The sequence below is a fragment of the Ammospiza caudacuta genome, chromosome 5 (genome assembly GCF_027887145.1).
Source record: "Ammospiza caudacuta isolate bAmmCau1 chromosome 5, bAmmCau1.pri, whole genome shotgun sequence".
In the NCBI taxonomy this organism is placed as follows: Eukaryota; Metazoa; Chordata; class Aves; order Passeriformes; family Passerellidae; genus Ammospiza; species Ammospiza caudacuta.
Genome location: NC_080597.1, coordinates 4,269,299 through 4,521,050, shown reverse-complemented (window position 1 = coordinate 4,521,050; position 251,752 = coordinate 4,269,299). Strand labels below are relative to the sequence as shown.

At 41.7% G+C, this 251,752-nt stretch overlaps 2 protein-coding genes across 7 annotated transcripts; one reads left to right on the top strand and one right to left on the bottom strand.

Moving 5' to 3' along the window:
* The first annotated feature begins 69,052 nt into the window (after positions 1–69,052).
* On the top strand, positions 69,053–231,875 carry CALD1 (caldesmon 1). 6 transcript variants are annotated; one of them, XM_058804706.1, is made up of 17 exons: positions 69,077–69,197; positions 103,474–103,558; positions 132,755–132,845; positions 152,925–153,036; positions 205,745–205,891; positions 206,866–207,727; positions 208,351–208,425; positions 212,883–213,019; positions 214,710–214,959; positions 217,147–217,287; positions 223,473–223,516; positions 223,607–223,685; positions 225,003–225,131; positions 226,097–226,192; positions 228,631–228,711; positions 228,935–228,968; positions 230,203–231,875. In XM_058804706.1, the coding sequence occupies exons 4-17, from the start codon at positions 152,966–152,968 to the stop codon at positions 230,223–230,225; spliced, it is 2,169 nt and encodes a 722-aa protein (XP_058660689.1). In that variant the 5' UTR covers positions 69,077–69,197; positions 103,474–103,558; positions 132,755–132,845; positions 152,925–152,965; the 3' UTR covers positions 230,226–231,875. The 6 variants fall into 6 exon arrangements, with proteins under 6 accessions (XP_058660690.1, XP_058660689.1, XP_058660694.1 ...); XM_058804711.1 differs by having other exon boundaries at positions 69,080–69,197; positions 230,206–231,875; XM_058804707.1 differs by lacking the exon at positions 103,474–103,558 and having other exon boundaries at positions 69,053–69,197.
* A 691-nt stretch (positions 231,876–232,566) lies between these two features.
* On the bottom strand, positions 232,567–240,616 carry LOC131557452 (aldo-keto reductase family 1 member B7-like). The gene is made up of 10 exons (XM_058804675.1): positions 240,397–240,616; positions 239,595–239,762; positions 238,359–238,475; positions 237,657–237,734; positions 237,083–237,205; positions 235,662–235,768; positions 235,342–235,423; positions 234,281–234,364; positions 233,383–233,465; positions 232,567–233,067 (listed from the first exon to the last, which is right to left on the bottom strand). Exons 1-10 carry the CDS (start codon positions 240,463–240,465, stop codon positions 233,025–233,027), a joined length of 954 nt encoding a protein of 317 aa, XP_058660658.1. The 5' UTR covers positions 240,466–240,616; the 3' UTR covers positions 232,567–233,024.
* Positions 240,617–251,752: the final 11,136 nt, after the last annotated feature.

Below are 251,752 nucleotides of genomic sequence, written 5' to 3'. Positions count from 1 at the left end.
TTGTGTTTACATGTAAAGAAGTTGGAGGGAATACATACCCCTTCAAAACTATGGGGGCATTTCCTTAGGAACAAGGAACTTTACTTCCAGAACAGTGTATCTAAACAAATTCTTACTGATTCCCATGCTTGCATTTCCTTTTAGTAAGAAGCATCACTTTTGGTGGTGTGTTTAAAGCTGTGGCTTCTGGAGACAAAGCCAACCAATTCAAAATTGTTCTGGTATTTTATGGTGCATTTCCCTCCCTTTCCCACAGTCACCTTTTGTACTTTGCTTTAGTAACACCTCACATGGTTCCAGAGCCATCTCCACTGTTTCTTGTGTTGGGAGAACACCATCTGAAGACCAGCTTGGTTTCAGTCTGCCATACTTTTGTGCCAAGGACTTTGCTATGAGCCTGTTCTGCACAGCCTGAGGAGAGACTGACTCTACCTAGCCACATTTTCAAAATTACAACTTTGCTTTTCTTCTTTTACTTCCTTTTTTTTTTTTTTTTTTAGTTTTAATTTGTGGGGAGTGCTCATTCTCAAAGTTCATGATAAATGACACTTGCATTACCTGTCTTTGCATCTCCTCAGCTTTGAATTCCCATGGGCAGGAGAGGAGGTTGACATGACAACCCTGCTGCTCAAGGAAGCTCAGAGCTGAGGTGGGAACTGACTGATGATTCAAATAGATGGTGCAGAAGGGTTTGGGATCTCTTTGACAGCTGTGCTGAGCAGGTGTTGCTGCCTCTTCCTTGTGTTGGGTGTTCAGAGGCTCTGGGTGTGGGTGCTATGAGAGGGAAGTGCAGTTTAGCACAGTTTAGGATGGCTGTGCCATGGCACTCCTCTCACTGCCTCATCCCTTGTCACCCAGCAGCTATTCCAGCCTTGGGGCTGTTCCAGCAGAGTTTGGCAGCCAGGTTGTGTCCCCAAACAGCAGAGAAAAAGGCAGGAAGGGAGGAGGCTCCCTGTCCTTGCTGTTCCCATTCTGCTGGCAGAGCAGGGGAGGGCAGCAGACACCAGGCTAAGGCTGTGCTGAGCTGTGCTGTCCCTCCCAGGGCAATGAAGTGGCCTGGATGTCCTCTAGTTCCTTATTTAACTTCTCTGCCCTTCCCCTTCTGATACCTTTGAACTCAAATTCCACAGGAGCTTGGATTTAGGTCCTTTTTCCTCCTTTCTGCTGGCTCTTCTGCAAGGAGAGACATTGACCCACAGCTCAGTTGGAGGTGACAATGTGGATGGTCCTTGTGGCTGCCTTCCAACTCAGATTATTCTGTGCTTGTTGCTGTGGTGTTGCAGTTACTCCTGTCAGGCTTCAGAAAGCAGTTGTGGCTCTAATGGGACCCCAGCACTACAAATGTTGTGTCTGCAAGCATTATTGCCTTATTAACAGGGCCTTCTTCCTCAGGTCTGTCCCAGCACCCCCTCTGCACAGCACCTGAGTATTTCCTCGCCTTTGGTCTGGTTCTTGCATGAAATTTGGGAAAAGGCATTCTCTCTCCCAGGAAAGCAGTGTGAATCCAGAGGCAGCAGATGCTGTCAGTTTGGGCTGCTGCTGGCCTCAGAGGAGCCAGGCACGACTTTGCTGCCATTTTCCAGCTTGGCCATGTCTGCCCATGAGGAGCAAATGACACAACTGAATATGCTCTTTAGTGGAAGGAGTGCTCTGTTTATTGCAGTAAAACTAATTTATTTCTCCTTGTTCCTGGTGATAACTTAGCAGAAGAGCTGGAAAGTGGGAATGTGCATGTGCTATTAATCCCTTGACCTACACTGGGGATGTCTTGCTGCTAATTAACTCCCCAGTGCATCCTGCTTTCCTGACAGGCACTTGCCTGGCTCTCAGTAACTACTGTGATTAAACCCGAGCTAGACTCTAAGTAATCTGTGGTTCCTCAGCTCTTCCTGACCTGCAGGTTGTTTTTTTCCAGAATCTCTATGGAAGGCAGTGATAGTGGCTGTGCTAGGGGTGAGAAAGCGGGCACAAAGATCCCTGAGCATCCCTGAAGGAAAAGCAACTGCAGAAATTGCAGCTGCAGATGGGCTTGTAGGGAAGCAAGTGGACAACAGGTGGAGCAAGTGCATTGTGGTGAAGGATGCACGGGCAAAGGGGTGGGTTTTACACTCCTGTGTGCACCTGGGGACAGAGAGGTGTCATCGGCCTCTCCTGAGAGGCAGCACATGTTATCTCACAGCCAGAAATGCCCTGTGGTGGGACAAGTGGTGTGAGGGCGAGTTGGTTCTGCTGGGGAATAAATTGCAGTCATCATGTGGGATTGCTTGTGCAGATTAATGCTACTTTAGTGTAACATCAGCAGCTTCACCAGAGCACTCAGTGCTGCGTGAAAAAAGGTGCTCAGCAATGAGCAAATGCCAAATCAAAAAGAACATGAATTGGAAGCTGCCTTGGATTTCAGGGATCTGAGTTCAGATACTCTTGTACTACATTTTCCAAGGCCTCTTTTATTCTTCTCTCTCCCTGTCAGAATTTGTGGAAATTGAGAAGCATTTTGCATGCATGCTGTCAAATTGAGCTTTGAGAAGAACAGCTCAGACCCCCCTTACACCTTGCCATATCTTGAAATATGTAGACTGATGTGAGTTATCCAAGTAGAGTGAGCCTGTAGGTGTAGTTGATAGAAAAAAGACTCCTGCAAAGTAAATTCTCATTCTTGTTCTGCAGCCTCCCCAAATACATGAGTGTGAAAAGTGCTCGTTACTGATACAAAACTTATGAGCTTTGTGTTTGCACTTGGTGTATATTTCAACCCACATCTCTAAAGGAATTTTCTGAGTAACAAACACATTTCAGTTTCATGGGATGGTGTGGGAATAGATATGTAATTTTTGTTGGACGACAGCAAAACAGAATAAACTTTCCCAGACCTCATTTTCTCAGGTGAAAGCTTCAGGAGGCCCTACAGATATGAAAAGTACTTTGTTTCAATACTGGAAATCTTATATTCTGTGCTTTCCCTTCTGTGTGGTTGGCTTGAATGTTTTCCAGGGCCAGAATTACCTCCTTTTAACTAGCACTAGTACTTTGTATCCTATTGTCCTCTAGTTCCTTATTTAACTTCTCTGCCCTTCCCTTCTGATACCTTAGAACTCAATTTCCACAGGAGCTTGGATTTTGGTCCTTTTCTCTTAGCTTGGAAAGCATGAGTCAGATTTGGTCAGAATCCACCAGGAATACTGACATCTTTGTTCAGAACAATGAAAATAAAAAAAAAGAACACTGGGAAGTGCCAAATAGGAATTTTCTTTTCCATAGAAAGCTGCTGTCTGCACAATGAGGAAACAAATTCCAGTTGGCTGAAAACTCACATGGTCCTTCATGTTTGTTTGGGGGCAAGAGTTATCACTTGGCTCTGGGTGATGCTTTTTGGCTACTGTATTTCTGACATTTTGTGTTTTTTCCTGTTCCCTGATGTGACCCTGCCCTGAACTTCTCCATCCAGCCACAAAGCACCTCCAGGTGCTCCCACACACCTCCTTCCATGACACCTTCCTCCTTGGGGTGTCCTGCCAGCTTCAGGCTGCTTATCTGAGGTGCTGAGGTGGGGGGAGACAGGGTCAAGTGTGGAAAAGGCTTGAGAGGGAGATACATGTGAAAAAGCCTGAGAGCTGCTGTGCTGAGGTATGGGTTTCCAGCTGGATCGCATTTTGTATTTTACAGTGCTGTCTGCATTCCAACGATGCACGGGGGAAAATGAGGATTTTTATATTTGAGCTGGAAAAAGCCACCCACGTGAGAGAAGCACTGAGTGACCTGTTTTCCTCTGAGCAGTTTTTATCTGCTTGTTCTGTTCTGTGTTCCTGCAGTGGAGCTCTCCCCCACCATGATGCCCAGGGGCTCTTGCAGTGTGTCTCTGTGGTGCTGCATGACAAATGGCTTTGTGCTGCTGTGGCTGGCCAAGGAGCAGTGTGTGCCTCCACCACTGCTGCTGAGATCTGTGGTTGTTCATCACCTCATGGATCAGGTCTTTTGTTAATGATACCCCTCCAAAAAAGCATCATACTCAACAGGCACTGCTTGATGTTAATTCCTTCAGTGTCCAAGGGTGGCGTGCCAGGAATGAAGAAGGATTGTTTGGGTTAATGAATGGAAAAATCAATTACAGAAATATTAGGGGTGCTGTATTAGATATGCCTGTGCTCCCCAAAGGATCATCTAAAGGCTGTCAAAATACTGGGCAATCTATTTCCCAGTTTTATGTAGCTTTGACTTGGTTTTCATGGAGATGAGAAAAAAGGCTCCACAAACCCTGGTTATTTGCTCTCAGTTCAGAAGGTGCTTAATAGGTTGCCTCCCATGTCCCTGTTTTTGAGTGTTAATGCACAATAATTTCCACTGAGCTCAGCATTTCTGTAAAAGCAGGTCACTGGAAGAGCTGTCTCAGCTGGATGCAGAGTGTGAATGTGTGATGGTGTCCAGCTCTGACACAGCCCAGGGAAAGGAGAAGGAGCCTTTGGTGTGCAGGAGCAGCTGCTGGACAAGTGCTCAGCCCTCCTGTGCTCAACGTGTCCACTGCTGACCACAGAACTCCTGACTGGAAACACAAAACTGAATTCAGCTCTTTACACTCTACTTTTGTACTATTGTCTTCCAGGAAATACCTTGTATCTCCACCTATTCATATTTTGCCTTATTTTATGTGGAAAATGGTGTTGGTTGTGCAGCTTGCCCCTGCCCCTGATATATTTTGAAGCCCCCTCCATTCCTGCATGTGTCCATTACAAGTTGCTCCTAATTATCCTCATTAACCCCTGACTTTGAATGAAGCAGCTCCCAAGCATAAATCATAGAATCCCAGAATGGTTTGCCTTGGAAGTTTAGGGAAAACAAAGCCTGAAGCTGCTCTCTTTCAGCTTGCAGCCATTCCCCCTTGTCCTGTCACTACCTGCCCTTGGAGTCCCTCTCCATTTTTCTTTTGGGCTCCCATCAGATATTGCCAAGCTGAATCTGTGAAAAGCTGTATGTTGTGTTCACCTGGATTCTTATAACCTGGGACCCTGATCCTTGTGTTCCTTGCAGTAAATTGTGGAGGTCCAGCTCTGCAGAGGGAGAGGGGCAGACTCCCCACCAGCTCTTTTCCCCCTGGATGCAGAAATAAAGAGCAGCCTTTGAAATGCAACCTTTGTATCTTGTCAGAGAATTTCTTGCAAGATTCCTGAGAGGGCCCTTAACGACAGCAGCCTCCATGGACAGACAGGAAGAGGGCTAGACATTGCAAAGCATGAATAATCCTGAGTTCTAGCCTGCTCATCAACCTAATGGAGCTCTGAGTAATAAAATGAGGTTTCTGGGAAAGCTTGAGATTTCTACCTGACCTTCTATTTAAAACAGCTTTGTGCATTTTATCTCTGCAATGTGCTTAAAAGTTCATTTGTTTTTAAAATGGAGTTTCCCTGCCTCTTCAGTCATGCTACAAGAACTGTAATAAGCATTTATTCTGTAAAAATTGTAGAGAGGCTAGAGCTCAAGAGTCTTCAGTGGCAATTCACATTGCTTTGGTAGAACCATGCCATGGGTGTCTCTGCAAGAGTTCATTCATGCAAGTAAATCAATGTCCAAAAACAGCCTGGCAACTTCCAGCTCTGCAAAAGGCATGAAGATTGTTCTTGTAATGTTGTTGCACATGGCCAGGAAGTTTTCCAAGTTCAATTTAAACATCCATGATGCCAAGTTGGAAGTGGAGGAAGAGTTCCTGCCTGTTTTGATGAAGCACTTCAAGGCCTGTCCCTGCTAACAGTGTTTTAACACTGATGGGACAGGCTTTAGCTCACCTCCTTGGACATGGCTGCAGCACAAATATCCCCACTTGAGCAAGGCTCCCCCTTGGCTCCTTCCATTGATAAGAAGGACTAGCAGTCCTTTTTAGGGTGTGAATCACCAGACCTATTTTAGACATTTCATTTAGGTGAGATTTATAGTGGCCTCCCTCTATTTTCTTCTCTCCAGTGACTCAGGGTGCTCCAGTGTGACCAGATCTGATTTAGGATGTGTTTTACAGAAGCCTCTATCTGCACAGAGGCACCACCAGGCCTGATCAAATTGGTTTCTGAGCTGCAGAGTTGATTTTGGTAGGTGATACACATAGCATGCAAACAAACCCATGGATTTATACATTTATACCCTTTGAAATAATTTGTCCCAAAGCTGGATTTTGTTGTCCATAAAGATGACCCAGCAAACCTGGTGTTGTGTATGATTTTAGCTTATTTTCCACCCCATTTAGGACCATGGCTTTCCAGCATGCCCTGCAGTGTCCTGTGCTGCCCAAAACCACCCTGAGAGGATGTCTGCAGGCTGATGCCTTTGCTCCTCAGCTGCAGCACAGGCAAATCCAATGCCCAAAGCCATCCTGGGGATGTGACCCTGCTCCTGGTTCTGTGATTGCACAAGCCAGGAGGATTTCATCAGGCCCAGGAGAGGAACACATCCACGTCTTTTCTTAGAAAGCCAAATGCTTCACAGAACTTTGCTTTTCATTTTCTCCAGGCTCCAGCAGGTCCTGCTGGGGAGACGGGTCAAGGTGGAGGAGGGAGCTCTTTTCTCTCATTATTGGAGTGTTAAATGTTTTGCAGAATTCTGGTGTTGAAAGCTGCAATCTGAACAGTTGAGAAAAAGTTCAGACCTGCATACTTAGCTCCCAGAAAATGCCCACATGAATTTCTCTGATTGAAGTGGAGCAACCACAAGGGAAATTCTCAGGACAGAGAATTTCAAATTCTGAATAGAAATGTAACAGGAAATTAAAGTAAAAAAGAAAGACCTATGACCAATATCCATAAAGAACCATTTGACCAGTGTCTGGATTTCAACTTTGTAACCAATCTAGGCAAACCACCAAGAAATATGCATTTGTTATGCTTTCCCAGTTATGTTTCTCCAGCTTAAACCACTTGAAGTAAATAAAACAGCCTCAGGAAATTGGTGTATTACAGTTCTCATTGATGCAATTGCAACTGTAAAACACATTTTACAGTATTAATGTCAGCATCCAGTCATTACTTTGCAGCCAGTTTAACTTCCAAGGCAAACCATTCTGTGATACTATGGTTTATGCTTGGGAGCTGCTTTGCTCAAAATCAGAGGTTAATTAATTAGGATAATTAGGAGCAACTTGTAATAGACACATGCAGGAATGGAGGGGGCTTCAAAATATATCAGGGGCAGGGGCAAACTGCACAACCAACAACCCCATTTTCCACATAAAACAGGCAAAATATGAGTAGGTGGAGATAAAAGGTATTTCCTGAAAAAGCATACATATGATAATGAATATAGGTACCTCTTCCCCATGCAGGAGCATAAAGGCAGCACAAAGTTTGACAGTGAGAACCCAAGCAAATCTGAGTCAGAGACCTCAGCCTGAGTGTGTGCACAGATATTTATTGGGATAAAAGAGATAATGCAGCAGTTTGAGGTGTGCAAGCTGCCCTCTGCTGCAGAAATCCTCCTGTGTGACCTGGGAGTCTCCCATCTAATCCTGCAGCAAGGTGTGCCTATCTCTAGATAATAGAATGCAGAAACAATCATGTGCTGCTATTGTGAAGAGCTGGTTATGGTTTTGTTTTCCTCCTTAGAGTATTTCAGAAGACAAAAGTGGTTTTTTGTTCTTTTTCTTTATTTTCCTCACAGATTAAAAAAAATGAAATGAGAAACCACAACTTTGGGGTATAAATATTTTGTTTATAAACTGGAAATTATTTTGGGAAGGGTTTTTATTTTTTTTTTCCAGAATTCTTTTAAAATAGAAAATCATCTAAGAAAACAGGAAAAAACTCAGTTTTTTTGTCCAACAGGAAAACATTTAGTGAGGACACAAAGATGGAGGGGGAAAAAAAGCCATTGTCATCTGCTACAAAAATACTTGGCATTTTAAGAACATTTTTATGCCTTTGTTTGCATCTTGCTCTGCCTCTTGTTCATTGTAATTTCATGCAATATTATTTACCCAGGCATTTTGTGAAATACGTCACGCTCTGAAAGGAAGGTGGCAGAAAGGACAGCTCCTGTCCCAAGACAGCATTCCTGGGGGAAAATCACTGCGCTGCAGCTCTCTGGAAGGCAGAGAAATATGTCACAGAGGAATTTCATCCCACCAGGAATGTTTGCTGTGAGTTGTCTTTTCCTCAGAAGTACAGCACATACGTCATCTCGCCAAATGATTGTTCTCACATCAATAATTAAATTAATGTAATAATTCCCGTGTTGGGAAACTGCAAATCTCTGTGTAAAACTGCAGTTCTCCAAAGGCTGAAAGTTCAGGGTGGGGCTGGGTTATGGGGTGGATTAAGCTGGGGAGAAAGGGGATTTTTTATCCTCATGTTGCACCAAAAAACTTGTTTTAATCCTCAGTTATCAAACACTGGGGAGAAATGATCCTTGTTGTAGGATTTGTTGCTAACATGAGACAGTTTCTGTAGGACTTTGTAACTTTCTGTGCCTGTGTGTTGGATTTCCTTTGTCCTGTCATTTCCTCTGGTGGCAACAGGGTTGATAATTAAGGTTGCCAAACATTAAAAATAAATCCTTAGGCTTGTGTACATCCTATATTGTTTTGTTAATAATTTTGTTGAACTTCAGCCCTGGAGAATGGTGGTGTTATTGTCCACACCAGAAGCGTTTCTCAGAATACAATACCAAATGCCAGGTCACAAAGGGCTTGCTGAATCTCCAGTTAGGAAATAATCAGGTTTTCCACTGTAAGGTCTCAGGAAGGAGGAGGAGAGGATGCAGTTTGCCTCAGAAGTGCAGGGGCTGGCAGGGAGCTGGGGTTAAACTCTGACACTTTGCCACAGATTTAAGGATATGGGAAAACAGGAATGACTCTCAGTGTGGATTGAACTGGAGCTGCCAGACAACCTGCAGAAAATATCACTCCATCCATCAGTACAACCAGCAGCTCCCACCCCAAGAGACCCTGCAGCTCTCCAGGTATTTCTGAAATGGTGGAAATCCATACTAAACCCTCTGTGCTGGTAATACCCAGGAGGAGTTTCTCCAGGGACTGAAAATGGCATTTATTTCAGCAAGGGAGAACCAACAGTGGCTACAAGACTCAAATCAGCTTCCTGCCATGGGTTTGCAGTAGCTGAGGTGTCCCTGCACTGTTGCATTTGTGGGGTGCCCTGCGGCAGGAAGGATGATGGATCTGACTCCATGTTCTCAGAAAGGCTAATTTATTATTTTATGATCTATATTATATTAAAGAATGCTATACTAAACTGTACTAAAGAATACAGAAAGGATACTTACAGAAAGGTGAAAAGATAATAATGAAAACTTGTAACTTTTTCCAGAGTCCTGAACACAGCTTGGCCCCAGTTGGCCATTGAGTCAAAACAACTCACTCCAGAATCCAATGGAACAATCACCTGTTGGCCAGCAATGTCCAACCATATTCCAAATGAGCAAAACACAGAAGAAGCAAATCAGATAATTATTGTTTTCATTTTTCTCTGAGGCTTCTCAGCTTCCCAGGAGAAAAATCCTGGGCAAAGGCATTTTTCCAGAAAATGTGAATGCCACACCTGCACCACTGGTAACTCAAACCTGCCCATGGGGGCTGAGCTGGACAAGAGACACCAAAAATTCCTCCAGAAACAAAGGCAGCCTGAGCATGGTTTGTGTAGGTCTGTCAGCCGCAGCATTGCTGAGGCTGGGAACCAGGGTGGCAAGAACCCTTCTCTGTTCGAAGACATTTACCATATCAAGGAATTCCCCCTGATTTTTGAATATTGCTCAAATCAGAGTAAATCCCTGTGATGTTTGAGCATTCCTCAGCCACTGAAGCAGAGCACTGACCTTGCTGGAATAAAAGGCAGGAGCTCTGTGGTTCTCCAAGGCCTCTAAATGAAATTGGGCTGTCCCAGTTCTGAAAGTCCCATTACAGAACTTTGGCACACCTTCTACTATCTAGATGCTCTTGCTCCATCTAGTGAGGAAATTTATTGCTCATCCTTAGTGTTGGCTGTGGAGGAGGCCTAGGGAAAAATAACATAATTTATGCATCTGACCTATGCAAAGATGGGAATTACCCAGGAAGATTCTGGTTTTGATTTTGTTAGAAGAGTGAGAATGACAATGATTTTAGCTTACAGCGGCTCATTGACATATCTATTACATTATTAAAAAAAAAGGCTTGAGGGGTTTTTTTTAATGAACTTTCCCACGAAAATCTATTTATGTTTGTGTTCAGTGGGTGGATTTGCTTGTTATGTGAATTGAATGGAGGGGGGTAGGGCAAAGAGATAAAATGAAAAAAGTTGGTTTAAGGGGTTTAACTGTATCTGTTACACCCCATCTTTACTGTTCCTGTTCAGCAGCCGAAACACATTCCTCTTTCATAAAAGAAGGAGCACAAGGGCACCAGCTCACAGATTTTTGGTGCAATAAAGCTGTTTCTGAAGCCTGTGTGAGGGGTGTGTTCTGCTGGGCACTAAAGAGCAGGGACAAGGTGAGGGGCACAGAGATGCTCTCTGATGCCTGCCAAACTCTTTGTGAGCTCAGAGGGGTCAGGATTTGCCCATTCCTTCTTCTACCCTGCCTTGCCAGACACATTTCATGTCCTATTCCCCCTTTCATTTGCCCTTTCTCTTCCCAAAAGACATTTGTTCAAACCATGAGTGGAAAGCAGAAAGAACAGGTTAAAAAAGCAGACAAATAAATGGCATTTCTTGCTAGGACTTGCATTTTTGGGTACACAGTAAGTGCCATTTTCTTTGGGTAGGAATTTCCTAATTTTATTTGAAAACTCCTGTTATTACTTCTGAGTTTGTTTACGCTCATGCAATAGATGCCATATATATATTGTGTGTGTATATATATATATATATATATATATATGATGTATATGTATATATATATACACCATATATACCATACATACACCATATATAAAATATAGACACCATATATTAAAAAGTATGTACATATTGTGCAAACACAAGCTGAAGACACAGGGCTGCCATGTCAGAAGGGATTTTTGGCTTTTTAAGTGAAAACAGTTTTTTAGTTTAAAAAAAAAAAGATTTAATAAAGAATGTTCCCTTCCTCCACCAAAAAAAAAAAAAAAACAACCAAAAAAACCCAACAAAAAAACCACCCCAAAAACCCAACCAAAAAACCCCCACCAAACAAAAAAATCAACAAAACCAAACATTAAAAGATATTATCTTCAGAGATAAGATGTTATCTACAGGGTGCCTGATGCACTGGTTCCCTCCGTGCAGTGCTCTGCTGTTAGATGTCCCTGGTATAATTCTTTTTGCATGGTCCCATTTTCATGTTTTCTGGCTGTCATCTTCAGTGCTATCATCAAAAATTCACATCTGACCCAATGAGCAGAATAACGTTTGCAGGTAAAGTTACAACAAAAATCAAAAACTGGCCTAGGGGAAGTCAGAATCTGCTTTCCTGAGCTAAGGAACTCATGCAGAAAGGCAGAGGGAAAGGATGCAGCAGAAGAAAAGTTCTGTATTAATTAGAAATTGTAGAAATCTGACAAACCAGTATTGTTTTTCCTCTAGGGCTATGCTAAATGCATTCCAATGGCAAAAGAGAGCATAAAACAAAGTGAGTGACTGCTGATTTTTTGACACCATGGAAGAGGAATGGATGCACTTTGGTGAACAAACAGCAAAGAGAAGATTTGAAGCCAAAATCTCTGACCTTGGAGTCCTCTGATCAAGTTCAGGAGTTGGTGGGTGCCTTATGGACGATCTGTGCTGGTCCCAACCACTGCTGCTCCTGGTTGGCTCCTGAAATGTTGCCATGGGGTTTAGACAAAGGTAAATTCACTCTATTAGGGAAATGGGACAACAGGACTGAGAACTGCTTTTTAAAGCCCAAAAACTGCCCTGGAAGTTTTGTATTTATTGAATCAGTTTGCCTAACAGATAACCAGGCATTTCCTGCCATGAACACAAGGAAAGGCTTTCAGCTGTGCCTGGGAAAATGGGGCTGAATTAAAGGAGCTCAAGTGGTTCCTTGACAGAAGGAGGGAGGAAGATGGATGACAGGGAAAGGACAGTGAATTTATGGAGAAGAAAGCAAGATGTTACAGTGGGGTGGCAGCTACTGAGCAGACTTTGAGGTGTCTAATGTGTGTAATTTATCAAAGGCAAAAGAGACCGCAGAGCTTTTAAAAACATGTCACAGTTTCCTAAGTACAAATGAAGCAGCCCTCTGATGAGTTTTTCGGATCTCTGGTCCTTTGGAAGTGTCATGTTGGAGGACATTCGTTTCCCTAGAGCTGGCTTGTGTGTGCTGCCATGGGGGAACGGGAACAGGGACAGGGACAAGGGCTCCTCTGGTGACAAAACTCCTGAGGGCAGCTTTTCATGGAGTTCCATCTTTAATCTCTTGTGAGATACCCAGGTTCTTAGCTATAAAAAGCTCTTGATCCACATTGTCTGGGGGATCACTGCCATGGAGTGTGCCAACACTTGGGTTTCCTCTGGGACACTCCCAGCAGGGCTGGGGAAAGGAAATTTCAGGGAAAGGAAATTTCAAGGAAAGGAAATTTCAAGAAAATTTCAAGGAAAGGAAATTTCAAGGAAAGGAAATTTCAAGGAAAGGAAAGAAAAGTAAAGGAACTTTCAAGGAAGTTTCAAGGAAATTTCAAGGGAAGGAAATTTCAAGGAAAGGAAATTTCAAGGAAAGGAAAGAAAAGTAAAGGAACTTTCAAGGAAGTTTCAAGGAAATTTCAAGGGAAGGAAATTTCAAGGGAAGGAAATTTCAAGGGAAGGAAATTTCAAGGAAAGGAAATTTCAAGGAAAGGAAAGGAAATTTCAAGGAAAGGAAAGGAAAGGAAATTTCAAGGAAAGGAAAGGAAATTTCAAGGAAATTTTAAGGAAAGGAAATTTCAAGGAAAGGAAATTTCAAGGAAATTTCAAGGAAAGGAAATTTCAAGGAAAGGAAATTTCAAGGAAAGGAAAGGAAAGGAAAGGAAAGGAAAGGAAAGGAAAGGAAAGGAAAGGAAAGGAAAGGAAAGGAAATTTCAAGGAAAGGAAAGGAAAGGAAAGGAAATTTCAAGGAAAGGAAATTTCAAGGAAAGGAAAGGAAAGGAAATTTCAAGGAAAGGAAAGGAAAGGAAATTTCAAGGAAAGGAAAGGAAATTTCAAGGAAAGGAAAGGAAATTTCAAGGAAAGGAAAGGAAATTTCAAGGAAAGGAAAGGAAAGGAAATTTCAAGGAAAGGAAATTTCAAGGAAAGGAAATTTCAAGGAAAGGAAATTTCAAGGAAAGGAAAGGAAATTTCAAGGAAAGGAAAGGAAATTTCAAGGAAAGGAAAGGAAAGGAAAGGAAAGGAAAGGAAAGGAAAGGAAAGGAAAGGAAAGGAAAGGAAAGGAAAGGAAAGGAAAGGAAAGGAAAGGAAAGGAAAGGAAAGGAAAGGAAAGGAAAGGAAAGGAAGAAGGAAAGGGAGAAGGAAAAGGAAAAAAGAAAAGCTGTGCTGCTTTCTCTGAAAGGAAAGGAAAAGGCTGGTCTTTTCCCAAGGTTTTCCACCCCACCTCACAATTCCTGCAGGATGTGGGAAGCTCCCAGGTGGGATTTGCCCTTTTCAGGAACTTTTTCCCAAGGTTGATGTGCTGGAATCACAGCCCAGATTGCCCAGAACCAATTGATTGTTGGCAGAATCCAGTTTAGTTCAGACTGTGCTTTAAAGAAAAAAAGCCAACCCAAACCCCCAGGTAATTTGGTTTTCTTTCTTAGCACCCTTGACATCTATTCTAGAAAAAGAAAATAGAAACTAAATATGTGTAAAAAGCCATTTCCACCAAAGTTCAAAGGCAAATTATGGAGTTCAATACACTCTGTAGTTGAAAGGCCAAAAATTGCATTAAATTAAGATGGTGTATTTTATGTAGGGTGTGAGTTGGCACTAGAGATCATCTCCTTGCACCCTTTGCTTGTGGGCCCAGCCTGAGCACCAGGTCCAGTCTCAGCCTGATCCATTCAGGTCTTCATCTCTGCCTCAAGTCCCAGCTGGGGCTTGGCTTTTCAGCTTCAGAACACACAAGGGATGGGCTGATGTCTCTGCACTGTCCTAAACTTGGTTATGCATTTTTATTCAAATGTTCCTCTTTCAAAGAGTGAGCAGTGCAATTCCACACAGTGTCTTCGGATGCACTACAGAAGTGCAAATGGTATTGGCAGCCCACTGCTGTTATTTTTGCAGTTTATTTTAATTAGTAATCAAATATAATTTTTCAACTCTGTGTTTTTTATTCCATGTCTTTAATGTCTTCCAGATCCACTCCAGGTTCACTAGACTGGGTGGTAACAAAGTTTTAATTTTGATCCAGAGGAAGCTGCCATGCCCATTTTGAGCATTCACTATTTGCTTACTTTTGCTCTTTTATTTTTAGCTGTATTTTGTACTGCCTTTCTTTCTCTCTCTGTATTTAAAAATAATTTTAGACTTTTCATTATTATGTGGCATCGATTCTTGGCACTGAGGTTAAAGCCTGGAACTGAGCAAACCATGAAATTACTGCCTCAGCACAACCACTTGAAAGTGTCTGTCATGTACTTGGCGCTGTGTTTGTCAAAGCTCTGCTCACCCTTTGTGTAGCATCCTACAAAACGTATTCCTCATCCTACAAAATGTATTCCTCATCCTACAAAATGTATTCCTCATCCTACAAAACGTATTCCTCATCCTACAAAATGTATTCCTCATCCTACAAAACGTATTCCTCATCCTACACAACGTATTCCTCATCCTACAAAACGTATTCCTCATCCTACAAATGTATTCCTCATCCTACAAAACGTATTCCTCATCCTACAAAATGTATTCCTCAGCCCGGGAAGAGGGAGGAAAAGAGAGGGTTGAGAACACCAGTCACTCATCATTTACCGGCTCCAGGATTTGCCTGCTGAGCCCTGACATGAAAAGTGTTCAAAACTTTTCCTTAAAAGTGAAATACTGCAAGCAAAACCCTCTTCCTTTTTGTATGTTCTGCCCCAGCAAGAAATTTGCTTTACCAGGAGGAAATGCAGCAGTAATGGCTGCTGATGCTTTGTTCAGTTTGCTGATGCTTTGTTTCCCTCAGAAATGCGCAGGATGGACAAAGTTGTGGGCTGGTGACTGATGTTCCATGCATGGAAACATCATGACTTTGTAATCCCATTCTCTGCATCTTTTTGAGAAGCTGGAAAAAGGGAGAGAAAGTCCCTTTGTAGAAGGAAGAGAGGTTCTTCAGTTTCCAGGTTACACTCTGTGCTTCAGGAGAACAACAAAGCTGCGATATTCCTGCTTGGCATAGGTGTTACAGGGAAACAGAGGCTTGGAAAAGCCTCTTAAACATCAAATCCAACAGTAAATCCAGCACTGCCAAGCCCACCACTAAACCACATCCACACACCCACGAAATCCCTCCAGGGATGGGGCTTGGATGAGCACTTCCCTGCTCAGGCTGTTCCAGAGCTTGCCAAGCCTTTCAGTGGGGGAATTTCCCCCAAAATGCCACAAGCACAAGCAGAGGTGTCTCAGCACAGCATTTTTGCCATTTCCACTTCCATTTTTCCATTTCTTCACAGCACTGGCAGTGCCTGTGGAGCAGCCAAGGGGCTCTGGGTGTCAGGATGGAAAACCCAAGGGGTAACACCACGGGCTGAGGCAACAAGGACCATTTCTAACCCTGAAAATCTCCATCAGTGTCATGGGACTGTGGCTTCATCCCTCCCCTGGCAGCAGGGTGGTGTCCCTAGTGAAGAACTTTGTTTTCTTGTCACTATCACATTTTCTGAAAAATGCTCTTTGCCCAGGATTTCTTCTCCTGGAAAGCTGAGAAGCCTCAGAGAAAAATGAAAACAATAATTATCTTATTTGTTTCTCCTGTGTTTTGCTGCTTTGCAATGTGGTTTGGACATTGTTTACCCACAGGTGATTGTTTCATTGGTTAATGTGAATTGTTTTAACTTAATGACCAATCATGGTCAGGCTGTGTCAGACTCTGGAGGGAGTAATGAGTTTTAATTATCATTCTTTGTAGCCTTCTGGCTGTATCCTTTCTCTATTCTTTAGTATAGCATAATATAATATAATATAATAATATAATATAATATAATATAATATAATATAATATAATATAATAATAAATTAGCCTTCTAAGAACATGGAGTCAGATTCAATCATCTTTCCCCTCGTTGGGGTTGCCTGCAAATTCAAGTTTTTGCCCAGCAGACCCAGCCCCTCCTCTGGAAGTGCTCCTGGCCAGGAGCAGAGCCAGGATGGGGAGAAGCCAGGCTGGCACAGCAGGCAGCTGGCAGCAAGGAGGCCTCATGTTCACAGAGAATTGCATTTTTCTTGATGTTAAATTAATATACAATGGGGTGTTATGGATGTTCCTTCTACATCTCGGCCACAGTCAGTTGTTCATGCCAAGTATAATAAAAATGTTTTCTAATCTTGATGGAGTTCTCCCTGACATCTTATGTTTCACTGTCTTCACTGTCTTCCAGCACTTCTCTTTCTATCAAGATTCTTGTGTGTCTTGGCTTTCATAATCTCTATTCCTTTTTAAGGCTTTCTTTAGCTGGTTGCAAAGTGCAGGTTGACTTTTTGTTTTTCCTTTGTTAACATGTTTGTTTGTTTACAGAGGAACAGTGAGGGAGCGCTTGGGGAGGATCTCTGCTTCTTCCTTTTGGTTTAATTTTCTGTCCATTGTTTTGTATCACCTCCTCCTTTCCGTGCTGTGGAAACCTGTCAGGATCTCTGGATTGATGACAGCACTGCCTGACTCGTGCCAGGTTCCCCTGTCCTGTGTCCTTTCCCTCTGATTCTTTGCAAAACAGAATAACTTCAGCCTTGCAGGTTGTTGGATGTGCAAGGTCCTAAAAAGCAGCAGGTGAATCCATGCAAAATAGAGATTTTTCCCTAAAATCCAAGCCACAACTGGGTAGATGCTTCTGCCAAAAGCACCAAAGCAGAAAAGCCAGAGAATTATAAAGGGGACAGCTGTAAAATGTGGGTTCTCCACATCTTTGTGGAGAGTGATGAGAAGGGGAAGTTTGAAAAAATGTTGTGATTAAAAATAGCTTATAAAAATTCCTTGTCCTGTTATAGACCCAAATTGGTCCAAATCCTTGTCTTTTCTTACTATTTTCTTCTCTAGTGCACAAGCTGAGGGAGATTTCAAATAGCTCAAATACTTCCAAAAGATTGGAAAACCTGGAAACATTTTTCCTGTACATTTTATGTGAAAACTTTCTGGTGTTTTTTCCTTTTCACTGCTGCTGACTGGAAAAGCTTTACCCTGGAATAATGACCTGTGCCCTGCCTTGTGCAAGCTCCTGAGTCACTTCTGAGCCCATATATAGGGATCATTCCCTTTCCTCTGGACAGGAGGCAGTCCCACTCTGCACAGGGGAAGTGAAGAGGCATTTCTGCTCTGGAGTGGCAGTGGAAAGTCTGAGCAATGTGATTACCTCAGCCATCATTTACAGGAGCACCCAGGGCTCCCTCTCAGCAAACAAATGTGTTTAATGGCCAGGGATGTTCAGAATGTCTGTGCAACAGGTGGGCTGGAGGACAAGCCTCCTCTTCCCCTGAGAAGTTGATTTAAAGTGGCAATAAGCAGATTGGGAGGCAAAAGGAAGATCAAAGGATGCTAAATACTGCAGCTGTTTTCTGAGGTATTTTGCTCAAAATATCTGATATAATATCTGATATCTGATCCTCTGCTTGGTGGAGCTGATGGCCACATAAAATGCTGCTCCATGGGTCACTGGGGCCAGGATGCTGGAGGTAACTTTGGGATTAGTCTTTCTTGCTAACCATCTGTCTGTCATCACCAATAACCCTCCCAATCCTTCACCATCCAGGCTCTTGCTTGATCTCCGAGCAAAACGGATTGTTTGAAATGGTGAAGTCATTCATCAGCCGTTCCTAAAGCCAGATTTGGGGGAGAAGAAAGAAAGGAAAGAAGAAAGGAAAGGAAAGAAGAAAGGAAATTTCAAGGAAAGGAAAGGAAATTTCAAGGAAAGGAAATATCAAGAAAATATCAAGGAAAGGAAAGGAAATTTCAAGGAAAGGAAAGGAAATTTCAAGGAAAGGAAAGGAAAGGAAAGGAAAGGAAAGGAAAGGAAATTTCAAGGAAAGGAAAGGAAATTTCAAGGAAAGGAAATTTCAAGGAAATTTCAAGGATATTTCAAGGAAATTTCAAGGAAATTTCAAGGAAATTTCAAGGAAAGGAAATTTCAAGGAAAGGAAATTTCAAGGAAAGGAAATTTCAAGGAAAGGAAATTTCAAGGAAAGGAAAGGAAAGGAAAGGAAAGGAAAGGAAAGGAAAGGAAAGGAAAGGAAAGGTTAGGTTTAATGGTTTTCTTTGTAAGAAAGAGGCTGCTGAGACAGCAGGGGCTGCCTGAGAGTGTCCAGAGCCAGGCAACACTGCTTTAGTGTGTGTCTGAATATAGAAATGGGCTCTGGCACGAGCAGAGAACAAGGAAGGAGCATATCTAAAGCTGGTTCACCTCAGCCTCTGCCTGTTTCTTTAGACAATTGTTCTTTCCTCTCAGACCAGGAGCATTGCTCACTCCTTCCCTGTCCAGCTGTGATTCTTGTCCTTATCAGTGGGAAAACACTTGTCCCCTGCCCAGCAAACACTGCTGTGGCAAAACATCTTCAGGGCAGAGAGGGACAGCTTTAATGCCTGCTTCATGTGAAGGTTTTTTATGAGCAGTGCTTCCCCTTTGGACAAGAGGATGGCATTTTTGGCTGCAATCCAGAAGCACTCAAATACCCAAAGGCGACACAAGCTCACTGTCAATAGGAGCATCACACAAGTCTGAGTGAGGAGGGGACAAGAAAGGAGATTGGGAGGTGGGGATTTGTGCCATTCACATTCCCTCTCTCAGGGTTTTTTCCTAGAGAACCAAAAGAGAAGAAAGAGAGAACAATTCTTATCCCTACTTGCTGCTCCTGTTGTTTTTGCACATGTAGAAAGTGTTAAGAAGATTGTTCACCTGAAGTGATTTGTCAAGTGATTTAGATCCTGCTAAAGATTGCTTCGTTTCCTTTGCCAGTCACTGTGTCCTGGCTGTCTAGGGACAGCCACAAGTTTTCTTTAGTATTATTATCAGTATTCATATCAAATTTAGTATAGTATAGTATAGTATATAACTTTTTAATATAATATAGTATAATAAAGCTCTTGTTCAGCATTCTGAATCAATAGAGTCAGATACCCTGCATCAGGGGCACCCTGTTTTTTAGGGTTTGTGGGGTGAGAGGCTGTAAGCAGTGAAATGAGGACAAGACATTTAGAAGCAGCAAACAATTCTGGTTTGGTTTCTGTTGTCTGTTTTGGTCAGGAGCAGAGTTGTGTGTTTGGAAGATAAAGCAAGCCCTGAGGAGAGGGAGCTGATCCAGCTCCATGGGTGGTGTCAGCCCTTCCCTGGCTGCAGAGCAGGGCCAGCCCTGTACAATGGGGAGCATTTCTGTGCGTGTGTTTGGGCTGTAAACCTTGCCATGTGCTCTGCCCCAAGGGATGAATGCTGGCTGCCCTGCAATGATCAGCTCCCAGAGCAGAAAGGCAGCTACCAGTGAGCCCCTGTGTGAAATGCACTCCAGCAGGGTGAGTGGGCTCAGCTCCTTGCTGTAAATGATGAAGCTGATGGAGGGGAACATTTGGGCTCTTCAGATGCAGCTCATGAGTTTGCCAGCCCTGGTGGAATGCATCCCTGGATAATTGTTTTGTTTATTTTTTTGTTTATGTGTTTGGTTTTTAGCTTCAGCTGGCAGGGTGGTAACTGGCTACTTCAACAGGGGTACACACAGCCTGGATTTCTCCCAGTTTCTTTTGGATAGTTGTATGAAACTGCACTTTAAAAATACCTACTGCTCTGCACTGCTCTGTGGCAGCAACCTCTGCTATTCCAGGCTTTGCAGTGTGTGTGCTGTAGCCACGTTTAACTAATAACTTAATTTAAAAGCTGATGAGCAATTTATTTCACCCTCTGTAGCCAGGAAATAATGATGATCAGCAGTTTTATTGAAAGGATGGCTTGGACTCTGACTCCTTTTGCTGCAGGTTGTAGGCTTGCCAGCCCAGTTACTTTCTGCAAAAAACAGCTGATTGTTTTTCTTGGCAGTTCAGTGGCCCAGTCAGCTCTGGACATCTGGCTGATGCATGATTCCAGATCAATTGGTGCACCTGTAATAGCTCAGCTTTGAAAAGTGGCTGCTGCACACTCATGGAGGTGTCAGGGTGGGTGTTTTGGCTTGCTGTGTGTGAGCAGGCTGGTCCTGCCTGCTGGTATCTGACCAGGCCTGAGCTGGGTGAGTGCTGTGTGGCAAAACTGCTCAGGATTCCAGCTGATGGAGCCGCAATCCCAAATATTCCATCAGGACAGGCTCAATCAGGAATACACAGACACTTCTGCTGTTGCCGTTCAGCTCTTTTTTTGTGGGCAGGTGAAAAGTGATCCAGAGCTTGCTAATCCATGAGCACTGAGTGAAAATTTCCTTAATTAGAATGTCAGATGTGTTTCCTAATGAGGTCTTGCAAAATGAACACTCATTTTGCATGTAAGTGACACAGCCAAGAGATATGAATCTTTTAATGCCTGTACAGCTCAAGCTCAAAAGCAAATCCCAGTCCCCAGAATGAGATGTGCTGCCATCTCAAAGCTGTGACTTCACATTTCCATCCATTGTGTTGAAAACCTGTTGCGCTGTGGGACAAAAAACACTGCTCAGAAGGAAGAACAATGCTTGAACAAAGACTTTTTTCCCCTGCTGTCCTTAGGACACATTTAAGAGCTCCAGCTGAGCAGAGAGCAGTAACTGGTGTTATTGTGGTGTTCTGTCTCTGAAATGCCTGATAGCCCTGGCACTCTCATTTGAGATTGTGTCACTGGGGAGAAGCTGACATGCAAGTAATTTTTCTTAAATGCTGCTAGGACTTATACCTGTCCCTTCTCTTCAGCATGATCACTTATTATTTCTTCATTAGCCAGTTCTTATAATTATTGTGGAACCAAATTCCTTAGCCTATATAGTTTGACTATACCAGTGTGGTCCAACAAATACAGGTCTCTCATATGGTGCATTTTAAAAGCAAATGCATTTATATTTACACAAAGCATTTGTACTAGGTAAGAAAACAAGAAAACAGTGAGAGAAACCAGTGGACTTTATAGGCAGTGGAGGAGGAGTGCTTGGAGCTGGCATTAGGTGAAGAGTGAATGGCTGCTGGTCCCTTGGGAGTGTGTAAGGCTGAAATTATTAAACAAGATTGCAAATCAGTCAATCTCCATTTGTGTGGAGGTCTGGGATGAAACTGCAGGTGAGTCCAGGTGAGTCTCACCACCTGCTCCTTCTCCATGGGGTGGCTGCAGGGCTCAAAATTGTGGGTTTCACCTCCCCCTCTCTCATAAAGGCTCATCCTTTGTTTCTCCCTGCATCCATTAGCCAAAAAGACACTATCTCAAGTGAAAACACATTCCATTATTGTAGCTCTGCTCCTTGGAATGTTATGACACATCCCCCAAATATCAGCTTTGTTAACTGTCAACAAATTAGTGTCCTCTCACTCCCAGCATGTGCTCTCATGGGTCCTCTTGGCTCCTGCCCTCACAGAGAGCAGGACCAAGGCTGCAGTCCAGGGAACACTCCCTCTCCTGACCTTCTGTCCCAAAATTCTCCTTCTTGCCAGCTGAACAGTGGGACAGCATCCCATCAGCTAGGGAAGCTTCCTCTCCCTCTCCAGCATCAGGAGAAAATGGCTGGCACTCGATTTATTCACTGCTGCCAGCAGAACTGGAGGCAAAAGCTGTTGGGCCCAGTCCTGAACCAGCTTGGTGTCACAGACAGATTTTATGGAAAATCTTTTCTTTAGGATTTTTCCTCCTGAGAAGCTGGGAGGCCTCAGGAACAAAATGCAAACATTGATTATCTGCTGCTGTGGAATGCAACAGGTGCATCTGGGATTGGTCTCATGTGCTTGTTTCTAATTAATGGCCAATCACAGTCAGCTGGCTCGGACAGAGGGTCTGGGCCACAAACCTTTGTTGTCATTCTTGCCTAGTCTATTCTTAGCCAGCCTTCTGATGAAATCCTTTCTTCTCTTCTTTTAGTATAGTTTTAATGTAATATATATAATAAAATAATAAATCAAGCCTTCTGAAACATGGAGTCAGATCCTCATCTCTTCCCTCAACCCGAGACCCCTGTGAACAGTCACGAGTTTTCTACACCAACCTTGGTGAGTTTTCTGCACCATCCTACTGAGTTATGGCTGGACAAAGGGCTGAGCCTGTTTTGCCCCAGCAGATGAGCCACAGGACCCCCTTTCCCCCTTTCAAGTGGCCCACAGGCTCCCCTTGGAATCCTGGTGCTGAGCTGGGAAAGGGCTGAGGGTGGCTCTGCTCCCTGCACTGCCAGAGCTGGGGCTGATCTCAGGCTTTAAATCCCTATCAGGGATCCCAGGATGTGGCTCTGGCAATTATAAACCAGGCACTTCAAATCACATGGTTAGAATTTAGGTAAACACTCAGGGAGAAACCAAGGCACGTCCCCCAGATGCAGTGTCAGAGACACCATTTAAGGGAAATGAGAGGGAAAACAGCTTTGCTCCAGCCCAAGGCTTGTCCCAAAGGTGTCCCAGCCCGCAGCTCCAGGCACTGGCAGCAGCAAGCTCAGCCTTGCAGCCAATGCTTCACTCCATTCTGCCTGCAAAATTAAGGCGCAGCTTCACTGCTGCCCCAGGGCGTGCCAGGCAGCTGAAGGAACTCCTGTGTAGGCCCGAGGTCAAGAAATTAACTGAATTCATGTTAATAAATTAACTAAATTAATATATTTAGGTCAATAAATTAACTAAATTAACATATTAACTGTGCAATGGATCTGTACTTTCTGCTTGCTCCTGAAGATGGTGAGCAGACTTAAAAAAAAAAACCAAAAAACCCCCAAAAAAACAAACAAAAAAACCCCCAAAACAAACAACCCCCCCAAAACAAAAACAAAACCAAAAAAACCCAACCAAAAAACCCCAACCAAAAACCAAGCAACAACAACAAAAAAAACAAAACAAAACACCAAAACCCAAAAAAGCTCCAAAAACCAAAGTGCAACAAACAAAAAACCAAACGACCAAAAAACTCCTCCCGTAAAAAAAAAAAAATTGAAAACCCCTCTGAATTTTCTTGCTTAGAGATCTGAATTTCAGAAGCAGATGTACCATATCTGAATTTCTAGGGGACCTCCAAGCATTCAGACTGACCATAACAGTTCAGCAGAGCAAATGAAGGGGAATTGGGCATGCTTGTTAGTCAGCTCTGCTTTTTCACCCTCACTCTGATTGTCCATCCTGCCTTTTCTCCTCTTTTGAAACACACAAGGTAAATTTAGGGTGAATTAAGGCATGGAGGAAATGTTTTTGGGTTGTGTTTATTTTTTTATTTTATTTTAATTTTATTAATTTTAATGCCAGTCTTGCTTTTAAAGTATAGAAAATGCTGCACGCTCTCCTGTGAAGCCAGTTTACACTAAAGTCAAAGCCTTGCAAATATTCAATTAGGAGAGCAGTCAAGTATGTGGGATTAAGTTGTTTATATGGATGTTTGCAGAAGCAGAGTGTGAGTTCACAGGCAGGCATGGGAGCTTTGCTTTCCCAGCTGATCCATAAAAAGGGTCAAACAGAATGTTCTGATAAATGTAGCACAATTACAGAAAAAGCCAGCTAGCCCCAACCCAGTCCTGACTGGAGCTCCCAGCACCAATTCCCAGTTGTTTATCAAAGTTAAGCTGGAGGCTGATGAGTTTGCAGGATGTGCAATTTAAAAACAATCTCAGAGCCTTCCCTGGGCAGCACTGCACATCTCCACACTGCCATGTGCAGTTGGGAGCTAAGAGCAGATTCTGCTTTCAGTAAACAAAGAGCTCCCACTGATCACCCAGAAGCAGCTCTGGTGTGAGCAGCAGTGGAAGAGGCCCCATGGAATGAGGTCTGAAGGTCCAGGGTAGCATCATTCCCTGGAATTTTCTGCATTTCCTCCTCTTTGTTTCTGCTTCTGGCACCAAATTCCTGAGAGAAGCTGGAGAAGAGTTCTGGCGTTCAAACCCATGGCTAAAATGTGGAGGTGAAAAAAATACTTATTATGAGGCATTCAGAACAAAAAAAAAGGCTAAAATGTGGAATATAGAGGAGAAAATTAACTCCTCTTATGAGGAGAAGCAAATGCTTTCTCAGCTCCAGACAGAATTTTGGTGAGGACTGTTGGAATGTACAGTGGGAGAAAAAACTGGGCAAAAGAGTAAAAGGTGAAAAGAAGAGAATTTAATGCAATTATATTTCCAAAATTTAATTTGGGAGTGGTAAAATTTTGGCAATAAATTTCTCCAGTCTCTCAGGAAAGAGAGAGGAAGCAAGGACTGCAGTGCTCTGGAAGTGCTTGGTGCCTGCTTCCCTCATCTGCTTTCTGTGCTGGTCAGGACAGGGACACAAGAAGCCATCAGCAAACAGGAATTTACCCAACCCCAGTGGGCCAGAAGCAGGAGTGGCTGAATTATCACTGATTTTTTTCCCCTCTGATTAACTAGCATAAATTCAAGAAATCCCTTACACCCTTGTATTTTTTTAGGGTAGTTTCTTTATACAGGTTATGCTGTTGAGAGTGTGCAACTGCTGTCTTTTGGGATGAAAGTTGCTGTGTCAGTGCAATTTGTTGCTTTTTTCCTTGAATTTAAGCACTGATATCTGTGCTGGAATTATTAATAGACTGAATTGTCCAAACAGGGATTCTTCACCCCTCCTGCTGCAGAATACAGGCTGTGCTCCTGTTGCTACAGCATATACTGCTAAGTTACAGCTAGTACAGTCTGTTTTTCACTAAGTGCATCAGTGAACAGTTTAAACAAAGTTTAAAAAAGAAAAAAAAAAGTACTGGCAACAAAGAGATGACTTATCATTTGCAACTTTAAAAAGGAGCCTGCAGCTATAAGAATCTGGAAATAATATAAACTTAACCCACAGGACTGTTGCATTGGTTTTAGAAGAGCTTACTTTAAAGCTGGTATGTGGGCTCACTAAGAGACTGAGTGGTTGGCAAGGATGCTAGCAATTTATGGAATGTGTCTTTGGAAAGGATTAAAGCAGAAAACATGTTGCTTCTTACCAGCTCTGGGCTGGGAATATAGCTCTGGGGGGCGAGTGCTGCATTTTAAGCATCCAGTATGTAAGGCTTTTAGAGAATAAACTTTTTTTTCTTTCCTTGCCCTGCTGCTTGGGATCAAATTGAGTCCAGACAGGATAGACTAAAAATCATTCCCATCTGAGGTCCAGGGAAAGGTCAGGAGCTGCAGCAGAGCTGGCAGGGCTGGAGCAGATCCCAGCTTGCGTAAGGGCTGCTTGTGAGCTGCCCAAGATCACAGTCAGCATTTTAGCCCAGTGTTCCAAGCCTCACAGAGTTCTGCCTGCTCATTTTGACCCTCTAAGCTGCTTTTTGTACCCAAGTAAAAGCACAATTAAAACTGAAGCCTGAGAGCCCAGTCAAAATGCAAAATCTCTATGGCTTGGTTGGGAATCTTTCATTTTCTACTTTTATTTTCCCTGTTATGACTCTTTCTCTGCCTTAAATACTCATGGTCCAGCCTCTTCTTCCTGTGGCACTCCCTGTCCCAGGCTGTGCTGGAAAAGCCAGTGAGGAATGTCTCTGAGTAGCACCACTTCCCTCTGACAGAGATTCCCTGTTCCTGATGAACCCACTCCACATTTTCCCTGTTTGTGGGTGGGTGTGGTGCTGCATCTGCAAAAAACTGAGAGAGGACTTGCTGCCAAACCCAGCTTTGTGCCCAGCGGGGAGGAGAAGAGAAGATGGTGCTGTTCTTAGCTCTGACATCTATCAGAAAGGGCAAAGATCTCTTCTAAACAATCTGTCTGTCCAGCTGCTGCCTCTGGCTATGCAGTGGCCAGGGTTATTGGGCATCTCAGAGTCCAAAATGTTTGCAAGGTTACAGCCACTCCCACAAGGTGAGGAAATAGGACACAGAGGCCTAAAAGGTGTTGGAGATAACTTCCAAGGGGGTACAATGTCTCTTTTGCTGGAAGCATATCTGCAGGGACAGCCCTGGTGTGGTGGAGTTTGAGGGAAGAGATGAGAATCTTGACTCCATGGTTCAGAAGGCTGATTTATTATTTTATGATATATATTATATTAAAAAAATGATATATTAAACTATACTAAAGAAAAGAGAAAGGAGACATCAGAAGGCCAGCAAAGAAAGGAATGGAATGATAATAAAATCTTGTGACTGCTCAGAGTCCTGACACAGCTGGACCTGTGATTAATTAATCATTAATTAAAAACAACCACGTGAGACCAATCAAAGATGCACCTGTTGCATTCCACAGCAGCAGATAATTATTTTTTACATTTCGTTTCTGAGGCTTCTCAGCTTCTCAGGAGAAAAATCCCAGCGAAGGGATTATTCATAAAATGTGTCTGTGACAGCCGTGGTTGATGGGGCAGTGCAGGGTGATGCCAGGCTGTGTGCCATCTGTGTTACCTGCTACTTGTCAACACCCTGGGGGTGAAACCATGGGTGAGTCTGACCCTCGGGTGCAGAGCTGGGGGCTCTGGATGTGCAAGATCACACCAGTGGGTCACAGTCATTTTGGAGAGCTCCCACTACTGTGGGGATTTCTTAACAGGATCCTTCCCCTCAGAGGTTTTGTGGTTTTCTTTCTCTCCAACCATTCATGAGATCCAGAATCCAGTCCTGTACCACGAGGATGTGAGACAGGATGGGCTCACTTTAGGAGTGATCGATGCCTCTAGAATTTGCACCAAATGGCTGGAATGTCTTTGTAGTCTCACTTTGAAATCTTTGATGTCTTACTGGATGTGACAGGGTTTGTGTATGACTCAATTTTATCTGTTTAGTAAGCAGTCTGACATGCTTTATTTGACAATGAGCATGTACATCAGTGCCATAAAAGCATGATATCACATACTTATTGTGAGGGTCTCAGAACAAAAAACATGGTTAAAACTGGGAGGTGAACACCTCTTTCTTCTTCAAAGTGAAAATCCTAAAATTCTCCTTTTGGGAATAAGTGAATTTCCTTCCAAATGAATTGCATTCTATTGAATGCTCACCTTTTTTCCCCCCATATTGCTTTTGCTGATTAAGTGCCAGAAAAGGTAACCCCAGCTGTTCATTGTTAGGGTCCTAATTGGCTCTGATGGCCCTGATCAGCTTCACCTGAGTCCTACCTGCACTCCCCTGGGCACAGGAGCCCTATTTAAGCTCAGCCCCAGTAAGGGACTGTTGGTTGCCAGCCTTGCACTTGGATTTTCCTCCTGAGCTGCTGTTGGCTGTGTGGTTTTGGTGGCTGTTTCCTGCATGGGGTTCTCCAGGATGCGTTGTACATTTCCAGCTCTCCGATTCTGCTGCTCTTGAGAGGATTCCTGAATGGATTCTGAGCTTGCTGTGCCTGGAGCTGTTGATGGGCCCTGGGCAGCATCCCCAGAGCTGCCTGATCTGTGTCCTGCCTCCACTGCTTTGTCTTCAGCATTTGGGAAATTCTGTGCTCAACTGCTTCACAAAGGTAAGAGGAAACTGAATAGATTGGAATTAACCTGGTGATGATAGAATTTGCAAAGCCTGGTTGTGTTTTTATGACCTTCCTCTATAATTCAATGATTATGATGTTTTGAAGCTATTTTCCATTTCCTTCTCCCCCACAGAATATCTGCACCCTTGCCTTTGTGTGTCCCTCAGTTACTGGCCTGAGTGAAAGGCAAAGTCTGGTTTGTGTGCTCTCACCTACCTGAAAAAGGTCAAGCAGCACCAGATAACTTATGCTGCAATATTTCTCTTGGGATGGGTGCAGGTAACTTGCAGAAATCGTCATAAGTGCAGTTGTAAAGGTGTTAGGACAAAACAAGGAAAGTTTGGGATGAAGTTCTTTTGAGGTTTGCACCTGAAGGGCCTTAGGAGCTCAGTGAGATGAGTAGCTGCAATCTCATTTTGTGGCCCTGGGCAGACCCTTTGGAGAAGGGTAATTCAGGAAGGCTGAGCTGGCTCATGTGGAGTTCTGGGTTCAAGGACCAAGCTGCTCCTCCACTTTTTCTTCTTCTGTGGCTTCAGTGCTCTTATGACCCCTGGTAAACTTTCTGGAAGAGAACCTGAAGCCAATTAAGAGGGTCATTTTTGTGGCATTGGGTAAATGGGAGATGGAATTTCTCCCCATTTACGTAAACAGAGGTCTGGCAGCAGCTGGAGCCCACTGCTGGAAAATCAAGGGGGAGAAGTCTGAAATGGGTTTCAGAAGAAACAGATTTGTTTAAAATGAGGGCTTACAGATCTGTGTGCCTAGATAAGAAACCTGTGCCTTCACATATTCTGTTCTGGCCCTTAGTTGTGAGGTAGGACTTCAGGCATCTGACCCTGTGGGTAATTTTCAAAGCTGTGTAAAGACATTTAGTATGTAATGCCCCGATACTCTGCCTCCTATTCCTGCACAACTAATAATGTGACCTTTGATTGATTGGATGCCATCATTGCCTCAGGAAGGGGATTCTTATGTTGCCTTTTGTGTTATGATGTAACCACAGGCCTTCTGGTTTATTTTGGCAATGGTTTGGACTTAAAGAAAGCCTGGTTAATTTGAAATTAAAACAATTGGGTCCTTTATCCTATTTATAATTGGTTTTGCAGTAGTTGCTTGCTTATAAAGGTGATTTCATGTCCATTGGGGGTGGTTCGTAACTGCATGGGTTGACATGATTGAATTTGATCATTGATGGATTTCTGGGTTCCAAATCCAGATCTGTGCTCAATTCTGTTGTCCAGACTGAGATATAGAAAGGTGTAACAGTGGGTTTATTCAATATTGACAGCACTGAACATTCCACTATCATGAGTCAGACTCCTCCCAAATTCTGTGCTTGGTTTAAGTTAATGAGACTTAGAAAAATATTGAGTTATCCATTTTTCCCCTCTGCAATAGTATGACCATAATTTCCAATGAAACCTGTAATTCTCCCATGAGCTTTTGTCTCCAGGTGCTCTAAAATATTGCCAATTATTGAAAAACTTGAAGTAAAATGTTATTAGTCCTTATGTTTTTAAGCTAGAACAATGGACCTGTTAAAATATTTATAGTTAATGTTAGGGCAGCCTGTGGGAATTGGGTTTGAGAGTTTGATTCAGACTTTATTTCATACATTTATTTATGCTCTTACTAAGTAAGCAGTGATTGCTGCAGAGCTGGGAGGTGGGTTGGGTCTGATACCTCTGCATTTTATTGGCTGAACTGTGAGCTGTGGCTGTGGACAGCAAAGAATATTTTCATTTTTTGTTTAGCATAGTGTACATCTGATGGTCTGCTAAATGTTTCTCAGTGTTTATGCCATGGTACTCTGCCCTCTTGCTGCCCCTGTCCTGAAAGCATTACCAGCTCCCCATTTTTAGTGCTGAGATGCTGATTTCATTTAAAGAGAAAACTTAGAAGCCTCAGTGACCAGGATGCTTGCCCAGATCAGGCAGTAAGGTGATTTTTATTTTAATGGCAGTGCAAATTGTGGGACTCCTGAGTTGCAAGGTTCCTTTACACGGGGAACAATTTTCCCACCGTGCTGAAATACCACAGAAATTGGTGGAGGCTTCCCTCAGCTGTTTGTGTTCTTAGAGGATGACTTTTCTCTAAGCACACACGGGATTCACTCAAGAATTAGCAAAAATTATTCAGGAACTAACCAGATGATAGGTAATTCTACCTGAAGCAACAGTAACTTCTGTGAAACCATCTTAAGAAAAGTGTTCCTGTTTCTCCTTCTCTGCAGCAGAATGTATCCTCACAGGAATAGGACGCTGCTGTTTTCAGTTTATCAACAGTGTGTGCTCAGATGCTGGTATCTTTTTTACATGTGAGTTTTATTTCAGAGGACTTTGCTAATTCTTCATTCTCTTTCTTTTCAAACCAGACAAACCCATGTAATCAATCTCAGATTCAGTGTTGTGCTTACCTGCTGCCGCCCAAACCCATAGACTCTGTTTGCCCTCGAGCTTTTTTGTCTTTTGGCAGCTGCTCTCATTCCAATTACAAAATATCCTCGGAAACTCAATACCTCATTTTTCTATTATTTAAATCATGGCTCACATTGTAGCTCCGTGAATTCAATTAAAGCATTTCCTTACACACGTGGTGTCCATGTGGATAGGAAATAAGAACTTTTAATCCTTTTAATCTCACAACTGGGCCATGTGTAATAGTTACAGCACAAGAGATCATTCCTCCTTATTGCATCCTTCAGGTGAGATGAATGTTCCTGTTGCCTGGAGGAAGACATAATCTGCATGAGCTGGCTTTAAACCCTTAGGTAGCAGAGGGAATAACCTGTTTTAAATGGTCACGTTGTAAGAGGTGACCCAGATCTTTGTGGGATATTGGTGGGGTGGGCCAGGACCTGCAGATCTGGGGGCTCCCAGTGGAGTTTTGGGTATTGCTGCCTCAGCCCTGGGGCTCCCACCAGAGTTATTGGGTGGTGAGCAGAAAGTCTCACTTCTCATCACAGTGAAGGCTTGCAGATCTGAGTGTTAATTTTGTGGGAGTTTGTCTTCAGAAGACCCAAAGCTGGCTTGTAAGCTTTCTTTTTGAAGAAGTTACTATTTTTGCTAAATTCTATTTCTGATGCACTGAGGAGAATGCTCACCTGATATTAATTCCTCTCCTTCTCCACCAAACTGCAAGCCTGTTAGTTAAATTTGATTAAACTTCCAACCTTTGGCCAGCTTCAGTATCCCTTTTATTTTTTTTTTAAAAAGTCACAATTCCAAGAGAAAAGCAGCATTTGTGTAAGACAAATGCAGGCAACATATGCAGCATGGGCCTGATACGAATTTGGTTTGTCCCAGCAGCTGTATGGTCACCTGTGGTTCCCCCACTGGAATCTGTGCCTTGGCTGCTTGGTGGCCCTTGTCAGGAGATGAAAGTGTTTGTTCAAGGGCAAGGGAAGTGAATTTGCAAGGAGTGAAAAAGCTGTCAATATTTTGTGTGCTGGGAAGTGAAGCTGAAGGATGTGAGCTATAACCCATAAATAGTGGCTTTTCCTTTTGTGATGATTTTGTTTCCGCTGGAGTGGGAGAATTGTCATTATAGACCAAGCCAGTGGTCTGTTAACATCTCTGAATGGGCAGCATCAGAAGCATCCAGGGGAAATTGTAGCTGGCAGCTGTTGAAAAACTCCTTTGGACCAAGAAGCTGCTGCAAACCCATCTTCCCTTCCCATCCTTGGGCACCACTTTCTTTGTTGCTGCTTCCTTCAGGAATAGCAGGCTCTGCTGTCAGGGCTGTGTGAGCACTGAAATTGATATTGTGACTACACAGTGGAGTCTCTTTGCTCTCTTGTCAAGCCTGGGGTCATTAAGTCTTTTTCCTTTGCTCACCATTCCATGTGTTTTCCTAGAAAAATTACCAAGTGAATGCAAACCCAGCTACTGCCTATTTGAGATAACACAAGTAAACGCATGCAACAAATTATTTGGTAGTTGTATTGGTATACAGACAAGTCTTGTAAGGGCAGGAAACTTGAAAATTGTGAAATATGAAATTTCACCAATTTCCAAACCATGTACTTGACTGGCTTTTGACGCATTTGCAAAGAGGTTTTCTCAATCCCTATCTGAATGTCAGTGATTCTATTTCACCATGGTCATGTTGCTAGATGGGGTTGACCTAACAATTTAGCATTCTAGTGAGATGATTAATTCCAAATGTAACCAACTGCTTGTGTTAAAAACCCCTTTAATTTACCAGGCTCTTCCCTTGGCCATAGCTCCAAATGTGGATGGACACTGCTTGCCTCTCCTGCTTTAAAAACAGGCAGCTGGTTTGCACAACTTGGGGAACAGTTCAGCAGCTTCTTTTTGGGCAGGTGTTGCTAAATGAGGGAAAATATTTTCTTATTCCAAGTTCTCATAAATTGTGGCAATTCTGATATGATGCTGGTCACACTCTTGGGTGCAGAGTAGTTAGAGGCATATTCAGGATACAAATTGTGTCAAGTATGTTCTTAAACAAGGGAAGCGCTGTGCAGTAAATAAGGTTATAACACCCTCAAGGCAGGGTAGTCTGACTCCCTGGTACCATCTGCACTTGACAGCTTCTGATAACACTGAGTTAAACCACTGCTGTGGCTGCACAAACCAAGGAAAAGTAGTTTTTAATGATAAGCTAATTATGTACACAACTACAGGACCTCTGAACCTTGGAAATGAGTCAATTATAACATTCTTCTTTGCTGAAATAGCCTAGCAAGGAAGATAATTTAAGCTAAATGTAATCCATGGTTAGCTTATAGCTGATTGCTTGTTTTCCCAAAGCATCAATTTTTGTAGCTCTTCCTTCCAGAATGATCTGAAAACATGTCTCAATATAGCAACTGTGTTTTCAGCTACCAAGGTGCTGTCATCTCTGAATGAACTCTGCTGCCAGTGTGACTTTGCCATGTTTTAATTTCTCCTTTGCCTTTCCATGATATCAGTGGGAACAAATGTGTTACCACCTGCATTGGGCACAAACAGATTCTGCTTGCATCTGGCAAGAATTTGGGGGACATCTGCTTGGAAGAGCTTGTTCTGCTTTAATAGCAATAAGCTTCCAAAAGAGGGGCTTCCTGAACCCTTTGGATGTGAAAAACCATCACAAATGAGTGATTTTCAGTCAGCCTGCCTTTCTTTGGAGGAGATCCTAAGCAATGGGAGGCTGTGCAGTGAGCTCTGTTTATAACTCGGCAGGCACAGCTGGCACCAGCGGCTTTGGCCACTTTCATTGTGTTTGCAGAGCAGTTACTAAGATCCTCTGTTGTGGAAGGGCAAAAGAAGCTGTGCAATCTCCTCCCAGGCTCCTGAATTCCAGCAGCTGAATGCTGAGAGGATGTTTTGCCCGTCTCTGAGTTTGGGATAAGCACAGGGCAGGGTTTAGCGTTTCTCTGCTGACTGTGCTGCTGGTGGATCAGCAGGATTGATTAATCACCTGGGTTTTAGTCTGTAGACGAATGAGCTCTGCCACCTCCCTGCTGAGGGGCAAGGCTGTTTCTCAGCTTGCTGCAGCCCTTGTGGCATGTTGCACCTGCAGAGCAATTAGCTGTGCTGTTAATTGCTGCTGGGGATTAACAGGGGGCACCAGGCTCCTGTTGTGTCCCCTGCCAGTGCTGCTTGGGCTCTCATGGACCACCTGCCTTGGGGGAAACTGTGTGAAAAATGTCACTCCTGCTCAGCTGGCTCGTTGCAGGGAAAGCAGGTCCTAGGGAGAGTTTCCTTCCATTCCCCTTTCATGGAAGGAACAGCTTGGGATGCCTTCTTGGTTCTCAAGGAGTGCATGGCAACCAGCCAGAGGAAAACCCAAATCCTTTAAGTTGCTTGTTGGTATATGGAAGGCCAAAATTGGCTTTTTTTTCCCCCTTTGTCTGTTCAGGGCTCGTAAGCTCCATAATTGCCCTTTTCAGTCTCATAGGTGTATGGCAAGAGAGGCTGAAGTTTGCCTGAGAATTAATTTTAATTTTTTAAATGTCTCACAAGTGGGAACACATGTTCTGTGCACTTTGAGATTCTCAGTGACAAGGAAGGTTAGGAAAGATGCATGAATGAAACTTCTATGTAAATACGAATCACAGAGGGAGACCATGTATGGTTTACATCAGTGTTTTAAAATCAGTCCAGTCTCTCATATTTCTGATTTTAGTCAGAATGAAAGGTTTTTTTAAAACTCCAATTAAATCACTCAGTAGAGGGATGACCTCATGCTACTTTTACCATGTCTAAATACCCAGACTGAGGCATGACACAATAGACACAACCAAAAAAAGAAAAAGAATATGGTAATAACTTCTGCCCACCATTTTTCTGTGGTTTTGCCACAGTTAGATGCTTGTAATTTTGTTAGGGAATTGGAAATCAGAAAACTGTTCACAGTAGTCCAGAAGAGAATGTGGGCATGTGAATTAGCATTGGCAAATGTTTTGTTGAGGTTAAGGGCAAGTATCGGAGTTATCTCCTTTGATTTGATGGAGCCTTGCATGGGCTTTGGGCACGTGCAAGCTGGCACACAAGGTGAGGAGCCACAGAAATGGAGACCCTTTGGCAAGGATGGGATTAGTCTTGGGGAGATCCTCTGGAGGCTTTTGTGGTCACAGCCCAGTTGCTGCGACAGTCTGAAATCCTTGCAGTGTTGTAGAGCAGTACTGCCCCTAAATCAAGCAAGGGGGCAATTCCTCCATGTGAAAACTTGTTTCCTTTTTTTGGTCACCCCTTTCAAGCTGTTTGCTCTTGACATGGAGGGGTCCTCAGGTTCTGATTTGATGAGTACTTGAGTCTTTTAAATGGCAATTCTTTTCATCAGTGACTTTAACTGTACAAATAAGCTGCTTTACTGAGCTTAGGCACCAAACATCTAATTTGGAATACAAATGATGCTTTTGTTTGTTTGTTTTGTGGATCTGCAGCAATAAATATTTTGCAGCACATCTTTATTAAAACTATCTTGTCTTATAATCCCATGTTTCTTTCCTCCCTGTGTCCTTGATTGGTTCCAGCAGGTAGTTTGGGCATTGCCCATAGTTTTCTGTTTTGGAAATCAGCCTATTTGTGATGCGCTACCTTTTTGTAGGCATGAGATTTAATTTTTTTTAAGTTCTATATCCATTGCATTTGAATAACAATTCCTGCTGTTCCAGATCATTTGTTCCCAGCTTTGTAATGACACGCTTTTATGAAGAGTTATTCAAACTTGAAGAAAAACAGTACATACAGTAATCAAAGTCTGGACTGATCCCCATATTCTGGATTTTAGCATAATTATGAACAATTTAATCTGATTTTGATATTCATTTTGGGTATCATTCTAGTTTGGGAACTATATTCAAGTTGCTATAAAGAAATGGCTTATTTTGGAGAGCAGAGCTCTACTGAGATTTCTAGTCTCAAGTTCTTTGCCACTCATAGAGTCCAAGTGAGTTTATTGGAGACAATGCTCACAGTTATTTAGTGTTGATTTCCATGAACTTATTCAGAGCTGTGGCTGCGTGAGGCATGGCTTTGGTGCATGGACTGCTCAGTGAGTGCCTGGATGGTTGCACTCAGTTCTGGTTGATGGTTTGGTGAGCAAGTGGAGAGCAGAGATGGGTGATGTTCCACAGGGTTCAGGATTTATAACTAAAACGGGCCTGCAACAAAGCTGGAGAGGGAATTTTACCAGGCCATGTGGTGCTAGGACAAGGGGGAATGGGTTTAAACTGAAAGAGGGAAGGTTTAGAGTGGATATCAAGAAGAAATTCCTCAGTTGAGATGTGGAAATGCATCGCCCAGAGCAGCTGTAGGTGTCCCATCTCTGGAAGTGCTCAAGGCCAGGATGGATGGGGCATGGAGCAGCCTGCTCTGGTGGAAGGTGTCCCTGCCCATGGCAGAGGGATGGAATGAATGGTTTAGATTGAAAAGAACCTTAAAAATCCTATCTATGGTTCTGTGTATATGGGTATTTTTTGTTAGCATTGCCTGGTAACTCTGAGCATTGTAAATCTGTTAAGACATTAAGGTTGCTGATCCTGTGGAATTTGCTTGAAGTTCTGTGCCTGCTGTATCCTTAGGAGACCAAACAGAGTTGGAGGCATCTGGTACTTGAGATAGTATGAACCAAATGCTTCCCCCTTATGCTGAAACTGCTGCGTTGCACAAGCTGCCAGGTCCCAGAGGGAGAATTTGGTCTGTGCTTTGTGTGTGCTGAGCCACAGTAACTGGGCAAACTGGGGAGCCCCAATTCTGCTGGATATCACCCCGGTCTCTTTAGGGGCGTTATACAATATCCTGAGTTCAAAGGGACCCAACTGGTCCTGTACAGGACAACCCCAAGGATGTCACCATCACATTTCACCCCAAAAAATCATTTCACATTTTTGGAAGGGATTTTTGTCTTTAAAAACTGATGATTTCTGAATACTTGCCATTAGAATGAGAGTTTTTTTTAAGCTTTCAAGGAGAAGATATTAGATGTATTACTAACCAAGCATCCCTACCTTGGGTGGCAAGTAAAACTGGCTCAGCTGGCCCAAGCTGAATGAAAGATGGAATAATACTTGCAAACGTTTCCTGAAATCAGTTTGGAAAGTGGTGTTTTGAGGTGTGGACCCCAAGTTCAGTACTCAGATTCAGATCTCACAGGTGCACTAAACTTTTTCTAAGTTAGTGGAAGCTGTATTTGTTTTGTTGGCTCCTTCCCAGAGTGAGTAGATTACTGGGGATGTACATGATACCCCTGAAGGTCTAGATTTGCATAAAATGGTCCTATAGGTCTTATGCAACCCATTCTGGATTTCAATTACCTTAAAGCTATTAAATAATTATGGTTTTTTTTTGTGTACTCATAATAATAATTATGTTTTTTGGCACCTCAGAAGTGAATGTGATTTATTTGTGGACAGAAGAAAGCATGAAATATCAGAATAGCAGAAGCCTGGCTTTTTCAGTAGTGAGAAGTGGCAAGAAATAAGCATGGCCACTTTCTCATTAATGCAATTACCATAGCCCATCAAACATGTGCTGATAAATTTGAGAGGCTTGTACCCTTCATTAGGCACATATGTTCATTAGTTTAGCCATCATGAAATAATGAGGGGAGTGTCCAGCTTGGGGAAAAATTCAGAGGAGAGGAGCTCAGATTATACAGAGCTATGATGATAAATGTCTCCTGTGGCACAATTTTAACTCTTACCATCTGCTATTCCCTGTTGCCATAGCAACTTAAAATAAATATTAAAAATAGTCTGAAACCAGGAAAAGCACAGCAGGGAATGTCTGTCCTGAAAGAAAACAAACAAACCCTAAATGTTACCAGGAAATAGCAGGGAAAAGACTGATGGGAACTGAAGGAGGTTTAGCTGGGAGAATTTTCAATATGCAGGGATGGGTGAGAGAAGGATCCCAAACCAGTGTTTATGAGCAGCTGTATCTGGGCTACCAAAGCTCCCTCAGATGCTCAGTGCTGGACTTTCCATCTGTTTTCAGCTTTGAGCTTGAGGAGTTTTTTTAATTTTACTTTAACTGTTAGAAGATTTGTGTATGTATGCATAAATATGATTTTACATTTTTGAGAGGTTTGATTTTTTAATTTAATTTTTTCAAATATTTAAAAATTTTTTAGGCTTTTTTAAAATTTTAATTTTCTTTTTTTGGTAGCTGAGCTAGAGGGCCATGAGGAGCTGTTCTGGTGCAGCCTTTGTAAGCTGTGAGCACTACACTGGTGTTGATCAAATGATGCCATTCAAATATTATTAGAACTGAGTGTTTAGGCCAAAGGCAAGGCTTAAAAGGAGAGCTTCACTTTGATGCCAGGCCAGCACAGGAGCTGTTTCCAGAGGTTTCTTTCTGGAAAATACAAGAGGAGGAAAAGCTGAGCTGGGAAAGAAAGGCTGAGAGAGTGCAGTTAGTGTCAGGGCCATGAAGAGTTGTTTAAATGAGTGCAAGTGTTGTGAAATAACAGCAGTTCAAGAACTGAGGAACTGTACTCTTTTTGGGAGGAGTAAATCATTTGGGGATGCCCTATCTAAAGGAATCCTTGGTTGAGAGATGCTTTGCATGGGAAGAGCAGCCCTGCCTGGGGAATTGCTGACTGCTCTGGGTGGGTCCTTCAGTTTAATTATAATGAGGATTTGTTTAGCTGCCTTGGTGAGTGCTCCTGTGTGTTTTTTAGCATTCTCTTTCATTGGCTTGGCAGTCACTTCAGGAGTGATTTATGATAAGAGAGGAGAAAACAAACTGAGATTTGATGTTAGGCAGTAGCCTGACAGGGAGCTCGGAAGGAATCGGTGCTGCAGAACATCTGTGCAGTGCTGTGAGCAGTGTGTGCACTCCAGGCACAGCATCTCATCTGAGCTCACAAACCAGGACAGACTGGGTATACAAAACAGGCTGGACATGCAGGTTGGATATAGAGAACAGCCTGGGCATGTGCAAATTAAGGGTCTGTGCATGGGACCTGAGGAACACAAATCAGAAATTTTCCTTGCTCCTGACTGACAGCTTTTCATCTGTAGCCCTGTGGTTTGCTCTGTGTCAATAACAAATGCAAATTCTAAAAGACAGCCAAATGTAGAGGCTTTGATTTGCAGGGAGCCTCTGACCCACCAGAACTGTAACTTGAAGTGATAAAAGTGACTTGAGCTCCAGTTACAGCCACTGTATGCCTGGCTTTTCCTAGAAATGCCTTTTCCTGCCCTCTTGCGCTCCCTGCCACCTCAGAACCCTCGGTGTAATCTGAGAGTTCTCTATATTTGGCCAGAGCAGCAGATGAGGGCTGCCCTTGGCCTGCTCTGTGTCTGGGAGCTGTGGACACTTGCATGGCACAGCACCAGGATGCTCAGCCTCTGTGCACTGAGCCAGGGGCCCTGGGAGCTGTGCTCAAAACAGCTGCTGGAGGGATTCATAACCCTGATGCACCTCCAAAGCCTTGGGTTCACCCCCAAACTGTAAGGTTTTCTGTGAGCTGTTTAGGTGGCCTGGAAAGGCCCAGGGATGGCCTTGAAGAGCCGACGCTTCAAAGGACGAGGAGAGACTTCTGATCTTGTCTCGGTCTGGGTGTTTATTAATTGTTTATCTAAAAGATTTTCTTTCAGCCCGACAGAGGTCTGCACAGCAAGTCAGCCATGGGCACACTCCCGAAGCCCCCGGGTGGTCACTTATCTTTATACCCTAAGTTACGTGTACAATATTTACCATTTCTCCCCAATACCTTCTACCCTTATTAACCGGTGCACTTCTAGTAATGACCAATCCCAAAGTGCCACCACCACCACAGAAGATGGAGGCCAAGAAGAAGAAGAAGAACAGGACACGCCCCAATTCCTCCATCTTACTTCTTTAGACCCCCCTGTACCAAAATCCTAAACCCTGTGTTTTACACTTTAACTAACTTATCCCTTCACCATACACCCAGTGAATTCCTCCCAGTCCTCATACAGGTCTCGTCTCCTGTGTAGGATCAAAATCCTGCCACCAGACACTTCTGGCAACATTCCAGGATTCCCGAGCCCCCCAAGGGTGTTCTCGGCCTCTCTGCACCTCCATCCTGAGGTGCTGAGATCCCACACCAAACAACTTAGGGTCGGTCCAAGGTTTCTCACAAGGATTCATATTCCTCCTGATGAGTTAATAATGCCAGAAATGAGGCATCTCCTGTGGGGATATGATCTGGTAAAATCCTTCCTGGCCTTGCTGTGATTTGGGAGAGACCTGGAGCAGTTTGCTCTCACTGACACAGCTTTTCCCAGGCTTAGTCCTAGTCTGAGCTGAGGTATGCAGAGTTCCAGAAGGTTTTCTGAGACCTGTTTTAAGTGGTGATAAGGGAGCCAATACTGTTAGGCTATGGCATAAGATAGTGTCAGTCTTTGTTGGCACTCCTCTTTGTCCATGGTGGACTCTCCTGCCCATGACAAACTGAAAATTCCCCAAGTCCCATCTGAATCTCCTTCAGCTGATCCAATAGTTAATCTAAAGCTCCACTCGCTTCATCTGTGTTTCAAGCATTAATTCTGCAAAAGGTTTTCTGTGGAGCAAAAATCCTGTGCAATCTTCTGAACTTTACTCTTAATTTTTTTCTTGTACTGCATTCCTGCATGCTTATTTTTGTGGGGAATCCATGCTCATGCTGAAGTGCTTTCTGGCATGCTGCAGGAAGGGAAAGGGTTTCCCAAGAATTCTGGGAACAATCCAATGACTTGGAAGTCCTGCTGGAAGCACTGCTTGGAAGATGCAAAGAAAATAATGAAACTTTCCTGCATTTTCTGCTCAAAATAGGCTATTATTTAATAGCATATCTAGTTAGATATGGCAGAGGGGGTTGTGTGTGTTTTACTTAACACAGACCTTGTGCTTGGCGGTCTCTTCTCACTACTGAAGATGAAATATTTCCTGCTTTGGGGAATTTACAGCCTGGATGGACACTCCAGGAAGACTGAAAATCCAACAGCAGCTCAAGATGGAGAAGTTCATTTTAGGAAGTTTATCTCTATTTCATGATGGTGATGACATAATTTTTACTTGGAGGAGTAGGATTTATGCTGATGGACTTTAAGCTTTTATGCCAATCTCCTTATGTATTGCATTAGACAGTCCCTGTTGCAAAGGTTTGAAATCTCAGCTAGATTAAGATATCTGATCTCTGCTTCCCAAAAATTTCACTGTGCTGTCAAGTGAAAGCAGAAAGCTGATGGAAGACATGAAGTGTGCAGAAGGCCTGCCATATTTCACTGGGATTTACTCTGACATCTGTGTGCAGCTCGTTGATTTTTTTCCTCTGACCCGAGGAGCGGTGTGAGTTCAGCACTGTGCATTCTTTAATGCATCCAGAGAATTCAAATTACTGTTTTATGGGCCAAGTGATAGCCATGCAATTAGGATTTCCCTCTGCTTTGCAATGGTGGCAAACACGTAGCATGAAACCAGCTTATTACAGCTGTGGGAGCAGAGCTAAGGTTGAACTTCCCTGTTTACAGTTTTGCTGTAGAATTTCACATTTTAAGGAAAATTTCCAGATGTTTACATATAGCTGCTAACTGAAGTTATACCTTGCCTTCAATCAGAACTGAATGCTTAGATGGCCCAGAAGTTCCCTAAATCCCTATTTGCACAGAAACCTTTCTCCATTTAGCTCTGAATTGGGCTGTCCCATTAATGAAAAGACTTTCCTGTGTCCTCTTGTATCCCCCTCTTTTACAGCATAAATTATGTATGTTTCCAAGCAAACCTGAGCCTTGTTTTCCATGAGCTGGAATTTAGTTTGGACCCAGTTAAAACCTCTATGCTGCTTTGCAGTTATAAGGGGTGTGTGGGTTTGTATTTATTAGAGAAACTTGTTCAAAGTTTAGGGCTGGTGGTTTTTTTTTTGGTTGAATGCTATTTTGCAATTATTAGCCATGTTATTCTGTTTTCTGACCTGGAGATGTATCATCAAATTGTAAATAACTTTCAAGTTGCAAAAGGCATTTCCTTCCTTATTCCATCCCCTTAGCTTTCTTTTTTGTGCAGGCAGCAAGAGTTTCCATGCTCACTGTTCAAGATCCCATGGATCTGGAGAACTCATGGTGACCATCATTCTGTTCTGTTGAGTACTTTAAAAGCTGTAATGAGACTGTGTGGTGAAGTTAATAGAGCCTCCTGGTTATTCTCACAGTGCTTGTAAAAAATTACTTGGTGTCATGACTTCATATCCAGATGACTGTATAAAATTAGGAATACTCCTAATGCTTGTTCCCTGAGATTATATATATATAATTTTAATTTATTGGTGCCATGAAAATGCAATCATTTTATCAGGGAGATAACTTGGAGCTTTCCAAATGCTGATGGATAGCAAGCCAAATCTTTTCAGTGCTCAATAATAAAGTTCAAGGCATAACACATTGGACACATGGGAAAGTTCCCTTGTGCAGATGATTGATCTGCCAACCTTTCATTCTGCTTGCATTGTGTTTGTACTTTGAGATACAGGTTTTTCAGATTTTTTTCTTATTTATACTACTTAGAAACCAAATGTTTTAACCATTAGGTTGAATGAAAATTAAGTTTTGGGTTGTCCCTTGTGGGAAGAGTGTGTAGGGATTTGTAGAGTAAATGACTGTGCTCAGAAAATGTCATCCACCCAGCTTGTTACCTTGTGGTCTGTAATAATTAGATTTGTGTATAGGTAGCTTTGCTGTGGCATTGTATTTTTTATTAATCAAGTGAGAGGTGGAAATAAAATGCTAGCATGGTTTTCGTCAAGAATGGTCTTTATTCTTACAGGTATTAATTGTTTTCAGAACTTCATGCCATTATACAGTTTTGTTAGACCATTTCAGGTAACCTGTTATGGCTAAAAAAATTATGGGCAAGGTATTCACATTAATTTTGATGTATTGAAGTGTGCACCCATAAAAACTGGTCCCTTCCTTGTTTATAATCTTGCCTGCAAGGCCTCTCTAGCTCTTCCTTTGCCATAAGCCTTCATCCTTTCATTTTTTTTTCCCCCTGAGAAACTAAAATGGAAAAAACTGCATTGAGTGTTAATTCTGTGGTGAAATGACCATGCTGCAAAAATCAACCTTTGCCTGCAGCTGCCTTTAATAGTCCCACACTGAGGATAACAGGCTGTCCTTACAGAACAGCAGTCACTGGGATATTCTTGTGTGCCAGCAGGGAGAGAGATGGTTCTGGTACCTGATGTCCAGGAGGTTTGGATGTAACCCTTCAGATTTTCTGGAGTCTGGCAATGATTTGTTGGGTAATGCTGGAAAAAACATTTTTTCTTTTGCTATGGCACCTATGAACTCCTGTGACAAATGGGAGAACTGATTCTTTCAAATGCTGGGGCACTGCTGGTGAGGCGTGTAGCACAAAAAACAGGTACCAGGTGTGTCTTCTTAGAATGCTAAATGCAGAGCTTTGTGGAAATGTTAAATGTCTGGGGTTGAGCAGTTTGGGTGATAAGTTCCAGAAAATGCAGGTGTTTTAACAAACAGAATACTAGACCTGGTATTCTCTGATTTCAAAGTCTACTTGTGGAATCAAAACAAGTATAATACACAAAATTATTGCATGTTGTTCTGAGATTAGCTCAGCTGATTAGAGCATGGTGATAATAATGAGTTCCAAGGTCAAGCATTTGATCCCCCATGGGCCATTCACTTGAGAGCTGAATTTGATAATCCTTGTGGGTGCCTTCCAGCCTGGAATCCTCTGTAATTCCTCATTAGCCAAAGCACAGGGAACACATGCATGATATGAGGTCATCAGCAAGTGTAATACATGTTTTAAATAATATCATAAGAGGCTACTGAAGCCGATGGGAGTTTTTTGCAAATCTGGTGTTCTTCCCAGGGTGGCTCTTTGGCCCTGTGGCATTATTGGAGGTCTCAGTAAATCAGTATGGGAACAACAGCTCATCCCTCCCAAAGCAGAGACACCAGTCACTGACAATTCTGACTTGGTTTTGCTGTGAACATCAGGAACTGGTGGGGTTTTTGGATGGGAATTCCTTGCCTTAAGGATGTTTTTTACCTCTTGGTGTCTCTCCATGGCTGGGTTGCCATAATGGCCCAAAGGAAACTGGTACAGGGTTGGCAGAGCCTGCATGAGCTCTTTCAGAGGAGGTGGTGCATGCTCTGGCCATAATAGCAACTGTGAGTTACTCGGCACCCTGACTACCTAGAGAAGCCAGGATGTTTGTTTGTTTTTTTTCCCCCCTGAAATGAATATCTTTGCAGCACACAGGGTAGTCTTAGCACTTCTACAATATATTAATTGTCATAGGAATAAGCCTTAAAGAACTAACCCTACATTTTTGGATGTTAGCCCCATGTGATCGTGTAACTGAGGCCAAGTAGTTTTGTAAAAGGTCATAAGAAGGATCCTCTAAAACCTAGTAGTCACATTTCACTATAGTCTTTGGTTGATGTTAATGATGCCAAAGAATTACTGAAGAAAAATAAATGCTTGGGGAAAAAATCCTTAAGGCAAAGAGTACAAATGGCACCTACAAATGTCTGATATTTCTTTATCTGAAAATCTAGACTATGTACTCAATCAAATGTTCTCTTCTAGAGATGCAAAACAATGTAACTCCTGGCCCATCTGCCTAAAATACAGGGTTGAGAGCTGTTTTGCAAGGCCCATGTTTCTGCTAATTGTTAATTTGGCAAGCTGGAGATGATGATCAGCAGCATGAGAAATGACAAGGGTCATCTTGGCCCACACAACTGCCTGGACTCAAGAATTCTGCAAGTTCTCTGAAGCAGCTCCCTCAAAACACCTCCCTCTCTTAATTTGTATTTAATTCAACCCCCAAAGGTATGTGAGAGCTGCAGAGCATTTTACTGCTGATATGATGTGCCTGTCAGTTGTGTTCTGTGCCAAATCAAGCAGCAATACTTCTGTATGGGATATCTGTAATTAAATATGGAGCCCAAGCCTAATGTCTGACCTTGGGGAATTTAATTCAGTTGATTGTGGTGTTGGTGGGAAAATGAATTCCATAATTGAGGCTGAGATCTGATGTCCCCCATGGTATTTGAGTATTCAAATACAGAGTTTTGGGAGAAGTCCATTTCTAATATTCACGCTAATTTATCATTTTAACTGACATATTTGGATTCCAGAACAATTGTAGGTTAAACAAAAGGAAAACAGGATATTAAAGGATCTGATGGGTCCCATCCAAGTTTTGTGTGTGTCTCTCTCTACTGGCTTTAATGGAATGTGGCCCACTCTGTAGAAATACTTCTTGAATTCCTTTCACTGGAAACACTGATAAAAATTAATATGGCCCTAAAGTGAAACAGACCTGGGAAACAAAATAAAACTCAGCTGTTGGAATTGTCCAAACCAGAGGAAGTGCAGAAGTGAAAAAAATACCATGAGAATGCAAGAGAACTTATTCTTTCACTTTTAATATTTAAAGTATGAATAACAGAGATAAGATAACGGTGGTCTATCTGCTAATTAGAATAGCGCTGCAGATATAGTGAAAATGGTAATTTTAAGTGTTCAGAGCCTTGCTGGAATTGAGACTGGGTATTTGAAAGACATGATTTTTAGGATGGTGCTGGAATGACAGATATCTTATTGATATAACAGCCTTAACAAAAAATGTACAAATTTAAATAGGAAGCAGTTTTTTGAAATATCAACACACCCACCTGTCATCGGGAAGAAAGGGTTCCTTAGTGAGTGGCATTTTCCTTTAATTTATATGGAATTGTTTCCACTGTGCATGTAGTGTGATGTGACTATTTTTGTAGTGATGGTTTTGGCTTTGCAGTGTCATGCAAATGGAAATTGTCAGGATATAGAAACTGCAAGTCATATCAAATAGAATAATGAAAAATACTTTGTCTTTTTTCTATGCATTAACTGCAATTAATCAGATGATGCAGGATACCTTAATGGTTGGGTTTTTTTGCTTTTTGCCTTTTTTTTTTTTTTTTGAGTTGAAGTTATTCTATGTAGAGTGCCATTGTGGGAAGTCCCACTTTTCAAGCTGAGAGTAGTTTTACTGTGACTTAAACGGTGCCAGTCAATTTATCTTTAAATGCAGTGGGCTTTAATCCTGCAGGAAGGCATTGCTTTGCGTGAGAGGACATGAAAATTCAGTTTCTCTGTGGGGAAAAAAACGTACTAGTAGGCTGTGATAGTATTGAAATAAGTATTGGAACAATACAGTTGTCTATTGGGGGAGCAAAACAGCTTCTAGAAACATCCTTATCAGAATGCAATAAGGGGCATGTACAGATTTTTATATATGTATTTTTTGTGATGGGTTGTTTCAAGTTAATTGTTTGCGGGTTGGTTGGGTTTTTTTTTTTAACTTGAATTTTGGCCTCTAGTTTTCAATTCTGAGCAAAGTGTGTTTGCTCAGAATTCTCCTAAGTTTCAAAGCCCAGAGCTCTGCCCAGGTGTATTGGAATTATTGACCAATAAAGTGATGGAAGCTCTTTGTGATTGATGAGCACCCAGACCTCACAGCCCGTGGTGCCGCTGGAATTGTGCTCCAAATAGTGTCTGGACAAACGCCAAAAATCCTGAGGGTTGAAGTCAAGGAAAATCCCTCTAACCCTGCAGACAACTTGCAGGGGTAAATGCAGAGTGAGATCTGCTTGAGATCACTCATTGCAGCGCAGCCTGGCTAGGAGAGCAGCATGTGATCCGCACTGTAAATACCCCAGAAAAATGGATTTGCTGAGTTTATTTATAGGCGCTCCTGTGGTGCTCACCACTGCAATATCATTTAATTACTCTTAGGGTGTTCATGCCTTTAATGGAAAAGGAGAAATGTTTTTTCTCTTCAGAGTCTTGCAAGTGAGGACTCATCAGTGAACTTAATCTTAAGCCTAAATTGTTAATGTAATGAAAATAATGGGGTTTTCTTCTGAAGAATGTTACTGCTTTGCAGCAGTTTTAGGCAGGTTTCTTAGCAGAAAAGAAGTAATGAATGTACTCTTCATGTTTCCTTAAATGCATTGTGTAGTATGTGGGAAATTAAGTTTAAAAAATTCTATGATGCATTGTTGTTCTGACTTGCAGCAGTGTTTATCTAGAAATTTGCTTTTTCTGGTAAAGGGCATGTGCCACAGGGAGTATAGCTGCTTGGAAAATATCAATCCCTCCTTCTGTCTCAATCCCCCAAATTCTGATGACAGTGAAAAGAATTTCACTCTTAACAAGAAAATCCTATTGGAAGTTTAATTTGGGGGAAATGAAAGAAACTTAACCATAATTTTTAAAGTGAAATAAAAACATTGTGTGGAGTGAAGCCCTCAAAATTTGGCCATTGCTTTCTGCAGTCCCTCAGAACCCCAGGGTATTATTCAGATTTGTTTTTATGAGTTGGGCTACCTTGAACAACATCAGGAGAAGCCAGAATCATCTGAAAGACTAGGTCTCAAAAAAGTGATGTTTAGAGGCATTGGTCCTAGAAATCTTGCTTGAGAGGCTGTGTCCTAGCACTTCTGAAGTTAAGGACTATTTTTAGATGAAACAAAAAGTCCATTTTATTTTTGAGATAGGTTTGGTGCAAAAATTTAGCAGTTCTCAAAGGAAGATATTTTATGGGGAGGAAAAATGTCTGGCAAAATAAATGCAGTTTATATCAATTTTTTGTACTGGATTTTTTTTTTAAACCTAAAAAATATTAAGCAGCTTGAAGTCTTAATCCTACTTCTGCTGCTGATGTGAATCCTTAAAATCAATTTATTTCCTCTGATTTTTGAATACTAATATGAAGCCACTGACTGGAGCAAAAAGTGCTAAAGAGATTTAACTTTGATGGACCTTTGCACACCTGAAACACAGTAAATAAGTTTTAATATTGTCTCTGCTATTATTTTGGCCAAAATTCTCTCTGCAATATGATCCAAAAATGAGAACAGAAAGATAATTTAGGAAAAAATGCTGTAACTGTCAAGCCTTTAATCCACATTATTAGCACACCATGTGTGGTTTCCCTGAAAACCAAAAGCAAGCTGAAAGTTTTGACTCTCATAACTCATATGCACAATAAGTTTGTCTTCTGGTGTATGTTTTGTAAGATTTTTGCCAGTCCTGAAAATGTTGAAACTTGCGAAGGAGCCTGAGGCTAGAAAAAGTGTTTTCTAAATAAGAACAAATGGAAATGCAGAGGAAGAGAAGCAACCTGACCCTGGAGAGCTTTCTGGTAATGCAGAAAGTCTGAGGAGGAAGGGGTGGATTCCTCTTCAAAGCTGTGGTTGTTGGAAATGAACTATTCAAAGTGAAATAAGAGCAAAAAGAACAGGAGAACTGATGTGAGGGAAGGAATTTTTTTTGGTCAATGTTTGGAGGGACAAGAACTTGTGCTGGTCCTGCAGAGCCTGTTGTGAAGATAATTTCTGTGATAAAGGAGGTGAAAAAGTTGCAAGGATAGGTGGTTCTCCAAGAGCAAGGGATGGGAGGTCCTCATCAGTGTAATGTGCACACTACTGGCTCACACCAGGAACAAATGTTATTTATCACTGTTGAAAATTCTGTTTTAAAGCTGGCTGACTAAATGACAGCAGCTGTCACTTATCCTGGGCTTTGGGGTTTTGATGTATTGAAATACAAGATGGGGATCACAGATGTAGTGGAAGATTATCTTCCCTTCCACATGTTGCCTGTCCTGATATGAGGGAGAAATCACTTTTAAAGGCAACAGGCAAAACTCCTTTTAAAGACAACACCTTTCTGTCCAAAAGGCGTGAGGAATTTTTTTAGGAGTTGGTTTAGCTATAGAGAAAAAAATGGCTCATTGATAAAATAAGCCAAATCTTATGTTAGCAGTGTTGCAAGCACTGAAGATGAGTATGTTAGAATTACAAAGCTCTCTGTAAAAATCATAATATTGGTTGTAAAGCTCAGATTTCAGAGCCAGATGTCCCTGGAGTTCAGTCATTCCAGTTGGGTGGGTGACTCCAAATCTTGAGTCTGATGAACTCAAGGGACTTGAACTTCAGTGGAGCACAAATTCCTTATTGCTTAAATTGAGAAACTTTCTTGGCAACATGAGAATGGCTTCATTTCTACTCTGGAGGATCCTCTACACACAGAAAAACCTGCTGCCTGACCCTGTTCTCTCTGTATGGAAACAGCAGAGCAGGAGTGTGTTTGTTCATGGCTGCAATGATGGGCCCTCATTACAGCAGATTTCCTTATTTGCTGACCTGTGAGATGATGCCACAGCTCTCAGGTCTTCAGAAACCCATCAGAAGCTCCCTCTCTGAAGCTGCAGGGGTGTGAGACACCACAGAGCCTGGAAGCACCCCTGGCCAGCAGGTGCTGCTCTGGTTTCCAATGCAGAACACAATGTGGTGATGGGGCACAGACCAAATCAGACCTGCTGATGTAGGAGAACATCTGTGGGTTGAGTTTCAACACTGAGCTTATAGCAATTTTATCTGGAATACTGGTGGAATGACTTGAAGAAAGAATATAACTCAGTGAATAAAGTTCTCTATCTAGCTAAAAACTGCTCCTGTGTTTTCCTCCTCCCTGCGCTTGTTGGACCCCATTGTTTGGTGCTGTCTTGCTGAACAATTCCTTTCTTTTGCTCTGAGTTGCATCTATTTCATTAGTGACTGAGCCAATTCTTCTGTTTCTGTCAAAAACCTTTCCCTACAGTGAGAGCTTATATATAATACAAGATATGTTTAGATTTGTTTGTGTACTTCCAGTTCTCCATTGCAAAAATTCCATCAATTCAGGAATTGTGTTCGGATCTGAGCAGCTGGTTTTGTTCCTTGTCACCCCAAAAACCCTTTATGTACCTTACACTTCCATGACAGTGATTATTTCCTTTTGGGTTATTTTCAGAGGCCTCAAACAAGAAAAATCAACTGTACTGCAGACATGTGCCTAGCAGGAGTTTTACTGAGACCACCAGCTCATTTCACAGAGGTCATCAAATGGTTTTCCAAGCATGTGCTGGCTTGGACTGGTTTTGAACCATTGACTGAGAGTGGAAATATTTCATATTCCTTGCTAATCTCCTGAGCCTGCTGGCCTCCCACCCCTGTGGCCATTATTTTTAAGGAGAATCAATTAAGTGCAGAAATTCAGTTTTGTGTTCTTTCACTTAGGTCTCCAGCATTCTGTGCTATGTCAGGGAACTTTTATGAAGTCTGGGGGGAAAAAAAAGTAAAATCAGGAGATTGCAAAGGAGTGAAGCTTGCTTTTCTTTCTAAATGGTAACAAAAATATATTTAACTATCAAAAGATGTCAACTTTGCATGCTAACCACAAATTTCTCAGCACAGTTTGAATCCTGGTGCTCCTCTTTGGATGAGCTGGGTTACTTGATTTCAAGGAGTTTTATGATTGTTTTTTTGTTCTTTGCAGAGACAAGCAAATCTGATAAATAATGTGTACGCTTATATCTTGAGTCTCCCTCAATGCTTTTTCTGCATTTTCTTCCCCACCAAAAATTGTGAAACTGGCATTTCCAGTCACCACAGTATTTCAAGGAGCTACATCCTTGAATAGGAAAGTAGAGGAGGAGCTGCAAAAGTGTGCAGAGCAAAATTATGGGAACTTGACATACTGTCTGGAAAGCTGTGGGTTTCCTTTTTACTCATGTGCCTCTAAGTGGATTTGCTTTGTTGCAATGCCAATAAATAATTTAAGCCATTTATTTGACAGCTTGTGATCCTGTCCATTAGGCTAGTGTGTTTTTGCTATGGGGGTAGAAATTTCCTTGTTTGTTTTTCTTTTCTGCTGGTTCTGTCATGGATAGCATGGGTAGGTCTGTAGCTCTTTTAAAGTCTTAATTGCATGGGTTTCTCTTGCTTTATCAATGCTATTGTAACCTCTGCTGAGCAGAGCACTGATAAATATCTGTTCCCATCTGTAGAAAAAGAGATGAATGAGTTCATTGTTGTGCTGCACAAGTCAGGAAAGTGAGAGCTTCTTTCCAGCTCAGGAGTCATCTTTAAGCTCTTTCAGGATCTGAAGATCTTTAACTGCAAAATGGGTGTGGGATCTTGGCTTTCTAGAAAGTTTAGGAAACCTTTCCAGAGAGAGGTTAGGAAGTTCTTTTTAGGAATGCTTGCTCTGGGAATTCCTCATTTTTAAAAAGATATTTTTTTAAATTGTTATTACTAGATATTGACCTTCCCACATTTGTGTGTTTGGCTGTATTTTTCACGTTTTTCCCCACGTGGTAACTTCTCTGGGATCAGGTTTTAATAGCATCGTCCCTGGTGTCTAATTTTTTTTGGTAGTTCTGTTTGATGGCAGTTCAAAACCAATATTTCCCTGCCCTCATCCTTCTTCAGCAGTGGCTGGTGGCTCTACCCGTTTCTAAACATAGCATGAAAACCTAATCAAGGCTTGTGGTGAGCTAATTAAAGGCAGTGTGGCAGAAAGTGCTAAAGACATGCCAGTCCTAAGGGAGGAAAGATCTCAGTACTTACAGAGCTCCTTGCTGCTCCTTTTTGCCTGATAACTCTTAAAGACTGCAGTCAGGGAATTGTTTGAATTCTGAAGATTTGCTTTAGAGCCTGACATCTCAATGAGCTTTGTGTAGGTGACAGGTTCTGCTGCTTCATAGAACTCTTCTGAAGCCCAAAGGCTCAGCTATGTCCCAAAATAACCAATTTGCTGCCAGTTCAACTCTTCTCCTCGTTCAGAAACTCTGAAGGGCCATTTCTCTGCTATCCTGATGTAAAAGCTGTTTGGTGATTGTTGCTGTCTTAGAGAATCTTGCTTTGTCTGTTTTACCTTCCAGATGAGATCCAAATGTGTTTTTCCTTCCAGTAAACTCCTGTTGGGAGTATTTTGTTGAAGTGTTGTTTTAGTTCTGTTCTTTGACTTTCAGCTGAGCAGGAGAGTAGCAAAAGTGTGATCAGATCTGCCTTGGTGAATTCAGTGTGTTGCTGTGCACTTGGGTTTGAAGGGAGAGATATGAACACTGTTGTGGTCCCACAAAGTTTGTTCCCAAGCTCACTGAAGATAAAGATTCTGGATTTTTAGTCAGCATCTGCCAATGAGAAAAAACCCTAAGATCTTTTTTCTCCTGTAAGAGCAAGACCTTTTTTGTAAAGATTATATTTCTAAGTTTTTTCCTGATTTTTGTGGCTAAATGCACTAAGATACCCTGAAGGTGGATATATCAGTATATCCAGTCTTTACTTGGCAACATGCAACTAAAAGAATAAATGATAGGAAGGAAAGATTGTACATCTATATACAGCAAGTTTGTCTCTCATTTCCATGGAAAAATCCTCCTTTGTGCAGTTTCAGGTTTTTCTCAGATGCAGAGTAAGACCAAATCCCTTCCAGCTATCTCTGCTGCAAGTAGACAGTGGGAAAAGCTCCAGCTAGCCCCAAGAAAGCATTTTGTAGCTGTGTCAGTTGTCAGCAGCTTCCTTTCCTCTGACACTACCCCCTCACTCCTGAAAAACCCTTTCCTGGGTGAGTGGCAGTGCCTGCTCTCAAAGCAAATCCAAATCTCCTCAGAAGCCCTGGAGGGGAGATGATCCTGCCCTGATGGATCATTTGCTGGGACAAGTGGAAGGGGTTCCTCTGGAGTCACTGTGGCTTTGCTGATTTACATGCAAATCATTTGGTGACACATTTTTATAGACTATTTCCATGTTGTCTGGAAATGAGGAGGATTAATGTGTCTCATACTTGCTGACCTGACCTCTTGTGTCCCAGTTAAGTTCATCTTCTCCCTGCAAAACTAACTTATCATAAGAATTTCTCTCCCTTTTCTGAGTTTAAATGATCATTTACAGTAAGGCCCCTACCTTTCTGCTAGTCCAAACAAATATTTTACCCTTTGTATTTTCCTTCCAGAAGCTGCTGATTTGTGTTCTTACCCTGTTGCCTCTTCCTCTCTTGTTTTATGCTTGCTCAGTCCCACTTTGCATCACTATCATGGAACACTGGAAGTTGTGCCTGTTCTCAAAGTAATCACTGCTGTCCCCTTTTGTGGCATCTTCCAGAATACTGTAACAAAAAGTGAAAATCTGTCAGCTGATGTTCCACCTCCCTCAGTAGCCTGGGGTCCATTGCTTGCTCTAATATTCTTCTTGCTGAACTTTTGGAGCCCAAATAAATACCTGGATTGTCTTTGCTGCTCCAGCATTCCTCTGCAGAGAGAGCTATCACAAAGTAGGATTAATAATCAACAGGAGATGTCTATCTTAAACTAAAATCTAGGCCTAAAATCTTGGGAGAGAGGTGGGGCAAATGACATCTCTGGGATTTCACAGGGCAGGAAATTCTGGTGTCAGCTGTTGCCATAAGTAGTGAGTGGGAGGCCATAGTGTGGATGAGGGTTCACAGATAATTTCAGTCACTTTTCCAGCATTGAGGCACTTGGGAGAGGTGCTTTCCTTGAATATGAGAGGTTTGTACTGCAATTGCCCATAATAAATATAAAAAAGCAGGGAGGAATCACTGATGGTGTATTCTGGAGTTGCAAGTGCTGAGCTCTTGGGTCTCTTTGCTCCCTGACATGGAGGCACTGCTGGCCACAGGGTGTTGCTGGGTTTGGGCAGTGTGAATAACAGTGGGAAATTAGGAACAAAGAGCATTTGAACTTCTGATCAGCAGTTCAGCTATGCACCAAAATGTAAACATTTGGCAAAACTGTCTGTTTTGGATTTCAAAAGAGGAGTTAAAAGTTTCTGGAAGCTTAAGGGCTTTGATGTTCTCCAGTTCTTTCACAATGAATTCCTTCTAAATGAATCTGTGAGGAATGGATTCTCTTGTCTAAGAATTCATGAAATGTCTTGGAATTTTCACTTTTTTCTTTCTATCATTGTTGGTATATTCCAGAAACAGGCAGTAAAGCACCTATACATTTTACCACCAATCTGCAGATATCACAGAATCAGACAAAAGCTCAGGGGGCTGCAGCCTGAGTTTTGAGTGCAGGCAAGCTGGGTGACAGAGGTGGAAAAGACTAAGCATTTCTTGAAATTTGCAGCCCAACTAAGATGTGTCTTCCTTTGGCAGAAACTTTGGATCCTCTTGTGCCTAAAGATCCTCTGCTGCAGACTTTACCTGTTCCAGTGCTTTTAATCACTACTTGTAATAATTAGATAATAAGTTTGAATCACTACTAAATAACTAACTTACAAAAAAAGGTGCTCAGCCTACCTCTGTAGTTTGGAAATGATGCTGGTTCTATGTGCAGGGATTGTATGAGGGTCAGGATTTCCATGGAGAGGGGCCACAAAGGAATGAGTGTTTTGCCCAGACTAATAGATATCCCCTTCCTTTTCTCTTGAAAATGTCAGAGGTCATTTAAACCTCACAAGAACCCCAAATCAGCAAGAACCTTTCTGTTTGGTGAGAGCTGTGGTTTGGGATCAAAATGGGCTTTTAACATTTTGACTGGTGCTGAAGTCTATGAGGAATCTGCCCAGAGTAAAGGAGATGTGGAACAGGATATCCACAAATAAGTCCAGATGTTAAAAATGCTGGGGTTTTTTTCCCTAATAGGCATGGGGCATAATTTTGCTGTAGATTTAGTTTTATAGGCAGGGGAAATGGAGAATAAAAGTACAGAGCTGCTCTTGTACAGGTGCTTATGTCCAAAAAATCACCTCCTCTAATTTAGATAGCTCCTTTGCTTGGGCAGTGAGTATTTGTGAGCACAACACCCAATATTTAGTCAGTATCAACTCATCAGCTCAGCACCAGCGTCCTCTGACTGCAGGCCTGGCTCTCTCTGCAGGCCTGGCTGCAGAAGCAGATGCCAGAAAATCAGTTTAGCATGTCAGCCCAGCCCAGAGCTGCAGGCCTGGGGAGGAGGGATGAATGGAGGCACAGTTCTGGTGCAGACCACATGGGCTGGAGGCTGCCCTCTGATTTACACACGTGCTGGGCTGGGGGCAGGGCACAGGTGGATGTGGAGGCAGAAAAAGGCACGTTTGTGTTTGTCTTTTTATTAACAAACAACCTCTGCAGCCAGATCTGTCCCGGTCTGGCACATGCTTTGTGTCCATCCAGTAGCTAACTTCATACCTGAGGCTAGGTTACAGAATCTGGTGTTAGTTCAGAGTGACTTTGTACTGCTGCCAAACAAGGAACAGGCTCATTGCTTCTCCTTCCAATCAAAAATACATTGTAAAAAGCAGCAGAACACAGAATTAGGCTTGCATGGTTTAAACATTAGACAGCAGAACCAAAGGGAAAGGTTTCTGTGTCTGCATCAGCCCCAAGCCAGGCTATTCCTACTGCTGTTTTTCCAGCTAGACATGCAGCTTGTGTGAGCAGTGCTTGCTCCTGATGAGAGCAGTGACATTTTTGTGGTGTGGGAGGCAAGTGGAGCTTCTAAATGGGCTGGTGTGAAAAATGCCAACTGTGCTGCAAACCTCCTCTGTGCATCTGGGCTCATTTTCAGCCTGAACTGACCTTAAACCTTTTCTCAGGATGGGGGGTGTCCTAGGATGGTGTTTATATGGCTGGGCACAGAGGCCGTGGCCTGGCTTCCTCAGGTGGATAATTGTGATATCTGCTAATTGGGCCCAAAGGATGTGTGCAGGTGTGCTGCAAGATACAGAAACATTTTCCCCTTCCCCCCTTTTTTTTCTGTTTAAACAGATATAATTTGGAGATATTGAAACACACTAAGTATTTTATGTGTGCTGCATCTTCCTCCCACCACTACACCTGTGTTATAGCAGAGCTGAGCCTGGGAAAAAGGTTGAATCTATCAAAACCAGGCTGTTGGGAGAGTTAAAAATGCACTGATCTGCTTGGTCACCCAAGAAAGATCAAAACTGCACTTCAAGGCTTTTACTGAACTGAGTTGTTCTCACATGTGTTAACACCGCTTGTGACACTGACAGTTCTGGAGTATTTCATGTTTTTATCAGTAGTAGCCAGCCTTGCCCGTGAGCGGTTTAACGTGCTTCTGAGACATGTGGGCTGTAAATTAGTTTAAGAAGCTTGAGGCACAGATTGTTGATATCTCTCCCTCCCCAGCCACTGTAAATGCTTGTGGAAAAATGCTTGTGGAAGTGTGCAATGTATGGATTTGCAGCTGGAGCAGTTGTGAAGTCTGGGAAAGAAAAGCAGGAGCACAAGCCTCTGTTTGGCAAACACAGCCAAAGGTTCCACTCCACTGTTATTTGCACATCTAATTCCAGGTTCAGGCTCAATGGGTTTGACAAACTCATAGTTTAAGATTCCTGATTAATGGCCGAAGAAATAAAGCTTGTGATTTTTTTTCTGCATTCTGTTCCATATTGCCTAATTTTCATTTGGAGCAGTATTTTCCTCTTGGGAGGGCAGGGAAGTCCCTGTTGAAGTGATGGCTGCTGAAGTTTGAGTGGCTGCTCATGGGTATAGAGTTGGATTCAGCAGAACTCCGGTGTGAGGAGTGTAAATCCCTTCAGGAAGCCAGCAGGCAGTGTTGGGTTGATGCAGAGGATGTCTTTCTATCAAATCTGAACTTCTGTGCTCTAAAGGCCTGCAAGTTCTCTGTGAAACAGCTATAAGATAATTTTTCCTGTGGTCCAACATTTTACTTTTAATTTCTGTAAACACCCAGAAAAAAACCCCAACCCTTAACAGCCCCCCCCAGACTGTCATCAGGTAACATGGCACAAATGCAGGGCATGGAAACTTCTAGTCAAACACTTAACACTGAGCAGAGTTATAGGCTACTGCAAAGGGGGTGTCCTGTAATGGAAAATGTGATGCAAGATGAGCTGGAGGAGAAGCTGCCACTGGTATGAGAGGCTGCAGAGCATGGGTGGCTGGTTTTCCTTCTGCCTCTCCACCGAAGCTGTATAAGCAGCATCTGCCACCAAGGTTGTTTTTGCATTACATTTCGAACTTGAAGTAGAATTTACGAGCTAGTTTATGATTGTATTAGAACTTTTTTTAAATTACAAATATACATGCTTTCAAGGAGGATCTTTCAAATTTAATGCTGGGGGAATTATTCATACTCAGGTTCTGAATAAGAATATATATTTTTTTTCTCTGAACCAGTATGTAAAATATCAGCTGCTTTTCCTCCCTCTCTCCCCTCTCCACCCCAGAAGATGACATAATTTCTCTTCAAAATGCCACAGTGGCCATTTTTCCAGCCCAGCTCCTTCTGGGAATTTTTTAGTCCTAGTTCGAAGACTCATAAAGGTTCCATTACTCTTCTAATTAGAAAATAAAGAAGGCTCATTATTTTGTGAGGGGCAAAGGACTTAAAGCTTTAAAGCAATTATTTCCATGGTGAAATCCTACCCATAATTGGGAAATCAAGATGGAAGCCAAAGAGATTAAGATCCCAACAACTCATTTGACATGAGAAGGAAGGGGACAAAGCCCCCAAGATTTGATTGTCCCTTTTGTAGTAATCCTTCTTGCCAGAATGTAAAAAACCTCCTAAGCATCTGTCAGAGTTAGGTTAGCAAGAGTGACTGAAAGAATTGAGACACACACAAAGGGTTACAACAGCAAGTTAGAAAATGATTTGTAGAAACTGGATGTGCAAAATCCCCTGTGCCTACAAACTGGGGAGGAGAGGAGTAAGAAAACAAAGAAAATTATGACCCAATTTTGCCAAAATATTCACACTTTGGGGAGGTGAGGAGTACAGATCTTGCTCAATATCCAAGGTTTCCCAGCTGATTTCTACCACTGCTCTAGGTAAGGCTGGCTGTCTCTTGCTGCAGCTGAGCCCATTGAGTTACTTGTGCAGATTTACAGTGACCCTTCCTTATTTGAAAGGCACAGGAGAAGGTAGGAAGGGGTACCAAATCTGCAGGATGTCTCCAAGCCTAGCTGTCAGCTTGTTTCTTGATTTTCTTTTATTTTGGTACAACTCCTAGGTAAAAAATGGACCAACTTAAAATTAGGATAATAAACTGGTATATCACTGACAATCTGTTTCAAGAAGTCTTCCCAGTTTCCTACCAAAGAAATATGAATTTGGGGGTGAAAATGTTCTGAAAATACTCAGAAGAGGGAATGTGTCTTAGAACAACAGGGAGAGCTCACTTCCTCAGAGTTTTAAAATCCTTCATCACTCACTACTGTCCCACTTGATTCATGCTGCCTGAGGTGGGCCAGCCACACTTGAGCACTACAATAGCCAAATACATAATAAAACACTAAAAAAGCCATAAAAGTTTTACACAGAGGATGTGACCAGCATAAACAGCTCACAACATGTGTCTAATGCACAGAATAGGTGTCTGTGGAGCAAGAAAACAGACATTGTTTAAAAAAGAAACTTTGTGTTACACTAGACAGCTTAAATTCATAACAGCTCTGACCCTGGTGCCTCCCTCTGCTCACGTGCTGGGATCCAGCAGAACTAAACAATTTTGCACCAAAATCTTGGAGTGTTTCCATTTTGGCAAGAAGTGCTGTTTGGGGCAGACAGGCCGTGTTGCTAAGGTACAGGGATGTGGAGAGACTGATCCAAGTCTTTGCTTCCTTCCTTCAGGTCCCAGTTTTCCTTCCCAGATTTCTCCTGAATAATCAGGGCAGGGGCTGGAGTAAACTTCAGGTCAGGGTCAGTGGTTTAGTTCTGCTGTAGAGTAGAGGGAACCCAACAGTATTAAATGGAAATAAAAATGCAGGCTTCAATGAATGAAGTGATAATTCATCTGAGAATTGCCCTTTTGTGCTCATTCCCACTGAAAATTTATTTTACAATCATGCCTTCACCCCTTCCTTTCAACACCTCTTGTTGAAGATGCACTTGCTGTTTGTGTGTCTGGCCAGCACAAAAGCCTTTATAGGGGAATGTCCCCCACTCTGTGTTATCTCTTTATTCATGTGTGCTATGGGATCTGCTGTTGCTCTCCAGGAAATATTCCCTGGCTGGGCTTGGTTTTTGAGCAAGTTGGCTTTGGTGAGGTGAGCAGTCCTGAGCCTGTGCCTCTTTGTTTAAAGCAGACAGTGGGAAAATTGTATTGAAAAGAAATGTTATCTCTAAAACCAGAATATGTGCAAAGTGAACCTTTACCTAACCAACAGAAATATTGCTTGTGGTGACAACTCCTGAGGAGTTTGCACAAAGCCAAAGTCCTGCCACAGACTTAATTCTAAATCCCCACTTTTCCCCTTAATCTCAGTGCTCTGTTGAACACTGTCCTTGTGTTTGCTGGAAGAGACACAGATGTTAATTCAGGTTTGAGAGCTCAGAGCACAGATTGCAGTGCTTGACACCTCATTGAGACTGCAGTGATGTGAGCCACAGGGCTTTCTGTGTGTCTGTGCTGACAGTGCTGTGCACAGAATATCCTCAGAATATCCCCAGCCTGCTCTGCAGGGCTCTCTGTGGAAAAGGAGATGCGGGGGCTGAGCACTGATGACAGCAGGAATCAAGTACTGGGTATTTTTCTACACTTTATAAAGTAAAGCTTGGCTATAAAAAAAGGAAGGGTTTGGAAATTGCCTGGCTTGACTGATTTATTCTTGTAGTGTGTGAGGCCTTAAGGCTGTGGCTGTAAACACTGTTTTGTATCCATCAGAGATGCTGCCACCACCACCCCATATACCTAATTAGCTCTCAGTAATGGACCTACAGCCTTACACATCCAGCTGCCACCTTGAGCTTCACTGACCTTTAAGCTACTCATTTCTGGGTGATGTTCAGATTACCTGGGTCATGTGCAGCCTTTCAGCAAATTTCAGGGGTTCAGAAATTTGAACTCCAGTTCCTTTTGGGGGAGCTATGGCTCTGATGTGGAGTTTCTCCCCTTTATGTACAGACTCATCTCTCTCTTTGTGCTATTTCCAGATCTCTACTCTTGTTCTCTGGACTGCTGCTTTGTCCTGTTGGTGAAAGCAACAAACATGGGTATTTTAAAGGCGCTTTCAAACCTCCTGTACACTGCATGGGCACAGCCGGTGATGGATGCACAACTACAGAAAAAGGAAAATCCTGCTCTCAAAGCCTGGGCTCATTTTCCTCCTGCCACTGAGCAGGTTCCTCCAGGGAGTGCATCCACCTCCTTTCTCTTCTCTCTTTATCCTGGTTTCTGCTAAAGGATTCTCTTTTGACAGAAACTTCAACATACCGGGATAGTAAAACAAGGGATACAGAAAAAAATTTAAGATGGCTTGATGACTGAACTATTTAATTCTTGGAGTAGTGGAGCAAACTATTTACTTCTTGTGTTTGTGCACTCCTTCAGCTGATATTTATATCTCAGAGAAATACAGGCAGTGTCTGGAGAGAGATCTTGTAAGGCTGGGTTTGTTTGGGGCTGGGTTTTGAGAATTTCCACAAAATTAACATAAGTCTGCTTACAGGAAATGGAAAGAAAGCATGAATTTTGGTATAGGAATTAAAACATACCTGACCTTTTCAACATGGAAATGCTTCTGTGTGAGTCAAGGCCTCTCTGATGGCATTGCCTTGCAGCTGAGGGAAGCACAACCATCTGGGCTGTTTTGTTTTGTTTGTCTCTCATGTGATACTTTCTGAAAGCTGCCAAATCCTCCCAAATCTTGGGTGGCCTGGGCCTGAAACAATGAGTGGTCCAATTTCCCATACTTTTGCAGTATGTAACCACCAATATATTTTTATTCCTGATTAAATTTGGACAGGGTTTATAGAAAATACCCTTCCCCTTGGAGACAATGAATCAAAATGCCTTTTACTAATCCCTTTGAGCATATGAAGTTCATAAGACAGAACTTGTACTGCAGTAATTTCCTAATCAATCACAACTAATCTGGAATATGGAAAAGCAATAGGCAAGTTGGTCACTGTGTCAAAAAGCTTAAGCTAAATATTTTTCGGGATATTTCTCTGCGCTTCTTCACACAGCCTTAACGGCTGCCAAGAAATCATAATAGAAAACAATGAATGAATAATATAATTTCAGGAGCTGAAATTAGCTCTGTTGGAGTCCTTATTCATAGATTTGCTGAATATCACTGGACTTTATTTCAGAAGAATTATATTTTTTTGTTGCCTTTTTTTGTTGAAATGTTATTGGAGGGGTTCTGAGAGCAGTTGTCGCACATTATCGGAGCATTCATTTCTATTTCTGGGAATACTTTATTACAAAGTATTTATTATAAAAATTTATTATAAAGTTCAGTGGAGAATTAGAAAGGATGTCATTTGACATTATGAAGAGGAGCTATACATCAAACTTAACTGGAGTTTTTTTTCCTTTTAATTAAATAACAAACTCGAGGACATCTTGGAAACGTTGGAATCCCCCGCGAGGCATTTGGGACTCTGACCACCCCAGTGAAGGGCTTGAATGGAGCTTTGCCTGTTCATAGCATTGTGCAAACTCTATTTAGTGCTCAGTGTGCCTCTGGCACAGGTGGGGATGGAGCTGTGGGAGGGAAAGGGGAACTTCCCTTGCATTTCCCAACAGCTCCAGGAGGATGCTGGGGGCTGGTGGGATTCCTCTGCTGAGCACTGAGGAGTAATCCCTGCTCATGTGGGCTGGGGGGAACCAGCAAATCCCCTCTCTGTGGTTTTATGAGCTCCTGACATGCACTGGGGGCGGGATGACCATGGTTTGAAACACGGAGCTGTGCATTGCAGCTGCCCCACCGCCTGCTCCTGCAGCTCAGTGGTGTTATGGTGTGGCTCAGGGGCTGTCAGAAATGGGGCTGGTGTCTCCCTGAAGGATGGGGAATTTATCCATGATCCAATCAGGAGTGGGAAGTGTTGCCAGGAGGGCCAGACAGGGAATTCAGCTGTTTCTGTGATGTTTAGCTTGCATGCATCTGTGTATGAAAACTCAGTGATTTTGAGTGAGCATTCAATTGTATTTAACTGCTCAGATGCCAAATTCAGTGACCTGAGTGGCATTTTTTAAAAATCAAATATGGAATAGTTAATACTTGTTTTGAACACTGAAAGTTGGCAACTAAACCCCAGGGAGCTGGGGGTGCTCAGCCTGGAGAAAAGGAGACTCAGGGGTGACCTTATCACTCTCTGCAGCTCCTGAAAGGTGCCTGTGCTCAGGTGGGGCTGGGCTCTTTCTCCAGGAACTGACAGAACCAGAGCACACAGCCTCAAGCTGCACCAAGGGAAATATAGGTTAGATATTAGGAAAATATTTTTTACAGAGAGGGGTGATCAAGTTCTGGAGTGTTCTGCCTGCCTAGTCCCCATCCCTGGGTGTGTTTAACAAAGCCTGGGTGTGGCTCTGGGTGCCAGGGGTTTAGTTTGAGGTTTTAGGGCTGGGTTGGACTCAATGATCTTTGAGGTTTCTTCCAATCTAGGAAAAAAAAATGGCAGGAGTGTGTTTCTGAACCCATTATCAATTTAAATCCTCTTTAAAAGCTAAGGGCACTTCTTAGAAAGCCTATCAAATATTCCTTTTTTTTTTTTCTTCTTTATGTTTTGTCATAGTGTGCTAAATTTTAGAAAAAGTCAAATTTGTGATATTTCTTCTAATGAATCCAAACAATGGCTGTTAGCTAGGAATTCAACACAGATCCTGACACTCAGAAGCAGCTGTGACTCAAGGGATGTGCATGTTTACCCTGATGGTTATAATATATGTGGTAGATGCTGGCAAGGACAATCCCTCCCCTTTACCCAAAAGCATTTAGCAGTGGTGAAAAGACTTTTGTCAAGGCAGGCATAATTCTTTCCATATTTGTGCTTTAAAAAAAAAAGTCCACTGATTGTTTTTTTTTTTTTTTTATTTATGAATGTTGTCTCTGTGGCTGAAAATAATGAAGATGTTAACCATGAGCCAATGGTGACTGGTTTATATCATCAGTATCTAAACTTGCAGCCCTGGGGATTGCTCCTGATGACTTGTGAGGCTGAGAGCTGGAAGTGAGAGGAGTGTGGTAGTGGGGCTGTCTTAGTAAAGGGTAGCATAGGATAATCTAGAGTTTCATGGAAGAATTTATTTTCTTTATAGGAAAATGTAATGAATCCTCAACCAAATGCTCTTAAAGATGTCTTTTCTATGTTTCATGGGGAAAAGATGGCTGCTTTTTTTAAGCTTTGTATCCTGAGACCGTTATCAAGCCAGCTCTGAGGTCTATTTTGTGAGGGACACTCTGAACATGTGTAACAGACATACCCACGTTCATTTCTTGTGGTAACTCATGAATCAGGAGCACAAAGCCCATGAACACCCATAGAAAACTGTGAGCTGCTGGCATTGCTGGTTCCCTCTGATGCTGCTAAAGCGGGTAAGCAGTGATTCCTTACAGACATTATTTGAGCTATCTGGAAGCACTTGTATCCCATTTACCAATTTACCAATGCAAAGATTCAGGAGCCTTTCCTGATGATAAATGGCTTCTCTGAGGAAGTGGCACCTGAGGAGATCCATATCTTACAAAAGAACAACTCCAGACAGCCAGTTGAGAGTTGAGTATTGCCTTTCCCTTCCTCTAGAAACATAATTGGAGCAAGGTCATTAAAATAAAGCATGAGCTTGCTGTAAAGTGGTGACTGTATTCACACTGCTCCCCTTAGGCAGTGGTGAAGTGTGGACAGTAATAAATTCACTGTTTCAAGCAAATACTGGCAGAATCAGGTATTCCTGCCAGCAGCTACCTCTGCTTCATTTTTATTGAATAAATTCAGTTGCTTGAAGTGCCTTTCTCTCTCCATGGCTTGCCACCCTCAGCGATGCACTGAGAAGCAGCTGCAAGTGCTGAATTCTCTTACAGCAGGTATAGGAGACCTAAATGAAGATCGCAAGTGCTGTTTGCAAACATGGGACTTAAATGGGCTTTACCCATGCAGGCTGTGCTTTTCATTGGAGTCCAAGTCAATGACCCTGCCCCAACCTCTGCTCCCTGCCTGAGCCAAGCTGCTGAGCTGAATGGTTCATTAGCATCAGAGCACAAAGGGGGCTGGTTCTCACATTGCTGTGACAATGGGAGATGTCAGAGAATATTGATTTGATTAGGCTGATACTTGGTGTAGCCTGCTCCAAGGGAGGGGAGAATCAAGGCCAAGGAATATGCCTCACCCTGTACCAGCAGCTGTGTAATTTGTAAGCTGGTTGCAAAAGCAGATGATGGCACCATCTTTTCTGCCTGGAAAACAATACTGGAATTAAAGCCAAATTTACAAGGAGGAGTGTGTACTGTGCAATTGTTTGGGGCAAAGACACTGATTTGTCTCAAAATAAGGCACATAGAGACAATGTGTAAAGTGTTGAGCACTGCTGCTTGCACTCTAATTTTTCGTGACTGGCAGTGGAAAATGGAGGTGTTTGGAAAATTATACACATCTGCTGTTTATACTCTGTGTGAGAAGTGGGCATGTTCTTTAAAAAAGTGATTCCTGAGAGCAGAGTGCCCTTAGCCTGTGTTCACCTGCAGAAAAAGTGAGCAAAATCCCCACTTTCGGAAGCAATGCAGAAGAGCTTTTTTTGGTTTATTTTTACTTTTCTGCAAGTGAGTGAAGGTGCTGTGAAGTCTCTGTTCTTTGGGGGGCACTGTGTACTAATAGCTAGGCTTAGTTTTGTAGTGGAAAAGTGCAGGTATTCTGTTTTCTTTGGAATATGGGCCATTATGTTGTTTGCTTTGCTTTTAGTGAGGTAAAGTCACTGTGACCATGATTAATTCTTTCTTGTTGTGGGCAAAATATATTTTTCCAGTAGGATTTTTTTTAATGTCTTTTTAGTTTTGATCTTTTTTAGTGTATAAATGTGCTTTGCATGTATTTATTTGTCTTAACTCAGAAATAAAATACTTCACTTGTAACATCTGTGCATTACTGGATATATACAGATACACCACACCAAAATGAATGGCAAAGAGGTGTAATTATATGCCAAACTTTTAATTACTTTAATCCAAGGTGAGCAAGTGTTGCTCATGGAAACACTTGACTAAATCCTACTCTAGGGTGCTTAGTCTATTCCCTGTAGCCAGGGGGCTTTTCCTTCCCAATACCTTTAGGAAAGCTGAAAACTGGTACCATCTGTTCCTTGCTTGATTTTCATGACCTGCTTTTTGATTCCTGAACCTTCAACAGCATCCAATATTCACTGATTGCTTTTCTTAGCACTGTGAAGAATTGTGTTGCTTCTCAGGTAGAAGCAGAGCACAGACCTTGCCATTCATGGGGGGGGTTTGGGGCACTTGGAGTGAGAGGCTTTGTGCCCTGGGTATGTGCTAAAAATCCATGATGGGAATAGCTCCTTGCAGGGCTCTGGCTCTTGCACTGGATATGAATGAGTCCTAGGCAGATTGAGGCTGGAATTTGGGTTAGGAAGTGCCCCCTTCTCAGTCCTTAGATTCTAGTCCTGTGTCTAAGCAGCATTAGGGGTTATTTCCCCCCCTTTTTTTTTTTTTTATTTCCCCCCCTTTTTTTTTATTTCCCCCCTTTTTTTTTTATTTCCCCCCCTTTTTTTTTTATTTCCCCCCCTTTTTTTTTTATTTCCCCCCCTTTTTTTTTTATTTCCCCCCCCTTTTTTTTTTTATTTCCCCCCCCCTTTTGCTGACTGACACTGCACTGCACACAGCTCTGTGTTTAAAGAGATGCTCAAATTTCCCTGCTCTCTTTTGTGGTAGTTTTTACACCCTCCTTGAGCATGCTGGTGGCTTTGAAGTCCTATGGGTTGTGCTGTTTCAGGCCAAAAGATATTGCCTGAAGCAGCATGTGTAAAACTTTCCTAAAAAGTTACCTCTTGCCTGTCTAACACAGAAGCAGCTTGTCTGTGCCCAGGAGGTAATTTTGGGGATGATCAAACCTGCTCGTGGTGTGTGGACTTCTCCCTGAGCAGCAATCCCAGCCAGAGCTGCCAGCTGGGTGGCTTGCTCACAAATCTCAGCTCCCTCACCTTCGTGTCAGAGGGGCCCAGCTGTGAGCTCCAGCACCTGGGAGATGTGTGAGATGAGCTGTGGAAATGGCACAGCCATGGCATCATTGAGAAACGTCTGCTGGGGTGGGGGAAACCCACCCTGGGCTCTCTTGGTGCTGTCAGGAGGTTTGGGAAAATGTGCAGAGCCAAAGCATGCTCAGTGAGCTGGCCTGGAGGGAGAGAGGAGCTGTGAGCACAGCTGGGGTGCTCAGCACATCTCCTGCCTGCTGCTCCTCAAAGGAGGGAAAAGCCAAGTGTGAGCTGGTGAACGTCTCCTGGAGTGCTCCTGCTGCTGAATTTGCTCTGGGTGTGCTCCTCACCCAACCCAGTTCCTGAGCTGATTGTGTCCCCTGGGGCCAAGGGAGGTTTAGCCATCCATCCATCCATCCATCCATCCATGCATCCATCCATCCATCCCAGGTACCACCTACCCTGGTATAGGCATCAAGGCCTCCTGCAAGGCCTGGTTAGCCTGGACATCTTGTGTAAGCTCAGAAAGGGCCCCTCATCTTTGATGGTGAGGTTCCACTTATCACATCTGTTCTGGAAGGGCTGAAAGTGAAGGATGGTGCAGTTGTGCCTGGTTTTTCAGGGGTTGAATACTCCAACAGGTAGTGAGGAGCAAGAGGAGTTTGTTTCATGTTGCCAGGGAAAGGAATCCTATTTCTCCGCTCAAGAACTGCTTTAGCTCCTTAGAGGTTGTACAGGGTAGGACCAAGCTCTGCCCCAGCCATGTGACCCTCCAGGGATGTGTTTTGTCATTGGGAATGTTAAGACTCCTTTCCATCCCCGTTGTGCTCAAAGGATGGCCGAGTTTCCCAGTGAAATGTTGCACTGCAGAGGTGTGAAGGGAACCCAAACCTTTCAGGTGGTAGCACTTTCTATAGATCTCTGTTTTTGCTGTGAGCATTAGGACAGTTTGTTAGCTGTGAAGACAACAAAAAATGACAATTTGAGGGTGAGAGGCAAGAACCAGTTTGGTACAGGTGGGAAGAATGGCCTTCCCTGTGGTGTATTTGATGCTCTGTGTGCATCCTGCTGTATTGTGGGAATGTGAAGGTGTGGGGTGGTTCAGGATGTGTCTGGAATGGCAGCTGAAGAATTGCAGTGACAGTGGTGGGACAGTGCTGCTCAGTAGGGATTGCTTGCACCAAGTCAAATAAAAAAAGGAATAATTTTGGAAAGCTCAATAATTATTATAATGACTTCATTTTGAAAAGCAAAATATTTTTCCTCCAGAAATACCCCCAAGGTTTTTCCAGGCAGCTGCTTTGGGAAGAAGGCACTCTGGGGCTGGACCAGCAATGACCCAAGTGGACCCTCAGCCACCACTGTCTGTGAGCCTCAAGGGCTTTGTGGTGCCAAAATGCAAATGGTTCAGGTGTCACACAGCAACCAGAGCTGCCCCCCAAGGGGATGATATTCACTGGGTTTCCAGACCACAGATTTACCTCAGCTTTAAAAAGTAAATTTTGCAGGAAAATTTGATAAACCTGTGAGAGCCCCAGTCTGGACAGAGATTTCCAGGTACTTCTAACATGATTCTTCTGAGGGAGACACTTCACTAACAACCCAAAATGTAGAAGTGCTTTGACTCTTACCACAAGCAGTCCCACCCCTGCCCTGTGTTATCAAACTTTGGAGCTTAGCAATGAGCACTTGCAGGGTCCTTCCTGACTGTGATAAGGCATTGATATCAAAATTGTACTTGATTTAGGAGTTCAATATCTGCATAAACTATTTTTTTCCCTGTTTCCTACATGTGCAATCATAAACCAGGATTTGGGTTATTCCAGTGCCAGAAATATTTTTAGGTGTGGGCTGTGGCACAAAGGATATCTCACTGTTAAAGCAAAGGGGAGGCTGTGGCTAGACTGGCAGTCCTGGTGGTGAGGGCAAGGGCTACCATGGGACTTCCCTACATTGCTACAACTGTGGATTTAGGCAGGTTATAACTGCATTTACAGGTGGCTCCTGTCATAGGATGCAGAGGGGTACCCACCAGAATTTAACTCTGCATTCTTCAAAGTTCAGGTTTCCAGCAGTATATCCAGGAAATCTCAGGGCTCTGTGACATTTTGTTGGCTTCAAAGCTTCAGGGCATGGAATTCAAAAGTTCCTCTTAGTGAAGTTCAACTGAGCAAGAAGGATTCAAACTTTACTTTTTGTGATGTAATCACCCCAAAGGAAAATTGGGGTTTTTTGGTGGAATTTTGATGGAAAGATGACTTGGAACACAGAGTTTGGAATGCTTTAGCAAGGGAGTATCAAAGTCATGGTAAGAAAAAGAAAAAAGCTAAAATACTACAAAAACACAGTTTTAAACAGGTAAAATACCACAAAAAAAATCCAGTTGCTTTCAGCTTTAGGTAGTGCATCCCTTCTGGCTCCCTGTTGCAGTGGACACTGACTTTGTAGGGGTTGATGGCTGTGCTGCAATGAGAACCTGAGGGTACTCCTAACCTTCAGTTTTCTCTTTTGAGAGCCCACATCCCTTAACCCTGCTTTTTCCTTAGCCTGGATTCTTCAATGTTTTCCACCCTAAAAATCTGGGGGATGCTATGATCCAGGAGAGATTTGTAATTCCTTCCTGAATAATGTCATTACCTCTTTTTATTTGGTCATGGATCCATAGGCTAATAATTTCTGTAGTTATGGAATGACTGAGAACAGGGATTTTGTTCTCTCTTGTCTAGTAAATCCCACCAAACGAAGTCATATATATGCTGTAGGTATTACTTTTAATATTTAAAACTGTTGTGGCCACATCATGGGAGCTGTGTGGCATTAGAAGAATTTTCCAAAGGGTTGTTAAAATGAAGGAAAAAAGTGCCTTCAAAAAGCAAACACCACTTTTTGCTTCATATAATAAAGCAGTGAAAGTTAAAATGGCACTGGAATAACTATGATTTCTTGCTGTAAATCTGCATAGATTTGGCTCTGAATTATTTTTTTTATGCTATAAGAATTAGTTTACTGTCTGTGGACTGGATCCTTCTTGCATTACACATGTGACTGAATCTGTGGGGCCCAGTGGCCAGAAAGAAGAACCCAGAAAGGCATTAAAATAGTTTAGCCCATTCAGCTGCAAAGTCATCTTACACATAGTTTCCCTGTAACTGGTTTTGTTTATGTTATTGTCAAATATGAATCTGCAGAACATCTCCTGGTCTGGAATCTCATTCCCTTGGAGCAGTCAGCTGCTCTGCAGCCTTCCTTAGTGGCTGGTACACATTGGGATCTCTGTACTGTGCTGTTTTCTAGGCAATCATTTTCATCTTTATTTTCACACTTAGTTTATGTACTTTGTATGTTTCCATGACCAGTCTTGATCTGTTTGTCCATTTTTAAGATACCTGCATAATTTGCAAAGTTAGCAGCAGCGTGCGATCACTTTAACAAAACAAATTTAAAAAATTAATCCAAGTTTACTTTATTGATGATGTTTAAAGACTGTGCAAGTATTGGTCATATTAAGGAGATGTAGGGATATTCTCTTAGTAAATAAGCCAGGCTTAATTCTAAAGGAATAGTTGTGGAGCTATAAAATAAACCTGTACACCCAAATAGTCCAGCTTGCCAAGAATCACTGTCAAAGTTTTGAATCTCTTTAAAAGTTATTTTTCAGAACATGGCTATCCTATCTGTAACTTCTATTGTGCTGTTTGAAATGGAATCAGGCTGTGAAGCCTGCCAACTCATCTTTCATGTGCCTTTCCCAGTGGTGTCTCTCTCTGCAGAGTCAAGCCTGCACAGCAGAGTGTTTCTGTTGCCTTTTACATGTGGTCCTCGTTAAAAAAAATACAATGTAGTTTAGCTGTGGTGAAATTATGTGATTTAAAAAAAAAAAAAACCAACAAAAAAATCCTGGTGCAAAAAGTAAATATGTTTACTGTATCCCTTTCCATTCAGAGCATTTCCTTTTTTTAAGCCCCGTTTGTGTCCAACAAGACAGCCTCCTTCTCCAAGATTAACATTTCTTATGATTGTTCCTGACAGAGGATTTACTTTCAGAGGCCCTGCTAAGGATAACCAAAAAAGGGCATGTAGCAAGACACTTTTGGCAGCTCGCATGAATTTTCGGAGCTTTTTAGGTCTTGGTTTTCTGATGAGTGGCTTCCTGAGCATGCCTGGGGAATGACAGGCATCTCTGCAGGCAGGCTGAGCCCACCTTGGCTTGCTCGCAGCCATTGGCTGCCCCTCGGAATAAATTGAGGACAATGCATTCCGCCGCCCGCCAATTGTAAACATAAGGGATATGTATTCACTTAGCATTGACTTTTGGGAGGGGCCAAGGAAAAGCTGCACTTTTATTGAATAGGGCTCTGTGTGTGTGTGTGTGTGTGAGGCTGCTGCTGTGCCTCTCTCGCTGCGCTCCTGCCCAAGCAGCCAGTTATTCATTTCCTTCCTACCAGAGCTGAGAACTTTGCAGCCAGAGGTAAGGAAGGGCTTGCGGGACGGGTTTGCCTTGCAGATGGAGCAGCTCTGAATGGGCTGTGGGAGGCTGGTTCTGCTCTGCTGCTCTCTCTGTGTCTGCTCCCCCTTTCCAGATGTTCGTGGTGAAGTGAGGGGGATCTTGGGTGGAGGGGGATGTGTGTCTGCTCACCCTGCTGGACCTCAATAAGGACAGATCCCACCACTCCATTTTTCATCCTTTGCTGGGCTCGTTAGTAGCAATAACCCATTCTAATAACCCTTCTTTTCTTAATTTTTAATCCCCCCCTCCCCTTTTGAATTTTTTTTTAATGGAGGCATTACAATGAGAAACCTCTCAGCGCATTAAGGTCTGCTGAATTGCTTTTAATTTTGCAACTTAATACGTGCACTTCCACACTGCAAGGGCAGTCTCGGGGTGTAACTGATACAGACACAGAGAAGCTCTGCTTAATGTAAGCGATCTGATACTCGCTGAAGCAGATGTCCCTCATGGCAGCCTTTCACAGAAGTGTTGTTGACAATAGATGGCATCAGTTTTTGTTTTCAGCCTCCAACATGCTCGGCAGCGCGTTGCCAGAATGTTTCTTGTGAAGTTGTCTTTCCTGTTAAAAGAGGGGGGATTAAAGAATGTGCCTGGGTGGGACTGGAGCTCTTGTAAGCCTGGCTCTGTGTTTGTCAGAGTGCTGCTGGGGAGAGCTGGCTAGCAGGCTCCCCTTCCCAGCTCCTTTGACATGTTGGGACAGTTGGAAAGCGTTGTGCAAGGCTGGCTGCTGATAGCAGGATATTCTTGCATGGCAGGGAATTTCTCAGGGAAAGGGCTGGGAAAATGAAGGGAGGAAGTGAGCTGCAGATGAATGCTTGGTAGCTGCAGACACTGACCAAGCTGCTAATCTCTGGCCAGACCTGCAGGGATGGAACACATTGGTCTCATGTGTCAAGTGTTGTTTGGAAGAATGAAAGCATAACTGTTTTAAAGTTACTTTTTTTGTTTTCAGAGGAGAATTTCTTTTCAGAGCATGCAGTTTTTGTACAACTCTGCCTGAGAAGGCTTCCCCTGCTAAAAGGCAGACAGGAGAATAATTTGGGAAAATAACACATTCCCTCCTTGGCAGCAGCTCAAAGAAAACAAGGAGGCAGAATTCTTTTTGTAAGAACCATGTATTTATTACAACTTGTCTATTTTAGGTACCATACTGTGAAATGACTGTGTTTGTATGATTTGCCATTGGAGAACCCTCAGACTCTGCCTCCATTCTTTTTCTGTCTCATAAAATGTAGCTGTAAGTTTTCATCTGCATCAAGTCTCATCTTCCTCTCCTGCCATTTAGGCAGGATGGGACCCTAAAACTGTGCACACCAAAATCAGCAGAACAGACTCTTTTAACATAAATTACAAATGGAGCAAAGCTTTTAGCCCATTTGTTTTATTAAATTGGTAATGAGATAAAGGTAATTGATAAGTTCTGCCCTTCTTTATCTTTATTTTCTCAATGTATTTGAAGAAATGATAGATCTGCCTTTTCTGGAGAAACTGCTTTGGTAGGCAATCTTAAAAAAACCTGCATATGTTAATGTAGACTCTTAAGTCATGATGAGAGGGAAGAAATACCAGATGACATGATGGTGAACAAGAGACTCAATTGACATAATTTGTTTTTCCTGAAAACTTCTCTTTGTTGCCACTTGCAATGACAAGAGGATCCATTCCACAGCCTTCATTCACAGGATTAGTCCTGGTGAAACCAATACCATCATTAATGGATTCAGGGGTCCTGTGTACTCTGAATACACTTTGACAGTGAGTGATGTAAGCACTTTTTAGGAGAATGAGGGATTTTCTACAACTGCTTCTTCCTATCCTCACAGCATTATTCTGGCATGGAGCAGAGGAAGGGGTCACTTCCCTTGTGCTTTTATTTCTTGTCCAACACTGCTATGCACAATGCAGCAATGACACTGAAAGATTTGACAGGAAAGTGGGGAAGGGTGGAACTTAATCTGGCTGGCATTAGAGGGAAAATTGAAGTGAATTTAGATGGGAAGGTTTTGTATTGATCTCATTCATGGGGCCACATGTGACAATGGAGTATTTTCTCAATCCCACCCAGGATTAGGGAGTAGTGCTGCTTATTCCAGGTGGGGAGAGCACAAAGGTGTGGGGCAAGGCTTTTCTCATGGCTTCTGTGCTATGAAGATGCCATGGAGGCTCCATCAGGAGCCTGACTGGAAATCCTCCTTGTTCCACACTTCCCTTTGCACAGCTGGAGCAGCCCTGCCTGTGGAGGTGATCTTTTCACTGCAGAAAAGTGAGAGCCTGCAGGACAAATAGAGCTTGAATGTCCTGGGACTGTGGAAAATACTCTGATTTCTTAGTAGCTGCTTACATGAAACCTATTCTTGTGGGCTGACTGAGTTTTACTTTGCATTAAAGATCAGTGGAGTTCTTAACCCCTCTCTGCCAAGGGTGCAGCTTGGAACATTTGATCTAGTGTGTGAGCACAGAGAGACAGGAAACCATATATGCCTAAGAAAGAGAGGGCCAGGAGAGCATAACTGTCCATCTGCAGGGCTTGCCTGGACTCTCCTGGGTGTGGGAGAAAGCACCAAAAAAGGTAACACAGGGCAGAATGGGAAGTGCAGTCCTGAGAGCATTTTGCTGCCTTTGAGAGGAGCTTTCTGGGGAGTGTGCAGGATTGGGCTCCAGGTGCACAAAGCCTGAGGCACACAGGCCTGTGAGTGCAGAGAGTGGAGACTGCATTCAAAGCAAGCTTTCATTCTTTAAAAATTGTCTCCTTTCAGTAACTCCCCCCTGGCAGCTTGCAGGGAGAGAGCTGCTGCTGCTGCTTTGGGAAAGGTGTGTGGGCAGGGGATGGTTTGCTGGCTTTGTGCGGGGCTGCTGAGGGGTTAAAAGGGTGGGAATGGATTTGGGGGTAATGCCCTGGAGGGAAATCACCTCCCCTCTGTGTAGGCACCTCCTCTTGGGGTGCTGCTCCTGCTTGGAAGGTGTAGCTTGTCTAGGGTTTGGCTGAGGCTGAAATTTGACTCAGAGGTATTTGAAGGTCATATTAGATCTGACCTCTCTGGATGAAACACCGAGGTCACAGCACTGTTGAACTACAGAACATTTTTTTTTCTTTCCTGATGTTTTTGTGCATTCAACTGGCCCAGCAGGGAAGGAGGCTCAGCACTCTGTAATTTGGGAACCCTCCCAACCCCGGGGGAGTTTGCTCCTAGATTTCATGAAACAGATTGGATCAACCAAAAAGGTTAGGGAATATCACACTGTTACTCAGCTGGTGTGTTAGCTGTGTGCATTGCATCCTGCTTTAAGGAAGTTCTCCTTTCCATGCACTTTTCCTTTGGAACCTCCACCACAAACTGATGTCTCTTTCCCTCTTCCTGCCCCTCAAAACTGTCCATGAAGCACAGGGGCACCTCCTGATCAGAAAATGCTCAGTGTTGAAACCAGAACTCCTTGTGGGAACTTTCCTGCTGGCTTGCAGTGAGGGCAGGACCAAATAGCTAAGGAAGCAGGTGAAAGAAAGGGATAAAAGCAGCGACCTCTTAGGCCACTGGAGTAATTTCTCCTTTGCATTTTTTCCTGTGGTCATAAATACCTGGAGAGTCACTTAATGGCCGTGTGTCTGTTTCTCTATCTCCAAGTCAAGGATAAGCTGTACCTTTCTGTATTTAGCCCATGGCTCTGCTGGGGCTTGGTTTATTAGTGTTTATAAAGAATTTCCAATACCAAAATGACAAGTTTAGGCACTACCTAAAACCTTATTTTTGACTGGTTTCCCAGATCATCTTAGATGTTTTTCCTTGGTGTGTTCACACAGATTATGTATTAGATTTCTAGATTAAGGGTATAAAACCCCTGAAGCCCAGGGAATGAGGTGAGGGCAGACCAGGCTCAGTGGTGACACTGCTGTCATGTCTAGAGGGCATTTCCTCCGGGCTTGGAGATGGAATTTGTTTGGGTTTTTTTGGAATTGTTTGGCTGCATCTGGACCAGTCTCTCTGTGAAGCTGTCCTGTGTGCTCCAAAAATGCACAAAGGCAGCTTTTGCTTACAGATCCACCATAGTGTCACAAGCTTGGAAGCAAAACTACTCAGCAAGCTGCTGGACCTTATCTGCTTGTTCAGTCTCATGTTGATGAGAGCAATTGAAATCGGAACCCCTGGGGCCAGGCCAAGCTGCAGCGGGGAAAATATTAGTGAAAGGATTTCAGGCAATGGAAACATTACATGTTTCCACACCCTCTTGTGTACAGAATACAAATAAAGAGCATTTTCCCTTGAGACTGGCTGTGGAGGGTGTGAAGCAAAGTGGGACCCACCCGTTTGCACATTTTCTGGTTTATGTCCTTAAATGGCAAAGGAAAAAAAAAGATCTTTGGAATTTAGCTCATAGGAGGGTTATAAATAGATTTGTGGAGATCAAGTTTTGCTGTAAATGCTCTGGTTTGGGATCTGTTCAGGAGGGTAAGACAACAGATAGGAAGAGGAAAGGTATTGCTAAATGCAGGAGGACAGTGTCACTGCACATGCGTGTAGGTGTGACCTTCCCAATCTTCCCCTAAAATTGTGGAGACCTCAGGGGCATGGAAATCACTGTGTCCCTATAAAAGTTAAATACCTTGGTGAGAGGAAGAATTGGTGTTCATGATGTTAAATGGCTAAGGGGCCTGAACCTGTGACAGCAATGCAAACAAAGGAGATGTGCTGGCAGCTCGTTTTGTGTCCTTGTCCAAAGGAGCTGATTGTCCCTAGGGAGGAGCAGGGCTGGACCAGCCCTCACCCAGCAGCAGCTCCTGGGCTCCTGCAGAAGTCAAGGTTGGATCCTGCAGGCTGGTGCCCATTGGATTCCAGTCATCTTCAAAGGCAGCTCTGCCCAGATGGAGCAGCCTGTGATCAGGCCATTGTTTGTTTCTTATTTGCAAGGCTTTGATGTTCTCTCTTGCCTTTCTCACTGCCACAGGGCATGTTACTACCCTTTTCCCACTCCATTCTTTTCTTTGACAGTGAGCTCTCTAATGGTGAAATGGCCCTCACTTGGTTTCTTTTTTGCCCCCCCTTGAGCCACAGCATTCGCCCTGGTAAAATCTTTCATCCCAGAAGCACAAAGACATGACCTTTTATGATTCCTCTCAATTTCAGGGGATCTAGCAGTGCTAGTGTGATAGCCCAGACCATTATTTTCTAATATCAGCTGTACTGAGGACAATTTCTTCTCAGTCTGAGTAGATTCCAGCTGCAGAGGGAGGAGGCAAAGGATTTTATCTGCACCTTCCCAATGACCTCACGATAACCTCATTCCTCTCAGCAATTTCAACAGTCACTGAGCTGGGGAGAATTTGGCTTTTCTCTGGCCTAGTTAAAACTCATAGGTTTGGAAAAGAAATTCCAAGAGCTCAGCTCAAATGCGTGGAAATTGGAGAAGTGTTTGGTCAGCTCTGATTTACCTGCACAGCTTAACCTGCTCTGGTGCTGCAGGATGCCTCTGGTCAGCACCACTTTGGAGAGGTTTTGTTGCTTTGTTTGGCTTTGGGAACAGCATCTCCCCATGTGCAGAGCCACACCCCTCCTATGAAAATGAGGAGTTTTATTCAGATCTCTGATAAGCCACAGCTGTTGCTTTGCCACTTCAAACAGAGCTTGGGTTATAAAGAGTGAAGTGCAGCATTTTAATTGCTGTAAATATGAACAAGAGCATTTAGGCAATCCAGTTGATCCAGAGCCAAGCATTTCTGTGGCTAATGTATATTATCCTGACAAAAGCAGGCCAGCTGAGAATTTCCCTACTGCTGTCCCAGTAATTTAAAACACCACTAATCTCTTTTCTGCTGCATTGGGGGAAATGAGGGAGAACCTGGGCATTAGCTGGCCTGAATCTGAACTTCAGTTCAGTGGCTGTACTGGGATGCATTTAGTGATGTAAATTATACTGAGGGGCTTTTTAAAATATACATTGCATCTAGTTTGGTTTCCTTGAGTTGGAGGAATTCAGATTTCCCTGTGAGATGCATGCTATCAAGAAGCTGGCCCTTTTTGTTTGATTTTCTACACATCCCCTGAAGGACAATGACAGCAGGAAATTGGGTCAAAATCCCAATAAAAAGCACTCGCTGGGAAATGATATTTTGTACAAGAGAGGGCACTGCAAATCCAGAAAGCCAGGAAAATTCCATTGCTCCTCACTCCCTGGTGATTAAAAGGCCCTGCCATATATGGGAAAGGTCTGAGCTTCATTCACTCCAACCACAATAGTAAATGGCTTGTTCACTGGACACAGTATGCAATCAAGGAGCAGATTGACAATAAAGAGGAAAAGCAAAACTTTTCTATGTAGTCTGCTTTCTCTGCTGTGTGTTATTAGAAGCTTTGAGAGCAGCTTTTTTCCTTGTTCCTTTATTTAGATCCCTGTAAACTTCAGTCACTTTTGTTTGCCACTTAACCCTCCTTCTAAAACCAGACACACCAGCCTATTTCCTCTTCTCCCCCCTGTATAACCCAAACAAGAAAAGAACATTTCCTTTACCAGTGCATATATAAATGTAGTTGCTTGGTTTTTCAGTGCACCTAGTGTGCATTTATATGACTAAAAACTGGGATTAGTGGACAAAATCTTATTCTCACTAGGTATAAAGCAGTAACGTTAAAGAAAGCAATGATTAAATGCCAGTGCTCCAGGGATGGGACCACTGCAGTGAAGAAAATATCTGTGTGTGTATAAATAGGAATGAGTTTTGGGGGAGGAAGGGAGCAATATGCTTTGGATGGGAGCTGCAGAAAGGCTCCCATGCAGCTCTCAGGGGTTTCCTTTCCACCACATCAGTTTCCAGGTAGTAAAACCCCACGTAGACAGCACAGAGGTGCCAAGTCACTGGAGCACAGTTGTGTTTACATTCTTGCTTTTCAGTTTATTTTGTTTGGGGGCTGGTACTCTGCCATCAAAATCATGGAGGTAAAGTAGCTGGGTTTTATTTCACATGGAGAAAGCAGCTTAAGTGCAATAATGTACTTTAAGGCAAGGTGTGCTTTGCTTGATGGAGATTTTCTGGAGTTTTCGTTGTTTGTTTTGCATTGACCATCTTAGAAGTACATTGTTTGTGACATATTGTTAAGTTTAGAGATTCTCTGATATCTCCTCTATAACTTTGTGGAAAACCCACATCTTTGTGGCCAGGAGGGCTGATGGATCAGTTGGATTTCCCAGACTACACCTCACTCCACACCACACTCCTGTTTTGAGGCTGTGTTGGACATGGGTGTTACAGTCAGACACAGGTTGCCTGGATTTAAAACCAGCAAATCCTTTTCATCCCTGGCCAGCAGCATTCTGAGGCGGTGGCATTTGACCATTATCACAAAGTCATGCCAAGACCTGCCCACTGATGTGGCCAAAAGAAGCACGGTCAAGTTGTGACTGCTGGGTAGTGCAGTAGTAGCACATGAATAATTCTGTTTTCCAGCTCTTAGAAGGATCAGGGGTAGCCAATTTGGAGACCAAAATAACTACTTATCTAATCTCATTCATGTTTTTTCATTCAGGATTTGGATTGGGAGAAACTCTGCATTATATCAGCTTTTTAAATGGCATCTGGAGCCTTTGGAAAAGGTCCTTGGGCAATAATCACATTGAATGCAATAAGTATTATTGCATGGTCAAAAATGCTTTTAATTTATTCTATATTTACCATCTCCATGATTCAAAAGGGAGAAGGGAGACTGTTTTGGCTTTTTTACCTCTTAAAAAAGGGAAGAGTAAACAAAGCATGTTTTGGAGTATTTTTTTCTTTTGGTTTTTCTCTCCCCTGACTGATTTGTGACCCAGCTCAGTGTTTGTGCAATCTCATTGTGGCTGCCTGTAGAGGAGCTTTGCAGCAGCTCCTGGTGTTAAACTCTGCTGCTCTGCACTGTCCCCATGGTTAGTAAAGATGTTTATTGCTTCACCTGTCAAACCAAAAACTGCTTTGTCATTCCTGTGCCATCTGCCATAGTTACCTAATTGCTGTTCTGAAATAGGCAATTTTGGTTTTGTTTTGATTTTTTCCCCCCTTCTGTTCACTATCATCTGTAAATAGATGTGAGCTCCTTTCTTGGAGCCAATATATAGCAAACTTATTATTAACAAGCGGAGAGGGAGTAATGGTGTGTTTGCCTTCTGTGTCAGAGGATCTGATAAAGATCAGTTCATCTTAGTGAAAAATGAAAGGAATTTACTGTATGTGCAGGAAATATGTTTGGTTATAAATGAACAGATCGAGGTGGTGACAGGCTATGAGTCTGACTTACATGACAAAATACAGTTATACACTTCTGGAAGCCTGGAGACTGGTGTGATGAGCTGGAAAAGACATTACAATCTAAGCAGGTTATTTCTGTCTCTCCTGTGGCCCTTCAAGGCAATGGAAAGTCACTGATGGAAAGGCTGTTGGCATTAGCAGGCACAGAGCTGGTTTCATTGGTCCTGGTTCCATGCTCAGAGATCTCTGAGGCTGAATTTAAATAGGTACACTCAGTGTTTCCCAATTTAGAATTAAGTACCAGAAGCTATAGGTGTAAAAAACCCCCATAACCAACACCAATCTCCCCCCACAAAACCAAAAAGCTGGGAAAGCCATATACAGGTAATCTTGTCCCTATCCTGTAGGCAGTGTAGGATAATTCCCAAGAGTACATTCACACATGTTTTGTCCATAAACACCTCTGTTTATTAACAAAACACAATAAACTCTTTTTGGGTTTTTTTCCAGTGAGGATGGGGATAGTTTGCTGCACTTTCTAGATTTTAGCAAGGGGAAATAGCTATCATTCTAAAATGTGTTTCTTGGCCCATGGATATTGCTCATGTGAATTCAAGCAAAAAAAACCCCAAAACCCTAATGAATGGAAACTTGCAGAAGAGTTACCAGCAGCTGCTTTTATTATGGACCATGGCTCTGCCATGATCTCACACACGTTTAAGTGTTACCTCACTGGCTTCCATGGAAATGCTTTTCATTTGCAAGGGAGTAAATGAAGCCAGAATCAGACAGAGACCTAGGGAAACTCTCTGGGAGAGGGTTTTTGTCTGGGAAATGTGCTTTACATGCATATAAAATATATGGGCATATCTGCACGCTGCAGTAAATGTGTCAGGCCACCTGAGAGAGGGAGGCCAAGTTCTGCTTTGAGCAGCACCTGTGTAAATCCAAAATGGACTGCAGGGAAAATGTGCCAGGGAGGACCAAAGGAGTATCTAATTTTCTTTGAGTGCTGGAGTGCATTTTTCTTACTGGATTTCTCAGGTTTCCTTGATTAGATGGTGAAAAAATACAGTAGAATTAGACTGTTCTTGGTGGGCTTCATGTTTTTAGCTACTTATTTCAATCATACCAAAAACAGTGTGCTGATTGTGAAACCAGTTCAGACAAAAGCACCACATTATTCTGCCTTGAAAATACAGAAGGAGCAGTGGAATAAGAACTGTGTATTTTCTGAGTCAACTCTTCAAAATTGGGCAATATTGCATCCTCTTTTTGAGCTTGAAAGAAGATGCAATATTGCCCAATTTTGAAGAGTTGACTCAAAAAATATACAGTTTTTTTTATACAGCTAAATATTGCAAAATTGGAGGAAGGTGGCTGTGCTCTGTTGAAAATGTGGCTATGGTCTCAAAAAGGCAGAAGAGCTTTAAAACTTATTCAGGTCCAGCAGAGGTGTTAGTTCAGAGGAATATTTTGGTGCGACAGTCTGGAGGTGTGGTATGGGCTTTGCTGTTTTTCTGGGTGTGAGGAAAAGCAGTTCAAGATGTGACAGGCATTGCTTAAGAGTGAGTAAAGGACACAAGAGAGGGATTTTCTGTCCTGGTTTGTTGCTCCCCTTATGTTTTGGTAGCCCTGCTTGCTGCTCTCCTGTGCAGCAGCACCTGAGGTCAGGCACACCTGGAGCCAGAGCCTGGGTGTGAGCTTTGAGAAGCTGTGCTTTAGGGGCAGAGTTGGTTTTAGCAGGGTTTCCCACCAGTGTAAACACTGGTTTCAGATGCTTTTTGCTTTGCTCAGTGTTTGAGGCAGTGATGTTTTCAGGTGTGTGGTGTAGAGTTTCACTGTAATGTGGTTTGCAGCTGATGCTGTGCACTCCCTGTGATGGAGGGAAAATGTTTTAAGACTATGGAATTCAGTAGTGTTAACTTTCATTTTTGCTTTCCTTGAGGACTTGAAGGAAAGCAGAATGATGGTAATTAAGCTTGATCTGTAGCCCAGAATTGAGGGGGGGAAGGCAATAAAGTGTAGGGAATGTTTTAAATGGCCCTATCTGCTTATTTAAAGGGAGCTCTTAGGGAGTGGGGTTACAAGCCTCTTCTCAGCCTATTACAGGTTTCTAAGTGTTCAGTGTCTGAGCCAAAGCTAATTATATTGTCCACAGAAAAAGCACAGCAGAAGCTGGTGTCCCTGTGGCTCATACAACTGCTAATTATTTCCAGTGGTGATGCTGAAATGCATTCTTACATAATTGGTCTGAGATCACCAACTTGTTTCACGTAGATGCAGTTCTGCACCAGGCTGGAATGACTCCTGCCAGCTTCACAGTGGCAGCACAAAGTAGAGAGCCTGTTGTTGGAAGCTTTTGAGATGAGATTTTTTTTTTTAGCTCTCCCTAGATATTCCCCCTGAGGAAATTCAATGCTGCTGGGAGAGAAACTCCAATGGGAGAGCTCATGTTTGAATACAGCACAGAAACCCTTTATTTCTGCTTGCTTCCAGCATTCTTCTGTCTTATAAACCACCCCATATTTCTATTTTAATGTTGTCTTTAGTTGAACAGCACTTACGAGGCAGAATTTCAATTTGGGGTGTGCTAAACAACACTGTGCATGTTGTAGGTCCTTTAACTGAGACAAAAATGGCCAAGGTCATGTGGAAAGTCAATGAGAGAGGACTTTGACTCTCATTCATGGGGAAAGTTTCCCAGACTTCAAGATAGACTGGAATCCACAAAAGTGTGAAATAGATTATAGAGAGCAGTGTAGCTGTATCACTGGGTGAGAAATTGAGGTTTTGGGATTTTTAGTGTGTTGTGGATGGGAGCAAGATGGAGGGCACAGGGTGTTGTGCTGGGTTTCTTCTTCATGCTGCTTCTTCCTTCTCCATGGGTTTGGGTGGCATTTTGTAATTGGGCAGAAAAGTCTGCACTGGGGGCTCTTTGGGATCAGTTATAGGTTAAAGGGGAAAATAAACCAGGTGTCAGTTCTTAATTGGTTAGTTCAGTCTTAAAAGCCCTTGTAACAAGAGATAGTTAGCCATTTTGTGCCTTGCTGCTGAACTCACAGCAGTGAGACTGTTTTACTGATAAGAAATAATCAACACCTGAGTCCAAACATGAATTACTGTCTAAAGTGTCTTCAGTCCAGACCCAGAGAAACCCACAACTGGTACTGCCACACAGAATTTTCTGCTGGAACACCTCTATGGCAGAAGGACAGGAGGGTACTTGCGAGCAGCTGTTTCTCATCCAGCTTTGGTGCTGCACAAAGGAGCACAAAAGTATCCCTGAAGTACCAGAAAGAAAATCTTTATGTACTGCATGTGACTTTGCATTTATACAGGTGCAATTGGCTTCAACTGAAGGGCCATTTTTATGAGATAGAATGTCTCATTTATATCTTAGATATAAATTACATTTTTGACGTTTCTATGAGTAGTAGAGAACAAACACACTGCACTTGTGTTGGTGCTCCTGTGTGTGTGAAAGATGACCTGTCCTCTTTCCCCAGATGCATTTTCTGTGTGGACATAATGCCCCTATTCAGCATTCATAAAGACACCAGTGGCTACCCAACCTGGCTGCTTGATGAGGAGAGGCATTTGCAGAATTCCACCCAGCTGAAATCACCAATTCTGCAAGTGGAATTTATTTGTACGTTTTTTCTTCGTTAAAAAAATGCAATTAGTGGTTTACCATGTTTATATGGACAGCACCAGCTGAATCTTTTTCCAGTCCATTTTAATGTGACCTACAATAAGCATTGTGCAAAAAAATTCTGACTGGGATGGCCAATTTTAAGTTCAAATTCCCACTGTAAGAAAGACACTTTGACAAGCTTAATTCATCTCCTTAGGTGATATCAGGAACTTCTTTTTTTGTGGGGTTTTTTTAAGAGATAGAAATTAAGGAGACAATAGAAGTAAGCTGTTATCCTGCAAGTTTAAGGGATTAAATATTGAACTGTTGTATTATATTGAAGAATCAAGTTAATTCACCACCCAATACTCACCTTTTCAATTCAGCAATCCCTAAAATCTCTTTTGGGGAGCCAGCTGTGCTCACATCCAATTTCTCCCTGTCAGGGCAAAGGTGCCAGTTCAAAACTTTGGGCTGTGCCAGCCATGCTAAGAGGTGTCAAAAAAGCTGATTTGTGGGAAACTGAGGGACAGTGCTATCCCAGACCTCTTTCTCTTTTACCTGATTACTTTATTTTGGATGTGTTTTGATTTACTTTATTGATCTCTGCTACTTCTGGTTTAATATCACAGCAATAGGAAGCTTGTGGACATTTTATTTAAATAGATTTTGGGAATTATATTGTAGCAATATACTGCTTATTGCGTTGAAACCAGAGCAATCTATGTCTAGGTTTACCTCTGGTGACGTTAATTTCTAACTGTTTGTCATTCTACAGAATATATCTCAAAGTGGTGCAAAAAAAGCAATTGTTTCCCCTCTCCCTTAAGATTGAAAAAAGCTTCTGTGTTCACTAGATTACTAAATAAAGAGTTCTAGAGAAAAATGTGTGCTTTAGAAACCCCCAACACAATATTCAGAGATGACCATTACAGAAAGTGAAATACCTTCAGAGGAATTCCACATCAGAAGCTGTAGGCATTCTCCTGTTTGTGCTCTGTGTCATGGTATTTCCAGCAGCTTTGAATGAAATGTAAATGTAAATTTCCAGAATGAAAGTAGTCATTCCTCTTCTGGGTTGTCCCATGGCACATGCACAATATAATCTCGATTTCCCCAAAACAGTGCTTTTAGGAACTTTTAATTGTCATGATTTGGATTGGGAGTTACTCTCTCAAAAGAGCAGCTCTGGCTTTTGTGGGGATTCTTGTCAATTTTTCCTGCTCAATATTATTTTAGCATTTCTTCTCCTGCTAACAGCTGATGCAGACTGAAAGAAATGTGTGCCTGCCCTTGACTTTGACCCATCTGAATCCATTCAGTGGCTTCACATTTCCTAGATTCTAGTTGTGCTCACTGAGGGGACCTAAAATGTTATTTTTGAATGCTGTTCTGTCTTCAAACAGCTCAGTCACTGATCCATGGCCACAAATACCTGATTTTGTTAGGACCTTCAGCTGTTGACATCAGCCTAAGAATAACATAATTTCTTGTGCAAAAATTTAGGTAGATTGAGAAAGGCTTCATTTGACAGAGACAAAGGATTTAAACATTAGGTCATTGCTGTCTAATTATCATAGCTTCGGTAATGTGACAAGGAAAAAGATAAAAAGATATCAATTACTTTGAGCCATCAGATGAGAAAGATCCTGTAGTACATTCTAGCTGCAGTGTTTCAGTTCCTAAAATGTGTGTATGGTTAGCAGCTTTAGGCACTTGGTGCTGTCTTTGATTATAACAGTGCTGAACTTGAGCTGCAAAATTGAAAGTTCTGATTTTCTGGTACATCAGTGAGTGAAACCTAAACCCTTGTAATGTGTAAAAATAAATGTAATTACTTTGGCAAATGTGTTACAGCTGGCCAGGTTTGACATTGAGGTACCTGTTTCTTATGGCTGCCCAGTGTCAGAGGACAGAGGTGATGGCTTGGGCTGTGCTTTGCAGGCAGAATGGAGCAGAAAAATTATTGCTTTGCATTCTTCTGTGTGTGCATTAAAGTGAACTAAACAGACATGCAGATCTGATGTCTGATACTTCTTCCCACTTTTTTCTTCTGTTTAAAGCATCTTGCTGAGAGTAGCTTTTTTTAAATTTCAAAATCTCTGGTAAAACTGTAGTTAAGAGGGCAGCTTCAAAATTGAACACTTGATAAAATCTTGAAGAACACTGAACAGTGACTGATCTCTTTCAAGGTGGGAGTTTGCTAGAGCAGGAGATGGGACTCTTGCACGCCAGCACTGCTGCTGCTTTGGTTTTGCTTTAGCAGAATTTTTGCCCTTTTTTCCTTATTAACTTATTTAGCAAACACATTTGAGATTTCTGCAGTAGCACAGAGATAAAGGGCTGACTGTAGCAAAGCTTTTCAGCTGTGGCCAGTCATTTCTATGGTAAAAATAAGATCATGAAAGGCTGGACAAGATCTCTCTCTGGTCAGGGCACTGGCACAAAGCCCTGCTGGCACTGGTGTTGGTTTCTTCATTGTTCTCCAGACTTTGGTGTCACTTCCTGATGTGGACAGAACCTTATTAATCTGCCATAAGAGCACACTTTTTCCCCTGATCTTTTGGAAATTTCAGCAGCTATTTTTCACAGGAATGCTGCGGCTTGAGGCTTAATTAGGGCCCAGGAAGTGTTTAGAGGTCTTTAATGACAGGTGTCCTGGAAGTTGACAAGTGCACTGTGATGTTATTAACTCAAGGGATGCCTACCAAGAGCTAGAGGTAGATAAAGCTATCATCAACTGCTAAGCTTTTCTTTTCCTGCTCTTTGATCTTGCAGGTTTCTAGCTCTTCCACTTCAGCAGTTTTCAGTTCCTCCTCACAAAGAACACATATTGAAGAATTGTGGACCAACTGATTTTTGGATCACTAATTCAAACAACTGGAGCAAATTATTAGGTTTACAGTTTCAGGCTCAATTTAGAGCATTGGGGTTTTTAGAATTGCTTTCTGGGAGGCTTAACATTTAGGAACAACTGTCTTTGAGTAGCCAGGGTGTGGTACAGACAAGAGTTCCTATGGGATCTTCCTGAGAGGTGGCCTCACTCTTGTTCTCATGTATTCTGCCCTTTCCAAGAGTAGTTTTTCTCCTGTGAGATGTTACTGGGAGTGTTTTTGTGGCATCATTAACAACTCTGTATCTTGATCTTAACCATCCTGGCTCTCATGCAGCATCTGGATATAAAAGCTGCAGTGAAATCCTAAACTTTGTGGGGTTTTTTGTTTTGCTTTGGGTTGCCCTTTTTTTTTTTTTTGAAGAAGCAAAGCTGTAGTTTCTGAATGACCTGCAGCTATTATGCAGGCAAAATTCCTGCTCTGAATGGTTCCCAGGATAACTCTGCATTGTGTAGGTCCCAAGCAACTTGTAGCTGGGATTTGTTTTGTTTGCTTGCAAAAGAAAATTAATATATCATGATGGGCAATGCACGGCACATAAGTCAAATTACACAAACAACTGAGGATTTTTGTGTTCTTATATCTATCCATGGATAATATTTAGCAAACAAAGTAATTTAAAAACCTTAAAGAATTTTGGCTGCCTTTCAGAAATGGTGGAGTTAAGTCAATAAAATGCTCAGTAGAGATTGCATGTCCCCAAACATATTTTATCTTGACAGGTTATATACTATTGAGAGCTGCAGCCATGACTTGAAGCCAAGTTGGGAAAAGAACAGCTCTGTTACAGGGCTGCATTTGATGGGAATCTGAGGAGGGGAAGGGAGGGAATTGTGTGAGCTCTGAGAATGCCAAATGCAGAAAGCCTGGCTGAGCTGAGCTCCTGGGCTCTATAAATCACTGTAACATCAGTGGGTCTTTACTGATTTACATCTCTTGGGCATCTGTTTTGGTTTTTATTTTACACAAATCTAATTTATGTGGATGCATAGGAGGTTTAATAGGAGTTATATTGATGGGCAGTAGCTTGGAGTGTGTGTGTGAAAGTTTGTAGTGGTATCATTGACTTAAAAAAATTAAATAAAATGAACAAGTGTGGCAATGTCTAGCCTCCATGACCTGGATCAAATCAATCCATGATTTCTCCTCACTGATGTGGCTCCACTCATCACAGATCTTGCTTCTATGCCAGTGTGTGACTGGAAAGAGTAGATTTTCTGGGTAGGAGACTGGAAATGACAAGTTATGTGACGTTAGAACAGATACTTTATTGCAATTTGGGTCCTCACATCTGAAAAGAATGTGAAAAATACACTCAAACAGCAAGGAGGATAAAGTCTGTGCTATCTGTTAAAAGAAAGCTCAGTAGATATAGTTCCACTATTTCAGGACTGTGACTCTTTGGGGTTATGGGGAGAGAAAAGGGATGGTGTGGAGCAGCAAAGTGCTTTATCCCTGTTTTAGTTAGCCTGCATGTGAGCCATGTGCAGTTCCTGCTCTTGTATAAACCCAGGGCACAGGGAATATTTCTGTGTCTGCTCTGGGGTGCCCTGATCCCCAGGGCAGCACTGACTCTGACCCTCATCCATGGAGAAAGTTTCCCAGACTTCAAGATAGACTGGAATCCACAAAAGTGTGAAATGGATTATAGAGAGCAGTGTAGCTGTATCACTGGGTGAGAAATTGAGGTTTTGGGATTTTTAGTGTGTTGTGGGTGGGAGCAAGATGGAGGGCACAGGGTGTTGTGCTGGGTTTCTTCTTCGTGCTTCTTCTTCCTTCTTCATGGGTTTGGGTGGCATTTTGTAATTGGGCAGAAAAGTCTGCACTGGGGGCTCTGTGGGTTCAGTTATTGGGTTAAAAGGGAAAACAATCCAGGTGTCAGTTCTTAATTGGTTAGTTTAGTCTTATTACTCATTTACTTTAATGACTGATTTTCAGAGAGATACCTGCTAAATGAGACTACATGACTTGAAGTTCTGGGCACTGAAAGGCACAGTGTGATGCAGAATTGTAAGCTCAGATCCAGCTGAAGTCAGAAATTGCTGAGAGTTGTTGCTGTCTGACAGTTCACAGTGATTTAAGCACACAAAGCAATATATTCCAGCAGTGTTCAGGAAATGCTCTTCAGCTCAGAACTGAAGACATATTTTTCCACTACACCTGTGTATATTCATTCTAATCTTTAGTAGATTGCTGCTCAGGACTTAGTGGTGTCTTTAGGGAAGCATAATGAGATCTGTGTTGCTCAGTGTCTGCTGTAACTTTTTTCTAAATAGAGGATTTCACAGCCAGCATCTTTCACCAGCCCTGGATTCCCTCAGTTTGTGATGCTGCAGTCACCTTCACTGGGGGTGTTTGCAATGTTCTGCTGAAAGAATGAAACCTGCAGTGCTGTGAAACAGTGACATAAACTCAAGGGATTCCCCCAGAGAGAAAAAAATAATTTATTATAATGCATGTACTTAGACATGGCTGTGGTTGTATGGGACATCTGGCTTCTTTACTTTTGAAGCAACTTACTGTTTGCTGTTTTCATGGAACAATTAGAATAATTCCTCTAAATACTGAACCTGCCATTGTTGGATAAATTTTGCACTTGGCTAAACATATTTAAATATTATCTGAGGCATTCATCCCTTCAGATATTTCTTCTGCCTAGGTGTTGAGAAATTGCACGATGGTTGCTGGCAGGGTAAAGAAAATCTAAAGCAAAAAGGCTGCAGAGAATGATTGATAGGTGATTGGTGCAGATATTCAAATGTGAAGGTGTCACTGTGAGCCAGCTGAAGTTAACACTGTTATTCCTGGAAGCACCACTAAAAGCATGAACCAGTTAAAGTGAAGTGGCATTTTGGAAGTGAGGTCGGGTTTTTCAGAGATCACACTTCAGAAAAGCAGACATTCTTTTTTTAGCTTTCACTGGTAGAAATCCAGATGCATGCTTTAAAACAGTTTACTCTGGCTGCAGTGAAATAAGTAAAGACAGAATATTGGTCCAGATGGGGATGCTTAAATCACCAACTCATGTCTTAATTCCTCTTATTTTCCTCCAGTTTATCCTCCCTTTGAAATCTGGTCACCTAAGAATTTTCCTGAATGCTGTGATCTGGAACATTTCCTTAAAACAGTATCCACTGAGTTATTTTAGATTGCTGATTTACTGCTGTCCCTCATACATCTGTTTAGGTTTCTAATTCTTTCTACAATGATTCTCCATTACTGTCAAGCCTAGGGCAGTAATAAAAAGAAGTTTCTACTTGTACTAAACAACCTTATCTATTATTCAGTTCCTGGTTGTCCCATGTCCTCTGATTTCTATCATGACAAAACATGCTAATGCTGAGCTACCCCAGTACCTGGCCTGATTGTTCATGTTCTGTTTCTTGAAAAATAAAAATTATTGGAAGCTGGCTTGTTAGAAGTACTGGATGAGCGGTGTTGAAATGAAATGAATTTGCTTTCTAGAAGAATTAGCCCAAACAGGAGCTTTTATCAGGCTTCTCTCGTGCCCTGGGAGAGCCCAGCTGTTAGGAAGTGGGAAGGGATGTGTGCAGGGTTCATTCTCACACAATGCTTGGCCTTTTTTGTGCAGGCTGTTGTTGGAAGGGCTCCTCGTTTATAACAACTGTTTGTGTGAGCAAGTGAAAAACTGTCAGGGTCCTGTCTAAGGAAATTGTGTTCCATTGGTGCAAGGCCTCATCAGGTGTCATGAGGTAGATTAGTAAAAATAAATTTGCAAATTTTTCCAGCCGTACAGCCCTGGACTGTTATTGTAAAGCGAGTAAAGATAGTCAAAATACACATTCACTTGGATTTTCTTTCCAAATCTGAAAAAAACAAATGGTCTATCTAAAGCCTCTTTAATGGAAAATGATTCCCAAGGGGTTAGAGAGCTTCTGGGGTTTTTTTCCAGTAATGAAAAAGTTAGCACTGAAACAGGAAGTGCATATAAACATCTACTCAGCAAGCCCATGACACATTTATACAGAGCAGAGTTTAGAGGTTAAGAGTGTCCAGTTGGTACTGGGAGTGCTCCAGGCTTCCAGTTTCATTGTTGTGTTTGAAACCTTAGGGAAAAATACAAGTACTTATCAAATATTTGCATTTATCCACATTCTTGCCAATTACATGCTGGAATGATATTTTAGAGATTCCTTGAACTTAGTGGTTGTGGAAATTCTGTGGTCTGCCCTGTCCCATACCTAAAAAATTTTGCCGCTTGTCTAGCTGTTAGTTTTACAATTTTAAAAACAATTAAGTAGAAAAAGAAGAAAAATTAACACACTGTAACAAGGAGAAAAAATTTTTTTTATCCACATCCCACACTGAAAAGGGGTTTTTACAGCATGGGGGTGGTGGGAAAAGCAGGGCCTGGAAGCTTTGTCCATAAAATCAATGGTGGGATAATTTCCAAGGTCAACAGAGCATGCTGTGGCTGTACTCCTGTAACCTGTAACTCCCATAAACACTCCTTTGCAGCATGAAAATGCCCCAGCTCCTCTGGGATTATCCCTGAGGAACGGGGCAGCAGGGGAGGCCTGGTCTCTGTCAGTGTTCCTGCCTGGTGATCCTTGGGCAGATGGTCCCTGTGGAATTCCAACGTGGTTTTGGGAAAGGTGTGCCAGGCACGCTGGTCTCTTTGAACAGTTGTTGTTACACAGCTCCAGAACTGGAAAACTCGGGGAAAAAATATGAAGTGAGGAGCAGAAGTGAAGGAGAGTCACTGCTGGGTGATATTACAGCTGCTGCTACTTAGAATTCAGATAAAAAGCACAGAGGGATACCAAGATGAGGAGGGTGATGAAGATAAGGCAGCTGTAGAGTGCAATCTGTACCGTTCAATAAAGTGACTCTGTTCAGATAAATTGTTGTAATGCAGCCAAAACCAGAATCATATATTAAGGAAAAAGAAAAATGGAATGAAGGACTGTATATTCTGTGTATGAACAGTATAGAAGACTCTAATAAAAATCAAATCTTGGTACCTCCTTGGGGACAGATATTGGCTACTAACTGGCTCTGTGATTCTAGCAGAGAAAATCCTGTGCAATAGCTGGAATCTGAAACCAGACAAGTAAATTAGACACACATTTTTGTGCTCAGGGTGAAGAACAATGTTTGGTTGATTCTTCTCTTGGTGGTGGTAAGAAAATGTGACATCTGCCTTATGTCACAGAGCCCACAGTTTTGTTTTTCTTTTAATTCTTTCTTGTAGCAGAAGTTCCCCCAAGTTCTATCTAAAAACTGATTTGGGGACTATGCATGCACAGGGACTACACAAAGTTGGAACTTTTTTGACTGCCCCTGAAGTGCAAATCTACTGCAGCAGGAGTATTGAGCTTGTTTAATTAAAAATCCAACAGGATTAACTTTGTTACACTGGTAATAAACTGTGCTATGGAGCCTGTCTGGACTGTCACAGAAAAGTCACCAGAGATGTGTGCAAAGACAAGAAACACAAAATGTGTGGAAAAGGAGCTGCTACACACCAGACATGAAGGCTGCTGTTGGACTATTGCAAAATGGTTTCTGAGGTCCCATGCATTAAGGAACCAGAGACTGGGGATAACCAGCAAGGCACACACTCTAGAGGCTTTTTCTGGATGGATTCTTTCTTTTCTGAATTCCAGTTCTTTCAGGCTGGAATTTATTGTAGATTTAACTTCACATTAATGACTCACATCCACTGGAGTAAAATGAGTTTATATAAATGAGATGCACTGCTCTGCTGCATCTCCAGGAGGAGAGCAAACTGAACTGTTTTGATAACTAATCCTGATATAGGTACTAAATGTGTTCTTGGGTCACTGAATGTGTCAGTAGACAGTAGGCACCTCAGTGACATAACAGAACAAGAAAAGGTTATTTAATTCTTGCTTTATATATAAACTTATGCAGAATGGAATGAATTTACTTTGAGCTATCTATGCCTTCCATGTTAGGTTTGTTTTTAGAGTTTTAGGAATAAAGAAATACTATCTTCCCCTAGGTACTTATCAAGAGATCAAATTAGTGACAACTGACCAACAGTTTTATAAGACAATGTGGACCTGAGCTAGAAACCAAGCCCCATTCCTTTAGAATGTTTACATGCTTACTCTGTACATACACCAGCCAGGGTGGATGACTTTTTTGGTATTTCTTTTTAAGTGTTATATGGTAAGAAAATGGGTGTGAAAGAGAAGGCAATTTTTTTTTTGGCATTTACAAAGCCAAGTAAGTGGGGAAGGTTGCAAAGTAAAGCAGATATTATGAAGATTCAGAAAATTTTGTGAGTTCTGTGGTTTAGGGTCTTTTTATTATTATTTTTGTGCCCCCCCCCCCCCCCCCCCCGGTTTGCATTAATATTCTGGAGGAGGGCTAAAAGAAAAGAATTATGAGAAATGACAGAATTTAGCAAGAGACTTGAAATTGGGAGGAAATGTGAAGGGAAGAAATGAAGATGGCATTGGATCTGCAAGTTTGAGATGAGAGGGCAGAGCTGTCAGGAGGGATAGAGGGGACAGACAGAAACAAGGAAGATGGGTGCAGGCTTTTGAAGAACCAGTCTGAAATAAAGCTGTGAAAAAGGGTAGGAAGGGATGAACAGAAGATTTATAGGTGATTGGAATGACAGAGCCATGGAATGAAATCAGAAATACCAGCTCTGGGCACTGCTGGAGGTGATAAACTGTTGAACACAGGTTTTGAAGGCTGTTTTATTTCCATTTAGGTGTGATGTTATTCAGTATATTTTAGACTAGTAGCAGCAATTTTGTTAATTGTGGCACTGCTCCATCTGGTGGAAAATAATTTTTTCCTGTTTAGCATGGACACTTCACATATTTGATGGTATAAAAAGTGATTGGAAAATCCACCCCCACCCTCTTCCCCCTGTATTTCAATGCCCCAAAAGCAAATAACGACACTTTAAAGTCCTGAAGGGAAAAAAAGAAGTGCAAGTGCAAAATATACATGCAACATAGGATGTTACAGGTATGTTTTTGTATAATTCTCTGCTCTCCAGAAGTTTTTGATGGCTATCCACACTATCTTCCTACTTATCATCAGTGTTTTAGTAACAAAGGTTTGTCTTGTATTTTTCTGTAAACTGTATGTAGGCAATATTGACTTGCTGTCTTCTGTGACAGGTCTGGTTGTAGTTCTACCTTTTAAAAAATTTTTTTGGTAAGCACAGAAAAAAATTGTTGGTTTTTGTGAAATTTAGGAGCATGGTGGGTGTTTTTTTTTTTTTTTAAATTGAAAAGCATTAAAATATGTACAGGATAAAATGCTTAATCTGTTTCTATGACTCTGGCTCCAGGTCAGTGTTCCAGAGTTGATGTCCTGGACACATCATGGCAGAGTATCAGACTTGTGCTCTGACTGTGATTAACGGGCTCAGTGTGAACCTCATGGAAAATGACAGAAGGTGGATCTGCCATCACATGAGTCTTTAGAGGGAAATTTTCACCTGAATACTTGGATTAGTTTGAGACCAATCCAAATCTAATGTAGAATTTTTTATCTTTTTTGTGTATTCAGTACTTTTGCTTCCATTTTCTCTGCCCATGAGTTTGAGTCCTGACTTCCTAGCAGGATTCCAGGACACATTTGTAATTTGCTCTTCTGTGACTCAAAGTTGCACTTCCAAATGAGTGCTTGCAAAGGCCTCTCTGCTGAATCTTTCATCACCATTTTCAGATGTCTCCCTGTAAATGTCAGGCACTTCAGCACCTCCATGACTTCATGTACCTTCATGCAGGGCTGGTGGCCTGGGATATCCTACAAGTGTGTTTGTCTTGTCATCACCACTTGTGCTTTGGGCTGGACCTGCAGAGAGAAGGCTGAGTGATTGCAGCCCTTGCTCTGTGCAATCCCACTGCCCAAACCTGCCCTCTTTGCCTGCTTTTGGATCTGGCAGGGTCCCGGGATCAAGGACAAGGGCAGTATTATCTCCCCATGGCTGTAAGCTGCAGAATGTGTTGCCAAAAACGTTCCTGGCTGCATGCAGTGTGATAGCATCTCAGCATTTTAGCAAGATCTCTGTCACACCGCTGGAAGTGCAGCATGCTCTTGTGTCTGCTTGGTCATTGTGCTGTAAAAGGTTTATGAGGATTTTTATCAAGATGATCCCACGTGTGTCATCCCCTCTGTGGTTTCAGCAGGGCATTGCACAATGATTGGCAGGGCTGCCTGATTGATAAGTGTGATAAGATCCATCTGCTCAGCATGACTCAGGTGTGTGTGGTCACTCTCAGCTTTGATGTCTGTGTGCTCTCTGTGAGTCTCAGGTAGCTTTAACCACTTATTACCCAGTTGTGCTCTCAGATTCTCCTTGTTCTCCTTGCCAAGCAATACATGCCATTTTATTGCCACCTTATGTAATATAGCTGGGTCTATGTATTATATTGCACTGTAGTATGTATTATTACATATATATGTACACACACACCTTTCCAGGCTTTGTAGTCTGGCCAAAACAGTGTTGCAACATGGATTGGTTGATGCTTTGTTGGGTTGGGAGCAATGCTCCCAATTCATTTGAAGCAATGCTCTTCCCTGTAAGTTCAGTGCTCTGACAGTGTTGTCTCAAGTGGAAATAGCAGGCAAATATTTGCTGGACTTGGAGTCACTTACTCCAAGTGGCTGACACTGTATTATCTGTCATTTTTAATGAGTATTTAACTGTTAGGTGTGAAATGGAGAAAGTAGTAAGTGTAAAAGATATGATTTCCCTCTGCTGCAGTGGTTTGCAGTCCAGGTAACAATAGCTGATACTGACTGGAATTAAGTGTGGATTAAAATTTGGATGCTAGCTGCAGACCCCATGCATGAAAAAAATAATAGGGAGATAAATTCCTTTATGATAGCTGATTTTTTTCAAAAATGCCTTTTGGTTGAAGCACTGCACGCATTTTACAAAGTTCATGTACCTCTGCAGTTTATTTTAAGAGATCTGAATTTATTTGGTGTAGATTTATTTCAATTATCTAATCAGAAGCAGACACAACTTCTTAGGCTGTCAAAGGTATTCAGGAATGTATGACAAACTTCAAAGGAATGTATAAGATCTTGCTACGCATCTTACTATGCATTTTTATAGACAAGAGTTAATTAAATTTTCCCTTTCTGCCCAGAAATCACTTTTAGGCTAAATTAAGTATGTGAGGTTGTAAGGCTTTTCAATGTTCTCTCTTTCTGCTTTAGCTTTGTGACTGATTAAACAACCAAGTGCTTATCTGGATCAAAGAAATAATAAGCAGAAGGGGCATCCTTAGGCCAGCTATCAGTTGAAAACAATTTAGCTGTCAGGTATCCAAGTTCCAAGGCACAGAGCCCACCAGAGGGATTAAGCAGCAGGGACTGTGCACAATAATGTTTACTTGCAAAGAAGAAGCTTCCAGGGGGAAAGCAGCTCTGTTTCCCAGCTCATGTTTCTGCAGGGAAGGGTTTGCTGGGGAATAAAAGGACTGTGCCACCCTTGGGAGCCCTGCCTGGTGTGGGATGTGGCCCATGAGTTACCTGGTGCAGGACAGCATCCTTCCCTGCCTCCAAACTGGGAAAGCACATTATTCATGGGTTAACTCCTGTGGAGACTTAATTTATGTTCACTTGCTGGGAGGGAAGGGGAGAAAGAGGAAAAAAAAGCTCTGGTTATCTGAATATACACCACTCAAGTATGTTTGCAGGGACAATATTTCAAGTTATTAGTCTCAGCAATTTAGATAAGAGCATGTGCTTTGCTACAAAAGACAAGGCACAGTGTCTTAATATTAATACCTGACAGAGAGTAACCCTGTGTGATAAAGTACATAGATAGCACAACAAGGGGTGAATTAGAAATGCCAGGGAAGATATATGATGCCATTAGTAAAACATGGAGATTTATGTGTGACATTAACATCTCCAAGATAGCAGAAGCAGAATTGTACTACTAAAGCTGCCTAAATTTTTTTTTTTTCCTTTCCCCCAGATGCAATAACAGAGATCTGAGAGAAAGGGTTATCTAATGAGTAAAGTACTGCCTACAATTTGGCAGAGCCACCATTCCCTTCAAATTTTCCTCTGTATCCTCTGGCAAATGACTCGGACTCAAATGTTTGAAATGTGTGGCTGGTGGCTGCAACGATAGTGGTGTTTTGGGTGTGGCTGAACACAAGGTTGGGTTGCCCTTCCTTGGCAGTGAAGGGAATGGCCCTGGAGGAGCAGGACTGGCCAGCAGCAGCCACCAAGCAGAGAGATCTCCTGGAATGCAATTCTTGAGCTCTGAGACCAAGAAACATGTGAATTTTAACTCTGCTGACCAGCTTGTGTGCCATATTTCATCTGCCAGGGCTGCAGGGCCAGGGGAGTGAGAGAATGGCTTCATCCTCTCTGTTTGAGTGTGCCCTTTGCTGTTTTACCCTGTGGATTCCTGGTGCTGTTTCTGTCATGCCCACTTAGGTTCTGTTTTCCGTGCACGGAGCAGTGATGAATCCTCCTTCAGCCATGGGGCAGTTCTGTCCTTGCTGCCAAGGGGGTGATTTTATTGTCTTGGGTTCATTATAACACATAGAGATGGAGCCACAATTATAACCCTGGAATGGTTGTAATGGTTATAACCCTTTCATGGCCCTGGAATTTGAAAATGCTCTATTGCCTGTTGGGAGTTTTGTGCTGTACAAAGTGAATTCAGTTAAACAAGAACTCATTTTTCAAGAGAGAACTTTTCTTACAGTGCAGGAATTCTCACTTCTGGAGAAGCCAGCATGAAAGTCAGCAGTCAGTCTGTATTAAAAGCAGTGAAGAAAAAAGCTGTCATAATATCTTGAGGATGGAAATTTTAAGGGATAGCTCAGTATACAAAAAGAGAATGCAAGTTTCTCTTGAGCAGACCATCACTCTGTAGTAAACCAAGGTATAATTATCTATTGAAATTGTGCTTTCCTTCTCTTTGAACTGCTATAGAAGCTCTGCTGGTTTTGAGGTAAAACAGTTGAATATTGACACATGTTATTGTTAATTTGGGGAAAGTTGTCAGGTGCAATGGTGGGTGTGCAACATAATGGAGAGTTTTGTTGGGACACTTGGTAAATATCCTCAGAAATTTGGGAATCAGAAGTTAAAGATGATCCCACCCTCTCAAGTACATGGTTGGTATGCTGATTGGAAAAAAATAAAGGTTGCTTATAAGTAAGAATAACCTCATGTTCAAATGAGATTTTGCATTTGGTGAAGTGTCCCTAATAATTAATCATGTGTGAAAGCACTTCATCTGAAAGGTCTCCAAGATCTTTCCATAGGTGAGTTTTGTGCTAAAGCTCATTGGAAGTAACACTTGGATTACCAAGACTGAAGCACAGTGAGCATGAAGATTTAGTCTTAATTTACACTTGAAATAGGAGAGGGCAAATTAGAAACCTGATTCATGACTACTGGGCTAGTTACCTGACAGGATTTTGAGGTCTTTGCCTGGAAAATAACACTGACATATCCAACCTCTGCTTCAAAAAGGGTACCAGAGACATTTACAAATATCAGAGATGCTGACTTCATACTTTTTGATGCCTTTTTCATTTTGATGAGAGAAGTTGACCAGAAACAGCTCCATAGTGCACAACCCTTTGTTGTTTAGGGGTTTGTAAGTTCAATTTTATTTTTTATAGTGTAATTTTTTTTAATCTCATAGTCCAAAATGAAACAAACCCTCACTTTTATGATGTGCAAGCATATATATTTTACATTTATTTTCCTAACTTCCAATGGAAAGAAGTCCTCCAAGGAGCTGTTGTCACGTTAATAAAGCTGGAGTCTGAGGCTCCACAGAGCTTAAGCTTCATTCCATGACATGGATGGTTTTGGAAGCTTTACAGAAACAAAGATGTCAGGGTGTCATTTAGCAGAACTTGTTTTCAGTAGCCACACAATGAACAGCCCAATGCCTCTGTCTTGTCTTCAGTGAGTTTTGGATCAGATCATGAAACAGTTTGCCTATGAAACACCACAGAATTTAGATTTAATAATAGATTTTATTGGAGACCAGGCTCTTTATATACATATAAAAAGACTTTAAAAATATGGTTGGAATAAGTGTTTCTGATTCCTTTAAATCAAGGAATGAGGCCATTCTAGTGATTTCTAAGAAAAGTGAAAGTCAGCATGTAATAAACAGATGCTGAAGTTTTGGCCCTGCTGAAACAATGATGAAGCTTCTCCCCTGTCCGGTTGTAGCCCTCAGATTTGGCAGACTCTCTGGTTTTCTGGCTGTTGATTGTTTTTAGCAATAACCTCTGGCCATAATACACCAGCTGGCTGGATGTCCAGTGCCCTAGGCTATTTCATGTCTGTGAATCCTGTGTGAATGTTTAGGACACAAATTCAGAGCATTTTCATTGCACATCTTGGTATGCCTGATAATGCTGTGTCAATCAGTGCAGCATAAAGTAATCCTAATAGAGAAATATTTCAGACCTACTTATTTTGACTTGTTGCTGTTGGCATGGGGGAGAACTCTGCACAGAAACTGTTGGGTTTTCATGTAACCCCTGCATTCTTCTAGAGTAAAATGGACCAGCTGAACAAAAAAAAAACCTCATAAAAATCACGATGAGAATGAGTGTGCATGCATAATAGAGAGCTCCCAGCCAGTCTTGTTAAATCCATGTTTTACACTGTCACACAGTCATGGAATGCATAACAATAGTCTGGCTATAGGTCAAGGGCCTGTTTGTTCTTTCATATTTCTCCTTAAGCTGGCAAGTAGACACACTTTCTGTCAAAGAGAAGATGCCAAAAGAAAGGGCAGGGTTTTTTCCAAGTTATTTTTGAAAGGCCTTGATTCTTGGATGTCTGATTAGGATATTTTAGACCTGGCTGTCATTACCCTGGAAATCAAATGTTGCAGCAGCTTAATACAGGCAGCCAAAGTAATTTAAAATTGCTCCAAAAAAATTAATCCAAAGATACAGTTCTGTTCAGCTGCACAAAACAGCAAGGCACTAATTGTAAGCTTAGCAGGGGATTCATATCTTCTGTCTTAGATCAGTTTTTAACCAAAATTGTCTCCTTTGAAGAGCAAAAGATGGCATATACTGTGTTCTTGTTTCTGTAGCAGAAGTTTCTTTCTGCGCTTGGGGTCCTTCTCTTCTATGTACACATAAAATTGAATTCTGAGCTGTATTCTATTGGGAGCCTGAGCTGCAGCATCCAGGCTGGGTTTTGTGCCCTCCCTGTCTCCCAGAGGTGAGGAGCAGCTCCACTGGGTGGAAGCACCTTCTTGGGTGTGAATCTCTTCAGCATTTCCCATCTCCTGAAGGGAGAGGCTGCTGTGAGCCCAGGTCTGTCTGATGCCTGGGGCACAGATCACTGGGTGACCCACAGGTGACATCCCTGTGTTCACAGCAGGAGAATTTCAACAGCTCATCTGTTTTTGTTTTATCCTGTTCCTCAAATAGCCAGGGAAAAAGTGCCATTATTCATGGCTTGTTCCAGCTCTGACACAGTTCTATCCTGCATTTTCCAAGGTGATTCTTCAAATACATTGTTCCAAAGTCTTTTTAAACTTGGATTTTCTGCAATGTTTTGCTTTCTTTATCTGCTTCTGGCATAAAAACCCCACAAAACTGAACAGCTCTAATCAGAATTATTTCTTGGGCAACTATGAAAGCAGCAGTTTGAGATATTATATCAAACTCTCTTTTAGTCCCAAAGCAAGTGTTGTTACAGTGAATACCTTGGAGTTTGTAAGATTTCCTGTACAAAGATTGCCTGTTTATATGGTATTGGACTCCAACTTGATCTGGGAGATCATCTCTCCCAGACTCAGGTTATCTACCTGCAGAAAATAGGTGATGATTCTGAATTACTTTCCACCCTGTGTTAGCTGCAAGGTGTCACGTGGATTTCTTGGTACTTATTTTTAATGAAATCTTTAAAAGATACTTTCTTTCTGTAGTGTAAAATGGCTTTATGATCAAGCTGCCAGACACTGCTTTTTCTGAGTCTATCTCCAAGCTCTTTGCACAGGACTTTGGCATCATTTTCCCTTTTGTCACTCTGACAAAATGAAGCACAATAAAAGAAAAATGATTCCTGTGACAGCACCAAACTGGAGGTGATGCCAGCCAAGTGCTTTGTCCAGTGTGTCACGCTGTGCTTTGAAGGGCACAAATCTCCCAGTCCAAACAACATCAAACGTGTTACTAAAACCATCAAAATATTATTCCTCAAGGAGATAGATGGGATAGGAAAACAGGGAATACACTTTTAAAAACAGCTGATAGTGTCATAGAGCTGCAGCAAATGACAAATCTTTTGAGAATCCAGCAAAGGGTAGAATTAGATTAACTTCTTAAGAGAGAGTCAAGAAATGGCATAATTTGTGCTCTGTCACTTGACATTCTAGCATGCACAGGTGAGCCAGACAACTCTGTTGCTTTAACCCATACTCAACATTCCTATCAATAAATTTGCTCAAAGAAAGCAGCATATCCATATTTTGGGTGGTACCATCATTAAATCTTTTTTTGCTACTGCCTGGAATTTCATTATGAACAATCACTGACATAACACCAAACCTATGGAATCTTAAACACATCTCAAAGTCTGTGGAATGAAATGGACTCCTACCAAATGAAAAAGATGCAGTATTTTTTGTGGGTACTGTTTTTTTCAAGTGGCTCATTCCAACATTTTCCCAAACATATTTCAACAAAATGTCTCAAAAGAAACTTTTTACAGTTTTTGGATTTGGGGTTAGGGTTTTGTCAATTAATGTTGTTTGTGTTTTCCTCTCTCCCATGTTTCTGATACACAGTTTTTTGGTCATTTGCTGCCTTATCTTGGGTTTTATGTCTAAATGTGTGGCTTTGACAGCTCTGTGATTGTGCTGTGCCTTCCTATTGCCACACAACCTTCAGTCCCATCCAACTCTCAGCCTGTCACAAAGCTGTGCTGGATGCATGCTGTCAACGCATCATTTGCCAAAATTCAGTGTTTGGTGCTCAGTACATTTCCCACTTACAGAACTCTAATTGTCCTACCAATGCCTGTCAGAAAACCTTGGTTTCAAAATTTTTTTTTTTAAAAAAAGGTCAATTTCAGCCTTGTAGCATAGTCTCTGTCTAGGGAAAATGTTGTTTGGCTTGTATTTTATTCCTTACATCCACACACATTGAAACTGAAGACAACTAAGTTAAGAAAATGAGTGGTGGAGTAAAAATTATGTGGTTTATAACACAGGCTACCAATAGTTTGAAGGGAGCACTCAGCAGGTCTGGTGGTGTGTCCCAAAGCTGGAGTTGATCACCTCATTCATGCGGTGCAGGTGAGTGCTCAGCATGGAACAGAGATCCTTCAGAGCAGATGAAGCTGTAAATTCTCCTTTTCTTTGTGGCAAACTTGTCAAAAGAGTTTTTCGGGTCTCAGGAAAAAAAAAAACCAAACAAAACCTTTGTCCCACAAACCTCTGTCTCTTCAGAGTTCTCTCTGAGCTATAAATTCACTGCTGATATTGGCTGAGGAAATGGCTGTCTGCCCAATGTAGTTGTCTCACAAAAATGTACAGAGTCTCCATCTTTTGGTCTCCTGTAAAGAAAAACACAGAGCAAAAATGTTGTGGGGAAAAAATAAGTAAAACAGGACATGACCTTCTATGGGATATATATATGGAGGAATTAAAGGATCCTCATAAGGATATAATTTTTTCTAAAATGCCAATGTTTATGATTTGATTACAGACTTCATTAGAGGCAGAAGGATAGACAGATGGGTGGTAGAAGTATTAACCAAAAATGTCTTTCTATGTCCTATGAAAATAGACACCTTAAGGGAGATTTTCAAGAGCGCATGAGAAGTCTGTGGCTCCTTTTTGCCACATTTCAGTCCTCAGCCTGGTCAGCTGGGAGAGTTGGGAATTTGAATCTGAGGACGACCCTAATAGAACATTTCAAATGTGCTTTTCTAAATGTGTGCGCTGCTTGCTGTAAGGACACCAAAGAGATGCTGCTGTCTGTGATGAGTGGTGCTTTTCATGTTGTCTCTACAGGTGACTGTAAATGGAGAATGATGTTTCTGGCTGCACCCAAAGAGATTTTTCTTTGCCATTTGCATCCTTTAAAATGCCTGCAACCCAGATCTGCTTGGGTTATGTCCTTTGGTCATAGGGGCTGAATAAAACCTGGCCAAGTAATCCTTGGGAACTTCTGTTACCAGAATTGCTAGGAAGAAGGGAAATTCAGCACATCTGATGCTTTCCTCTGAATCAGAGCCATGTTGATATGGTTTCAATGGGTGTTTTAGCTGCTTTTCCTGCTTTAATAGCCATGAGCCAGGGCTCCAAAGATGTTCAGAAATCCAGGTGTGGTTTCTGTAGGTTTTTAAATGTTGGTGCAATAATGGGGAGAGTTGTCCTCAGCACTTTGATCAAACAGAATTTCACAGGCTTTGCCATTTCCAGGGTGTTGCAATGAAAGAAAGCACTTTGTTTCTTTGTTTAGGTTATGGAAAGGAGGATCAAGCTTTTTCCAGTAGCCCTCAGTACTGTTGGTTTTGCTTGCCTAAAAGGCTTTACCATCTAAGTGTACCCATACTTAATCCCACAGAACAGGGCCATGAGGATTGCCCTCTGTGAGAAACATTTCTGGAAATTATCATTTCCCCTTGCTGCAGAGAATGGAATTTCTCATTGGAAAAGAACAATGGAAAACCAATTTGTTTGATTATAAAATGCTAAATGGTCTACTGTTTTGTTTAGAAGTAGCTATCTCTAGTTGTAAAGTTATGAAAGAAAGACAGTACTGACTCCTTGAAGAGGAAGAGAAATTTTTTATTTCCACAACTGTTTGGGTTTGGTACTCAAACCTCAGTTTCTCCCACCTGGTGATTAATTGATCAGTATGTAAGTAAATATAGGGATGAGATGATCTATAGGAGGTTGAAGAAATAATGAGGTAAATCAAGTAAATTAATTTGTGTTGCACTTAGTGCTCCTTTTAAGAATGAAGTGCAAGATAATTGTCTCAGCTTTCCTTTGTGTCTGTCAGCCAGAGATTTCTAGAGTATGACCCAAATAATTTAATTTTATAGAAGCTTTTTAGTTACTGGTGCCCCTTGACTTTGATATTTTGCAGGCTATGTTGTATGAAACATTATAAAATTATATCAGCGAGTAGATTAAAAAATTCCTCTGGCTCAGTGTTGTCAGCATTTTCTCATTCATGGTATTTCACTTGATAGATCACAGAATCACAGAGTGGTGTGTGTTGGAAAAGGTCTGAAGTGTATTTGTGAGTTTTGTTTCAATAAGGAATTCCTGAAGATATTTGGCAAAATTAATTCCTTTTTCAAAAATTTTTTTGGTATTGTACTTAGGACTACAGAGTAAAAACAGCCCAAGAAAGAAAAACATGTCCTTGGTCAGGAATATGTGTGTGTTTTGGCTCTGCCTCAACAAACCTGAGCCTAACTTAAAGAAGGTGAGTAATCTTGTTTGGTTGGTGAGGAGAACACTTAAGTACCCTGTGAATGAGAGCTCTCAGGAAGGACTTGGTATTAAGGTATCACAGGAAACAGGGCTAAGTGAAGAAAACAAGATGTTCTTCTGATTTACACTGATGTCCACCTCCAGGGCTTTGTCTGCAAAACATCTCAGCAGTCAGGAGGTTACACAACTTAAAGGTGTTTCTCTGTACTGCGTTGTACCTTTGAATTTAGATTTTCTTCTTTGGATGTAAATGATGGGGAGTTTTTTCTCACAGCTACAGTAAATTAAGCAGAGTTTCTGTTGAAAGACCTGGATCAGTTCATGTAGCTCCATGAATCCTGAAGGACATGTCAGTCCTTGGGTTTTATTAGTGATTGGAGTAGTTTGACATTTTATTGATGGAAGGATAGATCTGGGTTTTCTCTGGGTTAGAACATACAACTGCAATTGACTTTAATGGGAGTTTTATTAAAGCTGAGGTAGTCCTGTAACCTGGATTTATGCATTGCACAAAGAGGACCTGCATTCCTTTCACCAGGTCTGCTGGATTTGGGAAAAGCTGCATTCTTCAGTATTCACTGTGGTACTGCCCTGGGAAGTTCAGAATGGAGTTTCCTGGAGGAATTGCCATCTTAGTTGGTCGCAGCTGTGACCAATTTTCTGTCTTGGCCGTTCTAGGGGGACAGCAAAGGTGTTTGTTTTTGTAAAACAACGGGGTACCCCTTGTGTTTAGCCATGGTGGAGCACAGTGCTGCATGTGTGGAGGAAACTTTGCCTCCCTCCCCATTTCATCACTACCTTCAAAAACCCCCCTTGGCAGGCAGTATGAAATTGAAACAAACACCTCAAAATATTCTAAGATAAGCAAATCCTGCCCCTGACACTGCTGCTTATGGATTTAGGGGAAGTCCTGTAAGATTACACTGCCACTTGCAAAAGCATGAAGTATTTTTTTCAGGGCTTATTCACATCTCTTGCTTAACAGAGTGAGTCGAATGAATACTCTTAAGCCCACCTGCTGATTGTGTTGATTAGGTGGAAAGGTAAACTCTATTTGCCAAATTAAATGCTGATTGTGAAGCAAGCTTGGTTTTGGTATCTTTCTTCACCTGGTTTAACAGATGAAAGAAAATTTCTCTGCACCTTGTAATTCCAGCCTTTTGTCTTCTGAGTAGAGGAACATTTGAAAGTTGTGGTTTTTGCTGCTTCTGTACATGGAAGGGGATGGGAATAACCAGAGCCCCTGAGCAGCTCTCCCAGCTGGCTGAGGTTACTCCAAATTGGAGATCTGAGTTTTTTCTCCCAAGAGCTGCCTCAGTTCTCCCCCTGAGGCATGGCTCAGAGGCAATTTTTTCTCACCACATGCTGAGTTACCATTTGTCCCAGCCATTGCTTGAAGGTGGCTGTTGTACCACTGTTGCAGTCAAATTACATGTACAGTCAGACAAACAACCTGTCACTGAAACCCGTGTAAATGCAAAAATGCAATCCAGCAGCTATGCACAAATAGCCAGAAGGTTTTTGCATCTTTGACTGGAGGCAGCCAGCAATCAAGAAACTGCGCTGGTCTACAGCCAAAAGAAATAGGGAATTCCCTCAGTTGTTTTTTTCTTCTCTGAAGTGATTAATGAGGGCATAATCAGGTTTGGCTTCATATTAATTGGTGCAGTTTGGATATTAAAATTGTCAGTTCTGTGGCTGGTGCTTCCCAGGGTGTTTTGAGGATTGAATTACTCTGTGGTTGGGTTGCAGCAGGAGCAGGTGAATGAATGGGGCAGTTTTCCTTGCAAGTGGGAGCCACTCTTTTCCCCTAATGGGGACTCAGATGCACAGAGTATCTGTCTTTGCTTGCTTGGGAATTTCTTCCCCACAGAGGAGTCACTGGAAAAAGAAAAGGAGCAGCAAATCAATTTAGTCAGTGGTGCAATTGTATCTAGCAACTGCAGCAAGGATCAGGATCTGTTTTGCTTTCCAGCTTTCATCCTAACTGTAAAGACTTTTCTGCCTTTGGTGCCCTCTTCAGCCCCCCCATGTAAACACTTCTATCTTTGCAGTGCCTGTAATAACCATTGGCCTACTCAAAGAATCCCTTGGGAGCTGAAGAGGCAGCATCTTCCAGGCTCAGGGGCATCATATCTGGTGAGATATATGCTTTTTATACCTTTGGATTTTTTTATTTTTTCCTGGAGCTATATTTTGTTCAGTTGAGACAATCTCTATCATGAACCTCACTTCAGTGTTAGCATAGTTTGCTTTGAAACCTAAAATCTGGTATAGGAAAAGGTTGTTTTGGGTTAGTGATCAGCCTGATTTGGAAGACAATTTGTGGTAGTCCTTGATCAAACTGACTGCCAGAAATTACTTGTATATTTGGGAATTTTCGACCCCAATTCTTCCCTTTTATTTTAGTGTTTTGTACTTTTGCTAAGGATTATAGCTAAGTATGTGCATGGTAATTTAGTTCTCTAAAACACTGAGAAATTTTTCCATGTTGTGGCTCCATGTTAATCTCCTGCTTCCTGGAAATTACCTGAATGGGAAGGAGGTGTTTTTCCCCTGGAAATGTTGAACTCCTGTGTCTTTGTCTCTTGGTCATTAACCCTACATGTGGCCGTCTTTGCACACACAGAGTGAGGTAATGAGGTCAGCCCAACAGCCACTCTGGGCTTTCCCTTGGTGGAAGGTTATGAATATGGAGACCATTATGTGTCATTAAGATAATAATGGTGCTGAATATGTCAGCAAAGCCAATGGCTCTCTCTGTTCCCCAGGTGTCCTGGTTTTGGTTTGATAGGGACACGAAACAAAAATTCTGCTTGCCAAGTGGGAGAAAATTTGCCTTTCAAAAGATTCAGCACTTGATAGGAGTCCTGCTAATAATAATAAACGTTCCCAGGCTGCACTTGGCCTATAATTGCTGTTTAGCCCAAATTGCTGTGAGTGAGGACACTCCGTCATTCTGGCTACACAGGTGGAGGTTATGATGTCATGTGCAGCAAATTCATTGATGCAAAAGGATGCAGCAATTACATAAAATAGTAACACCATGCAGTAGTGGAAACTAAAGAAAGTTAGTTCAATTTCAGGAAACTAAGGAAAACAAGGAAAATTTAATTAAAGCAGCCAGCCTTGATGAGGAGGTGAGGAAAGGGCTTGCCTCGAAGGGTTTCTCTGTCTGTTGAGCATCACTCTGGAGTTATTGTCACTACCAGGGGCTGTATTGGCATTATCTGATTATTATTTAAGGGCAAGGTTTGTAAGGAATTATCCTTGGAAAGGATAATGCCAAGGAATTATGGCCACACCTGTGGGTAGAGCTTGACAGCTCTTGCGTCTGCATACCCTTATAGTGAGTTTCTGCCACTGAGTTTTCTTTCCTCAGTTCCTTTTTCTCATTGCTGATGTTCACAGGCAGGTTTAAGTGGCCAAGCAGAGCAAAGTCCTGAGCACAGAGTTCCTGTGGTCACCCTGCCTGCTCTTCTGGTCCCTGACTATCACAGGTTTTGTCAGCAGATGAGGGAAAGAAGAGGCAGGGTGAGCTGGGCTGAAGCCAGGAGGAGAGAAACCTAAAAGTGAATTTTTTTGGGTAATAGTGGCTCCCAAACACATTTTTTTATTTGCATGTGGATCTATAAAGGCCCCAGTTTCAGTCCTTGGGAATAATTAAACCTTAAGCAGTGATAAACAGCACAATATTCAATTAGTGAGCTGCCCTGACAATTGGGGTTTTCTTGAGGCTGTTAACTGTGCTGACAGAGAGTTGGTTAATTCTTGAAGGATAATGTTTTGGGCAAATTCCCAGCTTCCAAATGCCTGCAGGCAGACTTGTCCATATTTGTGGTATATTTGAGGTCTAGTGTTCCTCCTTTGGGCCATATATTTTAAGAGGGAATTTTAATGGAAGGAAACATTGCTGCAGAGCAACAGCCTTCTCTGAAACACTTTCCAAAAATATGTTAAGGCCAAAGGTCTTGTTTTTTCAGGGCAAAAGAAGTGAATCCTCTAATATTTACTCAGTTATAAATAGTGATGGGCAAGGCTCTAAGGATGGATTCCTGGAAGATTGTATCAGGGATAGTTATTCCCCAAACTAAGCAAAGGCTGTGGTTGTCTTTTAATTGTTCCATCTTCTTTGGCACAGAGAACACCATTATTAAACAGATAGCAAATAATTATTATAAATTTGAGGTTTTTACCCCTCTCTTACTTCTCTCCTAACAGGAACTAAAATGTATTTTATTTCCAGTAAGAGATGGCAGCTAAGTGCTGGGGGGAATATTCATGATGAATGTTTTGGTTCTCCATCCATGGCATCAGTGAGGTGGCAGGAGAAGGTGCAACCCCATGGGGAAGGAATTTATCTGGGGTGCAAGAGGGGCTGCTCCTGACCAGCTGGGCTTGGACAGGGAGCTGCATTTCAGTTATGCACTCCTCTCTTCCCCTGTAAATAGAATGGGAGATTTTAACTTAGAGAGAAGCTGTTTGAAAGTGTTGTTACTTTCCACTGAAAGCTAAATCTGCTTGGTGTCAATAGGTGAGTGTTATCTAATTCCATTAGCAGGTTGGTTTGCCTCCCACAGTGAAATTCAGTCTCTCACAGTGTAGGTCTTGTACAGTTCAGGATGCAATTTCTGCATCACCAAAGAGCTAACATGAAACCCAAATGAGACACAAGCCTTGCTGAGGAGCCTGGAGGCCAGAGCTTCCAGGGATGCTGAGACACTTCCAAACAGGAGCACAGCATCTGAGGTGTCTTTACAGGCTCATGAGTCTGCTGTGCCCATAAATTAAAAAAAAATCAGAACATGTACAGCATTATTTATTGGAAAAGGAATGCAGTTTCTCATTTGCTTTCTAATTTTCTGTATCAAGATTAAATATAGAGTAACTGAACTGACAGGAAAGTCTTTGGTAGTAAACACTAAATAACAAATGTTTGGTATTAGCAAAGACCTCAAATGGCAGGAAAAAGTATTTTTCAGACACTGATGTGCTTTTGTGCAGATATATTTTTTTTGCTAGTACTTACCAGAGAAGAAAAAGTAAAACTGACTTCTAACAGCTATTAGGTGCCATTCCAAAATCTTGCAGTTGAGCATTTATTTCTGCTGATGTAAGACAGGTATTTAACTCTGTAAAAGGTTGTATCTGTACTCTGTAGGAGTACTTTTGAGAACTGAAGTGATTTCCCACTTTGAAACTTTTGAGAATTGAAGTAATTTCTCACTGTAACTGTTGTATGCTCTTTGTACCCCCAAAAAATAAAATTAACTCCCTCGACTCAAAAAAAAAAAAAAAAAAAAAAAGGAAAAGGAAAAAGACACAGGGATTAAATGACAGAATTGCTGCTTTTTTTGGTGGCTGTTGGTACTATCATATATGCTGAAGCGTTCCAACCAAGGGCATGTGACTGCAGTGGAATTTGATGCACAATCAGTTTTAGGGAACAGCTTGTGCCTTGTTAATATAATCCATAAAAGGCTTCCGAACTTCCTGAAACCAGTCCCTTCTGTTTCTAAGTCTGCATATGATCTCATAGGAAATGATCTGGGAGAGGCCAGCTAACCCTTTTGCATAATCAAGGTAGCATTGTTCTTTTAATGCCTAAAGTGAGCTGTTTCACTGTTATAAACTCAATAATCCCCTTCTCTCCTGTCAGCAAATCTCTATTATCAGGCTTTGCAATGATTTTAGTGGCATTACAAAAGAGAATAAGTGGCAAGACTGAAGTGTGATTTGAAGCCTGACCTCAGTAATGCCATTCATTTACTTTGTCGCCCTTTGTCTCAGCCATTTCAAAAATCCTAAAACCAGTGAAATTTGGAAGGCTGAAATGCAAATACATAACTCGAGTGGACAAGGTTTATTTTGCAGAGGGCTCAGAGGCAGGTGAGCAGCCTGAACCTTGTCAGGTTTCATAAAGGGCAGTAGTAGCAAAACTGCAAGGAAGGTATCTGTCCTTTATACAGGGGTGTGTGTGTGTATATATACAGGGGGGTATATATATTGTATATGTACTCATATATATATGTATTATATATATACCTGTATAAAGGGCAGATATATAAATAAATATATATATACATGTTTTCATAGTTTTTGATATTGTAAAACTTCTCTTGAAGACATTAGCAGTAGGTGAAGAAAGTGAAAGAAAAAGAAGTCTTGAAAACCTTTACACAAACACGGAGTGCCTCATGCAGCCCATGCTCTTTTATATCCTCAGGATACCCAGGATTTCCTCAATATATTTAGCCCAAGAAGGGAAACTCTCCAATGAGCTGCTGTCCCTGAGAGCCTTGTAGGGCAGCGAGCCTGAACCTTCCCTGCCAGGGCAGGGAGAGCATGGGCTCTGGGCTCTGTGACTGTGCACAAGGACAATTATGGTCTAGCCCATGTCAGCAGGCTGAACCAGCTGCCCAGCTAACAGGCTGGGGTTAGAGTGAGCCTAAGCAGAGGGCTCTGTGGCACCCAGCTCGCTGCAGAGCTGTTAAATTTGGCACTCTGCTCTGGGCTCCGCTCAAACATTTTCTTAACCATATTAGGATACGTGGAAATTGGCCAGCCCTGGATGGACTTGCTGCTTGTGCTCGTATTTTATGGAGTAGGCAGCCACTGCTTTGCTGAAAAACTAGCAGGTTTGCTAAAATAACACAAATGGACAGCTAGCAGGTTTGCTAGAATAACATAAATAACACAAATGGACAAGAGGAAGTAAGCCTGTCTTTTATTTAGGCATGTTGATATCAGCACAAAATGAATGCAATAACATAAAATTGTAGCAGAGCTAGGAGTAATTTGTAATTGTGTTTGTAATAGTAATTGTAGCAGTGGATGGAGAGAATAAAATATTATTTTAACATATACTCTGAACTCATGTAAATTAAGGCATATCACAAATTATTCTTCTGAATCTAGATTGGTAAAACCCCTCACTGGCACAGCATATGGATTTACCAGGTGAAAAAACCCTGAACCTGCATTCAGTTGATGCTAATTTGTGAGGACCAGGTCTTTATTAGTGATATATATCTGGTGAGGGGGTCTGAGTGTTGTAACACACCTGAAATCCAGGCTCACTCATGGGCAGTCTCCTTAACCAGGTCCAGTAGTACTTCTGTGAGCTGAGAAATTTGCAGGGATGGTCCCTGAGGTTTACAAAGCCATGCACCATAGACAGTTTTAATAAGCTAAATTTATATTTGGAAGTGAATACTCAGAGGTGGCTGAGGATAAGCTGTAGAAAAAAAAAAATCTTTCTTAGTGGTAGTTCAATTTGCCCCCGCATTGTAGAATTTGGTTTTTGGAAGGCTACAAAACCACTTGTGTGAAAGTTACTGCCCAGGTGAAGGCTTCTCTGGAGCCTTGGATGAGGACTGAAAGGTTCATGAAACATTTAAAAATTGTAAGGAGGGTATGCAAAGGTGCATGAGCTCTTGGGGTGGGAGGGAAGGGGTTTTGCATTGCTTTTTCATGCCCACATCACACTAAAAAAAAAAAAAAAGAAATGCAGCCTCAATATTGAATCCACTTAAGGGAAATGAAGAAGGAAACATTTCTGTTGGTTTCCATTTGAGATCCATTACAAAAAGAACTGCTGTAGGGCTGTAATTCAATTCAGGAAGCATTTCTATGGAATTTTGGCATTAGGTGGACTTCCCAAGAACAGCTACTGTCCAGAAGATATTCCAGCTAAAATCTTCAGAGAGCAGTTTGAAATGTTGGCACTATTTCATGTGAGGTCTGATCCAACTTGAGCTAGGGGGGGAACAGAGGAGGCTCTGATTTGGATCTCAATGGCTCCTCTCTGCACTGTCCAGCTTGCACATAAAATGGTCAAACAGAACAACACCCCAACCAAGCAACACCCCCAAATGACCCCTTATAAAGAACATGAGAGAAAAAAGGTTGTACAGAACTTGTATTTGACTAGATTAAGATATATTTTGAACCACAGGCAGGAGCAGGGGGCAGTGAGAGGGGAGATGGTGGCAGGGGAACGTGGCACAGAAACAAAGGTGACCCACACTGCTCTTGTTTGAAATACAGCCTGGTTTGGATGGCTTTGAGCAGCCTTAGCAGAAATTCTTTCTGCCACGGCTAATTCACTTATTGCTGAATTACTTAGCATCTGCATGTGGACCTTTCCCAGATTTAATCCTAAACCACCAGGACTGGATTTGAGCTCTGTGGGCAGATCCAGGAATATTCAGCAAGATGCTTTGGGGTTTTTTGGTACCTCAGTTTTCCTGTTTGGAACAAGCTGACCTGAGAGAGCCAGATTAGGTCCTGTTATGAATTTGGTTATTTGAGGTGCATTTGGATGTCACATACAAGTGATCAATTAAATGCAATTCAAGTACATACAAGTGATCAATTTAATTAAATGCGATTCTCCTTATTGCTATTTTCCCTCTCCTCTTCCCCACTCCCTATCCTTTCTACTTCAGAATTTTAATCACCTTGCCAAGAATTTGATTGGGTAGCTTGGATATATAAAAAAGATTGTTTTATGACTCTTAATAATATGTGTAGATGTGCACATGAAGTTAAAAATGCATCTCATGCTCCAGACTGTAAACTGAATGCTAGGGGATACAGCAAAAGAATTTCTCCTGCTTTATCCTGCTTTTAATTACATTATTTTATAGGTAAATTGTGGATTTATTTCATCTCCTTTCAGCTATCTCAGTCATTTTTGGAGACAGAATGCTGATGCTGATAGAATGGCAGCTGTAGCTGATACCAGTTCATGTTATGCTTGTGATCCAAACAAGAGTAACAGATCAGAGCTCTATAATAACAGGAAAAGGAATTTAATAAACAAATTAAATAGGTGGGGAAATTCAAGTGAAAGCAGTAGTAGTTAAGGGGAGAATTTCAAGGATGGGAAATAGGTACTCAGTGAAAGTTAAAGCTGGTGTCTGTCCATTGTATTTCTTTAAACATTCAGATTATTTTACTTTAAGGAAAAGGAATTGAATTAATGGACTTTAAAACTGTATGTTTGGCAAAAAAAAAAAATATTCTGCATCTCGAGTTCATTACACTTAGACAGCCATCCCAATCTGGCTTTAGATGGGGGTTCTGTATGGTGGGTCAATTGTTATCTTTTATTAACAATGTCCATGGTCAAAGTGTCTTGGGTTCTGGTTTTGTTACATCTGTCCTTGATTTTTGACACCTTCTGGCTCTGAGGATTTGCTGTCTGCCAGTTGAATCCTTGGGAACCTTTGCAAGTGCCTCTGTGGAGAAGGCGATGACCATGAGCTTCCTCTGTGCTGTGCTCTTGTGAGGAGCTGCAGCTTCTGATGTTCTTGTGAACACACACAGGCAGCACTTGGGCTGAAACTGGCAGGTAGTATTAAAAATAGATTAAATAATATAGAAGCATTAATAATATAGAGTGGAAAAAAATGTTGATGTCGAATCCAGTTAATTCTATTGGCCCAGAGCAGAGTTTACTATTTAAAGTGATTTTTGAGTGTTGTATTTTGTTCTGGAAGTGTCCCATGTAGTTCTTTGCAGTTTGCCTCACTTGACCTGTTACAGTGCTTAATTATCCTTCCCTTTACACAGTTTTCCCAAGGGTCTTAATTGGTCGGGAAATTGCTGGTGTCAAGGGACAAAAATCAGTGTCTGTTGCTCTATTTTAAGCACATTGCATCTCCTCCTGCCCTCAGGGGATGTGAAAGGTTTATCATTCTCCAATATATGTGTGAAAATCATTGGTTTTTAGGCTTAGCAAGCCTGACCCTTCCAAATTCTCCATGGACACCATGTTTCCTGGAGCTCTGGGAACTTTGCTTGCTCTCTTCCAATAGTTCCCCCATTTCCTGAAGCAATGTGTACCTGCAGATAAATTCAGGTTTCCAGCCAGGAACTGAGCAGTACCCAGGAGGGAAGGGGTGCTGTTTGTAGCTGCTGTGTTTCCAAACAAATGACATGAGTGTGATTTGCCACCAGCCCAAAGTTAGAACTTTTTGACTCCTTTTGTTATTTAATCTGTCAATTAGTGCCTCAGTAAAACATTACCTAGTGTTTGTGAAAGCAATTGCCAAGCCACTATCATATTTTTTGGAGAGATTTAACCCACAAATTGAGAATGCTCAAAGCTGAAAATGGCCCAATTTTGCATGTTCTGGCTACTTGTCTCTTCACTTGTAATTCTTAACTTTAATGTTTTTTTTTTTTTTTAAAGCTATTAATAGTAAGATTTGTGTCAATGAATATTGTCAGTGATCTCTCTCAATGGCTTGGGCTGCTTTATTTATTCAGCCACATTCAGATTCATGGAATAGGTCAAGCTGAAAAACAAAATACATTGCAACAGGGAGGCAAGCCCTAGAGCAAGGAGGGGAATGAAAATACAGGCATGAAATGCTTCAATGAGGCTCTTGCAAGTGCTCAGAAAAACAATTAGAGAAAACTTTGTGAGAGCAGGATGTGTCTGGAGCCAAGTTTCTTCAACACCTATGGGTGTGCTTCACATTAATTTTTAATATCTGCTTTTAGAAATCTTGAGAAAGAAGAGGTAATGGTGTGACAGAAGAACAAACATATTTTGCTGAACGTGGAGTGAGTCCTGTGGAAGATATCTTGTTATTAAAATGGAAGCCACCTCCTTCCATGTAAGAAGGACAGCTTAAAGCAAAGTGCTTGCTCCTCTAATCCCCCTTGCAACACCATGACTTAAAGACTTTGCAGTCTTTGAGGTAAATTTCCCACAGAAGTGGGAGAATCATCCTGATCTCCTCCAGCCTGGCTTCCTAAATGCTCAGATGGTTGTTGATGAAGAGAACAGGTCCTATAAATTCCCTGAAGAAGTGAATTGAGAACACCTGCATTGGTGTAGCAGTGAGATTGTGAGTTCCTAGCACCTGATTGCCAGGGTCTGAGCCTGCTGAGTTCTCAGCAGCACATTTGGAGGGAAGGGTTCGTCACTGTCCTGTAATGCCAAGCTGTTCTTTCAGTGCATACCAGCTTTTTCCACTGAGAGGGGGAATGAAAAAGAGTGTCTGTCAGTGGAAATATGCAGTACAGAAAATAGCTTTGGAAATACAAGGCCTAGGAAATATAAAATTGGGCTCATTACTGTCATGAAGCGTAATGGTGATAATTCACAATGGATCTGTCACTGTAATGAAGTAGAGGAAAAGCTCTAATCCCCTGAGGAATACAAGGGGTGTTTTATATTATTTGCCCAGGTGTGGGTGTGATGGATGGGGCCAGATATCAGTGGTGTAAATCTTTGGGTTCAGTGTGGGCAAAGCTGAATCTGGCCAAGATTCTCAGAAGACACCCCTAAAGGGATGAGCTTTGTTGTGTTGGTCCCTTCCCAGCCACAGCATTTACCTTCAGAAATATCCAAGCTTACCTCTGAGGGTGATAAGTGATACACTGTGCATTTTCACAGGGCTAGGAAAAGGAAATACCTGCTGTTTCAAACTTTCCCATGCACTCTGTGGGTAAGGACATATGTTTTTAAACTCACCACCTTGTGTTCCTTTTGAAACTGCTGGAAATTTTCCATCTGAACCTTAAGAATATTTTGTGCATGGTACTGTGTTGAATATGTAGACCTCAGCTGGCTGCTAGTTATTGTTTATAAAATTCTGTTTGTGCATTTACAAAATGGTAATTGAAATCCATGGAAACATGAAATAGACTTTCAAGTATGTTTTGAGGCAGGATCTGAATTACAATAAACATATTGATAAGTCACTTGTGCAAAGGTAGATATTTGTTTTCCTCTTCACAGTGAAACAGAAGTGTAAACACTGAGTACTTAGCAATGTAATATCTTATTTTTGTAGATTTGGGCAAAAAAAAAAAAATCAAGAGTTTTCCTTTTCCCTCCCCACCCTTTCCTCTGGGGCATTGTTAGAATCTGTCTGATCCATGGAGATCTGATCCTAGGGAGCTGAATTTTTTTCTGGATTAAAAAAATAACAACAAAACCTGGGTTTGGTCATTTCCCCAAGGCTCAGGAATGCTAGTGATGTCACTTTTCTTTCCTCAGAGCTACCCTTAAGAGTTCATCCCTGTTACAAAGGCCATAATGGATATTCAACAAACATTTCAATAAAACTGTGGCAGCTGAAGTCTCCATCTCATCAGTAGGTCATGGTTCAGTGACAAATTGTCCATGAATGCTCATAGTTGGTAATTCTTCAAATTGCAGGTGAAGTAGTGCTCTTTCAAGAGAGTGTGTGACTGAAGGAAATTAACTGCTCACAGCTCCCATGTGGCATGAGAGCCACTCCATCTCTGCCCTGAAACCTCTGTCAACACCCATTGTATGGCATCAATTGTCTATTTCTTGTGTTTTCATTCCATAACATGTACCTACTCTTGAAAGCTGATTTAGATGACTAAAACACCAATGCAAGAACGGAAAAAGGGAGAATATTTTTGCATACCTTATGAGTGATAACAATGAGACCTCAGATATTATTGTCCCTGTTTTGTAACTTACTTCCGTGAAGTTGGATGTGTTAGATGAGTGTTAACTCTTCTGCTGGGAGAGTGTCAGTGTTGTACTGCAGAGATGCTGCTAGGAAAAACAAGTTGGGTTGTTCAATGAGATTTAGGTAAGGCTGACATTAGGCTTGAATGTCACAGCTCCTATAGATGTGCCAGAGGATTTTCCTGCCCCTACATATGACTAAAGTAAAAGCTAAGACATGTGGCCACTCAGAAAACCTCCACAATGGTGAACACTTGGCAAATAGCTGGATTGGGTCTTCGAGGATTGAAGCTATCCTCTCACTGTTCTATAGCTTTTCCACCTCTCATGCAGGAGCTAGCCAATATGTGAATTCCCTGGGGTTTGATGTGTCTCAGAGGAAAGCAGCATGAAGCAGATTTCAGCATGTTGCTGAGCTCTCTGAGTTTTAGGTGGGTTGTGCAGTGCTGGCATGATTCACCCTGGAGTTTGTCTCAGGCAACCTTTTGGTTCCTCTCTTGGATCCTGCATATTTCATGGTTGATTTAGCTGAGTTCACAGAGCCTTCTGTAAACTGTGGAGTTCTAGGGAGAAATTTATGGGTTTGAAAGAATAATCAGCTTCGTAGGGCAAATGGCACTGTCTCTGATTACTGTATGAAAGGAAGTTTTGGGTTTACCACTAATTGCAGATAAAAATTAATATTTGTGAAGGAGACACGTATGATTTATTTATAAGTGTTTTCTGTTTCCATAATGAAATTTCCTTTGGGTTTAAGTACAGTCATTTGGAGGAAAAAGCAGAGGTCTGTGGCTCATTAGTTTCTGGTGGTTGTCAGAAGCCATTAATCAATTGCCCCTTTTACCAACATAGGTCCTAATTCAGCAAAGCATTTAGGCACTGGCTTAACTATAAGCATGTGTTTCAGAGCACTTTGCTAAATCAGGGCTTTAATGTGATTCAAGCTTGCTGCATTTTTTCCAAGTACATGTTTACCCCAAAATGACAGGAGTCTCTAATACATCAGCTAAAGTGTTGTGTACCTTCCTTACCTGTCTTTCTACATAGCCATATGCAAGGGGGTGAAAAATGGATCAGTTTTCCCCTCATCTTTTTCAAATCTTACCTTAAAAGGAGGCTGCTGTCCTGAGTAGTAGTCCATGTGAAGTAGCAGCAAGCCAGGGGCAAGAGGAGTGAATTTGGGGAAAGAAGATTGTTTTGTTCTCTCCCATCTCTGTTTTTGCTGAAGACTGCTTGGTTGTGAGGAGGAAAGAGGAAGGCCGCAGATCCATGTTTTGATACAGCCACATGAATCCTGGCTTGCAGGATCTAATAAATCTAGGTGTAGTGTATGCCTGCATCTGAATCTACAGAGGGGACAAATTCAAGTTCCCCTCACTCTATAATTCTCCAAACTGCTTCTACTCCTCGTGTAAAAATTACAGTGTGACTTTCAGGAGTGACTAAAGGTCAAGAATGAGGATGGTGTGCTCAGTCCAAGTCTTGTCCTCTTACACCTGGAGAAAGATGCAGCCCAACCACAGCTGTCCTGCAGAGAAATTCCCTGGAAGGAGCAGCACTTGAAGTGCTGCTGTAATAATGGCAGCATGACTGCCCCCTCCCACCATGTCCACCCTTCCCATTTTTTATTCCAGTAAGAGGATCAAAGGGACCTGTTTTTTTTCTTTCCCGTTTTTAGTGTATGATTCATAATTTAGTAGAGATGATTGAGAGCTCTCAGAAATTACAGCAGTTACTAGACCAATACAATTTTTTATGGTTCAGCAGGAAGTTGCATGTTTTAAAAGTAAAGGTAACCAGCCTTATAATCCCTTCAGGAGTTGTTTGGCATAGAAGAGAGTGTAGCTTTTGGGCAATATTTTCCCAATCTGTGAAAGCCAAAGTGACATCCATGTGTCACACAGAGTCCTGATTAGTTTCAGACTTTGCAGTAAGGATGCTGCCTGTTGAATCAGCAGAAGCACTCTTTGAAAAATACAGGTTTCCTGTGGATTTTCTCCTCTCAAATGTTGCTGTCATTCCAACTGGTTTTGCTTGTGAAACCTGACATCATCTCAGCCTGAGGTTGTATATGGGAAGGAAAATTACTTCATTGCTTCATGTTTCCATTTTCTTCCCTTTCTGCATTTGACAGCAGCAGGAGCACCTGATGGAATGGTGCACAGAAACCTTTGCTGTGTACATTGCACAGATGGAAATGACAACTGAGCTTTGGCTCTCAGGCTGAAGCAAGGCCTGCACTGCTCCTAATGGACCTTGACTCTGCAGCATGCAGTCAGTAGATCAGTGTGGAAAATTTTGTGTGCTCCCTTTGACTTGCTATTGGTATTCTTTCTATCCCTGGGAGAAGAAACCAAAACACTTTCTAGTTTCTGTATTAATAGTTTTATACCACACTTAGGGGGAGCTTAAGCACTGTTTATGTTGAAAAGCATTCCACGGCCTCAAGGACTTAAAATCTGATCAGATGAGAATCAAAGGCAGCAGGGGAAGAAGCAGCATTGAGGTAACCCCCTGTCCCCAGTCTCACCCCAAAATCACATGACAGTTAGGCAGAGAAGTCTCATCTTGAGTCCTAGGTCACAGCTTTCTCCTGCTGCTAAAAGGATGTTTTTAATAGGCTTTGATTGATAGCTGTGGCATTCTTTATTTCTGGAACCCTGACAAAAATTGTCACCCTCACCAGTTGTGGAATCTTTTCGATAAAGGTTTTTTTGCCACTCTAGAATGAGTTACCAAGACAGGCAAAAGCATAGGCTTTCGGTGGTATGGTTTTTAAAAATTATTTTTAACTTTGGAGCATGCCCTTTTGAATGATTTTGGTTTCAGAAACTTAAATCAACACTTATGGAAGTTTTAAGATAGCTCTCTTTTTTTCTTCGTGCTTTGATCATGCAGTTACTTAAAATCCCTCATTGTCTTGTGTTTTTTTAATGTGCAAAAAGTTTAGGGGGCTTCACATCTCTTACCTCTGTGACTTGCTAAGCATTGGGTATTTGAGAATTGCAGCTTGATCAGGAGCAAAAACTGTGGGCTCTGTGCAAAACTGGCCTTACAGGTGCTGAGCAAATGTAGGTGGTCTTGGAAAGTGTGAATCTTGGCCATCCATAGACACTTGACAACAGCAGAGATTAGATCTTGAAGAATTAAGTAAAATAAAATGCCTGTGGTTTTATTCCAGTCTATGTAGTTTAACAAAGGAAAAAGAAAAGAAAAAGGATGGTCAGACAAGAAAGGAAGAAATGGTGGGATATGTGTGATTAATACAGTTTTAACTTTGCTGTCTGTGATGACACTATGCAGTGATGAAGTGGATGTATTCTGTGATTTATTTTCTTCTACTTTAAAGTAGTAGAGCTCTAAAAAATGACTAATGAACCTCCTTTCAAGGTTCATATCCATGACCTAATTCATGTGTGCAGGAATCTTGTCCTCCTCTTAACTGCTGCATGAAGTTGAGGGTTGCTCATCTACAGAGCATTAGAGGCCAAAGCAGAGACCCTGGACAAGTTCCAGCACTAATAGCTGCATTCCAGTGGAAACAGGAATCAGATGTACAGTGCACATCACAGGCTAATTGGCAGATGCTATTTACCATATGTTAATTGCAAGTTGTATTAGAAGCTGTGATGTTGATTGAGGCAGCAATTAGAGCAGTTCCTTGTAAGGTGCTGAGTTTTTAAAGATAATTGTTCCAGTAGATGCATTTTTATCAATTTACCATTGAAACTTATTCTTTTGAGCAAAATCTTTTTAATGTGAATTTTCCCTAACCTTAGAGCAAAACCTTATTAATGTGCATTTTTCTACAGAAAAATTCCTACCTGAGGAAGTGCCCTGCTGTACTTTATTTAGACTATGGAGGATAGTATGGTGTGTGTATGTTTGCATACTATTTTTGTGCTACATCTGTTTCAAGATAGATCATATGTGTATATAGAAGTCTATTTGATCTGTAGATCCAAATAGGGATTTTTCTCTGGAGTTATTGGAGGTGAATATGATAATTCATGGAGCACCAATACCCCCAGTGGGGATGCTGCTATATAAATGAAATTCAGCTTATGTCTTGTGGACAAATTATAGTCTGGAAGCTGGAAATCAGTATTTGGGTTGTGCAAAGCTTGTGAAAAGCCTCATGTTGCATTGTCTGTGTGGTGTTTGGTATTTCATAGTAGAGGAAAGAGCAGGGGCAAACTGTTGCAAGAACAAGATCCAGAAGGTGTTCTCACCCTTCAGACCAGCTGGACAGGCATAATCCTGCAGTTCCTCTCTGGTACAGAGTGATCCCAGGATTTTTGCTGCACAGCCATGGTAATTTGTACTGTTAAACCTGAGCAATTCTCCAGCTGAATCTCACTGCTCACTTGCTTGAAATTACTTCTATTCTGGTAACTGAGCTGGCTCCCTTCACATGGGACATCTAAAGACATCCCAAAGGAATCAGAGCTAGTTATTTGATTGCCCTGATGATCCTGGAGTGAAGGTGGGAGAAATTGCAGAACCAGAAATCCACCATGGATCCTATAGCCTGTAGTCTTCAAAAATGAACTGAAACCTGCCTTGGCTACAAGAGGACTTGTCCTGTGTCACCACACCTCCCTCATGCCATGGTACGTAGATTTCCCTCTGCAGTTAAGTTTGAGAAAAGCTGATTTTCTGGCGTTGTTCTACAGCCACAATAGTCACCCAGCACCATGTCATTATAACATGATTTAAAGCTGTACAGGAGAGCGTGAGGAAAAAAGCTCATTTTTCTCTTCTTGGAAAAAGTACTTCACATAATCCATAGTGAACAGTGTGGATGGCTTTGAGAGAACAGTTTATATCCATTCTCTCAGAGTGGAAGGGACTCCAAGCAAAGAAAATCGCCATGTTGAAGGAGAGGCTACTTTGATTTATGTCATCTTCAAAGTGTTTGGACTTCCAGTCACACTCCAAGCTCTCAAACTGAAATAACTCTATCTGTCCAGGGATTTGTCAGGGCTCAGCTGCATCTGTTCAGCATTGTACTTCTCATTGAAGTACTGCAACTTTTTCTTCCTAGGAGAAGCTGTTTGTGTATTAGCCAAAGGCTGCAGTTGTAAAGCCAGGATTGAGCTGGTGTGAGGTTTTTGGTTTAGGGCTTTTGCTTATTTTCTTCCCCCCCACCCCTTCTCTGTTCTAAAGTTTACATTGATAGTGTGCTCCATTATTGTTTGGCTGTGGACCTGTCACCAAGGTGGCATGGTACCAAAGAGGGCAAACTAGCCCACCACTGCTTTGTACAACCAGGCAGCCTTTGTATTGAGGCTGGTATTTAAAAATGGAGACAAATCTGTCACATAAGCAGAAATTTATTATAGGTAACTTTCTCATTAATGTTTGTCTGAAATTATATTAGATCTGGCTTGAAGGTGGAAGAATGACAAACTCTTTGGGGGCTGAGAAATCCCTGTGTCTGCATTAATTCCATGGAGATTTTCATGTGTTATCTTCAGAGGTGTTTGGTCAAGCACAGGAGATCCTGTGGCAGTTCTAGAGGGACACCAAAGATATTCCTGCTCTTTTGTAGGCTTAGAACAAGAGAATACTTGGGACTTGTCTGAACCTCCTTCTGTTTTCTATATCCTCTTCTTCCCTCCATTATTTTAAATGACTTAGATGTCATTTATGGTTGTATAAAGAGGCCCTTCAATCTGTGTAAAATGTGTGCTTTGGTTCTGGCTCAAGCGAGGAAGCTGGCACCCATGGATTTGCTGTTTCTGGAGAAGGCAGCAGTTCATCTTCTGCCACATTTGTCACTGCCCTCTCTCCCTTTTCAGAGCATACCACTGAAAGAATTTGACAGAAACCAGTTTTGTGTTTCTAGGAAATGAATAATTTGTTCTTTTCAGAAAAAGTGGTTATTTTTAAAAAAATTTTTCCCCCATAAAGAAAACCAAATAATAATACTAAAAATGTTTCACTGTTTGACACACGGGGAGGCCCCCATGTAAGCTCCTCATTCACAGAACATATCTGTGGCTGTACATGTTATTTTCTTTCTTTTTATAATGAGCCTTTTGTAAAATGAGAATAGAAATCACCCTTCATTCACATTTTTGTTCTGAGAGTGCAAACTTTGAATCACTCATTATTGCAGTGGAAGTCCTATGCATACCAAAGAAACGAAAACTGCGATGTGGTTGAGTGTTGACTAAAAGTGAGGAGAAATATATTTGTGCTTGTGTATTGCAAGGAATCTCTATAGAGATTTAGCCAGGTGAACAGATAATTAAGTATTACCTGAAGCCTTCTCTGTGTGGAGTTTCAGCTGTGTTTTCCTCATGCTGGAATGCAGCTCTTTTCATTTCCCACAAACATGCACAGAGCAAAGCCATGAGTGGGACAGGGATTTGCTACTAGAAGGATCACTAAAACTGCTGTCCATTTCTGACACCCTGGGAGGAAAATTCAGAGTATTCAGACATTAATTGGAAGTGCCTAAGTGGGCTGCCAGAGCTGCCATTCCAGGCATTGCACTGCAGCCCTGAGCTCGATGGGAAAAAGTCAAGGAGCACTGACTTGAGGAATGATGGAGGCCAGTCCAAATTCCACTGGAGGATTCCCTAGATGATAATTTTTTTTCAGAAGGGTTTCTGATCTCTGGTGGGTAGAAGTCAAAATTAGAAAAATATCTGAGATGATGAATGGCCCAGAGGAGAACAATCTAATTGTTCTGATGAAAGCTGTTTGGTGGATTAAACTCAGAGCTACAGCACCAGCCATTTAACTTCTCAAACCACCATTCTTCTCTTTTCCCCCCCTCTTTTCTTTGATTATCTATTTTTAATCTCCTGTTTCTGGACACACAGGTAGAATGAGCCCTGTTGCAAGAAGTATTTGTTATCATAAGGCTTTTTGTGCACTCCTCCTATCTGACACTTAATCAACAGAGATTCCTTCTCTGCTGGTGTGTGGGCCTCTTTACTAGACACAAAGTCATGCAGTGCAGAATATCTGTCTTTTTGGTGACTGAAGAGGGGATGAGCACCACTTAGGATACTGTATATACTATATATATATTCTAAATATAAAAGAATGTTATAATGCCTTGAAGTGACACCATGAAGCTGGAGGTGCTTTAAGAGCTCTGGGCCCTGGTGTAATGGACTTATCCAAGTGTATTGCTAAATCTGTCTAATTTCCTTTGTGCCAATCGTTCTGCCCATCTTTTTCACTTTCTTTGATGCCTGTGTATCACTGCTTCTCTTTGTTTTTAACATATTATTTCCATTGCTTTAATTTTCCAGGTTCTCTTTCACCCTTATGTTGTGTGTTCTGGGTGTGTCATTATCTGAAGCACAGTGCAGATTTTATTCCTCCTGTCAGCTTTTTTTTTTCCCCACTGATCTACAGGTGGAAATGTTATTTTAAGTATTCATAAAGGAGATTTAGGCTGTGATAGGTAGTGAGGCCTAATAAATTTAAAAGCATTGGGGTCTGCAGAGACCAGAGGTCCTCTCTGTGACTTAGACCAAAAGAAATGAACCTAAACTGGTGGTACCTTCATGTCATTGCCACAATGTGACAGTTCTGGTGGAGTTCTCTGCCATTCCAGATAAAATTATCCTGCTCTCAGCTGGGAGAAATGATAACTTGGCTCCCACAGTGTGGATGATACAGGCAGCATTTCTGCTTAATTCACAGATTTGCAACAGGGCTGGGGAAGGAAGATGGAGAGTATTCAAATAGCAATGTGCTTTGAACTGTGGTTTTGTGTATTGCAGAATGGGAGAAATTATTGGAGTGGGTGGCTATTGTTTAGTTTTGTATATTTCGACAACTTAGAGATCAAGGAAATCTTCATTTGCCTGACAAGAGGATTTTTTTTTAAAATAAGAAATACATAAAATGTAAGTATCAGTCTTCCTGAATTCCACTTGGTGAATGAGTTCTGATGTCCATATGATACTTTTGCTGTTTATCAATCTAATGTGACCCTTGTAGAAGGGTTGCTTTGGATAAATGGCACCAAGACATAAAATTAATAAACTCTCTGTGAGTGTTGCTAACAATGAGAGCTGGCAGTAGACAACATCAATTAGTTTCCCATGAGAAAGAAAGAAATATCAAAGAGCTGTAAATAGCATTCCATTTTCTGTTTGCCAGATGAAGATGGGACATGTTGATGGTTTTGAATGTTTTGCCCATTTTGGCACATGCTTGCATTTTCAGTGGCTTTAGCTGCTTGGTCTGAGATGCAAAAGACAAAATAGTGCTGTTATAAGGTGAGAGAAGCCTCCAAGCATTTTAAAACAGCAAAATCACTGTTATTCTTGCTGCTGTGACTGTTCTTCTGAATAAAAAGTCTGATGGCATTTCTTAGTTTTTTACAACTCCTTCCCTCTAGACAGGATATTGTCTTCCCCTTGCACTTTTAAGGTTTGTTTTGGTTCCCCTGTCCTACTTAGAATTCATCATTTTACCCTCCCTCCCATTTGAAAGGGAATGGAAGGAACCTCCCAAAGCTTTTGCTTGAGTTTAGTTTTAGGCTGAGCTGTTGCAGATCTTGAAGAAAAGCAAAAACACTGCGAGAATGATAATGGAATCCTTCTCAGTAGGAAGAATTAGGAAATTTCTAATCTGGTAGTCAGAGTCACCCTACCTGGAAAAGAAAGTTTAGCTGAGAAGCCTCTCTGACTTGTCCGTGTTCAGGTAACCCTTAGACTCTGGCAGCAAGTGACCCTCTGAAAGATAAAACTATCCCTCCAATCATGTTTAATTCAGCTAAAATCTATTCTTGCAGGGAAAGTGGTGTAAAACCCAAGGAGGCTGAAGCTTAGCATGGGTAGGGCCTGTCAGTGCCAAGTTATTTGTCTCACTGAGTTTCTCTTATTTTCTAACCCAATTTTGTGTTGCCACATAGGAGTTAATGTTCATGGAATGTTTCATTGTCATGCTTTGATGCTTGGATACCCAGAATTCATTCTGTTGTGTACTGCTGGTCACTAAACTGTTGAGTTATTTATATTTTGTTGGGATGAGGAATAACATTTCATTTCCAAAGGCCTTGTCTTTTTCCTTTTTTCTTTTATAGTTTGGGCACCAATGACTTGAACTCTGACTAGCTGCAGTAACATTTATTTGTGAGCCAATGTCCTTGAGACAAAACAAACACATTGCTTTGCCTAATGTGGTTATGTTTCTTATTCCAAAAAATATGCAAAGCATAAAGAAAAGGTTATGCAACCTCGGATCCTCTTTCTCCTGTGTTTGCTGTTGCATGGCAAATAATATGCATTATGGTATTTAGTTAGCTAAGATTTTGCTCTGTGGTCAGCCACAAATTTTCTCTGGAGTCAATGGAAGATTCAAATACTGGAGGAATCTGGTTGTGAGTCAGCACATACTGACCAGAGCTGGGTGAAAAATTATTTGTCTTTTAATTTTCATGAATTCAAAATCTTTCTGAAAGTTCATTGGAGAGTGTAGAAGGAGAGTATTAAATAAAAAGCAGGAAGAGACACACTTCCAGTCTCATCTCTTTTCAGATCTTGCAAGATTAAAGGTTGAAATGTCCCTCTTTGCAGCTGGGGGTGAATATTGAGTCTTTCTCTTGTGAAAATGTGAGTGCATTTGCCATCCTGTACTCTGCTGCTACTGGTCATGACTCTCTTTATAGTTGCTCTGCACTGAATAAATTATTAAATAATTATTTTCCCTTTTTATTTTAATGTAAGCTGGAGTGATTACGGATAGTCCAGACAGGGAACAATCCCACACCTGAACACCCTTTAGGTGGATGATGTGATGGTACTTCCCTGACATGCAGGATGTACATGCAGTTATTTTTACTTCACCTTAATTCTCTTTTCTCACCCTTTAGCTTAGTGCCTAATTATTAGCTAGATCTTTATTTGATTCAACTAGAACTGATATATTTGCTCAGCTGAAGATGGATATTTCTACAGAAAACATCCATTTCATTGATCTGGTTTGGGGAGGTTTGCCCCCTCAACTCCTATGTGTTTTATCAGAACAATTGAAACTGCCTCTGCATATGTATTCCATATGAGTAATGGCCTAAAACATCTTAAATAAAATGTGTAACTAGCAAAGCAGATGGTGAATGGGAAAAGAGGAGTTGGTTATGCCTGATAAAATTCTGAAATGTGATGTGGAAGCTGTGTAGAGAAGAGCTTGGTCGCAGGAGCCTTCTCTGAGGTCAGGCATAATAAAAGCACGCAAAAAATGTCAAAGATGAATGAAAAGCTGTGGGTAAAGAGGCTAATGAGGTAGTCAGCCTTTAAAAATAGTTAACCTTTGAGTCCTTGGAATGTGTGAAAATCCTCAACTGAGTCTTTGGATGCTTTGGTTTTTCTCTGCTAAGTGACTCCACACTCCTCTTTGTGAAGTGAGGGCTGCAAAAAAAAAAAAAAATCTTCACTGGTCTTGGACACAAACAAATTTCATAAAAACTGGGACAAACCCCTAACCAGATGTGAGAAAAAGCTGCTTTGGTGTCAAAGAGAAGCAAGGCTCAACTTGGAAGGATGAACATGGCTCTGCTGAAACCTCCATCAGAAGGGCTGTCCAAACCGGGTTTTACTCTTCACACATGTGCACTTTAGTCATGCATACTTGTACAGCTAGCATGGACCTCAGCAGCAGAAGACAAAATAATTAACAAAATTAAATTGTGATCTGAATGTTTTTAATCAAAAGGCATTGGTGTGAGAGGAAGAGATTGCCTTAAAAATAGGTGGTTCTGTGTGGTGCTGCAGATTCTAAACTAAACTTTATGACCATGTTCTTTTTTGCAAAATCTATTAATACTTTTTTGGAGGGGGAAGGAGAGGACAGGGAGGTTAGGAGGGAAATGAGAATGAAGTAAAACAAAATTCCTTTTTTTTTTTTTTAATGGAATGCTAACCAATCCCTTGGCAACAAAGGCTATGTTTATTTTTAATTAAAAAATAACATAGCTGGGTTGACTTCAGTTTTCCCAGCTGCTATTCTTCCATCACAACAGCTCTCTGGCCTCTTTTCCCTTGCTGATTTCTTTCATCATTTGCACTTAGCTTGTATGTGTTACATGGATTTTATGTAATATTTCCTACCACTGAAAGCAAGACTAACAGTCTAAACAAGTAGCTGGGCCTCAGTCATCTTGATTCTCATCTGCAGTACCTGAGCATGCCCTTCCTCTTGGAAAAGGTGTGACCAGGTTAACTTTTTTCCATGATGCACATTCCTTGCTGTTTATATGAGGAGAGATTCAAAACTGCATTTTGAAGTTATGACTTGTAGTTCATTAAAGTAAATGGAGTGGGTTTGGCAAAGCTCAGGCATCACTGAGCACACAGGTAGTGTTTGAAGGCTGATAGGCAGCCTTGGTGGTTTTCCTCCAGATGATGGATTGCAAACTGCCAGGTCTTGTGTTTGCACAAGGAGTGAACAGGTAGAAAGTAGACAATGCTTGCCATGCCTTCTCCTGCAGCTTCATTTCCTCCATCCATGGGGCAGGACAGGATGAAGTCAGGGTGATGATCCATTTTCCAGCATGTGGTGACAAAGCTGGTTCCTGATGGTGCCCATCTATAATTAGTCTGCTCTCCTGAGCAGACCAAAATTTCAGTATTTGTGTAGCCATCTAGAGGCTCTTGAGTATTTAAGCATATCTGCTTCTTTCTGCAGGCATTTTTAATTAAATTAAAATTGAGGTAGTAATGCTGCAGCCTTAAAGAGTTGGTATAGCAAGAATGTGAGCAGGAGTGAGCAAATAAACTGGAGGACAGTAGAGCAGAGAAAAAAACGGGGCAAAGCTATCAAGATGTGATGTAAATAAGATGCATGAAAACTTCTGGGATAGAGTAAGTGGATCTGAACTCAAAGGATTGTGTACCAGTTATATTAAACACTGGCAGCAGTGGGAGCTGAAAGCATCAAAGCTCCAGCTGCTCCCAGACAGTGGCTGGAATAAAAGCAGTGGTTTGTTGGGTCACTGAAACAGCCTATGGAAGAAGATAGATATATTAATCACCAATAATGTGACTACTGGGACATTCTTTTTTGCAAGCTTTCCATACCTAATAAAGCCACTTAAGAGTTTTTTGCATTTTTTTTTTTTTTTTGCATTATTCCTGTGTAAGTGGCAGCATTCTGGGGCACTGTGATGTTTTTCCTCTGTGGAAGTTTAGGTCTGTTCATCTTGCCTCAGTCAAGATGCAGAAATTTGCAATCTCAAATGCAGAGGAATGTTTATAATTTGAAGAAATTGTTACGCAAGAATTTTTAAGGTGCAAGAAGGGAGAGATTGGAGATCTATGGGAAAACCTCCCAAAACTGATAGGATCAGAGGTAGGAAATACCAGGACAATAACAATAAGGAGTAGGAGGAAGAGAATCTGGGCCAAGACATTGATGTAGCAAGAATGTGAACAGGAGTGAGCAAATAAGCTGGAGAACAGTAGAGTTGAGGGAAAGCAGGAGAAGAGCAGAGGAAAAAATGGGGCAAACCATCCAGATGTGATGCAAACAAGATGCACAAAAACTTCTGGCATGGAATAAGTGGATCTGAATTATATTATCCTGTGAGGAAGGTGGTAGAGAAGGGATGTAGAAAGTGAAGAGGATAATTTTTTTCCTCCTTCTTTTCTTCAATTTCAAAGTTTCTGGAGGATGGTTCAGCAAACTGGTGTGTGCTTCCTGTGGGAACTGGAATGCTGTGTCCTTCCCTTGTTTTGAGCAGCATTGGCTCATTTCCCATTTCTTGTTTTGGAATGTAATGCATTGCCCCTTATAAAGATGGTTTATTTGAGATAGTACTTAAAGATTTGACAATAATCAAATAAAACACAGTGCTTGTGGTCACCTTAACCATTTGTCCCAAGTCTTTATAGGTAATTAGAGAATTGAAATCTTTTGAGCTGAGTGATGCTGGCAAAATACTAGATTGTCTTAGCAGGAAGGAGGTGGGAATTTAGAAAGTAAAAGTTAGTCTGAACTAAAAGCTGAAATAAATCCAAAAGAAAAGAAAGTGGAACCAAATGTTTCCCTCCACAAAATTTGGGAACACTCATTCTTAGGGTTTGATTTTGACTCCTTTTGGATCCTTCCCCAAGGACCAACCTAGAAAATGGAAGCAAACCTTTTTCCTCATGGAGAGGCTGTTCTCCAGGGACTTTTTGCTGTCCTATCTCCACAGAAAAACCCATGTGAAGGGAAGCCACAGAAGAGGTTCACATGAACCTTCCCTGCTGAGGGAATGGCTTCATTTGCACAAAGCTTTTTTCTGAACTCTTTTTATTTTTTATGGGAGCTGTGAGCTCCAGGATCCAGAAATAGAAACGTTTAGTGCTGGCACTAATCCTGTCAATCAAAATTCTTCTCAGAAATGCCATTAATTAAACTTCCCTGAAAAGGATACAGCTCACAAAATTTTCCCTGCAGCCTCCTCTCTTCCATTCCACTAGTGTGTTTCCATTCAATAGCTGAAGATGACACGGAAGAGGAGAAAATCAGAGCTGTCACAAGAGATTCTTTTGTTGTTTCAAATTTTTTAGCTTTCTGACTCTGTTTCTTTTGAGCAGATTTTTTTATTTGAAATGTTGAATGATGCTAGCAGCTGTCAAAATATGCTTTAAAGCAGGCAGTTTCCATTTACTGTCTGTGGGAAGAGACTATTTTTGAATTATTATGCCATATTTTTTATGGATTATTAACAACTTGGATTAGAGCTCTGAGCTTTCTGGAACCCTCTTCTGAAAGGGACAGCGAATTTGCAAGGAATTTGGGACTTTTTATTAGCAGTAAAGAGTTCCCCTCAGAAGCACGTTCTGTAGCAGACAGGCCTGCATCCACTGCCAGTGATGTAGGGGAGCTCATGTTCAATTTATAGATTAAAAACAGGGATATCACCAGCTTTGGCTTTTAAAATTTGAAATGTTTTCTCTTGCAAACATAGAATTGGAGTGGGGAATGCTCCCCTTCAGCTGTCTCTGCCTCTCTGCGTGTCGCTGCTGTGTTGGCAGTGAGGCTTATGTGAGGACAAATGGCTGCTCTGGAACAGGCCTGGCCTGCTCCTGATGTCCCTGTGAGAGCAGCAGATCCTGCATGGGGCAGCTGAGGAGCACAGCCCTCTGTTTGTTCCTGTGGTCAGTAAGTGCTGAGCAAAGCAGGAAGAGACAAGGAGTCTGGTTTGCTGCTCATGTGGATGCCACTGCTGTGTGGTTAGCAAATGGTTTCTGCTTAGCAGCACAAATGTGGCCAAAGGAGGAAGCAAGTGCTATATTTGCATGGCCAAGGATGCTGTTCCAGCCCACATTTGTGCAGATGCACACATACTTTGCTTATTTGTTAGCCTCTGCTCAGATGCACACATACTTTGCTTATTTGTTGTTCTCTACTTTCAGGAATTACCAAGCACAGATCTCACCATCAACTTTAACTTAGAGCTGTACCTAGCCTTCCTTTTGAGTGTGTTTAACCTCAGGAAGCACTTGGCTTTCTTTCCTGTTCCATGCCAGGATGTGCAGAATGAAACCCTGTTTGCAGGGCAGTCGTATCTGGAAGATGCTCACTTTTGTTGGGAGAAAATCATTGTGAATGTGAGAGGAGTTACTTTCCTCCACAATATTAATGTGCCCTGCTACTGTCCATGTACTAAAGTCAGTGTAAGGATAACTGGCATTTTAAGATGGTGGAGGGGAAATTTGTCATTTTCTGAAGCTTCGATGAGTTTCTCATTAAGAGGATCTTAGCAGTGTGGCAGAAGGGAAGGGGAAGATTTTTCTCCTTCACACAACTTTTCCCCCAGGAGGTGGCTGCACCCCTCTGGGAGGTGGAGTGCAGGTACAGCAAACTCTGTTCAGCAGAGCATGTCAATGTGTGTTTAGCCTGAAGCCAGTGGGATTTGACTATGGTTTTTAAATGTAACTCAATCACATTGCTGCATGAGGTGTTTTTATTTACTTTGAACTGCTGTTTTGTACTGATAAGCTGTGTGCAAGTGTCTGGGTGAGCAGCTCACAGGTGTGAACACTCCTTCCCTTTCCAGGTCAAATTCCTTGGGCACCTTTTTTTGGGTATCCTAGTGATGGATGAGTTTGAGGCTTCTTGTCTGCTGCTGGCAACACTCATTTGCCAAATCCTGTATTGAAAACTCATCTTCTTGCACATAGCATGTCCAAGGAAAAGTTTTAATTGCTCCCTCTGTAATGCCTTCCCACATAAATAAATAACATTACAACAGTGACAACATAAAAATCAGAAGGAGAAAAGTAGTTCTGGAAGAAGTGGGTATTAAAAGAAATATTTCACCTAGACTAATTTTTTAGAAAAGGTGGTTTCCTGCTGTCATTCTCATGACTCGCAAGAAAAGAAATCATTTGCACAACAGCCAATATTGAAATCTATGGATAAAAATTTCTAGCTGTAACTGGGGTGAGATTCAAGCTTAACTCTATGGCTGTCACACACTGTGACTCTGTCACCATGGGAGTAGGGACAGATGACAATAAAAAACAACCAAACCAGAGTCTTCCTAAAGGTACCAGTAAAAGGACAGAAATTGAAATTAAAGAAAATCCATTTAGATTTAGGGAAGAACTTTATTTCTATGAGAGATCAACACTGGAACAGGTTTCCAAGAGAGGCTGTGGTGTCTCCATCCTTGGAAATACTCAAACCCCGGCTGGACCTGGTGATGGGGCAGCCTGCTTGGAGCAGGGGATTGGGCTAGGTGATCTCCAGAGGTGTCATCTAACCTGCACTGTTCTGTGATTCTGTGAAATATTTGATTTTACAGACTAGAGGATGAGTCCTCTTATCTAACAAGTTGCTAACTCAGAGTGCAGTAGGTAGAATGGGTTACCTCCTTTGTCACAAAGAACACTCAAATGCGCTTTTCAACTACTCTTTATGTTCCCACTCTTTCCTACTGATGTAATTTCATTTTCCTAAGTGGTTACACATGAAAGTGGGACTGAAACCCAGGTGTGCTATTTCCAAGGTAGCTTTTTAACCACCTTGCTGTCAGGTTTGGGATTGCTCCATTATATGGGGTGCAATGCTGAATACTTTGTGTGCATATCAGAGCTAACTGTGCTCTAGGTGAGTGAGGAGTCTGTCACAGGATTTTTTTCAGTGTTGGCAGCTGCTGAACCTAATGGAAAAAGGCTGTCATGGAGATCAGTAAATATATGGATTCCACCTTTGACTCAGGCCTTCTGGAAGTCACAAGCTGCTGTAGGGTATTTGTGGGAAGCACCATTATATACTTTCCCTGTCCCTGTGTTCTACTCTAAACATCTGATATTGATCATGGCTGGGATCTCTTGGATAAAATGGAATACCTGCAACACAGAGTTTGATAACAGGGCCCCATAACTTTATTTCCATTCAAAACTACCAGGTGTAATGGAACCAGGTTCATTAACAGAGCAGAGTGCAGTGAAACCATGCTTTTCTTTATTTTTAATAGCCCTTCCCAACCCACATTTAAATGTCACAGGTCAACTGCTGAATGACCTTGAATGGGATTTGTTTTCTCCAGTTTTTATAATCAAGAGAGCATCAACTCCTGAACTTAAGCCACAAAGTACTTCTGATGAAGCATTTTTAAGAACTTCCGATAAAAGCACTTTAGTTACTGAAATTGTGTTTAATGGCTCTGTCCTGTGTTATCTGGGAATCTATGATTCCCAGAATTCCCACTGGGAAAAACAGTGCCCATGTTGCAGGAAATTGAGCGTTGAATGTGCAGTGCTGGGTGGGTGCCAAGGCCTGGGGTGCTTTTAATGCCTTTGCACAAATGAGAGCAGAACACGAACCCAAAGTTTATGGTCAGGGTAATTCGAAGGACTGAGGAATCAGGAAAAATGGTGCCAATTTTACCACTGAAGATTACAGCCCAAAGTGTGTCCAAACCTGAGGGATGTTTGTTGGATTTGTGGAGTCTGTTTTTTGACCTGGGCCTGAACTTCCTTCACGCTTAAGTTGTATGGAAATTACCTTTTTGTTAAATTGTTCATAACTCTTCATAGGCAGCTTACAATGGAATTGTGGTGGGAGAGAAACTCTTTTGGAAGGCAAGCTCTGTGAGAGAATATTTCAGTCATTTTATTGGTATCACAAGTTATGTTGAACTTGATTCAGAAAAGTGTTGATTTAGAACAGAACAAATACAAGGAGAGCAGCAGAAGAGGTCTTCATGATTGTGGGAAATAAAATGGAAATATTTTTGGGTGTTGTCTCCATTTTAGAGATCTTGAAGAGGTTGAAAGAGAACAAATGGTCTGAAGCAGAAAAGGGTTTTTGGACCCAGGAACCTCCAAAAAGCATGATCTGAATGTCTTGAAGTTATTCCTGCTGAGAGTCAAATGGGGCACATTAAACCATAGAAATGAGCAAAGTAAGATTTTCAATTTAGTGGAAAAGTTGGAATTGATTCAGTGACCTGGAAGGGCTTTGTTATTCATGAGTTGAAGCTCGGGACTGATAGAGCCTGGTCTGCTCTTGCTGTTAGCAGGTGTAACCAGGGAGAGGAAGAGGAAGATTTAAAGTTCTTGTGGTTTTTTTCAACCCTGAAAATCAGGGTTGTTTTCTTACCTTGTTCTTTTTTCTTAGGTGATATATGTACAGTTATGCTCAGCATAAAATTGGGGTTGAGATCTCTTGAATCTAGTACTAAAACTCCTAATACATTTAATTAAATTCCTGCCTTTGGCCACCCCAGTATTTGCAATAATGTGAATTAGTGACAGGTGTCTTAAAACCTAGAGACCAGACTGTAAAATTGTTGTTGAAATTACAGAGCAACCATTTATATTGAGTCCTCAAAAGTCTGAGTTTCCAGTGAATAACCAGAAATGAATGCAAGTACCAACCCCATGCTATTATCTTAAAATGACTGAAAATAGGTTGATTTTTAAATAATCCATTTCCTCTGTTGGCAGCAAATGTTCAACATGAAGGTCTTTGGTTCTAAAGAGAACAGACCACAAGAGGCTCTCTGAAGAAAGCTTGCAGTTTTTATTCTTACTCTGGTGTGTCTGTACACTACCAAAGAAGTAGCTGAATGTAGAGGAGAAAATACCCCACTTCACTGAATCTTGTTCTTTCTGCATTTTCTGGTGTCCATTGTGGGTTTCTACCAGGTCACCCAGAAATATTTCAGGGTGGGAAACTTACTCCAATGCATGATAACCCTTTTAGGGAGCCACCTGATATTCTCAGACAACTCCTCCTCACACTCCAAGAAGTTTTGAGTGTCATTGGCTCATTTAGAGTTGATGCTGCTTGTAGAATATCTCAGGGTTTCTTTTTTCCCCTCCTGTACCTTTCCTTCTGCAAAATGAGTTCAGTTTGCTTGTAGAAATTCATTGCTATGAACTCTTTCCCCCATTTGTAGTACTGACTTTTAAGTTTGATTAAACTGAATAGTTTTGCATCATCTACAGGCTGTCATCTTACTGTTTATTTGCTTTTGCAGAGTGCTTTTTGTAACATTTTTATACTGCATGGAATATCCTAAATCCTTAGGGAGGTGGGCTGGAAACCTGTCTGTGCTGTGAAAATTCACTGCTAGTCAGACAGTATGTTTCATCTTGTTTTAACAACAAGAATCTGTATAAACTTCACTTCTTAAAGATGTTTTAGCGACTGATTTGGTTAAGAGGTATTGGGAAATCAAAATCTCCTTTGTCAAATTCTAATTTCTAGAGGTTTTGACAGTGGGTTTTATTGGTGTCTTAAAACTTTTAAAGTTTTATTTCATACTTAAGAAAACCCCAATTTTCTAGGAGTGTCATTAAAGCAGACTTTACCAAAGAAAAATGAAGAATGCAGAGTAATTATACCTTTGCTAAATAAGGTTCCTTTTTTTTCCTGTTTTTGTATAGAGTTCACCTCATTTTTCTGGAGTCGTTTTGATTCATCAAGCAGCTGGTTTGTTACTGAAAAGCTCAGAATATTTCCTCTGATTGCCTTCCTGTGAGTATGATCAAAGAAGTTACCTCAGACTTCCTTTCCTGTGGTATTCAGAAGCTGGGGGGTTTATTTGAGGCTTTTTTTTTTCTTATGTGTTTTCTTATTTCTTTGGAAGCTGATCCAAATTCCTGTGAAAATCAGTGGAGAACCCTGCAGCAGACCCCTGGCTCCTGTCCCTCTGGTGTCACTGACACCAGTGATTACTTTGTTCAGAATTGATAATTAATTTAAAGCATTTCACGTGGAATTTTACCTTCAACTCAAAAATCATTGCGTTTTACAGTAATCGTTTTGTCGGTGTATGGCCATTCTTTTAAAAGCTCTGTTTCTCCACTGGATTTTAGCAGTTTTTTCTTCCAGTGGGAGTCTTAAATCATATTTATTTGTGTTATGATCATATGCTGGAGTGCTGCTATCCCATTGTGTCTTCTTTTTGGAGCAAGCAGTCTCTGAGAAGTGTGTGAGAGACCAAGTAACTGTGTTTACTGACCATTTACAACATGGAACACTTAGACAATTTTTTTTTTTACAAACATTGTTCTTTCACTGCCAGAACAAGTGAGGGCTCACAAACCATTTAAAGGAAGTGTTTATAATGTGTGTAAACTTTAGCCCCTCAATATACGGAAATTCCAGGCTGGAGACAAACTGTGGACTGGCTCTAAAGCTTAAGGCAGTGCCTGCGACAGCAGAATGATGGGTCAGAAATATTGCCCCAGCATTGAGTCAGCCCCCTTAAATACCATCATTTTAAGTCAGTTCAGGGTATAAGGAGCTGCTGGTCACTGTTAGGGGATCATTTCTGTGCCTGGGCCTCTTCTGCCCCTCTTTTTTTGGCAAGAGCAGTGTGGAGGAGGCACACACAGCAGAAGGCAGGACACTGCTTGCATTGCCTTCCCTCCCCATCAGCATTGCTGGGCCCGGGCCCATTTCAGCAGGCTTTGTCATCGTCCTTGGGGAAGCAAATTTAACTTTGTCTGCACTTCTGGGAAGGTTTGTGCAAGTGCTGAACGGGCTGATAATCGTTGCAGGCTGTTCTCTGCCCTGGGTGTTGCTCTGCATTCTGTGTTACTTTTGAGCCTTCAGTGGGGGGAGTGTTTAAAACTGAAGCCAGATGCAATCTGGTATTTCCAGTTGTAGGAAATGCTGATGTTTCAAAATTAGGATTTCTTTTCGATTCAGAACCGGCCAAAATGTTGTGGAATTTCCCATGGAACACTTCTTCCCATGAGATGTCTAGCTTAAAGTTCCCACATGCTTCCACAAGTAGTGTGTTTATGAGGTATTTAAATTCCTTAAAAATATGAATCCTGGCAAAGGAGGCCATACTGTCCAAAAGCAAGTGGGGCCATAAATGTGAGTCCTTTTCCCCTGTGCTGAGGATTGGATGTTCAAAGAGAGCAGTGACTGCCCTCCAGAGTGTTTCTGATACCTCAGCAGTTGGAGTTGTATCTGGAGACAGGGGTTGAAAGAAGACACTTCAGCCCCTCAAAACTGAGGCTGAGCTGGGGCTGGTTCCTTATTTTGGTTCATAAATTGCATCTGAAAGTCCATCCTGCAGGGACTCAGTCATCTTCTGCAAGTGTAGGATGCAAGGTAAAAGTCACCCCTCTCATGCTGAAGTCCCTCTGGTGTTTGCCCAGCACTTGTCAAGGTGACAAAAGAATTCTGTCACAAGAAAGTAAAGTAAAATCTGATAATATTTTCCATACTTAACCTCCACTTTCACATGGCAAAGCTGGCTGAACAGGGGGATGGGTTTTAGGGGATGTGAATGAAAATACCATGGAATAGGCCATTATTTGTCTTTAAAAAAATCATTAAAGCAAATGTTGTGGACCAATACACTCATTTGGAAAGGAATAAACCAGCATTATCTCAGTACTAGAAATGAGACACATCTCTTTATCTGAATATAAAAGGCAGTAGCAGTTTAGTATTATCATGACAGTCCTTTTAAATCTTCTGCTAGTTTTTGATTACAGTCAAACCTGACTTTGGAAGGCAATGTGACATGCTTGTATGAATTACTTTCAAGAATAAGTGCTACCCTCAATTAAGGTTCAGAGTCACTGGGTAAGGATGATTGGTTTTTATTTTTCCTTGGAAATGTTTGTTTTGTTGAAAGATGTTTGCCATTAGGAAACATTGTGTATGAACGGGTTTGGTCAGCTTTTCTCCTAAATAATCATTTAGGAGAAAAGCATTTCTGTAGAGTCTCTGAATATATTTTCTATGACTTTGTGAGGTAAAGTTAGATGGACAGAGGGTCTTCCTTCTCTCATCCATCCTCTCTGCTACTCAGAAAAGGAGGGGCAAAACTCAATCTGGCCCAAGTTTCCCTGTAACTTCTGGGACGTCAAGTGACGTCTGAGTACAACTGGGGCACTTTTTGGGCAAAGCTCTTTGGTGAGAGATGAGAGCCTGGTGGGTTTTGTTTTGCTGAGGAGGTTTTACAACTGGTTGAATGGCTGTAAACAAAGTCAGAGCATCATTTAGATATAGAAAGTTATTCTTCATTTAAGAGTGAACCCAAACCTGTTGTGACTCATCCCGAGTTTTGGACTAAGAACTTTTTTTTATTTTCTAGAAATTACAGCACCTAGGATTTGTAAAATGGATGCACTGGGTAGCTGAAGACCATGTCAGAACCTTGGCAGAACCTTCTGACAGACCATGGCAGAACCTTGTCAGATAGAGGTTTAAGAACATCTGAAAAAAAAAATATTAAAAAATCTGAACAAGAAGAAAGATCATATGTAAGGGCAGAATCACTCCTGTGCTTGGGGTGAAGGGAGTAGAGTTGGTTATTTGCACCTTCTCAGTAGGTGGGGAGCAGATCCAGCTCACTGGAGAGGAGGTGGCAGGAACGTGCTGCACTCTGGCTCTGCTCACATCAGGGAGCAGTGACAAGCAAAAGCTGTGACTTTGTCCTCTGCGCAATATTGCCCTTCTGAGTCAGGCAATGCAAGCACAGAGGGAAAGACAGGCTGGGAGCTGGGGTTCTTCAGTCCTCATTGAGATCTGCTCTGTCTCAGCTCCATCACAATGAGCTCTCCTGTCACTTAAAAACTGCATTTCTGTTGCTGTTGCTTTGATCTTCCCAGGGCCATTGTTGACTTGGTGTGTGTAACTTCACAGAGCACACCAATCTCCCTCTGATAAATGGGGCCAATTCTTCCGAACCCTGATTATAATTACACTGTGCAGCATTACACTGTGTAATTGTGTAATTGTCCTTGCCCACAGTATGGTGAGGCTTTCAGATCATAATATGCCTTGGCCCAGTATTTCTATATAATGTGGAAGTGAGAAATGGCTGAAATTTTCAAGAGTATGTTGTCTCCAGCTCATGTTGTGCACTCAGGTGTTGTGCTGGGGTAGCCTCAGAAGCAAACCACCATTGTTAGATATTGGTATGAACTGAGGTTGAACTCCCAGTCTCTGGAAGTTCCCCATGCCTGTTTGCCAACAAGAGACTCATTTTTATTTTTTGATTTTTTTTATTTTTTTGCAACTTTTTCTCACATGAGCTCTGTGGGTTTGGAACTGTTGAGTCTTTGGCTTGACTCTCACTTGCACTTGAGTCCCTTTACACAGTTAAGCCATTCTGCTACAGGGGGTCTTAAAATGAAAGTAGATGACATTTAATAGCTTAAATGAGAAGCAGGTCCCCTAAAAAAATAAGTGAAATTGGTATTCCCTAAATTGTTGAGTGCTGACCTTGAAAAAACCCCTTATAGTCTCTGCAGGCAGACTGGAATCTGGAGAACAGATACCCCAAACTTCAAGAGATTACCTAAGGCAGGGTCTTTTCTGCTCTTCTTTTTAGGATAAAATTCTTTTCCATTACACTTGGTACCCACAAGTCTGTCTTAAAGCACTATTTGTTTGTCACTGAACTTCAGAACTGCTGGTATAGTATTCTCACCCTTCTTTAGGATTTTTTAATTTGCTAGTTTTAATAATTTATATTTAATATGTATTTTGGTTATGTGAGCATGTTAAAGATTCTATTTGTATCTTGAATATTGGGAGGGCTATTTTTTAGGGTGGGAGGTAATGTTTAATTATGTTTTGAGAAGGGGGGAGGCAAGAAAAGCTGTCATCCATCAAGTGGCATTAAGTCCAACTTTGAAAGTTTGATACAAACTAAATCTGACTGTTAGTGCAGATATGATACAAATTAGCTGTGACTTTATGATACCAGCTGTTCCTCTGACAGGGTAAAAGGGCACATAGCTAGAATAGCATCTTTCGTTGAAAGCAGTGTTTCCCTTTGTTAAATGTGGGAGCCTCAGGCAAAAAAATCGTAGTCCATACTTATGTGACATGTGCAGCCTGCAACATGTTCATGGAGCTCAGGGGGCTTTTTACTGATGCTTTTCAAAGTCTGGGTTATCATAAATGTTCTATTTTTGCTGGTTTTATCACCGAGACACAAATCTCTGTCATGTTTTTCCCTCCTGTTAGAAGTGAGGATAATCTAAGTGCTGTTTTCCTTACACGTACCAAGAAAATCCCGGATGACAAAACATGAGCGAAGTCTGCAAAACTCAACATAAAATTTAATTGATTTAGTAATTTATGTTAATTGTTCTCTCAAATTTTTTTTTGTTATCAGAATTTTTAGGGCATTTTATTCCATAAAAAGTCTACATAGTCTCTAAAAAAGTAACAATGAGCACGAACTGAGATGTCCCTGCTATATCTCTGACCTTAACACCACACTGACCCTGGCTCACTCAGACAACAGAAATTTGGCTGCAGCATGTAAATAAACTGAAACAATGGGATTTATGAAGAGATGAAATTAATCTTACTTCTGCCACTGGACTAAGAGCCAGCAATTTTTCAGAATTTATTACTACAGGTACCAGACATACTCCATTTGAATCACTCAGAGAAGGGCAATATTAACAGTGGAGTTATGTTATTAGTACACAAATACTTAAGCAGGACTACTACAGGGAGTAACACTGGGGCTAGAACTGCTCAGAGAAGCAAAATTTAGGCTGAGTATCTTTCACACTTTCTTAGCCACTGTGAGAGATGGTAGAGCAAACAAACCCACTTCCAACTGAAGATGCAGAAAATAAAAAAATACATGTATGTAGAACTGTTGCAGGCATGTGAGTGAAAGGGCAGAGTTAAGTGTATTGAAAAATATTCACTTCTACTTGTAAACTTCTTGGAGTAAATTTTAAAGATAAATACATTTCGAAAGAAAAGTTGAGGGTGTAATAGCTGTTGAGTTTTCATGCATTGCTGGTGATAATATGAAGCATAAAACAGAAAATTCCAAGCACTGCTAAATAGCACTCAGCCATTTCTATTGCAAACATCCAATTTTACTGTCTAACATCTGTTTCTGAAATTATGTGAAGTATTTATTTAAAATGTCTTACCATGATAGTCTAAGTGACAAGAGAACATCTTGTTTTCATGAGTGTGTAGAGGGGTATGTCAAGAAACAAAGGTCCATACATGACATTTGAAGAACAAAACCCAACCACAAGGAGTTCCACATTCTGTCTTGATTTTGTTTGTTGATGTAAGAGTCCCCTTGGCCAGCTTTCTCCTCATGGTTATATCCTTGCAAACCTGGAGTATCTCCAAGGAGAGCTTAATGCATCCCTTGCATCCATGCAAGGAGGCTGGGTATGGGAGCACAGGGCTGGCTAAAGAAGCAGCCAAAGTGAAAATGTGTGTGAGATGATAGAAAAATGTGTTAATCAACAATGGGAAGAAACAACCAAGAGGAAAAATGACATGGTGAAATGAAACAGGCAGCATTTTAGCAAGAAAACTCTGTGCTATCAAATGTGTGATAGCTGCAGAAGCCATCATCCCAGTTGTATGAGTTTTATGGCCATGATATGAGAAGGGATGCTAGCCCCCAAATCCCAGAATTTAAATTAATATTTTTATTATCTGAAAATGCATGCCTGTTAATGAAAACAACTTTTCCCCCTCATTTTAAGCTCTTTAATACTGAGTTGTATTGTTCTGAGCTTCAAGTTGCCATATTCCTCTCCAAGATGCTGACATTCAGTGGTGAAATAATAAATAATATTGGCTCTTTTGGGTGTTTGGGGCAGGGAAGTTTGTACTCAGATGTGCCAGCTGCCTCCCATCCTCTGGGACAAGGAATTTGTGCAGTGATTGAGTTGCAGGGAAGTATTTGGGTGCCATTTCAACAGCACAAGGAGACCTGGGGCTTCTGGAGAAGCCTCTTTATCTGCAGGGCAGACAGGTTATTTCTGAAGTTGAGTTACTCTGGGATTTATGGTTGATAAGGAAAATCCCTTTAAGTTCCCACTGTTTTGAAGATGCTGATCATGCAAAATGGCTCAAGTGTGGGTGTTTCATTTTGTTACCCCTCTGGCTGCTGCACTGCTACCCTCATGGTCATTTGTGTCTCAACTTGATTAATTTGTGAGGGTCAGCAAATCTTTATTTCTAATGGTTATTTAGAATCTCATTTTTCCCTTTGGCAGGAGCAAAACTTCTGTAGGAGTAAAATGGGCAAAATTTAACCTTGAAAGTGAGTAAACATTTAAGGATTTGCTCCTGCCAGTCAGTGATATGTTGAACATTAGGTTAATTTTTATATATCTGTATTGATCTTACAGGTTCTTTTCTTTCCCCCCCTTTTCCCCTTTCCATCTCTTGCTTTCAATTTACTTTCATCTTTTAATTTCTTCCACTCAGCCCAAAGCAAAAATCTATAAGCAATGGTTCTTCTTCAAAGCATGGAAGCTGGCTCCAAAACCAACCTTGCTTCAGTTTTAAAACTTTCCTTGAGGGAGCCAGAATCCCTTTACTTAAATGATTTAATTTTCAAGCAGTATGAATCATGCAGCAACTGCACAAACTCTGGCTAGAATATATTGTACATATGTTTGTTCTTTAGGCAGTAAGGAGAGAATACAGAACTGGAGGTCATTTGAGTTACAACTGCTTTGGGGGATTTTTTTTTTTTCTCTAAAACATTCCTTCTAACAAATGCAGTTTAAATGGGTTTGTTTATACGGCGTGGAATTGGAAAGGCCCAAACTAACCAGGCTTTACACAATGTGGCCTTCTTCCAAATTAATCTAAAATATTTTAATCCCTCTGGAGTTTCTTTATCCTCTGCATCTGGGCTGTAGTGGAGACACATTTTTAACATTTCTTTGAGGAAAATTACCTTTTTTCCCCTCCAACTGCACTCAGCAAGGTCAATGGAGCACTGTTATATGCTATTTAAACATCTGAGATTCATCATCTATCTGCACAACAGAAAGAATCATCATAAAAGCTCTAATGAATCCCGACTGCTAGCCAAGTGAGGGAGTCCCCTTACGGATGCTGGGGATTAGAAACAAAGAATACATGCAAAACACAGGTTTTTACACTTCAGCTTTTGCAATTAATAGCTAAACTACCCCTCAAGAAGGGAGCGGGGGATGTTTGTGACCCCCAGAACAATTCTGGCAAATCACACCCTGCTGCAGCCAAATGCTGAAGTCATTGCAGGGTGTTCTGTGGGTCTGGCTGGGAGAGAAGGGGTTCACTCCCCTTGTGGGACCAGCCTGGAGGGGCTGCTTGCCCTGGGAAAGGGGATGCTCCAGGCCATGGGCAAGTTCCAGTGCTGGCCATCCCAGCCTCTCCTTGTGTGCCTTTTCTTGGTTTTAAGTCTTTCTTGCTTTTCTTGCTCAGTAGCAGGCTTATGGGGCTGAGCTCCTTTTTACTACCTTGGAATTAAAATACTGAGAGGCCTGAAAATTTCAATTTTTGTAAAATTGTTTATCAGACATTTCATAAGTCACTGCTGCTCCTTCAGTTGCCTGTAGTTCCAGTCAGCCTGAAATGGCCACAGGGAGCAGATGCAGCTTGAATCTTTTGGGATGTTTTATCTCGAAAACTTAAATATGGGCATTTTTATCTGAAATAATGCTATTTAGCTTTGCTTTTTTTTTGTTTTCCTTTGTAGATGACACCAGGGCTGGTTTAATATCTATGTTTGTTCTAGGCTCATTGATGCTCTGAATCCTGCTGGATCATGACCTTCAGATTGTTGTAGTTGAGACGGTCACAATACAAAGCAAACTCCATTTTCAGAAGGCTTCAAACCCACTTTTATTATAGTATGCATGCTTTTTATACATTCTTACAAAACTCAGGAGTTTACACTTGGTCAGGAAAGACAAAGTGCTTATTGGAGTAGACAGTTGCAGGTTTTTCTTATTTATCCTTTCTTTCTTGGTTTCTGTGTTAACAACCTTGATAGGAAATTCTTTCAGGAGTAAACGTGGATCCTCTTATCAAACTTCTCTCTGCCTCACAGAGGTCTCTGTAAAACCTCTTCCCCATCAGATAACTTTAAGATTGAACCTCTGAGGGAAAAATGAAATACTGAAGACCTCTGTCCTCTGAAGGGTTTTACTACAGCTGGTTTTTAATTCTCATCACTGAGTCCTGCAGGGACTGCAGAGAAAGAGCTTCTCTGCCAACCCAAGGACAGGCTGGTGCCTTCATTCTTAATCCTGGTGGACTCTGACTTTCTGAGCTATGATGTGTAGGGAGCAGCACTGTTCTTCTGCACAGGGGGCTGTATGATGTGAGTTATGGGATGGTACACTGGGACAGCGATGATCCGAGTGAAATCATCACCCCAGAGCGTCCCTGCTTTCAAATGAAGAACCATGCCTACCCCAAACACATTTTCCCCATCTTTTTGCATAGTCAGAGGTATTTTGGGACCATTGCAAGCCATACAGTAATGGAATAAATTCCAAATGCAGCAGGAGACCACATTGGAGGGAAAACTCATTATGTGCCAAGGGCATTTCTTTGACTTTTTCTACCGGTGCTGGAAAATATCCCCTAAATAACACATCTGGATGTGGAGGAGAAGAGAGGGAAAAGATGAAAAACAATCCTTTAAATTCAGTAGGAGCCTATTTAATGGCTTGTTTAATCTGCCAGCTGGCACAGCATTGACTTCTTGCTGCACATACTTTAAGAAGACCTATGTAGTTCTTGGAAGTGAGTTTATATTAAGTTGTAGAAACTTAAATATGGATAAATTGGCAAGGCTGCTTTTTGGTACTTAATAGAAATCAAGAAACTGCTTAGTCATCTCCAAAGATATTTCTGTCTCCTTTTTAATATAAATACCAAAACAGTATGGACATAAAGCAGTAGCAAAGATAGTAAAAATTCAGATCTGTTCCCTGGGTGTGCCCTCTTTGAGGTATGTGCACATTCTTCAGACTTTGAAATCACATTTATTCCCTTTACAGCGTCTTGCTTTGGGCTGTGGTTTTATGTAGTTTGTGACACCTTTTTCTTTGAAGTAACATTATGAGTTTGCACATTATGAATTTGTGTCTTGTGCAGCATCCCTGGCTAAGAAAACTGGTGCTATCATTATGTGGATTTTATTAGGGGTGTCTTGCAGATGGTATCACCTAATAGGTTCATTTATTTTATGTGGCTCTAAGTGTTGATGCATTTGGATTTTAATTGGTTTTATGTGAAGCTAGGTGGGTGCAACTGAGAGCAAACTTGATGTGCAGTGTGATGTAAATAATTACATTTACACTTCCTGAAAAGTCAGGCTGCACCAAGATGCATGTCTTGTGTTTTCAATTACTTTCAGTAGTGGAAAAGCAAGGGAGAAAGGATTTAACTAGAGAGCAACCTGTCTTTTATATTTAAGGGACTCCTTTAACAGGATCTGAAGTGACATTTGTCACTATTTACAAGTAGTAAAGGTTTTATTAGGTTCAGGTAAGCATTGAAAAATCTGACTGTTTATTTATGATTTTCAGATATGGATTTTATTTTCTTTGTTCTCCTTAAGAGTGCAAGCTATTTTCAGGTTAGTGTGTTTTGGTTTATTTTTTAATCTGGAGTATAGATTGTAAGAATCCTCCAAGTTTGCAAGCGTTATCATCTGGGACTTTGGTTTGATTCTTCTCTGTACACATTCAACTACATTTATTTTGTGGCTGTGAAAAATGGGCTTCATGTGCCTTTGGTGCCCAAAACTTACATTGTGAGCAGTCATGTGTGCTCTGTGTCTCAGTCTGAGCTGGGTGGGATTACATGGCAACAGGAGAGGCTGGAGGAGAGCCCATAGGGGTTTTGGAAACTTATGGAAGAGGATTTAGGGAATGGTAGTAGGTAAATTTAGTACAGAAATGACTTTTCCCCCCTACCTATTTCTTTGATGGATTTTTTTTCTTTTTTTTTTGCCTCTGGACCACACAGATATTTGAGGCGCTGTTCCTAAATAAATGAAACAATTTGAAAATTTATTTGCTTTATGCAGTGCTCAAGTGTAACTTTCTTTTGTCACAGTAATACCAAGCATCTATGTGTGACTTTGTGCACACAGGACTCTTCCAGGTCTCATCTGTCGTCTTTATTTGACTCTGAGCCAGGCCAAATCCTCACTGTTTTTGGTGACATTGTTTCCTTGTTTTCAGCTAAACTCAGCCTATAGTGGGGTTTTATAATGTAGACTTTGAGGGGTATACATCTATTTTGTGATACCCTGTTTGCACAGTCATATTGAAAGCCTTGTGTTTGTGCTGCCCTGATTTACCTCTTTAAAACCAGACCTGACCTTCTGCTTCAGCTTTCAGCCAAAATGACATGCAACTGCTGGTCATTAGAGATAAATTAATAGACCTACTTGGCAGGAAACAATCTGGGTTTCATTTTTAAAGATGACCAGAAGTGTGAGCTGGAAAGGCCCAGCAGAAATTTCTGCAGCTGGATCCATGCCAGGTGGAATTCCAGAGATTTCCATGATGTTCTGCCATGGAATAACTGGACTTTCAGCTGCAATATGTCTGTCATGGTGCCATGTGTTGTTCTGGTGTAAGTGTAAAGATATTGGGAGGGAAGATGAGTTGAGGGTTAAAAGCAACTGGCAGCACCTTGAAAATTTGATTAATTTCTTCCAAGGAACTGTTTGGATACAAAATACTCAGCGTCTCTTAGGGCAAAACTAGTTAAGCATCAGCAAACCAAAAAAGTTCAGTTGTGTTGTGGTTTTTTTGGTCATATTTCTTTTTTCATTAAAAATGCAGGGATGATGTCTGAAACCTAGTATTGTTGCTTGGTTTTGGCTCAATGGAGCAAGCAACAGAGACTCCCTCAACTCTCATTAGAGTTGATCCTAGAGCTGGATCCTGGAGCTGCATGTTTTAGCACAAAAAGGGGTTGAAAACACAAAACTGAAACCCCAGTAAGCTGGCTGCATTGTACCTTCATATTATTTTCTATTACTATTTTATGACTGACTATGTAGCTTAATGTATCATGATTTTCTGTTTTGAAGCACGTTCCAGAAAACATGTGGAGTCTGAAGCCTGGCTGAGTGAATATTGCTGTTGGAACCTCACCTTAAGATTTGCTCAAACATGTCATTATTTTTAATGGCATTGCCTTAGACTTTTAATTCAAGACCTGAGAGATACAGAGAAAGTGTGTAAATAGAATGCTAAAACGTTTGTAAAACCTGCTTGGAAGCAAATACATTCATGAAATGTATTGGTGCAGCTACTTCTGCCTGTGTGATACTCTTTTCTATTATCTTTTTTTTTTTTTCCTAATATAAATTAGTGGGAAATTGGCATTGTCATTTAACAGGGCAAGAAGTGCACTAATCTTGTGATTAATTAGCAAAATGAAGATCTTTGCTGGTAGAAGCCGATAAAAGGCAAGGGTGACTAGTGAATGATATCCCATGAGCTTGCTTCCAAGTGTTTGATTGCAGGAAAAAGTCAACACAAGTCAGAGCTCATTTGGGGATGAAGCACTTTTACAAACGGTTTTGTGGACTACAAAATCCTTTCTGTTTCTGTGTGTTTTGCCTCATTGACATTACGTGGGTTATTCTCACTTATGATTAAACATTGGTAAAGGGCAATGAAGCTTTCTCTGCACTTTGTATCTACAGCAAAGGCTGTGTTTCCTCAGTGGTAATGGTACGTGTGAAAATAACTTATTTCCCACAAGTAAGAATTGAAAGAGTGAAAGCAATGTGTGTGCATAAAGGTACAAGAGGACGAGGCAGCCTATATTGGCAAAATCTGAGATTACACCAATTTCTGGCATGCAGAGTATGCCCGTGGAGCTTCCATTGTGCATATTAGATGATTCTGGCCTGTGAGGGTGGAATCCAGCCCTGATTGAAGTCTCTGGGAAATGTGCCAAGGATTCCAACAGGACCAAGATTTCAGCTCTAGCTTGTATATGAATAATATTTCAGTGCCTTCTGATCTTTGGGGACAACATACTTGAAATAATTCAGAGGACACTTGGAGGGAAGAGTCAAGGGTTGATCCTCCTGCCATGAGAACCAGTGGCTGTGCCAGCAGCTTCCAGCTATGTCCTGTTTCTTCCTTCTTCTGCTAATGGGAAATGATGGACAAATGTCACAGAGATCAGGGGTGGGACCAGTACATGCAAATCCAAGTGTCAAGAGAAAGCTCTGCCTGGCTCTTGAGTCAATGTGCAGTGGAGGAAAGGAGAGGAAGGAAGGAGGAGGAGTGGAAATGGCAATCAGCCTGCCTGAGGGAGTAAAGATAAATGGGGACTTTCCACTGCAACTGGCTGGCTCTGAGATGAGAGCTCCTGCTGCTGCAGCAGCACTAGTGTTTGCTGACATCTCTGGGGCAGTGCAGCTCCTGCCCCAGGGCCGAATTGATCATGGATACAAGAAATGGACCAGCCATGGATCTTTGAGCAGCAGACCCTGATGCCTTAGGGTTTTAGCTTTTGTAGTTTTCATATATCTGTAATCCTGCAATTCTTAACTCCATACAAAGTGTTGGCTCCTGTCTTCCCATTTTGGTCATACAAAACAATTCCGTCTCCAGGCCTGGGAATCAAGGACACCTCACTGTGTCAGGCCCCAAGAAATGTAAACTAAAGTGAGTTGGGAGCACGGAGCAAACCTGGGGGAAACAGCTTCATTACTTCACTGAAGCTGTAATTGGAAGATTCACCCTCAAGATGCAAATGGACCAAATTTATAAAAGTATGAAAGCTGTGACCTGTTTTCCATTTTTGGGTGTAGCCCATGGGTGGGCTTTGTCTGCCCTAAGGGCCTGAAGGCCCCTCAATACATAGAACTGCTTTTTATTAGCTCAGTTTTGGCTGGCCTCTGTTTTTAGGTAGTCTTGAAAAGGCATCAACCCAAGGAGTGAACTCTGGCAGGAACAAAATTCTATAAAAAGTTCCCTGTCAACATTTTCATGGGGTTCTGTAGCAGTGGGAGCTGTCACAGGGCCTGGCACCTTCAAGAACATTTGTGATGTACACTTTGTTAGCCTGTGCTGGAGGCAGGGTTGGTGGAACCTGTTCAGCACCTACTGCATTTGAGGGTCTGGACCATGACCTGGTCCTTTGGGCCACCAGTAGCTTGCAAAGCACCAGATGGGAATCTCTTTTCTGTGTAATCACTGCAGATTTTTGCTCAAGGTGCCACAGAGGTGTTCACTAATCTATTCATCAGGTTTGCAAATGCCTCACCCACCAATGTGCATGAGCTTCTTTCACTTCCATGGAAGATGAGATAGAAAATGCACTTCATACCAAAAGCAGAGATTTTAACAGATGGGGGGTTTGATTTCCTTGTTGAAATTCTTTTTAATTGACTGCCTTCTTCTCATAAGGTCAGTTTGGAAATACTCATGTAGCTCTAAGTGAAATGTTCAAAGAACTAAAACAGGGACCTTGTGAAAACACCAAAGTTGGATTTTCTTATGCTAAGGTTGGCTTGCCATTGATGAATTGCCCTTGGAAGTCCTAAGTAGCATGGTCAGATGAAGCAAAGAACAGCTAAATAGGAATAAAATTGTGTTCATGTGACCTAGTATATTTATTTTGCCTCAAATCCCAAATGAGCTATTCTGTTTGGGAAGGAATAAAGCTGCTTGATACCGGTTTGTGGGTATGTGTGTATATATGTATATGTACAAGAGTTTGTTTTCTGCAGTCAGTGTGAATGCTTGGCCAAATTTACAGAAACAATTGCAGATGTGATTTTGCATGAAAGGAACATTGAAAATGAATTTATGGAGCCTTACTGTTGGTAATATATAATTCCAGTGATATGTAACATCTTGGATTAAAGGAGCATGCATGAGGTGTGACAAAGGAGAAATCAATCCTTTGAACTGCGCCTTTGATTTCAATGAAGTCATGCCTGTTTCTGAAAGACCTGAGTGGCACTGAATGCTTCTAAAGCAGAATTAATAGGGGAGCAATGAAAATAATTTCCAAATGTTTTCTGACAGATTTTAATAAAAAACACATTTATTTGTTTTGACTGAAGATAGATTAAGGAACTCTAATTCTCCCAGATATTGCAGTAGAATGCCTGTCATACCTGCATTTCATGGGTGCCAGATTAAACAAGTCACATTTAGACAATGAGTGTTGCTTGCTGAGTTGCTTTCAGCTTCAAAAGGGGCAATGGAGAGGTTATGTTTTCACTTCTGAGGTGGAGGAGGTAGAAAGGGCAATGGTAGTCTTAGGGATACAGTGCATGTCATGGCATTAAGCCAGCTAATGTGACATATCCTTTGTGCTTCTCACTGACCAGTCCTTTGCTGACTTTTGGAAGGTCCATGCTTTGACACCGGGGCTTTGAGCCACCTGAAGTGGACACAAATGGGAAAATGGGACACTTGGATTAATGGAGTGCAAGTCACAAAGCTGCATGAAGTCTTGGTTTAAGTCGAAATTTGATGGTTTTGGTGGTAGTATTAAGAAAAATAAAGAGGGTAATGACAGCAACAACTTAGGTCAGAAGACAATCGAATGTTTAATTGCAAGCACATGGGTGTCATGGTTTGGTATGAGAGACATTGAGGGAACTGATGCAAAGCTTTGCATGCAAACCAGGACAATGGGAAACCTTTGTGTAGCTGGACTTGGAAGGGCCCTGAAATTTCTACCAGCTCCTGCAGAACTGGGATTGTGCAGGATGGGCCTGTGCTGGTAGCCCACCTTTATTCACCATCCTGAGAGGCTTTTTGGGCTCAGAAAGGGAGGGGACACACCTGAGGCACAGTGTGCAGAGGTCTTGAGATACGATGGGAAATTCAGCAGATTTGGCCAAAGAAACTTAAGCCAAATTCCCTTGCTTCCCTTCAGGTGAATGAGGAAATTGGGAAATTTGCTGTTATACTAAGAGAAAAATAAGATGGAATGTGCTTGTGTGATGCAGTAAGCAGGTGTGGCCAGCACAGAGCCTTGTGCTGATACCTTGGGAAGGCTGAGCTAGAACAGAGTTACAGAATAAAGCAGGGATTTATCCAAAGGATCTCCTCCATGGATCCACCTTGGGCAGCACCAGAGCCCAGCCAGGGCTGCACCCAAGATGAACCAAAATGGCCCCAAAATGCACGGCCGGGCACGGGCTCTGTCCCTGGGATCAGCTCTGCTCCATTTGCCCCTTGCAGTTCATTGTCCCATTCCAGCTTTAGCCCTGCAGTCCCACCCTGCTTGTTTTTCTCTCTCCAGCCCACGGGGTTTGTGCTCTTGGGCTGAGATTTGGGTCATTTGTCCTTGGTGCCCAGCTGGAGCAGGAATTGTTTTGTCTCCATGCTCTGTGCACAGAGCTCACCATCCCATCATGTGAACCCAGACCCACACACTAAAGCAGCACAGAATCTAAAAATATAAAAGCTCAAACCTGAGGCATCAGTGCAGTACCTGATCATGTCATATCAGGAGATTTGCTTTTGTTTGAAGTTTCTTGGCTCAGCCAGGTTGAAGCTGGTGTAGAAGTTTAGCCTATAAACATCACAGAAAGGTGACTGGGAAGTCTTGAAAGACATTTCTTGCTCAAGACCTGAATAGTAGTTTGCATTTTGCTTGCTGCCAGACTGGCTCATCTCTTTTTAAGACCCCCTGGATGCTGAGTTCTCTCTGAAACCAGTGCTGGGAATAGGGTGAGGACAGTGTTAAATCCGAGCCAGAGCAGGAGGTTATTCTGCTCTCCATCCTGGATTATACAATTATATGGTTGTGTGTGTATTTCTACTGAGTCAATTTATTGTTTACTTTCAAAAAGCATATTCCCACCAAGCACTAGTAAAATATTTTGTCACATATTTGCAATTACCATGTGCTTTCCTTTGATTTTCTACCTGGATGAAAACTTGAAGAAAGAAGACAAAATTTTCAAAGTCTCTCATGGGAGAGGGATTTGCATGTGTGTGCTTTGTTCTGGAAGGGATTAAATGTGGCTGTCCTTGAAGAAAATACTTTTTATCAAGACAATGAAAAACTCAACAAATTTTAACAATAAACCATAGTCAGCTGAAGATCAAAGGCATTCTGTGAGGTGGAGGGAGGGAGGGACTGGTATTGCTTTTGAAGGATTTTTTTGGGACACATGACATTTTCAGGGCACAGATTTTGCTGTGATTCTGGTTCAAGCAATGTGGCAATGTAGGTAAATTCTTCCACAGGTCCCTCTTTTGAACCTGGTGGTGGAAAAACCCCACAAGTTTAATTCAGATTACTTCAGTGGTGTAGAAGCTGAAAAGATGCTGAGGATCTTGTTTTGAAGTAGAAGCAACCAAATAGTAAGTGGTGGATCTTTTCACACTGCAAGAGTGGCCCATCTTCCAGTAATTTGCACATTGGTGTTGATGCCAGGGGAATAGAACTGGTCAAATAATTTCAGACATCCACATTTATTCAATAAATATTTATGTATATATAATTCAATAAATATATATATATTTATTCATATATATATATATTTATGCTTCTTTAAAATTTATTGGTGTCTAGGTGAATTTGATGAAAAACATACCTGAAAAATAATTTTGAAAAAAATAAATTGACATATAAAAATATTTTCCATTTTAATTTGAAGCCCCAAAATTTTATGTTAAAATAAAACTAGGGAATTTTCCGTTTTGAGGTTGAATGAAACATTGCTTTTGAAACAGTTTTCTTGGGATAGTTTTCCTCTTTTCAGAAAATAAAACTTTTTTGGTTTGACACCAACTTATTAAAAAAAAGTGTTACAGGAAAATTAATATGCAATCAAAGAGTAGAAAAATGAAATGTCTTTGCAGACTTTGGAAGGTCATGCAGAGAGGCATTTTCCCAAGTGGCTTTGAAGCCAGGCCATGGAGGGGGAGCTGGATGGAGTGTTACATTTTGTCCCAGGATGTTTTTACTCATGAATAATTTTAATCTTAAAAAAGAAGCATTAAAATGTACACACTCCAAAAAAAAAAAAAAAAACCAACAAAAGGCTTGTAGAAAACACTTTTAATTATTGATATCTGCATCAATAAGTAAAGCAATTTTTGAGCCTTCTGAGAATCTTAGATTTTATACCATATATAAAAAATGTGTATTATATTATATGTTACATATTTTTGTGGAAATTGGAAGAATTTTTAGGTGTTATTGTCAAGTGGTTCTGAGAGGTGAAAGACATCTTGTCATTTTGTCAAGTGGTTCTGAGAGGCGAAAGACATCTTGTCATTTCTGGGGAGACAGTGAACAGCACTGAATAGATGACTTCTTCAAGTGAACCTTCTGGCTGATGCCTCCTTTCCTCCTTTTCTTGCACTAATATGGTTTTGCTAGCTAAAGGTCAAACTGCTGACCTGAACTCCATTTCCCAAGTGGCTTCCTGAGTTCTGAAAGAGAGATTTGGATTGAAAGCTTTCTGAATGTCATGCAGTGGCTGTGCCCTCAGTCCTTTGAGAGGGAACATTACTCTGGGATAAACCTTGACATCCTCCCAAGACATCCATCCATCTAATCTTCATTGCAAGACAGAAAAGTATCCTGAGGATGGGGAAAATCTGCTGCATCAGGGAACTCCTTATAACTGCTGGGCAATCTCCCCAGTGCTCCTGGGGAGGAAGAACAGAAATAGTTCTGGGTTGTTGTTATTGTCATCCTCAGACTTCCTCAGCGAGGAAGAGATGGACCTTCTGGAGATGGGAGGTGGTGCTGAGGACCACGTGGAGGATGGGCTGGGATATTTGGCGAGGGCATGGGGGTAATGCTGGTGCACAAAACCTTGAGAGGTGCAGAGAGGGATGTGTCTGGCTGGGTGAGAGCTGATGAAGGTGCACATAAATCAAATATCAAAGCACATCTGCTTTGGAGAGGCAAAGAAGGAAAAAGCTTTGGGATTCTTGTTTCTAGCATGTGAGCTGTCACCCCAACAGCTAGCTCTTTGTTTAAATCCTTGATAATGACTGTGTTTCACAGACTAGATGCTGCTGCCTGGTAAAGTCCTAATTCCTGAGGACACTGTCATTGCACAGAAACTCAGTGTGCTGCTTTGAAATTATTCTGTAGTGTGCCATTCCTTCTTTGATCCTTGTCTCCCAGCCAGGGGGAACCACATCAGCCCTGCAACTCACAGTCCTCAAGTAAAGAAACTGGGGCCAGATTTAGCTGCACATTGGGGCTGAGATGGAAGCACTTCTTGGGAGAAAATGGAAGATTTGCTGTTCTGGCCTCTTCAGGGAATACCCAGCACTAACAGTAAACACAAGATTGGCAAAAAAATCTGTTTGCAGCTTGTTTTTTAGATGCATGGTCTAACTGAATTTATAAAAAGGCAACAATTGTAATGTCTCTATCAGATTTGCAAAATTAATCTTTCCCTTGAATCTCCACAAAACAACCCCAGACAAACGCGAGGAAAATCGCATCAGCAACATCAAAAATTTAAATCCCCCAATCTGGGAACAAATCAGAAAGAAAAATACCCCCGGGGAAAGTAAACTAATAAAATAACCTCCACAAAACCCCTGCCCTCAGCAGTGTTTTAATCCAAAAAAGGGGGCAGAAAAAGCCACAAATTCCCTGAAGCCGAGCAAGGCTTTGCTGGTGCCAGTGATTTTATGGGGAGGGCACTTGGCAGGAACATAAATAATGCCATGAGACAGATCTCCATCTGCAAACAGAGCCCTCCAAATAATGCTCAAATGCCCCTTGGCTTGGTTTGCCCCTAGCTGCAAGCAGCTCCTGAGCCACCTTTGGAAGTTTTGGGCTTTTCTTGCGGAGTGAGGGGCTGGGAAAAGTGGATTTTGGGGGCTGGGATTGCAGAGGAAGCTGAGGCCTCCAGCCCTGCACAGGAAGCAATCTCAGAGCAGGCCTTAAATGCCAGATTCCAGGCAGAGTTTAACTAACCACTGACAGCTCTGTAAACAAAGCAGGGACAAAAAGAGAACGGCTTTCCCTTTTCTGGTAGTCATTTTTGGTTTGGGGGCTGCAGGGGAATTCTGTAATAGTCGGCTTGATGGGATATAAACCGAGGCTGGGAAGGCTTTGTATATGAAGAACTGTAAAGGGGAAAGTACTTCATGGACTAAATCATAAAGAAGAAGGTAGGGCACGGGGAAAACGCGTGGATTCAGCTGCAAAAATCGTATTGCTGCTCTTCGTTCTTTGAGCAGGGTTTGTACAGAGTTTGTCTTCCCTTGCTGGTATTTAAAAGCAGTGGCTTATTTTTCTTGTTTCCCTTTACTTTTTTTTCTTCCCCTGTCCTCTTTTCTCTTTTTCTTTCTTCTCTCATTTTCTCTTCACTCTCTTTTTTCTGCATTTCTGGAGGTGGGGGTGGGAACAGCCTGCCGGGGACTAACTTCTGCAGAACTTTTAATTATCTGTGCAGCTAAAGAAGACAAGAACGCTCTTGTGCAGTGCTTTTATCGCTTGCGGTGAAAAATTGGAAGCTGGAAGTTAAAAATCCTGCTGAATTGTTGCTTTTGTTAGTGGAAAAGACCTGTGACGTTACAAATAGCTAGTCTGTGGCTAGCAGATGTATACAGTCCTTGCTTGAAGCATGTTGATTTAATTTTAACTAGGAAACTAAACGCAGGCACGGGATATGTTTATCCTTCAAGACGTTTCATTAATCTTGTTTATCTCAACAATACTGAGGAAGTCGAGTTTTTTGATGGAAAAAGAAAATAGTTACAGCAGAGCTAAGGCAGCAAAATAAAACTAAATGGACTCAGTTGGTTAGATGCATGCCTTGTGCTTTCACTCTCATCTAAGTGATCATCTCCCTTTTAGATTTGGATCTTCCCAGAGCTTGGAACGCTTAAACACCCACCATGGATGACTTTGAACGCCGCAGAGAGCTCAGGAGGCAAAAGCGTGAGGAAATGCGCCTGGAAGCAGAGAGGTGAGTTACTGCAGCTGGAAAATGGTGCTGGTGCCTGGCCTTTGAGCAGTGGCTGTGAGAATTTCTGCCTTACGTTCCAAAGAGTCCTTGTGCTAAAGATATGTGCCAAAATATCAGCTTTAGCTAATGTTGGGGGTTTTGTGTTGTCTAGTTTCCTTAGACTGCTGGAAATGTCTGGCTCCTAGTTATTTTGCTACAAGGATAAATGTAAACAGCAGAGGTGGTGGAATATGGCATAGAAATATGGCAATATTTCTATGGAAATCATAGAAAGGAAAGCTCATCCTCACATGCTGTGTGAGTGCTGTGCAGAAGGGATTGTGTTTGCCAGATATTTATATATACTAAAGGTAAAGTTATAATATATAAGTTGAAAGCTGGGATACAATTGGTATATGTAGTATAGCATATGTGTGAATTGTCTGCCATTCCTGTGCAGTTGCTGTTGGGTTTTTACTGCCTGTTGCTTTTTACTTATTTTCAGTCACTTTATGTAGGCATCAAGAGCAGCATTTGCTGTCAGTTGTCACAGATTTACTTTGATGAAATGAGAGCAGAATTTGATGTGGGTATGATGATATCAATTTATGAAAGAAATACCATGAAAATACTGGGAATGACATTTCATTAACTAAACCCATTTTACACCTGTACAGTCCTGTTTGCTTTAATGAAATTTCATGATTTACACTGGTATAAGCAGGGAGAAAGGCTCCATTTATTTTTGAAATGTCTTCAGTGATAAAAAGATTTGATTTAGCTTATTAACAATGCAATGATTAAAAAAAGAGCTAGGTTTAAGCGCATTTTGTTCTAATTTTTGTACTGAATTGTGAATAGAGACTTCATTTTCGTTTCTTCTTCTTTGTGCAAAGCTGTTAAAGGAAAGGCCAAGACCTTGGTGTTTGCTGGGAATAGAGGCCTTGGGTGGTCTGTGGAGGATGTTAGGGGCTGTAGTTTTGGGGTTTCTATAGAAAAATGCCACTTGACTCCTCTTTGAAGACCTCCAGGCTCTCAATGAGCATTTGGAGGCTGCATGGTGACCTGGGCATCAGCCCTGTGGTGTGGCTGGTTTGGGCAGGCAGGGACAGCCCCAGGGTTGAGGATAGTGGGCTCTGCCCTTGCCGTCCCTGGAGCTGAAACAGGGTGTCACCAGTGTCCCATCCTGCTAATGGGAAGTGGATTTTCCATGTCTGGGGTGCCTTGTTGGGGTTTAATGTGGTGCTTTCGTGGAGGAGGAGCTCGGTGGTAGCCAGGCTGGAGGAGAAGGGCTTGGGCCTGCGTGGGCCTGTGTCCCTTTTTCCCCTAATCACTGCAGATGTGCTCCATGCCCTTTCCCACACAGTTGAAGGCTTTCAAAAATAAATTACTGTATGCTAAATCTTGCTGTCCTCCCTTTGCTGCTGCCAGCTTCAAGCATTCAAGCACAATGACTCAGACCCCTGAAAAGTCACAAGACTGCTTTAAAAATCTCAGGATCTTAAAAATAATTTAGTCTGGCCTTTTTATTTTTGGTTTGCTTTAACAATAACAGAGACTGATTCTCAAGTTGGGGTGTGAAACTGGGAGCTGGGACCTCCCAAATCCTGCCCTCAAAGAGAGGGCAAAGTGGGGCAGGAGCTGAGCTGAGCATCTGCCCCCGTTGCAGGGCTCACACAGAGGGAAGGGCAGCAGCACTGGGGCTGTTATTAACAAATGAACATGTGATGCTACATTGGTTTTGGCAAATTCAGATTTTTGGGGATTTGGGGATCATCTTCGCCTTTAATAATACGACCACAACATGTTCGCATGTCATAAGCTGCAGAAATCTGCTTGCCAGACTTGCCTCTGAATGCTTTCAGGTGTTTTATGAAGTGGGTTGTGCAGTCCTAAAGCGCAGCATGGAGGTTGGAAATGTTCCTTCATAAGTTCTGAGCAGAGGCCATCCCCCAGCCCTCCCATCAGTGGCTGGAGCCTTGCTGCGGAGAATCCAGCCCTGGTTGCAGGCATTTCTGCTGGGAGATGGAGAGATGGATACCTGTGTAGGCTATAACATGCTTGCCAGGTCTCTCAAACACTGTTTAGACTTTGAGTAGAACAGCAAAGCCAGAAATGCCAGCAGCCATTCCCACCAGCAGTGTTGTAACTCAGCATTTTGCCTTTTCCTGGAATAAATGTCCATTGGAAGCCTGTCTTTCTAGCTGGATGCTGTGCCCAAGAAAGACTGAGGGGTGAAAATGCAGCAGCATGGACTCCTGCTTCACATGCCCAAGTGGCTTGGTGTTATCATGCCTTCATCAGAGCCAGAGGCTGTGTTGGAGTGGTGAGGATACATGAGCTGTCAGGTTCCCAAGTGTTTGTGATGCTGGGGCCACTCATGTCCAGCTATTCAATATCAGGAGAAGCTCAGTGTAAGATCAGTCCTTGAGGTCTGGTGCTAGGCTTTGTGTTTTGGGGTTTTTTTCCATTTTCCATGTTCGAAATTATACTTTTTTTGTGCTGTGTATTCTGGGTTCACATGCTTGGGACTGATCCTGAGGACTCATTTTGTCTTTTGAAGACCAAAATTGCATTTCACCCCTGGTATGTGCTGTGGCTAGTAGCTCATGCAGAGTCAACTCAGATAAAAATTGACAAACAAAGTGTTGGTTTGGTTTTTTTTTGGTTTTTTTTTTTTTGTTTCTTTGTGTTTTTTTTTGTTTTTTTTTTGTTTTTTTTTTGTTTTTTTTTTTTGTTTGTTTTTTTTTGTTTTTTTTTTTGTTTTTTTTTTTTTTGCATTTTAAGTTCTTATAATTTCAAGGTACTCCAGACATTCTGGATTCTCCACACAGGCTCACTGTGCCCACCCAGAAATGTTTTCCAGCCAGAGTTATTTTTTAAAACTATTTATATTTGTCTGGATCTCTGGAGGCCTGTCAATGTGTTTGGAGCAGCACTGCAGACCTGTCTAGGGGGCACATTTCCAACAGCAGACATGTGGGACTTTGTCCAGCTCTCTCCCAGGCTGTCAGATTTATTGCATGTGCTCACCCTGGCAGGGACCCAGCAGCAGCTCAGGTACCTCAGGGGTGAAGGAGGATTTTCAGGCACAGCCTGGGAAAGCCAAGACAAAGTATGGCAGTGTTAGCTTGTGCCCATCTGGCAGCATTCTGTATCTGCTGTGAGGTCAGGGAAAAAAGGAAAACCTCCAGCTGTTGGGGTGGTGGGGTGTGCTGCATCTTTGATTGCTCTGTGGCAAAGCTGAGGCTTTGTGCTGTCCCCAGGGGCAGAGGGACTGCTCTGTCTGGGTTTTATAAATCCCTGAGGTACCAGCCTGGAGCCAGAGGGAACCTTTGCACTGATTTCAGTGGCCTTTGGATTAAGCCCTACCTGAGTTATTCCAGCCAGCTGATTTATGAGGCAGGGGCAGCCCTGGAAGGAGCTGGGTGAAGGCTTTGCCTTCCCAGCACAGGGTACATTGTGTGCTGGGGTGTCAGGGCTGTCACACAAAGGAGCTGCACGTAGCTGACAGGAAGAATCCCACGTGGAATTGGAGCACGGGGGACTGACTGCTTTCAGCAAGGGAAAAAGCAAATGCCACCTGCTGCGTTGTGCCTCTTCCTAGGCAGTAAAAGATGTTCTCTTGAACAGAACCATCGGGTTTTGTCATTTTGATGTTGTAAGTGATGCTGGAGGAATTTAGCCTGGAGCTGGGTAGGATTTGTGTGTGTCTGCAGGGGTGGTGCTTTCTGAGTGCCTTGCTGGTCCACTTCAGTCTGCTGCAGCTGCACTGAAAAACGGAGGTGAAATACTTCTTGTAATGGCAATGGACCTAATTCCTTGACTTCAGCATAACTGAGAGCAAAAATAAGCTCCTTGAACTCTCTAAAGAATATTTCTCAGGTTAATCTATTTAGCACTAAAGCCTCAAATTTACAAGTGGCTGACTTGCCATTGAACCAGCAATGAATTTTTGCTTCTACTTTTTGTGGTTGTTATTTTGTTTGAATTTGCTTTTTGTTTGTTGATTTTATTTATTTATTTTTAAATGATACTGGGAAGCTGATCCAATTTGCTCCATTGTCACATCATCACTTCTGCAGACTTCAGGAAGGTCTTAGGGACATTGTCAGGCTGACCTCCATTTAGCTGAAGCTTAACTTTGAGTGTGAATCAGAGTTTTGCCCTGTGTCATGTTCTTCCCCAAGGGATTGTAGATCATATCACGGGGAAGGAGAGATGTTGGTCATCCTGTTGTGAAAATATGGCAAAGAGAAGGGGTTAACTGGATCAAGTACTATTACTAGTTATTTACTAATAATTACTATATTCACCCTAAAAAATATTATGTTAGTAGGACATAGAGAAAAACACTGCCACAAAGCTGTATGGTTCCTGATATCATTTATTTCTAAAGGCAGTGGTTAAAGATTTCTTTATTTTTTAAAAAAAAGCTCCTGCAGGTTGGGGATGGCAGCAACCTCCAGGCAGCTAAAAATCTCCTGGGTTAGTAAATTGCTTAATTCAGTTTAAGCTAAAACAAGACATGTGGTTAATCCCAACTTGGTATAACTGAAAAAGAAGTTAAATTAATTTCAGTTTGGATCTATGAAGGTGTGTAGAGAACCAGAAAGACATGTCATGTGCTTTTTGCTGTTCCTGTGTTCCTTTTTTTCCTTTTTGCTGTTGAGGCTGTTGTAGCTCTGGTAGCACACAAAAGACTGATTCAGCAAGTTAAGAAGGTCAAACCAGCAGGGTACATCTTTGCAGGACAATGAGAAGCACATTTTTTATCTTCTGGGGAAGTTAACACTGGACACATTTGTGACCGTAGCATCTTAATGCTTCTGGAGAGCAAGGTTATGTTGTCTTTGCCAGCCACAGAAAGTAAAAAATGCCCTTCTCCTGTCCAGGACAGCGAGGGTAAGGCTGTGTCCGTGTCAGATCAATGTGAATGACCACAAATAATTTTTGAAGCTGTTTTTCATTCCTACAATGGAGTTAGCCCTGGTATGGGGTGTACATTAGTGAGAAATGTTAGACAGTACAGAGTTTAGGAATTACACAAAAATTGTTCCTTTCTAGTTTCCTTTTTCTTGAAACACTAGGAGTTGCCCATTTCTTGTTCTCAAGCATCTGGTTATGTTTTTATGAAGTTTTCAGAGATTGTGCTTCAATTCAGGTTGGTGTTGAGGAAAGAAGAATATGATCTTAATACAAGTTTTCAATGAGTGCATGTTTGACCATAAGAGAATCTGGCTCCATATGTGTTCCATGTAATTTCCCAATGTTCATGTTTTATTTCAGAATTGAATTTCCCCACAAGTTAAGCCTCTGTCCTCTTAAGGGCTGTGCTCCTGTCTATTGCAAGTCTCTTTCTCCACTAGAAAAAAACCTATAGTGGTTTTATCTCTCCATGAACTTCATATATCCTGAAGTTGCAAATATTTTTGGCATTTCTGTTTGTCTTTCTGTAAAACAATCACTTTTTGCTAGAGCCAAGACATGACATCTTCTGCCCAGGAGTTAAATATCAAGGCACTGAGTAAATAAGATTAGAGATGCGTGAGAGTTGAGAACAAATTGAAGCAGAGTGCTCCAGCTGTTAACCTGTCTTCACAGCTGCCTGGAATTCCAGGACTGACAGGACATATTTGGGTTGTTGAGGTGGGTTTGGCCCTTCACACTGAATCTCTCTTGTGCAATTTTTGGAGTTCATTCTCAACCCAGGCAGAAAAGCATGACCCAGTGGCTCACTAAAACCTTCTCTACTGCAGGCATTCTCAAGTGCGAGTGGATGCTAAACAATTCTTTGCTATTGCAGCATTTCAAATGCCCTGGAGGAAATAATCAGATGTATGGAAAGCTTGGTGGAATTTAGTGGTTAATTTTTTGTGGTTTTCAGATTGCATTTTCTTTAAAATGCAAGAGAAATGTTTCATGAGAGCAGTTTTGTTCTTCCAGAGAGTTAGACATACAGAGTACAGACTTCACTGAGCTGAACCCACTGCAATTCCTAAACAGACAACAAAATCAGCTCCTTAATATTTCATATTATAGTCCAGATTTTGGATTATAGTATGTTAAAATCACTCTGTAATCTGTGTCCTCTGTATTCTGTACCAGCCAAGCTTTTAGGAGAACAGCTCCAACCTAGCACCCTGACAGTTGGCATAATGCCCCATCTTTCATCTCTTGCAATCACCAAGGAATTTTGGAAATAATTGGGTCTAAAAGAGTCCCCTCCAATCCTGTAATCAGGTAACCCACCTACTGCCAGTGGATAACCTGCCCTTTGTTTCCTACTGTAAATTTATTAGCTTTATCTGGACTGATGTCCTTTGTGAGCTGGACCTTATTTAAATATCTAAGAAATACAGGCATGGAGGCACAGATTTTTGTGCTTATTGTTGATAATTCTGACAAGCATGGCTGCTTAAAAGAGCACCATGTGAGGAGCAATATAAGATGGAATTTTATCATGATTTTCAGGATCAGACCAAAACACAGGTACAGCACAAAGAAAACAGTGAGTCTCAAGAAATGTAGCTGGTATAGTACAAATAAGTGTCAATGGCTTTCCTGCCATGTTTGTGTTGAAAAAATTACATATGTTTAGTATCTTAGATGGAAATTGGCAGTATGCAGTCTGTTAAACCAGGGCAGACTGCAGCACTCTTGCATCTCTGCCCTTCAAACAGGGTAAGTCATATCTGCCACCAGAATTTTCTCATACAAAAGACTTCAGATACTTGAAATGCAAAAAGGCTGTATCAATGAACATTGGCCTAAGGTTGGGAAGGCACAGAGGCTTCAAACTTTCTGTGCCATCCACAGCAGGGTACACAGCTTAACTTCTCTTATCTCCGCATGGCAGAGACCAAGGGCATTGTTCTAAACTGACTCGGAGTTAAAAAAAGGTTCTTGGTCCCTGGTCTACTTCTGTCAGACTCTTAGGCAGGGAAATCCCTCTATTTCTGTATTTCTTCCTAGACAATAAGGATGTAAATGATCTCTCAGCTGCTTAGTAATTTTCCATGTGCCTGATATCCACAACTAGTGCAAGTGGCAGAGTTAATTTAATTCACTGTATAAAGCATTCTCATGCCATAAGAGTTTACCTCACCATGTGCTTACAAATGAGTTGCCTGAAAAATCTGCATTAACCCGTCCTTTGACTAAATAAGGCCTAATATTTAATAGTGATGCTCAGCAACAAATTTCATTTAGTTTAAAGAAGAGCAAAGGGAATACTGGGTTGTTCCCATACAGAAGAAGCTGATGGTTGAATATCCCTGTGGATATTCAACCTTTTTTAAACCTTTCCCTATCTTAGGAAAGATTTAAAAAACACTCTTCAGGCAAATATGTTTAATATATTTACCTGCAGTATTGTATTCTGTAGGCTGCATATGTGTATTGCAAGGGTCTGGACAGAAGAACAACTAATGTCAGCTTTTAAAACTGCAAATTTGCAGACTTGGAATGATATCTCTTAGTTATTACATTTAAATGCCTTCTTCTAAGAGAACAAGAACGTTGTTGAGCTTATTGCTTAATGATGTTACTTTTTTTCAGGGCATTCTGGGCTCAGAATGATAGAAGTTATCAGACATGAGAAAAATTGCAGTTATTGCCCAGCTGTAAGACTCTTTAAGGAGTAACATGAAAATAAATTTAGCCAGAGTATTTCTAGGAGCATCTGCTTCTCAGTGTGAGTTTGCATTTCATTAACATCTTTATGATCTAATATCTGAAATTAAACCAGATAATCAGGAGATGAGATTTCCCCTTAAAAAGCTGAGGCCAACTGGTTTGCAGGGATAATAGATGAAATGAAGTCAAATGCTAACAAGTTTTACACACGAATAAGCAGAGTTATGTAAACACCATCAGACTGCTGGCAGCCCAGGCAAAGCCATCCCTTCACAGCTCAGTTCAAAGAACCACAGAGGAAAAATGTGATTTACAAATGAAACCCCAAGCTGATTTCAACTTGCAGAAGCATCTCATTTGGCCGATTAGCTTCTGCATTTTTGGCTTTGCGCCTTTAAACAAGCTTTTAATTACTGGAGATAAATGTTTATAAGCAGCTTTATTTCTCTCATCGTAACCTACTTATTAGCTTGTGCTAAACGAGGAGAATCCCTCTTGCCAGCAGATTGTCCTTGCATGATCAAGGTCTTTCATGGCATGAAGGAACTCATCAGGTGGCTGTGCTTCTTGGGCTAATTAATTCATCAGCACACAGCTCAGGAAATGTTCCTGGCCAGAAATAAGTGGCCAACCAGACCTTGAGGAAGAAGTGTGGTGACAGCAGAGTCCCCAGGAGCCTGAGCAGAGGAACAGGTCAACACAGTGATACAGCCATAGATGAGGAGCAGTAGTGGTTGTGTTGATGCTGCAGCTGAGCCCTCCTCTTCCTGGGGAGCAGCGAGGGTGATGGGAAGTGGAAAAGTAAGCAGGATGCATTTCTTTTTGTTTATTGGAGAGTATAAACCAGTGGGTAGTGTGTGTGACAGTGAAAGGTTAGCTTCACGTTGGTTGACATTAAGGAAATATAAATAGATGCTGTTTTGCTCCTTTTTATGTCAAAACTTGTTGGTTGGTCCAAATAAACTTGTTTATTAATAGTCTTTGCTAGATAGTCTTGAATAAAAGGCCAGCAAGTTTGTCATGCTGACATAGAAAATCAAGGGAAGGCTGCAACTCAACAGCAAGTTGTGACTATCTTTTGATTAGGGATTTTGGTTTTTGGGTATTTTTCTCTGGCATTTTTCTAAAAACATGCCTCAGTTTCCTTTAAGGTAGGTTGTGACCCGTTTTCAATGCAGACATAATTGAAGCAGACAGCAAGGACTGCTCTAGCAAAGGTTATCGTCTAGGTGGACTGGGTTCTTGTGCTGGGACCAGAAGAGGTGCTCTGAATTGGTACCCAAAAGCAGAGCTTCTTCAAGTGTTTGGTGAAGTTACTGCTCCATACGGCTACTTCCCTCTTCCACCAGCTTGAGGCAACATTTTGGTGTAGGCAACATTTTGGTGTATGGATTGATTGATTGAATTGAGCAAGTACTTGCTTCTTAGTGAGGCCTCTTTGACCTGATGCAGACATATCCTGGCAAATTTTAAAGTCAATTAAGTGCACAGAGTGGAAAGAAAAAGCTTGGGAGGGTGAGCACAGTCACATTTGCACTGGGAGGTTTGCACAGATTTAATGCACTTGGTTTCAAACCAGGTTTGGGGTAGTTTTTTGCTATTTCTCTGCACACACCAGGACTCTGTAGCTGTGATGCTCTTCTTAAGTCACTGAGAACACAGGCAGTAATGTGTTCACAAGACACATCTTCCCACCACCAGACAGGTTCCTATGTGTAATAGCTTAATTTGGAGAAATATGTCTTTTGAGGTTGTGTTTGAGCAGAATTCCAATGAGCAGACAGTGTTAACAGGAGCAAGCTGGTTTCATTTATAACACTGTCAGCCCTCTAGTGATAGGGAGAAGATCAGATACTCAGTGTATCAATCTTGGGAATTTCTGAAAGGCAGTGCTATAATTACAATGGTGAGAAAGATATAGGGCTGAAGTTGGCTCCGGAGCAGAATGCTTACTTTATGTAAAGAATAAAACTATTTCCATCTGTGGTTTTTAGCAGAGAAAAGAAATATGGTGGTATAAATGGCTTTAAATGAAATGGACATTTTGGGAGCAGGGAAAAACAACAAGCAAGTAACCTCACAAATTTGTTTTTTGATCTTCACCTGAATTCCAGAACTGTTACTCTAAACAGTCATCAGATTTGCACAGAAATGCTTACAGCTGGGATGTGAACCACCACAAAAACTGCTTCTATGCCTCCCACTTTTCAGTGCTATCGTCTCTTCAGAGGACCAGAGCACAGCAGAGACTGGAAATCCATGAACAGAAGGGGATTTTTTGTCCTTCTGCCCCCTCATGAGATGATTATATCATTGTATTGGCATGTCACATCATGCCATCCCAAAGTCTTCCACCTGTAGTGTGTTTTGTCCCTTTTTCCCACACAGAAAATGTTTGGTTAGAAATGAAAACAAAAAAAAAAATTGTGTGTATTTCCACAGGAATAGGATGATGTAGTTTCTTCAGAAGAGGTTTCAAGCTGAACAGTCCTCAGAGCTTTGACAAGTTCATTTTCAGCCTGCACAAAATGACAAGCTTGTTCTGGGCACTGTTGCCCGGATCATTCCCGAGATTCTCCAGCAGCCACTACTTGAGTGTCTTAATAAGGCAGTGCCAGAGCTGGGAAGGACAAGGAGATGGATTTTCTAAACACTGCCTACCCATGGATTCCTTTTATGGTCCAGCTTGCACAGTGGGGTATTCCCCTGAAGGTCAGGACACGGATAACAAAGTGCTTCCCACTGCAGCTTATTTTTTGAGTGCAGGCATCATTTGTCTGGTGCCACACATCCAGGCTGTTCTGAGAAGGAGAAAGAGATAGTTGGGTAGGGAACTGTGGGATAAAGGGGAAAAAGCAGGGCCTGAAGTTCTGTGCATTTGGCACTGATGCTATTGCCGCAGGATGGATGGATTTTGCTGTTATTTCCCCAAAAACGCCCCTCAGAATGTCCTCTGCAGGATTTCAGGGATCAGGTCATCCCACAGCAATACCAAGGGCAAATTTTCATGTCATGGCCATGAATTTGGCTCTTCCTTCTCCCAGAAAAATGAGATAGAGTGCTAATGACCTTTTCAAACCAGTGAGTTATGATAGCTGGAGGGTTTGTCTGTGCTGGAATGCCACAAGAGGAATTTGTTTAAGGAAAAGATTTAATTCCACCCCCCCTTCCCCCTCTTTCTTGTACAAGCTAGAGTATTTTCTCTCATTAGCATGTAATTGTCTTAGACTGGAGGATTGAGTAAGTTCCTTCAGGGCTATATTCTCATTTCTCACCCAAATTTCTGATGGTATGGATGAGTCATGTCAATATTCTAATGAGAAGGAATATATGGTGATTAAATTAATATGAGAAAATCTCCTACTAAGTAATGAAAATATCATCATGTTTTTCCAGGCCTGAATATAAGTGGAAGATATACATAAATTGAATGAAGAAAATGTATCTTCAAGGTAAACCTGAAGTGTTCAGGCAAATCCAATGGACCTGTAATCTAATTTTTAGTTTACTGATTATTATCAGATGGCCTAATACGGTACCTAATAAACTATGAAGATAATGAAAGACTTCAGCTGTGTCACCAGCTCTGACACTGTTTGAGTGAAGAGAAGTGCTTGAAGGTGTTGTTTTGGTGACTCATATCTTGAAAGTCTAACTTTCTTCATCTGTTTCTCTGTTTCTCTTTGCTGGCTCCATCCTGATTTCACCTATGGTGCTCACATCATCCTTACAATGAGATCCTGATGTACTGCCTTTGATATCACCACAGGTCTTGCATGCTCGTGGTTATGCTGACTTTGGAGGAAATGTGACTTCTCAGTCTGTTGGCTGTGTGGTTTTGCTGGATAGAATATCTTGCTCTGAGGAGATAAAGGCATAAATGCACAGAAGTGGAGTAAAGACCAAAAAACATGCAGTTTAGCTGATGAAAGCTTTTAAACTCCTGCCTTTGCTTGGAGATAACAGAAGAATTCTGAAATTCAAGCAAATAGAAATGAAAATGTTTTAAAGCAGGGTAGGTCTATGAGGAAAGGGTTGGCTGCCACTTAAACTCAGGGGACCCATTTAACAGGCCATGTCATACATTCAAAGCTATTCCATGTTAAATTGCATTCTCTTTCAAGGCTTGCCCTCCTTTAATTCTGAATTCTGTTTTTGAGGGTTGTGCCTGTTTAATTAACAATTACTCTGGATTTGAGGGATTGGTATAACTGAGAGCAGGGTTCTTCTGTCCCATCCTCATTCAGCTGCTGGCAGAAATTCTGGTAAGATATCTTGGTGACTAGCAATGACTTTTCCATCACCAGCCCATCTTCATTTATTTATTGGTTGTTCTTCCCTCAGCTTGGGCTGTACCCTGTCATCAGTTTCCAAGCTAAATTCTTTATGGAAGCCAACAGGGAGTCCCTGCGCAAAGGGAAATGACATAATGTTGCCCTTTAGTCCTACCTACAGAGAAGCAGGCTTGGGAAATGTACAGATTTTCCTAATTAGCCAGCACTGAATTTACAGCATGTGATCATTTTCTATTGACATCCGGCAGCAACCCAACACGTTGTAAATTCGGCCGTTTGCATTCCAGACAATTGTTTTCAATCAAAATATTCTGGATGTTGTCTTTATTTGCCGTGCATATGGTAGATGTTGGGGTCTTCAGTGCTCTGAGGTAAAGAATGTGCCATTTTAATGGGCAACATGGAGTGCTCTCAGCTAAAAATGTTTCCTTGTCCCGTTGGAGTGCGTGATTTTGTAGGTTGCCACCTTTTACTGCATTTTGCTGGAGAGGTGTGCTTCTATAGTTTGTGAAACACTTTTGATATGAAAGATGCTTCAGTGAATGTAAGCTGTTATCATGTGAATTGTCACCTTCCACAAGGAAAGGGTTTTTCTGTGTTCATGGCCTGCTTCTGTGGCACCTTCAAGCTGTTCTTCTGCAGCACAGGATAAACGGAGTTGCAGAATGGGTTTAAAATGGAGACTTTCCTAATAGGACAGCCTCTTTGCTAGTTAGAATTCAGACTCTTTAAAGCTTAAATGCTTAATTAGGTGAAGTAAGGATGTAAGCATAAACATAAGGAAATGTGGCCAGGGCAGACTGCTTGAAAGGGAGCTGAAAGTGATCCCTTCTATTGGGAATAGTAATGCTATTTTTCACTGCTTTTGCTCCTCATTTTAGCACTGTAGTGCTTCTCATGATGAAAGCTGCTTTGTACACCTCTATAACTAGAGCTTCTGGCATTTTATCAATTATTTACTAAATGTATATATGTGTATATACATCTATCTATCTATACATATATATATCTCATCCTTTTAGCAGGGTAGTTCTGTTCCTTTACCTTTCCAAATGGGGAAAGGTAAAGGAACACTCAGCCCCAAACCTATCAGAAGAGAAGTATTAGTGCTTTTTGCTTGCCTCTTTGCTTACCACATCTTCTCCAGGCTGCAGAATTGGGAGAATGATGTGCAAATCATCCAGGCCCACAGCTTTTAGCACCTGTGCTTTGGTACAGGCCACTTTTAGAAGAAGCCATGAAAAGCAGCCTTGGTCACAGACGTCAGCAATCATTCTCCAGAAGTTTTAAGGTCTTTGGAGGTTGTTCCAGCTCTGTTTCGTCTAATAAGGACTCTGTGTATGTTTTATGGCAGGGAAAATTGCATATGGAGCCATTGCTTATCTTGCCACTGGCTGTTGGCTCCTGGGTGCTGATAGGGAGATCTTGCAGTGTGTCTGCTGATGATGTCTCCTGGCAAGGGAGGCTGATAAGGTGGATACCCTGATAATGCTGGGCCTACTGGCTGTTGGGTGGCTAGCACTGAGGTGATTTGCATGGACTGCAGGGCTTCTGTGGAACAGCTGTGCTCTTAATAAACCTTTTCAGCTGGAAAGGAGTAATTCCTCCTTGTAACTCCTTTCCACCTGGATTTTGTGGGATTTCACCTCTACAGGTTTTGTTTGAGGAGACTGAAGGGTGTTTCAAATGCCTGTGTGAGCTTTGGAGTCACATCTAGAATGGTCAATGGACAGGGTACTTTAATGTTGCTGAGCATGTGTGTGAGAGGAGAACATGGGGGACATCTGGAGACTTATTCTGTCCAAAACTAACAGACATGATGCTGCATTTTTGGGAAAGCAATCAAAAATTAGGGCAGGAGCAATACCAGACCCTTTGACTGGAGGTGCTCTTCTGCCATTTGAACTGGATTCATCATCTGGGACAGCAGCTATGGCCATATCAGATAGTATTTTTTCCCTGGTTTTGTCTCTTTTCTCCTTTCCTTTTTCTCCTTTCCTTTTGACTTCCTCCTCCCTAGCCTGGTTCCCCATTATTTATCAATTAAATATGCTGGGAGTAGTGAGCTGTTGACCTCAAAATCAGGGAGGGGGGCTGTGGGGGTAACAGTTGTTATCCTGTTCCAAAAGCTGTAATATGGATACCAGAAAGAATGAGAGGCAGATGTAGAGGATGCTGTTGAGTTGCCATTGGTAGAACAGAATGTTCTGCACTATCCAGCCATGGTTGTTGCAAACCATACAGTATGAGTGAAATGTGGATGTCAGTCTGGAGCTCTTGTGGGGTTCACAGGCTCCTCATTACATTGCTACACTGTGTGTGATTGATTGCACTGCCATTTAAATTCCATGCCTCAAACCAGCTTATTTTGCTGCAAAGAGTTTGCTTCCACTGAGAGCTGCCTGCAAGTGAAGAGAGTATTATCACTCAGGCACTCCAAGGTGCCTGTTTGCTGTTCCTGATGCCAGTAAAATTCTGATTGACTTCATTACATAAACTGGATTAAATGCTTGTAGGCTTGTTTGCCATGAAAACCTGGATGGCTGGTGGGGAGCTAGGAAAGAGTGCTGAAAACTGGGAATGCTTACCCCAAACCCTTTTTCATGTATGAAATTGAAGGGGAGGGGGACAAATTCTACATTTCCTGCAAGGTGACAATGAGCAGCTCTGGTTTTCTCCAGATGGAGAATATTTTCTGATGATTGCTCCATTGAGACATAAGGATAGAGGCCTTGCCTTCACTGAGCTGTGACCCTGGTGTCCCTAAATTGTGCTTAGTAACTCCTCTTTTTGCTGTACTTCAAATCAGTGTTTTTCAGCATTATTTGGAGTCACAAATTGGAAACCAACATCAAAAACTTAAACAAGTTTCAAGGTCATATTTAGTTTAAGCTGTTATTCTTTTCCTGAAAAGTGATTCAGTCCAAATAATGACTTCTAAAAGTCTTTATAAAACTCAAATATTAACTTGAATTGAAGGAGCCAAACTGAAACCAAACCAAAGCTGAGCTGAAAACTGTACATCAGTTGAACTTTATGAGCAGAGTTGTACTGCAGAGTTGCTTACACCTGTGCAAGGGAAGGGAAGGACCTCTGCTCTGAAATTCTTGCTGTCTTAATTAACACAGGGTGTGCACAGCTGATTGACAGTGAAATGGCAGAACATACAGTCAGGCAATTACAGATAACAAAAACTGTGGTCAGGACTCATCAGATTGACTGTGGAGTCGCTGGCAAATGTGACCCAGACATGGGGATTGCACTGAAGGATGAGTTTTATAGGAAGAGCTAGAAAGGAACAAAGCAAAATCTCTCACCTACTTCTACACTCCAGGATGTTGCTGCTTCCCTGAGACAAAAAGGAAGGACACAGTTCCTTTGGGGAGTTAAGCTGGGGCATTTGTGACCCTGTTAGATCCATCTACTGGGACACAGGCCCTTTGTCATGTACAGGTGTGGGGATACCTTACCCCACTTGGATCACAGGTGTGCCTTGTTCTAAAAAATTATACCATAATGGCTGCAATCCACTACCATGAGTTATCCAAATGAAGACTCCTATGGATTTTTAAAAGTATATTTACAAGCAATTTTATTTTTCCTTGTTCAAGGCTGAAGGCAACCAAAACAATAAGAAGTTGGCAAGTGCTGGGAGTGGTCAGACCAAGGGTAGTTAAAAGATTTAAAAGAGGGAGAACGCATTAGGAAGAGGAAATTTTTAAAGCATCTCCCATGAGCTGAGTTGGTGACTCTGCCCCAGGAGGTTTCCCAGTGGTGCAGGATGATATCCAGGATGTGGGGATCCTCCTGAATTGTCCCAGTCAATCCTGGCTCCAGACTCTTGCTGTGAGAGAGCTCCTGGGCAGCCAAGGTAGGGCTGAGACATTTGCTCACTCTTTATTTCAGCTCAGCACCTCGCCCTGCAGTGCTCAGGTGTCAGCCTTTATGCCATTTGGGTATTTGGCCTGTGATAAATGGACCAAGGGGTTTTTCCTTCCCTCCCTTGAGTACTTAAAGCTCCATTGTCAGCATTCAGGAAAGCTGTGTTTAGACTGAGTTGGAAAAGGGTACCAGTATGGCTAGCTGACGCAAGAGCGGTTTATTTTCCATTTTAATAACTCTTTAAACAGACCCTGCATTTGTATGTAGCTCCTTTGTTGGAATAAAAATCTTTGTTGGAGGCTACTAGACAGCTATAAATAGCTGTCGTGAGTATTTATGCTGAGGATAATCTCAGGAGAAGATATTTTTAACTTTGCACATTGTTTAGAGTAGGAAATTCTTTTAATGCCCACATTTTCCATTCCCAGTGCCATTAGCTTTTCCCCAACCCCTCCTATGGTGTGTGCCTTGCTCGCTCTTTCTCCCTCTTATTTCCTTTAAGGTTCAAGGTTATAGCCAATCTGCTCCAGAGGCAGACTAGAGTTTATTATTTTTTTAAAGGAAAATGCTAACTTTGGCCTTTTGTGACTGTGTGGGAATTGGGTTCATTTCATGGGGCTATCAGAATGTAAACGGGATATCTCACCAGGCTGTCCCCGTAAATTGGGTAATGAATGAGCACTTTATTTGTTTCTCTCCTGCATGGAACTCATGTGCTTGTTAGAATAACAGGGGCCAATCTATTTTATACTCCCACAGAAAGTATTCCACTTTATTTTGGCAAGTTGGTGAGAGCTGCTACTTGTACCAATACTTAATGCTGGACCAGGAAAAAAAAAAAGAAACAAAAAACCAACAAAACCCCAGGCATTATGCTGAACTAGACTTGCGACTTAAAAATATTGTCCATAACAAAGCTTGTTCTTACACAAGCCAATACATAATTTCAATATACAAAAACATCAAATATGTGTTAAATTGAAAGTGAGGTGCAGACTGTGGGCCAGATTGAAAGCAGATATAACTTGAGACAATTTGATGTGCAGCCTTTGAGAGAAGTTCACAGTTTACCTGTGATGCAATCTAGTCAGACCTTTTTCCTTTCTCACAATTCTCTTTAGTCTAAAAAGAGACACATGCAAAGCGGAACAATAAATGGGAATTGGGTACCTTCTAGACAGGGATAACCTAAATTGTCAGTATGGAGGATTATTTGACAGCAAAAAATATGTTAGGTCTGTCCTGTACATAGTCAGATTTTAAAAGTTATTTCAATACCGCTTGAGATTTGCCTTTGAAATCTCTTTTCATCTCATGGGGCTGCACAAAAGACAATCTGTGTTCTCTTGAAAACCTCACCCAAGCTCCCTGCACTGCCAGCAGCCCTGAAGCATCCTTTAGTCTGCATGAGGGGATGGTGTTTTTTAGAAGATAAAAGATATTTTAAGCCTCTCTTTCTCTGCACAGTTGATAAGGATTTGTGGCCTGTAACCTACCTGCCCATGTTTGTGAAACAGTGCTGTTGACTTCATGGGAACTGTATTTGTGTTTTTGACAGCTTGTGTTACTGTTTATTTGACTATTTAATTTGTGTTTGCCACATAAATGTATAGGTAGATGTGCACACATACCCTGCAGCTTTGAAATGCTGCTGTGCTGGAGGCCACACAGCTCATTTGCTGCACTAATGGGTAAAGAAAATTAACTTTGAGGACAGGAAAATTAAAAAAAACCCACCTTCACTGCAGCCTGTACCTCTGTTTGGCCTGCTGAGTGAGCAATATCATGATCACAAAGATCAGGGCTTAATTTCCTATCTGTAATGTTGTTTGCTTGAAGATGAGAGGTTATTAAACATGACTACTAAACAGAAAATCTGACCTTCCAGGCTATGCAAATGTTGGAGAAAGGAGCTTGGTGGGTGAAGAGAGGCTGAGGGCTCACATAGGCCTCACTGGGGAAAGCGTGGTCTGTGCTGAGCAGATCAGCAAAAGGGTTGGGACCTGCTGCCCCAAGGCAGCTGATGACACCCCCAGGCAGATTTTTGTAGTCTTGGAAAGTCTCTGCTGAAAACCATCAAGAACCCACCTGGAAAATGTGAGCTTTGAAGCCCAATGTGATCCCCTTGCTTGGCTTAACCAGGAGGAGCTGGATAATAAAGATGGACAGGAACAATGGAGCTAGCCAGAAAATAAAAACTTTAATAATGGAAAGGAACAAATGTGGTGTAGGTACAGGGACTAAATTCCTAAAGACCATTTGGGGCAGGGCAAACCCAGCCAGGTACAGGGACACAGATCCAGTCAGAAAGGTGGATTTATATCATGACCTTATAAGAAAAAGGTCTTGAACAAGGGTGAAGGAGAAGAGAAAATTTGACCAAATGTAGGAAGGTTTTATTAGCATACTGACTGGCTCATAAGAACTCACGGTTCCTACTGTGGCCTGGTCGGGTGTCCCCTCCCCTCAGCGCCCTGCCTGCCAGGGTTTATGGCCAAATCCCTTTGTAAAAGCATCTGAGGTGAAAATCTCTGCAGGGTGACATCCCACAGATAAGAACAATATGAAATAAGCAGTAGGCTCAGCTACTCTGGGGGAACTCTGGCCCTGGGCAGGCAAAACCCAGGAGGAAAAGCTGTTGCTTTTGGAAGCAGGGCTTGGTGCTGTGGAAGCAGGGCTTGGTGCTGTGCCCTGCTGCAGAGTCAGTACTGGCTGTGTTATTCCAGCAGGGAGGCCAGAAACCTCTGGAGGTCAGCAGGGATAAAGGTGATGGATTGCAGCCACAGTGGTGTCTTGGCTCCCAAGCCAAAGGTGGCAGGGTGTGCTCCAAATGGAAGTTTCCTGCATGTGCCACAGCCTCGACTCAGAGGTGCCTTTGCTGAGTGAGCCTGCAAGGGTGCCAGGTGCAATGAATCCAGTAAAACCTGGCTGCAGATCTCCACGTTTCTTACATTCCCAGTTTATGGGATGCAGTCAAATGATTTCTTTCACTGTTACCTTGCCTTTCTTATCTGATGAAACCGTGGCTTTATTCAATCTCAGTATTTTTCTCTTTTCTCTGTTGTCGAGAATGTGACCAGATCAAATTTCTCCCTTCTGTCATGACCATTAGTAGCTTAGGTTTTTTTTCTTACATTAACCTTTTTCAACAGTAAAATCTCTCCCAGACTGTAGTTATATAATATTCAAGGTCACAGTAATCATAACAGAATCTACCTCACTTATTAGGACTCTGGTCATGGAAATGAAAATGCCCTGGGAAGATTTTTTTTGCAGGATTTTGCTACTGCACACCATAATTCATGAGACTTGATCCATGAAAGATGACGCCATTTTTAGGCCCATTGCATTGCAAAGTTTAGTATCCTAAATTTTTTAGTTGTGAGGTAAAACTAAAAAGCCTTTTGGCTTCTTCTCCCAGAGGCTAAGGAAAGAAAAACTTTGTAACTACAGAATTTTTAGATATTGGGGTTGTATGCACATCAAGAGGCTTTGAATCCAAAGTGTTTATGATTAAAAATCAACATTTTTATACATGTACAGGGTTTTCCCAGAGTCCTTTTGTGATATTACTCCTTGTGTTGCCTCTGTTGCCCTGTTCAGCTCTAGGTCACAATCATCCTTACAGGAACTATTCATGTCAGAGGAAAAGCTTTAATGTACCTTTGGTGGTTTCACTGTGAGTGGAGGAATGGTGACCCAGGGGGAAGATGACCAGCTGCAAAACTCGTGTAATTTTCTTCATTCATATTTGTCTATTGCTGATATTCTTTTTCCTCTATCCTGGATAGCTGGGGATATATTCGTTCTTTGAAAACTGTGATACCATATGTGATGATTTTCAGAGAATGTCAGGACAAGAAATTTGGTGCAAATTTCACTGAAAGAAGAACAAGTTGCCAAAGGGATCTCCTCTTCACATCTTCTGACATGAAAATACAACTGAGCCCTCAGTATTGAAAAGTTTACTGTAAAAAAAAAAGAGATGTGTCCTCTCACTTGGTGCTTATGGGCTCTTCTCCATGAAGTAAACACAGGATGTGATTTGTGGGGGCTCTGTCATCAGGGAAGCTGCACTGGGATGGAGTTTGGCTTGATCTTTGTCAGGGCTGTCTAGCACAGCTCCTTGCCAGAGGTGACTTCAGCAGACACACATAATGCCTTGAGAGGGCTGACCTAGAACAGAGGCTGGACAGAGTTACAGAATAAAGCAGGGATTTATTCAAAGGATCTCCTCAATGGATCCACCTTGGGCAGCACAAGAGCCCAGCCAGGGCTGAACCAAGGTAGTCCCAAAATGAACCCAAGATGAACCAAAATGGCCCCAAAATGTATGACCGGGCATGGGGTCTGTCACTGTGATCAGTTCTGCTCCATTTGCACCTTGCAGTTCATTGTCCCATTCCAGCTTTAGGTTATCAAGTCCTGTCCTGCTTGTTTTTCTCTCTTCAGTCCACATTGTTTATGTTCTTGGGCTGGAGATTTGGATTGATTATTCTTGGTCCCCAGCTAGAGCAGGTATTGTTTTGTCTCCCTACTGTATACAGAGAGCTCATCATCCCCTGATATGAAGCTCAGAATCACACACTAAAGCAGCACAGAATCTGAAAAATATAAAAGCTAAAACCTGAAGCATCACAAGGCACTGCTGAAACCCAGCCACTGCTTCATCAAACCTTTGTTAAAGTCTTCCAAAGCAGTTAGACCTGGTAATGGTTGATAAAATACTTATGTGGTAAGAATTTGTGCTGCACCATTCTTCTGCGCCCAGCCTCGATGGGGAGGAGCAAAGAGGACTCCTTTCCTTGGTTGGTGTTATCTCTTTGGGATGAGCTGTAATAGCTTGAGGGGTTATCTCTGCAATCCTCTGGGCTCCCATTGCCATCATGGCAGGTGCTCCCTTCAGCACAGTCTGCTGAAAGTTTTTCATTGCTATTGTAAATCCAAATTGAGCCTCTGACTGCTGCAAAAATACAGCACTTTACTAGCAGAAGTGGATGTGTGCTTCCTTGGACTGTAGTGTGTCACAGATATCAATATCTTTGCCACATTTTCCCTGGGTAAGGATGCCTCCAAAATTTATGTGGTGGCTTCTAATCCATTTGTGTGGGCTACAAGACTTGGACTTGCACACACTCCTTGCTGTCAGCAGGATTTAAGGAAGTTTTGAGGAGCTTTGCTGTGTTGCAGCCTGGATGGTTTAGAAGTGCCCTGTTGCATTTCTGGATTAGATTCAAGATTTATTCAGCTCAGCATGTTTCCATCAAGACAGGCCCTGTTTAATTCCAACAGTGCAGGAATGGAGGGCATGTAATTTCTGGGAGTGCACAGGTGTGCTGGAGGTCACCTGAGGTGTGGGGAGCCTTCCCAATAATGCAGCAAGGTGACAGCATGCTAGGCAGAGGGTGGAAATTGCTACAGAGGAGAAACACTGCCAGAACAACAAAATTTTGCTAACTGGTCTGTGTTGAAGGGATGCCTGGCTGTGCCATCTGAGGGCCTTGGTGGGACAATGCAAATTCCTTGAAATTCTGCAAGTATGATAGTTTGTTTATAGTGTTCCTGTAATTTGATGGCAATTTAAAAATAATTTTGGCAAAGTGTTTGACATGAGTAAAAATGTTCAGATCTTAACTTCCAAATAAACACAGGCTCTTGTAAATATGGACAAAGGTAAGGGTACCATAGAGTATCACAGTAAGACATCCAAGACTGTGCCAATAGTTGTTAATTTCAAGGAAGCATTAATTTCCTTTTCCTGTTTTTCAAGAATTTTTATGTGTAGGAGAAATGCCCCTGCTGCATAAACATTTTTTAAAATAATGTCTTTAAAGGGCATGAACGAGTGCCTGAATCCAAATATTTGCTAGTACTTAAAGACACTCTGTTTAACTCTTGCTTCCTTTTTTTTCCCCCTTCTTTTTAACATAGCTATAATATGGCTGGAGCCAAGATCAGTATAGGGCAAATGTGGTCAAAAACCAATAATAAAATAATATCTGCCTGTCCATCATAACCTGCTCTATTTTCCTGCCTAATTTAGCTTAAAAGAATAAGAGCCAGAGCAGGAAGAGGAAAGGATCATTTTCTTTCCTCTGGAGCTACAAGAGGGCAATTTGATCCCAGGCTTGGGTTCACTTCTCACCATATTTCCTTTGGGGACATTTGTTGTCCTTCTTCAGGGGAAAAAAGAAACACCATGTGATGTTTGTTTCTGAGAACATCATTTGGAGGTGGCAGTCATGTGTGCTGGGTGTGTGGACTGTATCTGGCTCTCTGGATAAATAGAGGAGAACATTTGGTGTAAAGAGGCTAAAATGGACCCACAGACAAGGGCTGGAGCACCTCTTAACTGCAAGGTGATCTGACATCAGTTACAGAATTAATAAAATTCTTTGTGTGAGTTTTTGGGGATGCACAAAGCTCTTGGGGGAGATGCTGGAACCCTGGATGCTGAGAATTTTAAACTTCCTGTGCTGAGAGGCTCTGATCCTTAAGAGAACATTACATTTGACCTGAGGCCATGGAGAAGACTTCCAAAATTGATTCATAGCACTGGGATTATGGGTGTGCAGTTTGAATAGAAGTGTGTGATATCATAGGGTGGAAAACTTACAGTTTAAGGTTTTAGAATATAGTAATATATTTAAAGCGAGATGGAGGTTTTATGGCAGTGGCTGGTCCTTCTTCTTTACCTTCTCCATGAGTTTGGGTGGTGTTTTGTAATTGGACAGAAAAGTCCACATTGCAGGGCATGAGGGATTAGTTATTAGGTTAAAAGTAAAAATCATTTAGGTGTCATTTCTTAATTGGATAATTTAGCCATAAGAGACCTTGTAGGGAAAGAGAGTTAGGCATTTTGTAGCTTGTTAGTAGAATGCTGTAGAACTCACAACTTGTAAGACTGTGATATAGATAAGAAATAATAAACATTTGGGTCTGAATATGAAATACCATCTCTAGTGCTTCAATCCCGACCTTGAGAGTGGCAGAAAAGAAGTTAAAGAGTTGGCACTTGGGAAGATTAAACTGTAACTTTTGAGGTGATGAGGTAGGAAAAGCTGTTCTTTGGCCCAGGCTCCCACTCGGACAGGGAGCTGAGGATCAGGGAAGGAACCATGGCCTGTTTGATGCTGGGATGCTGCCTGGCCTTTCCATGCTCCATGCAAGACTCTGGGCAAGGCTCTGCTCTCCCACTGCTGTAGCTGTGCTTTTAAGGAAGGATTGTGGAGCATCTGGCCCTCAGCTAGAGAGTCAGGAGGCAGGAAATGCCTTTGTGCAGCCTTTGCCAGCTGTGGTTTCTGGTATGTCGGTGGGTGGGTTCTCAACATGTCCATCTTGATAAGAAAATGCCTAAAGCCAGGCCCCCGCTCATCCTTCATCAAAGGATCATTTTCTTTATCTCCAGTTTCAATTAAATGTGGAGTTTGTAAAAACAAAAAGGCACCGTGCTCTTCTCACAGCCACATTTAACCTTTTAAGCCTTGTTTTGTGCACCAGGAGTAACTCAGTTACAGCTGAGGATCAGGGCTTATCTTCCCAGTTCAATCAATGCCTCTTGACTTTCTCCAAAGAATCTTGTATCCCCTGAAATTCTGCATGTCATATCTTATCATAGGTGAGAAGCCTTTTTCAGGGAATATTTTAAAGGACAAAAACATAACAGAAGGTTATAATGGTTGAAAAATTGTCCCTATTTTGTTTTTGTAAATTATAAAAATGTAAACATAAAAATAGTCTCCTGTCTAGTCAATATTATTACTCATATTTTTCCTACTAAGGAAGAATGGAGAAAGAAAACATCCCATAATTTGGTTGGGTTGAGACGTATATAGTCTGGGTTTTGTGTTTTTAAGAAGTACACTTTTAAAAAATGTGTTTCGGATTCAAATGGAAGGGTGTGGACAAAGCTGGGGTTTGGAAAAAAGACTGTATTTAAGAAGAATGCATTTTAAATAATGCTGATAGAAATAAAATACCAGCGAAGGATCTACACTTGTTTCTTTTCTGTACAGTTTCTACACTCCCAAAATATCTATTATCTATTAATCTTTGGGTTCAGAATTGGTCCAAAATTGGCTGTTTTTGTATAAGTTCCTAAGTGTTGTGGGTGTTAACTTAAATTGCACCAAGTGATGCTGGAGCCTTTGTCCATGGTGGTGTTCAGAGAAGCAGGACCTGCAGCTCATCCCTTCCCACTGCCAAAGTGGGGCATCTCCTCTGGGAGTTGCTCCAGTTTCTCCCAGCTCTGTATTTCCAACATTAAAAAACAGCTAAGTTAAATCACAGAACATCACAGAAATAGATGTTAGCTTACTCTTTGCCAGACCAAAATGAATTTGAATTGAACAAGTGGTTTAATGCTTCCATCCTGCTTTTAGGTTCTTCCTTGGCATTTGGAGCTGAAGGGATTTTTCTACTTTCTTTGTGTTCTGAAATACTTTCTTAGTCTTAAGGGCAGAATTTCACAGCAGCTTTGGTGTAAATAAAGGAACGCTGAGGAAAAAGCTGCAAACCTTTCCCAAAAGAAAAAAAAAAATGCTCTCAAGTATTAGAAGTGCTTGAATTCCTGTCAAGTTTTTGAAAATGCTTCTGATTTCTTTATTTCAGACTTTTCTGAAATGTTTATTTTAATATTTTTGAAGAGACCTAGTGACCTAAAATGTCTGGTGGCCATTTTAATGAGATATTTCTAATTATTCCCATGGAAACCTTGACAAGCTCACTAAGTGTGAGGATGATGCCTTAAGAACAGGGTTGTCTTCAGTTGCCTGTGCTTTCGAATGATAGAAAATTCACTTTCTGGAAGTAAGTTGTTTAGATTGGAAGGGTAAGTTCCTGTTATAATGGCTAATTTTGGGAGGAGGTTTGTAATACTGCATATGCTTTAATCTCTCCTGAACCTCCAAATCCTGTAAGAGCCTTTGCAGGAGGAGTTCCTGGAATCCTTCCCATCCCATGAGGTTTATTCATAAAATGTGACACTCTGAAGCCATGTCTCAGGGCACAAAACACCATCAGGGCATGAAAGAATGGCCACAGCTCTAAAACTCAGGCTGCAGCTTTTGGCAGATCTTGAAGGGGAGGTTTGCCATTGGAAAAAGGAAATTATTTTTCTTTGTAGCCAGTGGTTGATATTTCGCTTTGCAAACTGGACTGGTACTGAATCTTCTCATTGCTATTTTATTTAAACTTCCTTGAAGACAAGTCTGTCTGTTTTGGGGAAGGCTACATTTCTCTTAAGCCTCTCATTGCCAGTTTCTCCAATTTTTTCAGTTTCTATGAGGAGCTGAGTTTAAAGGGAGGATATTGGTTAGTGGCAGGTTGCAGAGAATGCAAACCCATCCCAGCCAGTGAGGGCTGACAAGGATTTCTTTTACATTTAGTGGGGGAAAAGGGGATTTTCCTGTTCTTTGAGGAGCAAAAGAACAGCTGGGTTTCAGAGCTTTTCTTGCAGCACACCAAAAATCCCTACAGGCTGCAGCAAATTTGGCAAAGTGCAGTGACATGGCAGACCCAGGAGATGCACAGGGATGCTGATCCTTGCGAGAGTGGTCAAGCCACTGGGTTCCAGAGATGCTGAGAGGGAAGTAATTCAGCATTTTCCACATTCCCTTAAACACTCACAGGTGTTCACAGGTGAACACTCAGAGCTGCTTTTCCTGCTATCATCTGTCACTGCAGGTGGGAAGAAACCAGGGGCTTGAGAGCTGGCTCAGTCCTGTCCTGTTCTGGTGGTGTCAGGTAAGGCCAGAGAACCATTTTCCAGGAGAAGCTAGGAAGCAGATTTGGAGTGCCTAAAATCAGAGTTGTTCACATGGTGTTTTTATAAATTATAACAGCTTCCAGGTACTTCAGTGTAGAAATAAGGATTAGCACTTGAGTATGCAAAGAAAAAAATATAGTTGGGTCATTTATTGCACTAAATTTAAGTAATTTAAGCTCTCAGATCATCATGACCTTGATACACATGCTGTGATGCCATCACTGACCATTTATGACAGAATAAATTAATTTGGAAAAGGCTTTTGAGATCAAATCCAACCTATGACCATGTACCACAGTGAATTAAACCATGGTACTGAGAGCCACGTCCAGCCTTTTCTTACACACCTCCAGGGATGGTGACTCCACCAGCTCCCTGCATGCTGATCACCTTTCTAATGGTCTAATCACAGAAAGGTCTCATGAGTGAAAAAATTTCTCCCAATTTTCTGTGAAGAAATTCCTCCCAATGTCCAACCTAAACCCCCCCTGGAGCAGCTTGAGACTATGTCCTGTGCTATGGTGATTCAATTTTAATTTCTTGGTGCCCTTTTATGTCTATCACCACGCAATAAATCACTTTTTTCTTCTTTTGAAAGCCTGCAAGGCCTGGATGGGGCAGAGCCCCAGCAGAGCAGGCGGAGAGGAATTCTGTGTGCAGGGAGAACTCTGCTCCATGGGCCAGGTGCAGTGGGGTTTGCATTTTTTCCTTTTCCCACTGCTTTCCTCTAAAACGTTAGGGGTGAGCCATGGCTGGAGGCAAGAAACCAGCCTTGATAGAGCACTGTCCTGATCTGATATGACAGGACTTGTGGAAGTGTTCAGCCCCTACCCTTTGTTGCTTTCAAGAGGGAAATCCTGTTAGATTGTACAGATGAGACTTGGAAGAGCTCATATTTAGGTTTCCCTAAAATGAAAAGAAAGGAAAGAAATCTTTTTTGTGTGTGTGGTTTTGTTTGTGTCTTCTTTGTTGGAAAAAGAGGTGTTGGATGTATCCTGTTTCTTGAGTAGTCCATGGAGTGTTGCACATCTAATACCATTTAATGTCCTGTTTGGTTCCTCCCTGGAGGAAGCTAGCAAGGCTTGCTGCACAGGGAGAGTAAGTTGGATGTTGCTAGCTCATCTTGGAAACTAAAAATGGGTTGGGATGGGAGTGCTAAGGAGATTTATCAGACAGGAGCTGTGTCTCAAAGTCAGTGTGGAGATGAACGTGCTGCAGGAACCTCTGCAGTGAGCCATGGAAGGAAGGAGCAACAGAGACAGTTCAGATCCACCCTCTGCCAGTTTGCTAAAGTGGATTTGAATGAAACTGAATGTACAACTAGCTCCTAATTTCCAAAGAGTTTTTGTGTGGGTTTAGCAATCTGATTCCTGTCAAGCCCAATGACTGTCATATTGACGCAAATACCAGGCAATATTTAGAAAATTTAGGAAAGGTATTTTGCCAAGCAAGAGAAAAAAACCCAGCCCCTCTCTTTTAACATGCATTCCTGTAGGAATCAGAAATACAGAAGAAAGGGGAAAAGCATACTGAAGTGTTGACCATTCTAACAAAAATCATACTGTACTGGTCTTTTTTTGGAATTATTTTTTTTTAAGTTTTCCGCTGGCTGGAGGCTTTTGAAGGAAAGAAAAGACTCATCTTCTGTCTTGAATTAACTTAGTTAATGATTAACAGAGCAGTGCAGTATGTGTGGTGCCTTTTAATTAAATCAGAAGAGACATGATTTGGACAAGATTTTAGTTTCACTTTGAAAGTTATTAAATAAACTGACACTGTTTGCTCTCCAAAAGTTCCTGGGAGCATCCGGTTAGCTGGTAATCCCTGTGCAGCCAGTGAAATAAAGCTGCTCCTAAAACACCTAAGGGCCAGCACCAGATATTAAAAATGACTGGTCCAGTCAGACAGGGTTGCATAATTGAGCATTAACCTGCATGGAGCAGGGGCCTGGGCTGAGGATCCACTTTCAGTTGAGGGATAAAAAAGGTCCAAACTGAGTGTTTCTGGTCAAGTTTGCATTTTGAATACCTCTGAGCTGTTCAAGTGGCATAAACTGTTGAACAGTTGGTGCCTTTGGCGGAGTTTGGATGGCTTTTGCTGAGTTTATGGGGTTGTTTGTGAAGTGAGATCCTGACTGGCGCACATGTAAATGACCGATTTACAGGTCATTTATGGACACCTCCCTGTACCAAAATCTCCTGTCTTACAATACTCTGAATTTTACCGCTCACCAGTTAAATTCGGAGTATCGTAAGACAGGAGATTTTGGTACAGGAATGTCTCCATAAATTGGCCCAGCAGGAAAAGCTCTTCTCCTCCCAGAGCTGTGTGCATGTGTGCACACATTCATATAAAACTCTCCCAGCAGTGAAGGATCAAGCCCAAAGCCTGGATTCAGACTGGACCAAGACACTGGATGCTCTTGCTGGCATGCAGTGGCACACAGGGGTGAACAGATCCAACATTTCACACTCTGAGCTTGCTGTTGTTTACTGATCTGTCTGCTCAGGAGCTGTGGCTGAGGCCTCCACCCATGCCCTCTCAGCAGTAAAATCAAGGCAGGGCCTGTTTTGCCTGGAGATGCATCCATCATCTGTGTTTGTATCACACCTACCACATTGTGGCTCCTTCTGAATTTTGTGGCCAAGCTTGAAGTGAATAGTTGTCTTTGCAGCATGCCTCCAATATTTTAAAAACAACAATAATCTCATATTAAAACCTGTTGTTGAAATTACCTATTGCCAGGAACAGTTGGGGCAAAGAGAGCTTACATCTGCATTATTGGCAGCTTTATGCAGCTTTCTGTTTTGTGAGCTCTGCAAGCATTATCCTACATGTCTGTGAGCAGAAGTGCTTCAAGTCTGGGCTTTGAGTGTTATCCTTCACACTGTAAAGCTGAAATTTATTAATCACCATTGTGATTCAGGTATAAATGAGAGACAACAAATTTTAAAGTTTGAAAGCCAAAATGATTGATTGTTTTTTATTGCTGTGAAAACTGCCATGTGTCCCTGAAATGCATAAAACAGAAAAGAATGGGCATGGAATTGAGTGGGGAGAGAAATGGGCTCCTGCTCAGAGCAGGAGGGCACCAGAGTCTGTCCCTCAACTGTGGCAGTGCCAGGGCATAGGGAGAAGTGATAAAACCTTTGTGATTGCTTCCCTCTCACACTTTCCTCCATTCCAGTTGTCTGGTGACCAGAAATTACCTGTATCCTGGTGGTTATATCCTGGACTGTTGTTTGGATCTCCATGTTTATTTGGAAGCAGCGAAAACATGACAGAAAACAAAAGCTTTGGTGGAAATGGTCTTTCACACCCAGGAAATATGATGCTGCTTTATTTCTGGATTTCCCCATAAGTGACTGATAGAGAATGCAAACACCAGCAAATATGGTTTTCTATTCGAGTTTCAATTTACAGTGATAGCTCTTCTTGGAAGATGATTTTAACACTTGTCTTGGAGTTTTTGTTTATTGTTTCATCCATACATGCAGTCAGTAACTTTTCCATGTGAGAAGCAGGATAATATTACCTCAAAAACTGAGGACAGTCAGAGAAAATTGAATTCTCTTCCAAAATCCATCCTGTCTCAGCAAAGCAGGCATCAGATAGGACTGAATGCTGCATGGACTCCACATGGGTCTTATCTGGAGCTCCATATTTTGGATGTGTTTATAATTGTGGGCTGCAGGCTCTTGCATTCTAATGTACAAGGCTTGTGCTCCCAATCCTGCAGAACCTGTCTATGCAAATAGTTCTGTTTTCTGATAAGACATTTGCTACCTGGTAATGTGTCAGTGTGAACATGCAAATTCTGCTTGTGTGTGGCTCCATGATTTGCACATGCAGATGCCCAAACCTACATATTTCAATCTGAGTATGTATTTTAATACCTAAATCCACATACATAGCTGGGTACTCATAGGTTTCATTGAACATGTTAAATTTTTTGACACTGCTGCTCTTTATAGGCACCCAAGTAGTTATAGATATGGGATGGAGTTAAAGAATGAAGGGAAGAATAGATATCATAGCTGTAGGATGGATTCTTAGTCTTGAATCTTGAAAGAGTTTGGCTTTTGTGGCCAAGCTTGAAGTGAATAGTTATCTTTGCAGCATGCCTCAATATTTTAAAAACAACAATAATCTCATATAAAACCATTCAATTTGTTGAAATTACCTATTGCCAGGAACAGCTGGGGCAAAGAGAACTTTGATCTACATTATTGGCAGCTGAGTTTCATTGAACACATTAAATTTTTTGACACTGCTGCTCTTTATGGGCACCCAAGTAGTTATAAATATGGGATAGAGTTAGAGAATGAAGGGAAGAATAGATATCATAGCTGTAGGATGGATTCTTAGTCCTGAATCCTGAAAGAGCTTGGAAAACTTATGACTGGGAAATGGCAGAATCTCCTTCACTTGGGATATTTACAGCTTGACTTGGAAAAAATATATATAGTAAGAGACAGCTCAGCATTATTTGATGACAAAGTGCATAGTCTTGTTTTTATATGTGCTCAAGAGATACACTCCAAGAGCTCATGTATGAGCTGCCAGACTTTACCTTCAGCAAGTGATTTAATACACAAAGTGTCGCTCATCTGTGAAATAAATTCCCTGCTCACACGCCAGTGTTCTAGAAGGAAATCTCCAAGGATGGTGAATGCAGATGCTTTTTGCCCTGTGAGATGCATCCACTGAGTTCCCTGCAGTGAACTCTATTGGGGCATTTCAGAACAGACCTTAAAAAAAACAGCAGAGTTTGTCTGCTCCGTGAGAACATGAAAGAAACTGTGGCATCTTTCATTTTCCCAGGGAGGGAACAGTTAAAAATATTCTTCAAATAAGGAGCAGATGTTAATGTCATTAGAATGGATTTTCATAAAAAACAGTTGTTCTCTTGCAAAATGCCAGTAGCTCTGCAAATTTTTCTGCAAGTCTGCCTGCTTCTTTCAGACTTGTGGCACAGAGAAGGGGCAGTGCAGGGAGAGCTATTTACTGTCTCTGAAACCAATCAGGTGTGTTTCTGTAAGCTTCCTGTTTTAAAATTGCCTCAACATGGACCAAACAGCTAAAGAAACATGAAGGTATTTGAATAACAGGACAAGAGCAGTGAGCATCACAGAGAATTCCCTGTTGGCAAATAGGTACAGAGAGGAATAAGCTACATATGGAAAGTAATGGTCTGGACATGTGCCTCTGTCAGGTTCTAAATTCACTGTCTTTTCAAAAGAAACAAAGGTTCACAGGCTTTTTTGATCAGCTCACTGAAAACTCTGCCTTGCCTGCAGGAATGGTTAAAGTAAAAATAACAAACAAAATATTAAGTGGCTCTCTGGATGACCTCTGGACATTCTTATTGTTAGTATGAGTAGACATTGGAACCTCCCTGTAATAATTTCCTTTTTGGAAAGCTCTCATGTCTCCTTCCTCCTCCTCATTTCACTGCTTTTAATGGTTAGAAAATAGGAAAGGCCCTGTAGTTCCTTTCCTTGCTGCAAGAGATGACCTTACACTCTGCTGGAGCCATTTGCCTTGAGTTCATTGGCATGAATGACACCTCACAAGTGCGCTGGTGTGGTTAGCGTTTGTTTGCTCCAGTTTTTTTTTTTCCTCTTTCTAGTGTCTTCCTTGGGGGTTTTGGTGTCCTAGATCTCTGAAGCATCAGGACATACAAGGAATGCAGGTTGAGACATGTCTCCTGCCCCATCAGTTTTTGTGCTTAAGGTGCCCATGTGAATTTTTGAGATTATCTGGGAGGTGATTTGCCTCTTCCTGCTCCATATGCAAGATCTTCACCTCAGGGCCACAGTGTACTGAAAGTATCCCTCTTGGTTAAGGTGCTGAAGTAAACAACAAACATTTGGCTTCCAAATATTCAAGGGATTATGAAGTGCAAGGATCTATAGCCGCTTCAGATCCTCTTGCTCCCACTTCTTTTCCTCTATAGCTGCTTCAGATCCTGCTCCCACTTCTTTTCCAAGGGGTTGCAACATGGCACAATGTGTTTCAGCGTCTTTCAGGGGAGCCAGTTCTGCTGTAAGCTTAGGGAGCTGCTGGATTCACACACAGCTGAATTCACAGAATTTCATTCACAGAAACACTGGGTTGGAAGAGACCTTCAGGATCATTGAGTCCAGCCCATGGCCTGACATCACCTCAGCTAGACCCAGGCTTTGTTAAACACACCCAGGGATGGTGACTCCACCACCTAACCAGCCAGCCATTCCAGAGCTTTATCATCCCTTCCATGAAAACTTTTTCCTAATATCCAACCTATATCTCTCCTGAAGCAGTTTGACACTGTGACCTCCGGTTCTGTTAGTGCTGCTCTCCGTAAAGCACAGGATTGTTACTTTTCACAAAGAATCTATCTCATTAAAAGTGGAGAGAGAGTTTTTGGGAGGAAAAAAGAACCAGTTAAGGCCTATGGGACTTGAGCAGAGCTTGAATTAATATCAGTGTCCCTAGCAAAGTGCAGCTGTTGGATTCTGGAAAGCTCTGAGGAAAGAGGAGTCAGGGTTGCTGCTCCCCTGGCTGTGCATTGTCCATGGCTCTGTGCAGAGGGTGGCCTGGGTGTCACCCCAAGGCGAGAGTGCCACCTGCTGAACCCCATGTTCCTTCCCACAGACAGGACAGCTCACAGCAGACATTTCCCTTTGGGATGCTGATCGATCCACACCCAGTCTGGTAATTTATGAGGGGTAACAAGATCACAGCCTGGGGTGGAAGAGCTGCAGGACAGCACAGTGAGTGGTTCCAGTTTGCTCACATTTTTGGGCTTTGAGGGGAAAGGGTATGAGAGCCAAGCATATGAAACTGGTAACTGATGGTGCTTCCATTTAAATCTGTTTGCATTTCTGTTTCCTGCCCTGCTCACATGGAAGAACACTGAGGACAGACGGTCTGTTAGGCTGGGTTCAGCTCCAGCCCTGGTTTTAATCCTGTTGTGAAACAAAAGATGGTTTTACCTTGACTGCAAATTGAGCTTGCAGCACCTCCCCACCTCCCTGGATTTGTTTGTGTTTAGAAATCACCCTCAGTCTTGAGCTGTCTGATCCAGCCTGACCTTTCATGAGTTAGACTGGATGAAAGTGCCTGCACAATGCTTAGGCAGTGATTTACTATCAAAAGGGAGCACTGCTCCCTGGACCATTATTTTATATCTGGGTGCTCTCATCTCTCAGCAGGCTGGAATGTGACTTTCCTGTGAGCAAGCGCTTGTAAAAACACCTCTGTGCAGTGCTGAGCTGCTCGGATGAGCTGCCTGAACAGAATCTCTTCTTGTGAAAGCTGAATGGGAAGCAAGGGTTTGTCAGGCAGCTTGAGCAGCTGGGGAATCTGCAGGAATTTCTGTAACTGGGGGCCCAGAAATGAGGAGGAGGATCTATTAGAGAAAATACAGTAAAAAAAATAATCATAGGATCACAGAGCAGAGGGGAGGGGGATATGAGAGAGATAATGAGCTTGACAACAGGCAAATACAGAGTGTCATTCCAGGAGCTGCAGCACCAACCAAATGGTTAACCTGTGGGCTGGAAAGAGCATCCAATGAGCCTCACATGCCTGAAAGGATAATGGCATTTTTATTATCTCATTCCACGCCCTGCTCATCTGTCCATTTGCTCCCTGGAGCTGCCAGCAGCTTGCACTGATTCATCCTCTGCAGACATGATCAGCAGATCACACTGCAGGCAGAACTTGTCCAGCCTTTCCAAGTGAGTGGCCAGTGTGTTATATCTGTATGGATTCAGCCTTTTGGTGCTGGGGTGGTGCAAATGGCAAGGGGAACAGAACAGCTGGGAACCTGGCTGAACTGGGAAATAAGCAACAGATGGGTTATTTTACTTCTTTTTTGCTATATTGTGCTCTGTTGTCTAAAATCTTTGTATTCATGCATTTCTTTTACCTGGATTGCAGGTAAGAGAACTGGCTGCTAGTTGGAGTTCTGTTGGTGGGAAGTTTGCAGAAGTTTCATAGTTAGTGTGAAAGCTTTCACGTAACTCAGATTGCTTAATTCACTGAGTAAATACAGTCCTCATGGCACATTCATGCCTGAATGTGGAAGGAAAAGCAAGAGGAGAAAATCAATTAGCCTGTGTAACATTGCCAGTAATATAATTTGCTTTATTCCTGTCCTGTATTGTTTTGTTGGTCTGCTTTATGAGTTGATGGGTAGGAAACAGGGCACTGCTATGTTTCTAAATTGCTGTGATTTATATAAGGGTTTGGTTTAAAGCTTGGGAGAGGTTTTGAAGAGCAACTGGGATTTCTATGCCTGTTTTTGGAGTTTCCAGGATGAAATCCTGCGCTCTTGGAGGGAGAGGGAGCTCAGGGATTTCCGAAACCCAGCCCCTCCAATCTGAAATCCTTCCTTGTGATTTCAGAAACTGGGTAATAAATAATAATTTAACTAAGGGCATGTCAGATGGCATTTTTTTTGTGTGGTATTCTGTGGTGAAACACAGCCACAAGCCACAGTAGCCAGCCCTCCCATAGTTCTGTATGGGAACAGGGAGAACCAATTTCTCTGTACTCACTGCAAGGGGAAAGCAAGGGAGGGGAAAGGGCAAAATGGATGAGATTTGGACACTTTAGTGATTATGTAATCATGATTATATATATATATAAAATCATGTATAATTATATAATTGCCTTGTGATACCTGATGTGGGGAGCTGGCCCTGAGTCCAGGCTGGACCTCTGAGGTGACCTTGAGATCCTTTCTAGTCTGTGCTGGACCTGGTTTAATGAGTTGTGAGGGTCTGGCTGTTTTGTTTAAAATACTGGGGACCACTGGATATCCTTGCTGGGAGATATTCTCCTCCAGTCCCTTTTGGGCAGGAGAGGGAACCAGCAGTGTGCTGCCTTTATACTTGGCATATCTGGTGTGTTGGGGGAGTAAAAGCTGGGAGCAAAGCCTTAGCTGGAGTGTGAAGTGAGTTCACTATAATCAGTGAAATTCTGCCTTAGTGAAAACAATCCTTTTCTCTTGAAGTGTGGGTAGCTACTGTAGTGTTGTTTTGCTGCATTTTGAGAGTCCTGGGTCCTGTAACAGCTTCTAACAAAAGCAGACACACCTTGAAAACCAGACATGGGTTTCTTTTGTCAAGACTCACAGGAGCATGCTTGGGGAAGAAAAGCAAAGTTCTCTTTGGCAAGGACTCTGAGGAGAAATCAAATGTGTGGCCAGAACTTGGAAACTGATTTATTTCCTTGTAACAAACATCTCCATGACCTCAGGCCAAAAGAGGGAAGACACCTTTAGCATTACCCACAAAGGTTTCTTCAAAGCATTGCTTAGAGAAATAAATACATGATGAAATACTGCCCTTCCCAGGCTGAGGCATAACGTAATCATTCCAAGGGCTCATGGCTTCTCATTGCAGGGGAAAAGAAAAGGAGTATTAAAATCCTTATAAGTTCACTCTCTGGAGACTCTCCAGGGAAAAGGAGGAGGCTGTTATTGCATTATTTTGAATGAGGTACAATGTGATTGTTAACTTCTTGCAAATGTCCTCTAATGGCCCCTTTATATGATCATTTCATCTGCGTCGCTTAAAGATATTTTCTGTGCTTTCAGTGGACTTGTGGTATTTGTAGAAAATTCTGTAATTGCTGAATATAATCCTGTTAGCATTTGATACACTAGAAATTAAAAGCAGAAGCTCTCTGTGGAGCCAAGAAATTCTGGTTGGCCTGAAAACATGAAGTCTGTTTAATGAATGTATAGGGATTGTCTTGGCTTGCTGTGCTGGACACTAAAGTGTTTACTGTGCAACTTCCTAGAGAAAACAGAAGTTCTCTTTGCCAACAGGTAGAATATTTTCTTCCAGCAAATGATAACTTCTGTTCAAACTTCAGTTTGGTTGTTGGAAGCTCAGTTTTTTGCAGAATTTTCTTTGTATTGTAGGTTATCTTTTCTGTATCTTGGCTGGATGCTCAAGACTGATTTCAGCTATTTTTTTAGGAGAAGAGAGGGGTGTAAGAGGACTCCTCCACAGATAGCAGTGGTGTTGGTGGCACTGTGCTGTCTGGTTAATTCTGCTCCAAAAATTGATGCTGTTCATTTTAACTTGAAGCTTTCTTCTGTTCTTCTCTTTTGACCATGCTCCTCATCCCTGTTCCTCAGTGGGCAAAGGCCTGGATCCTTAATTTGTAAAAGACTTTTTACACTGCTGAGGTAATACAAGAAGGACATAACTACAGACAAGATATATGAAGATGTTTGCCCATAGTGAGGTTATTTTTCTGGTTTGGAAGCAAAGAATCCCAGTCTCAATTTCTGAAAGTGGCTCTTCCCCAGCAGGGACAAGTCTACATGAAGAACTGAAACATTTTTGAGTGGGAATTTCTGTGGCAGAGAAAGGACAGGTCTATAGGGAAACCTCAGTGAAAGATGTTGTTTTCAGCATAAGAAAAGCTCTCAGGAGCACAAAGCTGGAGTGGAGTTGGGAGCATCCACCCCAGTCTCAATTTGAGACTGTGAGCATCAAGCGTCTAAAGTTTTGTCAGAGAACAAGTGACTGGGAAGAGTTTTATAAAAATTCTGAGCTAAATTCTCTCCCCTGTGCAAGCCTTGGTTCAGGCCAGGAACCTGCTGTGAATCCAAATGCCTCAAATGAGCTGTGAGAACTGCTTCTGATGAAAGGTAAATTTAGTAAAACCTAAGAAATATGGGAGAGTTTTGGCTGGAACTCTTTCAGAATGGTGCAGAGCAGAGCTGGTTATGAGTTCATGTCAGGTTTCTGAAATTGGCTTTGTCTAAGTTAAAAGAATAGGAAATACTTTATTTTTAAGTTTTTTTCCTACGCTTTCTACATAAGAAATTAGTGAGTTTTTGTAAATAAAAATTTCTGAGTTTTGAAAATCTTTTGATTCCAATTCACCTACCTTTCAAAGAGAAAAGTAAAAAGAAAGAAAACTTACATGAAAGATTTACTTTCCTGTTCCAGGCTGAATTAAAAAAAAAAAGAAAAAACCAGCCCTGAACATTTTCCATATCACTTCACTCTGACAAGGGTTTTTGCTTCTGCTTCAGCAAAACTAGAAAATTCATTGTTAGTGCAGATCTTTAATCCAGATAGCTCCTCCACAGCCACACTGTTGGCATAGGTGTTCAACCAGTGCAGGATGGGGGTGGTAGAGCTTTATCCTGCTTCTTCATACCCCTGCCTTCCCCCTTCCTGCCAAACCTGCGCTGCCCATCCACCCTCTTCCCAATTCAGAGTAAATCAGGAAAAACTCAGGGAAATTCTCTGGTGATTAATTTAGGCCCTCTTTGCTTCTCAGTTCATATATACGTACGTATTTCCATATAAAGCAGATGAAGTCAATTATGCCCAGTAAATTAAATCCAATGCTTAAAAATGTAACCAAGAAAAACACTTCCATCAGTCATTGAAATAATTGAAACATAGAGGCTCAACTTACTGTAACTTTTCACTCTATCCACATTTTACTTGGTTAAAAAACCCCAAAACATTTGAAAAACGCTTTATTGCACTATTTTCATGTACTGACTATTTGATTTATATTTTGGGATGTGTAAGCTCTTAAATGTGGTGAAAAAGTCTCCTTGAGTTCAGTAAGGCAGCTTGCATGTATAAGTGGCTGCAGAGCCAAGTTTATAATTATAATCTGTATAATGTTAGCCTTCATACATTTATCCATTCCAATTTTAATTCCCCATTTCATAAAATCTATGATCAAATTTTGGAGCCCAAGCTAAGCTGATGCTGTCCTTTTTAATTTAGGACTCAGCCCTTTTATTCTCCTTCTGTGCTTTCCTTTTATTCGCTGCTTTCTTTTTGTGCTGATGTGCAGCACATATTGTTAAAGGCACTTATTAGAGCCGGAATTTTACAGCATGGAGACTGTCCTAATAAGGGAAAAAACCATCCCTTTATTGGTGAGGTAAGAGAAATCAGGCAGTGGATGATTTTTTTTTTTTGCTGATTGAGAGGGATAAGGTGCGGTTTGGCAGGTACCGCATTGGTTTGGCATTTGCTGACACGGTTCCTCTTTTCTGCAGCTCAAATCCTTTGCAGGGCAGGCAGGGAGGGCTTCCCCCGCTCCCCCTTTTGCCTTGCCCTCCCCTTTTCCTTCTCCTTTTCACGAGTGCTCAGCTGCTGCTGTGCAGTCTCACCCTGACACTCAAGCTGGATGTGGTAACGAGGCGTTTTTGTGAGTCCAGCAGTGCAATGCTGTAATCACCTTTTTGGGGAACAGCAAGCACTTTGGAAAACTCTTTTCCATGTGGGCTTTTTTTTTTTTTTTTTTTTTTTTTTACCTCTAAAGCATTTAAACAGTTTGTGAAGCTGTCAGAAAAATCACACTGTACTCCAAAGTATTTCAATGCAATTTCTCTCTTCTCCAAAACCCACTATTGAAGCAAAGTACTAGCTACAAGATTTAGCTGATGGCTCATCTGTTTTTTCCTTCCAATTGCTTTGGATGTGCATATTGAATTCCAGAGATGAGCAGCACATCCCAGGCTTAAGTACAGGCTTCACATCTGAACTCAATGTATTTCCTTGACTTTTAGGCTGAATTATGGTGAACAAAGTTTCAAATGAGGGCAGAAGCTGGAGTTTTGGGTTTTTTGTTCCTCAGTCTGTTTGTCTCTTGGAAAAAGAATACTAAGCCATTAAATTCACTTTGTGCTGCAGGAGACTGAAACTGATGTAAAGTGGCTGCCCCCTTTCCACCTGGTGCTCTGGTGTTTCTTTCATTGTAGGAGGTATAATGGTTAACTTAATCACTAATACCCAGTTTTCTCTCACTCTTTTGCTTATTTTCTTCTGAATACTGTACATTTGCTGGAATCACTTGTGAAGCCATTTTTTTCCTCTGCTTCCCACCATAGTAATCCTAGAGTACGTATCCTGGTATAATTGAGGTTAGCTTACTGTATGGAAAGGATGTGAAAGACAAATGGATGATAATAAAGCAGAAAAGGAAAATAAACAGCTTTATTAGCAGGGGTTGGAGGTACCAGTTCACATTAAGCAAAATATACAGATACACCATTAGGTGTGGGCTACTCCCAAAAGCTTAATAAACAAATTTGGGGGGGGGATTGGTAGGGTTTGGGGTTTTATTTTTGCAAGATGCTTATTTGTATTCAGACCCTTCACCAGCCAGCATTTCTCTGGAAGATCAGGGACTTGGCTAACTTTGTCTTCTTTATTAATTTCCATCCATCACTTTTCCACATACCTTGACTAAGCAACAGTGAGAAATATTGAGTTTCTCATGAGCAAGACTGGCTCCAGCAGAATCTCACCTACCAATTGGAGAGGAATAACTCTCTGCAAGAAGTTTCACTCTGAACTCTGACTCTTTTTCAGATCACTTTCAATCTGCTTTATACCTCTCTTTAGCAGGATCTGGTCCTGCTACAGGTCTTCAAGGCAAATGTTGCTGTATTACAGAACAAAAAAATAAAAGATGATTTTGGTTCCAGACTGAACATTATTGAGAAATATCTCCTAAATTGTGCACTATGTATTTAAAAAAATTGAGAAAAAAGCTCCTGGAGAAGCCATCCATGTGCATTTGTTTTTCTTCCCACGATTCTTCTGGAAATGTGGAGGCCTGTCCTAGAGGTGTGTCCTTGAGACCAATGCACTTGACAGTACAGGATGTAAAATTCTGGCTTCTGTTTGGTTTGCTGAAGCCAAATTGCCCACAGGCCTTTTTAAGCATAAAAATATATTACATGTTTCTGAACAGGAGATTTTTTTGGCTTGCCAGATTGCATCTGCAATTCGTTCAGCACTGGAGTTGCTGCAGTGTGATTACAGAAATACCTTTTAACATCACAACTGTTGGTGTCCTGGCTTCTTCCTTACCATGCGTTTTTGTTGTTTGGGGTTTTTTTTGTTGTTGTTTTGAGTTGGTTTTTGCTTGTTTGTTTGTACTTCTTTTGTTGTACCTGATTTAGTGGAGTTTGTGACTCAATGATGCGTGCTACTATCATCATGTGCTACATGTTCACTGACATGGCCATGGTGGAACCTGTGCAGTCTCTTGGGTCATTTTCAGGTTGTTCCTGGCTTTCTAGCTCCCATGAGCTACAGTGGCATTCTCCATTATCATGTGTTTCCTTTCTCCCCTTTTTTAAATTTTTCCTTTCAGTCATCTCTTGATAGTGTTTATTTGATTATTTTGCAAAACCCAAAATGAAATGTGTTCCAACCTCACTGTATTCTCTTGCACACTGATGTCTATAAAAGAAGAATTCTATTTTTAAATCAGGGTGTGTGTTCTGTGTAACACTCATCTTTCCTCTGTGAAGCCTGAGGGTTTTTTTAGGATTCTGTTTGTCCTGCAAGAGGAAAATCACTGGCATGTGCTCTGGGTGTGTAAGATGGTGTTGTGCATCTTGGCCTTAGTCATCTCCCTCCTCCTGGAACAGGAGTGGTCAGACACATCATGTCAGCAGTTTTCTTTCTCAGGATTGCAAAAAGCCCAAAAGCCTCATTAGCAGAGGCCACATCTGTTTCCAAAACCAGCTAAATTTTTACTTTGCTTAGAAAGATGAAGTTTGAGGACTAACGTCCTCCTTGCTCCTCTGTTAAATTTGCCATAAAGTCTGTAGCAAAGCAGTTTTGTTGTTCTCTGAAAACATAACTTTTACTCAAGGCTTACCAAACTCACAAAACTCTCTTGACATTGTAGCAGAGCTATCTTGGTGTTCCCATAGTCCTTATCTATATGGCTGTGAAATCTTCCCACTGACTGCATGTGCTTTAGTGATAATTTGCAGCCCATTCAGCTGAGAACAAATATTCCTTTCTTGCATCTCTAAGAGCTGCATTTGGTCCTTTGGCATTTTGGGAAAGCCATGGGGTTAATTACCCGAATTCCTGGATTCTTCTCTGTCTTTCAAACTCACCCAAACACCCTGTGAAGTGCTGAGGTTGGAGACAGTGTCTCTCACCCAGCCCTATGTTTATTGCCTCTGAACAATTTTGGGTGGTGGTATTTTGAGCAAACTTTGGTCAAATGTCCTGAAAACCTGTTTGTGGGTGATTATAGCTGTGCACCAACACTGGCACTTTGTCTCTTGCTCATCTTGAGCTGGCAGAAACACCCCTAAGTACATCCAGGAGCACCTCATTGGCAGAATTAAGATAGCTTGAATTAAGAATCAAATTAATTAAGAATTAATAGCGTGAACTAAGAGTAGTCTTAACTTTTTCAATTTAGAGTATTGCTGATCCCTAGACCTTTTTGTTACCTTGTAGCTGCTAGAGGTTATCTGCTTCCGATAGATAACGACCATGTTCTTGTTTACTCAGTAATCTCAGTTGAAATGTGGTAACATTTCAACTTGAAATGTTGAATTCCTACTCTGTGTGAGTAGGAATTCAAATTCTCTTACACTTGTCCTAATTCTATGTTGTGCCAGGTATTTGTCATTTTAGGTTGCCAAATCCTTGCTTTACAAATGTTGTACTTTCACAAAAGTATATTAAATGTGAATTTACTGTCCAGTTCTTGGGGTTTGGCCCCTCCCAGTGCCTTTCAGGCTGCATGACTTAAATTCAGTGAGAACTTTGATAAAAGGACAGATGGAATTGCACCTCCCTTGCAATGGCCTTGGTGTGTGTCTGTGAATGGCTACAATGGATTGCTGGGCAGAGAATACTTGGATGAGCAGTGCATGGCTGGATCAAGTGTAAAGTCTGCTCTCTGGTGTTATTTCTGGGGATCCATCTGCTGTGCAAATGTGGCAGAAGTCTCAGTGACACCCCAAAACACTCTGTCTTGCCGTCCAGGTGAGAGGAGAGAAGTTTTGACTTTGAATCCAGACCAAGTCCTGCAAGAGCTGGGTTGGAAGGGTTGGCTGGAATTCCGGTCAGTTCCATCTCCCCTGTGGGACCAAAGAGGGAGCACTGAGAGCTGTGGAAATGCACAGAAGCATTCCCATGTGATTTCCTGCAGTTTCTCTAGGACTAAAACCTCTCTGGTTTTTCTCATTCCATCAGCTTTTGGGAGTCCTGCCTCACCAAGTTCTGCTGAGCTTTCTGTAGCTGTGGAAGCTTGAGAAGCAGAAGGGTGTGGCAGCAGGCCACACCTTGTTTCCACTCCTTGTTTCCCAATGATGATCCAATTTCTTTCATACTTTCAGGCATTTAAGTGTATCTCAGTTCAAAACCAACTGCTTCAGAAGGTTCCAGACTGTGTTGAGCCCTGCTGACCCCTGTGAAAAGTCTGAGGTGCTTTTGCAGTGACAAGGCCACAAGAACCCCTGGATTAAACTTGCTTTTGGCCCTTCCTTTCCTATTTCCCAGCAGGCACAACTATGTTTTTAAAAATGTAGACTACTGACTTGGAAATACCTTGGAAATGAGCAACAGAAGGCTTTATTTAAAATGTAGAGGAGAGCAAGGCCATCACTTGATCAGAGAGAGCTCAGGGGAGCATGTCTCTTTGTTCAGTATGCCAGAAAAAGGCATCTCAGGGTAATTCTGTCAGTGGCTTTCACTGACATGATCAGGACATGGGTATCCTGATAATGTCTATCTCAGGATGATTTCTGTCAGAGCAGCAGTGAAGTCAGCACAGTGCAGCTGTTGGGGATGGGACTGGGAGGAAGGAGCCCACATACCCACAACAAGTCCCTTCAGAAATTGCTGGAAGAGCTCCTTGGAGCGTCAACAGGTTTTTGGAGCAGGTGTGAAGTAGTGCAGCCAACAGAAAACCAAATCTGCTGTGTTTAGACTAGAAGTAGTATGTTCATCTATAGATCTGTTTTTCCATTCCACAAACTGGCATTATAACAGCCATGGTACTCATCACGCAGAAGTCAGAAGGGTTGCAAGGATTGCTCAACATTTGTAAAACATCTTGAGATCTTTTGATGGAAAGAATTTAACCAGTGCCAAGAACTAGTATAATAACAAGGGGGAAATAGCCATCAGTCTGCATTCACTTCTGGAATCTAGTGGATTATACCAGAAGCCTTGGCTTAAACATCTGTGGGTGTGTACATTTAATGATGAATTTTTTGATGGCCCTCTCTGTAAAAATATCAGTTGAATCTGTTAGACAGCTTTGCTTCTTGATGATGGAAACTGGTTGCAATCAGGGCTTGTCTCCTCTCACCTTTGGGATCAGATCCTCTTTTGGCAGCCCTTGCAGTCTGTTTCCAGGGGCTGCATTGCTTTCTTATCACAGCAGCTCCTTGCTGTCCTTCCTGTCTTGTTGCTCACCTGTGTAAAGCATTTTGCAACTGACTGGCTATTGAAAATATTACAATTACTGGCTGACTTCCTGTATGGAGCTGCTGTTCCAGAATGAAACTGAAATTAGCAGCAGCAGCACCAACAAGGGTGCCATAATAACTGCTGTGGTTTGAAATCACACTGAATATTGTACCCTGTCCCTATATCCCCACAGGGCAGTTTCTCTGTTTTAGGTGCCTCTTTACAGCTGCCTATGTCCCTTTGGAAGTCTCCAGGCTGTGGGCACTTTTAGGGCAAGCAAATTGTTCTTTTCTAGTGATGTCTGGTTTTTATCTGGACACTTCTGTAAACAGCTTATAAATGGTGGATAATTTGTTAGTGTCGCTTTTAAATGGAAGAGGTTTTTGTTGGATGCTGGAGTTCTGTTGTCCCTCTCCCCCCCTTTTTAAAGAACAGTGGCTTTTGGATTTGTATTTGCAGTGTGATTAATCAGCTCTCATGAGCTCAGTCAGCTTTCCAGACAGAATCTCCAGTACTGAGCTTGGTAATTTCTTATGAGTAACATCTCTGGAATAAGTATTCCAGGGAAGCAATATGAGAAGAACAAGCACATCTAAGGGAAAACTAATTGAAAGGATGAAGGCAGGATATTTTATTGTGTTTGTGTGGGTGTAGTTACAATGGCTGCATTTCAAACCTCCAGCTGTTTAATTTGCACAGTGCTGTTATACGATGTCTGCAAATTGTTGTACCATTAGTGTGCTGTTCAAAGTGCTGTACGTGACCCTGCAGATGTGTACAGACCTGTTTTATGGAAGAGTTTTTTACCTTTCATGGAGGTGAAAGACACATCAGGATTAGCTTTCACAGGGATTCATGGAATGTGTCTGCCCCTAATCCCGTTAGCAAATGACAGGATCTGCACTAATAATTCCTCTGCTGCCTCACTTAAAGGGTCTCCTAATCACCTTGGCTGTTGACAGTAGGCTTCTTAAACACCTCAGAAAGAGAGAGATGCTTGCCCATGCTAAAAGCAAACAGCCATGAATTTCCCTTGAACAAAATCCACACCTGCACAGCATCCGTGAGTTGTGTGCGTGGGGAATCAGTACCAGAAAATGTTTTTCATTAATTATTTTTTCTACTCACCACATGCTGCAGCACTGGATGTATTTGTAATGCCATATTTCCCCTCAAGTGGTTTATTTCAGTTAGCATAAGGGTTCACAGTCTGCTCTGTTTTGGTGCATGTTCTGGCCTTGCATTTTGTCTGCTCTCCTGTTTGTGGCATTTGTTTCAATAGTCTGCTGTGCTGTGTTCAGGCTGTGTCCTTCTAGTGCATATTTTGTGCTGGGAAGAGTGGATAAAAAAAGATTATTCTATTATTATCTGAGGAATTATCTGGTAAAAGTATTTTTCCAGACTCCCTGTACATGCCTTGTACTTGGCTGGTCAGCACAGTGTTTGCTGTATTTCTGAAAGCTGCAGCAGACATCCTTGGGGACCTGCCTGGCTCTGAGCAATAGTCATTTAATGACAATCTCTAGTCCCCTGGGAAAGACTGAGCAGTTTTGACGCTTCACAGAGACCAGACTAATGCTAACACCCATACCTTCAATGGAGCAAGCAACAGAAATGCTGGGCTCTGGCTGTTTGTAGGTGTTTCGGACCACAGAACACTTCGGAGGTTACTGAGTGATGTATAACCTGGGTAGTCACAACCTGCTATGTTACGGTTTCCCTTCCATCAGTCATGGCTGTGGTTTTCCAGGCCCTGGACAGCCCTCTGGAGCTGGTTGGGTGCTGGTGACAGCCATTTGCCCTGTCCTTGCTATTCCTGGAAGGACCTGTTTCCCTTTTCCCTGTTCTCTCAGTATTTCTCTATCGATGTTCTCCATCCCCCACTGCAGGGATGGAGGCTCCTCATCCATTTGCTGTGGTCTGTCTCCTCTCTCCCTTCCCACAGTCCAGGGGCATTTCTTTTTCCTGTGCTACAGACCTAGTCTACTATTCCTGCTTCCACATTCCTCCTTCCTGCCCCACTTAGTACCTCTGTCCCAAATCCAGCATGAATTTCAGGGTCAGCCCTAAATCAGAGACCTCTGGTTTGGGTATGAAGCCATCCACAACCTGATCCACCCCAGGCATGGCAGCATTTCAGTGATAGATGAAAAAACTCCTTCCAGGGTGGCTCCAGCACTACTGGTGGGCATTGTCCTTGATATCAATCCATGGTATGGTATGCTGGGAATTTTCTTCCTTTCAGCACTCACCCACTGTAGAGTCCTGGTCCTTCATTATACCCTGCAAAGAGAAGAAACTGCAGGAGTGCAAAAGGCAATTCTGCTCAGAAATTTCTCATTTCTGAAAACCAAAGCCTTGTTCCATCTCCAGTTTCACAAATCTCTTGTTTTGTCCGGGTGGATGGTGAATGGGAGTTGATTGTGAGTAGATTGGGCAGGGTGATGGAGGGTTAGGGTGTGTGACTGAGATTGGTTTGGATATTAATGTGTCATTCCTTAAATAGGTGATTCTCTGAGTTAACTTTGTTAGTCTCTTTGTCCTTGCATGATATTCAGTGGAGCAAGAGCAGGTTGAAATTAAAGAAGCTTTGTGTTTATGAAACCTTATCCTCGTGGTCCTGCATTTCCCTTTAAAATACAGCACTCTTAAAATGCAGCAATCCTGTTGATCTTTGTGGAGGAAATGAAGTGGAATTGTTGGTTTGTTAAGAGGCCCTTTATTTCCTAGAGTGCTGCATTAAAGAAGCCTCCAAAGCTGGTAAACAGGGTGAAAGTAGATGAGCAGATGAAATTGAAGGCTGGGTTTCCAGGTCAGGAATTCATAAATGATTTATTGTAAATTCAGTTTGTGCTTTCCTGAAATCATCAGTTTGTTCTTGTTTGCTAATTTCTGAGGATGCAGCTTTGAAATAAAAACAAAACAAAAAGACCACACCAGAAACATTTTTTTTTAAAGTTGAAACTACATTTTTTTCAAAAAATATTGCGTGCTGCAGCTACTGGGCTAAACTGCACATTGAGTTAGGTCTTGATTTTGGATGCAATCAGTAAGCTAGCAATTTGACATATAAAACTGCCTTGAAAGACATATTAAATATAGCAGCCCAAAACCACAAGAAAGAAAACTTATTTGTCTTTGTAGAAATTGTGGATTGTGCATTCTAGGGCAAATCGTGTAAAGCCTGACTTATGCCTCAGCTAGGCAAGATGCCCATTGTTCTCAAGTCATGTGCCTGAAATATTACTTACTGGGTAAGGCTGTGGCATAAATTATTTCGGATTATATATGCAATAAAGCACTAAAAGCTGGAGGTGGTGGCAGCAAGCAATTTGCTCCAGAGTCAACAAATACCACATTAACCACAGTGGTATGCACAGTGATTGGGATTTGCTCCCACTTTCTCCACATTTGGAAAAGCAAGCTTGTTTTGTACACTTTTTATGCAGGTTTGCATATGCCAGGGAAACAGAGATCTGGGTGAACTCCACCAAGCTTCAAGGAAAACAGTAAAAAATTATCAGGTAGAAGGCCAATTATTGTTTTCTGCTTCTTCTTTTTTTTTTTAAATTCTGTTTTCTTTTTTTTTTCCATGTGAAACTTCTAAATTAGAACAGATTGGATACGCTGCTCTGCTCACTGGCAGGTCAATGCCATGTCTATTGTTATGCAGTAAAACTGCAGAGCATTAGGCTTCACATATTGAGAGAATTATGTGCTTTCCCCTGGTACATTTCCAGCAAGCACTTTTATCTAAATATAATATACGTTGGAGGCAAATTTGACATTGTTTCGGTAGCAGAAGGGTTTTACCCTTCATGTTTGCAGCCCTGTGTTGGATTTATGCTGAGGTGCTCAGAGGCAATTTACCAGAGCTATGTGGCTGTGGTTGCAGAATCTGCTTGCATTTCATATTATGAAACAGATCATCAGTTTTAAGCCATGAGGAAAGGGAGGAAAAAAAAGAAAAAAGAAAAATAGGCTGGTGCATGAGTCATTCTGCCTTTGTGCAGAGAGATGCTGTGGTGGTACAGATGGATCTAACTGCGAGGCCCAGGTTTAGGGCTTGAGTCTAAAACCAAAGGGACTCTGCTGTTACGAGCAGGAAAAAGGAAAAGAGACTGGGCATTGGAAATCTTGGACATCTACAAAACTGAAATTTGCATTTTCAATGGGAACCAGTAATTTGAGAAGCCAGGGACTTTCCTGGAGGCTTCAGCAGCATCTCCAGCAAAGCAATCAAATCTCTGGATGGTTTTGGCATTAATTATTTGATAATCACCAAGGATTTTTGTTGTCCCTATGGAGTCCTTTTTCCTTGTGGTTTCTGCTTTGCATGTCACTTTTTATCTTTCATTCTTCAATGTGGATGGCTTGCACCCTGGATTTCAGAATCACACTGTTAGAGAGATGAATTACCTACTCTTTCCTTACCTGTTAAAAAAATCTAAATGTCAAAAACATCAAAAAAAGAAACCAAAAAAAAAAGTCACAAACTGAAACTCTCAGAAGACCTTTACTTTCCCATGCTTAACTGTTTTGTCATGTAAACAAAATAACAACCTCTTAGCCAACTCCCTAACCAAAGTAAATAATCCAAAGGTTTTGCTCAGCTGAAACAAAAAAACTGCTGTTAAAATGGCCAAAAGTTTTAGCCTTTTAGGTATTTTAGATCAAGGATTATGGTAGAAGAAATGCTTCTAAAGGTATAGTAGGAAATTAAGGATGCCACGTCTGACAGAAAAAATGTTCTTCTGAAAACATATTTGATAAGAAAAAACCAATAATCCTTGAAGTCTTTGGATCTATGAAAAAGAAGAAAGTGTATTAGGAACACAGTATGAAAATTGAATATGAGAACATAATACACTGAAACGTGCACCAGTGTCTGTTTTGGCCTAAGAGCTGTGGGCATATCTGCGTAATTTGCCTGCTCAGAAGAACAGGCTGTGTACTTGTGTACAATGGATGGATAAACAGAGTAAAAGTACTTCTGAGACAAAGATAAATTGTGGGCAAAATGAGAAACATGAAGTGTTTGTAAATGGAAGGCTGTAGTGTTTAAGTCCAGCAGGTGCCACCATATAATCTATTCTAACTTCCTATACATAGGTGTTAGTGGAATTTCACCAAGCTATCTACAATGAACGCAAAAATCAGTATTATTTTGTAGTATAACTTCCAAAAAGGCATCCATCTTAATGCAGAGATGCAAGATATGGATGTTCCATCATTTCTTGTGTGTGTAATTATCCTCACTGTTTGAAACATGTGCTTAATTTCCAGTTTTAATTTGTCTGGGTTTAATTCCCAGCCATTGGTTAATTTTATTCACTTGTCTCTCCTACATTCAATGTGGGAAAAAAAAAAATGGGGCATGTCAAATTGAGAAAAATGTGAAAAATATGGGTGTTAATAGCATCATTCATGCACAACATTGGACTGAGAACTGTGGTGGCATGTCTGCATGTCTCCACCATAATCTCCTGTTTTCACTCACTACATCTTTTTAAAGCATGAACATTTTGAACTGAAATTCTGCTTGTTCCCCCATAAAAAAATGAATCTTCTTGAGCAGGTCTGAGCAGAATTCTGGCAGCTCTCCCTGAATAATGGAGGGATGATTAGGAAAAACAGTTTTACCCACAACTGCCCCCCCACCATTCAGCACATTTTTAGGTATGACTTGAATGAAATACAGCTGAGATTGACACGCAGAGCCTGAAAGAGAGAGGCACAGCCCTCTGTGGAAGCATGTGCCCTTGTTATGGTTTTATTTTTTATTTTGAGGCGAAGATTGATCAGTTGTTTATATTCAGGTTTTGAAGTGCGCCTATCACAACACAAATTAAGCAAACAATAAAAAGTCTAAAAACATATTTCATCATAAATAAAATGGGGCTGAATGTCAACAGTGGCACAAAGAGCACTCCCCAGTGGGTATTTTAACAAAGTCCATCCTCACCCCACCCATCCTTTCAGGAAGAGCCTGGGTAAATAGAATGACTTTCTAAGAGCACAGAAGGCCAACAAATTCAGCTTTTATGGGCTGAGTCTGGCAGTGAAATCTGTCATTGAGGACATTTTACTGACATCCTCCATCTGACATAAATTTGGAGCCACAAATCAGCAGATATCACCTCAGCTGCTGTGGTTTTACGTAATAAAGGGCAGAGGTCTTAGAGGTAGGTTAGGTAGCAAGCTGGAGGTGCAGCAGTTTGGTACAGGATGGATGATCTCATTTCTTGGGGTGGACCACAGGCAAAATCAATCTGTAATACATGTAAAAGCTCCAGGATGATAAAGCAGTGTGGGAAAGAGCTTGCTGAATAGGTGCAATTGTGTCTAATTGAGTCCCTGTTGTGAGGGCACTGCTGAGAAGGATGCAAGGTGTTTCTGCTGGCATAAAAACCAGACTGGCATTTGAGTGAACCATGGAGGAAAGAAAAGCCAGATATGAACTGCTTAAAAATCTTAAAGGCTTTTGTTCTGTTTGGAATTTTTTTCATGTATTTCTGACCCTTGAAATGGAGTCAGGGTTCAGATCCACAGCAGGTCTTTCTCCCTGCCTCCTCTAGAATGGAGTAGTGGGATCCAGCTCAAATTAGGCAGGTTTTTTTCTACTCCTGTGAAAAATGAAAAAAAGAATTTAGGTTCATCAGGTTTATTTTTGACTCTCTGAGGGCAGATTGTGCTACAAATTATAAGGTTTCTCTTTAATCAGAATGCACACTCTTTAGAATGGGGACCAGATTTTGCCCAATCTTCATAAATTGCCTAATGTAGGAGCCCATGAGCTTGATCAGGAAATTTCAGTGCTGTCATAATTCAGAAAATAATAATAATGTACTAGTACTGGGCAAGGAACTCCAAACCCAAAGTGCCTTAGATAATGCTCGGGCTGATTTGAGGTTTCAAGTGGAAACCAGCTAAAGCTGGATTGTATGAAATGGTTTTGAGCCCCATGATCATCCCAGCTATTACCAAGTTTCTTGCTGGGTTATAACCTTACATAAATTCAGTGTTTGGTGTAAAATGCAGAGTGCTGTATTTCTCTGGAAAAGGCCTGAAGCAGATGGCCACATCTCCTGTGTTCCCAATCCAGCAGATTTATTTTTCACTCAAAGTCCCCCCCATTCAATCTGAGGGCGGCATTTTTAGACTTAGTCAGATACTAATGAGATTTGTTGTTGAGTTCTTCAGGTCTGGGATTTCAGTCCTTGAGAGCTGCACTTGATGTTCCTTGTGGGTCCCTTCCAGCTCAGAATATTCTGTGATCTGAATATTCCACAAGGGAGTGTTATCAGCAGGCTTGGCACACCTCTTGGAGATCATGCTGTGCTGTGGTCTCACTGCCTGAGACAGCTGGAACAGCTGCTTGTGGAGAGATACTTGCCTGCAAAGCCACAAATGGATATAAGTTCAGTTTAATTGAGTTGCTGGGTGTGTGCTGGGCAGCAAGGCTGCTCTCCAAGGGTGGAGAAACAGCACAGGCCAGCGCGGACCATCAGATTTCCATCTGTCTGATAAAGAGAGCTGAAATCTTGGAGACATACTTTTCATTATTTATTTACTATTGCTGAAGGATGTCAAAAGATGTAGGCAATTGGAAGATAAGCTTTGGAGAGCTCCAAAATTGATTTTGCTTGTGGTGGTTGCTGCAGAGATCTGTTGAAGTGGGAGAATGAGGGTCATCCCTTACACCCAATTGTGTTTACACAATTGTAAGGAAAACAAGGAACACATCTCCTAAAAAAAACCCGCAATTAGTTGTTCCTTATGAGTGTTTCCTGGTTACTGAGCAGATTTCATGATTGCTGGTGAACAGAGATGAATACTTAAGGTGATTCTCATGAATGGAATACCTGGTGTACTTGCTCGCTGTAGGAAACTGCTGTGATATGTAGCAAGGCAATGGATGTGTTTAGAATCATAATAAGAGAAATTTTCAGCTTTCTTAACAGATGATCTATGTGATAAATGTCCAAGGACAGGAAGTACATATCTGTTTAATAGATAAGATTTTGTGGGAATTTTTGCTTAGGGTATTCTTTTTGTTTCCTTTTTTAGTTTGCTGAGCCACTGGTGGTTTAAAACAGGCATTTTAAAGAGGCTTTTTGGAAGCAGTTGTTCTCCTTGCTGTGTAGGGGTGCTCTGTGTGGGTAAAGAGAGTGGAGTAAACTTCTTCATCTTTGTGTGGTCTCACTGCAAAGACAAATCCTGAGCTGTAGACACTGGGTGTTGACTCAGTTGTGGCCATTGTCCAGCTGCCCCAGGCTGGGAGCAGTGTGTCCTCTCCTGTGCCCTTACAGCTGGAGTTGAGAGTGGAAAAGATCATAGGCTTCTTGCAGCCAGAACATCTTACTAATGAAGGGGGTGTCTGGTCAGTTTGATATTGCAGTTTTATTCCAGAGTCGTCTTCTTTTGGAAATTAAAGACTCCATTGATTTGTTATTGTACTAATATCCTTTCTGTTCTAGACCTAAATGAAATGTTGATACCCCTTCAAGTTGCTTGCAAATGGCAGGAATTGCTTTTCCTTGCCTTCCCTGCATCACACCTTTAGTGCTTTTAATTCAGCTCCTTCCTTTGTTCCTCATTCCCCTCTGTGTTCCCTCATGGCCATGCTGCTCATGGTTTGCTCTCTCTTTGAGAAGAGTTGTTTCTATAAAGAAAAACCTCTTAAAGCAAAGCATGAAAGTAGCAAATTAAACTCTTTGGTGCACTGAGGATGAAAATGCTGTTCTAGGTCTGGCAAGTGGCTCAGCCATGTTTTGCACTTTGAATTCTTAAAGCAAAACTGGAGTTACTGTGTCCCTGCTGAACCTATACTTTGACCCTTCTTTCAGCAATGGAGAAAAGTAGTACCAGAACATGGTGATGGGAGAGGTTTGGGCCCCAAGAGTCTGATTGATGGCTAAATCAAAATTTAGTTGCTTTTAATGTTTAAATGTTTGCAAAACTAATATTATCTGTACTTGGTTTTAGTAAGTGCAGAACTCTGGCTTTTTTCTATGTTCATGGCTGCACTGCTAACTTAAATATGTGACTATGTAAAGAGGGGAGGCTTCTTAACCATGATGTGTCAGACCTCTGCCAGAAGCAAAGTAAATGAACGTCCTGACTGGGTCTGACACATGTTAGCTTCCTAATTCACTTTCCCTGCTCAAAAAGATAAGAGGAATGCAGGCCTCTCCCTTTATCTCCCACAGTAATAACCTCAGCAAAGATTTGAATGTGACACAGGATTATTAGGATTTTAAGGTCTTGCTTTCCTTTTCAAGCAGGATGAAACTGAATGTAATCATCTGTTGGGGCAGATGAATACAATGGGTTCTCAGCTGTAGGCTTTCATCACAGCAGAGATCTTGTGTGATTTGGCCTGGCAGGGCTCCGGGCTCACAAACATTTTGTGGGTGTCAGATGTTTGGCACTCAGAACCAAACACTGTTGTCATACTTGTGTCTCTCTGCTTTCTAGTCTTTAAAATGTAGAATTCTGTCACTGTTTTCAGCATATGATGTTTAGAGGAGACTAATGAAAAGCTGCTTTGCTGAGTCCAGTTTCAGTTATGTGGGCTTGATCAAGTCTGCTCAAATCCTGTGAGTGCTCCAACAGGATCATGGTGCAGGCTAAGAGAATGTTTGCTCAGCTACAGAGCTCGGCTTTTATGGATTTGGTGTTTTCTAGGAGCCAGTGTGGTGTGGCTACTGCTTTCACAGGGACTATTTTCTCAAGCTCTCTTCTGAGAAAGAAAAGAAACACCATTTCTAACCCTGGTTATCTCAATTTCACAGCATATTTTCACAACAGCACATGGAGCAGCCACTGTAGCCATGCCTTCTGTGCTCTAGAAAACTGCTTTTTGTGACTTTTTTCAGTGTCCAATATGCCGTAGCACCAATGTTTCCCTGTTGCAGGCTGTCCTACCAGAGGAACGATGATGATGATGAAGAAGCCGCCAGGGAACGGCGCCGGCGGGCTCGGCAGGAGAGGCTGAGGCAAAAGGAGGAAGGAGATCTCTCAGGAGAAGCAACAGAGAAATCTGAGGTCAATGCCCAGAACAGGTAAATGTCTGATGTTGTTTACTGGCAAGCCAATGGTAGTTTTTGTTCAGAGTAGAGAAGGGCCTGGAAGAGGTTTGCTGTGGTGCTTGAGTTTGAAGTGCTGGGTTTGGCCATCCTTAAAGTGAGGAAGGACCTCACACAGTGAGGATCAGCCTGGCTGTGTCTGCGTGGTAGGATGGGAGCATCACACATCTGGCTCATGGCACATATCCAGGTGTCCTCAAGGCTGTCTGTGGGGTAATTCAGCCAGGGCTCATGGAGGCTCTCAGCTTCTCTCAGGCATGGGTGCATCTGGCCTCACAAAGCACCACAGCTCTGGTTCTGCTCACAGGGGTCATGGCACCATGGGGCCACCCAGTCCTCAAGCTGTGGCTGCAACACTCCTGCAAGGTGCTGAGTGTGAGCCCCAGCACTCACCTGGCATTGTCAGTGCCAGGCAGGTATAAAGAGCAGGAAAGCTCATGGAAGGAGGTGACACTTGAAATCGTGAAATCATCCATGTTGGAAGAGGCCTTTAGGCTCATCAAGTCCAACCATCAACCCAGTCACTGCTGGCCCCTAAACCATTACACCATATCACTGCTATCACCACCCACATGTCAAAGCTGAGTGGGCTCCCTGTCTGTCCAGAGCTGGCCTTCCTGTCCGTCCATCATTTGTTTAGTTTCACATAAACAATAATATAAACAATATACCCAGATTTCCAATGGCCATAACGCAACTGATAGAAAAAAAACACCCAAATTGTGATGGCTAGTGCTAATAAATCCTGAGTGCAAGAAGCAATTTATTTAAGGCAATGAGAATGGATATAGATAGTAAAACAGCAGCTAAATTTTGAAGCGTGTAACCTGTTGAGTTTTCCACCTGTGGAATGACGATACAAGCTTTTTTCCTAGAAAGAGTGAAGTGCATATCTTGTTAGACTTTTTGTGGGTTGTGTTTTTTAATGCAAGCCTGTCCCTTTCGCCCAGCGTGGCAGGAGAGGAAAGCAAGCGCTCCTTGGACGATGAAGCCGCGTTGCTGGAGAGGCTGGCGAGGCGGGAGGAGAGGCGCCAGAAGCGCCTGCAGGAGGCCCTGGAGCGGCAGAAGGAATTGGACCCCACGATCACAGACGGGAGCTTGTCAGCGCCCAGCAGGAGAGAAGTGAACAACGTGGAAGAAAACGCCACCACGGGGAAAGAGGAGACTGAAACAGTTACCAAATCCTACCAGAGGAACAACTGGAGGCAAGATGGGGAAGAAGAGGGGAAAAAAGAAGAAAAAGACAAGGAGGAGGAGAAACCCAAGGAGGAGGAAAATCAGGTAGATGTGACAGCAGAAAAACCCACTGATAAAGAAGAGGCAGTAACTGTAAACGCAGAGGAACACAAAGCAGAGAACGATACAAATGCTGTGCCAGAGGGGACGCAAAGTGTAGCTGATGCTGCAGATAAAGAGAAGCTCGGGGATGAGGAAAAGGCTGAGCAAGAAAGGAAGGAAGCAGAAGAAAGGGAGAGGTTAAAAGCAGAGGAGGAAAAGAGGGCAGCTGAGGAAAAACAGAGAGCAGAGGAAGAAAAGAGGGCAGCTGAGGAGAGGGCAAAGGCAGAAGAGGAGAGGAGGGCAGCTGAGGAAAGGGAGAGGGCTAAAGCTGAAGAGGAGAGGAGGGCGGCTGAGGAAAAACAGAAAGCAGAGGAGGAAAGGAGGGCAGCTGAGGAAAGGGCAAAGGCAGAAGAGGAAAAGAGGGCAGCTGAGGAAAAGGCTAAGCTAGAGGCAGAGAAATTAAAGGAAAAACAAAAGATGGAAGAACAGAAAATAGAAGAAGAAAAACGTCAAGCAGCTGCCTTAAAAAAACAGGTACAGTAAGCATTTTGCACCAAAATAAGACACCTGTGGTTTGTGTGAAATGTAATGCAAGAACAGATTGAATTGGAATTTCCTCACAGATCTAGTCCTGTGTGAAGTTACTAACACTTGTGCTGTTGCTCTCTATTTTTAAAAATAAATCCCCTCCTGCTTACCAATAATTCAGTGCACAACAGGCCTGACCTCAGCCCCTCATTCAGAGAAAACCTTGCATGTTCAGACCTCTGCATGTGCTTTTGCTGCTTTTTTTTCCCCCTCAGCTGCTATAAAATCTGGCCTAATGCAGTAACCCATGAGGTGGAGGCAGACACATCTTGGCAGAAAGTATTATGAGCACCTGTAGAAGTGTGTGAGGAATTCTGTGTGCTAAATGCAATCACAAGAAAGGGCTCTGTATTGGGACATGTGAGCATGATGCCACACCAGGGAGAAAGGCCCAAAGGGGGGAAATTGGGAGGATTTGGAGGGGGCACAGCTGCACAGCAGCACTTGATGGAGTGGTGGCTGCACACTGGATTGGTACGTGAACACAGCATGGAGAAACAAAAAAGGCAAACAGGTGCGATGACTTTTTGTTAAAAAATAAATAAATTATTGAAAACCCAAAAACAAAGGAGGAAGAAAAAGTGGAAGCTAAAAAGGAAAAGCTGCCAGAAGAGAAGCCCCAAGCTACCTCCGTACAAGATCAGGTAACTCATAAAGCACTGATTACATATGATAGGGAAACTAGAGATATGAAAACAAATAAAGCACCTATAAGTGAATGTTGATTCTTCAGCAAAGTACTTTAGCTTGTGCTCCACTTCAAGAACATGGGTAATCCTGCTGAAATAAATAAGGATGAAGCTCCTTAAGTGCTTAAAATTAAGTAAATTCTTAAGTAGTTTGTTCTTTTGGGGCTTTAGGACCAATTCCTGTTTGTCTTAAATATTTCAGGAAACTCAGTTCAGTCAACAACACAAGTATGGTTTTCCCTCTGGGGATGAATTTTTCAGGACAGTATCAACTAATCATCCTTCTCTGGTTTCCTCTCACTTTACTGTGAACTTTTTCCCCTATGAACAAAACCTACTCTAATAATCATCATCATCATGGTAATTAATAATCATCATCATAATGATAATAATAATCTGGGCCCTTTGGCCAGCAGACTGCCTTAACGAATAATTCCCCTGCAAGCTGCAACACCCCATGATTTAAACTGTGCATATCCAAGATTCTTCTTTTGTTTTGAAGAGAAAAATCCACCAAAATTACTGCATTGCATTTCCACTGTAGACACAGGAGCTGGTGCCATGGTGTTTTACTGTATGGTAAGTAAATAAGATTTGGGGACCATTTGCTCTTCAGGGTGCAGCTGGACACAGGGAACTGTGCTCAGTGCTGTGCAGTGGTTTTGGGTCAGTGCAGCAGATCTCAAACCAGTCCCTGATCCTGGTTAGGGGACACTGCTCAGAGCCTTGGAAATTTGGACCCATTTGGGTTCAGACAGGTCTGTGTGGCTTAAAGGGAGCCACAGCACAGATTTGTCTATCCAGTAGATTGGGACCATTGAGGGTTGTGGAGGGTCCACTGCAGGGTCCTTAGCAGATGAGTTTGGAATATGCTTAGCTCACCCTCAGAGAGCAGTGTAAATAGCTGCACAAAAAAAGGGATGGATTATATTAAGACAGAATAAATTTCCACTATTCGCTTTTGCACGCAGTCTTTGAATATCACAAGTAAAAACAAAGAGGAGCCTGTAGCTGACCACAGAGTTTGATTTGTGGGAACTCGAGACACAGTTGTCCTGCTTGTTCTTTTGGAGAACTTGGCCAGCTCTCCCTGGAGCTCTCATCATGCTTTCAAACCCTACCCACTGGGTGGATTATTCCAGGAAATTGGCAAGACTTTTAAAAGTTGCTTGTGATTTTTAGTGTTTCCATCTTTGGCTGCTGAAGCTGAGACAACTTAATAGAATCCCACTTCTAGTTCAGTGCTTAATACCCATCCTGAGCATTCAAAATGTCTTGCAAATCTCAGTTGTTGCTTCTTTACCTGTGAACAAAATTGATGACCAGGCAAGATCAGGCTCCCATCTCCACTTTCCCCCCTCTTTCCAGGACACACAAATTCAGTGAGGTCTCTTTCTGAATGTGCATGCAGCTAAGAGAATGCCAGTATTCCACGAACAAGACTCTGGGGGAACAGAATGTATCTGCATAATCAGGTTTTGCTTTTGCTTTGGACCTCAGAGTTCAGGTTTTGGATTAATTTGGCAAGAAAAAAATTGTCTCTTTTTCTGAACTTCTGCACAGTTTTTCGTTCTTGAAAGTGACCTGAGAAGCTCACAAGACCAAGCTTTCTCATGATGTGAGACTCCTGGTATTTCCTGCTTCCAGTTTGGCCAGACATGCTGCAGCAGTTGCTTTTCTCATGGTGTTTGGGGGTGGCAGCTGACTCCACAGGGGAGCCCCAGAGCCAGATGCCCACAGCTTTTAGCTCCCCAAATAACTGAGCCCAAGTGGGGAATCAGGTCTGCCAGATGGGCCCCAGCCTCAGTAACTGATTTGCTTCAGTCTGAAGGTGTTCAAACTCAAGATTCAGAAACCTCAGCTCTCAAATAATAGCACAAAAATTGAACAGAAAAGATGCAGTATGGAAAAAGATAAAAATATAAAGTTGGAAATTTGTTAACCATGCCTTTGGTAATGTTCTAGCTTGATATCAAGATTTGTGAGATTTATCACGTGAGCTATTTCAGTTCAGATAATATCACCTGTCTGCTCCAAGTGGAGTCCTTTCTGAATTCAGCTGAAGCTAGATTAGTCTGTAATTAGGCAGTGAGACAAAGTAAATAATTTATTTTGTTGCCTGCCTTTGGAATGAGATACAAAGGATGCTGCTTCTTTGCTAATTAATCGCTGCTTTGGTATTAAAATTACTAGGAGAAAGATTGAGCCCAAAAGATGTGAAATGTTTCTGTAATATCTTGTTTTACCATCTTTTTTGAATGAAGAGACCAAGCTGTGTTAATGATTTTCTCAAATGCAGACACATTGTCATAAATCATACTGGCCTCTGAAATGCTATTTCCTAACCTATTAATTTTTAAGCTATATTGTTTTAATATTAGTTTTCTCAGAGATTTCAATTAAGATGTAAGAGATACAACCCTCCCCAGTGGACCTGAATCCATAAGGCAGCTGGAAGTGTTGGCTTTTTAAATAAGACTTAGGAAGGTCTTGATGAAAATCTCAGCAAAAGGAAATCTTATGCTCCCCAAACCCCAGGACAGACATCCTGGCACAAGGAATCTTGCACCAGTCAGCACAGACAGTTTCAGCATCACCCTGAGTGGGGCTGAAGGGCTGGGAGATTGCTGCTGTGAATGTGATCACCCATTTGAGTTGGGAAGGCCCACAAGATGATCCTGCTGTCTGGTGGCATTCAGGAGGATAAATGAACAGCCCTGCTTGCCCCAGCCCAGCAGGACCATTCCTTGAGGCCCTCTCTTGCAGCATCATGGCCAAAGAATGCACGGCCAAAGAATGGAAGCTGAGCTCCCCTCCTGTCCCTCAGGGAGCTGCCAGGCCTTATTGGCAGGATAGCATGGGAAAATCTGCTCTCAGAGCAGAGCAAATGCCTCTGATGGCTGTGCCCAGCAGCAGCAAATTTGCTGAAGTGGTTTAAGCTTCCTGTGCTCACTTTTTAACATGTTCTGCCATGGTGGCATCCACTGCTCGGCTTCTCTGAGCAGCAAACTGGCCTCAGGTAGAGTCAGGCTCCGACTCTGGGGCTTCACTCTGAACCAGCCTTAAGAGGATCTTGGCTTTGAAGGCTCTGAACTCATCCTTTGTAGGTAAAGATTTTGCTTCTCCAAGAGCTGAGATGGATGGATGGATGTTCTTCCTCTTTGATGAGGAAGAACAGAAATTTCTTTTGATTTGGGGTGTGAAACTGTATTCTAATTTTTCATTTCAAGGTACATGTTAAGACACCTTTAAGAGCAGCTGTGTTGCAGACAGGAAAGTTACAGAAGTTCTTTATCTTTCTAGTTAACAAATGGGATTGCAACAGGCTTCCAAAGTGTTTATTTTCTAAAGGTTTCCATTTGAATTCTACACAGAAGGTATTTCTTCTTCCTTCAGCACAGAGCTGGAGAAAGCAAATAAATACTTTGGAGGTAAACGTTTCATCTGCTGTTGAAAGTTGGTTTTGGCTGGTAGTCTTAACTAAGAGAGAATATTTCTACCTGAGGATGCATAACTTAAATCAGTTCACTTTCTCCTTTACCAGCATCTAGCCATGACTCAGCATGCTGGGGTCAGGCCATCTGTGGTATTCATAAATACTTCAAGCTCATAACTCTAAAGAAATACTGGAGAATTAAATTTATGCACAAAATATTCTTGATTACTACTAAGAATCATAAGACAAAACTTTTTTAAGGATAAAGGGAATTTTTACTCATGTTTTTCAGAGCATTTCATTCTTCACAGATTTAAATATTTATGTTTGATAATGCTACCCATGACCAACCAGGACTGTGCTTTTTGTCAGAGTAAGTTTTGCTCTGATATAAAGATGATTTTGTGTTTTGGCCATTTTTCTTGCAGTAATGAAGTTTCCCTCTGCTGTGACACTGAAAAGAGCATAAACTTTGTCAAACAAGCTTGACATTTGTTAGAGGTTATGTGCTATTTTTATTGCACCAATGCCCTAAAACTGGTACTAAAAATGTGTTGGCAAGTCCCAGAGAGTTTGCCACCTGCAATCTTAAGAAGCAAGAGGTGAAGGATGCTGCAGTGGGAGGAAGAGTTGGGGGTGCAGTTGCAGAGTGAAGTAGTGTGGTGGCATGGTTCCATGGCCACAGCCAAGTTTGACTTTATTTTTCAAAAATATTATTAGAAGACCGATAATATTATTTTCAAGATGTTTGGACCTGGAATTCAGGTCAGGACAGCAAAGAGAGAGTTGATCACAGTTTAGAGCTTTGCAGACTACTTCTGCCCTACAGCAGATAAACAGTTTGAAGACAGATCACAATCTTGCTGAGAAATTTGTTTTTCTCAGCTGTTATTTAGAATGCCTCATTCTGACTTTTTTTTTCTTTTTTTGGTGTGTCTTGTGTTTTGTTCTGTGATTTGTGCTATGTTCTGCACAGGATGACAAAGGTAAAGCCCCCAAAGAGGAAATGAAAAGTGTCTGGGATCGCAAGAAGGGCGCTCCTGAACAGAAGGCGCAGAACGGGGAACGGGAGCCCCCTGCCTCCAAACTGAAACCCACTGAGAATGCTTTTGGGTGAGTGCCACGGGGCAACTGGGCTTGCTGGTGCTACAGGGGCCATCTCTGGGGCTCTGAGTGGAGGAACGGGGCTGGCACCATCAGCAGTGGCTCAGGTGTTCGCTGGGTTCTGCAGTTTCTGAGCTGTCCCCACTCTGCTGCAGGAACAAAATGAAGTTCTGCAAGCAGATGGAAATGGTTTCCCTCCCCCAGCAGAGACAAGAGTCTTGGTTCTGTTCTGCTGGAGCTTTGCTTCCTTATTTCTAATATCTACACAGAGGCCAATAGTGACAAAACCCTAGATTTTGTGTTCTCCAATTTTTCTAGTCCGATCTCAACTTTTACTGTAGTAACCTATTTCCAATTACTCACCTATCTTTAATTAGCAGAATAAAGCACAATCCAGTTGTGCTTTATGTGCTTTCTCAAATGTCCAAGAGAGAAGCTCTTTCTCTCTTGATTTCAAGGCAAACATTGAAATTAATGGCTTCTCTAGAAAAGTGTTTTTCCAGTTAGGTAAAAGCCTCTCCTAGCCAAAATAACATTTTTCCTTTTTTTTTTCCCCCCCTTCCTTTTTATAATCTGTGTCACAGTTTGATTCTTTTTTTAAGGCTGTGGTTATAGTGGGAAATTCTAAGAGAGTAACAATTTTCTAGTGAAAATTTAATTTAAAAAGATCTTGCCTGCTAAAAGCATGGGATACCTGAAACAGAAATCAAGTTCCTCCTTTCAGCAGAAAACTAGGAATGAGTAGGTTAGAAATCTAAATTTTTCTCCTTCTGCATCTCTCTTCCTTTTTTACATTGACACAGGCAAGGGAAAGGTTAAGCTCTTCAGGCACTTTGAGAAATCTGAACATGGCAGATGGGATTTGCTATTGTATCTCAGCATTCCCCTCGTGATTCTGCCGGGAAAAACAAACTTTCTCAAAATAAAATGCAGCTCAAAAGACCCTGGAGACACCCTGACCTAAGGCCAAAAGACAGGCAGTGATGGAGATGGAACAGCAGGAAATTGGCCTTGCTCAAAACTTGGGTCACATCATCAATAACAACAATGATTTTCTAAAAATATTTTTGATGTGTTTTCATTTGCTTTATTTCCTGTGGGAGAGAGGCATTAGTGGCAAAATGTAGATTTGAGTTTCCACTCCTGTTTTTTTTTGTTTGGGTTTTTGTTTTGTTTTGTTTTTTGTTCTTCTGTTTCATGAAGTTGTGAAGAAGCCTGTTCCATGACCTTTTATCAGCTGAGTAGAAGGTTGGGGTTGGCAGCATCAGCAGAGGTGCCAATGTTTGTTGGGTTGTTGGGTATGAAGTTGTGAAAAAGCGTGTTCAATGACCTTTTATCAGCTGATTAGAAGATTGGGGTTGGCAGCATCAGCAGAGGTGCCAATGTTTGTTGGGTTGTTGGGTATGAATTAGGGCTATTTTATAATGAACTGCCCCCACAGAGTTGGGCTTTGTCTGGAACTGTCCAGACAAAGGGGCAGGGATGGGATAGGGAGCCACCAACCAGGTACAGGAGAGGAGGTCAGGGGTAGAGGGCATCCTTTGAATCTGCCAATCCCTTGATGCCCTTCTGGAATTCCAGGACCGACAGTGGGGAGAAAGGAGAGGTGATTGATACACCTGGGAGGGAATCTTCACGGAGGGACCCGAGGTTCTAGGGCAAAGCCTGAAATCACAACACGGCCCCATTGCCTTCCCAGGCGCTCTGGCGCGAAGGGCGCCGCGGAGGAGGCGAAGCCGGGCGCGGAGGCCCTGAAGAGGTTGGAGGATCAGCGGCGCCGCCGGGGCGAGAGCGAGAGCGAGGAGCTGGAGAAGCTGAAGGAGAAGCAGCAGGAGGCGGCGGCAGAGCTGGGCGAGCTGAAGAAAAAGCGGGAGGAGCGCCGGAAAGTCCTGGAGGAAGAGGAGCAGAAGAAGAAGCAGGAGGAGGCTGAGAGGAAAATCAGAGAGGAGGTGAGTGTGAAGTACGGAGTGTTGCACTTGGGTTTATTCCATTATTACTTGTGGTGTTTTTATATACTTGTGGTATTTTTAGGGTGCCCTGTGGCAGGAAGGAAATGATGGATCTGACTCTATGTTCTTAGAAGGCTAATTGATGATGTTACTGTATTATATTAAAGAATGTTATACTAAATTATACTAAAGAATAGAGAAAGGATACTTACAGAAGGCTTAACAAGATACTAAGGAAAAACTTGTGACTCACTAAAGCCTTGACACAGCTGGACCATGATTGGTCATTAAGTCAAAACGATTCACGTGAAGCTAATCAAACAATGGCCAGTTGGCAAGCACTGTTTAAACCACATTCCAAATCAACAAAACACAAACAAAGCAAATGAAATAATTATTGTTTTCATTTTTCTCTAAGATTATTTGGCTTCCCAGGAGAAAAAAATCCTAGCAAAGGGATTTTTCAGAAAATATGATAGTAACAATTACTATTTTACTTCCACTTTCCTTGCATTAGTCAACAGCTCTTTGCAGCATTGTCTAGTGAAGACCTGAGGTAAAACGTGCAGCATCCAGGTGATGCAGTTCTGGATTTTTCCCCAGCCAGCTCCCAGCTCCATGCCAATAGCGGGCTGTTCCCAGAAAGCAGCACAGTCTGGGATACAGCTGTGGGGCTTTATCTCTGCAGCACAAAGTGATAATCCTCAAGAGCAGGAGCAAGGACAAGAGAGAGGTCTTTAGTATGGTTTCCAAAAGGATTTATCCTATGAAAGCGTCAGGGACCAGAGGCACAGAACACAGGTGTGGAGGGGTTTTTAAATGGGGGCTGTTCAAGGGAAGGGGATAAATCAGCTGATAATTGGAGATTCCTGGGGAGGGCTGAAAGACAGGGTTCGCAAATGCTTCTTCCAACGAGGGAAGGGCCACATGGACCCCACATGGACATGGAGGGGATGTTGGGTCACATGGACTAATGGGAGGTCTCACTTTAGGGGATTTCTGAAGGGGAATTCCAAGCAGGGCGTTGGCACCAGGTAGGATTGACAGGGAACTCAGGGTAGATTGACAATGGAGTGATGGGGGGGTATAATTTGGACCAAACCATTAACTTAGGCAATAACAGAACATACCATTAGGGGTAAAAACACACCAAAGCACCCAGGGTATGAAAAAATGTTCTAATTCTAGCCTTAGGACAGGCAGGGCTCTAAAATCTGCTTTTATGAGTCAGGATTTCCTCAGAGATAGCTACAAATTTCTTATCTTCTTGGGGATTCAGAATCTTGGGGCAGTGCTATAGCCACAGATTTATTTTTTTTTTTTGTACATGATACAGATCGAATTACAAAGTGCATGTCAAAATTTATCTGCTGCAGATGGGCTGGAATGCTAATGTTATATATAGTTACAATGGGCTAGATCTCATTAGGGAGATATTCTTGTCTATTTAAATATTGAGTATCCAACACATCTGTTTTCTTGTACTTCCTTTGCCAAGGGACTCTACAAATAGGATTTCCAAGTCTCTGGTGCATCATTTAGGAATCCTAGTTGTTTGGAAAACAAATGGTAAATGAATAATACTGATAGTATCTGGCAGCTGAATGCCAATTCCTTTAATGTACTGAGCTCTTTGCAGCAGAACTCAGCAGATGCCAAGATTGCACAATGCCCCAAGATTGCACAGACCCCACTGACCAGTGCTCACACTGGTGTTGCTTTGAGGGCTTCTGGTTTGACTTGTGGCTCATGAAGCAAAACTCATCTCTGGAGGGAGATCTGCAAGCATTTAATCTTGGGTTTCTTGGCCACATACTGATTTTTTCATGTTAAATATTAACCTTGGCACAATGAGTGTCGGAGTAGAGGGACACGAGAACAATACCAATATGACACATGAGAACACAGAGAAACTGAGCTTGAGCCTTTTTCTCTGTTTAAGTGGAACTCTATGGCAGTAAATTTGGTGACTTTACTGTGAGGAGCCACTAGACCAGAACACTCTAATTGTCTTCCTGGCATGGATTGGCATTAACACCTTTATAAATTTCAGACAGATCACTGAACTTTTTCAACTGGCATAAAAACCTGTATTTAGAAATATCTGGTAAATGTTTGCAGGGCTGCACAGCCCTGTGATGGCGACGTAGATTCTGAAAGAACGAGTAACCATTCTTATTTTTCAAGGAGGAAAAGCGGAGGATGAAGGAAGAAATCGAAAAAAGAAGGGCTGAAGCTGCTGAGAAGCGCCAAAAGATGCCAGAAGATGGTGTGTCTGAAGACAAGAAACCATTTAAATGTTTGAGTCCTAAAGGTTCATCTCTCAAGGTAACCTTCCCATTAGCATCTATACAGGACATAAAAAACATCAAAAGCAACACTGAAATACTTGTAATCAAACCCAGGAAAATGCTTTGATAGACTTAACCTGAAATTTCTAGCTGAAAAACTTTAACTCATTGGGATGATTGAAAATTAGAGTTCCTGCTTAGAAATAGAGAGTAGACTGGCAGCTGTCTCTTCTTGATGAAGAATCTCCAAAAAGGACCCTCACCTCCAAGAGAAAATGATTTTTGAAACTTAGAACAGTAATACTGTGTTGTTTTAAATTTATTATAGGAGTGCTTTGTGAACTGGAGTAGAATCACAGAATCATTTAGGTTGGAACAGATCTCCTAAGAGCATTAAGTCACAAATGTTCTCTCCCTCCTTCCACATGCACAGTTATTGTCTTGCTTGCCAGATTGCCTTGTCCTTAAGCATATTCATCCTAATCATCATTAATTGTAACTGACCTGCATGGGAATTCTAGCTTATGTCTAATCCCCCTAAAAATAACATCTAGAAGTACTGGGCTGGATTTCATTATCTTACATAACAAAAAAATTACAAACCTCACCCTTCTGTTGCTACAGGATTTCTAAATGGTCTTTTGTGGCCTATATTATATTAGAAGTGTGATAAATCAATTAAATGGTCTTTCAGCGTGGAAGAGGAATCCTGGCCCCACTGAAATTATTGGGAGTATTGTTTTGGAATTCAGTCCAGTTGCTTTCTCAGCTCAATCTCAAACTGCAGATCTATTAATGTTTTCAAAGTTCTTTTCCTTTTTGCACTTTGTGTCATTAGTCATTTAAAAACCCAAAACATTTGTCAAAAAGGCTATTTAGTGGGAAATAGGAGAGAAAAGAACCAGGTAGGAGCTCATTGAACCATGAATTTGATCTCCATGAGATTAAAACTGTAACTATTGAGTGAAAAATTGCATTTGGGCAAAATTAGCTTTAGCTACACTTTGATCCAATCTGGAAATTTGGGTCCAGTTCTAGCAAATACTGAGTCCAAATATTTTTGAACATTGGAACCTGAAATACTGGGACAGAATGCACACAGTTGTAAACAAAGATTGCAAAGCTTCATGACTTATTGTGATTAGTTAAACCTGGTCTTGCCATTTTCGTTGCTAAAGATGATGTCCATAACAGACACTGTAAATGTACAGCTTCTTCCCAGCCCTCCTGGGAGGGCTTCCTTTTCTTCTGTTTATTGAGATGCCTTTTATGACATACATTTGGAGCTTTAATTCACAGAAGGCTCAGAATGGAGGAAATTGTACTTGAAAACACAAAGTAAAAAGGATATAGATCCTAGTTTTGGGGAAAGTGTGAAAAAACGTGGGACTTGGCAGGAGGCTGAAAGCTTTCAGATCATGCTACAGTATTCTAAGTATATTTTCAGAGGAAAGTTGACGTTTTTTAAATGTTGTTAGGCTGCAAGGTACATTTTTTTATTTATGCTGGGTTTTGTTACTTGTTAGGTACAAGTTGTTTGCTACAAAACCTGATATATTGAGCTCTACACATTTTTTCCTTTCTCTGTTTCTCTCTCTGAGAAATTGGTACTCTGCAGATTCCAGCCCAGTGTCTGTGGGTGGCCAGTGTAGATGTGTAATGTTGTAAAAGTTCACACCCCAAACTGTTTCTTGGCATCCTGTGGTCAAGAGCTGTGGGGAGAGTAATCTGAGTTTATTAACCTGATGTGAAACTTGATGTCAAAATCCAGTTATGAGAAGAAAGTTTGTTTTATTACCTTTAATTTGGATTTAATTTGGACTGACTTCCCAGGCTGGTCTCAGCTGGTTGGCATGCAGCTCTCTCACTGTCTGCTCTGCACTGCCCAACATACCTCTTGATTTGTAAAGCATCTGGCACAGGTTTTCTCCTGTGATGGATGTATCAGCTCAGATCTGCCATGAGTCATGTGAGAATCCCAAATGCACAGGGGTGGGTGGGTGGTTGGAATTAAGACCGAAAAAAGGGAGGCTCTGTGTAAAAATAATGCATGATCCATGTGAACATTCTGACTCCTCCTGGGTAACAATCTGGCAAAGCACCTTTTTTACTCCTTCCCTGTCCTTGCTGATGTGATAAGCTTTTGGGAAGAAGAAGTTCATAGGAGTGGTGGGTATGAGGGAGCAGGGTGTGCTGATTGCCAAGGGAACTACAAGAGCAAAGGGAAGAAGGGGGCTTAACTGAGCAGCAGTGTGGAATATTGCCATCCCATGGGTGCTGCATCTGCCCACCAGGCAGGCCATGGGCTGGCTTGGCTTGCAGACCCAGAACTGAGAGACAAAGATGTGCAGCTCCTCCCCATGTATGACACAGCTCGTAGATGCCCAAATGTACATGTGCATACATGGACAAAATATACATGTATGCTTATATTTGGGGAAACCTCCTGTGATTGGCTAGTCTGGCATCTAAAAATCACAGTGTTGGCAGCTCCTGTTGTTTTAACTGGTAAATAGAGTGTTTCCCTCAAACCTGAGGCAAAACTTCAGCAGAGATACCACAGTGTGGAGTCCTCTCAGTGACAGCTCGAGGGTTAGTTCCTTCTGAGGGGACAGTAAAAAGAAAACAAGCCCAGTAAATACAGGCCAAGTTCATCCCCAGGTCAGGGACAGAAGCAGCTTGGATTTCTCAGGGCTGGGTGGACACCCTGTGGGCTGCAGTGGTACCAAACTTCTGTTCAGCCTCTGTCCTGTATCTTGTTTTTTTTATTTTTTTAATAAGGACAAAGCCTGGAACAGGCTCTGCTGCTCTTCCATCTGCCTCTAGCTTGTCCTTTCCCTAATTATTTAATGCAAAACATGATGCATTCAAAGAACGGCGTTTCCTGAAAAATCTTTGATCATTTTGCTTTTTAGACAAGTTCATTCCTCATATTTCCTTTGAGAAGGAAGGTTATTGAGTCTTTTTATTCTATTCTCTGGGTTAATCAGGAAAGAACAGTACTAAGTCTCCTCTTGGGGATGAACACCACCACTAGAGAAATGGAAAAGCAGTTAGGTGTTGAGGGGAGGGAGCAATGGCAGGATTTTCTCCAAATCCCTGTCTTTGGAGAATTATACTCCACACAATCAGTTCTCCCTAGATGAGCTATTCTCGAGGCAGAGGGAAAACAGAAAGGTAAGAGCAGGATATGTGGCATTTGTTTTCCCCCATCTTTGATGCTGGTGGCAGCACTGGGGTCTGGAAGGTAAACTGAGCTGAATTGGCACCCTGTGCTCAGGTGCTGCTGACAGCAGGGAAAAGCAGAACTGTGCTTAATGAAGCAAGAAACTCTGTGAGCCACCCAGGGGGGATAAGGAGAAGCCTCTACCAGGGACTGCTGCTCCAGTGGATTCCCACTAGGTCCTTCCACATGTTGGATAGGAGGCAAAATTAAAATACGGGATTTTCTGTGTTTGTTTTTTTATTCCACTTCCTCCTTGATACTTTTTTTGAAGATAGATCCATTTACAAGTCCATAATATCCAATACACAGTTTAAAACTCTTATGAATCAATGTAATACCTCTCTATGAAACAAGTTTTACTGGGAATATCCAATGGTTTTTGTTTCCCAAGTCTTACATTGTCTTAAATGGTCTTAAATTGTGTGTTAACTCATTCTTTCTGCTCATAATTTAATTAGAGTTGACTTTTTTGAGTACGTGTGTGTTCTGAAAGTATTCCATGGTCACAGAACATAGTCCAAGCTATTTAACAAGAACCTGATAAGATAAATGCAGTAAAAAGATGATAATTCTTATTTCCTGAAAACTGAGAAAACATCTTGAATTTTATGTTAACCAACTTGCTTTGCCTGTTTCTTTTACAGATCTATTTTGTCATACTGTTTACTGTATGTGCCAAACGTTTTAAATTCTTTGCATGGAGTTTGTGTGATGTGCAGTGGGTAAATGACCTTTAGATGTTGCTGTGGTGTCTAAATGTGTTTGACTTTTATGTTGAATACACACGTGTAGAGGTTTGTTTGCTCTAAGTGTATTCAATGTCTGCTTCTGCTACCTTTTGAGGAGGATATTCTAGAATAAATCCTCACATAAATGTGCAGAAGGTATTTTATCCCTCTATGCTTCCCCAGCCAGAGGGCTTTGCTCAGCTCTGAGGGTTTCTTCATAACTCTTTCCTGTTTATTTTCTGCTTTTGCTTTTCCAGTTTCCTCTTTTGAGCAATCCCTGAGTTTTTCCTGATCCCACAGCTGATAACTGAGTAATACACAGTGATAACTGGTAACTGAGAACCTCTGTTACCAATGGGTAAAGAACAACTCCACTTTTGAGTTTTTACTATAACCACAAGAAAAATGTTCCTGTTCCTTTCCACCTTCCCCCAGTGCCCGCTTAAGCCTGTGCAGAAGCATCTCTCCTGCTTGCACATAAAAAGAGTGTGAAGATCCTATGAGTGAATTATTGGGCAGTTCCCTTGAGTCCTGGTTCTTTGAGACAGTCCTTGTTATTTGTCCTTGCTGCCCACCAGGGTTTCAGTGATGTTTATCTGGGGATAAGCTGGAGGCTCTTGCTGGAGTAACTCGTCATTCTGCTGCACTGCTGGTTATGACCCAGAAGTCAGCATTGGGGAAAATCCTACTGTACCATAGCAGAAGTGAGGCCATGTGTTTTAAGTGACCATCCTCGGTCTGTTTGGTCACTTTTGAACCATTTCCCTGCTCGTTTTGTGGCATTGCCATCTCCTCTGGGTGAGAGCTGTAATCTTTCCCTGTGGGTGTGCAGGGCTCCTGCTCCTGCCGGTCTTTTGCTGCCACCTTGTGACATCCTTCCACTGAAACGGGGGATTTGTTCTTGGCAAAGCCCATCTTTGCACTCAGGACTGCTTTTAGTTCGTGTTTTGGCAGCTAAGACTGGTGATGGAAATGACTCTGTAAACTGTATGTATGTTTTAGAGTTTCAAGGTGCCTTTGAGCTGGGTGGGTGGCAGCTGGAGCTCCTCCAGTGAGCTCCTCTGGCAAATTCTGCACTCATGTGATCTGCCCGCTTGCAAGGGCTTGGGAAATAAACTGTGCATGCCCTTTGATGGGATTGCTGTGGGGTTTGGTGTTCTGGGATAGCCTTGGATGCTAAAGGCACTGAAGAGAACCATTTAAAGGAATGGCTGTCATTGCCTTGTTTTAAAGGCACGAATGCCAGAGCAGTCACGGTTAAAGTAAATTGAAAATGGAGAGCCCCTGCTGAGACTGGGGAATCCCCAGGGATCCAGCCAGGCTGATTATTAATCATTTCAATCCCCTGGAGCTGCTTGCATATATTTTATTTTTAAGTGAAACTGTAGAGCCTGGCATGAGAAGTGGAACAATGCAATGTTGATAAAACTTGAGGAAGTTTGATGAAAATATTTCTTGACTCTGAATACAAATAGATGCACACACTCCCCATCCCTCCACTACCCAAAGGGAAATGTTTTAAAACTTTATTTAGGGATGGATTTTTTTGTTTTCAAAGTATTGAGAGATTTGACAGAAGCCATTTGAGACTTTCATGAGTCGTCCTCTTTGGAGATATCACAATATTTTGTATTTACAGAGTAGAAAAACATGATAAAATGTCAGATACCAGTTTGTATAATAGCAGCTTGTAGATACTGATTCAGTAGTATCCTGAACATGAGAAAAGTTTACACTGATGGGTTTTTTTGGAGCCCAAATTCAAATTGATCGTGTCCTCCAAAGACATGAGTAAGGGAGGCTTTGTGGCTGAGCTCCAAACCTGGCCTAGTCTGGTCTCTCAGCTCAGAAAAACTTTATTAAATTTGCAAAAACTTTATTATCTGTCTCAAGAGACACATACTTGCTCTTGTGTGGGAGATGTGAGGATGACATAGGTTTTTGTGCATATAAGTCCCTTCCATGAGATAGACTTCTTCCCTTTTCTTCTTTCTGCGTTGTTCATTTATTTTCTTGCGACGTATGAGGCACTGAGGAAATGTGTAGGATGCAAAAATTCATGCAGAAAATATATCCACTTTTATGAATCTGTAGCATAACAGGCTCCTGTCTATAAAACCTTTGTGTGTGTGTCTGTGAAATTTCTGTTGGAATGCATCTCTTTCAGATTGACTTTTTTGACATATAAAATGATGTTTCAGGCTCGCCTTGCACAGGCTGACTCTTTATGAACTTTAAACTTAAAGCTTTTGTTCCTCTCTTTTCTAGATAGAGGAGCGAACAGAATTTTTGAATAAATCTGCTCAAAAGAGGTAAAGCAAAGAAACAGTAAGTTCTGTTCCAACAGCAGTGTTTAAGTGAATGGAATAATAATTTTTGCCTTTTTTTTCTCCTTCCTACAGTGGAATGAAGCCCACCCAGACAACAGCAGTTGTCTCCAAGATTGACAGTAGACTTGAGCAATACACTAGTGCACTTGGGGTAAGTAAATTCCTGTAAATGGATCTTGTTACTAATGGCTTTGGGGCCTTTAATCAGCCTTTGTTTTGCTGTTCAAGAATTGCAAGGGTTTTTGATCACAAACTCTTCTTTAATGTGACTTCAAGAACAAAGAGCTCGAGGCACATCTGTAACCAACATCTAGAGATGCATCTAAACAAAACCTCAGATTTAGGTCTCCCCTTTCACGCTGTAATTTACTGTTTTGTGAGCTGGCAGAAGCTTTGGTGGGTTCAGCCAGCATCTTGAGTGGCAGTCACATCCTCTGCTTGGCTGGTGAGAGCCCTGTCAGCACAGAGCTGATGGTCATCCTGAGCAGAGCTGACCTAGCAGCTGATTTAGGAGAACAAGGAACTGGCTCTGTGCTGCTGGCTGCCACCCCACAGTGAAATTCCTTGGCAAAGACAGAGAACCAGTTAAGCAGTGACAAATGGGGAATCAAAATCACATTAAAATGCAGAATTTGACCCCAGGTGATTTTGACAACTGTGGCTAAGAGCCAGAACTGAGGGCTTTTTCTGTCCCCAGGGTAAAATAGGAGATTGACACCACTGTATCCAGCTGCCATCTGACTTGAAATATTTCCTTTGCTGGCTTTGATTTGTCCACAAGTTGCCAAATCTGCCTTGCTTTGCAGTGAGAGAGAGGCAAAGCATCACTCATACAGGTTCTTATTCTCATCCAATCAATGATATGTAAAATGTGCAAGAATTTTGAAAATAGGAAAGAGGAAGAAGAGGAGAATTTGGCCAGTGTTTTTAGTAACCATACAAAAGACACATTTCCCCCAAAAAACCAGCCAAAATCTCACACCCAATTCTCCACTCTTCAAAAGAACACATTTTTAAAAACATTTTAATTGCTGAGATTTACCCCTAGAATGCTGAGGTTCTGTTGTCTGGGGCAGATGGAGCAGTCTGATGCTGAATGACAGAACAGACTTTCCCCCTGCCCTTGCAAAGGGATTCCCCTAGCTCAGGCTTCCAGGAGCCAGGTATAAGCTTAGATTTTAAATCATTGGATCAGTTGTGTGCAGAGCTAAGGTTTGCCATGGCTTTTAGAAAGGTAATAAACACAAAAATAAGGGAGTGCCACTTTCACATCTGCTTGTATCAAGGCTGAAACTGCAAATCTAAAAGGTGAGAGAGTCTCAGTGGCACCTCTTGAGCTGGGTACTCCTGCTCATCTTTGCATGGCCAGTGCTAGAGCCACATGGAAATGCTGCATTCCCCAGGGTCAAACCACCCTGCAAATCCAGCTCTCAATGCCAAACACCAACTGGCCCCAATTTTTCCCCAGGGCGCAAAGGCTTCAAGACCTAAAGCCTCCGACCTGCACGTTCCGGCCGAGGGCGTCCGTAACATCAAGAGCATGTGGGAGAAAGGGAATGTTTTCTCATCACCTTCTGGGACAGGAACACCAAATAAGGTATGTGTTTAATTAATTAGCCTAACAATTATAAAGAATTATGCTCTTGTTATTAAGGACCTGGCCTTGCATTCATATTCCTGTCTGCTCCTGTTGGCATCACTGGTGAAGGGTATCCCAAAGGATCCCGAAGGCTTCAGAAAGCCACAAGATGGTGTGGCTGCAATATTGAGTATAATGGAAGAATTCAGTGACCTACTGAGCTCAGTTATGAGACATTCCAGAGCCACGTCAGATATCTTTGAAAAATACATCTGGGTCATTCAAGCAGAGTACAAAGAAATTCTTTGAGTAGGGCAAAATTCTTCTGGGGAGCGGAAGAGCTTTGAATAGGCAGGATAGTGATGATATTTTCTAGATAATTCATAGAAGTACTTGTGAGACCTTTATCTTTTCTGTGTAAATCCTTAAAGCAATATTTTCTTTCTATAAATTGATGTGAGTTGCTGGGCATTTATCATAGGCAAAAAGAAGAGCTGTGGATTGAAGTGGGTTATTACAGATAGCAATTAAATGTTAGTAATTTGTTCTTGCATTTTAAAGATTTAATGTTTTAAATTTTAGGCCACTTCTCTATTGTATATTTCTTTTGAAAAAAATTAGTTTCACAAGAGGAAAAAAAAGTAGAGAACTGATGTCTCTTCTATTAACCTAAAGATTTTTGGAGTTTGGGCTTGTGGTAGAAACAGCATGTTTATGTCTGACATTTATATACTGGGGTAGCAGTAAAGTGGAGATGTTTTTGTCAGTTCATGTATACAATTTTTGAAAATAGAGGGCAGCAACACTGTGTAATTCATAGGGACAAAACTTTCAGAGCACACAGGATGTCTCTGAGCAAGCCTTAGGCTCAGTGATGACCTCTCTGTTAAACCCAGGCTTGGCTTTGCTTTTAAATCTAAACCATGGTAAACAGGGTAAAAGCCATTCTGAAAGTCTTCTGATTGAATTTTACCATTTTGCAGGAAACTGCTGGGCTGAAGGTTGGTGTCTCCAGTCGTATCAACGAGTGGTTGACCAAGACCCCAGAGGGCAACAAATCCCCTGCTCCAAAACCTTCTGTAAGTAAACTTGGAACAGCCAACTCTTCAGCAGGTGGGCTCTCTCATGGGGCAGGGGGTGCTTCCTCCACCAGCCTTTGGAGGAGCTCTGCTTTGTGTCCTCTTGGCAGCTCACAGCCCTCTGGCTGCTGGCTCCTTGTAGCCAAAAAATGGGGAGGGGAAACAGGGCAGCTCTCACCCTAAAGCTCAGAGAAGCACTTCTCTGGTAGAGGATGACTTTATTTACTGCTAAGCCTTTATTGTGAAAGGCTTACCATTAATTTAGAAATCACCAGCCACAGACCCCAGGCTGCACACTTACACTTGGAGTTTGGCCCTTGCCCTGTAAAAACCTTCCAAGTATGTTTTAAAACACAACTGAAATAATTTAGCTCTTTATGAGCCTAAATGTAACTCCTAATGAAGGCCCTTTAGCCTGGCCATTAGCTCAGCAGGAATCAGAGCAAAAAATGCTGTTCAGGTAATAAACTGGGAGTGTGGGAAGCAGCAGGAAGAGGTAACTGTGTGGTGGGGAAGGGTAAAGATGAGGAACCTAAATATCCATGTTGGAGAATTGTTTGTGATGTTAATGATTCAACTTCAGGATTTTGTTAAAGAACTGATTTCTGCCTGTATCCTTGTGCAGTGTTTTTCTGCCAAGTGTTTTTCTTTTTTCACCTGCCCTTCATGAAAAGTGCAGCCTGAAAAACGCTCTCTCATTTCACACTCCTGTTTGTCCTGAAGAGGAGTTTGAAATTTGCAGCATTATCCACCACAGAATCTGCCTCCAGATTTTTCTCTCTTTTCTTTTAAATTGTGTCTTTCAGACAATGTAAAACTAATCTCTTGTTTTTCCCTCAGCCAACTGTTTCTATCTACGTCTTTATTTCCCTCTTTCTCAAATAGATTGTTCTTTCTTCTTTCAATGTCTCTGCTTGAAGGAACGCGCCCTCCTCCTATTCTTCTTCTTTGGGGGTCTGTTTGCTAAGTTGGTCAGGTAAACCTGTTTGTCATTGACTATGAAGGTTTATGTGCATCTATAATGTGTGATTTGTACTTTTTTTTTAGTCAGGATAAATGAAAGGGAAGGCTAGAATTTCTTATTTAGCAAAGAACTTCTCACTCTCGTCACATTCCACCAAAGTAATGAAATGTTCAAAGTTTTTGTGACCAACAGGATTCTTGTGGGTTTTGGAAAAATATTAAATTCAAGGCAGAGCAAATATTTCAGTTTTACAGTGAACCAAAGTCACAGATCCCAAACTATTTCAGGACTATGGAAATGGATTTGTGATGATGTCCCCTGCAAATGGCTTTGTGATAAGGTCAAAATTGCTTTCTTCCTTCTTCTATTATGACTGAACTGCCTTTTTAAGAAGCAGAATTGGCTTCAAATTTTAGTGATCAGCAACCCTGTGTGGCTGAAAATTATGATCAGTTCTAGGGGTCTCTGCTGGGTGCAAAAATCCCTTGCAGGAATGTCATTTCTGTTCATCACTGAGCATTTCACAGGTGGAAATTCTCATGTGCAGAAAATTTACCTCCCAATGGATGGGCAGTATAAAACCTGCAGGACCTGAATACTTCCTGAAAAGGAGATTATTTATGTGCAAAATTGTTTGAGTCTCTTGTTTGCCATGCACAGAGGTGGAATCAATCCAGCTGCCCAGCAGTTTTCATTTTCATTTGCAGCCCTCCTTTCCCCCAAGAAGCTAATTGACATTTTTATAGTATTTTGATTAAAGTTGCAATAATACGCTCATTTTCAGAGATTGCTACTATTCTTTAATCACTTTACCTCATCTAGTTTTTTTGTTTGGTTTTTTGGGGTTTTCTTTTGTTTTTTGTTTTTCTTATAGGCTAGTGATTGGCACGTCCTAAGGCTGCAAAGGATGCAATGGAAATGGAAATTTAAATGGATATGAAGGATTATAGTGATAAGTGCTGAAATCTGTATTTAAAGATGTAGAGCGAGATCTGCTCTTCTGTTGTATTAAAACTCAAAATCTGTATTTACATAATTTTTTAAATAAAATATTTTTATTTTGACCTGAAATAACCAAGAAAAGCTACTTTTGAATTCCTCCCTAGCAGAAATACTTTCCCTGAAAAAATGTGGGGTTTTTTTCCTGCAAAAAATTTGATTTTTTTTTTTTTCGTAAAAATCTGAGGGTGCAATAACTCTTCACTGTACTCCCTAAGTTGAACATACTGAGTTAAGACCAGTCTGTGCCATATAAAATAAATGCATCGGGATTGTTTTTTGTCTTAAAACATGGATATGTGTGGAGTTATTTTGTGAAATATAATTCTTTATAACTGATAGACAATGTAATGTTTACCTCTGGTGGATGTTCCTCAGTTTCTCTCGTGAGGACGTTGCATTTTAACTTTTTCTTAACAAGTGAAAATATACATGAACTAATGTTGGTTTCTGTTCTCTGACATTAAAAATACAGGATTTAAGACCAGGAGATGTCTCTGGCAAACGTAATCTCTGGGAGAAGCAGTCAGTGGAGAAGCCAGGTGCTGCTTCTAAGGTAATAACACTTCTGGGTAGTGTTTACAGGATTTGTGTTACTAACCCACCTTTTTATCTATAAAAGAAAGCACAACGAGGTTCAGAAAGCAGCGTATCACTTTCATATTCATGGTTTGCAGAGCTGTGTTATGTGTAGATATCTGGATTTTATTGTTCCTGTTATAAATAGCAATTTTCTGCTATATGGGATATTAATAATGTGTTTTTTCTTTTTCAAACAGGTATCAGCTACAGGGAAAAAATCAGAGACTAATGGTAAGTAATGCCATAATCATATATTCCACCTCTTTCTATAGTTTAATGCATATTATTACATATATATAATATAATCATGTTATGCATATAATGTTAATATACACTGTTTAATATACTATATTTTAAAATGATAGAAATTTAATAAAATAATTAAAGTAAATTTCATGTATTCAAATATCAAGATATTAATATTTAAATATGTAATAATTTAATTAATTTAATAATTAATTTAATTTAATTGTAAATCATTACTATTGATATATTATAAGTATATTTAATAAAATTATACAGTATTTGATGATGTACATATAATAATACAATGCAAACATTGTAATACCTATTATTATACAGAAACATTGCCACATTTTTGCATAGGTGTACCTGTGTTTTAAAATTCTGCAGCTGTTCATGTTGATGCAGAAACCCCTTTTTGCCTTTGCCTTTCAAAAACTCCATTAAAATATCATTGAAACACAAATGGTTGAGAAACTGCTTTTGCTGGAGCTGTGCACTGGTGTCTTTTCAGGGCAAAAAATAGTTGTGCTATTTTCATTTTGAAACCACTGGCTGGTGAAACACGACCTAGTTTTACAGAAAGAAATCGGCAAAATATCCCTCATATTTTTTTATTTTAAATCTTATTTAATATGTACTTATTTTTATTTTATTTTTTTAAATTTTATTTTAAAGCACTCCAAATAAAGCAAATTAAAGTAATTGTATGGCTAAGAACCAGTGGGGAAGAATGGAAGTTCACTGACCAATTTAATGGCTTTAAGGATGCTTTGCGGCATCCCTCGATTTTTTGCTAAGAGTGAAATGATCAAATAGAGAAAAACTCTTGATTTTCTATACTTCCATGTGTGCCCACACATTTTTAGTGGTTTTATGTAAAGCCAGATGTATGGTGCACCTGTGAACTTTTATTTTTGGTTGAGAGTTGTCCAAAGCAGAATTGTTTTGCTCCTCTTGTCCTTTTCTAACCAAAGTGTCAGCAGAGGGGTTTTTGGGCTGTTTTCCAACCACAGAAGCAGTCCCAGCACAGGGGTTTGGACAATGCTGAGCCTCTCCCCAGAGGGTGAAATCCTGATTTTTGTCCACCTGGAAATCACCCCCAGAGCAGCACCCAGCTCTGTCCTCCCTTTTTACATGTTATCCTAGAGAAGTGTGCCCTTTCTGTTCTAGGGATGTGTCTGGGTTATTTCAAGCCATATTTAATCTGTCTCTTTCTCAGCAGGTGTGAGACAAGAACCCTAGAAGGCCACTAAAGACGCTGGACCAATCAGTTTGGGGGAAAATACAAAAAAGGAAAAAGTGCTAAATTGTTCTTTTTATATTTATGTTTACTTACCAAAATGTCTCTTTTTTTTTTGCATTATCCCAGTTAAAACCATGTATATTAGCACTGTATTTAATAATCAGTCTAGACATTCATCAGAATAGTACTGCCTTTGCACAAGAGCCTTTATTCCTAAAGAAACCCATGCTGTGAAATATATAGACTCTCCTACTGAAAGTCATAAATATGTATCTGAACAGTGATTTCAGCTGGCGTTAGAGGCCAACCCAAAACATATGTAAAGTGAAATTGCTTGGGAAAGGTGTGCAGTAAACCTATGAAACCAATGGTTACTTTTGTAATACAGAAGTCTTTTTCTTTCTGCACTTTAGACTAAGGCATGGAAGAAATATCTTTAGTTGACAATGTAATATTTTCTGTAAGTTGCCCATGTCATGAGAAAAACTGCATCAATAACATGTTTTAATTTTTTTTTGTTTTATACTTTTTTTTTAAGTATCAATTTTTCCATTCTAGTTTAAGTTAATACCTAAATTTGGATGATTATGTTAGCTGACAGCGGTACTGATATTTCTTTTTGTTGTTAGTGACTAGTAATTGAATGCAATCTAGAATATATATACACACATAGCTTTACAAAGTTTAGCCTAAAGGCACTACTAATGGTAGAATGCTTTAATATGTGCTAGAGTATTATATTTAGCAATAAACATACATAATTAGCCAATATCACAGCTTAAAAAAAATAAAGACAAAATCACACACTTTTCTATAGTAAGATTTCATAATTGTCATTAGAGGTATGGTGAGATAAGTATTAAAAAAATTTAAATGTCAGTTGCCCAGTAATGGGTAATTAAAAAGAAAGTATAATTTTTAAAAGAGGAAAAGGTAAGGGTATAGAGGGTCAAAAATAGGTCACTTGTATAAAACGTTGTAGTTTAATTTATATAAAACTACCATAATTAAAAAGAAAAAAAATGTAAACAGAGTTGGAGCTTGTTTCAAATGACTGTACACTAAATCTTGCCATCCATCGGTGCCCTACACCAGGTCCAGGGAAAATGAAGTAAACCTCTATCTTTGTCATGCTTCTTTTTACCTCTCTCCCCTGAATATCCTATTGGCAGATGTTTTCATTTGTACATCGTAAACACATGGCTTTAGGACGTCAGCTTGGTTTGGATTTACCTGCCATGCAGTTTAGCATTTTCATCCTACAGTGTATGGGTGGCATAAACTGAGCAACTCAGGCAGCCCCTGAGCACATTGATAACAGCTTTGTTGTGCACCAGAACCCCCAGGAGCTCCCTTATCACCACTTCCATCTCTTACAGCACCTGGCTTCTTCCTAAAGAAGTGTAAACTCCTATTCCAACCCAAAGCTGGGCTCCCCTGCCTGGCTGAAACACCAGTGTTTACATCTAGGGATGCGCAAAGTTATCTGCAGGGGGTGAAACTGTGCCTGACATTGCCTGTGGGTTGTCGTGGTTTTTCTTTGGGGGTTTTGTAAACACTCCTCTGAGTCTTTCAAATGCATCTGATAGCTGCAATAAAAACCATTTGTTCAACCAATGTATTCTGAAACTGCATCTGCAATAAATGGAATATTTCCATCAGCAGCCCCGTTTGTTAATGAGCGGGAATGGAGCAGTTGCTGTAAGTGGGGTAGGAATTGTGCTGAGTCCCTGTGAGATAAGGTGAAGAACTCCTAGGGATGTCACTCCTGATGCCACAAACCAGCTTGGATTTGGCCTAGCAAAATCTAAAAAAAAAAATTGAATATGAAAATACTTGAATTTGAATATATTTTTAGAGCAATTAACTGTGAGGCTGTCTCAGGGTTTGCTTTGGTGATTTTTTAAGAAGAGTTTTTTCTGTGCTTTCCTTAGATAAAGCCAGCCTGTGTCTGAATGTAATGTCTTGGGTGCTGCCGGCAGAGCTGCAAAAATCTCAGTTCATGTTTGAGACTCCCAGTCTGGTGTTGGAGGCAGCCCTTGTGTTCAGCTGGCTGGGTTTTACTGTGAGTTATCCCTGCCCATGATGCTGCCTTCAGCTTTTCCCAGGAATCTCTGGGGAACCCAATTTCTGGGTGTTCAGAGGAAGGGTTGTGTGAGGAAACCTTTGTTCTTTAGGTCCTTCCTAGACCTCAACCTTGTTTTGAAGAATAAGCCACAAACTGATCTGTATGTCCTAGTACAGAAATTATAGAAACTTATTTCTATCTGTATTTAAATTTGTAAAACCCCAGACTTTAGAAAAACTATATAAAACAATTTAAGGACCACACTGATCAACTTTTGTGGTTGATAAACTTTATTCATATAAAAATTTAAAGCATTAGAAATACTCTATGAAAATCACAAATATATTAAAAAAGCAATGTAATTAGAGCATTCTTTGACAGTGACTCATGAGCCAGTATGACTGACCACACTGGAAGTAGCATATAAAAAGTTCATGTAAGTCTCTGTTTTTTTGTTAAGTATGTCTCTAATTACCCAGATAAAAAGGAAGGAAAAGGCATTGTCTTTTTACTACTAATCAAAACCAGATTTCTGCTAAGCATCTTTACAAAAACCCCACCCTTATTGCTGCATTCTTGTATCAGTTAGTGGTCTCCTCCTTAAAAAAAAGGAGGAAAAAATAACTGCTCACAACAATTATCAGGTACAAAAGAAGAAGTGAAGATGAAGCTGCAGAGCACATCTAATCTGGAAGGAGGTAAACGGAGTTCCTGCAGGAACCACCTGCATTTAATACTCTGCTTTGAATGGGTAGTCCTTGTGGTTGACAGCTCTGAAAAGAGAAAGACAAGACATTATTCAGGCACTGAAGAAAGGATCCTGAGCAGCATTTCCCTTTGCAGCCTCCCTCCCCAAATGCCAATGCACTCTGCAGGTGTAATTAAACTGAACACAGGCCTGGAGAAAGCCCCTGGAACACCAACATGCTGGAGGGAACACTCCAAATGAATCTCCCTCATGAAGATCCAGGACATGCCTCATTCAAGTTTAAAGTTTTGGTTTTGGTCATGTGTGTTTTCAAGATGGGGTGTGTGGAAATACAGACACAAATAGGACAAATGAGTAGTAAGGATAATAAGGAACGTACTGGGTCACTGGAACTGCCCTCCAGTTCCTGTTAAAGCTGAGGATGACATCCATCTCCTTTTTGGACAGTTCAAAATCAAATACCTAGCAGGAAAAGAGAGAAAAAAGAAGCTCCTTTTAGTTAGGTTTGTAAGTAATTAGCTCCTAAGTGTGCTTCATGCACTTAGGACTTGAGGCAGGAACGCATTAAGCACAGTTAAGCAATCCTCTTATTTCTCAGGCAAATAAGAACCCTCGAAGTCATCAAGACAGTCCTTTTGTTTCTGAGCTGCTGCTCATACCAAAGTCTTACATTTCTGGGTGGCTGAATTCCAACACTGCTGCACTTTGGGTTGTAATGCACACAGAGAAGACTTTATGTGCTCAGGATGTGTCACAAATACTGAACTGGAGGTAAATTTTCTGCTCCCAGAGAGGGCAACTGGGTATCAACTGCAAATAGTTGCCTCACAGGTCGTCATCTGAAGAGTTATTGATAGGGGTTCATGGGAAAAATAATCTACAAACCCTGTCACCATGGATTGAAAGCAATACAGAGGTATTATATAAGATGCCACACCTTATGAGCAAACATCCAGCTAAACTTCAAACTTCAGTGCCAAGGGGAGCCACAGCCTCACAGTGAGACAAACTCTAACAGGTCTGGTGTTTGTTCTCAGCTTTTCCTTTACACCCTAAGGACTTGTTAACCTTTTCCCCAAGGGCAAGTCCAAACCTGGGGCAGCCCTGGTGTAACCCATTTCTCTCCCAGCAGGAACAAAATGCTTCTCCCCAGGTTTTCAAATCTCTGTACGCCCATTCCAGTGCCTCAGGTGCTGCTTGGAAACACAGAGGGGCTCTGGGTGTGGGTGCCCATCCTGCACAAAACCAGGCAGCAGCATTTCCCAAGGGAATTTCACCTTCATGTTCTCCTCAACACGGTGAGGTTTGTCAGACTTGGGAATGACAATGATGTCTCTTTGCACCAGAAAGCGGATCAGCACCTAGGAAAGAACAAGGAGCATGAACACTGAGGTCCCAGGAAATCTATGCAAACACATTTTGTGGATTTTATTTTCTTTTAATCTACAACTTATTTTTCACTCTTTGGAAGATTGCCACTTTGCACACAGGATTTTGATATGCCAGGATTTGCTCATGTATTTGACAGAAGACTGGAAAACCATATTTTCTTCTAGCCTATGTTGTTTCTACATTGTGGCTTTTGCAGGATTTGTTTTGGTTTTGTTTAGGGTAGTAGCAAGGGGAGAAAAATGATGATGCTCTGGCTTGTATTATGTGAGTGCTCAGATTCAATGAGCATAATGACACCACAGATTATTTTGGGCTCACAGGTAAGTACTCACAAAGGTTCAGCTTTTGGAAGTCCATAAAAGGAAAAACATATTTACAGAATTTAAAAGTTCCCCCTCCAAAAACCCAACTGTTGCATTCATGTTTTCATCATGCTCTGCCTTAAAATATGAATGCATGTGAACATGTGGCTTTGTTTGAAGTGCAAGTTCTGCACACCCCAGGCAACAACTAATTTGTGTGACTAGCCAATTAATAGAAAAAAATTCTTAAATAATAAAGCAATAATTCCTTGTGAACACAAGCAGATTGGAAGCAATCAAATATGTCTCCAAATTACAGGACTCTTCTGAAGAATAAATTAGCTGGAGAAAGGTATAAAAATTTAGGAAGGTGAACACCTGAGGTAAGCATGTACCATTGCTGATCAGTCCAACCCAAAAGTTGGCACTCAAGACCTCCTTGAAAATTAGCTGATAATTTTTATGAATGCTCTTAAGAACTTGGGCAGAATGAAGAGTCATTCATTTGACTCTTCATATATGAAGAGACTCTTCAAATATGAAGAGTCATACATTATAATGTATATCTCTAGAGAAAGTAGCATCTGCTGGGACTGGCTTGTAAAATATCCAAGGAGGAGCAATGGTTTGCTCTGACACCTTACCTGGGCAGGGCTTTTATGATGTCTGGCTGCAATGTCTTTAATCTTGGGGTCATCCATAAGTGTGGGCTCCCCTGGCTTAGCCCTGTTAAAAAACAGAGACGGTGGCAGTAGAAAGGTGATGGCTTCCCTGTAGGAGCCTTACATCATGTGATAATCTGCATCAAGAACTTCTCATTTTAACTGTGTCATTTACCTAATTCAATAGTAATAATGATAATAATAATAATGATAATTATTATAATAATAACAATAATAACAATATAACCTCCCTAGTTCAACTGCAGTGTTTTGTGTTCAGAAAGGCTGCAGAGCTCTCTTACCACGGGCGGTTAGGAGAGCCCAGGGGGCTGTAGGCTGTCACAGCAATCCCTTTGGATTTACAGTACTTGACCAGCTTCTCCTGGGTCAGGTATGGGTGGCATTCCACCTGCAAGCACAGGTTGATGGTTGATGAAAGAGGCAGACCTTGCTGAGATGCAGAGCATCACATTTTAAATCCTCTTGGGTCAAAGAAAATGTGAAGACTTGACTTCCAGTATCATCATTCAAATCCATCTTATAAAACAGTTATTAAAGTCAAGTATCTAGAGGATAGAGCTTTCTCATGTATTACCCACAGAAAGCAAAAAATAGATGAGAACAGTGTTATCTGTGGAATCTGGGCAATGAGCCTTCCTGGGCTACTGCAGGGCAGGATTGCACCGTCAGAGGGGCAGCTCAGAATGCCTCAGGTTTATTTTCTTCTCTGATTCACCCAACATCTCCTTGCCTCAAGGAGCCTCTCTCAGTCCTGAAGAAGCTTGGGGAGGTGATCTGAGCAAACCTAAGGAAGCAAGCTCAGTTTGTAAACACATGTTTGGGTAAAACATCCTGAAAGCAGCAGGAGCTCCATGGGATGTGCAGCTCAGCTGCCACAAGCCATGGCATGGCCACAGGGCTGTGTCTGTGCTCCTCTCGTGGCCCTGTGCACACACACAGCTGTCTCTAACACTGGGGCTTCACCACCAGGCATGGTGACATGAAAAACGTGTACAGTGGTTAACTTACACCTGAGCTGGTGTGGGGATTCCCCTGGGTACTCCCCATCTGGAAGAGATGGGCATTCAGCACCCTCAGCTGCGTGCAAAGTGTTTTGGAAATGGAAGAAAATCAGAAGATCCCTGAGCTGCTGCTGTCCTGTGATTACATTCATGAGGTATGTGGTGAGAATTTGTTATGCAGTTGTACTCTTCAACCTCCTTTCCATAATGAAGTTGAGTGGTTTATTTTGAAATTATTTTGAAGTTGAGTGGTTTATTCATTATGATGTTGAAAAATGAGTAAGTCCTGTGCATCCCTGTATAGTCCTGTGCTGGTGCAGAAACTCCCAGTGGGGATTTTGCTGAATATATTTAAGATTACTCTAAATATAAATTATATATTATTTATATATCTAAATAGATATTTTTATATATTATTATATATTATATATTATTTATAGATACATATTATATACAATTTATAGAATATGTATATTATATATTATATGAATTTAGGTATACTCTGATTATATACACACACATATATATTCTAAATAGATTTAGGAATGCTTTTGAGTGGAAGGTCCCAGCCTCATGGAAAGGGGATCTAGGCAATCCTTAAAGTATGGATTCCAATCCTAATCCATTCCATGATTCCCACCCTAATCCATTCTGTGATTCCAGATGCAAGGTTAGCTGAGGAAGGGAAAGAAAATTCTCACCTGGTTCATTACAGGCTTGTGTTTCAGTCCTGGTTTGTTCAAGATTCTTTCAATCTGCTCATGGTTGAAGTTGGAGACTCCAATGGCTTTTACCAGGCCAGCATCCACCAGCTCCTCCATGGCCTGGTGAGTAAGGACAACCAATGTGGGTGTGAGTTGGTGGTATTGCTGTCAAACTGCATTATTTTATTTCTCTCAAGCTTGTGGCAAATGAACAAACAACTCTAGATTAGATTACATAGAAGTATCTCAGTTCATAAAATAGAATCCTAACTGTATGAATGCCCAGTAAATTAGCAGCCACACCTAGATTAATCTGAAGGGTTGGTTTTACCATTGTGTGTATCCAAATGTTTTAGGAACAGTAACTAGAGTGCTGATAGCTTCCTTCTCTTTAGCCTTACTAAAACCAGCCCCTTCTTGCTCCCCAAAACAAGAGATTCAAGCTGGCTGAAATACAATTTCGTGTGGCTGTCCTTCACACCCAAACATATCCCTTAATTTAATTTTGCCCACAAATCTCTGCTCCATCTTTAGAGCTGATACTTTCTCTGAAGAGCAAATAGTGACTTACCTCCCAGGTGTCCAGGAAATCTGTGTCACTGGGAACACTGTGCCCCTTGTCATCCAGGGGATGCAGCTCTTCACCAGCCTGTTAAAGCAGATAATACACAGACTTTTTAAAGTGTTGGATTTCCTACAGTGTGCCAGCACTTTGGACTGCATTTACAGCGAGTTAGCAGGTTGTTTAAACATCTTGCATAACTAAAAATGATGCTTGTCCATTAGTATTCTCTTTTGGATGAAGGCCATATTTTGCAAAATGAGTCCCTGCATGCAAAGAGTGTGGGGATTAGTAATAATTATGTAACTTTGGCAGGCCTGGAGAGGGGACTGACACTGCACAGCCCCTTTATTCTAGTTTTTTATTTATTTCACACAGATGTAGACTGGGGGAAGAAACACATTCCTTCTGTGCTACGCTTCATTTTTCACTGCTGGTTACTTCAGGCCGAGCCAACATTCCTAAAAATCAAGATGTTCACGCTCTAACCTGTGCTGGTTACCAGAGGACCCAGGGTGCTCACATCCACACCTCATTCCAAAAGGCATGAAAAGCCAGACCCCTGTGATAAAACACACTTAATTCTTGCTACCACAGGGATCAAATGAACCCCAAATCCCAGCTGTGTGACGAAGATGGCCCCAGCAAAGATGAGAGAACTCGGTGTGTTCGTGGGCAGGAAAGGAGGAAAGGTGTGGAGAGCAGGAGTACCTTGAATCCCATGGGGAAGTGCATCAGGTAGAGGTCCAGGTAGTCCAGCTGGAGGGCAGCAAGGCTCTTCTGGAACCCTACCTTCACCAGGGACTTCTCATGGAACGTGTTCCACAGCTGAGGGAAGAGAACAAGCCCAGCTGTCCTGTCACTTTACTGTCACTTTACAGGGCAGACCAGAGCACAGAAGCTTCTCACTTGGAGGTGGGAGGAAAACTCCCTCCCCACTGAAGTCAGTGCATGCTGAAGATGAGGATGTGACATTTCACTGTTAAAGGCAGGACAAACAGACCCCAAAGCCAACTGTCATGAAGGTGGAGTCAGGATTCCCACTTATGAGAAAATATTCTTAGGTATAAATATAAAAATCTGGCATTGGATGCAGCAAAGCTGTCAGTGTTACAGTTATTTTTTTCAGCCTAAATTTTGACTATTGAACAGCTCATAGATACCTTCATTCTGTCCCTTTTAGCTGGGACAGAAAAGAGGAGAGAATGGTTGTCAATTTTACTTCATTTTCAAAATCAAAATTCAAGTAGTTTAAATAGAAGAGCAAGTATTATTAAAAGAAACCATGTTCTTTAACAAAAACAAAGTTCAACATGAGAAGTCTTAGTTATACTCTTATATACTTAGTTACATAAATTTTTCTGGTTTTGCTGGTGAAAACCCCCAAATTTTTTAGCTGAACTGTTCTTTTTGTTAAGAAGAACATCTAGGACAAGTGAATGAGATAAGGAACAAAGAAGACACCTATAAAATACTTTGATTTCTGCTCCTTTTCAGAGCAGAAATCAAAGTATTTTATTTCAAATTTTTCATTTGAAATTTCAAATTTTTCGTTTGAAATCTCTGTTATGCACCATTTGTACATAACAGAAATTTCAAATGTCTTGCTTAGCACTGATGAATCCAGACAACTATCTTGCCTTTTTTTTATCTTACTTTTTCCCCCCTTATCTTGGGTGTGTCCAACTGAACATCCGGTACAATGGACTTAATCGATGTCAGGAAATTATTGGATAATCAATAGCTGTGATATCTTTCCTAAGTTCTCAGCAGTTCCTGATAAAGCCGAGTCCAAACTGCAAATATAGGAGGAGATGCAAATACACAACAAGAAAACCATGAAGTGAATGTCAGAGGAGGGAATAGGTCCCTATGTGACTTTACAGCTACAACAAGGGTTTCTCTGCAAGAAAAACTAAATGCCCCAACAATCCTGCATCCTTGTACCTTAGTGACAATGAAGAGGTCTCCCCGTTTCACAACTCCCTCCTTGATCTTCTGCTGCACCGCGTTCCCGATTTCATTCTCGTTCTGGTAGAAGTAGGCGCAGTCGAAGTGGCGGTAGCCGGCATCGATGGCAAACTTCACCACCTCTTCCACCTTTCCCGGAGGAGCCTGGGGGCAAAGAGCAGCCAGCCATGAGCTCTGCCATGTCCTCCTGGCAGTGACATCTCACTGCCCCCCTTTCCAGCTGCTTCTGGGGTTCGCTCATCACCCGCATTTCATTGAAACGCGATGGGGTTTCCAGGCGCAGCGGCGTTTCTGCAGGAAGGGGTTTATTTCTGCAAGACCTCCAGCTCTGCCGCTGCCAGCAGCGCAGCCCGCACTGTCATTTCCCCTCTTTGCTCACCGTGTTGCCCGAGCAGTTTCGCCATTTCACCTTCCTCGAATCCTCCCGGCCAGGGCAGGTCCGTGCCCCGACCCCATCTCCGACCGCGACCCCATCGCGGGGCTGCGGGCGCTGCCGCTCGCTCTTTTTGCTCCGTTTCTTTCTTTCATTCTACACCTCCTTCCACCTTCCCCAGCCCCTAACTTCTCTTTTTTTCTGCCTTTTCCCCCTCGCCCGTTGCTCCCCGCTGCCCCCCCCTTGCCTGGCATCCCGCCCGGTTACACAAGCGGCCGCCATCGGCCCACGCAGGGCGCGGATCCCGCTCTTGGAGGGCTGCTTCCTTCTCTGTTTTATTGTTTTTATCTTCATTTCGGCATCTCCCGCCGCATTCCCCACCCTGCCTCCCTCCTGCGCCGGTACCTGCCAGGTGCCCAGCCCCAGGGCGGGTATCTTCATCTTGTTGCTGAGCTCCACGCAGGGGATGGCCATGGTGCCGCTGTCCGTCTGTCCGTCCGTCGCTCGGAGCCGCTATAAGCACCGGAGCCGGCCCGGCCCCGCCTCGTCCCTCCCCGCCTCGTCACCGGCCGCACACACGGGATGGGATGGGATGGGATGCCCGAGAGCCTCTGAGGCTGCAGGGAGGCTCGGGGATGATTTAGCTATTTGTTGGAAATGAGGAAACCCAGAGCAAAATGTCTCAGCAAAAAACCCAGAGCAAAATGTCTCAGCAAAAAACCCAGAGCAAAATGTCTCAGCAAAAAACCCAGAGCAAAATGTCTCAACAAATCCAGAGCAAAAGCCTCAGATACCCAAAACAAATGTCTCGGCAAAGCCAGAGCAAAATGTGTCAGCAGCCGAGCTGGCGCGCTTTGCACGCGTTCTGCTGCAAAGAATCAGCAGAATCAGCACCCCTGGAAGGTCTCAAAAGGCGTATGGATGTGGCACTTGGGTGTCACTCTTGTGCTGAGAATGACACAGGAACAGGCAGTGTTGTAGAAAGCAAAGAAGGCTTATTCGAGAGAGCCGTGTGGTTTTTATAGAGTGGTACGATGCATTCTATTTAATTGGCTAGCTAACAAAAACACTTTCCTCGCTGTCCTTGAGAAGAACAGAAAGATGAAGTAGATAAACACCACCTGCAGATTTATTGTACCTAACAGGTTATCACATCCTTACAACTCCCTGAGAATTCTCATAAGCTGCCGTGAGAAATGCATGCCCTTTCTTTCTCTCTGTCTCATGGCATCCACAACTGGGGATATGGGTTGGTGGCAGATGTGATGGGGACTGGTTGGACTCGATGACTTTGGAGTCTTTTCCATCTCTAATCAATCTATGGTACAACAGCTGGCAGAGCCTGTGGGCTGCCATGAGAATTTTGCCCAAGGCAATGGGTGCCCATTGAAGGATTTTCTCCAGTGGTGGCGAATGGACTGAATTTTTCATATTGTTCCTCAAAAATATTAGGCTTGCCTGTTGTTCAGAGAAGAATTCATTAAAAGGGAACGTGGCCTTACCTTTGAGCTCATTTCTGTGTTCCCTGTCTCTGCAGAGGGCTGGGCTCCCTGCTGGACCATCAGTCTGTGTGAAGGAATCTCTTCCCTGGCCCCCAGTTAAAATTTCACCCAATTAAAATTTCACCCACTGCTGGTAGGGTGTCAGATGCTGCACGAGGGATTTGTGATGACAGCTTGTCAATACAGAGTGCTTTAGTCCAATAACCCCCCACTTCTTTTTGCATAGGGTGAAAAGTTGTTGTAGTTGAGATGGTCACAATACAGAGCCACACTCCTGTTTAGAAGGCTGCAAACCCATTTTTCTTATAACATGCATGCTTTTTATACATTCTTACAAAACTCAGGAGTTTACACTTTACTCATTGGTCAGGAAAGACAAAGTGCTCACTGGAATAGACAGTTGCAGGTTTCTCTTATTTATCCTTCTTTCTTTCTTGGTTTCTACATCAACAACCTTGATAGGAAATTCTTTCAGGGGGAAAAATGGATCCTCTTATCAAACTTCCCTCTGGCTCACAGAATTTGCTGTAAAACCTCTTCCACAAAAATTGATATTTAAAGGTGGCAGGAGACTCTGTATGAGTGCAGTGCCTCAGAAATGAAGAGGCAGAGCCTGGAGGGACTGGGCTGCTTGGCTGGCAGCTCTCTGGAAGAAAAGATGCTTCACACCATGGAGCTGATGTAAGTTCAACACCCTTCCTTAGGCATCTCACATGCCACAGGGACTTTGTGTTTAGTTGTCACAGCAGGGATGCTTTGCTGCTTCAGTCTGCTGTTTTTCTTTTCCTTCTATTGCTAAAAACTCCTACTTGCTCACTGCTGATCCCTGACCACCAGCTTAAATGCTGTGGAAGTTCCACTGGTGTCATCTTGTATGGTGTAAGCCAGAATTAAATATTTTATACTTACTTTTCAGTGTTTGCCTACCAAAATGTAGAAGCAACCATGAATTACTGAGCCACTAACTGTGATGTTTGATGTGATTTGTTAAAATTTATGTGCATTTTCATTATTTAAACTGCTTTTATGGGACAGTCTTTTAAGTTGGCTAGCAAATTCATGTTCTGTGTTTAAATATAAACCAAATCTCTTCCTGGCTTCCATGGCCTGGTTTCTAAGCCATTGGCTTAAGCAGGCTTTATTGTCATCTTTCTGTTGCCTTGGATGTCATCACACATTCCAGAATGGGAAAAAACCCCAAACTGATATGAAGTAGAGATAGAGAAGCAGGGAATCAGATTTTTCAAAGTGGCTGATAATTCCAATATGGTCAAACTGCAGGAGCAAGAGGAGGTGTCTTCTATTGAAAACAAATATGAAATAACACATAGATCATACAACCCCACCCAAAACAAGAAAAAGACAAAGCTACTGTGAGAGATGTGATGAATTTAACAGAAAAGAAAGATGTTAAAAAAAAAAGGAAAAGAAAGTCTGTTGAGATTTTATAAATTTAGTCATGGTACATTGTTTTTGAGGCTAGAAAGGACCACACTATTTGTCTTACACTGATCTCCAATTACATTGAAAAGATTTTATACCAAAGCTATGTCATATCCATATTGCCTAATTTTTTATTAAAGGCACTTGGGTGCTACAGCAATAGGAACTGATTAAAATTATGTACAGATTAGACTAGGAAATGCTGAGATGGAGCTATTAATTGCTATTTATGGCTTTAATTGCAATAAATCTTGGTGTGGAAGGTACAAACCCCACATAATTGCCTCTTTTTTTTTTTTTAACCCATTTGTTTAACAGAGCCATCAACAACTTTCCTCCCTATAAATTTTTATTTGAAGACATTAATGATTTTGGAGTGAACTTCCTGCAGGCCAGGGAGGAGTAGGGAGAATTTTGGCAACTCAGCCCCAGCGTGGGCTGGCAGAGCAGAACTGCTGGAAGGACTCTGTTATGTGTACAGACTTTTCTATTCCAACATTTTGTTTTTTGTTCTGATTTCTTTACCTGTACGAAGAAAGGCAACTCATCATTCAGAGCCACATAAAACCTGACTTTATGAGGGTTTAAAAGGCTTTAATTGTTTTCTAACTGCTATTATTTGCTGGATGCAGAGTGGGTGGTGGCTGGAGCCCATTCACCTCAATTTTTAGCTGAGTCACGGTGATTTCACTCCTTGCAGAGCCTGGCAGCTCCCTCGGGCACCCTGCCCTGATATTTAATGAATCAGAGCCTGCCGGCACAGGTGGAGACTTGTCCAGAGCCTTGTTAATCATGCCCATGGGTCGCTACCACCTGACTGGAAATTTCCTAGTGTCTGATTCGGAGCTGTCCCTCCTTTGGAGTGACTTTTCTAGGGAGTAATGGTGATCCTGCATGGCAGATTTTGGTGAAAGGCAAAAAAATGCAAATCTCGTACGTGGGCAGTCCAGTGGGAGTGTTTTATCTGGACAGAATCATACGTGGTGTTGTGAGGTCCCCAGGATGAGATGAGTATTTGACACCAAGCACTCAGAAGGCTCATTCATTATTTGATGACATATATTATATTAAAAGAAATGGTATACTTAAACTATACTAAAGAAAGAAAGAGGATACATCAGAAGGTTTGACAAGAATGAATAATAAAAACCCGTGACAGACCCTGACACAGCTGGACTGGGATTGGTCATTAAGTTCAAACAATTCACATGCTGGGTAAACAATCTCCAGACCACATTCCAGAGCAGCAAAACAGGGAGAAGCTGAGGCTTCTCATCTTCCCAGGAGAAGAAATCCTGGCAAAGGGATTTTTCAGAAAATATCACAGTGACAATCACAGAGCCATAAAGGCTGGAAAAGATCTCCAAGACCATCAGGTCCAGCAGTTAGAAATGAAAGTTTTCAGGTAGAAAGTCCCAACATGAGTCAGCCTGGCTGATAGGGTTCCTTGGGGAAACAATTTGCATTGTTTTCCTGAACTAATAATGCTGAGGAGCCAAATACAAATGTCTATTCCTGCATGGCTGACAAAACATTGCAATGTATTGATTGCAACACCAGTGAAACAGCAAATGTGATTTTTTTAACCGCTAAGAAGGTAAGTATCGCTATTTATATTTTAGTAAACTTGGGGTTTTTTTGCTGTGGATTTAAAGGCATACTGGGCACCTTTTCAGGATATGCAATGGGTGAAGATTGAGACACAGCACAGAATCTCAGAATGCTGAGATGGGAAGGGACCGCTGGAATTCATCTTGAGCCTCTTCCCTGCTCAAGCTCAGAGCTGTGTCCAGATGGAGACACCACAACATCTCTGGGCAAACTGTGCCAATGCTCAGTCACCTTTGGAGTGGAAAAATGTTCTGTAATGGTAGAGGGGCCTTCCTCTGTGTCACTTTGTGCCCATTGACTCTCATCTTGGCACTGGGCACCACTGAAAAGAGCCTGGCTCTGTCCTCTTTGCACCTTCCCTTCAGGTATTTATGTACATTGACAAGAGCCCCCCTTGAACCTTCTGCTCTCCAGACTCAGGATCCTCAGCTCTCTCAGTCTCTCCTAACAGGAGGGAGGATTCAATCCCTTAATTAATTATTTCATTATATAATTCCCTGTGCTTTGGCTGAGTCACCTCCCTGTCATGCCCTGGGCAGCCCAAATCCACCTTGTGGGATGCCTGTGGCACCCAAATTTTTCCCTTTTATGCTATAGCCTGTCCCAGTCTTCAGCGTGTTTGTGAATTGGTGCATGCTCTCAGCCTGTCTCTAAAAACAAAAATAAGCCCTGGTAACTTCAAGCAGGAGAGGTCTGCTCTTACTGAGACAGATCTACTTCTGACAGTCTTATTTGCACAACATCATGTTCACGGATCTGACAATGTCAGTAGGAAGTGGTACATCAGCAGTGAAGAAATTTATATGTGAGGGAAACATCTGTAGAATGCTTTGGTTGATTCCCTCCTCAGTGAGTGCAATGGACAGTACCCAAATTTATCAGCAAGCTGTGGATTTTCAGTACTTAAATAATTTCCCTGCAGCAGCTGCCTTTGGAGTGGTTGCAAGACACCAATTTTACTAACAATGAAGTGAGACTTTTCACCAAAACTCTGAGGGCAGGGTTAGAAATTCCTTGGAAAGAATCACCAGAGCTGTGTCCACTGAATCCCAAGCTATGTCCTGTTCCTCCAGTATGGTGGTGCCTTTTCTCCCCTCTCCTTGGGGCTGCTCTACAACCTTTGGGATTCCTGTTAGGTCCTAAGTGAGGCCTTTTGAGCTCTCCTGGGCCACAGTGGGCTGTGCCAGCACCTCTCTGTGAGTGGAATCCTCTCAGAGCTCATGAGCCCTCAATTCTGATCCTTGGAGGGCTGTTCCAAAAGCTGATGACGGCCTGGGCTGATAACTCCATTCCTCCACCCACTGAGAGATGCAAAGGCATCAAATGTGAGTATTCCACTGCAGTCAAGGGGAATTTTTAACAGGTACCTTTGTACAGATAGATATGGGTATCTCTGTTTATGCATGCATCTGAATTAATTCAAATATCCTCTCCAGTAGCAATGGTGTTATCTTGAAATTGTAACTAGGTCATTCTAGTAATTGTAATAAATCCTATTTAATCACTTTATAAATATTAAATTAGTCAATGACTAAGTACTGTTAAGGCCTTTTGTACCTTACCCTTTTGCACCATTACCCTTTGCACCTTTTCTTTTTTGTTCCCTGTGTAAATTATTCTGAACTGATTCTAATGCAATTTTCCTTTGTATGCTTCACCTGTGTGGTAAGTAATAGAGTCGGTCTTGCCACTGAACTCTGTTAAATTACATCTTTACAAATTTATGTTAAAAGCTGCTTTCACTAATTCCTTTAAGCAGCCTAACACATTCATTTGCCACATCCATAAGCACACACTCTAACTGTGTTCAGGGGAGCCTTGAGTTAAATCCTGCAAGGGCTTTCTCCAGTTGTACAGTCTGATTGCTGCTTATTCCTTGCTTTTAGGGCCTTTCCCCCTCTGAATCTTGGATCTCTTCCACTGCAGCTTTATGAAAAGAGCTGAGACAACACCTTTGATCCAGATAAGAACGCTGACAGCTCAGATCACCTGAGATTAGCCGCACAAAGGAAGTGGGGGTGGCTGCTCATCGAGAAGAGTGTAGGAAAGCTGTGATGGATGAGGAAATGTACTGCTCTGGCAGGAATCCAGCTCTCTGCACTCTGGAGTGTTGATAGAGGCCCTTGTTTGTGAATATGAACAAACAGATACGCCAGGGTGACATCCCTGAGAAGATGTTTACATTTACTAACTGAGAATGGTGGATTTTTAAATGGGGTGGATGATGGTTCACTGTTGTCATTGCTGCTGCAAAAGAATTGTTTTTTATTGAATGGAGCTTCTATAATCAAGGAGAAAATCAAAGAAATCCAAAGGGTAGAAAACACAAAAAAGAAACCTGGCTCTGAATAGCAGATATTAATGTAAACACTATTTGGCTTCTTTCATTTCCTAGCATCTGTCTAAAATGTACTGATGCAAGGACACACCGGTCCTGGTCTGGAGGAAGGGCAGGAAGGGCTCTGAGGCTCTCTCCTGGCATGGCACACTTTGCTGCAGTCCCCACATGTCCAGCTGGGGATGACATTAATGAAGAATCTGCTCTGCCCATCCTTCTCCACACTCACCTCACTGACTTTGCACCCACAAAGTCCAGTGGTCCTCCAGCATGGACAGAGTTTAACAGTGCCTTTGCCTTTCTGCATTTTTGTCTTTTTTGCCTTTTTGTCTTTTTTGCCTTTTTGTCTTGTGCCTCTGCCCAGGTGCTCCTTTGGGCATCCCCCTCTGGGTGAAGTGACAGAAATTACCATTCTCTTTGTATTTTGGTTCTGAGTTTGTGGCTGTCCCAGCTGACTCACACATGTAGAAATGGTGAGTAACCACATTTATGTAAACAGAGTTGTTTGTTTTTATTACACTGCTACAATCCAAGTTCAATTTTTTTTCTCCTCACATATCTCCTTGTATCTTACAGCAGAGTTTTCAGTATGATTGGTGCATATGGGTAAAAAGGAGGGGTTCTGCAACTGTCTGCAGATCAGTTTCCAAATGAAATTTTGTAACTTCTTTGGCAAGAGAAGACAACCATGCGCTGAAACCAGTTCAGGGCAGGTAAAGTGACAATTTTATTTTCTTCTGTTCAGAAAATCAAACTATCAGCAAAGCTGGACTATGCTAACAATCCTGTGACAAAGAGTGCACCTTTTAAATACCTTTAGGAAAAACAGCCAACTTGACCATGCTTTAAGTAAAAAGAGGAGGGAAAAGGTTTTTTTCCTTCTTTTCACTGTTAAAAGTGTAAGAAAGCTTGAAAACCTGTCTGCTGTTATAAAAGAATGAAGATGTCAGGCCCCACCTTTCCCTAGATTGAGGGTAGGCTGTACTGCCATTCATCCTTCAATTTTGACATGATCTTGATCTTAAAGCTATTTTTTTTAGCTGGAGACATGTTCCAACCTTCCTAATGTATTTATGTGACCCCCATACAATATTAGCATTACCTGGATGTCAGCTGTGGGCTTTTAATAAGAAAGTACTATACTTGTAGGGCTTTTGATTGTGAAAATTAAATTACAATGTTTAAACCTAGTGCATATTCTTTTCTAAGTTTTCTTAGTTCTTCCTTAGGCTGATATTCTATAAAACCTGGTAACAATGATTTAAGAGAACAAATTTATTGCTGATCTTTAGTAAATGGGAAGGAAAGTGGAATTGTAACTGGTGGTGAAACAAGGGGAAGGCTTAGGAATGGCTTCTGTGTAGGAGGTGCAGGGTGTGAAATGAGAAATGAGGGATCCAAAAGGGAGAGAAGCAGGAAAAATAGGGGAGTCATACCCTTAAATGTAAATGTGTTTTTCATCTGAGTCCCACTGGAAGCAACAAAGTACTTTAAAAATAAATAACCAAAAGCACAGTTGGTCTTAAAGCTCATCTTATTTTATCATGGATCTTTTGCTGACATTGTTTTCTCACTGACGTCAATGGAGGTTTCAAAGGCAATTGAAAGCAGCTGCCTGCTTCAAACACACGTTGAAGTCATCAGGAAAAGTGGTGTAGAGTCTTTCCCTGGAATATACTTGAGACCAGTCCAATATGTCTTTTCATCACAAATTTTAATCATCAATTGCTGGCTTTGTTTATGTTTGCTGCAGTGGGACATGTACTGGAACAGCTGTATCAGATAAGGGTGCACAGTAATATATAACTGGCTTTACCAAATCCATCAAACTCACTTTCATCTTAAATACAGTGTTATTTATTTCCCTTTTTTTTCCTCAGGCACTGTCAAGAATTTTCTCTTTTAGTATTTTAGAGGATTACTTGCTTTTGAGGAAATAAAGTTCAAAGTCCATTGATTGAATTCCTTATGTCTATTTATATTGATATTTTGTGACAGTGTATTAGGTTAGATGATGTTTACACAGTGAACTTTCATTACATTATTAAATTGATATATATTGACTTTAAAAATTGGCCCCTCTTCTTTTTTATTTTTTTTTTCTTTTTTTCTGGGAAAAGGTGTGCTTTACCTGAAATAATTTTGTTTCTATAAGGAATTGTGTGATGGCTGCTGTCTTTTCAGTCTGTGTGTGGTCAAGAGAGTCTCATACAGAGAAGTACAAAGAATCTGAACTAGAGCATGAAGGAAAAAACCAATATACGGTGGAGTACAAGGGCATCATGTTTAGGTGAGGCTGTGTGTACCATAGGCTTTGGTCATTTAAAACCCCTTCATTCTAATAATATTTCCAAGTAGGGAAGAACAGATCATTGTCTAAAGAAGGGTTGTGGTCACTGCAAGTGCCCTGAGCCCAGCTGGCAGGGAAGTGCTCTGAGCTAGAGACAAAACAAAAAGGGAAAAGGAAATATCCTATATTGCTTTGTTTGGGAAGGACAACACTCAGGGATGTCTTAAAGGGGGAAAACAGACATTGCCACAGCAATGCAGCACTGATAAATAAAGTATAAAATGCATTTTTACTACAGGATGGAATATTTCTAGGTTCTTTATATCTTCCTGGACCTGCAGAGGGTGCAAAATCTCCACTTTGCTGAGTAGAAGCAGAAATATTTCCTTCTGCTAGTGCATTTTGCTTCTCTGGTAACTTGTAGCAACTGTTCGTCAGCACCAAGATCCTCTCTAGAAATGTCATTGTAACAAAAATGGAGATAAAAGCATTTATTACCGAAATTAGGGCTGTTGCCTTTTAGTTGGCAGAAGTGTTTTATTCTTCAAGAGCAATTCTTTCTAGCGTAGTGCAATTTTGTCCCTTGTCATCTTCTCTCTTTCCCTAACAGGATGTTTGTTTCTTCCTCATCTCTGTTTTTCTGCTTTCTGGTTGATTTTAATCTGGGTATTTCTTCTGGCTAACAGTTTCTGATTAAATTCTTGCTTGCAGCTTTAAGTGGTTTCTTTCATATCATGGAAACAGTGGGGGTAAATGATAAACTACATGGCTTTGGTTACACGTTTTACTTTCACATGATTTCAGCAGTATCTGGAACAACAGAATAAAATAGCTGAGACATTATTATTATTATTTCACTTCATTTATTTTCAGTGATTTAGCAGAGGTCTTCAATGGGAGAAAGTGTGACTGCAATGTTTAGGCCAAAAAACTGCTTTTAAAGTGCAGGGGTTTCTGGGATAAAGCTTCTCTGCTTTCAAAGAAAGCCATTCTGTTCTGCAAATCAAAACAAATGCTTCACTACCACTCAATTAGAGCAGTATTATTAGGGAAATAATCCCTCAAACTTTAAAATACCTGTCAAGGGAGGGGTGAGAAAGTTGTTAGTGTGTGGTGGTGAAACTTGTCTAACTTGTCCAACTTCCCATGTTTCATAACAAGGTTTTCGTTATTTTTTTTCAGCTTGTTTATTTCTGTTCATTTGTTTTGTTTTTAATTAATTTTCTTCATTCCAGCTGTGAAAAGGCTGGGTTACAATATTGTTTGGTGGGATTTGCATGATTAGCCTTTGTGTAGGAATGAATGTGCACTTAAATTTAGATCTCTGTATTTGGTCAAAGGTCTTTGTGGGGCTCTTTTTAAGCAAGTCTCATTAGTTTTCTTGCTGTAACAAAAACTTTTTTTGCATTGACCTGCTTATATGTCATCTTTGGGTTGATGAGGAAAAAAAACAACCAAAAAATAATAAGCAACAAAACAAACAAACAAACCAAAAATCAGCCAAGGTGATCAAGAGGCAAAGTTGTGCCAAGGCCCAGCACAGACCCTCATGTTCTCAGTGGCGCAGATGATGGTGATACTGGAGAAAACACAAAACCTTCCTTGAGGCTTGGCCTTGATCCTGCTGAAAAACAGTAGAAAAATTTCATCTTGCCTCCGTTTCCTACCCAGTGCAAGTCTTTTGGTCAGGAGTTTCAAAATGAGTTGCTTAGATAGTGTAATTTGTATTTGGAGATTTCTAATAGCTCTGATTAAGTCTGAGCATGCAGTTTTCTAAGATGAAAATGATTAATTGTAAATAAGTTGTTTGATTTGAAGATATTATTAGGGCAGTCTTCCAGCAGCTGTATTAACATCATAATGATAATCTTGTTGTCTTCTTTGATTCCAGGAATTGCAAGGTTTAGACCTGCAAGGAAGAACACAGCATCATTATATAATTTGGTAAGGAAGAGAAGTGCTACTCTTCACAAAGGAAAGATTGAAGGCTTGGGGCCTGTTATGTACCCATCTGCAGCTCTGTTATAAAACAGCGATGTTTCTATTTTAATAATTTAGAGAGACGTGTGTGAGGAGCTGCAGGGTGGCCCTTCCTTGGGTGGGTGTCACATTCACATTTTCTGGAAAAATCCCTTCACCCAGGATTTTCTCCTGGGAAGCCAAGAAACCTCAGAGAAAAAGGAAATCAAATTCTTATCTTATTTGCTTCTCCTGTGTTGTGCTCCCATGCGGAATGTGTTTGGAGATTGTTCACCCACAGGTGATTGTTGCATTGGTTTCATGTGAGTTGCTTTCACTCATTGCCAATCAGTGCCAAGCTGTGTCAGGACTCCGGAGAGAGTCACGAGTTTTCATTATTATCTTTTTAGCCTTCTGTAAATATCCTTCCTGTACTCTTTAGTATAGTTTAGTATAGCATTGTTTAATTTAATATAGTATCATAAAATCATAAATTAGCCTGAGAACATGGAGTCAGATCCATCATTCCTTCCTTCGTCTGAGAGCCCCACAAATACAATAGGTGGGGAAGGTGGGGGCTCCCAGCTGTAAAAATGTTCAGTTCCTCCCAGGTTTCTG

Bases quoted from the DNA above. Each gene is read 5' to 3' on its own strand.
- CALD1 (XM_058804707.1), top strand. From the start codon at position 152,966: ATGGATGACTTTGAACGCCGCAGAGAGCTCAGGAGGCAAAAGCGTGAG. The intron at 223,517-223,606 runs GTAAAGCAAAGA...TCCTTCCTACAG, and splicing joins AATAAATCTGCTCAAAAGAG to TGGAATGAAGCCCACCCAGA. The intron at 228,969-230,202 runs GTAAGTAATGCC...TCTCTTTCTCAG, and splicing joins GAAAAAATCAGAGACTAATG to CAGGTGTGAGACAAGAACCC.
- LOC131557452 (XM_058804675.1), bottom strand. From the start codon at position 240,465: ATGGCCATCCCCTGCGTGGAGCTCAGCAACAAGATGAAGATACCCGCC. The intron at 233,466-234,280 runs GTGAAATTCCCT...TTTTCCTGCTAG, and splicing joins GTGTTGAGGAGAACATGAAG to GTATTTGATTTTGAACTGTC. The intron at 233,068-233,382 runs GTACGTTCCTTA...TTCTCTTTTCAG, and splicing joins AGGGCAGTTCCAGTGACCCA to AGCTGTCAACCACAAGGACT.